At 41.4% G+C, this 288358-nt stretch overlaps 3 protein-coding genes and 1 long non-coding RNA gene across 7 annotated transcripts in view; 2 read left to right on the top strand and 2 right to left on the bottom strand.

Moving 5' to 3' along the window:
- The first annotated feature begins 10260 nt into the window (after positions 1-10260).
- On the top strand, positions 10261-35079 carry LOC102924198 (cytochrome c oxidase assembly protein COX14). The gene is made up of 3 exons (XM_006974416.4): positions 10261-10279; positions 22018-22146; positions 34697-35079. Exons 1-3 carry the CDS (start codon positions 10261-10263, stop codon positions 34843-34845), a joined length of 297 nt encoding a protein of 98 aa, XP_006974478.4. The 3' UTR covers positions 34846-35079.
- Positions 35080-77015: 41936 nt separating this feature from the next.
- Adamts20 (ADAM metallopeptidase with thrombospondin type 1 motif 20) lies at positions 77016-208537 on the top strand. Of its 3 annotated transcripts, XM_006974321.4 has the most exons (39): positions 77019-77340; positions 77784-78145; positions 93348-93510; positions 104829-105067; positions 111050-111133; positions 111834-111958; positions 113535-113575; positions 120257-120362; positions 122093-122239; positions 124133-124274; positions 131907-132011; positions 133211-133356; positions 134441-134622; positions 134721-134857; positions 137087-137204; positions 139955-140050; positions 143070-143236; positions 143380-143509; positions 148413-148539; positions 151227-151437; positions 151592-151756; positions 152489-152653; positions 153642-153761; positions 154638-154745; positions 155480-155644; positions 155745-156035; positions 156902-157063; positions 158445-158618; positions 178429-178596; positions 184291-184464; positions 185081-185251; positions 187194-187394; positions 188171-188300; positions 188499-188593; positions 188679-188770; positions 189863-189996; positions 194543-194634; positions 205206-205310; positions 206626-208537. In XM_006974321.4, exons 1-39 carry the CDS (start codon positions 77250-77252, stop codon positions 206713-206715), a joined length of 5721 nt encoding a protein of 1906 aa, XP_006974383.1. In that variant the 5' UTR covers positions 77019-77249; the 3' UTR covers positions 206716-208537. The 3 variants fall into 3 exon arrangements, 1 of the variants encoding a protein (XP_006974383.1); XR_013046564.1 differs by lacking the exons at positions 154638-154745; positions 155480-155644; positions 155745-156035; ... (11 more) ...; positions 205206-205310; positions 206626-208537 and having other exon boundaries at positions 77018-77340; positions 151592-151742; XR_006066118.2 differs by lacking the exons at positions 137087-137204; positions 139955-140050; positions 143070-143236; ... (20 more) ...; positions 205206-205310; positions 206626-208537 and having other exon boundaries at positions 77016-77340; positions 134518-134622; positions 134721-134817.
- Positions 208538-261300: 52763 nt separating this feature from the next.
- On the bottom strand, positions 261301-262302 carry LOC102921823 (histone H3.3A-like). Its single transcript, XM_015993188.2, has one exon. The coding sequence runs from the start codon at positions 262257-262259 to the stop codon at positions 261849-261851; it is 411 nt and encodes a 136-aa protein (XP_015848674.1). The 5' UTR covers positions 262260-262302; the 3' UTR covers positions 261301-261848.
- Positions 262303-280601: 18299 nt separating this feature from the next.
- The window catches only part of LOC121824433 (uncharacterized), a 14410-nt gene continuing 6653 nt past the window's right edge, over positions 280602-288358 (bottom strand). For both annotated transcript variants that reach the window (XR_006066334.2, XR_013046563.1), the window contains one exon: positions 280602-288358. This exon is cut by the window's right edge and continues 2209 nt beyond it. This is a non-coding gene — a long non-coding RNA (uncharacterized LOC121824433).

Raw genomic sequence — 288358 nt, 5'->3', positions numbered from 1 at the left:
GACTTGAAGCCACTTATCCCTGGGACCAAGTAGAAGGAGTCTGACTCTGGCCCTTGACTCTGTAGCAGCATGCTGTCCCGAGAGGTAAACAAAGAGGACACAATCCCAGCAGGAATGCAGAAGGGAAGCAGGAGCTTCCAGGCTTCATCTAGTCTCAGAATGCCACCACCGCCCCTTGTTTTGTGAACGGAAACATTACCTTACTAGAATCGAAATCATTGCTAAAATGCAGATACTTTCCCGTGGGATGTGGGTGGCTTCAGGCTTTTATATCTGTCCTTATTAGAAGGGATTTATTACAATTACTTCAACTTAGCCACTTTGAAAGGGCCAGAGGATGCTGAGAACTTAGCCAAATTTAATAAGAAACAGGGATTTGCCTCCAAGGGTGCTGTGCTCCATTACTGGGAAGACAAGGGAGGAGGATATGTGGGTTGAAAGAGAACCCAAGATAAATTCAGACCACTCTATATTCTAGTAAAAGCCAGACAAGAAATCTGGGATAGAAATAAGTCCAGACCAGGGTGAATGAATGACACCATGATTTGATTTCTTTCCTGCCTTATCCACTTCTTCCTGATTCTGCTAGGTTTTCAGAAAGTTTTTTTTTTTTTTTTTGCCTCTAGCTAAGGTTATATGCATGGCAGAGCATTTCTGTTCATGCTGGTTAATAGGAAGATCTGTTGCGGTTAAGATTGACAGGGGTGAGCCGAGGTGCGTGGGAGGCAAGGGCAAGAGCTGTTCCTTGGCTTTGTTCTATAGTTAATGGGAAACAGACATCAAAACACCTCCTGAAAATGCTCATTTACCTCAATCAGATTATGTTCGGCATTACAGCATCCTTTACTCTGTCTTTATCCCAGGAGCATGAATGAAGACCCTTTGAAGAACCACAAGCATTTCACAACACTCTTCATCTGTGAAGACTCATCTGAACTGAAGTGGGTGACGTGCGGGTGCACATGCCTCTGTGAGTTTCTGACAATTCTCTCAGTTTATCGTGAGCTGAATGTCAGCTAGGTACTTTATGCAGGAAAAAAGAATTCTTTATGACAATGACTTTTACTTGATGTTGAAATGTAATAGAGGAGCTGCGAATTCTGTTTTAATTTAATAAGCCGTATCCTTGGAAACATGAAAATTGACTTAAAAACCCAAGCTATGCCTTTCAATAAAGTTTCCTCATTAATGCAATTTTCCTACATAGAACCCAGTAATATGACTTGGTGAAACTTGATATAACTTGACCAGTAATATGACTTGATGAAAGGATTATTTTAAGGATTAGAGATAAAGCGAACTGCATGAAGATTGTAATTTGGAGAGCTGAGTACACAGTTCAATGGGGAGAAAAGCTTACCGTGCTGAATATATTGAGGACTTGTGTTCCAATCTCTCAGACCTACATAAAAGCCATATGTTGTAGACTCTGTCATCCTGGAGCTGCTGGGGGAGATGAAAAAACCCCAGAGAATCCACAGTTGCTCTGTGCCAGCTAGCCCAGCATTTGCAATGGAAATCAGCAAAGACACCTTGACTCAAACAAAGGGTGGGGGTGGTAACAACACTGGAGGGTATCCTAGGACCTGCAGATGTGCCTGGATTCACACATATAACACCAGAAGTTGTCCCTGGACCTGCACAAGTACCCGGATTCACACACATAAATGCTCACAAACATACATGTTGTATACACACGCAAAGACAAGTTAAACATTTATAATTTTGTTAGATAATGTTTTGAAGCTGTAGGGAGATTTTAAAATGTTAAATTGTGGGGTAAGATGTTCTCTAATTATGTGGTGGGCTGGACTATGAATCAGTAGGCTCTAATTTGTGACATGAGCCAATAACGGTCCATCAGAGAGACTATAATCTATAGACAAATAGCTGAAATGATTTGTTTGGGTGAACCCAGCACACATTTTTCCATTTTGTAAGTTTGCTTAACTTGATTATAAGTACTGCTTTCAGGGCACTTACTAGAATCATATATATTAAGTTTATAGGTGGCTATTTGCATAGGGCATCTGCTCCTTAGTTTGAGGTATTTAGACTTTCAGATGTACAATTTACATTGCCTTTCTAATCCAAAACAAGTGATTGACAAATACAAGGCCCACCAGGCAACTGTTTAAATACCATCTGATACTTAGAGAAGTCCTAATCTTCGCTCCTCTGAGTGAGTCCCCTGGGCCCACGGTCTGCACTCCCCCTTTAATTGTTGACTTGAGCATTTATATTCCGTTTAAGTCAGTTCAAAGTGACTATCCGGGAAAGGCTTCAGGCTGTTAGGTGGGGATCACAATTAAGTTCTTGTTTTCCTTACAGAAAGGGCCAATTGTGAAGCGCATTTAGGAAGAGTCTGGGTTATGTGTGAGGTTGATGCCATCAGATTAGCAGGGTTGCCTTTGAAGGGCCAGAGAGAGTGTAGTACACATCTTATTAACCTTTTCACTGTTTCTTTGAAAGCAAAAAGGTATTTCATAAGTTCTCAAAAGATGAGTACAGGAGAGGGTGAAATTGCCACCTCTTCTTCAGACACACTTCTTTCAAGGCTGACAATACAACCCATGATGCATTTAAACTGGCAGAAAACTCTTCAAACTGTGGAGATGGAGTTGGCAGCAATTTCATTTAATTGAGATTCAGGCTGATTTGTGAAATCAGAGTTTCCAATTTTATTTTTAGACTTTTTAAAGTCTTGGCAGTCAGCACACTAACAGTAAAATGGGAGCCACCATCTGAACAGTAAAATGTAAGTAACACTCCAGCACGTGGGTACACAAAATACTTTTCTAAATAAAAATACTATACACATTAAAATTGAACAGGGGATTGATTTTAAAATATAATCAAACAATCTAAAAGTATATTTCTTTAGTTTTTTTTTTCCCCCTGCAAGGCTGTTAGCTTTTTGAGACTGCATTCATCTGTGGTCTGGACCCTGCTGGGACTCATTCAGGAAATAGATGAAATACAGCAAGAAGGAATCAGAGGGCAGAGGCATGATGGCGGAAAGCCAGAACAGATCATAGTCAAGGCTAAGAGCTTTCAAGACACCGAGCGTGTCCGTGGCGCTAAAGGACACAGGAAAAGCCCAGGACCACAAAGCCCCAAAAGTGCACTCTTGCATCTGGTAGTTTGGAATTTGCTGGTGACCTTCCGGAAAGCACTTTGAGTGGAATGGTGTGGTTGGGAACAGATTGCTGAGGCTGGAAGAGAAAATGAAAATTGGAAAATTAGAGACAAAAGAGCAGGTTCATTTCTTAAGTCCTGATGGCTTAGGGAAGGGGAGTCGGATGGCAGAGGAAATTACAGGGTGAAGGGAGAGTACTGAGGAAGAAAGGCAATTGGGAATGCTTACACAGAGCGCCTAAGCCACGGTATGTGCGTGCATAGGTGTGAATGAGCGCGCATGCGCATGTGGTGGGGAGGCTAATATGAAGGTGAGAGAGCAATGATCAATAAACACTGAGGACGCACGTGAAGTCTTTGTGACTCAGAGTCCAGTCACGCTCAGAAGCACCTCTTTGAATTCTGTTTCAGAAGAATTTCCAAACGCTACGGAATCACGTTTCTCAGACTGACTCATGGGCCCACAAGAAGGCTCAGCATGTAAAAAGAAGACTTTAGATCTAAGTTCCATCCCCAGAACCCACAGCAGGAGCAGACGCCTCCAAGTTGTCCGCTGATGTCCATATGAGCACAGAGGCCCAGGGGACACTTAATGCATCATATGCACAGGACAACTAAATGTCACCGCACGTTGGGCGGTGATTCATTCTGTCATCCACCTGGGATGCAGAATACTTAACCCGTGAAAGGCCAAGTGAAAGTTTTAATTTGTTTTATTTGTGAGCGGCTGGCATTTCCAGTTTCTTTTGAAGTTGCCTGATTCGTCCGAGGCAAACTGAACTTGGATGTTGGTTGAAGCCTTTTCCCACACTGACTGCAAGCTCAGCTGCCTTCTCCTCCCCTGCTAGTTAAGTGCTCATAAAACGTGTGCAGTTGGCTACTTCCGAGGAGTTAACTTGTGTGTGCTACACTTTCCCAGGAACAGCAATGCTGTACACGAGGAAGGTTTTGTTTTACTGAAGGTAAGAAAGGCAGGGTGGATGACACGGATAGTTCCTCCCATCCTCTTTGTTTCTTATTAGCCTCAGATGAAACCAAACAATAATGTTATTGGATGGACGAGACATGATTAGAATCATGAAAAAGACAGAAGTCAAGGAAAAAGGGTATTTGAAATCACCCATGAGTTCTGAATAGATGTGATCTACTCACGGTGTGCCAGGCCTTATACTGAGCATTTCCAGAGGGTGACCCCCTTGGAGCCCCTTCACGCCTGTCCAAGTTGGTACAGTCATTACTGCTCATACGTTGTAAACCCAAGAATTTAGGCACTAAAAGCTGGAGGTCAAATGCTCCAACCTATGTTCTCGTGTTCCTGCATTTTCTGCCTTTTTGTAAACAATGATGAATTTGTTGCATTGTTCTGAGTAAAAGTCACCTACCTGTTGCATTTCAGACTTTAGAGTGAGATGTGTTTGTCTGTTTTTTGTTTGTTTGTTTTGTATTATTATCAGTGGTAGCATGCTGAGCTGTCTCTCTTAGTACATAGCATGACATATGAGAGCAGAAACTGAATATATATATATTCCAGACAGGGTTTCTTTGTGTAGCTTTGGTGCCTTTCCTGGAACTCACTCTGTAGCCCAGGCTGGCCTTGAACTTACAAGATCCACCTGCCTCTGCCTCCTGAGTGCTGGGATTAAAGGCATGTGCCACCACCGCCGGACTTAGAAACTGAATATTTTTGAAATTTATTTATTATTAATATTTTATGTGTCTGAAAATTTTACCATATGTACATATGTGCACCACATGGGTGCAGTAACCATGGAGGCCAGGAAATGGCATTAGATCCCATAGAACTGGAGTCAGAGATGCTGGTGAGTGGCCAAGTGGGTGCTGGGAACTAGACCTGGGTCCTGTGCAAGAGCAGAAAGTACCCTTCCCCATTGAGCGTCTCTCCAGCCCCATCAGAAACAAATATCTCATCCATCTTTGTATCTTTGGGTTTCTTAGCAAGCTGAATATAACCACTCAGTCATTGGCGCTTCAAATGGGATCCTATTTTCAGAGAGAAAACCACACATGGCACCCGAGTTAGGCCCTCAGTTTCTCAGATGACCAAATCTTCAGTACCATTTGGACTTAGAGTAGGTCCCACTGTGCTATACATTCCTCCGGAAGTGCCACTACCACACCCCACATAGCCAGTTGGGCAACCTGCATGGCCAGGTGCCTTGGCCTGCTGTATAAGCCAATATTCTCTAGTTCCAGTGATGCCTGTGGTCTCAGTTTGTTCTTTGGTATAAGTTAAAAAGACTAAAGGATGAAAGTGCACAGGATAGAACCTAGGAGAGACTAGGAATAACCTTCCAATTCCCCCCCCCCCTTGGAGACATACAGAAAATAGTGCTTAATTCTCACAGCAACGTCTGACCTGTGGTCATTCAGAAAAGGCTCATTTGGGCTTTGGTGTCCATCTGTAAGCATGGGGCACCTCTCATCACCTCTGTTCAGCCTCCAGTTTTCTCCAGTCAAATGGAAAAAATATATGTATGGCTTAGGTTCTGGGGGAACTAAACCAGGAATTTAGCAGAAACCATGGTGTGGCTGCAGAAGAACCTGGTGGAACCCGAGCGTGGAGTAGAAGCACACTTCAGTCAGGCAGGGTGTTCCCTGGATTTACAGCTCACTTCTGAGGGGTCCGTCCCCCAAACCTCTGGATTTCTCAGCATTTGGATAGCTCAAGCCCTAGCCAACCCTTTATCACACATATATTTATTCACTTATTGCTACGGTTTAACTGCGTCCCTGCAGAACTCACGCTGAAACTTAATCCTCCTTGTAATCACATGAAGAGGTGCAGCCTCTGGGGGAAGTGGTTAAACTGTGAGGGATCAACTTCCATTGAAGAGATTTTTGTCTTATAAACAATGGAGGGTGAAGGGCACTCCCCATCCACTTGTGAGACAGCCTTTCTCCTTCTTTTAGATGAGGACACATCTAGAGATGTCTTCCTAGAAGCAGAGAACAGGCTCACCAGACACTGATGCTCTGGTGTCTCTGACCCTGGGACTCTCAGTCTCTAGAGCTACACGCAAATACATTTTGATGATTTTATAAAATGATCTGTGGTAATTTTGTTACAGCAGCCCGATAGAGTAGCTCATGTGCCCTACGGTGTGTGTATACATATATATAAGCTTTTGTGAGGACAAATGGAGGAAAATTATTGAATTACCAGTTTTAACGTTGTATATAAAGTATCTCATTAACAACTGTATTTCAAGTACTGCCATTATTTCATAAAGAAAGGTTGTTTTATTCACAAAATGTGTAGAAAGACTCAGTGGCAGCCGAAGGATTTTCTCAAGAAGAGACATTCACATATGCACATGCAAATACATACTCTGAGCAAAAATATCATCGAATTCATACATTTAAAATACACAAGCTTATTTTATGACCCTTTTACAAAAATATCAGTTTTGCTTTAACAATTATCAGTTTGAAAATTTGTGTTTGGTGTGGTGGTATTGTGTTCACCAAAATATTGTGTACTCTAATAAATTTATCTGGGGTCAGAGAACAGACAGCCACTAGATACAAAGGCTAGGAAATGGTGGCACTCACACCTTTAATCCTAGCATTCCAGAGATAGAAATCCCTCTGGATCTCTGTGAGTTCAAGGCCACATTGGAAACAGCCAAGCATGGTGACATGCCTTTAATCCCAGAAAGCCAGCCTTTAATCCCAGGGAGTGGTGGTAGAAAGTAGAAAGATATATAAGGCATGAGGACCAGAAACTAGGGGCATTTGGCTGGTTAAGATTGTGGCTGGTTAAGCTTCAGGCTTTCCAGAAGCAGTTCAGCTGAGACCCATTCCGGATGAGGACTCAGAGGCCTCCAGTCTGAGGAGACAAGACCAGCTGAGGATCCAGCGAGGTGAGATGGCTGTGGCTTGTTCTGTCTCTCTGATCTACCAGCATGGACCCCAATAACTTGCCTCAGGTTTGATTATATTAATAAGAACTTTTAAGATTCCTGCTACATCTGGCGCCCAACGTTCGTGTTACGAATTCATGAAAAAGCTGTTTGCCTGTGGCCTTGTGAGCCCCAGCTCAGGCCCAAGCTACACTCAGGCAGTTGTGGTGGTGCACACCGGTAGGATTTGCTGAAGGAGACAGAGGCAGTAGGATCCCGAGTTTGAGCCGGCCTAGGAGGCTTGGCGAAGCTTTGGCCTGGACTGAGCCATAAACAGTGGTGGGACCATGGAAGCCGTGGCTACTGCTCCACGTTGCCAGCTCCTTATCATATTGGTGACTGCGGTGATGCTGCTACCTGGAACAAAGGGTTTACTGCTGCTGGTTCAGAGAAGAATTGCCAGGACCATCCTGTTACAAGAAAGCATCGGCAAAGGTCAGTTTGGAAAAGTTTGGCAAGACAAATGGTGGGGAGAAATTGCTGTGAAGATTTTCTGTTCTAAGAAAGAATGTTCATGGTTCCGAGAGACAGACATTAAAAAAAAAAAAAGGCCGCAGGAAACCATGACCATGCCTAACAGTGACTTTGAAATCTTCAAAAAAAGATGACAGGATCCTACAATGATGATTCCACATGGACTATGATAAAGCCATTAAGCCGATTAACACCATGGAAAAATCGACTTTGGACTACAAACTGGTCCCAACAATTTTGAGAGGACTAGTTGAGATGATCCAGCCTGACAGACTACTCAAACAAGGACTTGAAACAAGCCCTGAACTTTCCTATTATCCAGAGAGTGGACAAACGATACAGGACTTGATGATTAACCCCAAAATTTTCTTTTCAAGATTCCCTAAAGATATCTTCACCCCTAGAAAGCAAAAAGAAAAAGAGAATATAGATATGAGATAGATCATTGAATCTACTCTGAGAAAAAAGATAAAGAAATAATAGGATAAATAGGTAGATCATTGAATCTACACTGAAGAAAAGGGGAAAATACAAAAATGACAAAAGGTAGACTACTGAATCTATTATGAAAAGAAAAAAGAGAAAATATGGATATGATAAGATAAAAAGGGAGATTACGGAATCTACTTTTAAAAAGGAACTACTTGTTTTAAATAAGATAAGTAATGAAAATTTTTTGGTCTGAGTTTATCAGATGTTACTGGACTGGACATTGTTAATATATATAATGGAGTTTTTATCTGAAAAATGTTAATGGACTAGACATCATTAATGTAATTTTGGCTGTATATATTGTATATGCTTATTGGATAGTTTTTCTTGTATTAGTTATAAGCTTTTTTAATTTTAGACAAAAAGAGAGGAGATGTGGTGGTATTGTGTTCACCAAAATATTGTGTACCTTAATAAATTTATCTGGGGTCAGAGAACAGACAGCCACTAGATACAAAGGCTAGAAAATGGTGGCACTCACACCTTTAATCCTAGCATTCCAGAGATAGAAATCCCTCTGGATCTCTGTGAGTTCAAGGCCACATTGGAAACAGCCAAGCATGGTGACATGCCTTTAATCCCAGAAAGCCAGCCTTTAATCCCAGGGAGTGGTGGTAGAAAGTAGAAAGATATATAAGGCATGAGGACCAGAAACTAGGGGCATTTGGCTGGTTAAGATTGTGGCTGGTTAAGCTTCAGGCTTTCCAGAAGCAGTTCAGCTGAGACCCATTCCGGATGAGGACTCAGAGGCCTCCAGTCTGAGGAGACAAGACCAGCTGAGGATCCAGCGAGGTGAGATGGCTGTGGCTTGTTCTGTCTCTCTGATCTACCAGCATGGACCCCAATAACTTGCCTCAGGTTTGATTATATTAATAAGAACTTTTAAGATTCCTGCTACAGTTTGGTATATATTACATAATAGAACTCAGCTATCTAAATTTTCCCTGCATTACTTTTTTATGGTTTAATATAGAAAATATGATTTCACTTAGAAGTTTTGTGTTCTGGGGACTAAGAGACTGAGAAACTCCACCACGGTGGCTTTGGATACATGTGACTGATTGCTTATGAAGGGTCTGGAAGTGGAGCTCAGGGATCCTTCAGCTCATCATCGTATGATGTGCGTGGGCGTGGGGAAGGACTGAGTGCCAACCTCATTGAAAGAGACATCATGAGAAGAAAGTTTTTGCCAGACTCTGGGGGAGTGTTTGGGAACCCTTGGACTGGAAGAACTTGACGGTCCTAATATATATTGCTTGGTGTCCAAAATAGAAATAAGAAAACTATGTAGACATCATCTTCAGGTACTCTGTGATAAGGCACAGGAGTGAAATTAACAGGCATGGAAGACAATAAAAGAACTAAATCCTAAATGAATAAGCCAGTCACACTGGGCTGGGAAGGTCTTAGAACAATGGACAGTTCAAGGAAGGTGCCAAATTTGATGTGGGTCGTGAGAAGCAGTAGAATTTGGAAAGTCTGTAGGAGAGGCTTTAGCAGGGAGGAAGTGTGAGCTAAGTCATAGAGCAGGAAGTGAGCACAGATTCTGGCAGCCCCAGAGGTGGCAGTACCAGCTTTAGTGGAGCTTGTTCTTATCAATGAGGAAAGTAGTCTTGACCTTGTAGGGAAGGTCTGAATAAGACAGGTCCAGGAAGTCAGGCCGCAGAGCAAGTGTGTGAACTGTGCAGAATGAGATGAGCAGATCTCCGAGGAGAAAAGAGACAAACTATCAATTTTTGAGAAAATGCATCGTGAGTGCTCTCTTTGTCAGACACCATGCAGCCTACCACGAGATGAGGAGTCGCTCCATCAGAACACACCTGTGCTGTGACATGTGTAATAGCTTAGCGCTCTTGGGAAAAGAACCTGCCTGCTGGCTTCAGTGGCACAAACACACCCAGAACGGACAGTTTCAAGCTACCCACATAATAGTCCTGAACATGGAACAGAGCTCACTTCTCCAGCTGGAGGGAGCCGGCTCCAGAGCACCCCTGGGTAATCTTGGCCCTCGTGAATCTCAGAAGTGATGTCATTGGGGGAGCCCCGGAGCAGTGCCCCTGAGGGCGAGTTGGCAGAGGAAGGAGGTACCAGGCTCAGGTTGTTTGCTCTCTGCCATGCTGGAGTGGCAGCAATGCAAATGGGGGAGAAGTGGGTGTCCTTTTAAAGGAAAAATGAGCGGAGTTTGGGCAAACATCTATGAATCACAGTGAAAGGTAAGTCAGCGGGCTTCCGCATGTCGAATTCGGCAGCAGGTGGGTGTGTTACTAGAAACAGGCTGGCCTGCAGCTGGCCCAGCTCTCCGCTCTGATAAACTGTCGTCACCTCAGGAGCTGAGGTTCCTTTGCTTCTTGTTTGGGCTTAGTCTGACCCCAGTCTCTGAGGCTAATCCAGGCCTATGCAAAGGAAGCCCTTAAGAGCTTTAGGAGATGCCGCTGTGTGATACAATGAACTGGGTCCTGTGTTCAGGAGCTGGGGTTTTGGGTTCAATCAAGTCCCAGCTCTATCATTTGATAGCAGCAGGACACACAGAAGTTTCCTTTCGGCTCACAGCTGTTAGTTTCTTCATCTAAAAAATTAGGGTCATGTCATGGCCCATGAATGATCATATTTTATATTCTTATATAGTATCTCATTAAATCCTCAACACGGAATTCTGCAGGTGACCAGTTGGGTATTGCCCATACTCTCTATCACTCCTGGAAAAATTTGAGTCAGGAGATCTTGATGGCTTGCCCAGAACTCATAGCTAACAACAGAAATAGAAACCTAGATGCTTCAGTCATGAACATCAACTATAATTTTTATATTTTGAACCCCTGCACCCACACACCAGGGATTTTATGTGTAAAGTATTTTGCTTGCATAGCCTCAGCTTTTCTCCCAGTTGTATTGCAATTACTATCCCTGATTAACCAGACCAAGGCCTAGGATGTAGTTAAGTTGTCTGTATTTAGAGGCCTACTAAGAGCCGAAAGCCACATTTTCTGTAGCACACAGTGTGTCTCTTTTAAGGGGTGGTGTTTCGAATGTTGTGGAATGGACGCAAAAGAACTTAGGGAACAAATGTGGATTCTACATCCTTATGTCTTAACATTGTTTATCTTTAATAAATAACCAAGCCTCAATTCTCATTTAGAACTAATCACTTACAAATTTACAAGACTACAGTTAGGTAGGCGGATCTCAGTCTGCTGTATTTAACAGATCCATGGTTTTACTGCTCTGACACCAACATATAAGATCGTATTTACACTGGGAAGCTGGCACAGTGGATGAAGGTGTCTGCCTGCTGTGGGAGTCTGGTGACTCGAGTGATCATCAGAACCTATAAAGAGGTGGACGGAGAGAACAGATTACCCAAGGTTGTTCTTTAATATCCACATGTGCAACATGTCATGTGCCTCCCTCTCTCCCACCCTCTCTCCCTTCATACCTTCTCTATCTCTCTAGCTCTGTCTCTCTCATTCACACACACATATAATGTTTTTTAAAAAATCACAACATATTTTAATTAATTTATTTTAACTAAAAGAATGAATGCACAATGATAAGTGGAATTAAAGTTAATATCACATCAATGTCATGTAATTTATGGCTATATTTTTTGCATTTTAAAATATATATAAAAACCAGAATTTTTAATTATATAAAAGTCTGGTTTTTTTTTTGTGTGTGTGTGATTCTGGAAGTCATAGACTTGACCGCTATCTAAAGAAATTTGAAACATTGACTCTCAAATGAAGGAATAAGTCTAAATGATGCAATTAGTAGATTGTTCATTTCTATTGCTTTCAAGTAAATGATTCAAGGTATTGCCAGAGGAAAATGCCATGTGAAGAAAGCCCATTCAGACCCCCCAGGTAACGAGAACAAGCTCCAGCTCATTTAGAACATTAGATTTGGTTGCCTAATTTTCAGTTTTTCCTATAATTCTAACAAAGTATGAATCTAAGAAGTATATGCAATTTTAAGATTTTATAATTATAGGGCTGTGTGCAAAATTATAAGAGATTCAAAGTAAGTGGGTAAGATAAACACATTTCTTTCGGAATATTGAGGGCAAAATTGTTTTATGGTTGAGGCCCAAATTTGTAATGGGTACTCTGGCTGTTTAGCCATATGTTGTTATACAAATGCCTCTATTCAAAAATTTATTTTTACACTGGGATAACTTTATTTGATCCACTTGGCCAGATTTAGTGAAGCTTCTGGTAGTCAAGTAGACATGTGTTAATATAACATGCTTCATTCCTTCAATACCCCAAGTACTATGCTACAGGCTAAGGGGTGATTCCAACACTTTTTCTTCACAGTTTTCTGTGCACTTAATCAGAAATCAATATATTAAAAAGAACTAAAAAGACCTCTGCCCAATCAGTCTCCTTCTGCATGCTCATTAAGGCAGGGTACACTGAGTTCCTCAGATGACAGCAAGATGGAGGTTGACTTTCATGCTCCACATGTGGAGCAGAAGCAAGATCTGTCACAAGAGGAGAAACATTTACAAGGGAGAAAATTTGAGAAAACCCTGAATGTGTGTCTTGAAGGCCACCTCTGGGAAGGCTTCTGCTGCCACCAGGCTGGCTACTGAGGAAACTCACACAGACTGAGTAGCAGATGGCCCTGTGTGTGGACCCTGCCCTCCACATAGTACTGTACCTCTCAGCACCATGTCTGTCTTTTCTCCTGACCTGCTGTTATTTGTCTTCTGATTTTCCTTACACACACACACACACACACACACACACACACACACACACACACACATACATACATACATTCATACATGTTTGCTGTAGAATGTCTTTCTATATGCTGTGAATATGTGTTGCTCCCATTGGCTAATAAATAAAGTTGTTTTGGCCTATGGCAAGGCATCTTAGAGGCATCCAGGAAATCCAAGCACAGATATAGGGAGAAGGAAGAAGAGAGAGAGATGCCCAGCCACCTCCCAAGGAGAAGCAAGATGCCAGCCCACCGGTAATGCCATGACAACATGGTAAAACATAGCTTAATAGAAATGGGTTAATTTAAGATGAAAGAGCTATTTAACAAGAAGTCTGCCATAGGCCATACAGTTTGTAAATAATATTAAGCCTCTGGGTGATTATTTTATAAGTGGCTGTGGGCCTGTGGGGCGGGGCAGAACCAGAGAAACTTACCAGCTATACATGTTCTTCACATATTTCTTCTGATTTTTTTTAAGTAAACAATGTTCTGACTTATATGGCAGAATATGAGTGTGAGTGTATTACATATCACTCTCACAATATCTTCTCTTAAAAAAGTTGCCCAAATATTCTAAAAACAGCAGATTACAGAGATTAGACAGAATCCTGTCCATTAAACATCATCTAATGACTCCATTATCCATAGCTGGATAAACAAGGATGTTTAAATCCAAGTTGGATAGTCTTCAGATCTTAAAGCCAAATTCTAAATTGTTATTTTAACTTATATTTTGTCATAGTTTGAATGTAATTGGTCCTCATAGGAAGTGGTACTATTAGGAGGTGTAGCTTTGTTGGAGTGGGTGTGGCCTTGTTGGAGGAAGTGTGTGTCACTGTGAGGGGTGGGCTTTGAGGTTCCCTATGTTCAGGATACCGCCCAGTGGGTCAGTAGACTTCCTGTTGCCTGTAAGATGTAGCACTCTCAGTTACAGCACCATGTCTGCCTGCAGGCCACCATGCTCCCCGTCATGATGATAATGGACTGAACCTCTGAAATTATAAGGAAGCCACCCCAATTAAGTATTTTCTTTAAAAGAGTTGCTGTGGTCATGGTATCTCTTCACAGCAATAAAAATCCTAAGACATAGTCCAAAAGATTTCCCTAAGTTATATTTTTCTTCAGAATTTAAACAAAACAGCCCCTGAAGTCTGTGAAAGTTTCTTTTTTAAAAAATTCATTAGTTCTGTGAGAGTTTGTACAACACATTCTGATCGTGTTCACTCCTCTTCCAACACTCCCCAGACCCCTCCCTCCACAACTTTGTGTCTTCTTTCTTTTTGAATCCTCAAGATCAATTTGTGCTGCCAAATATTCTTATATGTATGGTCTTCCACTGGGGAACCGTCAATTTACCAGGGGCTACACCCTTAGAGAGAGCTTTTTCTTTCTTCCTAAGCAATTAACAATTGCCAAGGGTGCCATGGTTAGTGGTGGGATTTCATTCCCAACTCCCCTCTCTGTGCTGAAATTTGGTCTGCTTTGGGCTTGCCCAGGTTCTGTGTCCCTCTTTGAAGATAGCTCTGAACATCCACAACAACCCTCCTTAATCCCATTTATTATGACTTGATTCCATGTGAGGTCCCGACTCACCGTACTCAACATGATGGAAGCCAATCAAGCCAGTATCTTTCTGGTTAAACTTGCAGCACATTTGAAGTGACTGTTCCTTGCAAGAATACATTCGGTGGAAACTTTTTCTCATAGCACACATGTCTGTCATTGTAGTTGAGTTGCTACTTAATAAATGAAAAAAAAATAAAAAAGAGAATAAGATTTTATAGTTCATCACAAGACTCAATTGGCTGATAAAGAATGAAATGAGAGATACTTTTCACAGGATAAAATGTTACAATAACATCAAATTTGTAGTTTCCCTTTCTGTCTTAAGTTTTGCCATGGCTAAAATCCGAAAAGAGTATTCTCTAAGTTCCCTATATTCCGCAGTGAAGGAGCTTTCAGAGTTCAGGATAACCCTGGTTATGTGTCCCAATTACATAGCAAGCTCATACCCAATACCATTACCATCATTAGTTTTTATTTCCCAAGTAGGCATAAAAATAGGCATAAAGGAGACTTAGGGGACGGGTACTGTCCATAAAGTGAACCTGAAGGGGGGAGGCTGTTTTCATTCATTTGTTCAAAAAGGTGTGCTCTAGGGCTTGAAAGATGGCTCATCATTTCCCAGCACTGGCTCCTCTTCCAGAGGTTCTGGGCTCAATTTCTAGCACCCACATGGCAGCTCAAAACCATCTGTAACTTCAGTTCCAGGAAGTGTGACACATCCTCTTCTGGCCTCTGTGGGGACCAGGTATGTATGTGGTGTACATATATACATGCAGGCAAATACTCATACATATAAAATAATATTTTTATAAAAGTGTGTTCTAAGGCTGTCACTTAAAGACATTGAGTGTTAATGAGAAAGGGAAATTAGAGTTTTGTTTCCTAGTTGGAAGTCAACTAATTAGTAATTTCCTTGAGCTTACTTTGAACTACCTAAGAAAAGAAAGGTAAATGTGATGGAGATGGAGATGTGAGGCTGGCAGACTCTCATTGTGTCCTCCTAAGCATGATGATACTGCTGTCTTCTGTGGTACGTGCTAAAGAGTGAAGGCAGAGAACAAGATGGAGTTGATGTCCCACTTCGGGGAACCTATTCAGGACTTAGGAGGAGCCAGGATTTCACTAGCCACCATCCTGAGGTCATGGACACTAAGCAGAGAACGTGCTGTGTCTTCAAAGAAGGGTGGTTGTAAGGTATCAGGAAGGGTCTAAACAAGCCAAGCACTTTTCACCTCCTTTGGTTCTGAAAGCTGCTAGATGGATCTACTTCTAGCAAAGGGCGTATTACCACGAGGTTTACTGACCGATGTTGTCCAATTTTCTTGATTCCTAATTTGTCAAGCTCAGCCATGTCTAAGCATAGAATTCCTCACAATAGCAACAGGAAGCAGATTGTCTAGTTTTGTACAGACCTTCTGCTTGCTAATTATGCATCTTGGGAAGCTTTGGTTTAACGTGCCACAGTTTCTCCATCTGTTCCTTAAGGATAATAAAATGTTATATCATTTTGTGGAGTGGAAATGAACATGATTACAAATCAGTCTGGAACTTCGGGTATTGTTTTCTTCCAATGGAGGACATTGTTGTGCACTATTCATGCATTCAGCCACAGCCTGCCACTTAATCATTTCATATTCTACTATGCCTTGGATGTGTAGATCACACAGTTGAGACTTTGTTGACACCCTTCCCAGTCTTTTTGAAGTAACTGAACCCCCTGTCTAGACTCCCAACCATTGGCTCAGGTCCTGATTCTAACCAAATATCTGGCATTGTCATTTTCCCACTTTAGATCAATGATTCTCAAAGATCAGAGTACTTAAGCACTGTTTGGAGGAACTTCTAAAAATACAAATCTTCACATGTTACCCACAGAAATTCAGTTTCAGTATGTCTGGGGTAGAGCTTCAGGATGTGGCCTCTAGATCATTCCTTTATGGATGCCAGCATAGAGAAGTGTTGTGTGACATTTTGTTTGTGTTCTGACAAATAAAGTGTGCCTGGAGATCAGAGGGTGGAGCTAGCCACTAGTTAACCATAGAGGCCAGGCAGTGGCAGCACACACTCCCAGCACTTGGGAGGAGGAAGGAGGAAGATCAGGAATTCAAGACCACCCTGGGATACATGAGATTAAACCAGTCTAAAAGAGAAACAGAGCCAGGCAGTTGTGGTGGACACCTTTAATCCCAGCACTAGGAAAGTGGAGACAGGAATATAAGGTGGATAGAGACAGGATCTCGCCCCCACCTCCCCCCGCCCCCACCCACTTTGGTCTGAGGATTCATAGAAGTAAGAAGTTTCTAATGGCTGGCTGCTTCTCTGATCTTTTAGCTTTCACCCTCGATATCTGACTCCGGGTTTTTACTGTTAAGACTAATTAGGATCACACTTCAGAGAAGGGTTGTAGCATTCTGATGGTGGAACTCATTCATCCTGCAGCATCCACTTGAATATTGATAATGGTCTAAAATTACCAAATATTTATTGAGCATCTACTGTACAAACAGCTACTTTTATAAGCAAGCACACAATTGTAAATAAGATAATATTTCCAACATAACAGAGAGGATAATAAGCAAATGGCACATGGAAGAGTTCTGCCTTCTGAAATCTCTCTTTTCCCCCCTGTTGCCTAGCTCATCCATAGGCACCATGTTTCCTGTATCAACCTTCTCAACAAGTTCACTCACTTAATTGTTCTCTCAGCATGGTGCTCTCTTCTTGGATCAGTTGTTATTGCTATTTGACAGGGTTCGCACCCATTTGTCTGTCTTTTCCCCACATTGGATGGCTGCTTCTCACTCCGTGCTTCTTGCTTATTTGCCTTTATATTTGAAGCATCAAGCATTTAAGAGTTACAGATTGATAGGATAAACACAGGAAAGGTTAGGTTCTGTGATAGCAAATGAAGCTAGATGCACTCAAGGTACAGTCAGGTGACATCCGATCCTGGAAAGCCAGGAGATCGGAAGAGTGAACAAAAGTAAGCTATGGGGACGGGTGGGTGGTGGGTGAGTCAAGAGTGATTCGGTAAGTGGCGTGGTGGGTGGGCTGTGTGGTTGCTATAGTCATGGAGCTAATAACTGAATGTACTGTAGTAAGAATATTACTTAGGGCAAGTACAGAGTGCATGATTTGACAGATGAAAAAAGGGCCAAGGTCAGATTTTAATATGCCATATTCTACTAGGAAACTCTCAATGCAGCCAAAATTTGAAATGAAGAGTCAACTCTCAATGCAACCAAAGCTTTTAAATGGATAGTGATCTTTACAAACACCCTTATTTTCTTATTCAAAATGAAAATGTGTTCAAGAATTTGATCACCAGTCTTACATGTTAAAAGGTAGCCCCCATTTCAAGAGTGTCAGGATGTAGGATTAATTAGAGCTTTCTGAAGTTTGCTTCCTTTATGAATTCTGAAAGACCACTTGCAAAACATTGACCAGGCCATTCTCTATCTTTTTCTAGTAGATCCTGGTAAAATAGCACTTCATATCCATAATTATGAGTATAGAATATGCAGATAGCGAGAAAAGCATTGAGGAATGATCTCTGCCTCTTAAGTTTATAATCTAATGAAGCGAAGGAAGAGATTCAATCTATGTTTATGACTTCCTCCTCCCCACCTTCTGAATTTGTTATCTATCAACCTTACCATTCATCACCTCCCATCCCAGTAGGGGAGGAGGAAGGAGAACAGTCAGGACAGTGATATGGTGAGAAGGAACCGTGTGTGAATTTCACTGATGAGCAGTCCTCTGCAATTCCTTCCCAGTGAGCAGTTTGGAGTGGCCACTATGTGAAAGAACTCTGTGTGAACTGACACTTTACACCAAGTATCTACGGTGCTTTCTGGGGCATTGAAGATCCAGATTTTCCTTCTTGGAGCTCACTGGCTAGTGCTAGAAAGAGTCACATATTCCTGATGTCCTTTACACTAGACCTGATCATGTGACTTACTCTGAGCTGAATTACTCTCAATGATGTATTTTCTTTTCTTTCTCTCTTTCTCTCTTCCTTCCTTCCTTCCTTCCTTCCTTCCTTCCTTCCTTCCTTTCTTTCTTTCTTTCTTTCTTCCTTTCTTTTCTTTTTTGGTTTTTCAAGACAGGGTTTCTCTGTGTAGCTTTGCACCTTTCCTGGAACTCGCTTTGGAGACCAGGCTGGCCTTGAACTCACAGAGATCCCGCCTGCCTCTGCCTCCTGAGTGCTGGGGTTAAAGGCATGAGCCACCACTGCTCAGCTCAATGATGTATTTTATATGATCCTTCACAGTGTTTTACTAAGACCTTAAAGTCATTCGATTAATTTAAAGTTTTTTTTTTCCATAAAAATTTGGAGCCTTGGGTTTTCTTAAAGTATCATAAAGTCTGTTCTGAGCAAAACACCTTATCACGGCAAAAAATTGGCTTCATAAGAGGGACGCATGAAACAACCCCTTTTAGACGAGGCAGACTCCATTGTGCTGCCACTCAGGGAGTACACCCACTCAACTCCTGCAGACTCATGCCTTTATTACTGCTGTCAATACCATTCTGCCGCAGGTCCCCAGGTGGCAGTGTTATCAGGCCTCTCACTAAGGAAGTAGAAAGGCTGGCCTGTCCCTCTCCAAGGTACTAAGAGTTCTTTCCTGGGACCATCCAGGACTTCTTCAGTTCTGCAGTGCCTGCAACCTTCCTTGGTAGGAGTTCCTGGGGTAGCTAGCTTGGTCTTCACCAGAATAAGACAACCTTTCAAAAAGTTCCTTAAGACTGAAAGAGGCTTTTATTATATCCCACTAAAAGGAAATGACATTTGGAGATGATACCCCAGGTAGGTCATGCTGGATATTGTCCTCAGAATCAGCAAGGTCTATTACCTCTTTAAGGATATTTATCCTCCACCCAGAATGATGAGGCCTTGGGTCCTATCATTTCATCATTATGAGAGACATTCAAATGAGTCTCCACAAAGCAAAATTACAAACTTATTTTATCCTGGGCAACACACTACTACATCTTTATTATCCATGTAAGAAAGGACTTACAATAGTATGAGGTAATATGAAGATATTCTCTTAACTAACATTTGAAATTGAGTCTGGAAACATCAACAGATTAGTCCATTAATAGTCAGCTACTGAATATTTTCCACAAGAATCATCACTCATAATCAATGACATTTCTGGAATCAAGATGATAGCAGCATACAAACTCTCCCAAATCTTAGCATATCTGCACCTCAGGCACCTTTCCTGGACTGATGTTTTCCTGACCTTGAGAAGTAAGGTGCCCTCTCCCCACAGTTATGTTAGAAATACCATGTCAAGAAGGTACATGGTTTCCTTTAGTTCTTATTCCATAATAAAATATTGTATGACAGAACGGAAGATGGTCTGACACAGACAGAACATTGCATTTTTGCACATTAAACTCTTGACAGAAGTTTTTAAACTGCACTGTGTTCAACCAGCTCCCATTATGCCACCAGACTTTGATCTCTGGGATTTCTTATCTGTGGTCTATGTTAAATCAATGAAACCCCCCCCTTTCATCTCTGTGAGCCTTGCCCTGTGGATCTCTTGCTTGTCCTTACTCCTTTTTAGGCTATGATTGTCCCTCCCATTGATTCCTGGCAAGAATTCTTTTCTCCTTGGGGAACTGGTTCCTTTATCCATTTCTACAAAAGAACCTGAAAGATGTCACTCCACATTTATCAAGCCTAAACCACATCATCTCTTTAGCATGGGACATTTTACAATGTCATCTTGGGGCTTTCTTTTTACCACCTTTAATTAATCTCCTAAATTGCTTTGTAAATGAACTACAGGATCAAGAAACATTGGGAAAACCTTGAGGAGGGGCACAGATTCCTTCTCCATCTCAGTCCCATAATGGGGAACATTTAATGAATGAACTGTGGCAGTTAACTCCATTGTCTGAATGGACTCTATAATTTTAGAACTTACGGCACCTATATTTTAAATTTAGTAATTTAGCTTAAAAGATTTAAATCATTTAGTTTTGTTTTTTAGGATGCGATAGGAAAGTGTAAACACCACTGTAAGATGGTATTTCTTGAGGCAGAACTCACACTACTGTAAGATATTATCTTGGTATAGGAAAGGAAAGAAGTTGAAAAATAATTATCCTTGCCTTTGGGCAATATTTTCATTTTTTGATAGTCAATATTTAATCTAACTCCTTATTAAAACATAGTTAATACCTCCCATTGTTTCCTGAGAGAATATGTAATTTATTCTAACTTCACAACTAGTTTAAAAATACATATTTCTTAGAAAGCCACAAAAGTTGAAATGAATCCTGTAATTGAGAGTTTAAAATTGGTTCTACTTTAAAAATCACAGTAATGTGTTCTGAGTATTACATTCACTTCCTAAAACATTAGTGCTATTTTTTAAAAACAAAATCTTCAAAGCCAATTCTTCATCAGATAAATGGTTTATCCATTCTGACCTGGACATAACAAACAGATGGTATTTCCTCTAATCACTGTGCATGTAATGTGTTTCTCCTTGAGTTCCCTCTGTGCCAACTGCTACAGGAAACTTACAAAAAGTCTTTTTTGTGAAACGACTTTGAACATTTATAAGACTGACACATGAGCACACTGATATCGAGTACTAACAACTTAGAGTCAACCAGCTCACATTAGAAGTGCATACCATTGAAAAAAGTATAAACGCTGAATTCCTAGAAAATTCTACTTGGTTGTTTGTGTCTTTGTTGAGGCCATCATTATGATTCCTTTAACTAATTAACAGGCATTTCATATGAAGCTTTAACAGAAAGTAAAGCTTTCTGATCAAGTTATTGACTTCTAAACATAAAAAATGAAAAGCAAATGTTGGCAAACTCACAAAGTAATCATACAGAACTAATAGATACAGAATAAGGAAGAGCCTGTTTGATAAAACAACTCTCTAAAGGTTATTTAGTTTAAGTTAAGGGGTAAATTCATGCCGTGGTTTGTTTGGTCAGAAAGGGCCTCTCTGCTTTGCTCCATTGCAATTTAAGTATCTACAAGACTGTATATTATTAGCTAAGTTCTAGGTGTCAGAGCGTACAGTGAAGTCAAAAAAGCCCAAAGTAAAGGGGCAGTAAGCTGGAGGTATTGCCAAGCATTTTGATTACTGAGATTTATTGAGTGGGGAATTCTGCTTGAGTTCTTTTCTGAAGTGCTACAGAGGCAGAGAAAAGGTTTTTCCAGGATTTATGGACTTTTTATGCACAGATTATTCATCTTTTCATAAGGATTTCTTGTATGATAGTCTGGTCAGTTGCTTTTAACTTATATATTTATTGTTCTTAATACATTATCCTAATATTTTCTTTTGGGGGATATTTTAAAATATTTATTTATTTTTATTTTACGTGTCTGTGGACTACCTTTGTTCCTGGTGCCTCTAGGGGTCAGAAGAGAATCTCCTGGAACTGGAGTCTCAGACAGTGGTGAGCTACCATGTGGGTTCTGGGAATCGAACCCTGGTCCTCCGCAAGAGCCACAAGTGTTCTTCACTGCTGAGCAGTATCTCCAGCTCCACTGTTCAAATATTTTTGATGAGCGACTAACATGGAACACTGAGAGAAGATAAATATCTATTTTTTTTTTGTGAAATATAAAATGTTGAGTTTCAGTTTATATGGGTTGTTTAGCTGATTATTTCCTGTGTTTTGTTAATCTTCTGGATTTTTTCAGGTCTGATTGATGGGCTGGATCAGCATCTCCACATAGTTCGATTGTTATCTTCCTTGAGAACGTTACCCATTAGGAAACAACGTGTGGTAGAACTTCGTGTAAGTGCAAGGACTGCAGCCTACCAGAAGAGTAAGCGTCAGGAGGAATGGAGTTCAGCGTGGAAGCTGTTTGCTAAAGTCTGCCTGAATGCTAGGTCACAGGAGCTCTGGAAAGTCCTAAACCAGTCTGCAAAGTCCCATGGGACCCACATGGACCCTGGGCTCAGGACTGGCTTTGAGGAGTGTAAGAATGTATCTTGTCTTTCTTTAAGGACTAACAAAGTGTTATCAGGTGGTCAGTGCCCATTGCGTGCGTTCCAGGACTCAACTTCCCTACTGCATGACACCCAGATCCTCATTCTGATGAGCACGAAGAAGGGCATAATAAAACAGTAACCCATCCATCAATAGACTCTCAACCATCGGTTCTGCTTTTAGAAAGAACAGTGATATTGATTCATATTTGATAGTAACCATTTTATATTATCAATACTTTATGACCACATTATATGTATGCAGTGATTATATGTGTGTGTGTGTGTGTGTGTGTGTGTGTGTGTGTGTGTGTGTGTGTGGTTTATTTATTAGTGCATTGAGTAGGCAAGTACATATACAGATATTCATTTAGAGGCAATATTATTATTGGCAAAAGTATCAAATTAGTCTGCTTGGCAACTTAAGTTATGGAATTGTTTCCAGAGCGTGAGTGGTTCAAAGGCAGGGAGGAGCAGGTGTGGGGTCAGAATCTTCCTCTTCAGTATGTATTGGGAAGAGTCCATAGAATTCCTTTGATGAAGGCGTTAACTGCTGAAACCCAAGGCTTAAAGATGACTAAAACATTTCTGATTGCTTGAAGGATATTTTAATTAGCATCCTTGCTGTGACAAACTTGACATTTCCATGAGATCATGACACACATGCACCAAGATAACTCCGAGGAGCCGGGCTGCACGCCTGCCTCCAACACAGTGGATCGGCCTATAGTACTCTCCCAACACCAGTAATTCTCAAGGGCTAAACTAGGAGAGAGACAGAACCTCAAATGTCAGTTGCATGGATGGTATAGGGAGGAAAAGAAAGGAAGGCCCCCTGGGATTGATTTACGGAGGAGGGCAGTGAGACTTTATGGAGTGGAAACTTAACAGATGGTCCACACTTTTCATATCCCCACAGCGGCCCTCCCCGAGCCCCTCTGGAGCACACACTCTGCACTAACACAGAGGCAAAGGGCTCTTCAGAAGATCTGCGGGCGTCAATACACTTGTGATCTGAGCACAATGACTGCACTCAGCATCCCTGGTCTCTAGATTCATAGCTGTGGATATTGCGAGTGACGGGCTTTTATGCTTCAAGCAAGAGCGTCTCGTAGACATGATTTATCAGAGGCTCTGGGAGTCACAGGTGTGCCTCCCGAGCTTCCTGTCTAGACAGTACTTATGAAATCATTACTCAACTGCCTTCCAAATTCACTTAAGTGAATCATGAGCTGGTTTAATAAACCGCTGTCATTAATTGTTTTTTTATTCTTAAAATTAGGAAAAGTTGTAAAAAGTATTCTTTAAGAAACCAGTTATCTCCACAGTTTTGCCTTATGCTTCAACTTGCTTAGACATATGACTGAAATAAAATGGAGTTTAGAAAACATACACTTTATTCCTTAATGGCCTTAACCTCATTTGCTAATTTTGTCTAAAATATAAAACAGATTTCTTGAAGTTCAATATTATTAAGTCCAGAACTGGAAACTGAAAAGTCTCGGCAGAGCCCCAAACTAAGCATCTTGCAATTGGAGAACCATGCATGGTTATTTGCTTTGAATTCCTGTTTAGTAAGCCGTCTGCCCCACAAAGACAGTCAATTCCCCATCTCATGCCACTTGTCAAAAGCCCGTCTTTGAATCAACGTCTATCTATAGGAACAAATGATTGCCTGACAGATGGATCCTTCTGAGAAGTGGCAGAAGTCTAATTTCTCCCCCAGAAAATTCCATTCAATGTGTAATGGTGCATTTATGAACTCACAGAGACTGTGGCAGCATGCACAGGACTTGCTCAGATCTAAGCCTGATGGGGTCCTGGTGCTGAGAGGGGAAGTGGACACCAGCCCCCATTCCTAACCCAGAGGTTGTCTCCAACTGACAACTGCTCACAAAGGGAAAATTAATTTTCTCCAAGAGAGTCTCCCTGGGGATACAGACCACATTTAAGGGTAGGCTCCATATCCAGCAGTAGACGGCCAACACAAGATGAACTCAATGGTATTTTGGGAGGGTTTATGTCTCATATTGTTTTGTTTGGTATTTTTTAAATTCTGCAGGTCTTTTGTGCGGGTTTCTGATTTTGTGTTTTTATGGGATTTCTGTGTGCATGAAGTATGCGTGTCTCTGTATCTGTCTGTGTTTCTTGTGCTTTTTTATTCTGGCTCTTTTTCTTTTGTCTGATAAAGAATAATGACATATTCTCAACCAGCTGCCACATGTACAGTCCCGCTAATATCTTGACCACGTCTCGGCTCTGATCCTGCTGCAGCCAAAGTCCTCATTTTCTTAGCCAGATTTCAGTTGCTAAGCTTCTTCCCCTTGCTGAGAAAGTGCCCAAGTGGAATCCTTTTCCTTCTCCAGCTCATTTCTCAGGCAGAAAAAAGCAGGCTCTTTCCGTTATAGATAATGTCTCCTTTTTTAAACATTTCACACAACCCTTTGAAAGTGTACCCCGTTGTCAGCAGTGGTACTATCTATTGATTTCTAAGTCTACAGGTGCCCCTCTATGTCTCTTCTCCATTCTTATTCTACACCCACTGACATCAACACAGTGCTGATCTCACCCTCTCCAAAGACAGACATGTCTGCCTTTTTTTTTTTTTTTTTCTCTTTTCCCCATTCTGCTACAGAGAGCCTGGATCATTCCAGTTTGGTCTGAGCTGGAATCTGATCTCCAGATCTTTGCATATGTCTGTTGCATTTCTTTCATTACTTATAAATCTTAAATTCCAAAAATACTGTTTCTGATCCCAAGTATTTTATCTTTCTAATTTTGGAGCATATGGAAACCATTTTGAATACACGCTTATCCACTAAACTTCTGTTAATTTTCTTACTTCATCCTCTCCTTAATTGCCCTCTCTTGGTCTGTTTTCCAGGGCCAGTGAGATGCTCACAGCTTCTCAGAAACCTTAGCCCACATGATCATCAATCTTCTTCTCTTAGGTCCCACTCTTAGGTGTCAATTCTAGGCAGTCAAAATCAGACACTAAGTCTATATATATGTGCTATTTGGCTTTGGTCATGCTATAAAGACCATGTGCTTGCCAGCAGCTCTGTTGAATTGTTGTATGATACTTTGGTTGTGTTCTGAAAAATAAAGCTTGCCTGGAGATCAGAGGGCGGAGCTAGCCACTAGTTAACCATAGAGGCTGGGTGGTGGTGGTGGTGGTGGTGGTGGTGGTGGTGGTGGTGGTGGTGCACACCATTAATCCCAGTACTTGGGAGGCTCATGACTTTAATCCCTTCACTTGGGAGGCTCACATCTTTGATCCCAGCACTTGGGAGGCTCACACCTTTAATCCCAGCACAATCGGGAGGTGGAGACAGGATGTCAGACCCTCTTGGTCTGAGGATCCAGAGAGCTAAGAAGTCACTGGTGGCTGCTTTGCTTCCCTGATCTCCAGGCAAGTTTTATTTGCCAGAACACAAACACAATATCATACAACAGAGTTCTTATTACTTAAAGGGAGAACAGGAGCCAGCCTTTTCCTCTGCAGAGGTCACTTCTAGTGAGGAAAGGAGTCACCGACAAATGGTTTTCTCTGTGAAAATGTGGACAGAGCCAAGCTGTGCTCCGGAGGCTCTTGGCTCAGGGCTTCAGCTTATTTTGCAGATTCTCAGGCTGAGGTCTGTGAGCTAGATGGTGTCCTATCAGTTGCTTTCTGTGAAAAACGTCTTTATATAAATTAGAAAATTGCTGTGAAATCACAGCTTGTACTAGCATATTAAAAATTCCTAAATTCTGATGTAAGCACCTAACCCTATCAGATGGGATTTCCCCTTCCTCTTAGTTTATCCTGAGGATTTCTAGGGAGATTAGGAAGTCCAGAGATGCATGTTATGTTTTTGTCCATCTGTAGTCAGGGACTGTATTTGATGACCCATCCCTTTACTGTCTCCAGTATATGGGATGATGTGCTGCACTCTGGAACTTCTCCAGTGATTGACAAGTTTTAAATATTCTGAGAAAAGTATATAAGTATATAAGACACATTGAAGTGCAGAGGAAATTCTAAGAGGAAAGCAGAGCATGATTTGTAAAAACTGGTACAGTCAGTAGAATCACATTAAGCTTCAAGTAACATAATTGAAATTTAAATGTAATGAATTATTTTCAAGACTCAGAATATTGAAGGAGAAATGTAACATTAGTCATTCATCTGTATCTTGACTCACTAGACTGAAATGACATCAAGAGAATTAAATTTAATAATAACCGATAACTAATGTCAGGTCCAATGCAAATTTACCAGAATCTGGGTAAGAGGGTCTGGTAAATATTTGATGGAATGGAAAATCAGGGGGAAAAAATCTAGAAAGTGGTTGTTGAGTCACAACGCCTATTAGTTTGTGAGGGCTGCCATGATAAGCTACCATACCAGAGAGAGTATGGGTCCAAAATTAATATGTTGTCAACGTTGGTTCCTTTTGAGGCCTGTGAGGGGGGAGGGTTGTTTCAAGCCTGTCTTCTTGGCTTGAAGATTGCTTCCATAGATTTCTGTTTGTTCATATTAATTTTCCTCCACGCATATCTTGTGTCCAAATCTCCCCACATGTGAGGACACCACTCAATTTTTAGGACCAACTTTAATGGTCCCATTTTAGCTTGGCCATTTCTGTGAACACTTAAACACTCAATTGCCAAATAAGATAATACTTTAGAGTATTAAGAAGTACAACTTTAACATGTGAACTTTACTCACAAGGTCAGTGATAATAGAGTAAGAACAGCAGGGATTGATGGTCCTGCAGGATGGCTCAGAAGAGAAAGCCACCTGCCTCTCAGCTGGATGACCTGAGCACAATCCTTGAAAACTACATGGGAGGGAGAACTAACTGCATAAACATACACACACACACACACACAGATACTCACACACACACACACACACAAACACACACACACACACACAGGCACACAGACACACACAGAGACACACACAGAGACAAAGATCACACAAAACAGGCACGCACACACACACACAGACACGAATACACACAGGCACACAGACACAGACATACACAAATAAAAATAAGAACTTAAAGAGGTTAGGTGGATAGGCTTCAGGTCTTCTTTTTTTTTTTTAATTTTATTTATTTATTTATACAGTGAATGTTCAGCCTGCAGGACAGAAGAGGGCACCATATCTCATTGTAGATGGTTGTGTACCACCATGTGGTTGCTGGGAATTGAACTCAGGACCTCTGGAAGAACAGCCAGTGCTCTTAACCTCTGAGCCATCTCTCTAGCCCGGCTTCAGGTCTTCTAAGTAGAAGACTCAAGGTTGATTCTAGATTTGTAGATAAAGGCGATCCATCCCACTTTACACATGCTGAGTCTGAGATATATTCTAGTGCAGCTGTTTCAGTGCAGAGTGTGGTGGTATTGTGTTCCCCAAAATATTGTGCACCCTAATAAACTTATCTGGGGTCAGAGAACAGAAAGGCCACTAGATACTTAGGATAGGCAGTGGTAGCACATGCCTTTAATCCTAGCATTCCAGAGGCAGAAATCCATCTGTTCAAGGATACAGCCAAGCATGGTGACTCACGCCTTTAATCCCAGAAAGCGAGCCTTTAATCTCAGGGAATGATGGCAGATAGCAGAAAGATATATAAGGCATGAAGAACAGGAACTAGACGCATTTGGCTGGTTAAGCTTTCAGGCTTCTAGCCACAGTTCAGCTGAGATTCATTCTGGATGAGGACTCAGAGGCTTCCAGTCTGAGGAAACAGGACCAGCTGAGGAACTGGCGAGAGCTTTTAAGACTCGTGCGACAGCAGAGTAAGGAATACACACACAGGGAGAACCCGGGCTGATATGGAGAAAGACAGGATTTGGTGATCATGACTGTGCACACTCATATATTAGGTACATTATCATATAAACATGTACTGAGTAGTACTCTATATCCAATTGTGTACTTTGTACTTTGGTGGCATTAAAACTAAGTTATGGGATCAAGATTCCTAAAGAAACATGAAGAAAATATGGCAATCAAACCCCAAAGCCACTGAAAAAGAAACTGTCAAAAATGAAAACCACCAGCCAAGAGCTGGGTTAGAACCCAGCGGGGCATGGTGGTGCATGACTTCAATCTCGGCACTCAGGAGGCAGAGGCAGGCAGATCTCTGTAAGTTGAGGCCATCCTGGTCTACAGAGCAAGTTCCAGGGCAGCCAGGGCTACACAGAGAAACACTGTCATGAACAAAATAAAAAAAAAAAGGTGCAATCTAAGAAATGAAATGAGAGGACGCCGCGAGGGAGCAGACACTTCACACTATCAAACTCCATTGGAAGACAAATGATGTCAAGGATTGGCACCAGTCAGATGGCTCCAGGGAAACCCCTGGCCTCTTGAGCAGTGTTACTCATGACAGGATTGGAAGAGAAGCAGGGATGGTTGTAGAAGGGGAGGTTTCCTGACATCCTCTATGGGTTTGTGGTTGTGAGATGACGAATAGCTGCGGTCAAACCCCGGCATGGCGGGTGGGCGGGCAGGCAGGCAGGCAGGAGGCTGGAGGCTGGAGAAACAGCCTGCTGCTCCCCATTGACACGATGGATTGGAGGTTGGGGGGACAGGGACTTTTGATGCAGCTCACACAGGGTAGCGTCCCTGAGCTGAGAGCAGAGTGGAGCGTAGGTGGGGCAATGGGGAATATTCCATTCAGGTTTTAACATTGCCCTACTTGGTGATTTGGTGACTGAGGGAATAGGCAAAGGAGCATTGTGGGAAGTGTAGAACACAGCTTGCAGCAGGCTGAGGGGCCGTGAAAGGTATGGAAATATTGATACGTCGGGTCCATCCAAAATTCTTAAACTGGGAAGAGAAGGAAGAAAAACAAAGGTCTTGGCTACTGGAAAATAGTGCCAGGAGTTCAGACGAGACAGAGAAGGTGCAACAGTTAGGTTGAGGAATAAGAGTGACCAGGGTGACACGATCTGCTGGGGCAACGCCTAAGAGAAATTAATTCCATGGAGAAAAGAGTTCCTGCTGACCACAGCTGTCCTCCTGACCTGGTTCCAGATGTAGGGAGTTATGAGACAATGGCCGATAAAAGGATGCTCTTGTAGGCTTCACCAGGATCATGTCTAGCTGAAAATTGTGATACAACAGTGTGACGATCCCCACAGAGGCAAATGCTTGTCATCTGGCTCACTGGTCAACAGATTGGCTTTTCCGCACAAGCATGCTCCCTAAATCCTCATCCCCAAGGAACAGTTGAGAGTCACAGATTGCTTGACAGGCAGGGAGATTCAGCTTCTGTTTCTATTTTAGATTTTAGTTCAAAATTCTCTTTCGTCTTGTTAATTTTTCTCTAGCCATCCATAGGCTGGAGTGATGGACATGTTGGTTGGTTGTTCGTTAACCAAAAGCTGTGAGCCACAGGTGAGCCACTGAGAATGCAACCCCAGAAGAGTGGGTACTGCAAAACACCGCTGTTTGCTTAAGCAATATTTTTACTGCTTCTTCAAGCTATCGATTTTACTCCAAGAATGATATCATTAACTGAGATGGATAGTGCTTTTTGTTTTTTGTTTGTTTGTTTTGTTTTGTTGGTTTTTTTTTTTTTTTTTTTTTTGAGGCGGGGTTTCTCTGTGTAGCCTTGGCTGTCCTGGAACTCACTCTGTAGACTAGGCTGGCCTCAAACTCACAGAAATCCACCTGCCTCTGCCTTCTGAGTGTTGGGGGATGAAAGGCATACGCCACCATAGCCCAGCTGGATAGAGCATTTTGTGTTTGGCATTTGTAGTGTATGAGTTTTATTCAGCTCAATTTTATGTACCTGGAGAATGAATTCAAATGATTATATTCAGAAGAACTTTGAGTAATCAAAGTCATAAATGCGTAAGGTTTTGTTACTGTAAAATAGCAATGCAACATTTTTGGACAGTAACAGCAATTTGAACAGCCTAGCATGGATTTAGAGTTGGCACTACAGTTGGTCTGTTTCTGCCTCACTGAACTTGGCATTTATGTTTGAACACAATCTCCCTGTCCTTGACTTTATCTACCTCTTTAAAAAAATGATTTCTGTCCAAAGTTAATTATAATTTACATGCAATAGATTTGCTAAATTGCTTCCAGATCTGCACTTTTAGGAGAAGCAGGCAAGAAAGAAACGCCTTTCCTCGAAAAGGAATCTTTGTTTTTCTCCGTATGTACACTTTGTTTAGCGATATGCTCAGTTAATTTTCTCTAAGTTGGGAGACAGTGTCTAGTAAACTTGGAAAGATCTAGAATGGGCATTGCTGGGCACAGTGCCTCAGTGTTTCATTATTTTCTTCAGCTATTATAGGAATGTGAATTTATTTTTAGAAATTGGGCAAATACAATTTGCTGGGAAATATTTACCATGAACCTAAAGCAAAGAAGGCTAGTACAATCCCCCTCCTGTTTCAGGGATGATTGATTGCCAGTGGCTGCCTTGAGGCATGCTGGGAAATATTTTTGAGGGTGGGGAATGTGGTTTCAGAGAGCTACTGAGTAAAGACCTCTGCTGTTCACATAGAATGTCAGGGTATGATGTAGCGTCCACCTCCCAATTAATGCCTGATCACAAATGAGTGAGTGGCATTTCTCATTTGAAAAGCATGCCTGTATGTGTGGGAGACAGATGACCTTTCCCCCTTGCCCATCAACGCCTGAGGCAGGTGGGAGAGCTGTCCCTGAGGTCATAAGAGCAGGAGAGCTGTCCCTGCCCCTCATCAGCTGAAGCAGTCTGGAGAGTGAGGCCCCTACACCACGCCTCACCTAGGCAACTCAGTAGCTGGCCCTGAAGGTGAGAGATGTGGGAGATCCTACCCTGAGGACTTGGAAGCTGAAGAACTGGCTCCACCCACTTGCAAGAAGTGAACTAGCCAGGGAATTGCAGGAGAGCTCACCCTGGTGGTGAGGACAAGGGAGAGCTGGTGGCTGACCAACCCTGCAACTACCCAGGCCCAGAACCAGGGTTGTGAGTTGGCCCACCCCAACATCCACCCTATCTGTGATCTGCTGGAGCATTCGTGAAGGGACTGACTGGTCCTGCAGACCCAAAGCTGTAGGATACCCAGGACACAGAGCAACAGCAGGATAACCAAGAGTTATCCTGTGCCAAGAGTTTTCCTGTGAGGGCCCCGCATCTATAGTGCAGCCGAAACTAGAAGCCTCGAAATTGAACATTTGCAAGTAAGGATAAATGGACAAAAGGGTTTACTGTGTGAGTCACTGTGCCACACTACAGCTTCTACGAGACTGATTTTTCCTTTCTCTGTTTTTTTTTTCCTCTTAAATTTTATTTTAATTTTTTTGGGGGGATGGGTGGGTGTTGTAAAGGCAGAGGGCAGATACAAAGGGACAGGGAAATGAATGGGATCAACATGCATGATGTGAAAGACACAAAGAATAAATAAGAAAGTTAAAGAAAAAAGCATGCCTGTGATAAGTAAAATTTTGAGTAGAAAAGTGTACTTTCATGGACATCTATATATAACCAGCAGCAGGTTAAATTCTCAGTGGCATATCATGACTTACATGTAAAAGCTTTAAAGTCAGCCAGGGTAATTTGTCAAGGAGATGGAGAAATGAAGATTTGTATTTATTCAATCGGTTGTAAAATGGCAGATAACTACTCATATTCCCATCAAAATTAGAAGGCACCAACAGATTGTCACATAGCCATGCAAAGGGGATTGCTGGGCAGTGAAGAAGTTACATTAATGCAAATGTTACACTGGAGAGTGAATGGCAGAGTTATGTGCAGTGGAAAAAAATCTGGAAATAGGAGAATGCTTGCTTCATATTCCACTTATAACAATGCAAATGATACCAGACAGAAAACAGACAACAATTGCCTATAGGTAAAATGGAGGGCTGGATGGATGACAGAGGGACACACGAACACTCTTGCAGGTGATATTGTCATTATTTTTTTTTCTTGATGTATTGAGGCTTTCACAGATATCCAATTATGCTAGATTGGGCAAATTGTAACTTTTGCAAGTTTTATTTGTATTATTTCAACCTTGATATAGTTATACAAAAGAGGACACAGACACGTGTCCACTGTGGCTCTGTACCACGCAGGAACACAACAGTGATTTCCCGAAAACGTTAGCGTTGTTGTCAGCTGTAGTGAGTGCAGAGTTTCAGTGATGAAAACCTGCTCACCAGCAAACAGTCTAGTCTTTCCTCACTTTTCTCTGTCCTCAGAGCTCCTTAATTTTGTTTATTTTTTCTAAGAACCAAGTCTTTGTTTCATTGATTCTTTTATTGTTCTTCTAATGTCTATTTCACTAGTTTATGCCCAGATTTTTTTTTGTTGAATTCCACTAAACATATAATAGTAGTCCTTCTTAAAATTTTATCCCCCCAAAACAAAATTAAACAAAAAAATTCTTACCCAAATCCCCAAAGCTTAAGGAAAACTCCCAAACATGTTTGATGAGGCCATGATTATCTTAGCAAGAAAATCAGACAAGGATAGTACAATAAAAGAAAATTGTCAGCCAATGTCCCTGATGAACTCAGATGAAAAAATAATCTCATAGATATATTAGAAAACTGAATTCAGTGGCATACTGAAGGACCATTTGTCAGGATTAAAGAGGATCTATCCCAACAGAGCATGCATTCAACATATACAAATCTAAATGAGGTGCTTTTCACTAACAAAATTGGATAAAAGCCATGTGGACACTTTATAAGATGCAGAAAATAATCTAACAAAATCCAACAGTATTTAAAAATAGACCAACATACTACATACAGGAAATATGTATTCAATAAAAATGAAATATGACCATATATGGAAGCCTGCCTCTCATACTGTGATCAGTGGGAAAAGCTGGAAGACATTCATTCCTTTAATACCTGGGAAAAGATAAGGACGACTATACTCACCCCTTCTAAACAACATGGGACTTTACTAATAGCCAGAGCAAGGAGGTAAAGGGAAAGACATTGGAAAGGAAGGGGTTAACTCCTCCTTGTCTGCAAATATGTAGGGAACCATAGAGATTCTAATAAAAAAAAAAAAAAACAAAACACCCATCAACTAATAACAAAACTGTTAAAGCTTCACACTCTAAAATTAAGATGTAAAATAAAGAGCATCTCCACACATTAACAATGCACAACCTAAAATGTAATGAAGAAAACAATTTCATTTTTTTTAAATGTAGCAAATACATTAATGAAATCTATACAATTTAGATTAACAACTAAAGAAGATATGACCAATCAAAGATGTACAGTGTTCATGAATTAGAAGAACTGATATTGATAAAACGTTGTCACTAGTTATCTAAATGTTTGATACATTCTCTAGTAAACTTCAAAAAGTATTTCTTTCTTTTTTGTATTAAGAAAAAAATTTTCATTCGTTTTACACACCAATCAAAGATTCCCCTCTTCCCTCCTCTCACCCCCCAGCCTCCCCTCCCAGCCCATCCCCCACTCCCTCCCAGAAGAAGGCAAGAACTTTTCTCCAATGACTGATGGAAGCAGATGCAGAGATCCACAGCCAATCACTAGACACAGCTCCAGTAGTCCAGTCAAAGAGAGAGAAGAGGGATTCTATGAGCAAGTGCATTAGCATCATGATGGGGAAACATGCAGAGACAACCAAACCAAACTAGAGGGAACTCATGAAAGTTGGATCAAAGGCTGTGGAGCCTACATGGGACTGGATTAGGCCCTTTGCATGGTGAGACAGTTGTGTAGTTTGATCTGCTTTGGAGGCCCCCTGGCGGTAGGATCAGAATCCATCTCTGCTGCATGAATGGGCTTTGTGGAGCCCACTACCTATGATGGGACACCTCGTGCAGCCTTGAGGCAGGGGGAAGGGCTTGGACTTACCTCTTTTTTTCTTAGAGTGGATACAACAACTCTGAAAGTTCTACTAAAGTTTAAAACTTCCAAAGAGATCATTAGCAAGAGGAATACAATGGGACATCATACTACCTGATCATAAATATATTGCAAAGCTATAGTAATCAAAATGACATTATACTGACATTTAAAAAAGATGCATAGACCACTGGAAAAGATTAGAGAACCTAGAAATAAATCTGTGCACTTAATAGTCAGTTGATTACTTACATACTTGTCAAAAACACACAGCATGGGAAATGTGTTCAATACATGGTGCTGTGAAAATTAAATATTCAGATGTAGAAAGACGAATGCCTACCCTTTTGTCATATGATAGTAAGAAATCAACTCAAGAAGCCGGGCCCCGCCCTAGGGGGTAGGTTTTCGCAGGGGTGCAGGGGTCACGACCAGGACTGTGCACCAGTGACTGAGGCGCTTGGGGTAATTTCTGAGCGACTCGGACTGCAAGTGACAGACTCAGTAGGAATCGCCCTGAAGTGGCCGAGCTGCAGCATCCAGCTGAATTGGCTACAAGACCTTCTCTGCCTCCATGATGCTCCTCACTGTGTACGGAGGTTACCTCTGCAGCGTGCGCGCCTACCATTATTTCCAGCTGCGCAGTGCCAGGCGCCAGGCGGCAGAAGAACAGAAGACATCTGGAGTCCTGTAGAGCTCAGCTTTTGCTTCTGAGCGGCCAGGCTTGAGACGTGAAATGGAAAGACCTCCCCTGTACGTCATCCATGGCAAGAACTAAGCCACGGTGGCTATCACACCTGCTGGGCTAAAGCGCCGTGGTTTCTGTGGTCCTACCGGCTTGTGCCATTTTGTCAGTGTGTGGAGGCTGTCAGATAAAGGGGAATGTGAGGATGAGGTTTATTACGGAGATTAGATAAATATTCTGCCATGTTAAAAAAAAAAAAAAGAAATCAACTCAAATAGACTAAAGACTTAAAACAACGGCCTTGCTCTGTGAAACTTACTAGAAGTAAACAGAGATAAAAAGTCCCCAACTTTGACAATTGGGATTATATCACATGGAAAAGTTTTTTTGTATAACTAGAGAAACAATCAACTGAATGAAGAGACAAACTACAGAGTGTGAGAAATACAGTTAGCAAGGGGGTGGTTTCCCATGCACATAAAAAATTCAGCTCAATAGTATGGAAGCTAATAACCCAATTGAAAATGGGCATAAGATGTGGATACACACACATGGTCAATGGGTACATCAAAAGCACTCAATATCCCCAATCGTCAAGGAATTGAAAACTAAAACCACAGTGTAATGTTATCTTACACCTGTTAGAAAAGATATTATCAAAAAGATGATGAAACCTGCAAGTTTTGGTCAGGGATTGGAGCGAAGGGCATGGACAGTGGCCCACCCATGGTGGGAGTATAAAATAGTATAACCATTATGAGTGCTAGTATGAAAACTCCCCCAAAAATAAAAATAAGGGGCTGGAGAGATGGTTCAGCAGTTAAGAATACTAGCTGCTCTTGCAGAGGACCTGGTTTCAATTCCCAGCACCTTCAAAGCCACTTACCACAGTTCTAGGGGCTCTGTTGCCCTCTTCCAGCCTCCATGGACACAATCAGGTGGTACACATACATACACACAGGCAAAGACTCGCAAGCACAAAATAAAAACAAACCTTTAAAAACAAATGCAAACAAATGTGGAACTACCACATAATACAGAAATCCCTCTCCTGGATATGTAGCCACTTCTAAAATTTATCTTACAAAGTAGCATGTTTTCTTAATGCGTTTTCACTCAGGTTTATTAAAATTCTGAGTCTCCCCACTTCTTACTTTTCTCCTCCTCATTCCTGGTTAGGTATTTCTATCCCCAATATCTTCCCTTATACCTTAGAGTCACACTTATCTACTACATTGTCCATGCATCTTTCTTACACCCTCTTCCCATCTTTCTTGTGGTTCTTTCCCGTTTCCTGCCTCTATGCATATTCACTTGCACAAATACAAATGTATGTGAATTAGAAGCTAGCATCCACATATGATAGATACATGGAATGTTTGTCTTTCAGAGCTGGGGTTGCCCCACTTATTATGATATTGTCTAGATCCACCTGAAAATTTCATATTTTATGGCTGAATAAAATTCCATTGTGTAGATGCACTACACTTTTGCTATCCATTTATCTGTTGAACACTGATAAGCACTCATACAGACATACCCACACATTCACTAACATGTACATACACTCAGGCAACTGCACACATTCACCTGCACATTCACTCACCCTACACTCATACACTCATGTGTACATACATATACTGTCATTCACACATTCACATACTGTCACACACATACACACTTTCACACACTACTCACCTTACACTCATGCACATACATAGACATGTGTGTATATGCACACAGAGTCATACACACATTCCATAAATCACAAATACACACAATCACACCACAGCCACATTTAGCCACCTTACATTCATACACACATGTGCACACTTACGTAAACATATTCACTCCATTCTCAGACACATGGATGCACACACACAGTCATACACACATTCACATATGCAATATTTCACAAACACACACACTCACACAATTCACCTACCCCATCTTATACACATGGGTGCACACACACATTCATCTATCCCACACTGATACACACACTCACACACATTCAACTTGTACTTTCTAGAAATAAGATGTGCTCATACAAATGTGCTCATACAAATGTATGCACACATACACATTCATCTACCCCAAACTTAGACACACACACACACACACACACACACACACACACACACACACACTACTGCTACTTTTATCCTTTCAGGAAAAAAAAAAGAAGGCTCATAAACTGGAGATCCCTCACTCTGTATTTAAAAACAACCTACAATTAGCTTTAGAGCACATTACTTTATCCAGACTAACTGAAGGGTAAAAGCTCTGAAAAAGCCCAGCTGTTCCCGTCAGTACTTTCATGCATTTGAGTAATGAGACGTGCTTAGAGATGCCGTTTCCTGCCTGCACCCAGAGAACACGCGTTGCTGCTGCTGACATTCCACCCCAGCAGCTTGCTGACAACTTCTGGCTGAAGATCTCTTAGCCCCTTCAACCTTTCCCTGTGTGTTTACTTTGCTATCCTTTGCCCAATGCTTCAGAAACACAAATTCCCGCCGAAGCCCTGTGGCTGACTGACAGGAGCCCGCTGGAAAGCCTTGTCCATTTGTGGTGAGTTTGAACTCCTCTGCGTGCAGTGGAGAGACCAGAGCTGCTGAGTTCCCTAGAACAGAAGCTGTTTGTACATAGCTTTATTGTCCACAGTAATCAGACATTTCAAATTCCAAAGTGTTGTTATAATTTTTAAATAATACATCACTGAAATTTCATCTTAGTGTAGAACATTCCAGTCCTCCACAAACATTTATGAGCTCCATTTTTTCCCCTGCTTATTAAATAGCAATCTTCCTGGCACATGCACAGTACTGTTCGTTCTAGCCAAATAAACCACTGTCGAATGAAATTAGTAAATGTGATGCATATTTCACACAGCGCTACAACACATTCAACTTGTACTTTCTAGAAATAAGATCATTTTGATGTGAGCATATGAAATTTGGTCGTCTCGAATTTCTGAGTCTTAATGTAACTGGACCTAGATTTGTTTGGAACTGTGGCCTTTTGACTTCCACTGGACCTGGTGACGTGACACACACAGGCTCCTCGGCAGCTGTGGAAAGAATTACAATGGTTTTGCCCTGCCAACAGTGAGCACTCTAAAGAGCATGAAATGCTACAGGGCACTGCTCTGTGTGAACACAGGCCTTTCCACTGAGCAGCCTTGTGAAGAAGTGTGACCTTTGAACCGTAGAGTTTGCTCGGCCTCCGCTGAAGTGAAAGAGGAGCCAGTGGCAAAGGCTTTTAGACTTGATGTTGCAGATAATATCCCTGAAATAATTGTATTGAAAGACAACACAGGAAGGTGCGCGTCCTTCCTCTCCAGTTCTCGGTCTTCCAAGATTCAAACAAGGGGACTGTTTCCGTCAAGCTGCAAGGCTTTGCGGAGAGTGATTGGAACCCTTGCTGAGGCCATCCTCATTGTCCCCTCTTCCATTCGCACAGGAAGTATGAGGAGAGCAAGCAGTGAGGTCACGCTGGAGGAGAGCTGTCACGCAGTCTTTAGGAAGCTGCAGAGAACACTGGTCTCAACAGTCCCTGGCTCCCCGCAATGGACACCCCCTCCCCCAGGCACACCCATTCCATTCCCAGGCCCCGAGCCCACAGCTGAAATTCAGCAGAGTTACCAGATGAGGTTCTAACCTGTTGGGGAGGAAAGAGGGAAGGGCAGCCTCCTCCTCATACAGAACCAGAGACCACAAGCACGGCAGGAATTCCTCAGTTCAACTGATCTCATTTGTTCTTAGGCAAGAACTGGGTATCCATTTAACCAAGGCATTTGCAGCTATTTTATCCCAGGCTCCTTCCTCTGTTCATTTGTTAATTTCCTTTAAAACTCACTTTAGGTCTTCCCTTTGAAATCATCTCCATATAACAAAGGAGGCTGGAGTTGAAAGGACTTGTAAGACAGAATCTGTCCTTGTACAGCTAAAGAAATGAGGGATCCGGGACATGAAGGAAACCACCTGGTTTTATTTCCGGTACTGGGCTTGCTAGAGAAGTACTGCCCAACTCAGTCACATCCCCAGCCTTCACTTGGCATTATAGTAAGCAGAACGCAGGCCTAGAAGTCTCTGGAAGTCTCTAATTTGCAATTTAATGCACTTGCTATGCCCCCCCTCGTTCTCAAGATGCATGCCCTCTACTTTAAAAAAACATCGAGCTAGGTTTTGTTTTTCCTTCCGTACAGAGGCAGCTTTACACAGTATGATTTAAAGGCATCAGTAATCCTGCTTTAAGCAACATTCCTCACTGCTGGCTAGGATGCAGGGAATTTCCACCAGTAGATTATCAAAAGAGAAGGACCACTGTTGCTTATGAATGGACACAGAGTCAGACACAAAGATGGCCTCTATTTAAAACTCCTACAGTGATTCTGGAAAACGGATATTCTGCCCCTTGATCCTAGCCCTTTGGCATTCCTTAATCCCTCGTCTCATTATATTTGAGGGAAATCGTGGTCGTGCTCTCTGAGGATACTTGTCAATCCGGACGAACATACACGGCAGTTTCTTACATTATACTTCCTAAGTATGCATATTGCGCAATGGTTAAAACAAAGAGATGTTTGTGAGGCATGCTAATGATGGTCCAGAGGTAATTAGGAGGAGAGAGGGAATAAAGAAGGAAGAGATGGAGGGAGGGGAGGAGAGAAGGGATGGAGAGCAGTGAAGGAGGGGGAAGAAGGAAGGGAAGAGAGGGAGAGAGGAAGGGGAAAGGCAAGCTCAGAAGGAGGCAAAGGGTAAAAGGAGGGAAGACTATGTGTTCACAGAGGAAGAGGATGGGGAGCCAATGATAAGTTTTATACCCCGACTTCTCTTCATTTAATCTGTATATAACCATGATAACAAGGTTGAGGGGCAGATGCAGCCACACAAGACTTGCTCAAACTAGTAAAGCGCTTTGGAATTGGAACAGAACTTCATTAGTTACCAAGTAATGTTCATCTCTGAGTCTGTAAGAAGCATGATGGAGCTAGAATATGGGTCTTGAGAAAACGAAAAACCACCGAGTGTATGAGGAGCTCTTAAGCTTTGGCCATGGGTAGAAGGGGCTGCATTTGGTCCCTGAGTATTTTGATTCTGGATGGGTTATGCGTGCTTGTGGCTCCACCCTTTTAGATAGGTACGGTGGTAAACACGGATTCTTTTTAGAGAAATGATTGAGTAGATCGAACTCTTGGTTTTAGTTTTCCCTCTCCATGTTGGTTAAGACCTTGTTTAGCTTTCATCTAGGACTATCATAAAAAAAAAAAAAATACTTTTCTTGGGGCTGGAGCAATGGCCTTTCTACCTTTGAGAGAACCTGAGTTTGGTTCCCAGCACCCACACTGGATAGCTCGAGGAGATCCAATGTCTTCTTCTGGACTCTCTGGGTACTTGGGATACACTCACACAGATATACACAAATAATAACAAAACCTTGAAAAATACTTTCCATGTTTGATTGGTATTCTTTCAGTCATATACTTTTATTGCTTGACTTCATTTCAAGCTTTAATACTCGTTTAACTGACCTAGGGAATCTCATAATGAAAACCCAGGAAGATGGTGATATGTGTGTCTGGGACAGGGCCCAATTCTGCACTCTCAGCAACCCTGCCAGGCCTGTCAGTACAGCTGGCCCACAGACCAGCATCGAGTACCTACAAATTCATACATTAAACCAGGTTATTCTCCCCTCTCACAGGCCTGGGAGCCAGACTGTGTCCTTCAGATATGTAAATCTCTCTGTCAGAACTAAACACAAAGAACATGAACCCAACTGACTCCCCTCTCCCCGTAATTCTTCCTGGACACTTGTCATCACCAGTAAAGATAAGGGTTAACAACAGTGCACGGCAAAAGCCTTTTCTCTAAGATGAGATACATTTCTCTAAGATGGAGTAGATTTGGACACGTCTATTGTGGACAGTGAAGGTTTGGCAAAGTGGGGAATCAATGTTGGAATTTCATAAATGCTAACATGTTTCCTATATTCAGAGAGAAACAGATGACATGCAAATGTCATTTCAAAAAGGTACAGCGCAGCAGGGAAAGAATTCAATGTTTTCATTTCTTCTGTTTTGTCAAGATGTATGCCAACTGGTGGTTTTAGAACCATATAGAATGCAGATAAATCTGACTTTCAAAGCCAAGGAAAATAGGGTAGTGAGACCCAAACCCTTACCCAATCTCTCATCTCTTATTCCTGCAGTTTCTAAGTGATATTCACTGCTAAATAACAAAACAAATGCAAAACAAAACTCCACGTTTCTGGTTTATAGTGTATAGATCAAAAGGGACTGTGATGGTTCAATAAATGAGATTTTATGGCAGAACAAGTGTCTTATCAAAACTCTCATCCCTTAGGGCATGAGAGGAAATTTGCCAAGCGAAAGCATAAGAAGCAAAAACAATTTTGCATATATTGTTATATTTGACAAATTAAGTGATCAACGGTTATCAAATATTTGTTGCAACTGTGTGTGCTTACTCTTCTGGGGTCTATGGCTAAAATAGTACATGCAGTCAATGTTTTGTCTGAAGAGGCAGTTCTTAGATTTAGATGGAAAAAGAGTGAAGAAGAGCACATCAGTAGATAGTACTAAGTACTAAGTTGTTTGTCTCCTTGCCTTGTTTTGGTCTTGATGAGCAGATATGTTGTGGTGGTAATTCACTGGCCAGAATATACTTAAGGCAGAACATACTGAGACAGGAAATGATTCATCCAGATTTGACATGTGAAGTATGACAGATGTGGGAGGTTTAGTGGGTGGTATCACTCATGAGTATAGAGCTTGTAAGAGGAGGACCAGGTTGAGTGATGTTGTAGATTTGGGGCTCATAAGTCAATTGATTTGGATGGCATCATTAAGAACTGCTTCTAGAGAGATAGCCCTGCCCCTCATCTGCTGCAGCACTCGGGAGGGTTGCCCCTACACCATGCCTGGGCAGCCCAGTAGAACTGGCTCTGAAGGCATAAGTGTGAGAGATCCCACCCTTAGGATATGAAAGCAGGAGAACTGGGCCCACCCTTGTTCATCACTGCAAAGGGTGAACTCACCTAGACAGTGCAGGAGAGCTCATCCTGATGGTGAGGACAAGAGAGAGCTGGTGGGCTGACCAACCCTACAACTACCCAGGCCCAGAACCAGGGTTTTGTGTTGCCCATCTCAACATCTACCCCATCCATGATCTGCTGGAGCATGCGTGAACGGACTAGCCCTGCAAGCCTACTGTGGGATGTCTGCTGTGGGATGTTCTGTATGTCCTGTGGGAGCCCATTCTCAGGTTCTTTGTGGCGTTACCCAGCAGGTCCGTATAGAGGATGATTAGGACCATGGGCCTGAGTGCAGGTGTTTGAGATGGTCTGCACTTGGCTGTGCTGGGGGATGGTCTGTATGTCAAGTTGCTTTGATTGGTTAATAAATAAAACCTGATCGGCCGTGGCTAGGCAGGATAAAAGGACAGAAAGGCAGAAAGAGACGCTGCAGCCGCCGCTATGACCAGAGATGCTGCAGCCGCCGAAATGACCAGAGAGGCTGCAGCCGCCGCAATGACCAGAGAGGCTGCAGCCGCTGCCATGACCAGCAGCATGTGAAGACGCCAGTAAGCCACCAGCCACATGGCAAGGTATAGATGTATGGAAATGGATCAATTTAAGATAAAAGCACAGTTAGCAAGATAAGGACAGTTGGCAAGAGGCCTGCCACGGCCATACAGTTTGCAAGCAATATAAGTGTCTGTGTTTATTTGGTTGGGTCTGAGCGGCTGTGAGACTGGCGGGTGACAGAGGTTTGTCCTGACTGTGGGCGAGGTGAAAAAATCAAGCTACATTTGGCGCCCGAACTTGGGGCTAAAGAAAAAAAGGGCTAAAGAAAAAAAGGGAAGAAAAAAAAAAAGGGACTAAAGAAAAAGGACAAATGAACAGGGATAAAGGCCGGTGTTATGAAAAAAAAAAAAAATACTAAAGACAAAGTCCCTTAACCAAGAGGCGCTCCAATAAAGTGTGATCTGAGAAGAATCCTCGAGTGGTGGTAAAGAGGATTCAGAACTCAACACACGGAGCGGTGACATCGGTAAGTTCTCCAGGAACGGTGACGTCGGTAAACGCCCCACAGTTCCTAATTCTCTCTCTCAAATGAGCGGCAGCCGCCGGTTTGAGTTACTGGCGGGTTCCTGGGGCTTGGAAGAGAGAGGAAAAGGAACATAGACAGTTATATAAGAAATAGAAAGTTTAAAAAAATAAAGTCGTTAAAAGTAATATAAAAAATAAGCCATGTAAAGATGGATATCACACAGAGAGTTTGGATTATATTGTCTTTGGGATTTTTAACTGCAGAAAAACATTTGATCGTAAAAGATGTTGAGTTAAACCAATATGTATATATTAAAGATATCTTGACTTCAAAATATGGATATAAGGATGTGTTATTTTGGAAAGGAGATTCTGCTTTTGTCTCTACAGAAAGCCAGAGGCTATGGATTTGTTCCAGATTAAGATACATCAGGTTTGACCAGCCAAGACCACCTGAAAGGTCTCCGATGACACCATGGCCCAGATGATCCAACATCCAGAATCGTTTCAAGGCAACTGGCTCAGACGATACGGTCTCACGGACTACTCCATGATCCTAAAATTTTCTTTGCATCCCCATAAGATACAGCGCCCCCCTCCAGCAGGAAGTAGTTAAGAGAAGCTACGCCCAAATTCCCAAATATACCAAGCTGACTTTGGAGATGTGTAAAAGTTAAAACCTTCCTTTTAAAAAAAAAAGAAAGGGGAAGTGCTGTGGGATGTTCTGTATGTCCTGTGGGAGCCCATTCTCAGGTTCTTTGTGGCGTTACCCAGCAGGTCCGTATAGAGGATGATTAGGACCATGGGCCTGAGTGCAGGTGTTTGAGATGGTCTGCACTTGGCTGTGCTGGGGGATGGTCTGTATGTCAAGTTGCTTTGATTGGTTAATAAATAAAACCTGATCGGCCGTGGCTAGGCAGGATAAAAGGACAGAAAGGCAGAAAGAGACGCTGCAGCCGCCGCAATGACCAGAGATGCTGCAGCCGCCGCAATGACCAGAGAGGCTGCAGCCGCTGCCATGACCAGCAGCATGTGAAGACGCCAGTAAGCCACCAGCCACATGGCAAGGTATAGATGTATGGAAATGGATCAATTTAAGATAAAAGCACAGTTAGCAAGATAAGGACAGTTGGCAAGAGGCCTGCCACAGCCATACAGTTTGCAAGCAATATAAGTGTCTGTGTTTATTTGGTTGGGTCTGAGCGGCTGTGAGACTGGCGGGTGACAGAGGTTTGTCCTGACTGTGGGCGAGGCGGAAAAATCAAGCTACAGATGTCTTTCTGTATGCTGTGAATATGTGTTGCTCTGATTGGTTGATAAATAAAGCTGCATTGGCCTATGGCAAGACAGCTTAGAGGCAGGCAGGAAATCCAAGCAGATATACGGAGAGAAGAAAGGAGAGGAGAGCCACATGCCAGCAAACCAGTAATGCCACTGCCACATGGCAACCTACAGATTAATTGGAAATGGGTTAAGTTATAAGAGCTAGCTAGCAAGAAGCCTGCTATAGGCCATACAATTGGTAATTAATATTAAACCTTTGAATGATTATTTTATGAGCGACCGAGGGACTGCGGGACCAGAGGAATGTCCACAACACAGGGCAACAGTGGAAAAACCAAGAGGAGGCCCAGTGAGGCCCAGTATCAATAGTGTAGCAGATACCAGAGGCCTCGACCCAGATCAATGACTCTGCAATGGACAAAAGGGTTTACTGTGTGACTCACTGTGTCACACTACAGCTTCCATGATGAGATCCCCCCTGTTTTTCTTTTCTTTTTTTCTTTCCTCTCTTAATTTTTTTCTGGGAGGGGGTGCTGCAAGGGCAGAGGGCGAATATGCAGGGATGGGTAATGAATAAGATGGAGATGCGTGATGTGAAAGACACAAAGAATAAATAAAAACAAGTTAAAAAAAAGAACTGCTCCCAGTGAATACAAGGGTAAGGATCAATGAGGACCAAAGACAAATCTGAGTAATTCCTACATAAACACAAACACACATTTGAATCCTATGGTGAACATTTTACATGTCAGATTACAAAATCATACCTGGGTTGAATGCCCATATGGCTTACTTCCCCATACCTTGATTCTTTTAAAATTCATGTACGACCTTAGCAGCACACAGACCCTTAGAATATAAGCAGTAACATCTTAAGAAATACTAAACCTAAATTATGGAGGTGGGCAGGATGGGTCTGGGTGGTTTCTCACTCCAGGTTGGTCATGTATGTATTGTGTTGTTCTATTGCATAAGCCTTCACAACTGCTTTGCAACAGGTATCTGAGCAGAAATCATATAAACTGCCTGTGGATTCCTACTGCCTACCAATCTTTACTTAAGCATATGAATTCACTCTCTCTTTTTGCATTTTCTATCAGTATTTCTGTCTCAAAAATATCATACAAATATTTCAAGTATATATAGGGTCTAAGGGGTATTTACCACCCATATGTCTGACTAATGGTAATAACTAAAGTTAAGAATAATTAGAGGATATCTGCTGTGGGGTGTCTTTCTGTATGCTGTGAATATGTGTTGCTCTGAATGGTTGATAAATAAAGCCATTTGGCCTATGGTAAGGCAGCTTAGAGACAGGTAGGAAACCCAAGCAGAGAGACAGGAAGAAGGTGAGGAAAGACACCAGCCGCTGCTGGAAGAACAACATAACAGCAGACTGGTAAGCCACAGAACATGTGGCAAAACATAGATTAATAGAAATGGGGTAATTTAAGATATAAGAGCTAGCTAGCAAGAAGCCTCAACCATTAGGCCATACAGTTTGTAAATAATATAAGCCTCTGTGTGTTTACTTTGGTCTGAGTGGCTGAGAGACCACAAGTGAGAGAGATTTGTCTGGACTGTGGAGGACCGGGCAGGACACAGGAAAACTCCAGCTACAGATATCTATAAGTTAGAAGCTATTATGCTAGCTTTAAGGAGCTATGGATGATTAATATAAATTGAAGTAGTGGATGCCTATGAGCATTTTGCCTAAAAACAGTTCAAAAGAAAGAGTAGAGAATGGGGGAGATCGTGGCATCTAGCTAAAAGAGAAAGGGGTATATAGAGAACTATGCTAGTCATCAACAAATATTTGGCTATACCCAAGGCTTCAAGTTGTTTGGGAGGTGTGTGGAGAGCTGACTCATCAATTAAGAGTACACCCGGCAATAACAATTAGTGAAAAAAAAAGAAGAACTTAAAGGAGAGTGGGAAGAGGTATTTGTATGGGGGGGTGTTGGAGGGAGGAAGAGGAAGGGAGACATTTTGTGATTATAATCTTTAAAAAAAGGTAAAAAAATTTAAAAGATTGCATCTTGCTCTCACTCCGTAGCTCCCTTCACTCGATTGCTTTCAGCCCCTCATATCTCCCCACTTTCTCCCCCCACTCCCCTTGCTCTCCCTTTCTCTCCCTGCACAGAGGGTCTTTGCGTAAGCAGCAGCTGTCCTGCTGGAAGCTGGTATGCTTAGTAGTCTGGGGACCAAGCCATCCCCGTTCTTGGGGAAGCACAATTTGTTCTATTGATTTTTCCAAATTGAAGTGAAACCAACATAAGGAGAAGAAGCCCTCTCCTGACGAAGTCCGGTGGGGTACCTCATTATCTCCACAGCCCCTAGGTGAGAACATGTATGAAGGAGGTGCACACCAGTCATCACCCACAGCTTGAACTGTTTCCCGCTTGCTTTGCATCTCTGCTTCCTATCTTTCAGAACTACTTAAAGTGCATTATATATGACTGGAAGTGGCAACGTGCCTATCAAATTTGATAAGAGAATCAATGACCTTGAGGATGTGCTTTTACCTGGTGGCCTAAGCCATACACCTGCGATTTTACAGAAGTGTGGTCGCTGTGGAGTGTCACGTCATAGCACCGTTTGTCTTTTTTAGATTATACATGAATAAGCTCAGCACTCATAGGCAGTGTGACATCTCATATTTAGGGAGATTGTAAGCTAGCTTTTACATTTTCTACATGAACTAGGAACAAACAGATACACTTGCTAGTTAATGGAGGAGGATCGTGGACACTGAGGTGTTCATAGATAGTCTAAATGCAAGCCTATAAGGCATCTTGGGATTCCTTGTCTTCCTGAGACTACTCTGCTCTTCTGTTTTTTTCTTCTTCATGGCACCCTAAGAAAAACCAAGTAAACAACATCTTCTCATGTTATTATTCTTTCTACAATATCCAGATTACAACCACATTTAGGAAGAAATTCTGCCTAATTTCTATGAATAATCTACAAAGAACAGGATATTAAGCATCTACAAACAGTGAATACTCACTAGCCAACTAGGCATGATTGACAAGGCAAATTCTGCATTGCTTATCGGTCTATGCACCGAACTCCAAATGCAAAGCCAGGCTTCTTATCCTCTCTATGCATTAGCAGCATTTAATAATGTGTGGACACCACAGTTGTGCTATCAGCAAAACACATTTTCACTTACTTCTTGGTGTTTTGTTTTCCCTCATGAATGTGGGACCTCCAGAGAAGCAAGGACTCTGATGATCTCTTCAGCTGCTGTAGACTCAAAAGCATCCCCAGCGTCTGGCACAGATGAGAAATTAAGTAAATATCACTGGAGAGGGTCAATTAATGAGAGAATTCTACTTCCTAGGACTTCAGTCTCTGGAGTCTGGAAGACCTCCAGATCTTCCCTCCATCACTTCATTTTGAAGGGGAAGGAGGAAGCTACCTGGATATTAAGGACATAGCCAGGACCAAAACATGGTCTCCTAATTCCCAAGCTGCCCAAACAGTGGAGACTTTCTGTTTGGAGAGCGCAGACATTTCTTTTCACCAACACCTTCCCGGGCCAGCTAGAGATCAGGTAATAATTAGACAACATCGTAATAGACTGCAGCCAGGGGATGTGAACGGTTCTAACCCGAAATATATTTGACTTTTTTTTCTATTCATGGACAATTCATAATTTATCTTTTGGAAATTCTAACACTAAATTTCAAAATATTTATTATCTTGTCTGCCCCCATTATATGTTTGGTTTATTGATATGCTAAAAAAACCCAAAAACAACAACAACAACAACAAACCCAGTCCATTTCAGTTCTGTATTCTTCCTATCAATATTATAGTTCCTAGGAGATAGGGGAGGGGTTGTGCTAGCTTCTGAGATTATTCTACATTCTAGTTGAAATTATTTTTTTGCATTTTTCCAAATATTCCCCCTATATGATATAAATCTCTACATACAAGTTTGCTCCCATCTTCTGTCAATTCTATCTTTGATTCTTTGAAATCTCACATCTCTTATTACACCTCACCTGTGCAAGTGCCCCTCCTTATAAAATACACGTTCTTGTACAGTAGATGGGGCAGTGAAAGTGTCTTACAAATAGTTTACAGCTATTTCTGGTGTATTAGCTACAAGGAAAAGATTTCATGTTTTGGAATCCCCATGGTCTCCTTACTGTGAAAACTCAGTTTATTCCTAGGCTTGCATGAGTTCCATTTCTTTATTTTGAATCACTGTTAATAACCCATCATTGGACCTTATCAATATATTACAGACTGGCTGGAAAGGGTAAAATGATCCTTCCATGTGCATCCCAGGCCATTTGCCCACATTCTTACTCTGCTTGTCTCTCTCTGTGCCTGGACACTTCCATCTCAGAGCAGCTCTGTCCACAGTCAGGATGCCCAGAATCTCAGCTCTCTCTGCCACTGCTCAGGGTGTTTTATTCTCTACATATAGAATTCTTTCCCTCTATTTATTAATTACCTGTATCTATTTATCTTTTTAATATTCGGTAGAAATATCACTTCCATAGTGTTACATTTCCTAACTCCCCTTTTGTCTTACATAAAATATTTTTTCTTTCTTGTCTTACCACATAGTACTTTGTGTTTATTTCTGGTCATGGTGTAGTCATTGACAAAATATACATATTCCTTGGTAGTCAACTTAACAAGTCTAGTAGACAAAAAGCTAAGCCTCATTTTTGTTTCTAAAGAGTCTAGAACAATATTTGGTACACAGTAGGAGTTCAGTAATTATTCAGTGAGTATGAGGCAGATGAGAGACTGCACCAGCAAAATGAATCAAATGATTTATTACTTGTATTATTCTGCTAAATGAGAAAAGCATGGGAAGTATAGAGGTTCTTCCCCTAGGATTTAAATAGCTTTATTTAAGAAAACAAAAAGTACAAAAATTAAAAGTACATCTGGGGAATATGAAATGGCAGGAAAAAAATAGCATTGTTCCAACTTCATATATTTCAGTGTAACACACACATGCTATGATTTAGCAACTTCAAGTAAGGTGAAAATAGACAATACACTCCATCTGTTCTCATGAGAAATTGGAAATATGTCATAAATTACTGTCCTTACACATCTTAGCATTGTGTTTGCAATAAGAATAAAGGCCAGGAGCAGTGGATTACAGAACTTGACGTCAAGTTTATCTGTTAGTAGGACCAAAGTGGAATCTAGGAGAGGCTTGGCTCCAGTTAATTTATGAGAGTTTGTTATTTCATTATGCTTTCCCTCACTCTGCCATAGTCCTTCATTTCACATCCAACCTATTTGGAGTGAGGACAAAACATGAAAGCCAAAATGATTTTGGAGGGAGGTAAATGTGACAGATGATAGTTAAGAATATGTGTCAGGCCAGGCAGTGGTGGCACATGCCTTTAATCTCAGCACTCGGGAGGCAGAGGCAGGCAGATCTCAGTGAGTTCAAGGCCAGCCTGGTCACAGAGTGAGTTCCGGGACAGGCTCCAAAGCTACACAGAGAAACCCTGTCTTGAAAAAACAAACAAACAAACAAACAAACAAACAAACAAACAAACAAACAAAAGAATATATGTTCAGACACACATACATGGGTATGTTTGTTCATATATATGACCGAAATGAATCTTGTGTGATAAATAATAAAAATTTCTATCTGATAAGTGTTGCTGTGGTCTGTTCGTTCCCCCTTCTAATTCATATTTGGAATTCTGACACCAAAAGGGTGGAGATGGGAAATGGTAAATCCCTGAGGATGGGGTCTTTGGGAATGAGGTTAGCCCTGTTCTGAAAGAGGTCCCCAAGAACTAGCTTCCCTTCCCCACCATGTCAAGACACAGCTAAAGGTAACGCTTATGAAAAAGAAAAACAGGCACTCACCAGATACTGAGTGTAATCAGGACTGTCATTTGTACTTCTCAGCCTCTAGAACCATGAGAAGGAAAAGGTTTTGTTGTTTAGAAGTTACCCAACCTGTGTCATTTTTGATAGCGTCCAAAGTGATGACAAAAGCTTACTGAGTGCCTAGAAAAATCACACCAAACCTTGCTTTGTATACTAGCCCCGCAAGGATGGTACTGTCACCATTTTACATGCTGTAGTTCAGCAATGCGGAGTGTCCCCGTGAAGAGCTACATTAGCTAGCCCTCTGAATGCCTGGTTGAATCTTCTGCTCTGTAAACTCGGGATTACTTACAAGTTACACACAGCTTCCTGTCTCCAGAGGTGAAGCTGTCATTTACCAGATGGGACAGATGTGAGCTATTGGTACAGGCTACTGGACCCACCAGTAACAGTTTAAGATAAGTACTGGCTTATTGTGCTTGGAGAAAACCAATGAACTTGAAAGCCAACGCTTCAAGGTATGATGTTTAAGAATTTGTTTACTTGGGTTTCGTGGCACACACTTATAATCACATAATTTAGGAAGTAACAGGCAGGGGGATCAGGAATTCAAGGTCATCCTTGGCTATGTATGGACTAGATCAGACCTAGTCTCAGAACATACAAACACAAAAGTTTCTATTTAGTAATAAACAATCCTTTAGAAGACCCCTTACCTTCTGGAGATGGAGAATTCTCTCCTCTTTCCTAGTGAGTTGGTATGGAGCAGACAAGTGATGTAGAAGCATGGATTGTTTAGGTGTGAGAGAATTTTCTTTGCTCAACTATTGCTTCTAGGTGCTCTTGGTCTTAGACCACAACAGAAAAGAAGGATAAGACACGGTTTCATATCATATCTCCCATATGGAAAAGGTAGCAAAGGAACCAGATTATATTTCATGCAGGAATTGAGCTTCATTTTGGCATCCCAAGAAGGTGTTATTTAAGATTCATGTAGCCAGTCTTTAGAAATGTGTTGAACAGTGCTTTTCCCTGTATAGCCCAAACCACAGTTGGCAGGTGTAGGAGGGGGTCTTCTTCTTGAAAGAGTGTATGCTCTTCTGGCATGGCCCTACTGGGAACAGGCATTGAGTGAGAAAAGGCAGAGGCAGATCATGGAGGCCAGGATAGAGAGAGGACTTCGCAGTCTGCTCCATTTCTTTGGTACTATCGATGGTTGATAAAAGATCGGTGACACAGCTCCCAGGGTTCTTTGCATTGGTTGGAAGTAAGAAGAGGTCTGTTGGCTCTGGCTGTTTATAGCACAGTGTCCTACTGCCATACTGCAGGGCACTAGGCACCCAAACAGAGGTGTATCCGAGCCTACTCTCTGGTGCAGAGGATGATGTGTTTGCCAACAACCCAGAGAAATGTGTGGGAGGCAAAGCATGAGGAGCCAGGGTGAGTACGAATGAATGGCGAACACATTTATACAGGGAGCAGCGTTACTTAGCTCGGTGACCTTATAGTGTAATCCAGCCAGCTAATCTGAAATGAGTATTTTCTTTACGATTCCGCATAATAACTTGTCAAGGAAAATCTAGTCTGAGGGTTTTTTTTTTTAAGATTATTTTTATTTTGTGTGTGTTTCGCCTGCATGTATATATGCATTCCACATAAGTTCCTGATGCTGGCTGAGGTCAGTAGAAAGCATTCGATCCCCTGGGATTGGAGCTACTGGTTGGTTGTGAGCCACAATGCGGAAACTGAACCACAGCTCTCCGTAAATAAGAACAGTTAGTGATCTTAAGTGCTGAGCCATCTCTTCAGTCCCCGGTGTGCAGTTTGAAGGTACAACCTAAGGCAGAAGCTAAGCACTGACCAGCGCTGCTGAATTATGGGCACTTGTTCCTGATCGATCTACTGGCCCATGTTTTCAATGTGGGTGAAAAGCTGGCTTGCAGCTCTCTAGTGTTTTCCTGCAGGGTACTGGAGTCCTTCACAAACAGATATTCCGCTCCACAGAGGATCGAGTCCTTTCTGCAGGTACCTTGCACTTCAAGATTATACACCATGAGAGATGGATGTGGTGTTTGGTTTGCACTTGGGACTTCCATTTTATCCATTGGGTTATGGTGTCTTCTCACCCACCCCTACATTATACACGAGACTGTCAGCCCTGTTCACCTGCAGGACCGTCAGCCCCATCCCAGAGTGAGAGCCAATGACCTTCCAGAAGCCACTTCATGATTCCCACAATCTCATAAAGTCCAATCCTCTTGATTACTTCTTTTTCCTGTAGCATGTTATGCTGTTTCTCTCATCAAATCAGGATACCTGGGGAAATGTAAAGAGCAAAGAGGTCTACTTGAGTTGCCTATGCATTCAGTAAAGGAATTTTCTAATAGTATGACTGTCTGTAATTAGTAAGAATGATTAACCAATGTATGAGTCATAGCCCTCCCTTGGGAGTCTAATCATTAATCATCCTACTTGGGATTGCATATGTGTTAAAAAAAAATTCAATAGTATGCCAGGTGTAGTCTGTAAGATGCGACTCCTAGTGTCTTGTAGCTTAAGTTTGAATGATTAAATTTAAATGATCAAGCTCATGCCCAAATGTGTCATAATGTGATAGTTATTAACACCCCCAAAAGATTTTAGTTTAAATTTGTAAATTGTGATTGTTCCATTATAGTCAATCTTTTAAAATCACATTCTCTGTGCCAGATGCTGTGGGCATAATTGTTGGAAAAAATCCCATAGCTTCTGCCCACAGAATATTCACTACCTGGAGATATCTGACCTCTCACAACCCTTTAAACTGGCCAGCCTGGTCATTCATCACCATGTCTGACAAGCTAAAAATGAAACTCTGAGAGGGAACATCTGCTCAGATCATTTTTCGGGGCCTCTGCTCGGACTCTTGGTTCCTAGGATTTCAAATCCCTGGCTCCACACTCCTGGATTCCAAGCCTGCTTCTGTGAGAACCTATTTGTGGCTCTGTGAGTTGCAGCCTTTTGGATCTCAGCTTTTCACTGAGCTTTGCTTCCTCCTTGCCTTGGGAAACTCCCGAAGTATTTTCCAGTTCTACCTCCGGGCATCCAAGGGATTCCTTGACGAGGGGCCTGGGATTCAGATACGAGAGAAGACGGAGGTGAAATGCAGAGCTGTGCTAGAATAAAACAAGTGCTCCACTGTTCCTGGAGAACACTGGGCACATTCATTGCTGGTGATGTAACCAACACTGCGGAGCGTGACCTGCAGCAACTTCCTGCCCTATGGCTACATATCCGTATCTCTGCTCTGCGAGTTTTCTTTCATCCTACAAATATTTGTGATGCAACCCCTCGTGTGCCACCCACACTCCCTCATCTCTCTCTGCTACTCCAGTGTGCCACCCAGGCTCTAACGAGGAATAGAAGGTGGCAAGCATGCCCGTGTAGCTCAGAGCCCTGGGTTCAAATCTTGACTTCCTATGCTCCCGTGGTTTAGATTTTGATCCAGAAATTGAGGAAAACCTCACCACCTACCTTTCAGGAGTACTAAATTCAAGGAAAGCCATGCATTGTAGCCCTCTCCCTGTATGAAGAGTAAGTAATGGGCATAACCATTCCTGCGAATTTCCCCTTCTTTTCAGTTGCCACGAGGCAGATTTCTTTCTTCCATCACTGGTTCCTCTTAACTTGTACAGCCAATAAACATAGCCGTGTTTCATGTTACGTATTCACTACAGATCTCCAGTTCTATATACATTGTTCTCTGGTCATTTCCTTCCTCTTAAGGCAAACATTCAGGTTTCTAGACTCCCACTATTTACATGTCCTCACAGTTCACTTCCCAGCTCTCTAGGTCATAACCCTACCCTCCTCTAGCTGTCCTACCAGTTGGTGAGGCTCGAGCTCATTCCCATCCCCCCATCTGATGGCCGCAGCACATTTCAATAGCTGCTGTCCTTGGCTTTGGCACATTGCCCACTCCAGGTCTTCTTTTCTAACTTCAATCGTTTCTTCTTAGTCCATGTGTACAGATTTCTCAAAGTAGGTACAACTGGTTACAGAGTTAGGCCACCTCTAAGTTGTCAACACATCCTTTTATGTTTCCTCTCCATTTGTCTTCACGTCACAGTGGCCTCAGCTGACACCCCCCATCTTGTGTTGTCTGAGTCCTCAGGTTAACCAGATGGTATAGCTTCTTGAGCCCCGTTTCCTCCATAGTAGTGACTCCATCCAAAGTGGAAATATAACACACTTCATGCTGCCCAGGTCAGAGCAATGTGAAGGTAAAAACAGGACATAGTATTGACATCAGAATAGTATTTATTCTTCTCAAAACTCATAACTCCATCTCATCATGAGGATAAGATCAGACTATTTCAAATAAAATAGAGTCCTGCATTATACTTGTTCAGAATGCCTCAAAACTGTCAAGGTCATCAAAAACAAAATCTGAGAAAATGTCACATCCCAGGCTCACCTATGGAGGCATGAGAATGGCAGTGCCATGTTTGATACGGGTATTACACAAGTATTAGGGAAATGTAAACAATCCGTGGGCTTCGCGTCGTAAGTACGTATCAGTATTAGTTAGTTAGATGGACTAATGAACATAGTCTAATAGAAACTGACAATAGTAAGGCAAATTGTTAGTTTATATTAATAGGAGTAAGCTTGCAGAAACTGCACAATCTACTCAATATTTTTGTAAATCTAAACAGTTCTGAAACAATGTATATTAATTACAGTACTTTCTTCCTGCCCCTTGTCTCCCTCTTCTTGCTTCTTCCTCTTCTCCCCCCTCTTCTGTTTCTCTTTTTCTTTCTTTTATTCTTCTCATTCTGGTTGGAGGAACGCTGAGATTTCTTTTTTTTTTTTTTTTTGTTTTTTTCGAGACAGGGTTTCTCTGTGTAGCTTTGCGCCTTTCCTGGAGCTCACTTGGTAGCCCAGGCTGGCCTCGAACTCACAAAGATCCGCCTGCCTCTGCCTCCCGAGTGCTGGGATTAAAGGCGTGCGCCACCACGCCCGGCTCTGAGATTTCTTAAATTATTCTCCAAATACAGTAGCCTGGAGGGATGGTGATTGGCTGGTGATGTGTCCACTGTATTTCTTCTCTCTTGTTCTTTTCAAAGAGAAAAATAGTCCCTTTTACTGGAAGGCCTGGAGTCCTTACCAGGGTACTGACACCAAAGCCGGTGTCCAAGGCTTGAGGCGCCAATGTTTCTGCAAAGCGGCCAGTACCTTGAGTCCTGCCAGCTTGGACACTGTTGCTGACTGGATGATATTGTCTCCACACCCGAGACTCCCATGGGAATACTGTGAACCTGTCCCTTGGCTTCTTGGTTTGCTGTTATGAGGGTTTGTTTGCGTCTTTGTGGAGCCCAGGCATCCATCTGTAGTGACCGGCAAACAGAAGAGCAGGGGGGCAGACTCGACATTGCTAAGCTTAGAACTGTTCTGTCACTGACTCCAAGAGTCAGCTATATAGAGATTCACCATTTACTAAGACATTTCTTCACATCTAGATTCCGTAGATACGTCTGAATCCAAAGATTTAGACTAGTTCAAGTTTCACAAGGATGACAGTGCTGTCAGTCTGTTTACAATTCTTCCTTGACTTCCTCCGTAGCTTGTCCTCAGAAGGTACTCTCATATCGCCGAACATTGGATCTCTTCGATCTCTCTATCCATAAACCATCTCTTGGCTCCCTAGTCCAGCCACACTTAATTGTCTTAAGCATCTACTCTTCTATTAATCAGCCAGGTTTCTCACAACTCCATGCCTCACTCATCACATCACAGTTGGGTAATGTTCCCTCATTACCCCAAAGGACCATGCCATCTTTCTGAATCTCACTGCCACTACACTGCATCATATCGGTTACCGACTGATGTTTAGTAGGTTATCCCTACCACTTAGAGATCAAAATAAGACATTCTATCTGTCTGAACTGATCTAGATGCCACGTACAAGTTACTTGGGCCCTCTAAGCCACAGTTCCTTTATACAAGGCCATGATATTAGTTAGAACAATGGTCAACAAAGGCTTCGCTGGGAGAGTTACTGGAAATCTTACAGATATCGGCAGTATTCAGCTCCACAAAGGTAGGTGGGTACTGTCATCTGTTTCTATGGCTGTTAACCACAGGCCTTTCTCAGTTCCTCCTTATGTGGGTTTCTTTACCAGGTCCCTCCAACACTGATTTCCATCAGCACAAGAAAGAGAATAATAGTGGTATGCAAGAGAGAAGCCTGCATCTTTATGCCAATCTAATTTCGTTGATACACCATCATCTTTCCTGCATTCTGTTTGGCCAAGCAAGTTCCTAGCTCAGCCCCCATTCAAGGAGAAGAGGCCATACGAGGGCACGAGTCCCAGGCAGCTGGGCTCACTGGGTATGTGCTGTGGATACCTGTGGAAGTCAGCGAGCACCTGCCTGTCACCAGTCAGCTGTCAGACCAGATGATGCCACACACATACAGCGAAATGGCATAAGGAGATTTATTGCTCTCACATAATGGCACTTTCTGGGAAAAGCAGAGCAGACACAAAAGCCAGCCTGGGATGTCCTGAGAGAAGAAAAACCAGTGCCCTGGGGTTTTATTGTGGTGAGGATTCCCTTGGGAATTGGGTTTAGATGGTTTGAACTTCCCCACCAGAACCAAGGGATGGAGCCCCATGGCTTTGTTGTCCTCTTACCCTGAAATGAATCAGAAGCGTGTGTGTGGAGGGGTGATGGCATGCATGGAGGTGATGCGGGGACAATATCAAGACCTGCTAATTGTATCCATTAGAATTTGTTTGTTTAATTAATTGTCTTTCGACAAGACAGTGAGTGGGGTGCATCCCTCTCCATGTTCTCAGGTTCTCAGGACTTAGTGTGGTGTCTGTCATATGATGGTGAGCCAGTAAGTGTTGGCCATCTGTTCTCTGTTAAAGATCATTCATTTACTTGCTACATCTGCCTGTAGTTCTTATTGATAGCTACCTAAGCCTGTTACGTAGTTGCAATTATCTTCTTAACTGATCAGCTGGTGTCCTCGGTAAGGAATTTAACCTACTTTTAATTTTAAGTCCGTGTTTTAATCCTAAGACTCTTGAAAGAATAAAAGAAAACCCCAAATACCAAATGTAAGCCTTTCCCATGTCTCTCTGTGACAAATTCTATAGGAGTGTAATATTTTTCCGATACTAAGCTTTTTTTTTTAATCTAAAATAACCATGGCAAAGTTCTTATATTAAGCCCCAAAGTATTTCCTTGCATTTAAAACCATGACTTAGATTTTATGTTAAATGAAAACCATAGCAGTTTGACTCTGCCTTCTTTCCTTCCTCCCTCCCTCCCTTCCTCCCTCCCTTCCTCCCTCCCTCCCTTCCTTCCTTTTTTCCTTTCTTCCTTCTTTCCCTCTCCTTCCCTCCCTTTCTCTTTTTCTTTACTTAAAGAGATATTTATTTCATTTTGAGTGTATGAGCACTCTGTCTGTCCATTTGTCTATGCACCATGCATGAGCCTTGGGCCTTTGGAGGTCAGGAGAGGGCAAAACAATCCTTGGCACTGGAGTTTCGGATGGTTGGAAGTCAACAACCCATGGGTGCTGGAAACCAACCAGGGTCCTCTGCAAGAGCAACCCATGCTCTTAACCATGGAGCCATCTCTCCAGCCCCAGGCTTGGCTATTTTCATCATGCAGCTGTGAGGAACATGAGACATGCCTCCTGATCTTTGGTGTCCCTAGTTGAATTCAGAGCCCAAGGTATTCTGCTAGCATCCATACTCCTTACCCTATATCAATGCACACGAGGCTCCATCCTCAATGTAACATTGGTGGCACCTTTAGAGCAGCATTGTTCCAACACGTAGCAGACTGAGTTCCATGGACAGTAAAGATCAGCAGTGACCCAGTGTTGGGGTTGCAAGTGGAATGGGTCTTTTATGTGGATGACTCAGGTTATGAGGTGTTTTAAGAGCACAGTGGAGCCTAGACATTATGGCCTTTAGATCAAGTAATGTATCCCCAATCCTCTGAAATAACTCCTCCTCATGAACACAGCAGCAAAAACAAATAAAAATATTGTGCCAAATAGTGGGGTGTGCCGGTGCCTCCAGTCGGACATGTCCAGCATATCTGAAATATATTGGTTTCTACGCTGTCACTAACCTTTGAAAATTTCTCATTTTTATTATTTGAAGCAAACATGCACAGCATTCAGGATCTGTGTGCTATGGGTCCTGTCATCTACATGCCCCATACTTGGTGCATTGATTTCGTTTCTTTTGCAGAAGTTTTTGCTCTTTGTGAGGAAGGATGGAACAGGCCAAATAAAAGCCAGAATGACATGGCTTTCAGGATGAGGGACCAAGAATACAGGGAGGGGAGATGTGTGAGATGCTGAACCTATGTGCAGATGGCTCTTCCCCTCCCACTCAGCTGAAGGAGGGCGTTTGAAGTGGCACAATAATTAGGCTCAAAAAACATACCCTCAGTGTGCCCTTCAAAGGAAAGTCTCGAGTCAAACCTTGGGGCAGTTAATTTCAACAATGTTTAGACTCCAGAATGCAGCTGCAGAGGTAAAGCCTCGAGAGAACTGTCTCCCTTCTGAGAGCAAATGCTCCATACATCCTGAGCAATCCAGTGTTGCAAAAACAGCTCCCTATAAATTCCATATTTGTTACTTATTCTTTATGATTAAACCAGTACTCTCAAGATTATGGAATATAATTATTAGATTATATGAGACTGCATTCTTCTGAACTTCATGATTGTTATAATAATCTATCATAGGCTTTCTGAACTCAGTATATTGTATCAATAGACACATTTTTTTGTTGTTGTTGTTATCAACATTGTATCATTTGTCTTGACTAAAGGAAACAAGACAAAAAGAACAAGGCAAATTTAAAACACGTGGCCTGGCCTCTTCTTTCATAAAACAAATCAGATATTTTTCTTTCTTAATGTTTTTAGGATAAGTTTTATAATTAATATGTTTGACTCACAGGAAATAAAGATTTAGAGGCTTTTGCTTTTCCAACAAAGTTAACACAAATCTTATTTATACCAGGCACTCTCTCTTGTCAATTTGAAATGTTTTTCACATTTTTAAAAGAGATGATGGCATTAAACACACAGTCCCTTGGCTGTCTTAAGCCCCTGGACGCACAAGAGGAGGTAGCACTGTGCTCTGGCATGCAGCCAGGATGTTTTATTTTCTTAACAACATTTTATTTCCCTGAACTCCAAAAGAAGTGACAGGTTATTTTGTCTGTAATGGTGGTTATTTTCAACTTCAAAAACTTTTCTGTGATCTTAAAACCTTATAATTTGTTCGCAGTTACAAGTTAATACAGGCGCTGAGCAGCATCTGTATGTAATTTTAGCTGAGAGATACGGCAGAGATTTTAGTCTTCCAAACTTATTTTATTAGACATACATTGTCTAGAAACTCGCGGCCGGCATTGCAGTTCCCTGACATCCAAATCGGCTTCCGCGGTTGGGATATATGGACGTCGGCATCGGTGGTGAGGAGACAGACATTCATGTGTCTGTTGGGGACCCTGGGCTCCTCATCAGCCCTGTTATATGGAGAACCCAGGAGGGAGGGGAAGGTGTAAGCCTCTGTACCACAGTTACTATGGCAGGGGCTAGAGAAATCCTTTTCTATGCCTGCCTCACTGGAGGCCAAAGAGACCTCCTCTCACATTTCAGTGCTCTCCTTGCTGGGCCTCTGATAGGCCTGTCCTTCCAGAGTTACCCGCCTCTCTTCTCTTCCCCATCCCCTAAGCTTGGCTGCAGCTCTCTAGAAAATCAAAGCTTAATACAAAGGATCCAGCAAAGAGAAAACTAGCTGTGTGCAGGATTCCTCCTCAGGCTACCTCCAACCACACAGGCGCAAGGGAAGAAAAGGCCTGGCTGGATCATCCTGCTGAATTACTAAAATACACACACACACACACACACACACACACACACACACACACACACACACACTATCTATCTATCTATCTATCTATCTATCTATCTATCTATCTATCTATCTATCTGCTATTATCCATCTATATCATCTTTCTCCCTCTCAGCTCCCTCCCCCACATACACATACATGGACATATGCACACACAATTATTTGAAGGGAAAGAGAAAAGGGTTTTAATTCATCATTGTTGGAAAACCAACTGCTTTTAAAAGTGTGGGGTTAGAAGGCATCAACTCAGTAGGAAACACAACAGAGTTGGAGAGAGCCTACCATTACATGAGCTTCTGTAAATATATGCAAATCCCGGTGTAAAGATTGCAAGTTGGGGGGAAAGGATAGGAATTTCACAAGTTTCCTTAAAATTACCTACTTTGTTATATTCAGTTTCTCACATTTCCAATTGCGGCCTCTGTGGGGAAAAAAAAAAGAAAAATGATACAAGCAATTTTATCTAATACCATATTCTCACACAGATTAGGCAAAGCTTCAGTTAGGGAGAGTTGTAGAAATCTGAACCTGTGTCCCAAAGGCTTCTCTACAAGACTAGAGACCCCTCAGCTACTTTCCATGCGAAGTCCCTGATGGTGGCCATAGAGACAGGAGACGGGGTGCTCTGTGGTGGCTATGGAGGCCGGCCGTGGACACTGTAAAACAATGCCTCTGTTATCTGTTTCCAATTCCTACAGCACAAAGCTGGAATCCAGAAAATTTGCCGGCTTGAATAATTCAACTTTCGAATCTGTTTGTGGTTGAAGACAGTTTTGATTTACGTTTCTTCAACCTTTTATTCTTGGTCTTGTTTCTACACTGAGTCCCTCCTACCCTTCCCTTCTGCCTAAAGTTCTTTGATTTTTAAGAGTCGGCTTGGTAATCTGTTTCAGAAATATTAAGCAGGGTTCTCTAGTCAGAAACAAGACAAAGCTATCTGGAGGAAAAAAATGATTTCAGAATAAAGAGAAACCAGGGTGAAGATAACCATACTTTCTGACTTTATCCCTTCCTCCCCAACTCTGATGCTCTAAGAGGAGCTGTGTAGCTCACTTCTCAGTGCTGGAATCTACTCCTCTTCCCCCACCCCTCGTAGATAACAAACTTGACATGCTTTAAATATTTATAGAGGGACTCAAGAGTGTGAGCGAAGGCAATGCAGCTTCTAGCATATGGACAGTGCAGCTCGAAACTTCATTAGCGTCACACAGAGGGGCAGAGTGCAAACAGTTGAAACTGGACAAGCCTGCCGAGGCTGGCTTGACACACTTACAGGTGGCATCCTTCAAACATAGGGTTTATAATATCTGTTTATGATTTCTTATGATTTAAGAAAATAACTTTTGTCTCGACAGCATGGAAATGTTAGTTAAAAATACAATCAGAAAAAATTACCACCAACTTGTCTTTTCTATCCTTCACTATCTTCAAACCACCTTTCGACCCCAAAGAGACAATGTGCCTGGGAGCCAGCATGTCCAAAGGGATCAACATGGGGCTTGAAGCTTCTCGACTCTGAGGGAAAACAGAGGTTCTCTTTCCTGCTCGGTAAACAGCTCCTTTGTACAGATCTGATTAACCATTGCAAGTTCTGATTGAGTCGCGTGCTGACTCTGGATATCGCACTCAGGTGTGGAAACAGCAGCAGGTTGCTTAGCTGCTGCTTCATGCACCTGGCCCTGCAGCCTTCCTCTTATCAAATGGCTAGGACAGGAGGATTGCTCATTGGGAAGAGTGAGGCACTGGTGAGGGGGAGGGGAGAGGGGCATGCTCGGGAAATGATGGCATATATTTATTTCTATTACCCAGAAAAACCGAGGCTACAGTGGAAGAATGAGAACTGGTAGATACGTTGTTTTATAAAAACTGAAATTCCTTAAAGAAAAATACCACATTACAATATTTATTCAATAGACATTATTCAATAGGCTTTCCTTTGTTGTGACAAAATACCCCAGATACTCAAATTTTACAGAGAAAATGTTGCTATTGACTCCTGATTTCAGAGTGTCAGTCCATGGCCCCTGAGCCCGTTGCTCCTGGCCCTTGCAAAGTGGGACATTATGGTGGAAGCTCTAGCCAGGAACATCTACTTACCTCATGGTAGTTGGGACACGAAGAGAAAGAGACAGGAGGGGCCAGGGTCCCAATATCCCCTTCAATGCTATACACCCTAATAACCCAACTTCCCACCACTAGGCTGTGCCTCCAAATTGTTCTGCTGTCTCCCAATAGTGCCATCAGCCAAGGACCAAGGCTTCAATATGAAAACATGGAGAATCACTGAAGAACCAAATTGTGACATTCCTTTACAAAGTGTCTGGAGTTGTAACAGTGATATGCTATTTCTCCAAGTTGACAACTTAGAATTCTCAAACAGCGTCCCTTAGGGTGACCTACGCATACTACTTTTATTAAGCTCAATTTCTGGAAATTCTTCCCCAGAGCCATTTCAACCCTTGTGGGAAACCACGATCGATCACAACTTTTTTCGCCTTCTCTGGTTCCATCCCTGCCATGCTTCTGCTACTGTTCCAGGGCAGAATCCTAGTACCTCCAGGCTTACCACCTAGATCATTCCCAAGACCCATTTTCAGTCACATCTGAAGGAGGCTCCTTGAGTTTGCATGTGATGAGAACCTTCCAAGTCCGTTTCATTTTCCTCAATAGCTAGAAGCGCCTAGAGGACTCACATTCTAGGCTTTGTCTTGCATCCTGGCTACATGACTCTAATGAGAACAAAAGAGGGTCAAAGCCCAAAGAACACAAGGAAGAAATAAAAAGGGTTAACTGACTTCCATTGAGGAACCGGGTCATCTTAAGAGCAGGGGTGATATTTGAGCTTAGCTTTGAAGGTTCTTTGGGTTTAGATTGATAGTAAGGAAATGTTAAAGATGGAGGGACTGGCGCAAGGTAGAGAGCTATGACATCCGTGGCATGTGTAGGGAAATAAAGCATGTGGTCACAGAATTTGGAAGATAAAAATGTTATCTTACAGGTCCTTTAAATTTTTCTTCTTTTTTCATGGTCTGCTATTAAAAGTGTGCTAGATAAAGTGAATACAGAAAGAGATCACTGGATTCCATTCAAGGAAAATTGAGTTTAGTCTTAGTCGGGAGGGTCCCAGCAACGGGGGCGGGGATGTTTTATATGATATTAACAGCAGGAAGAAAGTCAGACCAACTTCTCAACCAGGTTTGAGGACACCAGCTGTGAAACTGCTGTATGGAGTATGAGTATGGAGTATGAGAAGAGCTGCTCCGTGCAGATGGATTTCAGAGGGAGTTGGCCAGAAAATAATTCTGGATGTTGGCAGAGGCAAAGAGCTGGTTCTTGCTGCCGCTCCTAGACTCTGGCTGCCGGGGCATCCAATCGGGCACCTGCTAAGACACCGCCCCTCCACTGAGGCAGACTTTTTCATGGTGACTCTGCACATTGCTCCATTCCTTGTCTTGAGTGATGCTCACCACCTTGCCTTTCAGGGCAACCTTCAGATTTCCAGCTCTTGGACTGTATATGGTCCCCAAAGAGATTATTTGTCTAGATCCCCTTCCCCTAGCAGGCAACCTTCAGGCTTAAATCTGGCTGGTTATAATAATGTTCATCTGTTCCAGCTGAACTCGGGAATTTAGTCCTGTTAAACTCTGGAGGTGGATAATGACCACACCTACTGCCAGCCTTTCTCCTCACCTCACTTAGCAACTTAACATGCTCACCTACAGACCCTCTAGGTGGCTGCAGGTGAGAGCCACTGGTCTGTTCCAACTCTAGGCTCTCTAATGGAGTCTCAGACTTTATTTTTGAATCAACTCCTAATAAGCCACATAGCTTCTTCAGCCCAGGAAATGTCCAGCCAGGGAATGAGATGCCATCTGACTTTCAGTATGCCACACCTCTTCCAATCCAAAATGTACCAAGATGGAAAATGGATGTAGTTACTTAATTTGGGGTGAATTCTGTTCATTGAGTTGATGGATTTTAGTGTAAAGTTGAAAATATCAAGCATCAATATGTCGCCGGGTGGTGGTGGTACATGCCTTTAATCCCAGCACTCAGGAGGCAGAGGCAGGCGAATCTCTGTGAGTTCGAGGCCAGCCTGGTCTACAAAGCGAGTTCCAGGAAAGGCGCAAAGCTACACAGAGAAACCCTGTCTCAAAAAAACAAAACAAAACAAAACAAAACAAAACAAAACAAAACAAAACAAAACAAAACAAAACAAAAGAATCAATATGTCAGGATCACTGGCTTTTCAAGAACAGATAAGAAACTGCTGTCCTAGGGCGAAGGCACCCAGGGCAGTTCATCTTCTGCAGCTAGCAAGGCTCGTGAATATAGACAACTCACTTTAGTCTCTGGGGTTCCACTTCTGCAGATGACAAAGGAAAGAGCTATCCTGGGTAAGAACGGTGTGTTTAAGAGCGGACTGTGGTCCAGAGAAGTAGATCCACATTATTTACATGACTTGCTTTTCTTGAAATCACGAGCAGTATCAGACTCACAGGGTCTTGGTGAAGATAACTGTATTTATTTCATCTAAGTGCTCAACCCTGTTACATAATAAGCACCCCTGAATGTCAGTTATTATTAGAACTCACACTTCACTTGTCCTGGTTTGTAGGATGCATTACACGTCCCATTAATGACAGCTTTGGACTTGGTGTTTCTGTTCATTTCTGAGATCACCCCTTCTAATTAAATGCAAGGATCTCTGTTTAGTAAGCGTAGCTGGGGCTCTTGTAAAAGTCTTTTGAAAAAGGATGATGCATTTAAACAACAGTTACTCCCTTTTACATGCAGTTTGTCGGCACCAATCTACTTTCCCTTTACTTTCCACTGATGGGGTAAAAAGACAAGAATCTAGTATTTCACCGTCATGATGGATTACAGCAGCTGACAACTTCGCATTGACTTCAGTCCACATTTCTGGAGTCTCCATTGTACTTGATGTGCTTGGTTTTGTTAGAGCTCTGAGACATAGCAACAGCTTCTGTTCTCTGTCTTCAAGAAGTTTATTGTGATATTATCCTGAACCCTGAGGAGTCCTTGGAAACCAGAATTTGTGTATTCAGGTTGATCTTAAAGTCCTGTGAAAGACATGTAGGTTCCATCAAGTGGCTTCATCTCAGGAGGCCTTAGGAGATAATTTTATTGTATTGCTTTTCTTTTTCCTATATTGGAGACTGAACCCAAGGCTCTGTGCCTCCTAGGCAAACACTACCACTGAGCTACACCTTCATCCTTTTATCTTTAAACTTCAAATACCCCATTGAAAGATAAGAGACATCTGCTGGACATATTTCAGATATGTTTATAATTTCCTAAACTTGAAAACGTATCCGTCAGTGAAACTATCATCACAGTCATGATAATGAATACGAGTCACCCCTCAAAGTCGCCTCATTCTCATTTACAATCACTGATCCCTGTTGACCCCTTCCTCACATCTCCAGGAACTTACAGACTACTTCCTCTCACCTTGATTGATAGTTGTCTCTTGAATCATGGGCTGTTACCATCTGGGTAAGGATTTCTTTTTTTATTCCTTACTGTGGTAGAGACACTAAGGATGAACTCTCATCTAGTAACAGTATTTCACATCCCGTTGAATCTACACTCCCAAGTGGGATTGTTGGATCATCTGGTCGCCTGTACCGTTTTTTTCACGGCTGCCACGTATTTTATATTCCCATCAACAGTCTACAAAGGGTATGACTAACCCCACCAGATATTTCTCTTTCTTCCCAGGACCAACCAGTTCACGCTTCCCTGGATGCAATCTTTGTTCCTTTTATTTCGCGATGCTTATCTGCAGGCAGTTGAGTGGCTCTGTTCTGCTGGCTTTTAAACAGGCTTAAGACACTTGCATTTATAATGTTTATGAGACAGAACCATATGTCACTCCAAGACCAACTTTGTCTCCGTAACTGAGCCACTTGAAAGGATTGTCTGTGCAGCCACCACATCCAGTTTACTTCAGCTCCACCCCAGAAGCTCTGCCGCCATCACCACTGACCCCCTTTATGTGAAATCCAAGAGGTACTTATCACGCCTCACTTTTTTTTTTTGAACTTTCTCTCATCTTAGCGGCTCACTCCTTTCCTTCTAAATTGCTTTGGATCTTTATCTAATTTTGAGTCACATTTAGAAGTCCTCTTCCCAAGGGATGGCATCCTGGAATGAGCCCTTTGCTCTGACTGGTCAGAGTGTATCCAGTCTAGGCTGTGCAAGTACACTCACTGAGATTTGTGCAAGGATGGAGTCATTTGGTACACGGCTCATATGAAATCACTGAATGGTGCCTTTCGGAATACACTTGTCACTATCATGAAGTACTAAGGACTGTATTTTATAAAATGCTTCTCAAACATTTTCTTTTATAAAAAGCTCACACCTTTACAGAAATTACATCCATGGTCTCATTTTATGAGAGAAGATGTAAGCATGGAGAATCTGTTTCTATGACTCCATTTCAGGTTTTAAAATCACTAATAGTTAAGTAATTCTTTCTACACGTGTGTGGTATAAGGGACAAAAGAAGTCAGTATGCATAAATTTCATTCTAACAAAATATTTCAAAATCAATTATGTTGTGAGTTTGAGCTTCACAGAGGTCCTTTGGATGCCAAGCATGCTTCCAGCTTTTCTGTTGCTATGGAAGGAAGAAACTCCTTATTTTCTTTCATCAAGAACAGAGTATTTCTCCAAGCCAAGGACCACATCCATTTTTTTTTTTTTTGCTGTCCTTTCTCAATAACAAAGGAGCCTTCTGAGATTCTAGTTATAGGTTCTGACTATTGGGTTACATTATATCTAGTCATAATTACTTTTCTTTCAAAGGCTACTTCACATTTAACTACTTGGAGTTCCAATAGTATTCTAAATATTCACACCTTTCTTCAGCCAATGGTATCTTTACTTCCCTGTCAATCTTGGGTGCTTTATATTTTCTTTTAAATAATAAAATTACAGAGAGCAAGGAAATGTTAAGATGTGGTGGCGGTATGAATGAAAAATATCCCCATAGGCTTGGGTATTTGAACACTTGGTCCCCAGTTGATTGCGCTGTGTTGGGGAGGTGATGGGCCCTTTACAAGGTACAGCCTTGCTGGAGGAAGCACATCACTGGAGGTGGGCTTTGAAAATTGATAGCCTCACTCCACTTCCTAGTCAGCCCCTCTCTCGGCTCCCTGTGTGTGGATGGACGTGTGAGCAGCTCACTCCCTGGTCCTGCTGCCACACCATGCCTTCTCCAGCCTTTCTGCACTGTGTTCATCGGGAACAATGAGGTAAAATAGCCTGTTCTTCTATAATTTGCTTTTGGTCATAGTATTGTATCAGAGCATCGGAAAAGTGACTGGTGTAGATGAGTAAATATAGAAGTTATGCACTTCCATTCTCTCATTTCATAGGTAAGAAAGCAAATGGAGACTTTAAAAAAAGATATTTGCCACATTTTACTTTGATGTGTTACCAGCTTGAACATAACTCTAATTAATTCGTAATTCTATGGAAGAAGTGGCAGTCGCTTTTGGAAAATGGGATTGCTATTGGAGTGGCTTACATGCGTTTTCTTGCCTGGTGTCATGTTCTCCTGAGCACAGACTTTTTTCTTGGCTCCTTGCAAACAGTCTTATATTTAAACCATTCAATCATCATCATGTTAGTCTGATGGATCTCCAGGCTCTGTCCCAGATAGAACGGGTTGTAATCTTAGCTCCTCCCATTGCGTCCAGAGCTTCAGAATGAAAGCTGGGCAAGGGAGGGCAGCTCTTCTGTCTTTGGAACGATGGGTGAGTGATTAATAAGTAGCCTTGGAAAATATTTTTTGTCGTAATTTCCCTGATATTTTTGCCTTGAGAAATTCTAATTTTAGGCTCTGATGATTGAATTTTTTTTATTTATTTACCCAAAAAGATGAGTATTGAATTTAATGACCTTATTTCTTTAAACTTTTCCACATTTTAGTAATATCACCACATATTGGTTAAAATTTCCTATGGAATTAAGCACCTATGTGCAGAAAAATGTGCATAAGGGTACATCAGTAAAACCTTCCAGAAACAGCCCATCTGTACAGTAGAATCCAGATTGATAATCAAATGTAACCAGTGTCTGAAGAGCCCATTCAGCCATCCCAGTTCTATTTCCTCCACCTCGGGGATTAGCCACTGCTCCTGTTTCTAGTTACATAAGGCAATTCTGTCTGCTGATCATGCATCCTGCGTACGCATGAAACCACACACCGTGATCCGTCCCTGTCAGTTGTAGGTTGTACTGTATGCTGTATTAAATTCGGTCGTGTCCTTGTATTAACTATAGATTTTTATACTGTCATTCTGTTGTGTATTGCATCATGCACCGATGCAACACTTTTCCATTTTACTGTTGATTGCTTTTGGGTAGCTTGAGATCTGGGGCATCACACACAGGGCTGCTGTGAACAATCTTTTACATGTCTCTTCTTGAACTTCTGGATACGTTCCTGTCGCACACAATGCATGCTCAGCTTTCGGACATGGCTAGCTTTGGTGGGGTTGTAGCAGTTCATGTCCCCATCGGTATCTGAAAGTGCCAGCATCACCAAATCCTTGCCACTATTTGTGACTCTTCCTCTTTTCTAAATTTGCCCATTCTGTGGCTGTGGTGGTAGCTCACCATACTTTTATTTGCATTGCTTGATGGTCAATGGTACTGAGAAAAACTTCCTACAGTTTTTTAAAAGTTAATTTTATATCTCTCCTGTTTCACAAAATAACTTTTAAAGTCTTTTATTATTATTATTTTCCTGTTTGATTGTCTCTAACTTAGAGGAGATTCTCCCCTCCCCCAATATATTCTGGATCTAAATCGTTGTTAGATAAATGCGCTACAAATAATTTCTCCTATACATTTTCTTCTCTGAACAGTATATTGTTCTGAAGTTAATTTTACTGCAATCCAATGTATCAGCATTCTCTAAAGGAACAGAAGTGGATATATATATATATATATATATATATATATATATATTCTCATAAATGTGGAGGATCTATTAGAACTTATTGGATATTCATTCTCGTTCTGAATATCATTGTTACATGCTGACTTCTAATGTTTACTTTTCTTTCCCTGGTAGCAAACTTTCTCACAGTCATTTAAACACATTAACTTTAGCATACAAGTGTGCATATTATGCATATTATTCATGCATTCTAGTATCTTTTCTTTGAACCAATAGTTGAGTTATTGACAGAATTAATTTTTCATTGCTTCTTCAAAAGAATGAATATTTTCATACATCATTTTCTTGTGGGTGCTGCTGGGTCTGCACCTCATACACATTGGTGTGTGGTTTGCTCTAGTTGCTGATTTTCTTTTCTTTCTTTTTTTTTGCATTATCTATTTTATGCAAGAGTTACTTAAAACCATCTCTGGAAGAACCTTTAATTTTTTGTTTTTAAAAATTCCAGTGTATTATCCTCAGAGAAGCTTATCTGAACTAGTTCTGCATTTGGGGATTGACAAGCGCTCTTTATTGAAATGATGCATTACCAAGACACTATTACTTTCATTAGTTTTGTTGTTGAGGGGACAGATATTGTCACTTACATTCTCACCCTATTTCTCTGTTATAAATAGACAGATATGAACTAAAAATGCCTACAATCAATCCATCCTTCTGAGATCTCCTTATACTTTCAATACCTGCCATATGGAGGTGGAAACCACACTGTGTAGCCATTTATAACTGCACAGTATTTGTCTTGATTTTTTTCATTGACATGAATGTTTGTATTCAGTTCTGTAATTAAAGATTGGCTTTATCCTTAGCTCTAAGGTAAAAAAAAAATTCAAAGACCATCCTTCATTTTGCTATTTCTTATCTATTTATGGCTGGCTGCAGTTTAGCCTCTAGAGAAATGTTTTCTGAGTTTTAGCATAATTAAAACCAGTTTTTAATAGGCTGTGCTTAATGGGTAGCTTGTCTGGATAAAATCTTTGAGTCATATTTCTCTCTGAATAAGCATATTATATTGTCCTGATTTTAATGTCTTCTGGTTTCGAATACTGCATATATATATATATATATATATATGCAAATTTTATTTGTGAGGAAAAGAGAAATAAGTCTTATGATATATATATAGACTTATTTATATCAGTTATATAGATATATAGATACATCATAAGACTTATTTCGTTTTTTCTCACAAATAACATTTATTTTAACTGGCTACATGAAAGTATACTTTAAAGTTCATGAGCATGATTGAAAATGTCTTCATGTTGACCATTTTTGTCAATTCCTTTGTACTCAGTGTGCTTGTTCAGCATGATGTTTCTAGGCTTTTAGTTCAACAAAAAACACTCTCAGATTTTACTTTAAAATTCATTACTTACATCCATTTGCTTGACTGTTTGTCTTCAGAGTCTACTCCAAAACCTCATCTATCTCCAGTGTCTACCATTTCTTCACATTTTCTGTGTTGGTCCCTTTTGTTGTTGCTGTGACAAACTACCAGAGAAAGCAACTTCAGAACCATGCTTTATTTTGATTCATGCTTTGAGGGTGTGAGAGGTGAGACAAGTAAAGCCCTTGCTCTCCATCTTGCTTTGGGTCATGGTGTTTTCATCATACCAGTAGACACCCTAACTAAGGCAAAAATTGGTACCAGGAGTGGGGTAGTGCTGTGGCAGACCTGACTGTGTTGTTTTGGAGATGACTGTGGAAGGATCTTGGAACTTTGGACTAGAAAAGCCCTTGAGTGTTCAAAGCTTGGTGATCTGTTCTATTGGAGCTTGGAAGATAAGTGTGTTCAGAGAAATGCAGACAATGGAGGCCTGGCTACTGGAGTTTCAGAGAGAAGTTTAAAGACTCTATTGGGGCCATTTGTTAGTTTGAATTAAGATTCTGTAGTTTTGGTTAGCTGGGACTGAAGAATCAGCTGTGATTAACAATACACCAGAACTACTAAAGCAATCCATTGGTTATGGCTAGCTGGGGCTTAAAAATCAGCTGTGATTAACAAGTTACCAGAATACTAAAACAATTTGGTGGTTCTGGTTAGCTAGAGCTGACGAATCAGCTGTGATTAACAAGTTACCAGAACTACTGAAGTGAAACCTTTGCTTTGCTGGAATAGTAATGCTGGTCAGCTGGAACTGAGAAATTAGCAAAGATTAAGAAGAGACCAGCGCCGGTCTGTGGTGGCGCACACCTTTAATCCCAGCACTCGGGAGGCAGAGGCAGGCAGATCTCTGTGAGTTTGAGGCCAGCCTGGTCTACCAAATGAGCTCCAGGAAAGGCGCAAAGCTACACAGAGAAACCCTGTCTTGGAAAAAAAAAAAAAAAAAAAAAAAAAAAAAAAAAAAAAAAAAAAAAAAAAAAGAAGAAGAGACCAGCATCTCTGAGGTGGTCTTCTGGGCAGTGTTTCCTGAGAGTTGGCACACGGAAGCTGTGTTCCAGATTTAGCCAAGGATGTACCCTATGCTGGCAGCTGAACATGGTAGTATAAGAGTCACCCAGGTGGTGGTGGTTTTGAAGGTTCTATAAGAACTCAGATTGAGCAAGCCATGAGGAGCAGGGCAGTAAGCAGCACTCCTCCATGGCCTCTGCTTCAGATCCTGCCTCCAGGTTCCTGCTCTGCTTAAGTTCCTGCCATGGATTTCCTCAATGAACTATGATATGCAAGCCCAATAAACCCTTTCCTCTCCAAGTTGCTTTGTCAGGGGGTTTTATCACAGCAATCGAAACCCTAACTAAGACAGAGGGCTACAGTCATAATGTGCCAAGAAGGTATGGTAATACACGTATGAGGCAGCTGAGCACATTGTGTCTGCTCTCAGAAGTAGAGAGAAACGAGTGCTAATGTCAGAGTGCCTTTGCCTTTCTCTTTCTATTCATCCAAGGCTCCTGTCCATTGAAAGGAGCCACCCACATCAAGATGAGTCTTCTCACCTCAGTTAAAACTTCCTGGAAATTCCCTCATGGGTACCATACAAGCCTCCCTCCTAGGTGATTCTGCACACAGTCTAGTTGACAATTAAGGTTACCCATCACGTATTTGTCTTTCTAATTTTCCTTTCTTGCTTCTTTTTTTTTTTTAAATTGGCTTTTCAATGTGGTTATTTCTTGCTTTATCTACATTTATTATTGGTGTTTTCATAATTTTAAAAACATATTTCATGTTTTAAATTTTATTTTGTTACAGTACTTACTTACCTTCTAATTCTCTTATGAATTCTTTAACACTGTATTTCAGTTCTCTTATTTTCCTTCTACATCTTCTTTGAACTGTTGCATTTCCACATTGGACACTTCAAAAGTTATGAGTTGATATTTTAAAGTTCTTGACATAATGTTTGTATATATACAGCTGATCCACACCAACATTTTTTTTTTACTTGCATTCTTCATCCATAGGTTCTATTCCAAATGTTAAAGAAATCCAAGATGGAAATAACTGTTTAAATCCAGTATTTAAATCCAAACCATGCAGTGGGAGATATATAACATGCAAGGTTAAGTGTTTGGGAAGGAGTAAATCACATTAGTATACAGTTGAAAGTAGAGAGGTGCATGCCAGAGATATAACCACAAATTCTAAAGCAACCACTTAAACCATGAAACGAAGAGTTAAGCTAAGGTAAAAATCAGTGGGTAAAGTGCTTGCGCCCAAGCCTGGTGTCCTGAGTTTGATCCCTGGGATGTACCAGATGAGAGGAAAGAACCAACTCAGAAGCACACACATACTCACACATAAAATAAATAAATGTAGTTAGAACATTTTAAAAGAGTTTGTCTAGTAGGAGAGATAAAATGGATATTCATTTAGTTCAAAAGAAGACAAAAAAGAGGGAAAAGAAAGAATAATGGTATAAATAGAAAGCAAAGAGTGAGATTATTGACTTGAATGTAACCTTTCAACAATCACACTAAATGTGAATGGTATAAATGTTCCAAATAAAAATAAAATGTTGTTACATTGACTGTTCTGTGTTTGCTTATCCCTAGGCTATATAAATGTCAATATTAGCATTTAAGTAGTTATTGAACAGTTTATTTATTGCCTCCCATGGGGGAACACATCTTTACTGCTAAGGAAACTGCCTCAAATACCTATTAATAATCACTTCTCACATGAATGTAATTAACTGTGCTGAAGCACAGATAAATAAAAGAACAGTTAGAAGAGTATACTGTCATATATATTAGGACACAGAAATTGTTTTTTCTTTGTATACTTGGAAACAATGATAATGTCTTAAAACTATTAATAAAATGAGCTGAAAAGCAGTTCAATGAAACAGGTCTTGCTTAGCATGTAAGAAACCCTTTGCTGGATTCCCCACCACTGAAAAGAAAGGAAGAAAGAAAGGAAGAAAGAAAGAAAGGAAGAAAGAAAATAATGATCACAACTTCAACAATTATACTAAATATGGTGTGGTAAAATATTCTAAAAAATTGTGATAAAATTATTTTTTTGGTACATTATTCAACTTTACAGAAGTAAAACTTTCAAAATAAGTACTATTGAACAAAGTTCCTAACTCCTGCCTATATGAGCATTTCTCACAGTGCAAGCTGACTGCAAAGCTTGTATTTACTGTGGTCCTTGTCTGGATTACGAATAAAATGTATTTGATGTAAATATGACTTTCATTTTCTGACTTGTTGCTGGTTTCAATTATATATCAGATTTGAGCTGGTATAAAGAGTTCAACTCTCTTTTAACTTATTATATTTGAAACCAAAGAAACCTGAAGCTAATTTGGTGGATAATCTTGAGTGAATCCCCTGATTTTTCTTGTGTCTCTTATGATATGACAATGAGTAAATTAAATAAGGTAACTTTTCCGAAGTTTGTTAGGTCTGGGGTGTCAGAGAAATTCCCTAAGTGGTACCTCTAACAATCAATGTGGGGAAAAAGCTAGATTAAACTGCAATTGAGAACAGCTCATTTGTGAAGTTTTTACCAGTTGGAAAACTAGACAACAGGACTGTTACATAGAGACTAATATAACAAAAGATAATTTGAATTCAGAAAGACTATCATAGTAACTGTATACTATATGAAAACAAACATACATTTTCTATAAAAGGAGGGAAATAATGGTGTTTATTATCAACAGTTTTGCCCAGCTTTGAACCTATGGACTACAATAATTGGAATGGCAAGCTATGTCCATGGGTTCCTATGTTATGAGGGTAACTAATCACTTTCTGATTGGATTTAAGAGGAAATGTATGCTTAGTATTGTAAATCTGGCCCCAAACACAGGCTCACAGGCCCTAGAGTGTGAATCTATCACTATGATTCTGGTCAATGGACACAGCGTCAAACTGCTATCTAAACTTGCAGCTGTATAATGATAGATTGGTGCAGACCTCAGTTCCTATTAAGAGAAGTTTCTTTCTATAGTGGATAGTGGTTAAAGCAGAAACTGGTCCAAGTGCAATGAATAAGAGTTAGTGGCTTTCTCAGATAAAATGGGAAATCTATATTACCTCATTCCTACGGCTCAGGGCCATCACGGAACAGGGGGTGTGTGGTGGTTTGAATAGGTATAGCCCCCACAGACTCATGTTTGAATGTTTGGCCCACAGGGAATGGCACTATTAAGAGGTGTGGTCTTGTTGGAGGAAGTGTGTCACAGTAGGGGTGGGCTCTGAGGTATCACATGCTCAAGCTATGCCCAGGGTGGTACATAGTTCACTTCCTGTTGCCTGAGGGATCAAGATGTAGATCTCTCAGATCTTTCTCCAGCACCGTGTTTGCCTGCATGTCATCATGTCACATGATGATGATGATGATGATGATGATGATGATGATGATGATGATGGACTAAACCTCTGAAACTGTAAGCCAGCCCCAATGAAATGTTTTCCTTTATGAGAGTTGTGGTTGTTGTGGTATCTCTTCACAGCAATAGAAACCCTCACTAAGACAGGGTGGAAAGAAAGATTAGAAGAGCCAGGCAGGCAGAACTGCAGCAAATTGTGTTCTGGACATGACAGGACTGATGCTCAAGCTCACAGTAGCTATGATTGCTGTGTACCACAGCTATGGTTGCCTTGCACAGCAGCTGTGGTTACCTTGCACAGCAGCTGTGGTTACCTTGTACAGCAGCTGTGGTTGCCTGCATAAAACCTGCATTAAGATCAAGCCGTTTGACATTCTAGCCTGGAGTAGGAAGGGCTTCACGTGCACACACCAGCTGTAGTCAGAGGATGCTTTCTGGGGAAGATGAGTTTCACGGTAGGTTAACCACACTCCAGTGGATGACCCTATACCCATGAGTATACAGACAGTAGAAACTGGACTTCTCAGGAGGTTATTAAAATAATAGGAAATGAAGTTTGGAGAGCATGGGCAAGTTGGGGGTGGATCTGAAGTTAGGGGGAGGAGTGGAGGTGAGTACATTGTATGCCAATCTCAAAGAACTAATTGAAATATATTTAAAAGTTTCTAGTGACACAGAGCACATATCCCACATACCTTCCCACTAGCACATGATTTGCAAAATGTTAAATATGTTGGAAATGGAATACTCCATTACAAATACTGCTTTGGGCATCCCGTGATGGAAAGGAGGTATCTCTCAGCAGTCAGGTAGCAACTGAAGCTACCCGACTTTCTGGCTCTGGTTCTGGTTCTTTGTAGGCAGAAAGACCCGGCTCCCAATGCCAAGATGCATTCAGAGCTGCATGCCATTAAAGTGCCCACACTGTACAATGGTAAAGGTAAGGGTTAAATTCACAGGTGTGGGTAAAGTCCGTTATTACTCTCTTTAGGAACACCACATTCTAACTTGGGGGAAGACCTACCAGGACTATAATTCTCTGACAGATGAAATGGCACTTGTGAGAAAGAGAAGTGACTGAAGATGACTTACACCATCACTCAGCTTGGGATGTCGCCGTCAAATAGACGTTCAAACTCTCCCTCCCTGAAACTGTTCTTCCACATTCGCCGCCGACAACAGACGGACGACGCCGATGATATAAAAGGAAGGGTTATACCGTCGTCGGAAGGCAATTTCCATGGCCAGGAGCCCAGAGTGCGGCAGTGGCTACACACCAGACTGAAGTGCATTCATCCCATTGTGTCCCCGAAGATTTACCTCCTCTGTTTAATGGCCTTGGTTGGATTTCAAGCCAGGCTGCCTTCTTCTTTTGTCTTCATTCCGGTAAAGAGAAGTAACTGCAGACCCTGCGAATCAAACAGGTGAACCCAGGACACGGGAAGTAGTGTTGAAAAGAGGCTCCTTTCTCTCCCTGATAAAGTTTGTCAAGTTCAACAGGACCGACCGACCGGGCCACGCAGATGGATTCGGAGCCACAGCTATTGTTGAAGAGGGTAACAGTGAAGGAGGACTTTAATTCATACTGTGGAGAGACCGGCCCCAGGAATAGGCAGATGGTTTGTGGATCTTGACATTTATGTAAGTTTTGGGGGAGAGTTCTTTGTGCAAACTTAAGCATAAACCAAACATTTAGACAGGCAACCCCAATCACATGTCACAGGAACTCTGAAGACTCCAGTGGCCTCCTTGAACTTTGTCAAGGGAGTGGTACAGCCACGCACAAGTCTTCTAGCTCAGTGACCCCCCCCCCCCCCCCGGCCCCGTCCAAGTCCCAGAGTGTCCCCATCACACAGGGACCCTGAAAGCTGAGCCTTGCCACAAGCTGGTAGCATCCATCCTTGGTTGGCTATTTTGCGTGAGAAGCCTCAAAGAACTTCTCAGCGTGAGCAGCAGAGTCCCCTCTCTGACACTTGTCATTTCACTGGAGGAACTAAACTCCATGCACCTATCACCTGTCAACGTGCGTGGGGTCTGGCCAGCCCCGGGGACCCGCGAGCTGCAGCCGGGGAGGTCCCGGTGCGCGCGCCGGCGGGCGGGGTTGCGCCGGGCTAGGGCTGCGCGGGAGGCCGAGCCGCCGCGCCTCCCGCTGATTGGCCGGCTCGGCAAGGGGGGGCGGGCTCTCCACCGCCCCGCGCGCCCCGCTACTTTGGCTCGGTTCCTGCTGGGCCGGGCGGTGAGCGCTTCCCAGGGTGGCGCGGGCCTGCGAGAGCCAGGCGGGCTGCGAGCGATGAGGCAGCAGCAGCGGCACCGGGAGCGGGGTCCGGTGGCGGGGAGAGGCGGGTCGGTCTGCCGCCCGGGTGGCCCTGGAGGCTGTTGAGGCGCCGCGGCGAATAGCTGGAGCGCGGAGGAGGGCAGCAGAGCGCGGGGAGCCGGCGGCCCGGGCGGCCTCCCTGTCCGGATACCCCCCACCCCCCTACCCCCCAAGCGTGCAGCCATGCGGGTGGCCAAGTGGCTGACCGGGTTGCTCTGCCCGATCTCGCTCCTTCTCACTGGGTCTTGGGAAGTTCGTTTCCACCCACGACAGGGTAAGGTCGCCCGTGGGCTCTGCCCGCAGCGCGCAGGGCGGGGTGCGAGTGGGTGGTGCGGACTCGCTTAGACAGACCCCAGGCCCGCCAGCTCCGAGCATCTCCGAGGGCTTCGCTGGATGTCGTGGAATCGCGTGCGCTGGGGACACGCTCTCCTGGCCATGCGGCGGCCACGCGTGGGGACACGGGTTGTTGGCGGCAGGGAAGAGAAGAGGGGCTGGCAAGGAGGTGACTGCTCAGGGTGGTGGTGGGTAGCAGGGTCTGTGTGGAACACATAGGAGCTGTGGGAAAGCACAGCATGGTCACAGTGCCCACGTGTTGCGTGTGCATCTGTCTTGACCCTGGAACGGACCAAGGCTGGGGACCTTTAGTGGGGATGCTTGGTTCAAGAGTTTGTGGTTTGGACAGCGTCGGGGCTTCATAGACATTGCTCTGTGTTGCAGAAGCCCTGGTGAAGACTCTGGCCTCCTACGAAGTGGTGACCCCCGTGCGGGTCAATGAGTTCGGAGACGTGTTCCCCCAGAACCGGCACTTCAGCAGGAAGAAACGCAGCTCCGGGGCGCCCGAGCCCACTCCGCTCAGGACCCACTACCGCATCAGCGCCTACGGGCACCTCTTCCAGCTGAACCTGAGCGCTGACTCGGCCTTCCTCGCTGCTGGCTACACCGAGGTGCACTTGGGGACCCCGGCGCCTGGTCTAGGCGGGAGCAGCGCGGAGCCCCCAGACCTGCGCCACTGCTTCTACCGTGGCCAGGTCAACGCGCGAGAGGACCACATTGCAGTTTTCAGTCTCTGCGGGGGACTGGTAAGCCTGATTGTACCTCCCATTGCCGTTTTCTGGTGATTCAGTCCAGGGCTGCTTTGGGGGTGGGGCACGGTGGTTCCTAGGATGGTCTTCTGAAATTTTCAGAGGGACCACCGGAGAGGAACCCAGGCCAGAGGCTGAGAGGGCATTTTTCATCCGCTTGTCACATGCTCCAGTGGCGATCAGGAGTGGCCTCTGGATTCTGCTTCTACAATCTCAGGGCAGGCTCTTCCACTCTGGTGCATCAGTGCTGGGCAGCTGTTGATGCCGAATCCTCCGGTTTTTCTGAAATGTAGTCAATGAATTGGACATTAGAGTAGTGGAAGGAAAGAGTATTGAATATACACACACTAAAAAGGTTCCCCGAGGCTGATAAGATTTGGAAAGAAGTTTCTTCTGTTTCTGGTATGGGGTGTCCACTAACTAATAATCTGTGGAGCACAGAAGAGGGAAAAGGTAGGTGATGACCGGCCCTGGAAAGGTAGCAAATATCCACAGCATGATTGCTAGTGTGGGAGAACTGGACATCACAGGAGTAAAAGAGAGGGAGTCTTAAAACCCCGCTGAAAAGAGAGAAAATGAAATAAAACCCCACACCCATGCTTCATTTGATTTTCTTCCTTGAAAACGAAGATTCTTACTACCTCTTCCCATGACCGACCTAAGAAGTCTACATAAACCCAGCATCTCTTGTCAGTATAGTCATTGTAAATATGCAACGTCACATACATTGTTAAAATGAAAGCCAATTAACTAAAACATCAAAATATCACCAAGCTTATTTAGGATGCATTCATGCATACTTGCATATGAATGTCTGAAGTTATGGAATCAAGCAGAGCCTATAGATTGTTGTACTTTGTGTAATGAGTTAAACCATCGCTGATTGAGTGCTCATGTGATAAGAGAGCACCATTTTATTACGGACAAAGTTACACTGTCCCTGGTGTTACAGCCTCAGCTGAATGTGGCTACAAGTTTCTTGGGAGCCGAAGTTTTGTTTAACGAACATAGACCAAAGCAAGGCAGTGGTGGCACAAGCCTTTCATCCCAGCACTCAGAAGGTAGAGGCAGGGGGATCTCTGCATTGGAGGCTACACAGAGAAACCAGGTGCGAAAAACAAACAAACAAACAAACAAACAAACAAACAAAAGAAAAACAAACAGACCATACTTTCCTGAAGGTGTTCAGATAGTTCCACAGAATCATTGGTTTATTATTTGAGTCAAACATTGGTAGTAGCTCTCTCCAGGCAAAATGTATTAAAACTTACTTTCAAGTTGATTTGTGATGTCCTGGATGTGAGCATTGTTAATGACTGTGCTGGCTAGTATTTATGTCAAGTAAAATTTATGGACACAGGTTTCCATCATTTTGGAAGAGGGAAACTCGGTTGGGAAGATACTCCCACTTGGCTGCCCCCAGGAAGCCTTGTGGTGTATTTTCATAATTAGTGATTGATGTGGGAGGGCCCAGCCCCTTGCTAGTGGTGCCATCCCTGGGCTGGTGGTCCTGGATGGTATTACAAGGCAGGCTGAGAAAGCCATGAGCAAGCAAGTAAGTAGTGTTCCTCTATGGTTTCCCCATCAGTTCCTGCTTCTAGGTTCCTGCCTTGAATTCCTGCCCTAACTTCCATGGATGATGTGCTTCCATGGATTACTAGAAGGTGTAAGATGAAATAAACCTGTTCTTCCCCAGGTTGCTTTGATCATGTTGTTTATCACAGAATTAAAACCCTAAGACAATTACTAAGTCACTTTGGAAAGTCTTTCTGTCTTTTCAAGCTAGTGTCTCTGGTCATATTTTCCTAAAATGCTTTTAGTATTTTCCTTCCTTTCTGCTGTAGATAAATGTAAAATATTTACATTATCAACATAACAGAAGTACCAATAATACACAAGCATTAATACTTCAAGGAAAATTATTTCATTTTTTAAAGACTTAAAAATAATGCTTAGTTTATCTGGAAAATCAAATTAATACGTTCAAAATCCTTTCTCTATGGCTATTTGTTCAAATTGATACCCCAGAAGTGTTATTGATTTCATTTAGTTCATTAGTGTTCAGCTAACCCAAAATATGACTTAAAGCATTTTTTTCAATTTCTGTGTCATTAATTTTTAAAGCTTTTGCAAGTCTTTGTGTTTACATGTTTTTTTTCCTTTTACAATATCACTGAACCTGGCTGATGAATTTAAAATTTTATTCCTAAGAGTTTTGAGCCCAAGAACCAGGAGGGACTGAAAATCTTTCCAGGAGTTTTTTTGAACATAAACATATCTCCTATCTATCTATCTATCTATCTATCTATCTATCTATCTATCTATCTATCTATCCATCCATCCATCTATCCATCCATCAATCTATCTATCTATCATCTATCCCTATCTTCTATCTATTATCTATCTACCTATCTATCTCTAATCTATCTATCTATCTATCTATCTATCTATCTATCTATCTATCTATCTTCATCAATCTCTATCTATCTTTCTATCTATCTATCTATCTATCTATCTATCTATCTATCTATCTATCATCTATCTATCTATCTATCTATCTATCTATCTATCTATCTATCTATCATCTATCTATTATCTAGCTATCTTTATTATCTATCATCTATACTATCTACCTATCTATCTCTCTATCTTTATCTGTTATCTCTCTATTATTTATCTATCTATCTATCTCTATTTATCTATTATATCTATCTATCTATCTATCTATCATCTATCTATCTATATCTTGCTCTTCTAATGTTCCTTCTTTTTGGTTTTTATTCCCCATAAATATTTATCTAAAGATTCAAAGATTTTAGAACAAAGATTTATGTTTCCAAACTATATAGTTGATAGGAAAGTAGAGTATATTATAAAATATTTATGAGTAGTGTGATAATGGCTTATGAAACATTAATCTGTTTGATAGACTACTACAGAATTACAGTTATCAGCTATTAGCTCCCATACTCAATCCTAAACTTATTTTACATAGTTATATTATTTATGGTCTCATAATGCTGACAAGTGGTCTAGGGTCTGTATCTAGTAAGTTGGAATATTATTATTAGCATGTATATGACAGGATGCAACACATAGTGTATTCAAAGACAACATCCCTTGTGGTGCTGATTAACGCTTTTCTCACATTGCCTAGTGGATTCCATTCTTCCAAAGACTCTCAGGGACAAATCTGACCACCTGGAAGTTAACTGCATCGTTTCTTGATGGCACTGAAAACAGTGAAGTCTTGTTGGTTGAAGAAAACAGTTTCCAGGTGGTATAAAACCAGATGATGTACTTGACTTGTACCACAGTCTTATAGAGTAGCTGATGTGGTCATATGGATTATGTTGGGGTTTCTCATAGGAACAAAGATCCAGCCTGACAATTCCCCAGTGAGGACTAATTATTGAGTTCATTCTGTTCACTTCTAACAGTAGCCCAGATATGGAAACTGTCAGTTTGTAACTATACTGGTTTGAATCTATCATAAAAATAAATTAGTTTTATCATTTTCTAAACTTCCTATTTACAGCACTAATATAATTCCATGTGCCATTCTACAGTTATATCTTTTATTAATTCATTTATGAGTTCAACTTGCAGGTGTTGATTCTCTCTTTCCATCATGTGGATTCTGGGGGAATCAAAGTTACATCATCAAGCTTGGTAGCAGGTACCTTTAGTGGCTGTGCCATCCAGTCAGTCCCTATATATATATGATATATATATATACAATATATATATATATATATATATATATATATATATATATATATATATATAATACTCAGACAACAATAAGGGAGAATTTCCTGTGACTTTACTTTAAATATGCTAGTGTGTATTTGTCCACATTCTTCAAGAAGCAAATGTCAAAATGTGGTTTGTTTATGGGAAGTGCCTGTATTAGAGAAAACGAGAAGGGAATTGGGAGATCAAGATCGGTATGAACTTGAAACAAATAAAAAGAGAGTACAAGGATCTTGGGTGGCCTTGTTTGGCCTGTTGGATGGTTCAAGAAGCTTCAGCTGAGGCTCACATGGCTGGGAGAGGAAGCCTATGCTTTGTCTAAACGTATCTTCCTTTGTAATTCTGTCACAGCCAAGCAGTGACTCAGCGCAGCACCTAGAAGGTATGAATGGGGGCTTGAGAGGAAGCACAGTTGGTAACATGCGTGCTTTACAAGTGTGAGGGTGTAAGTTTGATCCCCAGAACCAATATTGTTTGTTTTTTAAAATCAACCCAGGTGTGGTGGCACATGCTTAGCTTGTGCTTAGAAGCCCTGTGTTGGGGAAGCAGAGACAGGTGAATCCTAGGCCCTTGCTGATAAGCCAACCTAGACTACTTGGTGAGCTCCAGGCCAGAGAGAGAGCCTGTCTCAAAAGCAATGTGACTGAATGGTGCTTGAGGTATTATGACATCTGTGGTTGTGCTTTGACTGCCACACACACACACACACACACACACACACACACACACACACACACACACACACCCCAGGATGCAATACTAAAAGGTCTCAATGTACTCTTGCTTAGTTATGTTCAACCATTGTCAAGGCCAGCAGCACATGGAACCACTATGCACATAAATGTTTAATGAATACATGGTGTCAAGTGTCCTTAAGCAAGGGATACAAACACATTTGTGAACTTTCAGGGATGGATGAGTAAAGAAGAAGTGATATAAAGGTATTCTGATTACGTCTTCCCCTTTGCTAGGGACTTAAGTATTGATGGTATTGTATGTATTAATTAAACTATATTCATGAACTAGATAAATCATTTAGTTCAATTGTAAGAGCATGGAGGAGGCCAACTGGTTCTTGGCTGTCTCAGCCCAAAATAGACACCGCCACATTCCCATGTATTGATGAGAAGGTGTTTCTTGGCATTTCCAAGATGCAAAATGACTAGAATGTTTGGCAGAGAAATTTCCAGAAGGAATCAAGGAATGTAGATATTGGTGATCAGCAGTTTACCACAGGCTTCCTTCTGTCCATCAAATACCAGGTTGCTCTCCTCTTTCATTCTATCAGTCACACTCATCTTGTCAACAAATGTTCGCAGGGGCACTGGCTTTCCACTCAAAGTGCAAAGTCACAGTGTAGTATGCTGCCTTTTCCATAAGGTCCAGGTTTAACTCTTTTGGGCTTGGCAACATGAATTAGCTCCGTGTTCTCAAGCCCAGCACACACAGTGAGCCGTGTGGTTGCTACTCCACCCTTATCCCCCGCCCCCCAGAAGAGAGGGTGCCTGGTAGTTGCTGATCTGCAGGATTTTCTGTTCCTTCTGTGGAAGAACTGCAGGGATGCTATGCTGGCAGCCAGGGGCTTTCCTGATTGCTTTTCATGATGCCTTTTTCTAGGAATTCCATCACTTATGAAGGTACCAGTTTGCCCTTTGAAAGGGATGTGGTTTCTGCTCTATGGTCACATCTAAAATGGATTTTAGGGAGGATGCTGGTTTGGGGTTCTCTCTCTCTCTCTCTCTCTCTCTCTCTCTCTCTCTCTCTCTCTCTCTCTCTCTCTGAGTGATTGCTTTAGGATTGCTGACTTAAATTTAAAGGCCTTGTAGGTTATTTTACAAGGAAAACAACCAGGAACATTTTTAGTTCAGGCTCATGGTTCTTTTGATTATAACCACCCTTCCCCAAATTTGGTTGGCTTCTGATAATTTAAATTTTGATAATTGCTTTACTTGTTTCCTATTTTCATTTCCAAGCTTAAGAACCATTTCTGTTAAACTCATGAACACTCAGGAATCTATAACATGTAGGGTCCTTACCTTAATGATAAAACTTCAGCTCTTAAATAATTGGAAGAACATGGGAGACCCTGATTTGGAGGATGTGGGGATCGTGGGTGGCTTGGGAGGGAGGGCTGGGGGGTGGGAGGAGGTGGGATCTGTGGGTGGTATGTAGGGTGAGTAGAAAATTTCTTAATAAATAAATAAAAATAAAAAATAATTGGGAGAGGATGGCAATGTGTAAAGAAAAATGGGGAGATATAACAGATGAGAAAAACAGGTAGAATCTCCTAAATAATTGAAGAGGATCATATGTCAAAATAACTAAATAAAATATAATCTAAGAAACATGCTGTAGATACTAGGGCATTTGACATATCTGTGTGTTTTTATTTTGAATAATACTGCTTTATATTATTTTGGCAATAGATCATGAATATATTTTGTCATATCATTATAAAGCAGCTCTTAATACTTTCCTTGTCACATTTAACTTCTCATTATTGTGATGATTTTAGGTTTTATAGTTTCACCAGTGTTTTAGGGAGTTACTGAGAGAGGCTGTTGTTACAAGTGTTATACAGACCTACAAGAATGTGGCTATTTCCCCAATGCTTCTTTAGACCCCTTGTTGCTTAAAAAGAGAGAGACAAGCTATAGGATATCTCTTTTCTAAGTTTGCTAGGACACACAGGTTGAGTTCTTTGGCTGTTTACCTCTTGGGTAGATTGGCTCTGCCCAAGAATTTGGTTTGTGTTTTGTTCTGATGTGCTAGGACTTGGTACAAAGCCATTCTATTTGATGAGTTATCAGTCATGCATTTCCTTTCCAATGCCTCCCCCCACTTTTACACTGGAAAGCTGAAGCTGGCACACAGACTGGAGAAGGTAAAGAATGCTGTCGGAGGAGGGAGGGCTTACCTTCAAGGAACTGAATTTCTGTGTTTTGTTTCTCAAGTCAGTTCTTATGTTTTCCTCATCAGTGATTCATCCACTTATGCAATGTATGTGTGCATATACTACATTCTTATATACAGATGCTCAGCATTAAACCTAGCAGGTTAGATGGATCTCTGAGGTTAGCTTGTGGTCCTTTAGTTTATAGCATTTACACTTTGCTCGTGATGAGAAGAGTCACTATATCATCAATGTTTTTAGTAGAATATTTTTTTATCCTGTCTTAAGCATGTTCAGTTTCATGGTAGCCACTGAGCTTCTATTTATGAATATCATTTGAATACATACTGATTTTCTTATGAAATTGGGCATGTAAAACTATTTATAACTTTATTACATATAATGGAACTGAGTGAGAAATATGCAATAACTGGTCTAACTTTCCATAAGTGCCAAACCTAGACTCATGCCTATGATTTCTCATAAAAAAATTACTATAGGCTTTGTGATTACAGGTTGACAACTTTTTCATTCAGCAACTCCATATTTTTCAGTGTTGTTCTCCAGTGGCCAGGCTTAGTGTGGTCAACTGTGCATGTTTTGGGAAAAAAGTCCAGGGGGTTTATCTTCTGTGCTTAGTTTTGCTTTTTATGAAATCTGAACACTCACTATTGGTTTTAGTAACAACAGTATGTGTGTTGGCCATGTATTTTGAAAAACATGTAAATGAATGCCACAGAACTGCAATAGCATTCTGAGAATACACTTATATAAAATTCTCTAAACCCATACCAATTCTGTTCAGTGGAATAAATTGAAAGCAGTTTCCTGATCACTACACAGCTTGGCCGATAGCTGGTCACTCTTCTAAACAACCAGGGAACGCCTGCCCAAGTGAGAGCTAGTTTTGAAGTGTTTGCTAGACAGTGAAATAAGGTGCAACCCCATTTGCTTCCTTCTGAATCAGTCTGCAGCGTTCATTTTCAGATAGACAGGATGCTAAAAATATGGATGAGCTCAATGGGATTCCATGAACCACCTGTTTTGTCAAGTCCTCAAATTCCTCAACAGACGCCTTTCCAAGTTTTTTTTTTTAAATTTGAATTAATAGCTTCCTTGGGAGCCTTTTGGCATAACCCTAATCTTTTTTTTTTTATTATTATTTGAGCAGGAGGTCCATTCCATAGGGATGGACTATAGGAAAATTGATGGAAGTTAACCACCCTTCATTGATAAATAAAAAAGGGAATCAGTTTTGGAAATAAATTATCCACATAGCTTTTGAAACTTGGTATTTTAAACCACATAGATTCTGAGGAGACCCTGTCCGCTACAGAGGCACTGTGCCTGGCAAGCTAGGCTAGTACTGCTTCAGCTGAGGGGCTGATGGACTCCGGCAGAACTTTTTCTTCTCTTGTGGGAACAAGCCAGACCCTGTGAGCTTTACTGAAACATTGAAGTGGAAGTTCCTTGTGTCAGTTTTGATCAAGAGAAAAGCAAAAAGCTATGTAATGATGATTTTCAATGTTCCTCGGGAACAGTGTGGCGTCCACAGTGGTGTTAGGTGTGTTTTAGCTAAGCAGAGGACAGCTCATGTCTATTTGCATCTTTCCCCAAGATACTATATCATATTACTCCTCTTCAGCAGGCTTTTTAAAAAGGCAGAAAAGGATTTGCCATGGACCTGTGTGCTCAGATTTCATAAACAATTTCTTTGTTACCTCTTATATTATGGTCAGAATTAGTTTTCCGGGAAGGCTGAAATGCTGGAGTCTGGGTATATAATGAAAACTAAGTGATTTACGGTTAGACTCAAAATTCATGTTGGTAGAGTTAATGAAATTACAAGAGGCTAGGCCACTAGAAAAGTGTCCAATAAATGAAAATATTGTAGAGTGTTGTCTTTTCTTAAAAATACTATAACCGCAGTGTTTTATAGTCAGCGAACTTAATTGTTTCCATTATTTTACTTTGCCTGTGTTGGGTATTGAACTTGTGTCCTTATATATGCTCTGCATGCCTTCTATTATTGGGCCAGATCTCTAGCCCATTAAAAGTTTAAATCATTAAAAGTTTAGTTTGCCAGCACTCGGGAGGCAGAGGCAGGCGGATCTCTGTGAGTTCGAGGCCAGCCTGGGCTACCAAGTGAGTTCCAGGAAAGGCGCAACGCTACACAGAGAAACCCTGTCTTTAAAAACCAAAAAAAAAAAAAAACAAAAAAAACCCAAAATAAGTTTAGTTTGTTACATTTGTTATATTGACATACTACCCATGAGAATCTAAACATTTGACTTGTTCCATGAAAGAAAACTATCTATAGATATGTCAGAGCAGTCTCCACACTACCGTCATTCATGCATGTTCAGTAGAGACATGAGCAAAGCATTAAAGGGTGGCATGGTAACTCAGATGCGTGACCATGACGGTCACATGTTATTCATTTCAATGGCTACACTGTGTCTGCTGTTCATAGCCATGTTTTTAAATGATGGGAAGATAAAGAAAGGGAAAATGTGGATGGAGTGATGGCGACCCAATCATAGTTATGGTAGAGAGGGCTTTATACATACAGTCGCTGTGACACTTCAGTGGTGTCAATGATGATTGCATTAAAATGATGGCCCCAAACACGTGATTGTCATTTACAACAGAATCTAGAGCCAGTTTTCAAGTGGCTCCTAAATAATTTTTAGGATAGCTAGACTTAAGAATAGAAATGAAGTATCACCCAAACCATGCTTGTCACGGTATCTATAGCTCAGTAATTCACTGATGGGTTGTTCATCACAGAAATGCACTTTGCTCAGTAAGGAATGTAACCTTTTGAATGTAAGTCGAGGTATATTTGTGTATTCTGAGCAGTGATGAGTAGTGGGCTAGCTTCTCCAAGGCATCGCCATTTCCTACCTCCTGTCGGCATGGTGCCAGCCTCCCTTCTCTATCATTTGCACTTTCCCAGCTCTTCCCCCAGCTCCCCAAACCTCTCAGTTCCTGTTTGAGATGCTGCTGCCCAATTTACTACGGGGACCACCTCATCATTCTTCTAGCTTCAGTCTGGCTGTCCCTACCTGGAATTTCTCTTTCCTCCTCACCTGCTGTCCCTGTCTTTGCATAGTATTAGCTTCTTCTCCAGTTGAGGGTTGAGGGGGAGGGATTTACTGTATTCTCTCAAATTGTATTTACTACTTAAAATTTTATTTCTTAAGAATTTCTTACAGGAACACTGTATTGACATCACCCATCACTGTCCCCTCTAACTCACTCTATGACTCCCCAACTCTGTCTCAAATTTATGACCTCTTCCTCTTTAACTATTATTATTATATAGAGATGTAACAATAATCATTGTTATGTTATATATATATATATATATATATATATATATATAGTGTGTGTGTGTGTGTGTGTGTATCTCCTATTGAGTCACTTTAGTGTCGCTTATATGTACATGTACATGTGGTTAGGGCTTCTCCCTGAAGAAAATTGTTTCTCCCTCTCTCAGCAGTTATTGATTGCCTATCACTTTTTATATAATGATAAGGGCCTTGTAAGATTTCCCCCATTCATGTTGACAAGTCACATTGTGTTCTCACTATGCAAGTCTTGTTTAGGTGACCATATGTTGAGATTACATGGGTATGGCTTCCCTGTCATGCCTAGAAAACTATCTCTCAGCAGACATCCTGGTCCCCTGACTCTTAGAATCTTTCTGCCCTCTTGTCTACAAAGTTCCATGAGCCCTAGTTTACTCCACTCATGACTGTCTGGCATATTATATTTTTACTGACTGTATTATTTTTGAATCTTTAGCCCCTAAAACTACCTGACCTATAGTAGGTGTACATGAAGTATTTTTTGACTATTTTATAGAATTGATCAAATTTGACAGATTAAGGCATGAATTGTGGAGCAAGGCTACTTGGAGTCACCTTCTTGGTCTTGCCACATGGTGTGAGACTTGTGTAAATTACTGTGTTGTTTACGTTTTTCATTGCTGTCACAAAAATACCCTACACAAAATCTACTTATGGAAGGAAGGAAGGAAGGAAGGAAGGAAGGAAGGAAGGAAGGAAGGAAGGAAGGAAGGAAGACAGGCAGGTTTCATTCTGTCTTTCAGTTAAAGGGGACACGGTCCCCATGGCAGGGAAGGCGGCGAGGCATGAGGCGACTGGTCACATTGCTTTCCAACCTGGGTGAAGAAAGTGGACAGGAAGTGAGACTGGGCCATAGCACCGCAAAGCCTGTCCCTAGTGACTACAAGCTTCCAACTTACAACCAAGCGTTCAGACACACAAGTTATGGAGGGGACATTTTGCAGTCAAACCATAAAACTGCTTCTTGCCCAGTAGAGCCATGGCCATCTCAAGATCCAAAATGTGCCCATCTGAACTTTAAAACTACACACAATCTTTAACACTCCCAACGCCATTCAAAAAATCCAAAATCTCTTCTGAGACTCAAAGCCGCCTCTCAGCTGTATCCCTTCAAAATGAAAGCTTAGATGTTATATACTTCCAGTATACAGTATTACAAAACACATATTCCTATTCACAAATGGACCAAAGGAGACCCATCAAGGCAAACACCAAACACTGCAGCTCCACATTCAGCATCTGTGGCTTGTGATGGAATTATCTGGGCTCCAAAGAGCTTAGGTATCCCCATCACTTCAGCCTGCTGCATGCATCACACATAGCCTCTCTTTTTGGGTTGGCTCCACCCAAACCTTTAGCCTTCATTGGTAGATATTCCATGAACTTGGTATCTTTTATGTCCTTGGGCTCAAATGCAAGTTAGATTTTTTAACCTTCACAACTTCATATCAGGGACTCAAAGGCTGACGTATCTCACTGGTCTCAGTGCCCTTCAGGACCTTGGCACAGGCCTATTTGACCCTTTAACTCTTACATCTTTTCATACCTGTTAAACCAGTACCATATGGACCATTCTACCAAGTTCTTATAGCCAGGTTGAGACGTAGCCTGACCCTCAGATCACAGCTGCATTAGCTTCCATGTGCTGATCCCAGGGAAACTCTTCCCTAGTTGGTTTTGTAGCAGGGAAACCCTTCTGTGGCACCTTATGTTTAGGCTCTCTTCTGTGAAGGCTTTGATGGGTGGGGTTGTGCATGTGTGGAGGCAGAGTATAAGGTGTCTGCCTAACTGTCCTAAAGGCTTTAACAATCACAGCTGCTTGCTTAGTACCATCCTTATCTACAACTTTATTTTAGCCCCCTTTCCCACAAAACTGCACATGTTCCACCTCTTTCTGCTCCACTTGTTCTTTCACTCTGTAGACCCAGGTACGTGCAGTAGACCCAGATACATGCAGTAGACCCAGATACATGCAGCAGACCCAGATACATGCAGTAGACCCAGATACGTTCAGCAGACCCAGATACGTGCAGCAGACCCAGATACGTGCAGCAGACCCAGATACGTGCAGCAGACCCAGATACGTGCAGCAGACCCAGATATGTGCAGCAGACCCAGATACATGCAGTAGACTCAGATATGTGACATAACCTGGATGATATCCAGGTTTGAGATTTCTTTCACCATATACATTGGTCCTTTAGTGTTGAATTCAACCTAACTCAAGATCTCAGGACTTTGGCTGAATTCATCCAGATTCTTTGTGAGACTACATCATGAATGGCTTTTTTCCCCATGCTCAACAGTGTCCTCAGCCCTCCCTTAAGTACCATGAGCCAGGCCTCTACTCTTCCCATTTCCACCAGCATTCTGAAATTCTGATCTCTCACAGGTTGGTCATTAAGCTCTGCTTATGAAATTCTAGGGATTTTCTATACTGAAGTTTCAGTTTCTTCATACCCCCTCCATCCCCACAAGCCACATTGTGAGGCCTAAAAGCCACATGATCAGCATGTCATTTGTCATAGCAATTGCCCCACCCCTCTGTGGTTGGACTTTTATTTGGGCCACCAGCTCCCAAGTAATGACAGGGAAACTTATTATTAATTATGAAAGGTCAACCTTAGCTTAGGCTTATCGCACTAGCTCTTATAACTTAAATTAACCCATTTTTTTTAATCTACATTCTGTCGTATGGCTTGTTACCTCATCTCTCTATACTGCTCATGCTGCTTCCTCTGGGTCTGGCTGGTGACTCTGTCTTCTTCTTCCCAGAGTTCTCTCTGATTCTCGAAGTCCCACCTATACGTCTTACCTAGCTGCTGGTCTTTCAGCCTTTTATTACACCAATCTATCTAGCCAAATTTGTATACTGTACAAATACCCCACAACACTCCCCAGCACTGACTTTCTTATTAATTTTCTCATTGCTGTGGTTGGAAATACCTGACAAAAACAGAGAAGGAAGGGGTTTGTGTTGGCTGTCAGTTTGAGGGGATACAGTCATGGTGGGAGGAGTCATAGGTGACTGGTCATATTGCTTGGCAACCAAGAAAGAGAAAACAGGAGTGAGACCAGGCTGTTAAACCTCAAAGCCTGTCCCTGAGAGATCCACCTCCTCCATCAAAGCTGCACCTCCTGAGACAGTGCTAACAGCTAGAAGCCAAGTGTTCAATGTTCAAACACTTGAGGCTGTCAGGGACATTTTAAAACTATATTAAATTGTGTTTACATTTATTTATTTCCATGTGTGTGTGTGGGAGGTGCTGTGCATGCCATGGTGTGCAAGTAGAAGTCAGAGATCATCTTTCAGAAGTCAGTTCTTTTTCTCCATCACGTGGATTCCAGGGATGGAACTCAGGTCTCCAGCTTTGCTGACAAATGCCTTCACCTACCGAGTCAAACCACCATGGCTGTGCAACTTCCTGCTTCTCATCCATCTTACCCGGAAAGTAGAAAACAGACTCTTACTTCAAAGAGCTGTAATGAGATTGAAATGCATTTCATGTGAATGATGAACATATATGAATGGCTTCTGACCTCTATGTTAGAGTTGGTTATGAAGTTTGTGACAAATGCCTGTACGTGTGCTTTTGCTTTATCTGACCTTGAGAGGAATCTGTGTTCATATGTTGACCATCGTTTCAGGGATGATTTCTGCTTTTGACTGACCAGTAGAGTAAAGACTCTATTTCATATCCCAATGGCCAGAATATTGCCCTTCATCATGGTATCCCCTTAGCTGAACAATGATTTGTTTAGTCTTTTAAAGTTCTTGCTGTGATTCTTCAGTGAAATTCTTCTAGAGTTACCTTATTCTTTTTGAGATATGCTCTTTTATTGGAACCGTAGTGTATAAATTTGGCTAGATAGGTTGGTCAGCAAACCCCAGAGATCCTCCTGTCTCTGCCTCCCTAGAACTGGGATCATAGGCACGCATCACTGTGCCTGACTTCTTTCCTAGTTGCTGGGGGCGCAAAGTCAGCTCTCCATGTTTGCATAGCCAGCATTTGACCAACTCTGCCATCTCCACAGCCCCAATCTTGGGTATTTTTTTTTTAATGCATCTTGAAGTTTCCCTATTTTAAAGTCATAAAGAAGTTCTCTCATTTTCTATTTCAGTGTTATTATGGTTTTATTTTAGGAGTTTACACCATCATTTCTTTGGTATTTATTCTATGTGATGGATTCTTTCTAGTGGTCTGTGTATTTGATGCAGTCCCACTAATTAAATAGTTTGTCTTTCCCATTGGTTTAACATGCTGCATACATGTGAGGAAAGGTCCCGTATGACTTAGAATGTAGGGACTGGAACACAGTGAGCTAGTTCTATGCTTAGGAAGGTCAAAGTATTCGATTCAATTATGGATATAGTGGTTAAATGTGGGGTAATTCATTCAATTTTGGTCATACTGCGGGGGTTGAACCATCAAGCTGTGGCAGTGGGATTGATAGGAGAGAAAGTTCCGTCCTTGAGTTCTCCCAAGTTTTTTTTTTTTTTTTTTTTTCTTCTTCAGCAATCTGGAAATATGTTAGCCATTTACTGAAGAATGGATCATTGAAGAAACAACAGTTTTGGACAAAAACCAAAAGTAGACATGTTAAGTTTGGGAATGTAAGCCAAATACAAATATCAATAGCAAGTTTGTTGTTGGATTCTAGAGTTCAGAAAGTAAATCCTTCTTTGTAAAAACTCTCACCTTTCATGTCTCATAAGTGAGTTCTGAGTTCCCATCACCAGACACAGTCTGACCGTCATCTGCTTCTGAAAGTTTCTTCTTCCTGCATTGCCTTCCATAGACCAAACCAGCAGTTGTAACATTTATAGAACGTTCTAGATCTTGTTCATTTTGAGAACTTTGCCAGTGCTTGTCTTTAATACCTGGTGTGTCTGCTGTCTGAGGTGAACTGGGATGGTATGTAGTCTTTTGACTTCATTCAGAAGAGGGGATAGAAGCATGAGCCACAGAGAGGAAAGTTATATTTCAGCTGATGGCATTTAGTAAATGGGCTCTGCTGTTTTATCCCTGTGAGCTCATTTCATGTCACTGTCATGCTGGAACTTAGGGACACACATACTAGGCAGGCACTGTATCTCTGAGCTACAGCCCCGGCCTTGTGTGATTCACTACATAGTGACTCTTGGTAAAAGTTCATGTGACTGTCTCTGTTCCAGATGGGAACATTCAAAGCGCACGATGGCGAATATTTCCTAGAACCAGTCATGAAGGCAGATGGGCGTGAACGTGAAGATGACCACAACAAGCCACACCTGATATACAGACAGGAGTTAAAGAGGAGCTCCCTCGCACAGTCGCGTGGGCCTTGTGAAGTTGCAGGTAACCTTGGAAGGGAAACCGTTCAGCTAAACTGTAATGCTACTTAAAGTTTTTTTATTGGCTATCATCTATATTTTTAGTTGGCAAAATTGTATACACCATCTATTACATATGAAGAATACGCACATTGTGGAATAATTTCTGTGGTAAAAACATCTACTCTTAGCAATTTTAAGGATACGACCCACTTTCGTTAATATTGTCTCTCTGTTGCACAGTAGTGCTCTGGAGTTTATTCTTGATACAGATGAAGTACCCTTTGACCAACCTCTCCCCAAATCACCACTTCTGCTTTTCAGAGCTACCACACTACTCTTTAGTTGTGTAAGTTCATCTGTTGAATTACACATACACATGAGATATGGCATTTTTTAAAATGATATTTTCAAAAGCATTTTTCCTGTAAGGATCCATGTAAAGTGTTTCTGTAGCAAATTAAAGTCCACAATATGCATTCAGTATAGAGAATTTATAGTGGACAACCATAGACAAGTTTTATTTCAGTATACTATTCGAAATGGTGATTAAGTTTTTTTCTCAATGGAATCTTAACACCAGTCCAATCATCGTTCTGCCTCATGTGCTTCTACCTCTCCTTAGTGGAAGGAAGCATGTCATTTGCAGGTTTCCAGGACCACCATTTTGCTCAGCCTGCTTCTCAGGTGCGTCTGTTTTGGTGTATGTCACAGCAGTGTGTCCATTTTCATGCTATGAAGTGTTGACTTGTTTGAATATGTCATGGCACCAATATTCATTTTCCCAGTGACATTTTGGGTCATTTTCAGGTTTTTGATATGAGAAACAATGCTTCCCCATCATCTTTGTCTACAGGAGGTACACACAGATGCTAGGGAATCCCATATTCCTTTACAAAGCTGTGTTTAGATCCAGCAATGTGTTAGAGTTGATTTTCATCCTCTTTTTCTGATAAAACTCAGACTACTGAATATTTATAATGTATTAGGATCTAGGAGTCATGGATTTCTATACAGGATAAATCTATTGCTGATAAAATATTTTGCTTGTACTTTGTACAAATGTTAGGTTTGGGTCTACATATACTAATGGATCTTCGTTATTCACATGGTGACATACAAAAACATCGAGAAAAGGCAGCTGCAGTTGTCATCCAATACAAAGCCAAGACAAAGAGTGGGATCAGGAAGGATTTCTTTGACGTTGTAGGTATCCATAAACTATAGTTCTGAATGCTGTGATGCTGCTCATTGTGGGATGTGATGATAGGCAGGCCTTTGAAGGTTTTTTTTCTGGGAATCCACTCTTAATTAACCTTTGCTGTTAGAAGACTGCTGTTCGGTGTGGCCCTCACTGAGACCAAGGCTGTACTTTACATCTACTGACTTAACAGAAACTTTTCCATTGCTTCTAATATGAGCATAACAGCTGCATTTTTATGACTTCAAAGACAGCACAAATGTGTGTGCAGCTTCACAATGGGACACTACGGAGCGCAGCTCTTGCCAGAGCCAATGGACTATTCAGGAGCAGCTTGTTTAATGAATTGTGTGGCTTTGTAAGAAGAAAACCCCTAAGGGGCATTCTGAACGCATAATGCGTGACGTAGGGATATGCAAGCCTTCATATTCATGCTCAGCATTCGTTATTATCAAGAGAAGGCTCCAAAAAAAGCTAGGTTCTTTGGTTTAAAAGATTTTTCATACTAAAGGCATATGATAAAAATTATAAATGAAAAGCAACTGGATAACTGAAATTTAGTTTTTTTTTATTAATTACAATATATGTTTCTGTATAATATTTATCAAAACATAAATGTAGTATCTATTCTCATGAATAGATCCCTCCAATTTCAGTTTCAATTAACATGTACATTTTTAGCCATTAACAAAGGCAATCAGTTAGTGACCCAAACTATTAGCTACTAATTATCACTTTATTAGTAAAAGTGAAGAGTTGTGAATATAATTAGTGAAATCTTATACAAGATGTTTTTTTTTTCTTTCTCATCTTTGTTCAGAAACTTTCAGTAACCTTCCCTATTCCAACAGCTGAATCTTCAAGAAAATTCCTTAAGGAGGTGAAAGCTACAGGTTTAGTACATTGCCCATCACAATTAAACAAAAATTGACTTTTTTTGGAATGGTTTTAATTCATTTCAACTCTACTCTTGATGAATTAGGTTAAATTGTTTCCAAGGTCAGAGGCCACTGTGCACACTAAGGTGGTATAAATGAAATTTGTTGGTTAACCCCAGCCATTGTGGACACCAGAATCTCACGCCTAGATAAGGCAGAGGTACAGTCCTGTGGATGCAGAGGGGCTATCCAAAACGAAATGCAAATGTAATCAGACATCAAACGAAAACCCCACAAATGCCACCAGCAACGCGAAGTAAACACAACGCAAAGGGGAAGGAAACCTGGGAGTGTCTGCCGAAATGAAACAAAGTTTCTGAGCTCCATTGTACATCTGTTACTATTCCTCCTCAGTGGGCAGATGGGATCCCATGAGCCTTACCCAAGGTCTCTGTCACCCACTTGTCTCTGTGTCATGGAGTAGACTCACAGAGCATTTGTTGAGCGCCAAGAGGATGAGGACACCTGAGAGTGCCATGACTTTTAATGGAGTTTTTCTAACTTCATGTACTTCTGTTGTCTTCGAGTCCTTAATATTACAACAAAGATAAGAATTTGTTAGAACTGCACTGTGGATCGGAAGAAAGATTTGTTCCTTGGAAGTTCTCATGTGTGTGAAGAGTAACCCACTCACTGAACTTGGGGCTTGCCAATTCTGGCTCGTCTATCCAGCCACCTTGACCCAGTGATCCAGGGGCTCTACCTCTTGAGCGTGAGGCTTTGGTTGCTATAAAGTTGGCCCCTCTTGTTTGTGGCTGGGAAATCTGGTGTCTTCCGGCCCATGTGGACTTGCCATGGCTCATGATCAGATCTCCTGAGCAAGAGGAATTGTGGCTAAGGAGCCTTTGAAGTCCTTGACACACCTGTTCTTCTCTTCTGTTTCATTTGGAACATGTTTCAGTCTTTTCTTTAGATCCAATTGCTTCCTGTTCTGATATTTGCAATCGGTTATTTACTTAGTAACTAGGTAGATCTGAATATTACCCTTTCTTAGACCCACTTAACTTCCTTAGAGAGATCTCTCCTCTGCTGCTGCACATTCCCTTTGTCCTGTTTTAGATTTAGTTATCCTTAAAGATTTCAACTTCAAATGTTTTTCTTCCCCACCCACATATTATGGTTTCTCAAATTAAAAAAATAACAACACTTTGTTCTAAATACGAGCCAGTTAAATAAATATCTGGGTGCTCTGGATATATGGAGATAAAATGATAGTGGGTCATTAATTTTTGGCTTTCACACTAATTATGACTATAGAGGCTCAGTTTATTGCAAATTGATATTCAATTCTTTTATAATTTACCTCTGTGTGTTCTCTTGTGGTTACGGTTCACTAGTTAGCCATGAAACTTATTTTATAGCTTTATTTCTGGCTCCCAAAACACATAAGTTAGTTGCCAGTGCTTGGTGAAGTAAATCTGACTCTTTGGGTCTTTGCTGCTTAAACTCATAAAAAGTAAGCAAAGATTCTACTTTTTATCAACTAGAATCTAATAGTAATTATTAATAAGATATTTTTAAAGAATACTTTGACTCCTTCCTACCCTGCTTTTTTTCTGTTCATTTTCTTCTATTATTGTTATAGCTAAGACATATAGCACCATATTAAATAGGAATAGGAACTATTTGACTTGTTCTTGATTTTAGTAGGAATGTTTTCCACTATCTCCTTTTAGCATGATGTTTACTCTAGATTTGTGATGTGTAGTCTTTAGTATGTTGAGATACGTTCTCTCCAGCCCTGTTTTCCTGAGAATTCTTTTTTAGAAAGGCTTGTTGAGTTTGTCAAAGGTGAGTTTTTCATGTATTGAGATAATCATGTGATTTATGCTCCTGAAGCCACTTATGTGATATATCAAAATGATTTATTTTTCCTGTGTTGAATACTCTTGTATCTTTGGAATGAAGTAATATTTAAAATAGCTTATTCATTTTATATATGTATAAGAGTTTTTAACCTAAATCTATATATGTATACCATATATGTTTTTGATACCAGAGGAGTCCAGAAGTGGGCATCAGATCCCCTGGAGCTGATGTTGCAGATGGCTATGAGCTGTGTGATATGGGTGCTGGGAACAGAACTCAGATCTTCTATAAAAGCAGCAAGTGCTCCTAACTGCCAAGTCTGTCCTCTCGCCCCAAGTGAATAGTTCTTGATGAATTTCAGTATCTATTCGTAATGAAAATTCTTAGTAAGTTAAGAAAACTATGGATTTAAGGGGACTTCTTTAATCAGAGAAAGAGCACTTAAGGATGCTCATTTAGGACCACTGGATGAAATAATAGTAGTTGGTTGGTCTCAAATCTTTGTCCTCAGTAGACCTCCCACCTTTGATTCTACGTCTTAGCTCAGCTCTATGTTATTTTCATGGGGATGAGCAGCTAGTTCTTTCTTTTAGTCTCTAAGAAGCAACATTTTCCACAGTGACGTTGGTGCTAAATTCTCCTCATTCGGTGTGTTGTCATGTATGGCTTTTCGCGGAGCCATGTGATGTGGCATTCAGTTTAAAAACCTATTTTGAGGAAATCTGAGTTCATTCCTTTGTTATGCTATTCAGTTGCTGGCTATGAAAATGTCACTCAGCCCATGTCGCATGCCTGTGTGTTTTAAAAATTCTCCAGGAATGGTAACTGATCCAAGGCTGCAGGGAAGACTGATGTTGTAATCATTCTTTTATCTCACAGAGACAAACCCACAATCTTTCGTGTATTTATTACCAGTAGATGGTGTAACACGAATCTTAAAAAGGTCTTATTAATAAAAAAATAAAAACAACCCTGGAGCCAGATATTGGGGTGAAAACTGAAAGATCAGAGAAACAGAACAAGCCGCAGCCAACCTCACCTCGCCAACTTGCCACCTCGCCTATCCTGTTTCCTCAGTGTGGAAGCCTCTGAGTCCTCACCCAGAAATGTTTCCACTGAACTGCTGCTAAAAGTCTCTAGTTCCTGGTCTTCACTCTACCTTTCTGCTTCCTGCCATCACTTCCTGGGGTTAAAGGTGTGTGTCTTTCCCAAGCAAAGACATGAGATCTCAAGTGCTGGGATTAAAGGTGTGTGCTACCACACCTGGCTCTGTTTCCAGTGTGGCCTTGAACTCAGAGAGATCCAGATGGATCTCTGCCTCCCAAGTGATAGAATTAAAGGTGTGTGTGCCACCACTGTCTGGCTTCTATGTCTAATCTAGTGGCTGTTCTGTTCTCTGATCCCCAGATAAGTTTATTGGGTGTATCAACCACCAGATGGGACTCCATGTGTTGATTTGTGAAATTCTTCAAAACTAAGCATTAAACATACACAAATGATAACCCATAGTTCTTCATGTTCTTGAGATTTTCAATAACAAGAAATCTTAGAGACCTATACATCTTCATGTTTCTATGATATAGAATACCTTTACTTTAAAAATAATGCCCCTATGGAAGCTTGGCACAGGGGAATCTCCCAGGAGACTATGGGGAGGGGCCCAGCTTAGACTTCTAGCAATAGTGGCCTGAACTGGCTGTCTCCTGTAACCAGATTAGTGCCTGGCCCAATTGTCATCAGAGAGGCATCATCCAGCAACTGATAGAGGCAGATGCAGAGACCCACAGCCAAACATTAGGCAGAGTTTGGGAATCCTGTGGAGGAGGAGGAGCCAGAGGGGTCAAGGACACCGAGGGAATGCTCACACAGTCAACTAACCTGGGCTCATAGGGGCTCACAAAGACTGGGCAGACAATCAGGGAGCCTGCATGGGACTGACCTAGGCACTCTGCATATATGTTACAGTTGTGTAGCTTGGTCTTCTTGTGGAACTCCTAACAGTGGGAATAGGGTTTGTCTCCAACTCCTTTTCTGGGTTTTGTCACCCCACTTTTCATACTGGGTCACCTTGCCTAGCCTTAATACATGGGAGGTGCTTAGTCTTACTGCAACTTGATAGGCCATGTTTTATTGATATTCATAGGAGACATGCCCTTTCCTGGATGGAGACAGAAGAGGACGGGATTTAGGGGGTCGAGGGGATGATGGAGGAGAGGCACTGGGAGGTGACGATGGGGAGAGGCTGTGGTTGGGATATAAAATAAATAGATGAATAAAAAAGTGAAAAAAATAATTCCCCTGGTTTTTATTTTATTATCTATGTTACCATGGATAACACACGTAACTTTTTCTTCCTAATTGCCCTCCTTAATAAGTTGATACTAATAGTAGTGTCTATTTCATAGAGAGTTCTTGTTAATACTAAGGAGGTAAACATGTGTGGCTTGAATTAGCACTTAATAAATAACACAGAAAACATGGGTATTGTTGCTATTGACAGTATTAGTTCAATAGCATGGAAACATAGGGCATATTATAGATCCTGAATACAGCTTCAACCATGAGGAAATGTGGTAACATAATATCTGATATGGTCATACCTCATTTCAAAGAGTTTACAATTCTCTAAGCTTTGGTGCATTCAACAGTGATTTCAAATGTTGATACACTAGATTAAACCTAATTTGATTTTATGCCCTCACTTAATGGTTCTGTGCTTTGGAGAATTGTGAAATAATTTTCTTCTGGTCAAATACACATCAGCCTGTGCACAGATATGTCTGAGGCAGTGGCTCTGTCTTTGAGCTGACACCGTCATGTATCTCATTAGTGTTATCCTTATGTTGAAGTCATAGCCACTAAGCACTCCTGTCTTATTCTTCAGATTATTCCTTTCTTCCATACACCATTGTCTTTTTCCTCTATTATCTTTATCTTAATCTTTTTCCTACTCTCTGTGAACATTTACTGACCTTAGAAGAGCATATTGCCCAACAGTGCTCTCACTCCTGGGAAATTTGAAGCTGGATGAGGAATTGCTACTTAGTGGTGCACTGTTGAGAAGGGCTCTAGAATTTATCCTGCAGGGAGTCTTCTAGTTTGGATATACATGGTCTCATCTCGAGTGAAGATGAAATGAGAGAGCATTTCCTTATTTTTAGAAGTGGACTTAAAGATGAATGGAGACACAGATAATAAAAGATGGCTAGAGCATTTGGGAGGCTTTTGTAAATCTGATTTTGTATTCTTCATTCTAAGAATTCTAAGATGAGAAATACCTAGATGAGTTTAAGATCATAATGCTTTTCAAAAAGTGATTGCCATTTAATTTCAAAAGATAAATAAAATAGTGCACGGTTAAAAATAAGAGCAATGCAGGGAACATTTGAAGGAGAAAGGACAAGAAAAGGAGGCTAGATCCCAGAATGAGGGCAGCAGAGACAACCATTGGTGGTGTACAGTTGTGATGAGTTGTGTGCACTAGGAAGCTGTTTGCCGACATTTGTAGACCCCAGAAGCTGAAAACTGGGGAAGAAAATTGTGAGAACGAATAAGCAGTCAGACATTCAAGTAGAAATGTGGGCTTCTAATCACATTATTGTATGGTCATAATTTTAAGCAATGTACATTCCTCTAACTATTAATTTAAATGTTCTCTTTGAGTTATAACACTCTGCTATGGGGCACTGTTGCTGGCATAACTTTTAAAGATTTTATGTTATAGTATGATACCGGTGCTGCTGTGCTTAGGGGGAGCCTAAATTGGTTTCATGTTGTAATGCGCTTCCTATTAATAAAGGGCAAGAACCAGTTTTAGTCTTTGACTCGATGAAGCAGAAATAGAAAGGAAAGCACTGCAGAGGAGTGATGTAGTTGAACTGCCAAGTGTACTTTAGTATTTGGAGATTGAGTCTCATGTAGCCCAGGCTGGTCTCAGATTTGCTGTGTAACTGAGGATGGCCTTAAACTCCTGATCCTTCTGCCCTGTCACCCAAGTGCTGGCATTACAGATATGTGTCACTATGCTGGGTGGCAAACGTGTTTTGAGTAATGGTCATTTACGTAAGGTATTTACAGAGGTCACTTTATCATCATTAGTCATAATGCTTGGGCATGAATACTTAGAAAAGGCAATAGATTGTAGTTTTTTTTTAGCTTGTGGAATGTTAATAAATATTATATTAGTATTTACCATTTTATTTCTTAAAATTATAACAACAATGTAAACTTGTAATCATTTAAAGAACACTGAGACATTAAGGTAATTATTTAATCTTTTTTTTTTTTCAAGACCGGGTTGCTCTGTGTAGTTTTGATGCCTTTCCTAGAGCTTACTCTGTAGTCCAGGTTGGCCTTGAACTCACAGAGATCTGCCTGCCTCTGCCTCTAAGTGCTGGGATTAAAGGCGTGCGCCACCACTGCCTGGCTATTTAATCATTTTTCTATCCGCCTCTTATGCCATATGGTTAAAGTTGTGGGGCTGTGTATTCCTATATATTTTTGGCCCATTATATGCAGTTTATCAAAAGTGTATTTGAATATTTTTGTAAAAAATTCCAAATAATGGGATCAAGATTTAAATACCACCAGAGTTCCTACTTTTGAGTGTTGGAGGGGCTTCTTTCTGCTCAAAAGCTCAGTTCATCCTTTTTGACTACTTCACTTCTATTATTTATTCATTTTTTTTTGTCTGTGTTCAGGATGGTAATTTATAGAGTTTTAAATCAAGACTTTTGGGATTTTTAGCTACAGAAGTTTTTTTATGTGTTAGATCAAATTTTAAAAAGTTGGAAAACTATTTCCTTAATATTCATACTGTGTGTTTAATTATTTTATCTTACTGCTTTATCTAGCATTACCAGAACAACAGAATATGAGAGTCATGGTGGCTGACATAGTGATGTAGTGGTAATCAGCTTGATGTACTTACTGAGGACTGTTCATTGTGTTCTACGTATTTGTGTGTATGAGCCAGCACAGCATAAAGGGCTGGAAGATAACTGCCCTTCCCTCACCGTCATCCTGTCCACTTCCACTTCCTTTCAGCCGCTGAAGCAAACGTTACTCCAATTCCTAATTTCTAATCTCTCTGACTTTTTTTTTAAGGTAGCATTGTTGTAAACATATTTCTTTCAAAACTATATGCTTAATTTTAATTTTTGCCCACATAAAAGTATGCTATGTTTAACTTTTCTCACTTCCTTCACTTAGAGTGTCAAGACATGTCAATCAAACATGAATTTGTAGATTTGGATAAACTGTTCAGTTATTTTTCCATATCTTTATATTTTCTTAGGATTATTTCAAATGGAGTATAAGTAAATAGATATGTGTGGATAGTATAGTGTTGGTGGGTAAGTTATGGTGTTCTTCCATTTTTTCTTTACACCTCATTGGCACACAGCTCCTGCAGTCATTGAAAACACTCACTCTGGAGCCAGGTTTCTAGACTTGAAACCCATTGCTATGTATCAGTATTTTATTGATGATTAACAAAAAGGTACAGTACCTTTGAGTTTACATGTGGCTGTTGGCCTTTCTTATAAGATAAGGGGTATGCTTTGTTGCTTCCTTTTCAGGGTTTTTGTGTGACGTGGTCCCAGTTCTCCAGCTTTATCATTCTTCCTTTTGTTTCTGGTATCACATCCAAGGACTCATTGCAAATCAAAAGTCATGCAAAATATCTCTACATTTCCTTCTAAGAGTTTTACAGTTTTTTGCATTTCTTTTAGGTGTTTAATTGATTTTTGGTTCATTTTGTACATTGAGTGGTTTTGGTTGCCTTGCTGAGGATCAATTGGTGGTATCAGAGAGGGTGCATTTCTGGGGTCCTTAGTCTATTCCTGTCATCACTGTACATGCTGTGAAGACCTCAGTGGATGTTGGCTCAGTGGATGTTGCTGAGTTATGGGATTACAGTCCATGGGGTGGATGCACATCTAACTTGCATGATGGCTTTTCAAAGAAGTTAGGCCAGGGGTTGGCATCACCAACTTGAATGTTAGCCAACCTGGTAGATGGAATAAACTAATTTGTCACTTAGTTGAATTATTATTGAGGCACTTAAAGAGCCTATAATTTTATCCTTCAATTTTTATTTCTGTTCCCTTCTCTGGCTTGTAAGCTTTATGAGGTGCTGTGTGTGCCTCACTTCCTAAACAGTCTTGATGTGTATAAAATGCTCAGTAAAAGTTTGTTTCCACTAACCTGGAAACAAATGAACAAATGTATTGACACATAAACCTTCAGCCTTTCCTGGTAGCCAGAGACTTTTGTCTATCAGTTTATATGTGAACTCCTTCAGGTCAGCAATTGTCCACTGATAATCAGTGAATGAGGAACCGCAGGGGAAAGATAACAGGGTTTTCATATCTAAGGACACAGTAATACAAAAGACAGATGTTGAAGATAATGGAAACAGTGCTTAATGGCATTGTCTGCTATCCCACAGGACTCCATTCATACTTAAATGAAGTGAACCATTTCACTGATACTGTGTGTGTGTGTGTGTGTGTGTGTGTGTGTGTGTGTGTGTGTGGTGATAGTGCAACAAAATCTTGTTGATTCTTGATTATTTGGTTCATAAATGACTCAGAAGTTTTCATTTCTTTTTACCTAACTCCTTTGGTCCATTTTTCTGTTGAAAATACAACCACCCATCAATTTCAGAAAAGTTAATTGAAGATGGAAAAAAGAAATAGCACACACATCCATGTTGTTCATGAACCTTTTGCATTAGCACAAATAATCAAATATTTAAATGCTGATTTTTTTTTTTTTTTTTTTTTTTTTTTTTTTTTTTACGTAGCACTTAAAAGTAGTTCCTTTCCTTACAGGGCTTACCACTTTTCTACATAAGCAAACAATGAAAATCACCAGACATGTTGTCACTGTCATAAACTTTTTATCAACAGTTGATTTTCTGGTTTGAGTTGCTGCCTGTTGGAACGTTTTTTCTGGGGGTAGGGTGGGGTGGGGTTTAGTGCTGCTTTCACATATTGCATAATGAAAGTTTGTTTTCTTCTTTATTCTGTGAAAAGTCACCAGAGAAAATGTGACTGCTATGTAATAAGACTAAATCCTAGCAGCGACTTAACTCATTTGCCTATCGAGAAAGACAGGAATTTCTTCATCCTTATTTCCCACTCATTGGTAAATACATATATTTGGTAAATAAATATTTTTTTTAAATAATCAGACCCATTAAAAGAAAGCTTAGAGTCAGTGTTACTCAAATAGCTCTGAAAATATGAGCATTGTAAATCACTTACATATAATGAAAAGTGATGCTCCTGGTGATGCCATTCAGTGCAAGGATTGTGTTGCGGCCGCTCTATTTTGTGCAATATATTAATCCCATCCAGTTTAATGACTTCAGTTTATTCTTCTTTCCAGAAAATCAAGTGAAGAAAACTGCTTTGCCCTCTCCTAACGTCAGCAACGTGACTGGAGACGTTAACATAAAGAAGGAAGGGGTGTTCGGATTGGGAGGTGAAAGGACTCAGTTACATTCCAGGAATAAACGCTTTTTATCATACCCAAGATATGTGGAAGTTATGGTTACAGCCGATGCTAAGATGGTTCATCATCACGGGCAGAATTTGCAGCACTATGTGCTGACCCTAATGTCAATTGTAAGTACCGTAATAGGGTTCTTTTCAAAGGTTTATTTTATGTTTATTATTTTGTGTGTATGTTGTGCGTGTGTTGGTGCCCTTAAAGGTCAGAAGAAGGAGATCTCCTGGGGTGGTCCTGAGTTACCTGACCTGGGTATTGAACTTGTGTCCTCTACAAGAGCAGCACGTATTCTTAAATGTTGAGCCATCCCTTCAGTCACAACTTAATAGAATTCTTACATCATCTAAAATGTCCCATTTGATATTTTTTCATATATAATTTAAAAATGTTTTTCCAAACTGTAAACATGAGCAAGTTGTGTTTTCATTAAAGCCAGAATTTCATCTGTTAATCTGGCAGCTTTTATATTTGAAAAATCTTGCCTTGCCGCCTCTCAGAGGATCCTTGAAGTGTTCTTTATGTGAATAGCTTCTGCCCTCTAGTGACAGAGAATATCCTTGTGTAATTGATCTTTGAATCTGAACAGTACAACCTCCATATGTTGTCATGGATGGTAGAGGGTGTGTCTTTGACTACTATTAATATCCCCTTAATCAGAGCTTTGGCACACCATCTTTTGAGTTATAGACTCACTTTGAGTGGAGCTGTCTTAGGATGTGTGGACTACAAGAGTCTTTGCTTTGGTATTAAGACTCTCTGATGAACAGTGGTGGTTTTGGTATCCAAAGGTCCAGTATCATGAAGAAACATGTCAACTCTATGCATGCATACATACACATGTGTGCACATATATCAGCTTACCTTTGTCATCTGAGTATCCCTGAATTTAGTCTTGTTTTGGAGTATTCACAAAAATCACCCCATCTCATACTCCAGTTGTCCAGGTTTAATTGACAAAATACAGTCAGTCACTTATTTGTGCAGGTTCAGCATTATTAGGGACATACTTTATGGCTAGAAATGTCTCTGCCTGGATGGAATTGAGACCTGTGCTGTTGCAAAGACTTGTCCAAGCCACGTCTGTGTGACCTTGTGTAGCTGTAAGATTTCCTGTGTCCTGCCACCACTCAGACCCAAATAAACACACAGAGGCTTATATTAATTATGAACTGTATATGGCCTATGGCTCAAGCTTCTTGCTAGCTAGCTCGTATAACTAAACTCAGCCCATTTTTATTAATCTATATGTCTCCATGTGTTCTGTGGCTTTTCCTGTGTGCCATTACATGCTGCTTCCTGGACAGTGGGATGGCATCTCCCTTGCCTCTCCTTTCCCTTCTTACTATCTCCTTTGGATTTTCCCACCTGGCCCCATCCTGCCCTGCCATAGGCCAATGTAGCTTTATTTCTCAACCAGTCAGAGCAACACATATTCACAGCCTACAGAAAGATATCCCAGAGCAACCTTGCCAGCTTCCTTAGGTAGAATTCCCCAGTTAAAGTTACTGTGAAGATCCTAAGTTCTTCTCATTTTCCTTACCTGTGACACTTTGTCTAAAGTCCTTGAAATTATATCAGGTTAGATGTTGCCTAAATATAGTACTCCATACAAAGTGGGTGCTCAGTCAACTTACTGAAACGATGAACAAGTAGTTAAAATAGAATAACAATTTTTGTGAATACAGTACATTATGATAAAAACAGATGATCCAAAGCTAATTTCTGAAATTGTACTATACACCCATACATGAATTTGAACTGATTTTAAAAAAAGACAGAGATTACTAATATAAGCATATACTGATGGTACTTTTTTTTTTTACTTCTGAATCTAAAATAATTATGTAGCCCTGTATTTATCTCTGTGTGTGTGTGACCCATGGGTGTTCTAATGAAAATTATAATATATGTAATAATTATAATGCATGTCATTTACCATGTAAAACATTGAATCATATGTAGCGAACACTGGATAAACTTAGTGATAAGAAAGTGAGATTTGGCCGGGTGGTGGTGGCGCACACCTTTAATCCCAGCACTTGGGAGGCAGAGCCAGGCGGATCTCTGTGAGTTCGAGGCCAGCCTGGGTTACCAAGTGAGCTCCAGGAAAGGCGCAAAGCTACACAGAGAAACCCTGTCTCGAAAAGCCAAAAAAAAAAAAAAAAAAAAAAACCAAAAAACAAAACAGAAAGTGAGATTTGTTAAGAAGATTGTCTACAGGGAGGTACTGAAAGAAAACACTGGATTTTATAAAGATGGTGGTGTTTGAAGTGTGGTTGATAAAAGACCACTGATGGCAGAACTTTAGAAATGCTGACTAGAGAAAGCAAAGGAATGCACCAGGAACTGTGGAAGAACCATTTTCATAATATTTCTATACTCAATAAAAGTCCTGACATCTTTATTGTATATAAAAATCAGTTAATGTTATAGTTTTTGAAGGAGCTTGGACATTTTGAAGCTTCCTGAGAGCAAGGCAGACTTTTTTTACTCCATGAAAAGACTCTTGTGTCTGATATTCCTTGAAACAACAATCCAGGCTGTAGACACGGCACTTCCAAGGTTTTCAGTAGGAGGAGTACAGATTTCGGCAGGATCTGGGACCTGCATGGTGCTGTTGGCCATCCTGTGTTAAAGGTTTCATTTTAGGGTGATAGATGTGACAGGGCTGAGAAGGGGCACCACTCAAGTTGTGAGTGGAGTGGAAGAAACATGTAGAGGAGGGTTAGGCATGTGTGGGTGCCTCCCCTGCCTCAGAGGCCAAATTCAGAAGACTCTGCACACCTGGGTTTGATGTTAAGTGAAATGTAGGAAAGTCAGTATGTGTTAAGGTTCCATACATATATTTGTTGGTTTAAAAGGTTGAAACAACATTACAAATAGAAGGAAACCTAGGAAAAGGATGATGGACTCTCTGGATTTAACCTAAAGCTTTCTTAGGCTTAGCATTTAATGTCTCACACTTCTTGAAAACTTGAATCTTCAGCACAGTAGGACAGGTGGTCAGACCAGAGGTTATCAGATCTGGTCAATGTGTTTAATCATTTTGAAGTCCACTTTCAAAGTAGTTCTAGAGATGTAGGGAATTACTGTCTCCATTGTCATCCACGGGTACCTCCAGTTGAAGAGGGAACTAGTGAGTTGTATCATCCAACCCCTCCAAGCTAGCTCTAATCCTTCCTATGCTCCTCACTCAAGTGTATAACCTCTTTTTCTTGATCATGTATATGTGTATGTCTGTGTGTCTGTGAGTGTGTATGTCTGTGTCTGTCTGTGTGTGTCCACGTGTTTGTGTGTGTCTGTGTGAGTATATCTGTGTCTGTCTGTCTGTGTGTGTCCGTGTGTTTGTGTGTGTCTGTGTGAGTATGTCTGTGTGTGTCTGCACCTGCAAGTCCATTTTTGTGGTTTGTGTGCATATATAGTTTCAAGACTGACCGATCTACACTGGACAGCCAATAAGGGCCCATGCTTTGAGAAGCTAATTTTCTTCCTCCTAGTAATCAATAGTTGCTTGTAGTTCTTAGGCTAGGGGTTGGACCCTACCAGTTTTTCCCGCTTCTCCATTAACATGTCTATTGATATTTCTGGTATTCTGGTCTTACTTATATGGCCATTTCTAGGAGAAACTGTTTCACAGCAGAATTCTTAATATTCTGGCTCTTACAATTTTTCTGTTCTTCTGCTGTGTTCTCTGAGTTGTAGGTGCAGGAGCTGTGATGTAGATGTGTCCATTGGGCTGGGCAACATCTCAGCATTGTGTCCAGTTGTCGTTTTCTGTGATGGTCTCCATTTGCTGTAAAGAGAGGATTCCTTGATGAGATTTCAAAGTTGTCATGATTTCAATTTCTCCCATTCATAAGGATGGCGAACACTTTTTGAGATATTTGGTAGTGACTTTTCTTTCTATTGAGAACTCTCTGTTTGGATCCCTAGACCCCTTTTTAATTGGATCATTTGTTTCCTTGACTCTTTGTTTTGGGGTTCTTTGTATATTCTGGATATTAATATTCTGTCACATGTGTAGCTGGCAAAGATTCCTTCCCATTCTGTGGGCTTCTTCATCGTGTTTGATTGTTTCCTTAGCTATACAAAAGATGTTTAGTTGACTAGATCCCAGTTGTAGATTGTTGACCTAAATTCCTCTGTAAATGGAATCTTGTTCAGAAAGTCCCTTCCTATATCTTACATAACAGTACTTCCTATGTTTTCTTCTAGCAGTTTTAGTGTTTCAGGTTTAAAACTGAGATCTCTATCCACTTGGATATAATATTTGTGCAGAATGATAAACATGAGTCTAATTTCATTGTTCTGCATGTTTTGCTTTGGTACCATATTGTTTGTATTGCTGTTGCTTTAGTATATCTTGAAGTCTGGAAGAGCAATCCCTCTAGTATTTTTTTTCCTCAATATTGCTTTGCTTATCTGAGGTCTTTTCTAGTTCCATATAAATTGTAGGATTTTTCACCTATTTCTGTCAAGAATGTTGTTGGTATTTTGATTGGGATTGCATTAAATCTGTACATTGGTTTTTGTAGGATGGTCATTTTTACAATATTAACTCTACCAATTCATGAAGTTGGGTTGTCTTTCTATTTTCTAAAGTGGTTTTCAATCTCTTTCTTCAGAAATTTGAAGTTTTCATTGTAGAGGTTTTCTTTCACCTTCTTGGTTAGGTTTATTACAAAATATTTTATGCCTTTGAAACTATTGTAAATGGGAATGTGTCTATGATATAAAATCTTATACTCTGTTAAGTTGGAAAATATGGAAGGAATAGATTAATTTATTGATTGATAAAATTTATTGATAACTACCAAAGTTAAAGCAATCTAAACAGACCCACAAAAAGGAGGAGACAAATAAAAACCCTTCTAACTGAAAGAGTCTAAGCCCAGATGGGTTCACAACAGAATTCTGCCAGACTTTCCAAGAAGGTCTACAGTCAATCCTTCTTAAGTTTTAAAAATAATAGGAGCACTCCAAACTTGGTCTACTAACATCCAAACTTGGTAAAGACACACACACACACACACACACACACACACACACACACACACACACACACAGAGCTGAACAATAAAGTAGTCGAGAGCTGGATCTAAAACCCAGGTTCCTGGCCACATAGAACTTCTCCAAGGCCAGGTCACGTGACCCCTAGGGCATCACTGAGGAAGGGAAGGAGGTACAAAAGAGCTGTGAGACAGTTTTGGCAGCAAGATGGACCTGGGGAGAACTTGAGGCAAAGTGCTGCTGTTGCAAACGCTAACATGGAGGGCTGAAGCTCTACAATTAGATTCCCATATGGAGGTGGGTTCTGGAGCTTCTTATCTCCTCACCTTCTGCAGGCCACTAGTTCTCCATTTTAGTGTCCTAATCTATACAGTGAAAACTATAATAGTTCCTATCTCACAAGACTTGTGAGAACTGAATGGCCTACTGCATTTAAACTTAAATTTATACGTAGTCTTTCAATATATATATTCTGTTGCTAATTTATTGCTTATTAAGTAGGAAATCACTGTAAGGGACTTTATTGTAACATGCCATGTTCTAGGCATGAGAGCCTGCCCTGTACATATGTTTTAAAATTCTCTTGAATATCAATGGTCATTCTGGCTACTCATTGCTTTGAGTCGCAATTCAACATTGTTGCCTGGAGTTATTCAGTGACAGATGTTTACACACCTGAGTGCAGTGAAAGGCACATGTGTCATGTATGAGCACAATACTTATAAAGAGCAAGAGTCAAACCAAGGATTCATGTATAATTAGAATATTGAAAAGCAAACATGTAGCCGTAGACTGGTATAGGTAGCAAGGCTTAGGGCACTGGTTCTCAAGTTTAGCTTCGCATGAGGATGATTTAATCCCTGTGCATTTTCAAAGATGCTGGTGCATGTTTCAACCCTAGAGATTCTGATATAAACCAATCACATCAGGTGGGATGGAAGGGTTAGGACAGAGTCCAGGCGTTGATAAAGGTTCTCCGAGACTCTCGTGTGTAGCTGTGCTGGAGAATGGGTACTCAAGGCTAGTTCTGCTTTGCCGTGGAAGAAAGTGTCATCCCAGGCATCTCATCTTTTGGTGTCTACTTGCAGGTTGCAGCAATCTACAAGGACTCAAGCATTGGGAACCTTATAAATATAGTGATTGTGAAGTTAGTTGTCATTCACAGTGAGCAGGTAAGAAGCGGGATACAGGGAGGGCTGTGGGTTGTAGCCGGCTTTTGGTGGGACTAACTGCAGATCACAGAAGTCTAACTAGAAATGTGATCTTTTAAGACTTACTTTAAAAAATGTAATTTGAACTGGGTTTGGTGATGCCCACGGTTAATCCCAACGCTTGGAATGCAGAGGCAGGCAGGTCTTCGTGAGTTTAAGGCCAGCCTGGTCTACATAGTGAGTTTGATGACCCCCACCCCCACCCCGCACTGCACAGTTAGACCCTGTCTCAAAAAGACTGTGTGGTAGAAATACAATGGAATGACAACGGTGTTGAATAGAATGAGAGAACACATATGAATCAACAATTAAAAAAAATTCAAACTGAAAACATCCACTCATTTACCTTTATAATCGTAATGTTGAAGAATTTAAAATACATTAATTTTTTACAGTTAGATTTCTAATCCTTAATATTTGATCATTGTGCTAGATCAGGTTTTAATCACAATCGCTTCTCGGCCTTTTGGCTAAGATCAAGTGTAGTTTTTAATCACAAAGCTAAAATACACATACCGTCTTAAAGCAAAGAGTGGGGCTGATGTTACTCTTTAGGGACCTGTAAAAATGCAGTTTGATAAACTGTAATTCCTAGTAAACTTGGGAGGCAAACAGGGCTGAAACGTTTGCCATGACACTGAGTTGTTCATTATTTACGCAGGAAGGACCAGTCATCAGCTTTAATGCAGCTACCACATTGCGCAACTTTTGCTTATGGCAACAGACTCAGAATGTTCTAGATGATGCTCACCCTTCCCACCATGACACTGCTGTTCTCATCACCAGGTATGGCTTGTGGTGATATTGTGTCCCCCAATATATTGTGTACCTTAATAAACTTATCTGGGGTCAGAGAGCAGAGCAGCCACTAGACAGACATAGAGGCCAGAAAATGGTGGCACACACACCTTTAATCTTATCACTTGAGAGGCAGAAATCCATTTGGATCTCTGTGAGTTCAAGGCCACACTGGAAACCACCAGGCATGGTGACACACAACTTTAATCTCAGGAACTGATGGCAGGAAGCAGAAAGGTGTATAAGGTGTGAGGACCAGGAACTAAGCCTTTTAAAGCTTTTAGCTTTTAGCAGCAGTTCAGCTGATATCCATTTGGATGAGGACTCAGAGGCTTTCAGTCTTAGGAAATAAGATCAGCTGAGGAACTGGCGAGGTGAGGTTAGATGTGGCTTATTCTGTTTCTCTGATCATTCAGCATTCACCCCAATATCTGGATCCCAAGTTTTTTTTATTTTTATTTTTTATTAATAAGGCCTTTTAAGATTCGTGTTACAATGGCTTTTGAAACTGTCTTGTACAGAGGGTTTCTCTATTCTGTCATGGCAACTCATATCTTTTGGTTACACTGGTTCCTTTTCACGAACACATGAAAGTATTTATGAGAACTCTATTGGTCTTCTTTGACTGGAATTGTGGGAAATCAGTGGTATGAGTCATGCTATGATCTAAATAAAATATATTCCTTATCATTAGAGACAGAATGAGAACATTAGAAATAATACATAGAAATTGACATACATGTAGAACCGAGGGGCAGTTTTACTCATTTCCTCTATATGTGTTTCTGTCTGTCCTCTCTCATCATCTGTGTGTCTGTCCCTGCTTTTGATTCTTAGAGATTGCCATAATCACTAGGCTTCCTTTGCTAGGAACAACTTCCACTGTTACAAAACCATTTTCTCCTTCTAAGTGCCATCACTGAGTGCTGAATCACACCTTGTCTCTGCACCACAGCACAGGGAGACGAAGTATTTGATGTTTGATTGGATGGTTTACTAATGAAATCCTTCACTTTGGGGCCAATCTCAAGGGAAGGTGGGCCTTCCAGAACCTTGAAATCAAAGTCTATTTTATCCCTTTTTAAATGAAAGCTGGATTATCTTAATTTCTCCACACCGTCTTAGTCTATGGTTCTGGCCTGCATTATTGCTGAAATCAAGTGCAGGAGTTCACAGGAAAGGATTTAAGATAGGAGGGAGAAAGAGAAGTGGATGAGGGCGCTGTCCAGCTACACACCCAGAAACTTAGGAATGAAGAGGCAAAACGTAAAACCTGATTTCTGAGAGCATACACATTGTACACAACCGCTGGTGTCCTCAGAAAGGGGTAAACTGTGGCTGTGAAAGCAGCTTCATCCTCACGGCATGGACTCACAGAGCATCTGTTCCCCACTGCGGCACACAAGTGAGGCATCAGACTGACTTTAAAGTCTTTGAGCATGTACTGACAGGGGTTGGGAGCTGCCTGGTGATAGTCTTGGTAGAATTAAAGCTTCTTTCTGTGTTGACTCACTGCAACCATATTTTCTGAAAAATCTTTTAAAATACCATCTTTTGTTTTAAGGGAAGACATTTGTGGAGCTAAAGAGAAATGCGACACATTAGGTAAGTTCTTTCATCAATTAAACTTAGCTTATTGATTGTTTAGTGAATTATTTAAAATTACATTTAAAGTTTCCCTCTTTTTCATTTTAATAATTTTGATGTGTTGTCTTGGTAAGTACATGTCTCTTACTTCTTTGATTCTGCCTCTGAATTTTGTAGAGGAACAAGAATTAACCTTTAGTTGTTACTAAATACCAAGTGCCGTGCATGGCATGGTATTTAATGTGTTTCTGTGTGTATGAGTGATAATGCACAGTAACCCACAAGCCATCTTGAAGACTGTAGTGTAGAGCCACGAACCCGCTACCAGATCTGAATCTGACTGCTGGAACTTGGTTTCTCCTATAGCGGACCCGTGTTCAGTTCTCATTGTGTGTCTCTGCTTTTCCTGATGAGGTGACCAATGTAGTAACATTACCTACACACGCTTTTCTAAACATGGCAGGATCTGCTTTTTTTTTCTTTTTTAACTTAGTAGCTGTGGTTATGCCTTTCCACTTCTGCATAGTGGATATATACTACATAGCAGCACATTTATATACCAATGTCCTGTTAGTAAAGTCAGACTAATGACTTTTCTGTTGAGTTATTGGGTCATTAACTGTGCTGATGAGGATTGAGCATCCCTAATCTGAAATGCTAACTTTTAAGGGTCCACGTGACATTCAAAAAGTTTCAGATCCTCAAGACTTTTGAGGATTAGACTTTCGGCAAGTGCTATGTAAATATGCCCAAATTTGAAAAACTCTGAAACTGAAGTACTGTGGTCCAGCTAGTTTAGATAACATACAAATCTTTTTTTTTTTTTTTTTTTTTTTTGGTTTTTTGAGACAGGGTTTCTCTGTGTAGCTTTGCACCTTTCCTGGAACTCACTCTGTAGCCCAGGCTGGCCTCGAACTCACAGAGATCCGCCTGGCTCTGCCTCCCAAGTGCTGGGATTAAAGGCGTGCGCCATCACCGCCCGGCACATACAAATCATTTTTAAAGTGATCTCATCAACATATATCTCATACTGTTTGCCAGTAAGATATAAGCATGCAGCAATGATGGGCACATTCAGATGTTTGGCGGTAGGAGATGTAAGCATCCCTTTGGGCTCTTTCCTTGGTGACAGAGGTTACCTTCAGATTTCTCAGTCTTTGCCAATCTAAAAGGAATGTATCTTTCATTTTGCTGATTGCTGAGAAGTTTGAACTTGTTTTTCCGTATCTACCAGCCATTGATACTTCCTTTTCTGCAGGAATGAAGTAACTGGAAGTAACACGGTAACTTTCTGCTCTAGCATTTGTTTCCTGTAACCGCTTTCCTTTCAGACAGTCATCATTACTTCTGCACACCAAACACTTTGCAAATATCTGACAGCTCTGTGCTTTGTTTTAGGGCATGTGTGTGAGAACATAATTTTATTGAATTTATGATTCCCCCTATATTTGGCATTTCCATATCTTAAATCCTTTTATAACTCAATGTTTAAACACATTATCATGTCTTAAAATACATATTTAAAACTGAGTTCTCTCATTCTTAAGTCTCTAATCCATGGGGGTCTGTATAGTTTTCTTGTATTTTTTTTCTATTTGCAAACCACACAGTCATTCTCCCCCCTTTTTGAGGACCTGCTGTGCCCTGTGTTAAATCTCCATGCATCTTTAACTGCGTATTGTACCTTCATTTCATCTCTACCTGCCTGACTCACACAGTTCAGTGATACTTTCACTGTTATTCTGTATAAACTTTCATAATTGGTAGGACACACACCTCTCCCTTATTTTATTATTACTGACTTTAAATTCATAATATTTTTATTTTTTGTAATTATAGTTCTATCAGTCCCTCCTTCCCTTTCCCTCCTTCAACACTTCCCATGCAAATCCCCTTGTCTCTCAAATTCATGCCTCTGCTTCTTTAATTATGGTTACACACACACACACACACACACACACACACACACACACACACACACACACACACCATGCTCATCCTGTATAACGTTATAGGTGTGCATGTGATCTCAGGGCTGACCACTTGGTAGATAATCTGAGTGCTCTTTCCTGGGGAAGATCATTTCTTCCACTCTTAGAATCTCCCAATTACCTGTAGTTCTTTGCATAGAGCTGAGGCCCTGTGAGTTTCCCCCTTTCCATATTAGCATGTTCATTGGTCATTATATAGGTCTTGTTTAGGTCGCCATGTTGATGAGACTTCATGGCTATAGCCTCTCTGACCTTTCTGGAAGACGCAATCTCACAGTAAACTTCTATTTCTCTGGCTCTTACAATCTTTCTAACTCCTCTTTCACAATGATCCTGGAGCTGTAGGTCCCAAAATTGTTTCTTGTATAAGTATTGGTGGGACCATTTGTTCTCTGTATTTTAATCAGTTTTGGTTTTCTCTAATGGTCCCTGTCTGTTACAAAGAGAAGTTTCTTTGATGAGGGGATGAGTGAGACTTATACTCTCTGGGTAAAAGAACAAATATTTAGAGTATAGTTGGGAATTTTATTGATTTAGTAAAGTAGTGGCTGTTTCCAGCACCAGACATATATAGTTTCCCCTTGTTGAGTGGACCCAAATTCCAATTGTAGAGCTGTTGGTTACTGCCAAGGCACAAATGCCACTGCTGCAACACTTAGGGTCTCATGCCATTCTGGTTGGTGTTATGGTTCTTATGCTTCATAGCTGGGTAGGACTACTGGTTGCTTCTCTGACTTGGAAGCTTATATGGTGCCTACTTGTACCCAGAAAGCTACTCCTCAGGTAGGAGTCTTTCAGGTCAGATACAATGGGGTCCTCCTGGATCCTTTGAAGAGCATGTCTTCAGCTAGGTTTATCTTCCACTTCTAGGACGTGACCAAGGGCAACCTGTTATATTTTTGGGGTCTCTTGCACAACCCTGAACAACAACTCAAAAGGAGGCTTCTCATGCCTAGTGTTAGTTTTTTTTTTTGTTTTTTGTTTTGTTTTGTTTTTCTTTGTTTTGTTTTTGTTAGATTGTCTATTGCTCTTGGGGAGGGCATTGTCAGTTCAGATGAGAAATTTTCACTTAAGTTTATATATGCATATATATATATGTACACACATAAATGTATCACATAGTTTTAGCTAGAACAATGTGATTCTTGATAACTTTTTAAGACACCCTTACTGTTATTTCTCCCTCTAACCTCCCCAAGCAAAGCTCATCCTCCTTTTTTTGCTTTTCCACGCACTTTGACTACTCTTGGCTCTTTGTTCATTTGAAAAAATTTAAACCATGTTATGTCCTCATATTAAAATCTTCATTTAAGTAGAGCTATTAAGTATAAGAATACTCTGCAATAGTATATATTATTTTCTTCCAATGTATATAATTATGTCATGTCTGAATACACAGTAGATATCCCAGCTGTTCTTGGTTGGGTAGATATATCTTTCCTTCCAATTCTCCAATACCCAACCAGGAGGACGAGTTAACTTTCTCTAACACTCTCTCCTCAGCAAATGAGCAAAGACCAAATTACCTTTGGTTGGCTGGTCCTATATAGTGTCCATTGCTTTATTTAAATTATGTAAACCTTGCTTTTTCTTCTTCTTCTTCTTCTTCTTCTTCTTCTTCTTCTTCTTCTTCTTCTTATTATTATTATTATTATTATTATTATTATTATTTTGGTTTTTCGAGACAGGGTTTCTCTGTGTAGCTTTGTGCCTTTACTAGAAGTCACTCTGTAGTTCAGGGTGGCCTTGAACTCACAGAGATCCACCTGGCTCTGCCTCCCGAGTGCTGGGATTAAAGGTGTGTGCTACCACTGCCCAGCCTAGCCATTATTTTATGTTAAATAATTTTAAAACTTCGTATCCATATTTGTCCAGTTTTCATCACTTCCTTCACCTCAGACCTTGAGTGTGTGTGTGTGTGTGTGTGTGTGTGTGTGTGTGTGTGTGTGTGATATGTATGATATATGTATATGTGCATATGGGGTGTTCTGCTCCAACATTATCCCCTTGAGATAGTATCTGCCATTGAACCTGGAGCAGCCAGCAAGTCCCAGTAATCCTCCTGTCTCTGATCCCGACAGTACTAGGGTTACAAGTGCACGTGACTTCAAAGGTGTTTTTGTTTGTTTGGGATAGGTGCTGGGAATTTGAACTCAGGTCTTCCTGCTTGGACAGCAAGCACTTCTGCCCAAGGATGGATCTCCCCACCTCCCAAACTTGTCCTTGATGTCATTCTCCTTTTTATATCCCCTCTAAGCTACACAGCCTGGAAAGTATTTTTAGTGTAGGCTATTGATGGCAAATACTAATTTCTGATGTTTTTACATTTCCATTTTGAATCTATCTTTTTGGGTCTCCCTTTTAAGATGACATTTATTTTCTGTATGTTTATATTATTACTTTATTGTCTGACTTTTCTTGGTTAGAATTATACTCTGTTTAGTTGTAGGTCTTTTTAGACTTATTTTTGTGTTCTGTGTGTGAATGTTCTCTCTGCATGTATGTGCACTGCATGTATTCTTGGTGCCCACAGAGGTCAGAAGAGGGCTTCAGATCCCCTAGAACTGATGTTACAGGTGTGTGTGAGCTGCCATGTGGGGGCTGGAATTGAACCCAAGTCTCCTGCAAGAGCAGCAGGTACTTTAAACAATTGAGCCATCACTCCAGCTCCCAGCAGTAAAATTCTTAATGATGTGTATGTATGTGTGTATACAATTTATGTGTATCAGTGTTTTCCCCCAAATGTATGTCTGTGCACCACACACATGCCCGGTGCCAATAGAGATCAGCAGATGGTGTTGCATCCCCTGGAACTGGAGTTACAGATGGTTGTAACCCACTGTATAGGTGCTGGGAATTGAACCGAAGTCCTTTGGAAGAGCAGCCAGTGCTCTTAACTGCTGAGCCAATGCTCTGGTTTGTGTCTTTTATTCTCACACAGGGGACCTTGATAAAATGGGTGCTCATGCTCCCCTCTATCTTGGGTAGCTTTGAGAGATCTCAGAATCAGCTGCTTGGTACCACAGTGCTAACCATTTGTTTCAGATTTTGTTGGTATGCATAAGTGGCCTTGTTTTGTGGCCCATTTTCTGATCATATAAGAAATAGATGCTTACAAGTCTGTTCTATGAGTAAAGCATTCATTTTAGAATGTGTGCTTTTAAAGATGAAACGTAAAGTGAGGTGGTAAAAGAATTGGTATCGCATTCCAAATCTCAGCTAGGCTCTGCAGATGAGTCCTTGGGCACTCGGCTGCTGGCAGCTTGTTACTACTGATGAAGGAGACAGAAGAGCATCCATGAGAAGTGTCTTCACTGTTCACCTGTTTTGACAAAGGAAAAATGCATATAAAGTGGATTATATCTATATCCATATGTGATTTATATATCACATATAAATGCATTATATAATACATTATAAATTGATTAGAAGAATACATGTGGAAGCATAGATTTTAAACTTAGGGTTTCTTTACTCATAATGATTCCAAGGAAAGGTCTTCTGGAGAAGACGTCGCCCAAGCCAGGCCTCTTGGCAAGAGATTCACAAAGAGGGGAACCCTTTCGTTGGCTGATGAAAATCTGAGCCTTCGATTTCAGAGTTTAACTTTCATTTCTTTAAATGCACAACAAAACTTTATGATGGTTTGGAAATCTGCCTCCATGCTAGGATGATGTCCAGGTTTTTAACTTTTGTGAATAAAAGGATGCCTAGGAGGAGGAGGAGTGAACACGGTATCTGACAGAATCCCATTTGTTCAGTACTAATCCCTAAATATGTAGTGAGAAGTTGATGTTGCAAGATGTTTCACAAGACAAGAGCTGTTTTGTGAAAAAGAATCCTCGCAGGCAAGTAGATAAATTTACAAGTAAACATTAATGGGTAGAATTACCAGAAACTGTAGTATTGACTAGCATTTAAAACCCAAACATCTAACCTCAGTGATGGTGATGGAGTTGGGATTGTAATAATGGATGATTATCATCGAATTTTTCACCCTTTCAGCTCGGAGGACTCTATAAGCTGGAATTGTCATTGTTGTTGGTGTCCACCTAGGTCCTACTGCTTTCATCTTTCCACAACATGCTTGTTCACATGTCACCCTTTGTATTGGAGAGAGGATTCTGTTATATAATACTCCTTCCTGTTGCCCAAATAGTCAGGGACTACTGAGTGCTTACAGTGACCCTTCTACCACAGCTGTGCCTTGCTTTAGCTGGCATGCATTAAATGCCAAACACCATGTCAAACACTTGGACTTTGTTCGTGTAATCGTGTGGTGTTTCAGTTTATGTATACTCCAAGCTTCACTGTAGCTCTTGATCTCTTCTTGATTTGTCTACTGGTTGGCACTCTTTGCCTTTTGTATTACCCACACTAGACAGTTCTCTTTTCCCTTTCCCTATGTTTGCAGAAGAATATTTGCTCATCCTATTTTGCTATTATTATTTTGCATTGGAGAATCTAAAAGTTTACCAAAAAAAACCCTCAAAAACAAAAATACCAAAACAAAACAAAAAACATTTCCATGCAAACTATTCAGTCTGTTCTTTTATCTTTTGGCTCTAAATATTTGTTCACTATTAATAGACAATTCTGCATTTATTTCCAAGTCACAACGCCACCACCAGTGCCTTAGGTTTAGTGTCACCTTGTGATTTTGGTGGCACTTCCCACTTTGATGAAGTACGTGTGTGTTACTCTTTAGGCTTAGCAGAGTTGGGCACCCTGTGCGATCCCTTGAGGAGCTGCTCCATCAGTGAAGAGAATGGGCTGAGTGCTGCCTTCACCATCGCCCACGAGCTTGGGCATGTGTGAGTACCTTCCCTTACCTGGAGAACGTGACTTCCAGTTGCGGTCATTCAGCCATGAGTACGGTATTCCTTCGTCAAAGAGTGTAGTGTGGTTTTCATCCTTGACTCTTGAAAGACTAACTTGGTGGGATTTTGTGATCTGTGTTGGGTCAGATAGCCTACACAGATCAACAGACTAGTCAAAGAACTAGAACCTGGGGATTCTTTTGTTGCACTTACTGTACTGCCTTACGTGACAGGCACCTCTGGCCTTTATTCCTTGTTATCCTATAGATAACCAGGTACCCTCTGCCATCGTCTGGGAGGGCCTACAAAGGCTCCTGGTTCAGAAGAACTCCCCAATAATACTTGAAAGACCAACTTGAATCCTGCTCTTATTGCTCAGAGCCCTAGCACAGGTCCATGGGGTTTCCTATTCATGAAATGATTCTTTTTAGAGCATTTCCTACAACTGTTTTGAGTCCTCTTATTCCCATTTTATGAAAACCCTGTTGGGGTTCTGTGCTGTAAGAATGGATGCCATGATTTCCCATGGCATGCTCAGATCTCCCAGGAAAAGCTTCAAAGTCCTATAAATCATCTTCTGAGAACTAATTCCCAAAGCAGCCGCAGGATAGGTCAGTGTGTTCCTTGTTTACTGCTGGTAAGGAATCGAGATTAAAGTTGCCTCTTGGTTTGACCATGTTCCTTTCCTGGTCATTGCTTTAGGATATCTGTAGACAGTAATTTGAAATGGGGTAACTTAATTAGCAGGCTCCGCTTCAGTTCCTTTTTAATGTCTAGCTCACCATGGTCACTAGCATTTGTATAGAAAGGGGAACAGGGGGCTGAGGCAGAATGGGGGAGACCTACAGATTATTGAGATATTGCAGTGGTACCTCAAAACGCTTTTGCTGGTTCCCAAAGCTGTTAAGTAGTACACAGTGCAGGGCATATTGGAAACTGTTAACCAGTACATAGTGCAGGGAGTATGGGAACTGCTAACCAGTATACAGTGCTGGGAGTATTAGAAACTGCTAACCAGTACACAGTGCAGGGCATGTTGTGTTCGCTAGACAGTGGCCTTCTCCCTGAGGAACCTCAGTATTTCTCAAATGTGGATAGACAGTAAGGGTGATTTTCACCCAGATTTTGAATCTCTGAAGCCTACCATACAGTCTCTTGCTGACCTGCTGGTTCTTCACTTGCTATTCCCATTGTCAATATTTGGGTGCCCTTGAGGTATGTTTTTATTCTGGTCTGTTGATTGTCACTTGATAGGCCAGAAGCCCCGAAGCCCCAGGCTTCTGCTGATATGTGGGTGATATGCAGAATGATACTGAGCTGGGGATGACTGTCTTTGCATACTGCAGCTCTAGTCGAGGGTCTAGAATTGAGTGTGGTGGTACCTTACCTACTATGTGTACACCCATCCCATAGATGTCCAGGTTGGGACATGTAGGCCTTCTGATGTGAATTTTATGCTCATATCCTGAGTAGGTGAAACAAATTCCAAACATTTTTGCCCTTTGGACTTTGATGACAAATAAGGGAGTTGTAAGACTAATCAAACATACAATCTGGTATTTATCAGAAACCATGGCTTCGAACATTATGTAAAGACTGAGAGTACAAAACTTGATACAACTAGAATTATTTGTATTTCACACTGTGCAGTTGTAGAAATACAAGGTAATTGTTATTAATGTTGCATACATTAATATGTCTTAAGTGTTTGTTTTCATTTTCAGGTTTAATGTTCCACATGATGACAGTTATAAATGTAAAGAAGCTGGGATTAAACATCAGTATCACGTGATGGCCCCAACGCTTAATTACCACACAAGTCCTTGGACCTGGTCAGCTTGTAGTCAGAAGCACATAACAGAGTTTCTCGAGTAAGTCTGAATTTCTGTGACTTCAGTTGACAAGTGACCACTTTCTAAACCATCAGATTTCAAACTGCATGTTCGTATGTTCATTTGGAGTGGTTTAAGAGAGGGTTAATTTTTCATTACTAGTGTACCAATAAACGTTTAAAAACAAGAATTTATGGGACAGCAAGATGGCTCGGTGGATAAAGTCACTTGCCTGATGACCGTAGTTCAATTCCTGGAACCCCATGGTGGAAAGAGAGAACAGAATCAAGCAAATTGTCCTCTTGACCCCAACATGTGTGCTGTGCCATGTGCAACCCCACACAATAAATGAATGCCTGAAGAGTTTAAAAAATATATATCCGTGTGTGTGTGTGTGTGTGTGTGTGTGTGTGTGTGTGTGTGTGTGTGTGTAATTTCACTTGAAAAGTTTTTAGTATAGTTTAGGCATATAGGCATGTATCTTGCTTTTTTATTTGAACATTTTCTTGTCTTGAAAACTGTTTATGGGATGACTTAATGATAACCAGAATATCCTCCTGCATTCTTTATTTTTTTTGGATGTTACTAAGTAATCTTTTGAGAGGTGTTTGAGTGGTAGACATTTAAGGTTCCCCTTCAAGACGAGAATAGCTGAAGTCAATAGACATCTGCTCCTTCAGCCACAGGGATGGAGTCTGTAACCCAACATGTTCCTCTGAGACTCTGTAGCTTTGACAAGAGGCAGGTCTGGCTTCCCCAGCCTTACGTCTTTACCGTCTGCCATTTTTTTTCTTTCATTTCTTTCATCCAAATTGTGTCTCTACTATGGTTGCTAAGATTTATCAAGCTCTTTCCATAAAATATTTGGGTACAAATCTTTCTCAATTTCCCTCGTTTATTCCCTCGTGTTAAAATCATTAGTATTTCACCGGGCGGTGGTGGTGCACACCTTTAATCACAGTACTTGGGAGGCAGAGGCAGGTGGATCCTTGTGAGTTCGAGGCCAGCCTGGTCTACAGAGCAAGATCCAGGAAAGGTGCAAAGCTACACAGAGAAACCCTGTCTCGAAAAGTTAAAAAAATAAAATAAAATAAAATCATTAGTATTTCGCAGTTACCTCTCTTGATGGAAATGACGGAAAGAAGTAGAACCATGTTCTAGAATAGGAACTCATACATGAACCACTGTCTGACATTTGGCCCGTCATTGGCCAAAGCATCATTGAGCAGCATGTGACTGTATTCTAACAGCAAGCTATGAGATAGATACCACCCTTGTCAATGTATGAAAGATGAGACCTGGCTTAGCTAGGTTAAAGAATTTGTTCACAACCATATTTCGTGGGTCATGAGGGAAACTTAAATGTAAGCAAGCACCTGGAGCCAGGGAGCTAACTCCTTTGCTTACTCCCTGAAAAGCCCTTAAAGTGGAGGAAGTATGAAAGTTTTTGAAATGCTTTTTGTTGTTGTTGTTGTTATTGCTGTTTAGAACAAGGAACATAATACACCTTTATTTTTACATTTTGACAGTTTGGCTAATGGACACTGAAAGTGTGGTGTTAATTATATTATGATAACTTGTTATTAAACAGTTCTAATTTGCAGTGCCAGGTTCTTACACATGTTGGGGAGATGGTCTACCATTGAGCTCTAGCCCCACCCACCCCCATGCCACTGTAGCTTCTGGGTGTGCATGGGGATCCAGTACAAACAGGCACAGTTAAAATTCCACGCAAACTGATATTGTCACTGTGTATAAGAATTTTGCTTGGCTGGTGTGACTATAGTTTTAAACAAGGGGTATAGTTTTTTTTTTTTTTTAAATGGGAAGGTGTGAACATTGTCCTTGAAAGTAAGTAACTATAGAAACCTGGTAGAGATACTAATGTGTGTGCAAGTGTATTCACACTCTCATATTCTGTGTCTGGTTCAGCACTGGCCATGGAGAATGCCTTCTTGACAAACCAAATGGAAGAATATATGACCTGTCTCCACAGCTTCCTGGTTCAGTGTATGATGTGAACAAACAGTGTGAGCTTATGTTTGGTCCTGGATCACAAGTGTGTCCCTATTTGGTAAGAAAAACTCTACCTTTTTGCCTGAAAGTTATAGCAAGAATGTATTGCAAAATGTATACTTATTCTTGAACAAAAGTGAAATTAAGTGGTATTTCATAGAAAGGGCCTAAAATAATGAGAAACCAAAGCTAATAGAGGATTTGCTAAGTGTCCAGTGCTCTACTAGGTACTTCCAAATTGTTCTTGTTAACTCTCACAGATTCCTGTGATGTATTCCTGTGATGTAGTCCCATAGCCATAGTAAAACTATATAATATAAAATTTAAAAATATTGAAACACTTACTTTGGGGGAAGAGGTTAAAACGTTGATGCTTTAGTACTGAATTGCTTTAAGGACATCACAAATATAATAGAATATATATATTTTTAAATATTTATTTTATTTTTAATTACGTGTTTTTGTGGGTGTCAGTGAGACTATGTGTATGTGAGTACAGCGCCCACAGAGACCAGAAGAGGATGTTGGATGTCCTGGAGCTGGGGTTACAGGAGGCTATGAACTGCCAGGTGTGGGTGCTGGGAACTGAATTCAAGTCCACTGAAAGAGCAGTAATTGCTCTTAGCCACTGAGCCGTCTCTCCAGCCTTACATGTCTATTGCATAGATATAAATGCAAAAGAATTATATTTGTGGCATATGTTCAATTTTAATCAAAATATTCTTCACAATTTAATTTGGGAACTTTTCATAGGTCACACATTTTAGCTTTCCATGGAAATAAATCATTATAACACTTGTATTGGTTCTATCATCATGATTTTGTTGTTGTTTTTTGAGACAGGGTTTCTCTGTGTAACAGCCTTGGCTGTCCTGGAATTCACTCTGTAGGCCAGGCTACCCTCTAGAGATCCACCTGCCTTTCCCTCCTGAGTGCTGGGATTAAAGGTGTGTGCCACCTCTGCCTAGCACAATTTTTTATTTTAATGTAGGTATAAAGTTAGGATTTGGTTTACAAAGAACAGTGCTGTGCTGAATGCATGTCTCACTTTTCTGAGCAGAATGAGCATTATATTTTCTTCACTTCTTTTCATGAATTTGCCAAGCTGCTTCTACCTTAATGGAATATGAGGACCTCTGGGACCAGGAATACAGACTTAATTTACTTAAATTAAATGTGTACATGTTGAGAGCCCCAGGTCTGAAAACAGGTCACTATGAAAAGTATTGGGAAACTTGCTTTCAGTTCTGTGTGTACACAGTACACACACACACACACACAACACAGGTCAGTTTTGTGCTTAGGCCTGGGTCTCAATTCCAGGATAGCTTATGAAAAAAAAAAACCCAAAGTATAAACAAATTAAAATCTGAAAACTTCTGATTTCAGTCATTTCAGATATGGGCTAGTCCACCCGCCTCCCCCAGTCAACAGTCCGGGATCATCACGTAGAGGCTGCCACACAATGAATGCTTATTGAACCGATCAGTGGAGGGCACTTGATAGCCAGCAAGAGTGCAGAACTGCCGAGCTTATCTCACATAGTGACCCATACACTTCAGACCTTGAATTCATAGTTGCAAATCTTTCTTCTTCTTCTTCTTCTTCTTCTTCTTCTTCTTCTTCTTCTTCTTCTTCTTCTTCTTCTTCTTCTTCTTCTTCTCCTCCTCCTCCTCCTCCTCCTCCTCCTCCTCCTCCTCCTCCTCCTCCTCCTCCTCCTCCTCCTCCTCCTCCTCCTTCTCCTTCTTTTGGTTTTTCGAGACAGGGTTTCTCTGTGTAGCTTTGGTGCCTTTCCTGGAAATCACTCTCTAGCCCAGGCTGGCCTTGAACTCACAGAGATCCACCTGCCTCTGCCTCCTGAGTGCTAGGATTAAAGGCATGCGCCACCACTGCCCAGCTATATAGTCACAAATCTTTTTTTTTTTTTTTTTTTTTTTTTAGGATGTGTGTATATTTATTTATTTATTTATTTTTTTTTGATATATATTTTTTATTTTACAATACCATTCAGTTCTACATATCAGCCATGGGTTCCCCTATTCTCCCCCCTCCCACGCCCTCCCCTTACCCCCAGCCCACCCTCCATTCCCACCTCCTCCAGGACAAGTCCTCCCCCGAGGACTGTGATCGACTTGGTAGACTCAGTCCAGGCAGGTCCAGTCCCTTCCTCCCAAACTGAGCCAAGTGTCCCTGCATAAGTTCCTGGTTTCAAACAGCCAACTCATGGAATGAGCACAGGACTTGGTCCCACTGCCTAGATGCCTCCCAAACTGATCAAGCCAATCAACTGTTACACCTATTCAGAGGGCCTGATCCAGCTGGGAGCCCCTCAGTCTTTGGTTCATAGTTCATGTGTTTCCATTCATTTGGCTATTTTTTTCAATAATTGAGTAAAACTGAAATTTATTATATGCCACAGTCGTCCTAGGGACCTCCATGCTATATATATAGCCTCTATGGTTCTATGGGTTGTGGTCTGATTGTTCATTTTATATCTAGAATCCACCAATGAGTGAGTACATACCATAACTGTCTTTCTGGGTTTGGGTTACCTCACTCAGGATGATTTTTTCTAGTTCCATCCATTTGCCTGCAAATTTCATGCTTTCATTGTTTTTCTCTGCTGAGTAGTACTCCATTGTGTATATGTACCACATTTTTTTCATCCATTCTTCCGTTGATGGGCATCTAGGTTGTTTCCAGGTTCTGGCTATTACAAATAGTGCTGCTATGAACATAGCTGAGCATGTATCTTTATGGTATGTATCAGCATTCTTTGGGTATATGCCCAAGAGTGGGATGGCTGGGTCTTGAGGTAGTTCAATTCCTAATTTTCTGAGAAACCGCCATACTGATTTCCATAGTGGTTGTACAAGTTTACATTCCCACCAACAGTGGAGGAGTGTTCCCTTTGCTCCACATCCTCTCCAACATTGGTTGTCATTGGTGTTTTTGATCTTAGCCATTCTAACAGGTGTAAGGTGGTATCTCAGAGTCGTTTTGATTTGCATTTCTCTGATGATTAAGGATGTTGAGCATTTCTTTAAATGTCTTTCAGCCATTTGTAGTTCTTGTTTTGTGAATTCTCTGTTTAGCTCTTTAGCCCATTTTTTAATTGGACTGTTCAGTGCTTTGATGTCTAGTTTCTTGAGTTCTTTATATATTGTGGAGATCAATCCTCTGTCAGATGTGGGGTTGGTGAAGATCTTTTCCCAATCTGTTGGCTGTCTTTTTGTCTTATTGACTGTGTCTTTTGCCCTGCAAAAGCTTCTCAGTTTTGAGAGGTCCCATTTATTAATGGTTGTGCTCAGGGTCTGTGCTGTCGGTGTTTTATTTAGGAAATGGTCTCCAGTGCCAATGCGTTCAAGAGTGCTTCCTATCTTCTTTTCTATTAAGTTTAGTGTAGCTGGATTTATGTTTAGGTCTTTGATCCACTTGGACTTGAGTTTTGTGCATGGTGACAGATATGGATCTATTTGTAATCTTTTACATATTGACATCCAGTTATGCCAGCACCATTTGTTGAAGATACTTTCTTTGTTCCATTGTATAGTTTTGGCTCCTTTGTCAAAAACCAGGTGTTCATATGTGCATGGATTAATGTCAGGGTCTTCAATTCGATTCCATTGGTCCGTATGTCGGTTTTTATACCAGTACCAAGCTGTTTTTATTACTATAGCTCTATAGTAGAGTTTGAGGTCAGGGATGGTGATGCCTCCAAGGGTTGCTTTATCGTATAGGATTCTTTTAGCTATCCTGGGTCTTTTGTTTTTCCATATAAAGTTGAGTATTTTTCTTTCCAAGTCTGTGAAGAATTGTGTTGGGATTTTGATGGGGATTGCATTGAATCTGTAGATTGCTTTTGGTAAGATTGCCATTTTTACTATGTTAATCCTACCTATCCATGAGCATGGGAGATCCTTCCATTTTCTGATATCTTCTTCAATTTCTTTCTTTAGAGATTTAAAGTTCTTATCAAAAAGGTCTTTCACTTGTTTAGTTAGTGTTATCCCAAGGTATTTTATATTATTTGTGGCTATTGTAAAGGGTGATGTTTCTCTGACTTCTTTCTCAGCCCTTTTATCATTTGTGTATAGGAGGGCTACTGATTTTTTTGAGTTGATCTTGTATCCTGCCACTTTACTGAAGGAGTTTATCAGCTGTAGAAGTTCCCTGGTAGAGTTTTTGGGGTCACTTATGTATACTATCATATCATCTGCAAATAGTGAAAGTTTGACTTCTTCCTTGCCAATTTGTATCCCTTTGATCTCCTTTTGTTGTCTTATTGCTCTAGCTAGAACTTCTAGTACTATATTGAATAAATATGGGGAGAGTGGACAGCCTTGTCTTGTTCCTGAATTTAGTGGTACCGCTTTGAGTTTCTCTCCATTTAATTTGATGTTTGCTGTTGGCTTGCTATAAATTGCTTTTATTATGTTTAGGAATGTTCCTTGTATTCCTATTCTTTCTAAGACCTTTATCATGAAGGGGTGTTGGATTTTGTCAAAGGCTTTTTCAGCATCTAGAGAGATGATCATGTAGTTTTTTTCTTTCAGTTTGTTTATATGGTATATTACATTGACTGATTTCCGTATGTTGAACCATCCTTGCATCCCTGGGATGAATCCTACTTGGTCGTGATGGATGATTGTTTTGATGTATTCTTGGATTCGGTTTGCCAATATTTTGTTGAGTATTTTTGCATCAATGTTCATGAGGGAGATTGGTCTGTAGTTCTCTTTCTTTGTTGCATCTTTGTGTGGTTTGGGTATCAGGGTAATTGTAGCCTCATAAAAAGAGTTTGGTAGTGTTCCTTCTGTTTCTATTGTGTGGAACACTTTGAAGAGGATTGGTATTAGTTCTTCTTTGAAAGTCAGGTAGAATTCTGCACTGAAACCATCTGGTCCTGGGCTTTTTTTAGTTGGGAGACTTTTGATGACTGTTTCTATTTCTTTAGGGGTTATTGGTCTATTTAAATGATTTATCTGGTCTTGATTTAATTTTGGTATTTGGTATTTATCCAGAAAATTGTCCATTTCTTCCTGGTTTTCCATTTTTGTGGAGTACAGGTTTTTGAAGTATGATCTGATGATTCTCTGGATTTCCTCATTGTCTGTTGTTATGTCTCCCTTTTCATTTCTGATTTTGTGAATTTGGGTGTTCTCTCTTTGCCTTTTGGTTAATTTGGCTAGTGGTTTGTCTATCTTGTTGATTTTTTCAAAGAACCAACTCTTTGTTTCATTGATTTTTTGTATTGTTCTCTTGTTTTCTATTTCGTTGATTTCAGCCCTCAATTTGATTATTTCCTGGCGTCTATTTCTCCTGGGTGAGTTTGTTTCTTTTTGTTCTAGAGCTTTCAGTTGTGCTGTTAATTCATTGGTATGGGATTGCTCCATCTTCTTTATGTGTGCATTTCAGACATTTACTCCAGACAAATTCCGCTTTTGCTTTTCTTTTAAAACAGAAACTCTTACCAAAGTCTTTCTTGTGATTTCCCTCAGTACTCTAGAATATATTGTAAAGTTACAATAGTTTAAACAAGAACAGAAATACATGCATACACCATAACAAGAAAACTCAATTTGCATCAGCACTGTACCGCAGACAAGAAACTGTTGGTGACATTCCATTCTTGGAGCCAGACCTTGATCAGGTTTTAGCCTCAGGGCAGGTCTTGGGAGCCCCACCCAACAGCATGGAAGAGAACGGGGAAAGTGTGCACCATGGAGACAAAAGATTGCTGTTCAAGAACACGAGAATGACAGACTGAAAGTGACTCCGCGCCCTGGCTGGGCCCACAAACCTGTAGGCCACTCCTCAGCTGTGACCCTGGAAGGGCAATTAGTTCTCCACCAGCCCCCACACTGAGCTCCTTGAGGCTCCTGCTGGCTTCCGCCAGTTCCGCCCCATGTCCACACAGGAGCCCAGCCAGAACCTGCCCACCATATCTGAGCCCAACAGTGTTCACAGCCCGCTCTAGCACAAAGCCATGCCTAGTTCCCAAGCAGCCAAGCCTCTACTCCACAGCTTTTTGAGTGAGCTGGGGCCCCGAACCCGCTGCATCTAGGCCCCATGATGCTCACAGACGGCCTAGCCCTCTCAGCGGCACCCTGGGTCCCCGAAGTAGCAGCTGTGCAGCCGTTGCCTGCCAGAGTCATTGCAAGCTTTCTGCTGCCTGCTGCCTGTGCTCTGGTCAGAGAGAGCAGGGAAGCAATGTTAGGTTAGTCTGTGCCAGTTCAACCACCGAAGGGGTCTCCATCCCTTCGGCTGGCAATCGGCCCACAAGTCCCAATGCACACGCAAGCTCAGGCATAAAACACTCACACATGTGGCCACAGTTCTCACACATTTATACATTTATGAAGGTATAACAAATAACACTGACGAACAAGATAGGCAGACAAAAAGGAAGAACAAGGGCCCTACAGATGGTCCAGGCAGACGAGAGTCCGGAGAGGGAGCCTCGATAATGCCAAAGACCTACAGATGGGACAGGGACAATTCAACAGAATCTCCCGATCCCCAGATGGATCCAAACAGACAGACCCCTCACGGGCATCTCCCGATCCCCAGACGGATCCAAACAGATGGACCCCTCACGGGCATCCTAACAGACGGACCCCTCTCGGGCGTCCTATGACTGGGGGACCTGTGAGGACCCCTGCGTCCTGATGAGGGGTTGGAACGTCTTCCAACTCCTCCAGGTCACCTTACAGGCGCGTCCGCCAAGGTGAGCCTGTCAGATTCAACCGCCGGCTTCGGATAAAAGAATGAAAGTAACAGGAAAACAAAGACAAGAAAATGGAGCGCTCTTACCGATCGGTGCAGATGGACCTCCGGAGCTCTTAGGTGTCCCGGCGGGGGGTCTCTGGGGATCCCGGAGAGCCCCAAAATGTTGTGCCCAGATCGTGACCCCCAGAGAGACCACCAAAGACGAGCATGCCGGAATGCAAAAGCAAGGTTTAATTCTGGATATCCAAAAGCAATACAAGCCTAGGCAGGGACTTCGTCCAATACATCCAACGCAGTGGAGGCTGGAGGAAGCCTAGTCACAAATCTTAACAAGCTTTAAACACCCATGATGAAATGGGGACCATTTACCTTCGTCTGTCACTGTAATGGCTCTTCTGGGCTGATTTGGACACTACATCAACTTTTCATTTAACTTTAGAAAAAAAAAAAAAGAGGGATTGTCTTGGGCGCAGCTCCTATGACTCTGGAGTTTTTCTTTCCTGTGAAAACTTTAGAACTATTTGTTCAGAAACTGTAAGTATGCACCATACTTCACAGACTAGTAAGCGTTGGTACGCTTCACAGAATTCCCATGTGCTTCCCTCATACATTCTGCAATCGCAGTAGGTGGGGAACCTGTGAATAATGTTCAACAACAAAAAGCCTTCAGAAAAATGCCCTGTGAAGAAAGGAAGCTCATCCACACAACTGAGTATTTCTGCTTCGGGCTCATTGCTCTAACTATTGAATCCATTAGTAAAATTTCAGATTGCTTTCAAAGTCAAGGCCGCCCTCTTTCTACCTGAAACATCTGACTCGACCTTGACGTTTGCCGATTGTGTCTTAGCTTCAGCCACGAGCCAGGAGGCAGGCAGCTCAGGTGGGTTTGTGACAGGCAGACCTGCTCTGGATGCTGATGCCTGCTCTGGCTCGCCCGCCCCCTCTCGTTCCTCTGCAGAAACAGTGCCGGCGCCTGTGGTGCACCAGTGCCGAAGGCGTCCACAAGGGCTGTCGCACACAGCACATGCCGCTGGCAGACGGGACGAGCTGTGGGCCTGGGATGGTAGGTTTTCTCAAAGGGTGAGTCTTGTATCCAGAGTGTCTGGAATGAACCTCTGCTCTGCATCATGGCAGCATTTTTCATGATTTGCTGTCAACCGTTGCTCAGCTAGTTATTTTATTGCCGTGTTCGTTGGATATCGTATACTAGCGACGGAATTAAATGTCTAATTTTAACTTTGTTTCTATAACTAGTCGATGGGTCTTAAGTTATATATAGTTATATAAGTAACGACATGGGCATACATATTGTACTTATATTATTAAAATAAATACAGACCTCAGAATGCTGGTACGTCAGCAGGTTCCCCTAGTTACATAGATGTTTCCATCGCATTTGTTTTCTTCCTTAAACTTTAATTGAATATAAGTGAATGTGTTAAATGGTTTCTTCAAATCTTTATTGGTTCTAAATATATTAAAATGCTGTTTACCCGTAAATGAAACATGTTGTAGTATAGTTTGGAGGGTGGCAGTGTGATAGTTCCAGCATGGTTCTTTCTCAGGATTGCTTTTGTGGTCTTTAGTAGTTCCATTAGAATCCTTGGGTTGTTTTTCTCTAGTTCTGTAAAGAACGACATGTGAATTTTGATGGAAGTTGCACTAAATATGTAGATTGTTTTTGGTAACCTCGCCATTTTTGTGACATTAATTCTGCCAGTCCAGTGGCATGGAAGGTCTTTCCATTGTCTAATGTCTTCCCTGACTTCCTTTTTCAAAATCCTCATGTTTTCATCGTAGAGATTTTCATCTCCTCAGTTAGATTCATTCATATGTTTGGGGCTTTTTCTTTGTTTGGGTTTTTTTTTTTTGTATGTGTGTGTATGTGATTATATGCAACAATTGTGATGACCACTGCGTTATGAAAAACACTGCTTTGGGAGCTAGTACGAACGGGGCAGTTTCCATTCTAATCTTAAACATTCCTTTCTTCTCCACTGGGAGTCTAAATTTCAAAAGCAAGACTTTCAAGTTGCATCCTTTTTGCAGCCCACCAACCTTAGGTGCCCAGCAGATAGGGACGGCTTATTCCAAGCTGGTAGTAAATGTCGCCTTACATCTGAGTTGATGTGTGCTTTACGTGGTTTGCAGACCTTCTCCCCTTCTCCTGTTTGTCTTTATTCTGCTGTGATGATTGCTGGCACGCCGTTTTAACTAGATGTACACAGGCCACCTCTCTTTGTGTGCTTATTGTGTTCCCAGCATTGCCACCGTGGGCTGTGCGTGACCAGAGACATGGAGACCCGCCCCGTGGATGGCGAATGGGGGCCCTGGGGACCCTACAGCTCTTGCTCAAGAACGTGTGGAGGTGGAATTAAAAGCACAACCAGGCTCTGTGATCGCCCCGAGTATGTCTTTTTACTCACTGTAAATTAAGATTGTCTCAAGGACCCGAAAGTAAGAGTCAGTTTCGTTCACTTCTCACGCCGGAGGTCAGTCTGCCAGTTTCAGAGATTTAGACCCATTCTGCAACACTTGAAACGATACTGCTTTGCACCTTTGTAGATTCAGACTAAAAAAAAACAAACTAGATTAAATTTTATGATTTCAACCAAGACAGCTATTTTTCTTCATCCTCTGTTTTCGGCTTCAGGGTGACTTTAGTAAGTGTGAATAATGGTTCTGTAACGGCATCTGCATGTTACGGTGTTTCAAACGAAAGGCCCTGCATCCTTCCCCTGGTGCCTGGGCTCTGCTGCACAGCTCTGTCATTCAGTCACTAGCTTTTTATCGTTCCGTAATCTAATGTTTCCTCCTTTCCCTCCTCTGCTCCCATTGTGGATGCTTCCCTGTTTTAGCCGAGTAAGTGCCCAATCGTCTCTCTTCATCCAACTCCAAAGCATGCCGAAACCCCAGAGAGATTTTCACTATTCCTCTTTTACATATAATAATTCACGAGCCGGGTGACACTCCGATCAGTCATAGCAGGGAGTATTTTTAATGCACAGGAATACAACACACTCCGAACAAATCTTACCAGGTCATTTGGGGCTAGGTAAATTAGATGTCATTTTCACCCTGCAAACTTCTGGGGTTTATTTCCAAGAATAAATTGAAACAGTGACAGGCATGTATGTGCCCCACTCCAGCATGGCAACAATGGGTATGTTTCCCTCGTCACCCACGTCTTTCTTTATTGTCTGTGCCTCACTAGACATCGTGTTTTAACGTTAGAACAATGTTCCGCCATTAGTTCCCGTTAATCTTGTCAGAGCTGTGACTCATTTCTGGTGTCCGGGTCTCAGGTCTACTTGAGAAGGGGTTGCTATTTTCAATGATCGATTCGCCAGAAAACTGTTTATATGGTACATATAATGTGAAAAGAGTGTCAGTGGCCCTTCTGGTCCTGGAAGAGAATGGGACAGTTGTAGGAATAGATGAGAACAGTAATGTTTTTACTGATGCACTTTAAAATGTAATGAATTTGACTAGGCCAAGAAACGGAGGAAGGTACTGTGTGGGCCGCAGGATGAAATTTCGATCATGTAACACTGATTCATGTCCAAAAGGCAAGCGAGACTTCCGGGAGGAGCAGTGCTCTGACTTTGATGGTAAACATTTCAACATCAACGGCCTCCCCCCTAACGTGAGGTGGCTTCCCAAGTACAGCGGAAGTAAGTACCGCTTCGGCTCCGATAGGAGAACATGATGCCGCACAGCAACGCGGGGGCTTCCCCGTTCTGCGTCCGAAACGCGATTCCTCTCCTTGCAGTTGCCGTAAAAGATCGCTGTAAACTCTATTGCCGGGTCGCTGGGACCACCAGCTTCTACCAGCTGAAGGACAGAGTGGCTGATGGTACACCCTGTGGGACTGAGACCAATGACCTCTGCGTTCAGGGCCTTTGTCGGGTGAGTAGACTGGGGTTTCTACTGGAGAACCATGCGTTCCTTTTCCTTCTGTGACCAATGGTGTCTGTTTCCTCGCAGTCTGTTCTTATGAATGCCATTAGAGTAGTCTTTGATAGCATGCTAGCTCTAGGACTAGGGTTAGCTTTGTTTGGAAGCAATTCTTTGTGGTGTCGTGGGATACAGCCTGTATCCGGTACTCGGGAGGCTAAGGCGGGCCAACCTGGTCTAGGTAGCTGGATCCTGCCTCAAAAATAGAGCAAAAATGGCTTAAATGTGTAAGGTGGCTGATTTTGTTTTGCCAATTGTATTTAGAATCGGCGTGAAGATGGGGCCACCTTCTTTAAAAGGTAGGAAAAAATGGACTCCAGGGTAGAAAAGTGTTTTTACTACTTCAGATGTGACCCCGCATGGTGACATGTAACCCACATCTCCTCCCTCTCTCTAGTCCTGTGACTCTTATTTCTCCTGTTCAAACAGCAGTGATTGAGTACTTGCTCAATGTCAGATACTGTTCAGATCAAAGATACGATTTTAGAAACATGAGGTAGAAAGTGCTCAGGGCTGTAGTTGGGGACAGGACGATATTTGATGAGTACTTTTCATCTGAACTCCTTAGAGATTCAGATGTTATTATGAAGTGGAAAAGCAGTGATATTTGCCTTGCACTTTACGGTTTTTTTAGAATGACCTTGATTAGAAGAAGACGGGAGGCAGGCAGACCACTTAGCAGGCTTCTCAGTAAACATAAGAGGCTTTCACAGAAACACAGTGCTGCAGATGTTTGGTTATCTGGAGAATGCAGGTGAAGTCTGAGCGTTAAAATATCGAATGCTGTCTAAGCAGTCAATGCACTGTGGTGAGGCCATTTCTTTGGTTGAAGGGGAACTTAATATGACCAATTTATCTCACTGTAGCCAAGTATTAGTAGCCTCGGTGATACTGGCCTGCACCCAAAGGCCTTAGGAGAGGCTCAAAGACACCTAACTTACATTTTGGAAATAGCTTAAATAGTATGAAAAGATTACTTTGTGGCCCCCCAAACTGTTTGCTGTGTTTAAACAAGCAACATAGCCAAATGAAACGAGTCAAAGATGATCTGAACATCTAGATGTATTTGGTGTTCATAAAATATGTGAGAAAACCTTCATCTCAGAAATAGTTGCCTTATGTATCCAAAAAAGCATATGGCAGGGGGATTGGATGGTTCCACAGGTAAGGCGTTTGCTGCTAAGCCTAATGACTTGAGTTCCGCCCCTGGGGCCCACATGATGGAAGGAAAGAACCAACTCCCAAGGTTGTCCCACTGTCCCATCAATGTCAAAAACAATCCCGGTGGTGTATGACCTTTTCTCTTGGGGTCATTCAGTTTAGAGGTCTAGTCCATAAAACTAAAGGCCACGTCATGGGCAGAGAGTGTCTGTGGGAAAAGCAACTGCACTTTCCTCTGAAACGTCTAGGAAAACCCTTTTGTCCACACTTATGCTGATGATTAATCTGGGGGAAATTCGTTCAATTGTTTATTTGAGACAAGCTTTATTTCCAGTGTTCTAAGGCCACGATGTCTTTTAGAAGAAGTACAACACCTTATCTGAGTATTCTAATGTGTTGCTTATCCTACCTAATGCATCTGTTTGAATTACCTTTCTTTAAAGGTTTTCTTTTTTTTAATGTTATATGTGTATCAGTATTTTACCTGCTTGTATGTATGTATGTATGTTTGTATGTATGTATGTATGTATGTATGTATGTATGTATGTATGTATGTATACCACATGTATACGTTGATTGTGGAAGCCAGAGAAGGGTGTCAGATCCTCTGGAACTAGAGTTATAAATGGTTGTGGATGCTGGGTTTTGAACCCAGGTCCTCTGGAAGAGCACCAGTGCTCTTGCCTACTGAATCATCTCTCTAGCCCAACATTGTGGTTTTCAAATGATTGTGGAACATAGGAATCGTTGTCTGTCCCAATGTAGAACTCAAGTTATTACCGGAAGATATTCATTCAGAAAATTCTGTAAACCCTCTGAAACACACTACTTTTCAGACCCCGTGAACACAGTTCACAGATCGCTGCCCACTTGGTTTGGTAGGCACTCAGAAAGGCTCCTGTCGTACCTGGAGCCCTGCTAATTGAAATAATCTTTTGAAGAGAACATTGTATACTCTAAAGTGCTGTGCCCATAATTAGTCACTTTGATGATAGGAATCATGATGATTGTGTTTTGAAGCAAGCTGGCTGTGATCACGTGTTGAACTCCAAGGCTAAGAGAGATAAATGCGGAGTGTGTGGTGGAGATGACTCTTCATGCCAGACCCTGGCAGGCGTCTTCAACAGTGCACATTACGGTAAGCTGAGTGTGCTTGCCTCCAGTTTCCCCTTTGATCTGAGCAAGTGCTCTGGTGTGTAATAGAGGCGCGTCAGTAATGCTTTGTTATAGCCCGTGTCCTCTGTGGCCTCAGTCCAGAATGACTGTCAATGAAAAATGTCCAGATGTAAAGAATAAGCCTTGAGCTGGGTATGCTGTTTGAATTAACGAATTCACTTGCCTAAAACAAACCTGAGTCTATGTTTTGTTGTCTGTGTTTTTGAAATGAGGTCCAATGTATTCCACTGGCACTTTGGCTCTCCAAACCTTGACTGTTCAAGTGTCGAGATGATAGGCACGTACCATGCCCAGCTCATGCTGTGCTGGGGCCAAGCTCAGGGCTTCTTGATTATTTGGCAAGGTCTGTACCACCTGAGACCATCCTCAACCCTAAATCTGATTTTTAATGAAAAAGATCGGAAGCATTAATGAAAATTGAACAGTAAATCCAGTAGTATTTGACCATATTGGGTGAATAGTCTCCAAATTTTGGAGACCTTTTAATGATGTTCCTATAAATTAGAATGTATATAGTTATGACTCTTTCTGGGGAACTTGCTTTTAATTATTTTTAACATTTGAAAGTCTTCCCCCCACCTCTTTCTCTCCTTTTTTTTTTTTTTTTTTTTTTTTTTTTGCAAGAAGATGCCTGGTCTGTGTGTTGTGTTTGTTTTTAATTGTATTGAAAAGGTTGGCTGAGAGTAAAGGGTGAAATTTTTAACCTAAATGTTGGTTCTTAATTTTGATTTCCCAAGTAGCATGTGCAATGGAGTTCCAATGGATACTTGGCCATGATTTCAGTTTTATTTGAAATTGTTTTAAGATCACCTCAGACATTTTCAATTCTAAATTTCCTCAGAAAATATTCTCCTTTTTAAATGATGATACAGGCAGACCTTTAAAACTTTCCATGTACAGTAAAAACTTATTTCTTACAGTGTTATTTTTCAACATTAAATTATGTCCATATGGTTGAGCTCATGATGCTACTGGTAGTTATTACAATGAAAGGGTATAACTCAAGACTCAATTTTTATACCTGTATGAGAAGCATAGAACATTTCATATTCTAATGTACTGGAGATGGTCATGTGTGTTAACCAACATGCTCTTTTTCTCTTGGTTACTGATGATTTCATGTGAGCTATATACTTGGATCCCCTTCCATAACCACTGACACATGCTTGTGATAGACGGCAGTGACTAAACAATATCACACAGCATGAAGCCACATGTATCAAATTAGAACTTAATACTTTACCTGGTGAAGATTGTGTCACTAGTTCCCATACAGATGGGGGACCTTGTGCAGGTCATTTGCAGGGTGGATGTCTGCCCCCTGGTGGTTACCTTCATTCTGGCATCTTTTTGGTGCGTTAGACTTGCTTCACGCCGGTACTGGTGACAGGTGGAAGAAGTTGGTGAGAGTTCTCTGGGTTAAAATTAATCTTGGAGATTATAAGCTGTAAGATACATAGAGTAGTTATCAAACTGCCACTTTATGTGTAAGTTGTGACACCTTAAAGAGGTAAGGCAGGCTGCTCCAAAAGCCTACAGGCGATCTGGCACCACCGTCTTTATGTAATCATGGGGCAGTATTTTCAAATTTAATGCATAAGAAAAATTACAACTCTTATTCATGCACTAAACTGAGGGAATTAATTTTTTAAAAGGCCAAGGAAAATCCTGGAGTAACGTCTCTGGAGCATATTTAATTCTGTGCTTTCCCCGAGGGGTTTAGCTAGCTATGTGAGTGATTTTAGGAATAGTGTCAGGAAAAGTTCTTTTTTATTCCTCATTTAATGTGCAGTTTATACTGCATTTCCTCTCCAAACAGTGCCAGTATTGCAGGATTTGGTCCAATAAACTAGAGATATTACTTTCATTCCACTCCAATAAACTTTTTATTTTTCTGGTAACAGATGTAGGGAGACTTTAAAAAAGTAATGTAAAATTCGGGTGTAAATGTGGAGATTCTAGTTTGAGATATAAACTAAAAGCTTAAGAAAAATTAATTTTCTATTATTGTTTCTCAGTAGTAAAATTTGTTGCCTCTCAGTCTTCTTAAACTTAATATACTTCTTAAACTTAAAAAACTTCTTAAATATCATGTCAGTGACCAATTATATCGATAGCCCTAGGTTTGTGAATAGCATTTGAAATCCTGGATTCTAAGTGTGAGAGCCCAGGGCAAACATTCTATTTGACATTCAGAATTTCAGAAGTAGTAAAAAATTAGGACATGTTGGGCTTTAAGAATCTCTAGTTGGGAGCTGAAGAGATGGCTCAGAGGCCCCTGCTGATCTTGCAGAAGACCCGAGTTCAGTTCTCAGCACCACATCAGGAGGCTCACATTGCCGCAGCTCCAGCTCCAGATATCTGAAACCCTCTTCTGGTCTGTGCAGGCACACCCCCCCCCCAACACAGACACAATATATACAATAATAGCCCCTCCCACTCAAACAGCACAAACATATATAGTAATAAAAAATAAATCACAAGAAGAGACTGAATCTCAAGGTCTGTGTATTTGGGTGGTCTTCATCTCAGTCTTGCTTAGTGTGTTAAGGTGTAGATCAGATAGGAAAAAAAACATTTAATCACGTTTTAAAGGCTAGAAAGAATTTGTAAGTGTGGCCATACTATTCCAATCTTGCAGCCACTTGGTGGTAATAGTTGATGGAACGTCTGCGATTTATGAAATTTCACATGTGCGAAACTATATTGCAGGTTACAATGTCGTTGTTAAGATTCCTGCAGGGGCAACAAACATTGAAATTCTTCAGCACAGCTATTCTGGAAGACCGGAAGACGACAACTACCTTGGTAAACTTGTAGTAAGCAGCAGTGGATGTGTGGTTTGTGGGAAATTCGTCGGAGGTCTGTGGTTGATGTAGCTCTTTCTACACCTTCAGCAACACAAAATAAACCTTTTTAGAAGGAAAAGGGAAACAATGGGACAATTTTGGTTTTTATTTTCCATTATGGCATTGTAGGTAACCATATTTTGTATTCAATTAAAGTCGTATGTATATTCAGAACAAAATTCTCTTCTCTTTCATGCTCACTGTAGCACTCTTTGGCTTCCCATAAATTTTTTTTTTAATCGTGTAGCGAAAGTACTTAAGTACAATTTTATTTAAAGTTCTACAAATAACTAGTTTTGTATTTTGAGATATTACCGAATATGGTCATTATGTATTTCTTGAGTATAGACACATTTTGTTGTCTTAAAAAAAAAACCTTTCAGATTTGGAGAATTTTGCTTATATAGAAATATGGAAAGGGCATTTACAAAGATTTTTCTCCTCACAATGAGCCAATTTCTGAGTTACCTAATTCCTCAAACTGGTGATGTGCACCTGATAAGATGATTTATCTGCTTCAAATTAATTCAATTTATGTATTATCCTATGTAACTAATACAACTAGCAGTATGACTTTATTATGTACAGTTTATTTCAAAAGTATAGGTGGCATTATAGAGTCAAGTGCTTGGGGGTAACCCTTCAATAGGTTCAGGATTTCTTCATTGTGAAAATTTGGATACAATAACAAACCAGCTGGACTTGTCTGCACACGTGTATATGCTAAATTCTATGGAACTGTTCACCTAAGAAAGCTTAATTTCATGACATATCACTTCCAATGCAATTAATGCCAAACATTTCCCAAAGAGAATTGAATGCAAATGTCTTGCTTTTTTTGTATCTTATTGTATTTAGTTGATTTTAGTTTTCTCATAATTAAACATATTGCCTTGGTATGCAGCCAGAGACATGTGCAGCTAGAATGTAGGTAAATAATTAACCTGGCCACATCTTCCTGGGAATGGTCCAGGGGTTCTTCCCATGTTTAAAAGTTGTGACTGTTCTAACAAAGAAACTACTGTGTACACAGTATCGTGGAAACTTGAGTGTAACTTATAATGAGAAAAATAAGCCCATGCACCCCTGGAAGGTTTTTTTTTTTGTTGTTGTTGTTTTTATTTTAAGTATTTGTTGTTTGAGAATTCATGTCACTAGAAGTCCCTTAAATAGGCCTGTGGACATTGTTGACATAGAGAAAGTTCATCTCCTTACACAGAGGAGTTTCTGTTCCACAGGACGAATGTCAAGCTTGATTTGTTCTTTAGTGTAACCTCTAAAGGTGATTCAGCTGGTGGCATCAGTGACCTGTGTGTTTTGGGTGAGCTTCCCAGGATGACAACTGCATATTTTCTTCAAGTCTCACTTTTCAGGTCTCACTGACATTTTAACACAAGTAAAAATCAAGAGCGATGCACTTCGTTAGTATAGGGCTTTATTATTTTAAAATACAGAGTGTTCCAGGATGCTGAGAATTAAATGTAAGTAGGCTAATCTTATATTATTTACATGCCTCTACAAATACTTTCCAGATCTGATTGTGGCTAATTGCCTGTTAGCATAGAAAGTTTTAACTCTACTGTGTAGCTGAAGAGACTGAAGCAGAGGTTTGTGGGAGATCACATAGCAATCAGTGATCAATGGGAGTGCCTTAACATCTGCACTGCTGTGATACATGCAACTCTGTATTAAAGCATAGCAACTTACTAATATATACTCTAGTCCCGTTCCATACTTGTATGTGTGTATAGTACATGACATGTGTGACAGGCATCTTAGTTACTTTTCCTGTTGCTGTGATAAAAAAAAATACCCGGACAAAGGAAATTAAAGAGAAACAAGTTTGTGTTGGCTCATATTTCAACAGTATATTCCATCATGGAGAGAAGGTCCTGGGTACAGGAGCTCAAGGCAGCTGGTGACCTTCCAGCCACAGTCAGAAGGCAGAGAATGATGATTGCTTGTGCTCAGCTAGCATTCTCCTCTTTGTGCAGACTGGATCCGAGCCCAGGGAATGGTACTGCTCAGTGTTAGGGAATTCTAGCCTCAGTAAACCTAACCAAGATGACCCTTTTCAGGCATGGTTAGTGGTTTACCTAATCCAGACAGTCCCTCTCAGGAAAGCTGGCCTTCTAGGTGATTCTAGATATGATCAAGTTGATAATATTAATGTTCACTGGGCTTACATCAATTCCTTACCGTAGGAAAGAGAATAAAAAGAGGTACGAACCAAAAGGAAGATAGGGATGTTATTTTTGAGCAGTCACATTCATCAATGGTGACCAAGAGTCTCTTTATGAACAGCTATGGACATTTGGGTGAGGAATGGGGTATACCGCTAACGTTTTAAGATAACGTTCGGATCTCAACTCAGTGGTCACACAGATGGCCCTGGTTAAACAGGCCATAAAACCCACCCAAAAGTCGTGAATCAAGGGGAAAGGACTAGTAGGGAGGAGAGGAGAGGAGAGGGTTGGGAGGGAAGGGGCGGGGAAAGTAACCAGCATGCACTATATCCATGTATGAAATTGTCAAAGGGCTAACCTCATTCAAAAATTTGGCCTTAAAAATGTAAGGTTTTGCACATTTGTTCCAAATTAAGCATAAATGGAGTGCAGATGGGCCGTTCTTCGCTCTCCCTTGTTGGTGACTGATTGGTGGGTGCTCTATGTGCTGGTGCTCTGGTTCCTCCTGCTTCTCCTCTTCCTGTGTGCCCTTCCTGTTTCGTGCCTCTGAGGCCGTTCTGGAATATAACAGGGTCGGGTGAATCTGTCTTAATATATTTGGCTGCTGTGTTGAAGTTTTCTTACTTGCAGATTAGAGACCACAGTACAGTGAAGTAGTTTATTTCCTGAGCATCGGCTTATATTTACTTTCTTTAGATTCGGAAAAGAGTTTGCATTTAAAAGCGAGGAAAGTGAACTCCATCCTGTTTGCTGGTTTTATCGTTTCATGAGCTGCATTATGTTGTTTTACAGCGTTATCTGACACTCAAGGGAACTTTCTTCTGAATGGAAATTTTGTTGTAAGTATGGCAAAGAAAGAAATCAACATCCAGGGAGCTGTTTTAGAATACAGTGGATCAAACAACTCGATTGAAAGAATTAATAGCACTGACCGGCTGGAAGCAGAGCTTGTTCTGCAGGTAATGGCCTGTAGGCAGCGGTGAAACCCAGCCGCAGTCTTAGTAGAGGACTAGTTAAATGCTTAACATCATTAGTTATAAAAAAATGTCTTAAGAGTGTATCTTTTATAAATTAATTGTATGTTCCTCTGTATTTTATTGAGGTGTTATGTGTGGGTAATTTATACAACCCTGACGTGCACTATTCCTTCAACATCCCCATTGAGGAGAGGAGTAATCTGTTCTCCTGGGATCCATATGGGCCGTGGCAAGACTGTACCAAAATGTGCCAAGGTACCCTGGCCTTAAATAAGAGACCCAAGTTTATGCATGCTGGTATTGTGTGGTTCCTCTGAAGTCTGACTGGCTAATGAGTCCTTCTGAACATGGAGCATACAGGCATGCCAAGTGCCCTGTTTGCCCCCCTTCATCTTGGTCTTTGTCTTCTTAACTATCCCATCAACTCTACTGTTCCCACCCTTCTTCACTCTTTCTCTCTCTCCTTCCGCTCTAGCTTTCTAGGGTAGTACCACCCCTCCCCACCTATAGTCATTCCCCTTCACATACATTTTTTTTTTTTTTTAAATCCATCTGTCTTTTATTGGTGCAATGTCAGACAGTCATTTTATTTCCCTTTCTTGGACATGAGAAAATACATGTGTACTGTGGTGTGCAACACCGAAAGGGCCCGAGAGGAAGAGAGCAAAGCAGGAGGAGATATAGCGGGGGGGGGGGGGGGGGGGGGCGGGAGCAGGCATGGCAACAGTGGAGCCATGGTGTAGTCTGTGATCGTGGGTGGTCTGTGACAGAATGCTCCGTTCAGCTCTCTGCTCTCACCACTGCACCGGACAGACAAGAGAGACCAAGCTCAGAGCTTGAAAATAAAGGCTCTTTGCTTTTACATTAAAAAACAAAACAAAACAAACAACAACAACAACAACAAAAAGAATGCTATGTTCTGTGCAGGCAACCTTTACTGAGGGACAATTTGGGCTCAGATTATTATTAAGAGCCACATTTTGTATTCAGATATAGCCCACACATATATAGAGATCTTCCTGTAAATGCGGTTGCCATGGATGACTATGCAAGGAGATTCCCCAGATGGGGTGGTGGAGGTCATAGTGTGGAAACTGAGGTATAAAGTTTATAGAGAATGGAGCATGAAGGGGAGCAGTGATTAGAGGGAGGAATCTCAGAACTATGCAGATGAGAAAAGGTGGGTGGCCAGAGGTGGTGGCCCTGGATGAGGAGGACCATCGATCTCTTCATCTCACCTGACAGGTGAAAAGTAGCAGTGGTGTTCTCCAGGAAGAGACACCACCTCTGTCCCTTGGCAGTGATGCAGAGCTGCTCAGGATGACGGCAGGACGTGATGTCCTGTCACTGTGTGGGGCGGGCTCTCAGAACGGACACAGTAATAGATGGCATCAGTTCAACTGGGATAAATGGTAGAGTAGACACAGTGCACTGGCAATACTGGGTGTCTCAGGGTTTCTATTCTGTGATAACACATCCTGACCAAAAGCAACCTGGGAAGGAAAGGCACCGCCCGCAATGAGCTGGGGCCTCCCAGTCCACTCATTGATCAAGTGCATATCCCACAGTCTTGTCCACAAGCCAGTCATATGAAGCATTTTCTCAGTTGAGGTTCCCTCTCTCAGACGACTCCAACTTGTGGTCGAGTCAACCAAAAATCTAGTCAGTGCACTGGGGGAGTCCAAGGCGTCATGTTGACAGAGAGGCCTTGGGTGAACTCTGCAGAAGACAAGTAGAGTTTGAAGATGTGGGACCAGCTGTCCTGCATTGAATGTGTAAGCAGGTGTGTGGCTGTGGACATGGGATAACAAACGGAGCAACAGGCGAATGAAGAAAGATTCTAGAATGCAGTAGATTCCCCCAAGAAAAGAATGGCTTCTGAGAGGCTGTGAGCAGAAAAATGGGTTTGTTTATTTATTTATTTAGCCATCAAATACTGTGATTAGAATCTCTGCTCTGTGTAACTCTGCAGCTTGTTACTTTTTTCTGAGTTAATTATTACTCGAGATTTTAAAACAGCTGTGCATTTTGTTTTAGAATTTTCTTTGTTATTTTTCAGTGTTATTTTTTCTTTATTTTTGCAGTATTCCTCTTTGCTCTTGAGCTCATGAATTTGTGTCCTTTTAGGCTCATTTTGTAACTGTCCCCTTTAGGTTACCACTTCAATATTATCCTGGGAATTCTCTTGAATTTTTCTTTAATCTCATGAGTCCTCTTTTATACTTACCTCCATCATTGTGGGAAATAGACCTCAGGATGCTATGGAGAAGGAAAGGTAACTTGGGAGCACTTGCCATCTCTAAAATATCACTATTCAATGATCACGTTTGCCCAATTCTTTAACTGGTGAGAATTCTGGACAGACAGTGTCTCTTTAGACTCATTAGGCCTGGCCCTGTGGCTTTTCTTCAGCTGGCCCTTCACTTCCCTGTGCTTGTATGGGGCATTCTCCACTCTTGAAGCTTTATGGATCCTTTCCTCAGTCCCAGTGATGTCAGAGAACAGGTGCCCTCTCTTGTCCCGCTGCATGGCTTGCCTATAGAAACCCAGCTGGGGAAACAGGGAAATGAAGGGAGGACAGACACAGACACATGTACTAAAACACGGGGGTTGGGTGGAGCCCTCCTGTCTCTGATGGAGCAGCACCAGCTCTGCAACTACTGGGAACCTCAGCCTGTTTCCTATGTACAGCATGAGCAGGAGGCGTGTCTCTGCAGGGGACTGTCTCAGGCTGTAAACATCTGGGTGGAAGAAAGCTTCAGTCTGTGCTTGTGTGCACTCTGTCAACATCTGCACATGGACCAGGGGAAGGCTTTGCCAGTGTCCAGGGCTCTTGGGCATTGGTCCTTGACAACAGGACAGTACACATCCACTGGGGTCCTTTGATGTGCTCTTCTTTCTTGTCATTTTCCTGTGAATTATGTCAATCTTTTTGGAAATAGATTCTCGGATTTTTTTTTTTAAGATTCCTCACCAGTCTTTTGCCTTTTTCACATTTGTATTGTTTGAAGGCAAAACCTCTTCAGTTAGAACCTTATGGTGTCATGTCTTTGGCTTCCTTGTTTGGTAGCTCTAGGCATGCTTGTTTCCCGTTCATTTGTTTCCTTGGATCTCTTATATTTGAGGCTTCCTAAAATCTCTGTTAATACTTTTTCATATTTAAGAACTAAAATCTCCTTCTGTATCACATGAGTCACTGGGAAAAGACCCTAAGGTCAGCTGATCTGTCTTTCTTGGGGAACAGTCCCCCAAGAGAGAAAATCTCTTGTCTTCCAATGGTCATGGTTGGGTGAGGGGAACATGGAATGGTCCTGCATCCAGTGAGCATGGAGAGTGCAGTGGGCTGGGAGGTCCCCCATGTGAGACCGTCTTCCTTAATCAACCCATTTCCATCCTGTGGGTCCTCTCCTTTCTGTGCTGTGTCTTCAGGCTCTTTTCTCTCAAGCTGTGCTGTCCAGTTCAGCAGCCATGAACCGTATGTGACCAGTCTGCTTCAGTGTGCGCTATGTGTGAGCTACCCACTGTATTTTGAATATTAAAATGAAAGGAAGAAAGTAAAATATGTTTTAATAATTTTTATATTAGTATGTTCAAATAATCAAATTTTATACACTTCGGGGTAAATATAAGTATCGTTAATTTTGCTAGTATTATTTTATGTTTCCCTGTATTTAGAGGAAGTAGAAAGTGACATTTGTGGCTCACAGTCTGCACTGGTGACTGGAGGAAGAGTACTTTAACTGTCATCCAAATATGATTTTTAATCCACTCTTTGTTCCTCATGCCCACCCCTCATCCATTCACAAGGTTGACTTCATCCTCCTTGGCTCGGAGAATTGCTTTATCATTCACTTTTCGTCTCCACAATTTCCCCTTCTCTTCTGTTTCATTTCCTTTATTTTCTTTTGCTCCTTTACATATATGCTTCTAAAAAACAACTTATATTTATTTTAAAAGGGGCTTAGAATAGATCTGAGATAAACACATGTTCATGTTTAGTTGACTGGGCGTTCAAAGTTGAGTGTTCACAAAACAGAAATTTGATCCTGTCACAGACTGCTTCGACTCCCGAAGAGGATGTGGATTCAGGGTGCCCTGAACCTGAGTGATAGTTTGCTTTGACTGGTTGTGTTGTAGACAAACAGCCACCCTGTCTCCATGGGGTGAGCTGAGGCCATTGTTGATCAGACTGTACTTTGGGTTTCATTGACACGTCCTGCTCTGTATAACTAAGATCTCCATCCATGCCGTGAAAACAAAACCAGATCTTACTTTTAGAGTAGCTTCAGTCCTTGCAAACAGTGGAAGTACAGAAGAGCTGAATATTCCTGTCTCCCCACCCCATCCCCCCTCTTCCTCCCTACTGCTCTGCTGTGTGTTTGTGTCTATTGACATGTGTGTACAGATGACCAGCTGGTCCTGATTCCCAATGACCAGCTGATGCCTGTAGTTTGCACTAGAGTTCATTCTTCATGCTGTGAATTCTGTGGATTTCGGCAAATAAATGGTGATGTGTTTCCACATTTCACTATCACACAGAGGAATTTCATAGCCCTGACCCATCCCCATGCCTCACCTGTCCTGTTCCCCCAAACCCGTGAAACTACTGATCTTTGTGTTGCTTGTAATTAACTTTTTCGTTCATGATGCCAGTCTGAAAGGTCGGCCCTGTGTGGACAGTGCTATTCTGAAGGCGGAGGGACAGAACAAGAGCTTGTTGGAACTGTCATAGGCCATATCCCCTCTAGTCAGTTCACATATGTGTCATGCCACCTGACATGGAAGTTGTCATAACGCTGTAGCAGTACATATGAGGAAGTGATCCATGGGGCAATGACTTAGTGATAACATCCATGCTGGCCCCAGCCCTACCTTCCAATCTCGTTGTTGCAGAGCTACCCCTTACCTGGTCCTTCTTCCTTCTGGCCTCCTCTCTTAGCAAAGTCCTCCACAGTCATTGAGGATTCAGCTTATAAAAAGAAACTCCTAACAAGATTGATGTCCTAATGACCTGTGAATAATTGCAAAAATTTCTGCTCTCCTACATGGATAATTATCATTTATAATTACTATAATTATGGAACACGTAACTTGTATAAGTTTTTATTTAGTTTTTAATTTTCATTTAATTTTAAATTTTCATTTCACTCTGGCTAAGGTCTTCATAGAAGAAAAATCGTCTGCATACGTCAGAGTGACCATGCAATTGTATCCGATCAGAGTTGTGGCCACTTACCACTGCCATTGTTTGTGACGGAAAAGTGCAACACAGACTGTGAGCTCAGGTAAAAGAGAAGTCACGTGTGATGTAACCGATGTGTAGTGACGATGAACTGATCATTAGATAAGACATTCGGTGCCTCACATGGGGCAAGCAGGCCGTTAATATCTGACCTCTGCCTTGTCGTTTAGAACACTTCAGGCTCACTAATTCATACTCCTGCTCAGTAATTCATTTGACTTTTGAATCAGTCGTATTAGCTAAATACCCATGTATAGGCCTCACATTGTGTGTACAATATGGAAGCAATTTAGTCTGTGACGTAAATCCAGATAAACTCTAATCTGGAAATCCATGGTTTAAAGATGTGAAATATTAGGTCCATATAGTATGAGTCTGTAATTTCCACTGAAATTAGAACTCAATAAATAATATTTAAGAATGAAAAAAATATAGATTGAGTTCCCTAATACATTAGAATTGTAGTACTCCTAAGGGAGTATTAGGATTAATAATTGTAGTATTAATACTCCTAAGGGAAGTGCAAGCAAGTTGGTACTTCTACCCCAAATTCTCAGTTTCTTAGGTGTTTGTGGGTGAGTGTATATGCATATGTGGGTGATTGGTTAACAGACCGATATAAGCTAAAAACAACAACTCAAAAACCTCATCTTCCAATTAAATCCATATTGTGGCAATAGTATTTAATATTCAGAGACAGCCAAACCTCTTCTTCACTCACGAAGGACGGGGGTTTGAAAATACTGTTGTGTTGTATGAAGGCACATGGGAAAAGGCCAGTAGAAATGGTTACTGAGGCTGCGTGAAGCACAGTGGGGTCTTGTAGAGAAATGAGGTCTCAACCTCATGCTTCATTATCCTGGTGCACACATATTGCTTGAGAGATTGCTAGGCTACAACTGGGATAATTTGGCTCAAGTTGCCATTTTTACCTAACGAAAAATGTTTGTTCACAAATATTTCTAAATAGAGAATACAGGGATTAACTAGAGGTTGTGATATGCACCACAAGAAAACTATCTTGCCAGCTTTCAGAGACTGTATCTTAACTGCTGTGGTAAGATTCCCAGACCTCCCTCATTCATATACCAAGGTTTGACCTAGGGTTTGCACTCAGAGTCAGTGTATCCCGTGGAGTCTTACATCTACCATGAGTGCCAGCCTTGGTCAAAGCCAGATGCTTACAAGGAAACTTGAAGTTCTAGGACACACCTCAAAGATGCCACCTACTGTTAGAATGAGACCCAAACACACACACACACACACACACACACACACACACACACACACACACACACACACTTTTAAATATAATATATATTAGAGCAAATAAGATTTCATTTAGATGATGGTAAGATCTCTCTCTCTCTCTCTCTCTCTCTCTCTCTCTCTCTCTCTCTCTCTCTCACACACACACACACACAGACACACACACACACACACACACATACGTTTAAACCATTGGAACCCAGTCTCTGAGCCTCATTTTGCAAAAGGAGAACTTTTATTTTTTCTTTCATAAAACAAATTTTAATTCATTGGACCTGATACACTTGTTTTCCTAAACTCCTATATTTTTCAAAAAGCTGCTTATAAACCCTAAACTGATTTTATCATCTTTCTGTGCAATCTCTTTATCAGTATAGAGAGAAAAGCAATCCATAAGCTGATTGCAACTGAAAACACAGCCTGAGGTCAACATTTCTGCGCTGAGTCAGTACTGACTGCTCACCTCATTTTGTTTTCCGAGCCCTGGAAAGACAGCCAGCTACACTGAACCCCACTGCGGAAGTCCCACCACTTAGGGCTGAGCTGCCCTGCTCGAGATCGGCAAACATACACTTTGACACACTTTTTCCCATTATATTGATTCAGACCAGACAGCATCTTCATTGATCCAGGGACTCCCAGATCCTACGGAGCTCCGCTGAACCTCACTTTGTAACAACAGACTTGGGTCAAAGCAAACAAAACCAACAAGTAAAGAAGAAGAAGAAGAGGAAGAGGAAGAGGAAGAGGAAGAGGAAGAGGAAGAGGAAGAGGAAGAGGAAGAGGAAGAAGAAGAAGAAGAAGAAGAAGAAGAAGAAGAAGAAGAAGAAGAAGAAGAAGAAGAAGAAGAAGAAAAAAAGAACTTTTTGAGACACTGTCTCACTATGTAGCCCAGGCTGTCCCGGAACTTACAAACTTCCTGTCTTGGCCTCCCAGATGCAAAGCAAGTCTCCCTGTTACAAAAATGATGATAAACCAAGGTACCTATCTGCAGTATTGAACATGACAACTCAGCATGGACATTGAGCTCAGTATGATTTTATTTAAAAATTTGCAAAGCTGAAGGAGAGATCTGAGTTTTTGTTCAAAGAAAGCAATTTTCACAGCTTCTATCCTGGCGTTAGCTTTGTGTTGAGTGATAACAGGAAGGGAAGTTTCTGTTCAAGGTCCTCACTTCAGCACGCTAAGCCAGGCTCTTGGCATCCTGTGGCAAGGTCACTCGGCCCCTGGTCTGAGGTTCATGCCGGCCCTCTGGCAGTGGGAGGCCGGCCTTCCTTCAGACAGTACGACAAAAGGTGCAATACGAGAACTTTTCATCCCTAGTGCAATGATTTATCAAACAATTCCTAATGGAGTATCCATCAACTCTTAAAAAACTGAATTATGCCCAAACCTCTGAATCTCTTTTTCAATCAATGTTCATAAGCATTGCTCCTAAATCTGGTAACACCTTCTTTCTAGGTGGCACATCACTGGCAAAAGTGAATGCTCATCCCAGTGTGGCCAGGGATACAGGACCCTCGACGTTCACTGCATGAAGTATTCCATTCACAAGGGACAGACTGTTCCGGTGGAAGACCACTACTGTGGTGACCAGCTCAAACCTCCTACCCGGGAGCCATGCCATGGCAGCTGTGTTTTAACAAGGTGGCATTATTCAGAGTGGTCCCAGGTAAAGTAAAAATTGTCCCTTGAGAAGAAAAAAAAAATGCCTCTCTTTTCACCAGTTAAATGTTTCTATTTCTCTAAAAATATGTGTTTGTTGAAATTTTGATTTCCCCCTCCCCTATTTCTAAAGTCACTGATTTTGTTGTGCTTTTAACTAGTGTTCTAGGAGTTGTGGAGGAGGGGAGAAGACGCGAGACTCCTACTGTGTAAATGGCTTTGGCCACCGCCTTGATGAACGAGAGTGCCAGGAGCTTCCTCGGGTGATGCTTGGGAATTGCAATGAGTTTCCTTGTCCCAGCTGGGCTACTAGTGAGTGGAGTGAGGTAACACTAAACACATGGCTTAGAAAAACTGCTGTAATGTCATGCTTGGGAAGCTTACAGTCCAAGGCCGTGAAATTCAAATGTGTTATCATAAAAGCAGTTAAAAAAAAAAGTAAAGCTGTCTAGTTCTTGTAATATTTATAATGACCAGGCCAGTGGTAACATTTACTGATATTTAGTCTATAGCCACCTTCATAAGCAGCCGTAGTGCCAAAGCAATATGGGGCACACACTTCTTCAAAGGTTAGCTTTGGATCTTTGTTTCTAGAACAAATGGCTATTTTAATGGGACCTTGATACATTTATCTAATTATTCTTTATCAATAAAAAAAATCAAGAGTCAAATATTTGGGTAAGAACCTGAATAATCGGAGAAGTGGCAGAGAAGAAAGCAGAGACTTCCTATCTCTTCCGTTCCTACATCCAAAAGGGCTGAGATCCTCTCTAAGCCCCGCCTTACTACTTCCTGTCTCTATCTGTCCTCAGTCCTCCAAAACCTCTATGGTTAATTTTGGTCAGTTAGTGACTGGCTTTGCCCTCTGATTCAAAGCAAGCTTTATTGTCAGAATGCGATCAAAATATCACACAATGGGACCTGAGCGGCAGATGTTAGGGGCAGCTGGTTTTAACCGGTGAATGACTCCAGAGGAGTGTGTGTGTGTGTGTGTGTGTGTGGGGGGGACATTCCAGATCTCTGTGTCCCTTTGTGATGCATCTGTGTTAACTTCCCAGTGTCAGGCCACATGCGGAAACGGAATGAGGCAGCGGCAGGTTTGGTGTCAGCTGAGGGAGGATCCCATGAGCGACGGCTTCTGTAACGCCAGTACCAAGCCCCCGTCACTGAGGCCCTGTGAGCTCCCTGCGTGCACCTCTTGGCACGTAGGCCCGTGGGGTTCTGTGAGTATATGATGGGGCTTCGCTGCTTTGACCCATCTGCCTAGAGAATGGCAGGAGAGTTGTGCAATAGTCCACCCTCTCCTCAGGAGATTCACTGAAATAGGTATCACTAGGAATACATCTTAGGGGCTGGCACTGTGGCTCAATGATGGGTGAAGGCACTTTGCCAAAGCCTGGTAGTCTGAGTGTGATCCCTGGAACTCTCATAAAGGTGGAAGGGGAAAACAGACTCCACAAAGTTGTCTGATGTCTACATGTGTGATGGCATATGTATGCGTACACACACACACACACACACACACACACACACACACACACGCGCGCGCGCTACTAATTGAAAAATGCTTTCTCAAACACAGTCCTTTATTGGTAGGATTTTGTCATTGCTGATAACTTTGCTGTGCTTCATATTTCAGCTTTGTTTTTGGATTGAATTTAGCCCAAATGCTGAAAACGTTTGCTTTTTTGTCAACGCCAAGAGTGCATGAATATGTCCAGTATCAGCCCTTACATTGCTCTTACTGTGTTTAGTCTTATGGGGAGGCCCTGGGGCGAATGATGGTCAGGCCAGGTGAAGGTGGGAAGCTCAGTGTCTCGTGGAGGTTGTCAAGGCTGTTGGAAGGCTCCCCTCATTTCTTCACTGAATACACACTTCCTTGTAGATAGGGAACTTCACTTAACGTATTAGATGACATCAGGCAGGTGGCTGTTACCGAAATTGTGTTGTCTCCACAACTAGCATAGCGCATCTCGATCAACATCTTAGCGTGACGGCTCTAAAACTACATAGTGCATTTTGTTAACTGCGGTGTTTAGGTGACGTCACGCCAATTCAGTTTCCTGAATACAGGTCTCAAATCTGAAACGGGTCGTCAAAACGGCTACTGGAAGTACCTGGGGAACCACAGATAACTTTGATGTTGACTGAGAAAGAGGGGGTTTCTGTAACTCTTGGAAACTGCCTTTGGTACCTGTGGTTTCCTTCCAGTGCACAGCCACCTGTGGACGCGGGTATCAGATGCGCGCTGTGAAGTGTGTCAGTGAGCAGTTTGGCACGCTGCTAGATGACAGAGAATGCCAGGAAGCCAGCCGGCCAAGTGACAGCCAGGTAAAGGAGGTCTCTTCATGGATCAGAAGCAGAAATACTTAGGAAATGGAAGGGTTATTGATAAGCAATATACATAATGTATATACATATACATATACACACACACACACATGTATATATATTCTCCTTCTCTTCTACACCTTAAAATGCTTTGCTTCAATACAGAACGTGTCATTCTTGGTTTGGGCGCCCTGTGTTTCTCGTCAGTGCCGCTCTATCTTCTTGAACTTGTATATCCCCACTCTTTCATGGTGTCTGTGAGTGTGAATCCCATGACCTTGGCAAAGTGTTCTTTTCATTGTACAGCCCCGCATTCCTTCAGAACGGTCCACATTAGGATTGTTTTAAAGGACTTTGTCAGATAGGATGGAGACAGAAACATTGGGATGCAGCCTTCCTACTCAGTACTAGCACTTCCTTCCTACCCAGTACTAGTATTCACTTCCTTCCTACCCAGTACTAGCACTCACTCCTTTCCTACCCAGTACTAGTACTCACTTCCTTCCTACCCATTACTAGCACTCACTTCCTTCCTACCAAGTACTAGTACTCACTTCCTTCCTACCCAGTACTAGCACTCACTTCCTTCCTACCAAGTACTAGTACTCACTTCCTTCCTACCCAGTACTAGCACTCACTTCCTTCCTACCAAGTACTAGCACTCACTTCCTTCTTACTCAGTACTAGTACTTCCTACCCAGTACTAGCTCTTGCCAGCAGTCTGAGTCTCTGAAAGTGACTCAGGTCATCCATTTACATTTTAGCACACAGTATTGTTGGAGTCTCTCTGTGAAAAAGGAAACCCAGTACAGGATTTCATACAAGTCCGTGTGAATAGTTAAATGTCATTCCACAAGGTTTATTTCTCTGAAACAGGAATGTGTCGTTGCACCCTGCCTGGTCGTTCCAAAAGTTGGGGCGTCCTCCTTACCAGCCGTCCCCCTGGGAAGGGCTGCACAGTGGCGCCATGGATCTTGGACCCCAGTAAGTGAGCCAGCGTTTCTGCTGTGGAGGCTTCACACATGTACAAGAGTTGCTCAGTTTTGCCAGCTTTAATGGGTGCATTCATTCTCGGGTATTGGATGGTAGGGAAGATTTAGAATTAGGATTTAGAATTAGGCGGTGGAATGACAAAATCTTGGCTGTCCTTTAATGAGCCTGTGTCTCTGTGCAAGGAAGTCACCCTTCAGCATGGGTTTTCTAGTCTGTAAAGGTAAGATCTATGGCCCAGACAGCTATGAGAAGTGGATATGGTATTAGGTATTTATCAGCTTCTGTCTCAACTGCAGACATTTTCATGCTGTTTTGTTTTTTAACTGAAAGCCACAATGCGTTCGCCATTTCAGTTTGCTTTAATCCCAGATTTTAAATGATAAGATCAGATGCCTTCTATTGCAAAGTCTTTCAAGGTTATTTTTTAATGAGATCTAACGATGTTTTTACACAAAATGTTTCAGTACCGTTAATTTTGGCATGTGGTTATTAAATATTATTTTAAATATTATGGTCATTCATATTATTAGGTCTGACTTAGAAAGCTCATTATCTAAAGTGGAAAGTTTTACTGCCTTATGTTTATCGCACGCAGAAATTATGCCGTGAGATGTTACTTCCTTTTTATGCTCTCTCTGCAAAGTTGGTATTTTGAGACAGAGCAGCCACAGGTAACAAGGGTGGAGGGGTACTGAGCCCATCTCTCTGTCATTTGGCTTTCTAAGTGCTCTGTGTCCTGTGGAAGAGGCAGTCAGGCCCGTTATGTGAGCTGCCGAGACGCTCATGATGGAGTGGCCGATGAGTCGCATTGTGCCCACTTGCCCAGGCCTGCGGAAGTCTCTCTCTGCTTCAGCCCTTGTGGAGAATGGCAGGCAGGGGATTGGTCACCGGTAAGTATGCTTATAAGAAGGCAGGCACCGAAAATTTAAATAGAATGTTTGCTATTAATGCAGTCTATTACCTTGTAATACCGGCTCCCTTTCTAATCAGTGTTCAGCTTCCTGTGGACACGGGAAAACCATTCGACGCATTTTATGCATGAACTACCACCAGCCGGTTGACGAGAGTTACTGTGACCCTGGAGTTCGTCCTGAGATTGAACAAGAATGTAGCCTGGCAGCCTGCCCACCCTCATACAGCCACTTTCCCAGCTCCTCTGAGCAGCCAAGCCATTTTCCAGGCAGAAATGTTCCCTTAACTCACAAACCAGAAGAGAATCCAAATCAGGGGGTCCACCCGTCAATCAGAGGAAACCAGTGGAGAACAGGCCCTTGGGGAGCAGTAAGCTGTCTTTATTGAGTTATACTAATTTTGTAACTGAATCGTATTACAGTCCTTTCCCAGATATGTGTGTAATGACATCAAATGTTTTTTAATATGGACGTTATCTGAAAGATCAATAGCTCAGCTCTTCAAAGGCTGAAAGCATTTCGATGCAGATTACAAGCCCCCGGGGTAATCACTAACCACAGTGATTACTGGGGAACATATTTGAAAGCCCCTTGATCAGAGTCCATATCATACAAAAGAGGGCAGAGCCTGGAATAGGTAAGACGGGACATCTGGGAGAAAGCAGCAAAGGCTTGCTGAAGCGTCATTAAAGAAGTCTGGTGGGAGACCTGAGTACGCGGGGGTCGGGGGTCATGAGTGCTCTCGTTAGGAGAGGTCAGGGGGTGTACAGTGGGGTCATTGGCGAGTGACAACATGGGGTGGCTGTTTTAAAATGCCCTCCTAGTGAGACCGTGAGACTTTAATTTCTTTTTACTTAGCATCTATTTTGAGAGTGAAGGGCCACTTTCTAAGGCAAGTTGGAAAGACTTCCTTTTCATCAACAATTTATCTTATTTTTCTTTTAAGACAGAGTCTCACTATGTAGACCAGGATGGCCTGGAACTCATAGAGATCAGCCTGCCCCCTCTGCCTCTGCCTCCTGAGTGCTGGAGATTAAACTCATGTGCTATCAATGCCAAGCTTTCATCAAAAAAAAAAAAAAAAATTCTAATGATGCCCTTGGTAAAAAGTCAAGTGTTTTTGACAGATTTCCGTGCTTAAAATGGTGGCTCCCTGTGGGAGGTTTGACTTGTGACCTTGCTTTGGTGTTGAGCATGCAGTGCGTATTTCTGTTCTGTCTCTGTCATCTCTGTCAGTGCTCCCGAAGCTGTGCAGGAGGTGTTCAGCGCCGGGCTGTAGTCTGCCAAGATGAAGATGGGCACAGTGCTTCTTACTGTGATGCGGCCTCCAAGCCCCCAGAATCAAATCACTGTGGCTCGGGACCCTGTCCACACTGGAATTTTGGGGACTGGGGAGAAGTAAGTCATGCTGTCCTCCAATGTCATCTCGGAATGACTTGAAAGCAACCTGCTTCCTGCTGCTGGGCACTGTGGGATCATCTGATCTCACTATTTTTGTGTGGAAACAGATTTCTAAAAGTTCTTTTGCAGGAAGTACTCTGGTTCCGAGAGAACCTTCCTGAGAGAGCGTGCACCGTGTTATTTGACAAAACCTGATGTGCAGCCAATAGGTGTATGCACTACCACTGTCTTTCAAAAAGTGGACATAAAGCCACTTACACTTCTTAGAAAATTAGATTGACATAGGTACAGGAAACCAGGTTGACATTTGCGCATGCTTTATTCTATTGTATGCCATTCATTTGGCAAATCTCCTTTAAACCAAATAGTTGTAAATTATTAGGCACTTCTTTATGCCCAAGCACTCTTAGACACCACAAATGTGAAGGTTACTTCAGAAATGGTAGCTCTTGTAATTAATAGTACCCCCCCCATGTTTTAGATGGAAAGAGAAAGAGTTATTTAATGCTTTTGTGTAGGCAGATTTTTCTGTCCTACCAGCCAGCTCCCAAATAACCACACAGAGACTTCTTATTAATTATATTAAAGTCCAGCTGATAGCTTAGGTTTGTTTCTTAACTAGCTCTTATAACTTAAATGAACCCGTTTCTATTTATTTACTTTCTGCCTCGTGGCTTCATTACCTTTAGTCTGTACTGCCCATGCTGCTTCCCTGATTCCTCCATGCCTGGCTGGTGACTCTGCCTTCTTCTTCCCAGCATTCTCTCCATGCTGAAAACCCTGCCTAGCTATTGGCCATTTAGCTTTTTATTAAACCAATACAGTGACATATCTTCACACAGTGTAAAGGAATATGCCACATACTTTTGGATGGATAAATTACTCAATTAGTTTTTTTTTTCTTTTTCAGAATGAAGAGAATAATTTTTCTTCATAGGGAATCTGAAAAATTATCCTTTAAAGGGATATTTTAGCTGGCAACTAAATGTATCAAGTTCCTTTTAAAAATATACTTTAAACTCTAGCATGGCAGATAATATTTAAATGTTGAATAAATAAATATAATCTTCTTAGAATTTAGGACTGCATCTCAGTTGCCAGAGTACTTACCTAGTGTGCATGAAACTGTGACTATGACCCCCAGGACCACATAAACTGAGTGTGTTGTGCACCTGTATATAGAGATAAATCCAAGGGAGTCTACAGGTACCCACTACACCCTATAAGTGGGGCAGGAGGGTCAGAAGTTCAAGGTCAACATAGGGCATTCCAGTCAGCCTGGATTACATGAGACCTTACCTCAAGAGAAGAAGATGGAAGAAGTATAATATTCTCTTTGAAGTGAAATGGGTATAAACTTTCCTGTTCTTATTTTCAGTGCACACAAACATGTGGTGGAGGAGTAAAGTCAAGATTTGTGATATGCCAGTTTCCCAATGGCCAAGTGGCCCAAGAATACAACTGTGAACAGCCCAAGCCACCTAGCATGATGCAATGTCATGTGCATGCCTGCCCTGATGATGTCTCCTGGTATCGGGGATCATGGAAATCGGTACGATAGTCACTGTAGTCTTCTTACCATGTTCCTTTTACATGAATTTCCTCTTTGTAAGTGGGAAATTTCACATGCCATCTCTCATATCTGATTACTGCTTCTAACAGTGGACCATCAACTGCCCTGGCATACGTATTAAAAGTCAATAATTAGAGTAGGAATTCGTTCAAGTACTGTAATTACATACATGTATGTAATGGTTTTATATGTATTTACTTTATATGTGAACTTTGAACTAATTGAAATGCTTCCTTCATTGCATCTCTGACCTCCCCCTGATTAATTGAATTTGTGCATAATGTTAGCATTTTACTTGTAATAATGGCAGATTAAGGCTGTGTCTTGTTTGAGTTTACGACTGTATGTGGCTTCTGTTTGTCACTGTCCAATAACAGATCCCAAACCAAATAACATTCTTTTAAAATTTGTTTCCTCGCTATTAAAATTGACTGGCTTAGAAATGTGAAAATAGTAAAGACAAAGCCATTTGCTTACATGAAGTAAATTGCTCACAGGTTGTTAAATACATCATAGAGAAGTATGACTTATGTAGTAATTTATTATGAATATCCATTTTTCCACTGTGTGGACTTACTGTGGTTTAGGAATATTTTGATTTTCTATTTTTTTTGAGTCATAGACAAAACTCATAGATAGTACTAATGGATAGTTTATTTTCTCTAATATTTTTCAAATATCTGAAGTACAATTAATGCACAAATGTATTAAAATTAGCATTTTATCATCTTTAAGTCTTTTAGATCATGAGCAAATGAGTATTATCTTTCAGATAAAAAGCTTATGTAAGACAATGACGTATTTATAACTAAACTCACAAACCGAGCCATTTTTGTTTCAATTAAGGAGAAATCTAGTCACTAACTGGAGGCCCTGTAGTGGCTTTGTTTTTGAACTCAGTGGTGCTGTTTTCCCATGGTGCGTGACTTCAGTGCACAAACCTTAAACATCTACCCCGGATAGGCACTGAAATACCTAACTGTAATGATCCTGAGGTAGATTTTCCATCAGGGCTCAGTGCACTGCCTATTTTGGTATGTTTTATTGGTGCTCATCACATCATTTGTTCCTTACTATCTGTGACAGATGTTACACCACAGTGTCAGAGCAGACTGGAGGGACCACAGTGTCTGAAATGTTTACCATCAGGCCATTTCTTAGAAAATTTTGCTGGTACCTGCTCTGTTTAATGGACAGAACAGCAGTCTAAAGTTTAGGACAGAAATTTCCTTCAAGATAGAGAATATTAGAATTACAGTGTTCAGTTGGAGTCAGTGTTAGTGAGATCCACATAACCTCCTAAAAGTGTCCACCATGGTAGTCACATATATCTGTGTAGTTATTGTGTCGGAATATATCTGACACTGTACATAAATCATGTCCTAAGTGAGAAACCTGGATGTCCATTAAGTCCTCTGTACAAGCAACTTTTCAACCTCATAGAAATAGTCAGTCAAGGCAACAATACCTGAGATTACAAAGCCGTAAGAGAGAATTACAGAAATCCTCAATGTTTGCTACACAACTATTCCAAAAGCAGTTAACTGAGTAATTGTAGTCTTTGCACTAGTGGAGAACTATAGTATCTATATATTTTGATAATTTGAAAATGAAGTTTTAAAAAAGTCTCAATAAATGTTTATTATGCCAGAATTTTTACAAACCTATTTATTTGCATGTGTAAAGATATATATCATTAGAGTGCTTGGATTTCTGTTATTATATGAAGAATATTTATTTTTTCAATTAGTCTTTTATATTAAAAGGACTCAGGATCTGAAGTTTTGATATCAAAACCATATATATGTATATATTTTTGCCTCTTTCAGTATTGCTACATATTAGCCAAATTTCAGAATACCTCTTATAACAGATTAGATTAGTATTCTTTCATGAGTAACATTACTTTCTATAGACACTGCTCATTCAGTTAGAAAATTAAGGGAATGTATATGCATATGCATGAATGAATGGCATTAAATCTTTTAATTTTAATGGAAAAAAGAGTGTGTAAATCATTATTAAAATATTTTAGAAAAAAAGTATGAAAATATTCCTCACTTTTCTTCATGTTCTGGGAAATCTTGTGTTGTATAACAAAAGGAATAAATGGATCATAACACGTGCTTGTTAATTGAATTACTACATTTTTGTTTTTTTTTTTTTTTTTTTTTTTTTTTTTTTTGGTTTTTTCGAGACAGGGTTTCTCTGTGTAGCTTTGTGCCTTTCCTGGAGCTCACTTGGTAGCCCAGGCTGGCCTCGAACTCACAGAGATCCGCCTGCCTCTGCCTCCCAAGTGCTGGGATTAAAGGCGTGCGCCACCACGCCCGGCTGAATTACTACATTTTTGTAATTAGCCAATGTGAATGGATTGTATCTTAACTGTTTTTGTTAATGTGCTGTCTTTGTGCTTTGCATAATGTGTATGTATGTTGTATTGCCATCCCTTGCATTGGTACCTGAATGTTTTAAGTAACTGACAAACTTTACATTGTAATGAATGGCCCCTCTCTTTTGTGCTGGTTTTCCTAAGTAACAGGCTGTCAATGTCTCCTATTAAAAAGCTAACTGTTGAAAGTGAATGTTTTCATAATTTTTTCTGAGTATTTGCATAAGTTGAACTACAATTTTCTAGATAACTGTTTTACAAACTTAACACAGCAGTGTAAAAGTGTAAGATTTACTATCCGTCAATTTCAAACTACTAGAAATGTTTATATTTTCCTTTGTATGTATTATAAGCAATGAATAAAACTTAGGGTGGTTATTATTAAAGTTAAAATAAGATTGTTAGTTTATGACCAGCATAGTCTTTCACAGGATCATCACATTAAACAGAATTGAACTAGGAGAAATATTTATTTCCTTATATTTCCCCATGGTCTCAAATAATTTTCCTAGAATGATTTTGTTCACCAAGTGGAATGAACTCATGCTTGATAAGTAAATACTGTGGTCTGGGGTTGAGAACAGCACAATGGGGGAGGGAATGCCCTTCCTTAAAGACCCTTGCTCTTAGAAAACTTTAGAAAGTTCTTAAGTTGAAAGTTTGCTCTTTGAAACCTGTTCACTCTGTTGCCTTCCTTCAAAGTGTTTCTGGGGGGAAAATCAAATAGGAATATAGAGAAGAAAAATCACTAAACCTCTAAGTAGGAGGATGTTACGCAAACTCTTTCAGAAGTGAGCCAGTGGTCCGAGCACACACACCTCACTGCACAGTTTGTCCGAACGCACACACACCTCACTGCATGGTTTGTCCGAGCACACACACCTCACTGCATGGTTTGTCCGAGCACACACACCTCACTGCATGGTTTGTCCAAGCACACACACATCACTGCAGTTTGTCTGAGCACACACACCCCACTGCATGGTTTGTCCAAGCACACACACCTCACTGCAGTTTGTCCGAGCACACACACCTCACTGCGGTTTGTCTGAGCACACACACCCCACTGCATGGTTTGTCCAAGCACACACACCCCACTGCATGGTTTGTCCGAGCACACACACCCCACTGCATGGTTTGTCCGAGCACACACACCTCACTGCATGGTTTGTCCGAGCACACACACCTCACTGCATGGTTTGTCCGAGTGCACACACCTCACTGCATGGTTTGTCCGAGCACACACACCCCACTGCAGTTTGAGCACACACACCTCACTGCAGTTTTTCCGAGCACACACACCTCACTGCACGGTTTGTCCGAGGGCGCACACCTCACTGCAGTTTGTCCGAGCACACACATCACTGCAGTTTGTCCGAGCACACACACCTCACTGCAGTTTGTCCGAGCACACACACCTCACTGCAGTTTGTCCGAGCACACACACCTCACTGCAGTTTGTCCAAGCACACACACCTCACTGCATGGTTTGTCCGAGTACACACACCCCACTGCAGTTTGTCCGAGCACACACACCTCACTGCAATTTGAGCGCACACATCCCACTGCATGGTTTGTCCGAGCACACACACCTCACTGCATGGTTTGTCCGAGCACACACACCTCACTGCAGTTTGTCTGAGCACACACACCCCACTGCAGTTTGTCTGAGCACACACACCTCACTGCATGGTTTGTCCAAGCACACACACCTCACTGCAGTTTGTCTGAGCACACACCCCCCACTGCAGTTTGTCTGAGCACACACACCCCACTGCATGGTTTGTCTGAGCACACACATTTCACTGCATGGTTTGTTCGAGCACACACACCTCACTGCAGTTTGTCCGAGCACACACACCTCACTGCAGTTTGTCCGAGCACACACACCCCACTGCAGTTTGTCCGAGCACACACACCTCACTGCATGGTTTGTCCGAGCACACACACCACTGCATGGTTTGTCCGAGGGCGCACACCTCACTGCAGTTTGTCCGAGCACACACACCTCACTGCAGTTTGTCCGAGCACACACACCTCACTGCACGGTTTGTCTGAGCACACACCGCACTGCAGTTTGTCCGAGCACACACACCCCACTGCATGGTTTGTCGTGTTAATGGTTTTGTGTAACAAGGCTCTTGAAAGCAGAGGAGTGGCTGCCGCCTCTGCAGCTCTGACTCTGGGTGTGGCTAGGAGCAGCCCAGGGGCGGCCTGGCCCCTCTGACACAGGAGCAAGGTAATGTGTGGGGAAACATTTCAGAAAACCGCCATTTATTTCAACCTTTTAAAGACCAGTAAAGGTACCTACAGTCATTATTTTCTTAAATTTGGCAAAAGAACATACAAACAGAATAAGTAGCTTGGAAATGAAATTTAAAAATTTTTGTTATTTATTTATTTATTTATTGTGTGTGTGTGTGTGTGTTTATGTTTATGTGCACACATGGGACATTGTATACTTGTGAATGCCAGAGGACAACTTGCTAGGGTCAGTTCTCATTTGTATCATGTGGATGCCGGGGATTAAATTCAGGTCATCGGGCTTGGAGGAAAGCACCTTTACCCACTCAGCCATCTCGCCACCCCTGGAGAGCAATTTTCAGAATAAAGTTTAAAATGTATTAAATTGTATTTAACTAGTTATACAGTTAAAATGTATTCCAAGTTTGCTTATCCTATTTATTGGCACATCTTTCTGCAATACATTCATTTGTTCTCAAAAGTAATATATGTACTACATAGCAGGCACTCTGGTGCTCACTATAACTCAACCAGGTGCAGTTCTATGTGCAGAGAGTTGGCAATTTAATAGTAAGAGAAGTGCAAAATAAGTGCATTCGCATGCATGGGGTATTACAGCTGCAGTGGCAGCCCAGTGATGTATAATATCAAAGACTCGTAAATATTTGGAGCTTGATAGGTTAGAGTAAACCAAGGATTACTGATGAGGCTTACACTTGGAAGCAGAGGGCTTCTGCTAGTAAATCCTTCTAGAAAACCTAAACTCGTAAGATGTATTTCTTTATAACTTGGGGTATGTCGAGGAGGGTCTGGGTCTACTGTCAAACAGTGGGTGTTTCCGTTCAATGCCACGACTGCCTCCTCTGTACATGTGGATTTCATCTCTCTCTCTCACACACACACACACAGAGAGAGAGAGAGAGAGAGAGAGAGAGAGAGAGAGAGAGAGAGAGAGAGAGGGAGAGGGAGAGGGAGAGGGAGAGGGAGAGGGAGAGGGAGAGGGAGAGGGAGAGGGAGAGGGAGAGGGAGAGGGAGAGGGAGAGGGAGAGGGAGAGAGAGAAAGGGGGCAGAATGTAGGTGGGCTTGCAGACTGCCCTACGTATGATGCTCTGAAAATAATAAAAGAAACCAAACTGGATCCTGGACATGTTTAGACAAACGACCTAGGAAAAGCCCAAGGAGAGAGCCTAAAGGAAAAGTGTTTGCAGGCTTTGATGTCACTGCACTTATATTTAGAACACACAGCAACTAAGCCACGTCTCTGCAGAAATGGGATGTGCCATTTTTTTTGATATTTACATGTTGAAGAATAATGAAAATGCCCACATGTCTGTGGCATTCCTACCCGTTTCCCCAGTGAATGCTTTAGATGTGTAAGCTACTCTGGAAGTGGCTAGATTTTTTTCAGAAGAAATTGCTCTGTGTTCTATAACGCCTCAGCTGAGTCTGCCTGTGGAAGCTAAATAAACATTCTTGGTGTCACAGAGAACATATGTATCAGTTTTGGGTAGTTTGAGAAAACCATATTCTAGCTTCTGTATAATCATAAGAGTCAGACATTAATACTTTTTACATTTATTGCTGGAAAGTTTCTAGGCAATTGATTAGTAATGGTTTGATCATATTTATTGCTCTTAACATACTTTCATTGTGTGTTCTCATATTTTTGTATATTGTCTCTAGAAACTTAAATATGATTATTTGATTAGAAAAGAAACACAAACATGAATTTTAAGGGATCATGTGAATAATACTAAATATAACTTATTTTATGAAGTTAAGGAAATTTTTTATCATTGAATTTTTTGTTAACTACTTAATTGTTAAGAAGTGTTAGAATATTTTGGTGAGTTTTAAAAATGTAGCTCAACCCACTAATGTGGGTCAGAGCATGTGATGTATCTACATTGTGATTTTAATCATTTCTAGTGTTGAAAGATTTACTTGCAGAAATCCCTTAAAGGAGCAAAGCTCATCTATGAGTACTCTTGTAATATACTAGAATCTGGTCTCAAATCAAGTGTAGCAATCATTTTACAAATTTGTTTTAAATGACGCCATTGAGTTCTTTAAAGTTTTAGGAGTTAAATCTTGGACCTGCAACAAATTCCTACCTTTGAAACTGCAAGGTCTTTAACTTTGAAAGATATGGAAACCATCTAAACAGATTATAAAATTTGACTTCAAAGTTTTAAGGACATATGCTTGGCAAAATAACAAATATTTTCAAAATGTTTTGAGGAGGTTTCCAAAGCAACTGCTTTCTGCCAACCGCTGCTCAGTCTCTTCCTTATCTCAAATGACAGATATTTGGTAGCTCATTGGCATTCCCTAAAACATTAGCAAACTTAGAACAAGCTTGCTTCTGTAACTCAAGTTATTGGTTCATCTTTGTAAACCCATTTCTTTCCATGAGTGTGGACACAACTACCCAAACCCTCCTTGAGCTAAAAACTAAAGCAAAAGCAAGTGCTCATGGGAGGGCTACAGGGCATCTTCTCAGCACAGAGAAGGAACCAGGAGTTTACATGTGTGTTAACCCAGAGGTCAGCAGTATATATCAGCCTGAGCGCCTCCGTGGACACACTGGGCATGCGGACAGTAATGGCCTCTTCTGCTGGGAAGGCAAGCGTATGATAGGTGCGATGTGTCAGACGTGTACATGGCCCAAACTTCAATTTTTTTTGGAGGGGGGGTTAAAAAAAGAATAGAACTTCTTATAACAGTATTTTGGGGGTGGGAAAGCTGGGGAAATGGTTTAGTGAGTAGAATATGGGACTTGAGTTTGGTTCCTCAGAACCCCTGCAAATAAAGCTAGACACAGTAGTGAGAGTCTGGAATTCCGGCGCTCTGATGAGATGGGTGGAGGAGACAGAAAAATCCCGGGGAACTTGCAAGCCTCCTAGTCAGACATACCCTGTGAACAAGAGACACATGGTGGGAGATGTGGACATCCATCAGAGGCTGTCTTCCATCCTCTACCCATGAACCCTGACATGTGTGGGACCACAGTCACGTAAAGACATATACATATTGTGTATACAAAAAGATAGTATTCAGTACTCACAAACGCTTTGAGTTTCTGAGTTATGCTTTTCAAGGGCTGTGACTTAGACATTCAAATACTTTGTGTGACCAAAATGCTTAGTAACATCTCTAAATCCTCACCACCTAGAGTCAAGATAGAAACTATTATTATCATTATTTTAGGTGTTTTTGAGACAGGCTGGCTCAAAACTCTCTGAGTAGCCAAAGGTAGTCTCAATGTCTTGAGAATTCTGCCTCTACTTCTCAAGTTCTGGGCTTACAGGCAGTTGCCTCCATGGCTGGTCAAAACAAGAAGTGGTATGGCAGGAATCATTGTGCATGCCTGTAGATTCCAGCACTCAGGAGGCTGACAAGGGAGTTGAAGGCCTATATATAGCAAGATACTATCTCCACAAAGCAGCAACAAACATTTGAGGGGCAAGAGAGGATAACTCAGCACTTGGTTGCACTGGGTTGCTCTTTCAGAGGACCCGTGTTCAATTCCAACCACCCACAGGGTGGCTCATCACCGTCTGTAAATGCAGTTCCAGAGGATTCAGTGCCCTCTTCTGGCCTCCATAGGTACTGCATGCATGGGGTACACACACATAAATGCAGGCAAACACACATAAACAAATAGCAAATAAAATCTCCAATGCAAACACTGGAAATGTAGCATTTGTTTGTCAGGGCTCTGCAGGTACAAGGGGTCCTGTTTCTCGCTCATACCCACTCTGTTTATACTCCTGGCACCTTTCTGTATTATTCACTTGGACTGCAGGGATTGCAAAAGATTAAAAGGAAGAAGGGAATGAGCATATATAGTGAGGCTGGTTGTGATGATTCACACCTGCAATGCTAGCACAGGAGAGGCTAAACAGGGACCGTCATGAGTTCGATGCCAGTCTAGGCTACCTAGCAAGACCCTGAATAAAAAATCAACACTATCAGAAGTCATACATTTTTAACTAATCTTTTTTTTTTTGTTTAAATCAGGCTTTTACTTACTAAAATATCTTTTGCAAACAACTATTCCTCTTTAGCTACCTCATTCTACTTTGAAAATAATTCGGTGTAGAGCTGATGCACTTGGTCCAGTGTTTGGCTTAATGGTTTTCCTCAGGAGAACAAAGGCTGGTGTTTCGAATCCCCTGCGGTTCTTGCCTCCTATTCTGGCTATTGAGCTCTGCTCCACGAGCCCAGAAATGCTGTGTTCCAGTCATGTGGGCTCATAAGTCAACGGGAGAGTCTTATTGCCCTCAGGATTTGGAAAAGAAAGGATTGAAAAAAAGATGGGAGCTGTTGATCTGATGTACTTTTACACTAGTGTACTGAGCACTGTAAAAGATTCCTTCATATATAATGTTGCTATGGTGAGCATTAGCTGCTATTGTCATCACTTTATTACATGAAAAGGGAGAACCAGTAACGCTGAATCACTGTTAGTTACCTCATAAGTTGTTGGACTGAGACACCTGACTGAACTACTTAGGAAAGGGTGTGGTTTGGCTCCTACTTCTAGAAGGGTGTGATCCATTGTGGCAGAAAGGCAGAGTGGTAGAGCAAGCGCAGGTTGGTCACTTGCATTGGCAACCAGGGAGCATGGTGTGGACAGGAAGTGAGGCTGGGCTACAAAACCTCCACGCCCACCCCAGTTACCTTCTCTATCCAGAAAGCCTCCGTCTCCCAAAGTTTTCATGACTTCCCCACCAGTGGGGGACCAAGTATTCAAACATATGAGTTTCTAGGGAAACCTTGCACATTGAGGCATCTAGCCCTGGTTTGCTCAGTTACCGACTGCTATTTCAAAATGTAAGGGTCTTTTTCCTCTACCCCACACATTTTTATTATCCAACCCATCACTCCCTTCTATTAAAACTCATAAAAAAAAAAACCTGTCTTACATTTTAACAAAAATAATCCATTTTATGTGCTTGAGGTAATTATTTAAAATGGACTTAAATTAACCAACTTATAAATTTAATTCCTAAAAGCCCTTCCGCTGCCTCATCTGGTGCACGTGACAAGCAGACATTAATTTGTGCACTGTGTGGCTTTCCTGACACTTAGACAGCTCATTTATGTCTCATCTGCAAGCTCTCAATTCATTTTCCTTTTGGGACCTTTATAACTATTTCTTTTTTTTTTTTCCGAGACAGGGTTTCTCTTGTGTAGCTTTGCGCCTTTCCTGGAACTCACTTGGTAGCCCAGGCTGGCCTCCAACTCACAGAGATCCACCTGTCTCTGCCTCCTGAGTGCTGGGATTAAAGGCATGCGCCACCACCGCCCGGCCCTTTATAACTATTTAAAAGCAAGCTTCCTGGCCTTATTTCTGTCAATTCCCAAAGCAGCTCACAAAGCATTTGTGGAAATGGGGAAGGTCCCTCCTGTTATTTTACTGGTCCTTGGGTTTAAGAATGTTGTCAGTGTTATCATAGTAATTCCTTAAAAGCTGGTATTTAAACATAAAAGTACACTGTAGAGTTTTATGGTCGCCCACACTGGATAATTTCAGTTTTCCCACACAGGAATGCAGGTGCTCATGGTTCTTTCCACACAGGAGGATGGGCTCCCAGGTAGGGTACATGTGGGATATTTATTATAGAGAGCATCATACATTCTTGCAAAAGCAATGTCCTAGCTTGCTGTGGTTTGCAAAAGCATCGGGAAAAAATTAGGTTCACAATAACACCAACGAAACAGTTATTAAAAATTGGGGGCAAGGGAGCTGGAGAGGTGGCTCAGTGGTTATGAGCACTGATGGCTCTTCCAGAGGACCCAGGTTCAATTCCCAGCACCCACATGGCAGCTCACAACTGTGCCAGGCTTTTTCTTTTGGGCCACCAACCAGCTCCCAAATCATGACACAGAGACTTATTATTAGTTTTAAATGCTTGGCCTAGCTTAGGCATGTTTCTGGCTAGTTCTTTTAACTTTAATTAACCTGTTTCTCTTTACCTTTTGCCTTGGGGATTATTACCCTTCTTATTTCTGTATATCTTATTCACTGCTTCTTGAGTCTGTTTGGCTGGCAGCGCCTGGATTCTGGCTCTGGGCATCTCCCTCATTCTTTCCTCTCTTCTCCTCTCCTTCTTCCTTCTCCCTCTTCTCCCATTTACTCTCTCTGCCCATTAGCCCCACCTATCCTTTCTCCTGACTAGCTCTTGGCCATTCAGCTCTTTATTAGACCAATCAGCTGTCTTAGGCAGGCCAGGTGAAACAAATGCAACACATCCTTACATAATTCAACACACATCCTTACATCATTAAACAAATGCAGCATAAACAAATGTAACAACACATCTTTGCTTGGTTAAAATAATATTCTACAACACATAACTGTCTGTAATTCCAGTTCCAGGGGACCTGATACCCATGGTAAAACATCAATAAGATAAAAATAAATAAATTTTTAAAATTGAGCAGTATTTTTACTATTTTCATGTTAACCACAGTTTTTGTTGTCTCAAAATAAGTAAAGATTTCTGTCCCTGGATGAGTGTAAACTCCAGATAGGAAATCTAGACCAGTTTTGCTTGCAAACAGACAGTATGGAAAAGTCTGAAATGCTCCTTATCCCTCGAGTTAAAAATAAATTACAAGCTTTAGAAAAATGGCAGGTTTCCCTGAGCACTTCTTGCTGCAAATAATGCTTTCAGCCAAGTGAGATGGCTCAACCTTTAATCCCAGGAGCACTCAGGAGCCAGAAGCTGGTAGACTCTGTGAGGCTGAGACCATCCTGATCTACACAGCAAGTTCCTGACCAGCCAGGGCTACATAGTAAGACTCTGTCTTAAATAATGATAATGATGCTGCTGATGCCTGGATTTTGAGTTAGAATTAAATGTAGTACTGCTTCTAGCAAAATCAAGCTGAGTTTAATAGGATCTTTAGTGGTGGACTTAAAAAAAAAGAAACAAAACAACTTGACATAAACCAGAGTCAGCTGGGAGAAGGGAAACTCAGCTGGGGATTGGTCTGTGAGGGCGTCTCCTCCACTGACTGAGCCCAAGGTGGGTGGTGCCTGGCCCTGCAGCTGAACCTTATATAAGAAGGCAGGCCAAGCAGCGCCCCCTCCCCCCCCCCCACACACACACCGTGGTCTCTGCTTCAGTTCCTTCTCCATTCCTGCTCTGCCTTCTCTCAGAGATGGTCGGATTGCCTCCTCTGGGGTTTGGGTCTGTGTTTATCACAGCCACGGAGAAGTGAACCAGGACAGCATCTTTGCAAGTCTGAAATCACTCCCTCAGCTCCCACCGAAGAGACCAAATTCAGCCCCTGAGACCTTTAGTTATCAGTCACGAAAGACTTTTTTACTCTGATTTTTCTGATACACATGTGCACGCAGTGAGTGTTTCTACATAAGATACTTGCGTGAATTAACGTGACTTTGCTTCGGGTTTGGTATTTGAAACTGACTAGAGTGGCAGCAACCTTCGCAGTTGCTTAGACAATATTACCAGGTAGATGACAGTAACTTCTCATTTAGTATTGCGAGTGAGTCAGCCATTTGAATTACATACGCGATCGCTCATATTACATTGCCCAAACTAGAACTGTAAATATATTATGTGTATGTGAAGATGTATGTACACACAGTCAAAAATAAAATTTAGAGCATGAAATAGAGATTTAAAAGTTATGATTGGTACAGAGATCTCAACAGAAGGGAATGTGCTGAGTGTATTTGCTAGGTGGGATTTATTTATTTATTTTTTTGTTCTTCAGTTTGGGAGCCAAACATTTTCCAGATTCGTCTGACTTTAAAAGTCTCAACTGTCGAAAGCTGTGAGATATAAGTCTGATTAGGTACAAGGCAAGAGAATGATATATTTCAGCAGTAAATAATTTTCGAAACCAAATGCTGTCTCATTCAAGCTGCATCATTGAAAGCTATGTGCCGCAGGTTAAAACAGGAACATCTCCAACTCCATTAAACTTTCAAACTGTTGGTCTCTCCTCTCAGGAAATGCTGTGCGTGGCGTCACTGTGAATTAGGGACAGTCCAGTAGTAGGCACGCTTCCCACAAGATGTTCTTCCTGTGTCTATTCCATCGGTTTTCTTGTTGTAAACAGCTGCATTCCTGTCTTAATCATTTTATTCTTTGACTTATACTGTGGAAATTCAACCGCAGAAGTTCTTATCCGTTGCAGTGGATGCTCTTCAGGGTAAAAGCACCAGCAGGGGTGGGGGTGGGGGTGGGGGTGGGGGTGGTTCTGAGCCGACACAAACTGTGGCAGACTTTCTCTGAGATATATAGTTATCTCTGGATTCAGTATCTCTGGATTCCTGGAGGCTTCAAAAACTGTACTGCTCCTGGGACTTGGGTACAGTGTTTATTTTATTTAGAGACTATTATATTAGGATTCTTTAAGGGAGAGAGAGAAGAGAAAGGCTTCCTGTTGTATTCTTCGGAATATTCTGTTCCCAGGGTGTCCTGACCCGACACTATCATTCCTCTGCTGAGATCTTACTTCATGTTTTGGTCTTTCATTTTATGACAGTGTTTTGAAGGGAGTAAACACAACCACTAAAATGTCATCTTAAAATTCTCCAGCAAAACGGCTCTGGCTAAGATTTTCTAGTTATCAAAATTTAGATCTACGTCACCATCGGCACATACCAAGCTTTGGTTTTGAATGATGATTCAAACAAGGCCAATACGTGTGCGAAATACCGATTTCATAAATATTGAAAACTTAATGGACAATTTGCAATTGTCACTTAACAGTCTGGCCCAACCGACTGTCTAGAATTTAATCCAAGCCACTCTGCCTGTTACGCTTTGGTGCGTTGTGTGCAGTCATGCTTCTCTTAGTGAGCATGATCTCTAGTGTGTGGTAAGGGGGGATTCCAGGACTTAAGGGTAAGACACACTTTCTGTAGCCTTAGCTCTCCTGAAACAGAACGGCTGTGTGAATCCTCCTACCACTGGGTGAGCAGCTCTTCAGTGGCATTATGGACAATTTAGCTAATACCTTATATGGAGTAAGTAAGCAATGTGAGCTGCATGTGAGCTGCATCATTTAGATGATGGTAAGATCTCTCTCTCTCTCTCTCTCTCTCTCTCTCTCTCTCTCTCTCTCTCTCTCTCTCTCTCTCTCTCTCTCCTCTTTCTCTCTCTGTCGCTGAAAGAGTGGTAACTCACTAAAGCCGAATCCTGACACTCCTTGCACGAGCTTCAGGCGGCTCTACCGGTCTCCTGTCCCTAGGAATTGTTCATTGTTTATGTAACCTCAGAGACAGGCTTCCTGGGTCTTGTAACTTTTTGATCTTCCTGGTGAGACTTCTCTTTTGTGAGCTTCCTGATCTCAGTGTCTCAGTCTTCTCTCAAGGAGGAGTTTCAGTTCAGAGGAACTAACCACACAGCATACGTAAAAACAAACAAACAAACAACAAAACCCCACAAACTAGTGAATTTGGAATATTCCATCTTAAACCAGTTAGGTGTCCCCAGTGGACTTCCTGCCATGTTGGAGAAGAACCTGGGGGTGAGTGAACATACCCTCCTCTGGTCTGTGGTGTACTGCAATTATCTCTTTCTCATAAAATGGAAAACAGACAATTTGTGACACATGAAACTGGGGACAAGTGGTTCTGAAGTCTTTTTGTTTTCCATGTTTCTCTTTAGTGTGTCTGTTCTCGTTTTGTTTATTATCCATAAGAGAAAAAGATGCAGCAGATAGACAATTGCAGGCATACTGAGTGTGGCAAATGAAAAGCAGGATTTGAAGAAGGGATCTGTAAGAGCCAAGCCAAGTATTCAGAATCAAAGATTCTTACAGGTTAAGGGAAGGCAAACCTCTGTTATTATAAAACAAGACACTTGAAAGGAAGTAGAGCAGTTATTAGAAAGGAAATGTAGCTGAAGCTCAGTATTGAACAGGTATGAGAGTACCATAGCATTGGTGAGAAAGGAAATGGCCTGTGTGGGCATCCTGAAGTGGGGTGGGCAGAGCACTTTCCAGGGAATGACATTCCACACTGCCTCACTCGCTGACCTTGGTCTTTGCAGCATGGGAAACATCTTTAAGCCTGCCCCCCACAAAATCCGTGTGCTGTTCTGCAGTAATCTTCTGGTTCTTTATCGATTCATATGGTTTTACAATTTTCATAGTGTTATAAATGTTCTTGGATTTTTTTTTGTTTAATCATTTCTTCACATAAAGAAAAAAAACCCTCCCTTTTGCCTTCATAGATGTTATTTTACTAACGTCACATAAAGATGGAGGTCTGTACAGGGCAGGTTATGCATCATTGAGGTAGAAAGCAATAGATGTGTTCCAGGGCTGTTAACATTAGGACTAGCTAGCATGCATACTAATTCTCCCAGTGCCAGTTTGCTTCCCACAACTGTCAGAAAGGACCAACTTCTGGATTAAACAAGTTTTCAAACAGCTGGAGAAGCAAAGGCTACCATATGTTAGATCAAGACAACCTCCACCTCTTCATTTGATTTTGTTTATGTTGTTAGAACTAGTCAAAAAGTCTCCACCGTCAGGTCATTGATTTTAGCATCCTCTGTACTGAAACAACAAATAATTTTATTCTATAATTCCATGCAACATTTCTGTAAAAGGAAGAACATTCCTGTCCTGGAGCTAATTCTTATCAATGTAGACTGAATTCTCTTGGAATAGGAAGTTTCAGGTCACCTACAAGTCTGCAGAGACTTCAGTTTATCACTTATAAGCTGTACATTTCTTTCAAATGCCCTGTTTTGTTTTTAATAGAAACTTTTATTTATTTCATTTGTAAACAGCATTGGTTGAGAATACCCGAAGGCTTATTCACTATATCTGCTTAGGAAGCAGCTTGTGTTCTTGCGGCTATGAACCATCTTCAGCCATGAGAGAAGGGGGAGGGGACTGAGATGGAAAAGGAGATGGCAGTCGAGGCGGGTGGGAGTGTGATCAAAGTATGTTGTGGACATGAATGAGACATTCCCATGGGCACCGTTGTCCTGAATGAGTAATACGCAAACTTTGCGAGCGTGTAGGAGATACAGGTGACTTTTAAGAAAATATCTTTGACAAGAGTGCAAGAAAGGAGCTGAATGGCATGAATAAAATTCCAAGAGAATATTGATATCAATGGTTTAAAAGTTGAGAGAAAAGAGCAGATATTTCTGTGGCACCAGGGGAAACAATTGCTGTTTTGTGGGCAGACTACTTTGTGCAGTTTTCATAGTTCAGAATGCAGTGTGCTTTGGCAAAGAAGGGGAGTAACGGTTCAGTTGTTTATGGTGTCGCTGCCTCTTTCCAATGAAAACATAATTTTTTTGCATAGCATCTTCTCTTTTACTTTAGAAAAATTCCCACATGGCATTCATCAGATGTGATAAAAGACTGCAGTTACTCTTCCTTAGAACTTGGGGGAAACAGATCTATACTTGTTCAGAACTCAAGAGAAAGGGTTTTATTTCAAGTCCATCCAAAGCATAAATTACTTTCAAATCTTTGGTGTTGTAGTTTTTGTAGTTTAGGGGTCTCTCTCTCTCTCTCTCTCTCTCTCTCTCTCTCTCTCTCTCTCTCTCTCTCTCTCTCTCTCGACAAATTTAGGGCCTTAAGAGAAGTGAAAAAACTTAGGATAGTTAATCTAAGAAAGAAAATAATGAGCATTGTTTGAGATTAAAGAGTGAGAAATAGTACTGTGCCTCAAAATTTTCACGATAATGAAGATGGAGAGATGGTTCAGCAGTTAAGCGCTCTGACTGCTCTTTCAATTCCCGTGGCAGCTCACAACCATCCGTAACTCTAGTCTCAGGGCAGCCAACGTCCATTTCTGGCCTCTGCAGGCACTGTACACATGTGGCACACAGACATACATGAAAGCAAAACACCCTTACACATGAAATGAAATGGAAAAAAATATGATGACAAGTTGTATAATACAAGGTTTGAAAAGAATCTTAATTAAAACTGGGTGTATCATAAAGTAAGAAGATAATGAATTAAAGACAAAAGAATGACACTGTCATTTCTCAAGCAAATAAGAAATACACTTGAAATTATGTTTACTAGTTTTACTTTTATAAAAATAAAAAATTTCTTATGATATATGTTTATATAATTGGTTTACGTTTAGAATGTGTTTGGTAATGGTTTGGATTAAACTAATCATAGTCCAGATAACTCCAGTAAATTAAAATAAGGTAGAAGATAAAGTGTTGAAAATGAACAGAAAAACTGTTCTGTTTGCCAAGGAGCGACTTTCTGTTTCACGCCGTGTGCGTCTGCATTCCACGCAGAGCTGCTGCTGAATTCTAGAGTCTCAGGTTCAGTCTCTTTCCCCGTTACAACTGTTTTGTAAATGAGTTGGTCATTCTCAGAAACACCTGTAATATTCTGCAAGTTTACTTGTCATTTCTTGGCGTCTTGTTAAAAGGACTTTAGGCATTTCCAATAGTACCCACACATGGACAACGTCGGGTTGAGGCATAACAAACAAATATATAAGACCTTCCATGTTGTCTGTGAACAAACATGACTCTCTTAAGGACTTAAGAAATGGTTTCCTTTCACAAATTACTTAGTTCTGTAATATTTTACTGTATGATTTTAGTGATGTTTAATATCTTGTAGTGTTTTGTTTTTATGACTTTTATCATGTTTAATATTACTGAGGACCAAACATGCATAGCTCATTTCATGCAGAGTAAGCATCATTAGTTTATAACTATTTTGGCAAAGAAAGAGATGCTATATAATGAACCTGCATGTGAATATTCACAATAAATGTTACACTTGAAAAGGAACTAATAGAGAATCATGAAGGTTGTCTTTCAAATATCGCAATTCAAAATTATAAAAATAATACAAGTCTGAGAAGGACATTCTGTATGTGAATTCATATTATGTGAGATAATTATCATGCTTCCCAATAAATATGTGCTTGATAGTACATAATAATTGATGTTTATTAATGTAAAATGTTAATATTTAGAAAAATAAATAGTGAAGGAGAGAAAAGGTAAGGTCATGTGCATATCAGTGGCCAAGATAAGTTCAGCATAGAGGTAGGTCTAATTCAGAAGTGCTTTTGGACAATGTGTGGAATTCCCAAGAGACTTTCACAGAGCTGAGTGGGTCCTCAAGATGGCAGAAGGAGAAGAGACCATCTAGGGCATGATAACAGTTATCAAGGCACTGAGCTAATTGCCTGTGCAATGGAATGTGGTATTTCAAAACTATGAAAGGCTAAATTATTTCCAAATTATATTGATATATAGTTTAGGATTTATTTTTAATTTTTAATTATGAATACATGTGTGGGTTACATATGTGTCTGTGTGTCAGTGTGCCCACAGAGGCAAGAAGGGGGCATTGTGTCCATGGGATCTGGAGTTACAGGTGATTGTGAGCCACTGAATATGTGTGCTGGGAACCAAACTTGAGTCTTCTACAAGAGCAGTATGAAGTTTAAGACTTATTTTGGCTGAGTGTGGTGGTGTACATCTTTAATCCCATCATTCAGGAGGCAGAAGCACAGATTTCTGTGCATTCAAGGCCATCATGGTCTACATAGTGAGCACCATGTCATCCAGGGCTACACAGTGACATGTTATCTCAAAAACAAACAAACAAATGACTTTAATTTATATATGTGTGTACATGAGTCTACATGAGTGTAGGTGCACATATGTTAATGTGCATGCATTGACACAAACATACACACAAAAGCATGTATTGTACACACACACACACACACACACACACACACACACACACATACACACGAGCAGAGGCAAAAAGGATGCTCCTGGATCCTGGAAGCTGGAGTTGCAGGCTTTTGAGATACACTCAGATTGTTTGTGGATGCTAGGATCCAAGTTTTGGTTCTCATAACTGAACAGCAAGCATTCTTATTTGCTGAGCCATCCTGCCAGCCTCTCTAATTTTAAATATGTGTGTATGAGTGTGTATGTATATATGTATACATGCTATAAATATATATATAGAATACAATACCTAATATTCCCACAAACTATTACATATGTCTAAATGAATCAAATGTCCACTTCTATTTTAAAAGTGTTTTTCTTTTAACTGTATAAATTGGAGGGCTGATGATAGACACTCCTTCCATATTGATGCAAATAAGAGTTGTCCAGGGTCCATGTCTTCCTTGCTTGACTTTTCCCTGGTCCATCTATTATGTCCTCTCTGAGAACTCAGGAAGAATGGCAGAAGAGGAATTTAATATTTTGTAAGAGTCTACACGGGTCATAGGACTGTATTGGACAGTTCATACTCTTCCTCTTATGTTGATCTTTATGAGGAGTTTGTGGGATTGGTGTTTTTTTTTTTTTGTTTGCGGGTTTTTTTTTTGTTGTTGTTGTTTTTCGAGACAGGGTTTCTCTATGTAGCTTTGCGCCTTTCCTGGAACTCACTCTGTAGCCCAGGCTGGCCTCGAACTCACAGAGATCTGCCTGCCTCAGCCTCCCGAGTGCTGGGATTAAAGGCATGCACCACTACTGCCTGGTGGATTGGTGTTTTAACCTCTCTATCCCAGTGGAAGAAACCGGTATGAAAGCAGTGTTCCATGACAAAGCCCAAGCTGTTTACCATACTGCACGGGCCTCATGCAATGAATTATATTTTCAAAGTTTTTGCTGTCTATATCGGATGTATGCTAGTATAGAGATGTGTCAAATATAGACATCATATTAAAAACAAAACAAAACTGCTTTTTTCAGTTGGCTCACTATATTGAGTGATTATGGGGACTTTTTGTTTTTATGGAGAGATCAGATTGTAGTGTAAAAATATGATAATGCATATATCAAGATGGCAACTCTATGTACAAACCAGATCCCAGGTTTGGCTATGACATACAGTTAGTTAAAGACAGTCTTTAACTTTAGAAAATCTATCTTTATATGCCAGAGTCTATGCCTTGCACATTTTAGACAGTCAGTACTTCTGTAGAAGGGATGACTGGTTAAAAATGTTAGTACCAATTAGTAGTTCAGAGAAGATTGGTAAATTTCAAATTCTCACTGACTGGAAATGCCAGACCATGTGTAACAAGAACATCGAAGCAATGGTGTTTTGCTTACTGTGTTTTATATTTCTTGAAGATAAGTTAATAAAAACACATTAAATATATTCATATATCTTCTTCAGTGCTCAACTTCTTGTGGTAAAGGTATAAAGTACCGGGAGGTCCTTTGCATTGATCAATTCAGAAGAAAATTAGAAGAAAAATATTGCCGTCATCTGCAGAAACCTCGAACTCACAAAGCTTGTAGATCGGGACGATGCCCTTCATGGAAAGCCAATAGATGGAAGGAGGTATGTGGCATTTTACAACTATCACATGTTTCCTCTATCATCTCTATCTATCTATCTATCTATCTATCTATCTATCTATCTATCTATCTATCTATCTATCTATCTCCATTCCTCCTTCCCTTCCTTGCCATTTATACATCATCTCTAGGTATCTGTATCTACATTTTAAAATCTGAATTCAGTATTTGTAATAACCTTGAGAGTTTTACTTCTTTACAGTGTCTTTTATTATAGAATTTTCTGCACTGTTCTCAGCACTATATAGTGTTGTTGCATTTGCTCAAGTCTATTGGTAAAATAATTTAGTTACTTGAGTTATTTTCAGGTTATATATTTATAAAAAATTCTGCTAGTGAACATGGGACTCATGGACACTGATATCATCTTGGTTATCTAACAACAAAATATATCTGGTGATGTATTAAAATAATGGCCTTGTATGCATTTCAGAATCTTGGATTTGAGTTAAGATGGCATCCTGGAAAGGCAGATAGTAAACTGCATGCAGAATTGCAAGTAGAGGCAGAACAAGTGAGGTGTGAGATCTAGGTAACTTTGGATGGGCTAAGAAAACTCAAAGAAATAGATAAACAAACAAGGTCCAGTGTGAGACAAATTGCTAAATGGTCTTATTAATAAAAAACCTGGAGCCAGGTATTGGGGTTAAAACTGAGAGAGCAGAGAAATAGAACAAGCCATAGCTAACCTCACCTCACCAGCTCCTCAGCTTCCAAAGAGATATACTTCCTGTACACCCACACCTATATGCCTTTCTGTCCTTGCCATCTCACTTCCTCTCTCCACTCAGCTACATTACTTCCTCTTTCTGCCCAGCTCTGTCACTTCTTGTCTATCTGTACAGACCTCTAGACCTTTATGGTTAACTAGTGTTGGAATTTAAGGCATGTGCCACCATGCCCGACTCTGTTCCCTGCATGGCCTTGAACTCACAGAGATCTGGATGGATCTCTGCCTCCTGAATGCTAGGATTAAAGGCGTGTGCTACCTACCATTTCCTGACTTCTGTATTTACTATAGTGGCTGGCTTTTTTCTCTGGTCCTCAGATAAGCTTTATTGGGGTACGCAGATCAAATATCACCACAATCCAGACTGAAAATTCAATTTTGAAAGAAAAGTGGATGATGTATGCCTCAGCATATTCAGGGACCAGAACCCCAAACCTACATAGTCTTGGACAGCTGGCTTTTGAGTGGTACTATGTCGTCTTATTGATACTGAGTCAAAAACCTCTAGCTTCACCATAGAACAAGCAGCCTCCACAAAGGGTTATCATGCTGGGAGCTTGGTGATATTTGACTGATCTCTGAAGTGAAAAGAGTGAAATAAGATTCTTCTATCCACCGCCTGGCCGAGATTCTTCTATTGTCTTTCTAAATTGTCTGCTAGGTTGGCCCTGATCAAGGGAGATAAGAATTCAGAACATATTCCCCCTAGGCACAGACACTGTTCGTATGGATGACACTCGGTATCATAGTGGGGACATGACACATTGAGGACTCTGCTCAGTGTGAACTTGACAAGCAAAGCTGGGACTCCCTGAATACAAATGAGGAAAGGGCCTCTTGTTTCTAGGACGCTGTGTGTGTGTGTGCAGGGGTGGTGAGTTCATTTGTTCATTTTAATGATTCAAGTATTTAATTTGCCTCTAAAGCCACACATCTGGAAGGAAGACACCAGTGGTCTTATATTTCAATGTTTATCGTTGTTTAGCAGCAGTAATTAACATGCTTCACTAAATACTTACATTGGGAACATTACCAGACACCAAATGAAATGCATGCCTTTAAAAGTCATTTCAACAATCTGGCCAGCAGTTTCCAAATGAGTCTTTGTAGCTGAGGCATCATGCAAGGTGGCAACAAAAATGAACTTATTTCATAATAATTATATTAAAGCAGTCTTACAATTTATGCAATTGGAACAGAGAAGCCACCAGCGATTATCTTGTGAGTCCCTCTGAAATTATACATGTGTAGACCACATTACCAGCTGTAGTGTGAGGGAAGCCTGAAACGTTTAGCTTCAGGAGAGTACTTTTCGTAGAATAAATCAAACAGCAAGAGCCACACAAGTGGCTATTTGTTCCTGTCAGAAACTTGGGGACTGAGTGGGTGAATGGAGCTAACATCTATGACCAGGAGAAACAATTTCAAAAGAAAGCAGACTCTGTACAGAGCATCCATGTCTTTCTTGCTCTGAACATTCATCCCTGCTTCTGAAGCGCCTGAAACTCATTCCTTTAGCAGAGCTTGCTTGCATCATTTCATGTTTAGCAGTAAGCCAAGCCAACTTGTGGGAAAGGATGCTGTGCTCGCATTTGTGGGGCAGATGGTCAAAGGACAGAAAAAAATCCCCTGTGACACAATCATGAACAGATGTAGCAGAGAAAGATGTTTGGGACCAACAGGAATGTTGGTGACCAAGAAGAGCAAATCATTCTCCTACTTCACAACCATGTTCCCTTGGTCCTATCTGAGCTCAACTCAAGAGTTGCCCACTGTGTATTGGAAATATCTGTGGATTTTGTTGTCCAGTGCCTTTTCAGTGTTTTGCCCTCATTGGGAGAGCTAATCTGCTGTTGTTTTTGCACATTTGGGTCCAGAGGTGTACAACAGTCCTCCATGTTTAACAGAACCACACTGTGACAAGTATAGTCAATGAAAAGATGGCAAGTCCTTTTGTAACTAAGGCACCATGTTCAAAATAAAAGGAATTTGGCCATGTATGGAGTAAGGTACTTGGTAAACAGGATAGCCATTGTCTTTGAGACAGCTGAGATAGTAACCTGGGACAGTGCTGTAAAAATAAACATGGGGTAGGTTTCAGGCTTACATGTTAAAGACAATGGTAAGTCGTATAAGATATTAAGTGACACTATCATATTTTAGCTCATGCTATAAGAATGTAGGTAATGGTCACCACATACCTAGGGAAGCCACTGTAGGTCTGAGAACAGGTGGAGATATAACCCTCAACTCACTCATTCATCTCCTCTTGATCATGGCCAACATGCTGGGCAATTAAAAAAAAAGAAAGCTGTTAAAAGAATTTCATTCTATTCTATTCCATCACCTGAACAAGGTGGTTGTGAGAAAGATCCAGCAGCTAATTGATAAATAGAAGAATTGAGAGAACCTACTGAATGACCAACACACTGAGAGAAGGAAGTAAAAGAGACAAAATGAACTCCATATTTCTATTCTGAGCAACTCTGTAAATAATAATAACCTTCACCAAATATGTAAGGTTAAGAGAGGATCTTCTAAAAGTATAATTCATTTAATTAGCCAAAATTGATGTGGAAAACAGTTCCTGGGGAATACATCCTTTTTATGGCATCTCTGGGTATATTCATTTTAGGGAAGAGGTCCATGTTAAGAATATAGCATTCTATATTCTAATATAGCTATTTAAGACCTCCATGGATATTTTCCTATATGTGCTCTATGATTAAAAGTCAAAACCAAACAAATCCTGTGTTTTGTTGATTAAAGGAAGCATTATTTGTTTGGTAGAACCTCTTACTTAAATGTGTTTTGTAAACTAATTTTTTCAAGGATTCCTTTTCAAGGTTACAGTGAGGATCTTATCCAAATACAGTTTATGTTTCTAAGAATGTTTGGAAGGTTTACAGAACTATAAAACAGGACTACTTTATAGGCTAGTCATTTTTCTAAGAGATTCAGATGAGCTCAACTGCATCTAGGTATGTGGGCCTACCTAGTATTATGTATGCTGCAGAGCATGCATTATTACCCCTATACGGAGAGCCAGATGGCTTTTTGGTGAACACATTTAATGAGTTGTCAGAATGCAATAGCTTATGTACAGCATGCAGGTCAATGTAAGCTGGAGAAATATGCACGGTCTTCAGAAGTGAGAAGACAGGATGTCTTTGAAGTCCGTGGTTGCCACTTACACATGCAAGCCATGGGTCCGACTCGGCAGCCACTCAAGTGAAAAGCTGCTGTGGTCTGTGAGTGATCTGAGTCACTGGGTGAGTTCAGATCTTAGAGTTTGAGGGATTTAAATAGTTTTCTTATAATAAAACATATTTTTCAGTAGAAAAGAGGGGGCTAGGTCTTCTGGAGTACCTGAAAACAAACAAACAAACAAACAAACAAAAAAAAAAAAAACCCAGAGACCTTGAAAAACAACTAGAAATTTTTTTTTCTTATAAAATCTCTGTCGAGAATATCAGTGAGTCTTCAAACATTATTACCCTATGTGAACTCTAATCTTTCTGGAATAACAGGGGACACAGACAACCAAATTCACAATTAATAAATAACCTCCGACCTTCTCCATGTGTTGTTAATATGGGCTTCACAGCTCTCTGTTATTTTCAGTATCTGCTATTTGGATATGACTGTGTTTGGAAACACCTGACATCCCAGAGTTGAAAACTCGCAGAGTCCCCATTCCTAGAAGGCAACCCAGTGAGGCCTCAACAGAGAGAGCGAAGCTTCAACTATCGTTCATCATGCTAAGAGTTTGTGTTCCCCCCAAATCCATATGTTAAACTGTAGCCCCCTCCCCCCAGTAATGCTATTGGAGGTAGGGACTTTTAGAGTCTTGAGGGTGGAGCCCCCATAATTGATACTATTTTCCATGTAAAAGGGGCTTTTAGAGAGTCCCTAGTCCGTGTTATGTGTGAGGGTGGAAAGGTGACCATCTGTCAGGCAGGAAGCATCTCCTCACCAGACATCAAATATTCAGGTGCTTTCTTTGAACTTTCCACCCGTGAGGCATAAATGTCTGTTATTTATGAGCCACCCATATGAATAGAAACACAGAGGAAGACAGAAAGTCACAAGCGATGGTGGTCCTGCCGTAACAAGTATCAAAGTGAGGGTGTGGATGTGGAACTGGGTACCAGCACAGAGCAGGAGGAGCCTGGAGGCCTCTGTAGTGAAGGCTTGTACTGCTGTGCATGGGGGAAAAGCAAGCCTGGTGAGCACTGGGGAGGAGGAGCAGAGAGGTGACGTCAGAGCCCCAGGCTTTGAGAATCTCTGAACCACTGAAAGAAGTGTTTGTAGAAATATGAACAGCAACAGATTTTCATTAATAATGCTGAGAAAAATGAGGACTGAAAGACCATGACAAGGTTGTCTCCATTTACCATTTATACACACTTCTCCAGAATGCTGCCCATAGAAATATAACCAGGACTCAACAGCTTAACAAATATTTGGACCCCCACCCCTCAACAGGTTCACATTATAGTGGGTGTTGCACGTAAAAATGTGAATATAGCGAAAGTCTTAGAAATGATTGCTTAGTGGAAAGTATTGGGCATAGTACTAGAATTTAAGTCCCATTTAGAACAACGTAGTGGCATAATTTTTATGGACATTTAGTATATTTAACTTAGGGAAGGCTTACCACATCTGGATGCCATCTAGCATAGCCTGATTCAGGTGACAGTTTCCAGAAAACTTGAAGTACTTTGTGAATAACAGCTTTTAAAAAAAATCTTTATATTTATATAGAATCTCTAAATAAGACAACGGTAAACACATTCATTTTTATGATTTTCTACCTAATGTGCCATATAATATCGGGGACATGTTTATGACAAATAAGAAAATGTGCAATGCTCTATTTTGCTACCAATCTGTGATTTGGTATTTGCTAGCTACATTGTTGAGATCCTCTGGGCTCCTTTGCAGTGCTCTGTGACCTGTGGGTCAGGGCTGCAGCAGAGGGAGGTGTACTGCAGACTGAGAGGCACTGGTCCGGTGACTGAAGACATGTGCGATCCAGCCACCCGGCCTCAGGAGCAACGGCAGTGCTGGCATCAGGACTGCAGGAAGTACCGGTGGACCACAGGAGCCTGGCTGGATGTGAGCGCTAACAAGGGCGTGGCCTTTTCCTTTGCTATTCCATTTTAAAAAAACTTATCTTGTATATGCACATGTGTGCGAGTGTGTGTGTGTGTTTATGTGTGTGTGTTTGTGTGTGTGTGTGTTTATGTGTGTGTGTTTGTGTGTGTGTGTGTATGTGTGTGTGTGTGTGTGTGTGTGTGTGTGTGTGTGTGTGTGTGATATGAGAATTGTGAAAGCTGCTGTGTGTTTGTTTTGGCCCATATGTGGGGATCAGAGGACCTTGTGTGGATTCTTAGAGTTGAACTCAAGTTGCCTCAGTTTTTTCTCTGTTGCGTTCCATTCTGTTCTGTTCCCTCCCCTCTCCTCCTCTCCCTTTTCCTTCCCTCCCCTCTTCTCCTCTTCCCTTCTTCTCTTTTTCTCTTGCTTTCCCTTTTCTGTCCTGTCTTCCCCTACCCCCTTAATTTGAGACAGAGGCTCCTGTAGCCCTGGTTACCCGGGAACTCCTCATCCTCCCGCCTCCCCTCTGGAGTCCTGACTTTGCAATTATGTACCACTCCACCCATATCCTGACAAGCAAACTTGCGAGGGCACGGCACACAGGAAACCATCACTGGGTTTCTCATTGCACTTCCAGTGTTCAACATCGTGTAAGAAAAAAGAGACCTACCGTCTAGTGCAATGCATGACTGACCAACATATACAAGTGAATGAAAGTTTCTGCGATCCCTTAACGAGACCTCTGTCAATCAAAAAGTGCAGGAATCCTCTCTGCAAGTATGTGGTGGTGACGGGAGACTCATCGCAGGTAAGGTTATGTTAGTTTCCTTCCCTTTTGAAGTCATAAAACACCCTGACCCCCCCCCCCCTAAAGTGTCTTTGATGAGGGATTAGAGTCACACTCATCTGTGGGTGTGAAACAGGGGTTTAGAACGCTGTTGGGAATGAAGCTGGTGCAGAAAAGTAGGTATCCTCTGGGTTTATGACCTCACCAGCTGCAGGTAGCTGACTAGTTTATTAGTAGTTACTAGTTGACTAATATCAGGATATGAATTCTTACTTAGTAAGTGGGTCTTAAGTCCAATTAGACAACTGCTGATCACTTCTCACATATGTGGCACTATCTCACTTTTGAGCATATCTTACCATGCTTGTCATTGTTACAGTTCATAGACTTTGCTGCAGGATAGGACTTAATTGCTTCTCTACCTTAGTGCCTTCCAATACTATGAGATCTTGTCCTCGGGAGGAAGCTTCCAGGTCAGTTCTAGATCAATTCCTGCAAGCCGTATGGTATCTTCAACAATAGAGTCTCACCTTCAAGTTCTGGGGGTTAATCAAGGCAATGGAGATAACCTATATTGTTTGGGGAGAGGTCTCTTGGGCTCCCCTGACTGACAACTAGAAGGTAGGTTTCCCATGCTTGGTGATTTCGTGATATACATTTTAAATTTTGATGTCAACCTGATTAGTCCTTTTGCTATTGTGGTTCTTTGGATTTTAGGTTTCACATCTATAAAATCACTGCCCAGTTTTGGCCAGAAGGATGTACAACTATATTTTCTTCTAAGTCTTATAATTTTAGTTCGTCTATTTAGGTCTAATATATTTTGACTATTTTCATTTGTAATATGAAGTCATCACCCATGTCTACAAAATTGCACATGGCTGCCCTATGAACCCAACACAACTTGAAGAAGAGGTTATTATTCCACCACTGAGTTCACTTGGCATCTCTGTTGAAACTCAATGAGCCACATGTTGTGACTGACCTTTTCACAAACTTCCAATCAACTTTCACACAAATTTGGCAAGCTGCTCATAAGACTCATAGCAAACTGTAAGGGGCTCAGCATATTCAAACAATCTTGTGGAAGAAAGAACACACACAGATTTCTGAGTTCTTTCCATGTTGTTGGTTGTTTTTGCTCCTTTGGGGGGCCTGCCACCCAGCTCCCAAATAAATCACGCATGGAGGCTTATTCTTAATTATAAATGCCCAGCCTTAGCTTGGCTTGTTTCTTGCCAGCTTTTCTTAACTGTAAATTATCACATCTACCTTTTGCCTCTGGGTTTTTCCTTTTCTTACTTCTGGGTATCTTACCTTCACTCTTACTCCATGGCTGCCTGTGTGGCTGGGTGGCTGGCCCCTTGCATCCTCCTTGTTCTCTCTTTTTCCTTCTTTCCTTCCAGATTTTTCCTTCTTCTTATTCTCTCTGCCTGGCAGCCCTGCCTATCCTATCTCCTGCCTTGCTCTTGGCCGTTCAGCTCTTTATTAGGCCATCAGGTGTTTAGGCAGGCACAGTAACACAGCTTCACAGAGTTAAACAAATGCAACATAAAAGAATGCTACACGTCGTTGCATCATTAAACAAATGTTCCAAAGCATAAACAAATTAACACATCTTACAATAATATTCTACAACATTTCTGTCTTAAGATTTTATTGTGTGAAGAACCAAGACTGTCAGAATGACATCAGAAGGGGAAATTCGGTCCAGTAGACAGAATAGAAGGGAAAAAGAGAAACCTCACAGGCTCCTCAGATGTCAAATCTAGGCTGGGCCTTGATGTTTTGCATTTTCTCGTGTGACTCTACATAAGCTGCCTAAGGGTCTCTGTACCTTTGCTTCCCCACCATGAATGAAGCTGGTTAAACTAGTTGAGGTAAAACTGATATGAGTGATACATATTAACCCTTGGGCGAGTTTCAGAATTCCCTATTTTCCTTACCAGTGTAAAATTTTCAGTGTGCAGGTAACTGTGGGTTCACTAGCCCACAGAAGATCACATACTGCACCAGGATCCAGTCCTCTAAAAAGCATGCATTCCATCAGCTTCGGCCTGTAGAGTATGGAGAATGCCCCGTGACACCTTCTCCTCACATGTACAAATGTGACATTGGAAGCTGTTTGCACGTAGCCACTTGGAAAGTGGGAAAATGGAGCAAGGTCAGTCCAGAATTCTGAATTTTAGGCCCTTTGCTTAAGGCTTTTCAAAGGTGGATACCTGGTAATCTGCATTTTAACTCTATCTTCCAAGTTATCTTCTACACCATTGTCTAAAAACCATTTTATTAGTTACTTGTATAAATATCTTATCCTTTCTGTGCTTATCCTAACTTGCTTATAAGAAGATAACAATAATCCTCATTTGTTGTCCTTGGAGAACATGTACAGTGGCTGGACTTCATGTAGGTATTTCAGAAACATCAGCTACATGAAGCAGCTTTCTCCAATATATCCATAATAAGTGTTATTTATGCTACATTCTACTTATCAAGTTAATTCATGGAAATTAAATAATATTACTTCATAATTTCATCACAAGGAAACATCTAAGTAGTCATAATAACAGTAATAAATGAGATTAATGTTTATTAAGTATTTGCAGTACACTACATATATATATATATATATATGCAGTTTAATAAGCCTCATCAATTAATGTTTCCTGAATGCTTGTAGTGTGCTAATGATACAACCATATAAAATAAATGACAAGAAACCAGTATCTGAGAAACAACAGCTGCAGACTCATATCGAAGGATATTTTTTTTTTTTCTCCAGTGGCTATCCTGCCCAGAATATTTTCGCATCTTCCATAGTTCTAACCATTACTGATCCTCACTTTGTTCTAAAAGAGCCTAGTCTTGGAGAAGGCAGTATGGGTTTCCTGGCCTTATTATTTGTTATACATTTTACCTCAAACTTTACTGTGTTGACAGTGCTCAGTAACTTGTGGAAATGGGATAATGGAGAGAAGAGTAGAATGCAGGACTGAAAACGCTTGGCCCAGTGACTTATGTTTAAAGCGTTTAAAGCCAGATGCTCAAAAGAAATGTTATGCCAATGACTGTAAGTAATAGATTCCAAAATCTACCCAGCATCGAGTGTTCCCAAGCTTTAGTTAAAATGTGAAACTAGATGTATACAGTTGTCACACTCTGCGAGACAGTGTCTGACCTTCAGAGTACAGTGCTGATTCTGATAATCAAGTCCATGCTGTCTAGGATTTGTTCAGTGTTGATGTGTTGCATTAATTTGTCCTTGAAGGTAAATTACTTACCACCTGCAAAGAAATCCAAGTTACAAACAACATTACCAAAGATGGTGACTACAACCTTAACATCAGGGGAAGAATGGTGAAGGTATTAAGAAAACCATTTCTAATCAATTTTAACTTTGATCCTGTCTCTGGAAAGCATTTTCTAGATATTTGTGTCTACCCCTTAGATCCACTGCTCTGGCATGCAACTGGAGAACCCAAAAGAATATTTACCATTGGTCAAAGGTGAAGACAACTTTTCTGAAGTATATGGCCTTAGGTATGAGATACTTTGTTGTATCTGTACATTTTTAGGGCCCACAGATATTAAGCCTTTGGCACGACATTGGGATCGCTCACATGTGGGACAGGCAAATGAGAAGGAGGTGGACACACTAGGATCCTAGCCATGTGTTAGCTTGTAATCACAAAGAGTGTGAGTGTGGGATAATATGGAAGGCTAAGTTTAAGACTGTCTATTTTCATAAAAGTCCAATTAATTACAGCAACAAAAGCTGGGAGGATTACATCTCTCTCTCTCTCTCTCTCTCTCTCTCTCTCTCTCTCTCTCTCTCTCTCTCTCTCTCTCTCTAAGAAATATTCCTTGAATTTCCCACTAAGAATTCTGCATGTTAGTTGTTTTAGGGTTTCTATTGCTGTGTAGAGACACCACGACCATGACAACTCTTGTAAGGAAAAGGGGCTGGCTTACACCTTCAGAGGTTTAGTCCATTATCATCATGGCGGGATGCAGGCAGACATGGTGCTGGAGAGGTACCTGAGAGTCCTACATCTTTTAGCAACAGGAATGACTGAGACATGGGTGGTATCCTGAGCATAGGAAACCTCAAAGCCCACCCCCACAGTGACACACTTCCTCCAACAAGGCCTTACCCATTCCAACAAAGACACACCTCCTAATAGTGCCACTCCCTGTGAGATTATGGGGGCTAATTATATTCAAATGACCACATTAGTCATGGTGAATTCTGCTTCTCTCTCAGTTAGCATGTTGTCACTATGGTGTGGAAGAACAAAAGCACTTCTTCTATTTTACCTCTTTGTGTGTATGTGTGTGTGTGTGTGTGTGTGTGTGTGTGTGTGTGTGTGTGTGTGTGTGTGTATCTACATCTGTATCTATATCTGTATCTGTATCTGTATCTGTATCTGTATGTAGCCCTGGCTGTCCTAGAACTTGCTCTGTAGACCAGGCTGGCCTCCAACTCAGAGATCCACCTCCTCTGCCTCTGAGTGCCAGGATTCAAAGTATGTGCCACCACTGCCTGGCTCTGTTTCACCTCTTCAAAGTTCATTTATCGCACTGGGGTCTAACAAATGCATCAATTAATAAAATGTTCCAATGTTGTTACAGACTTCAAAATCCCTATGAATGTCCCTTCAATGGAAGCCGGAGGAAAGATTGTGCGTGTAGAAATGACTACCTGTCTGCTGGATACACTGTTTTCAGTAAAGTGAGAGTTGATCTCACCTCCATGCAAATCAAAAGTAAGTGCTGGGTCTCTTTGGAAAACAAAAGGCCTCCATTTGCTAAGGAAAAGTCCAGCCATGTACGGTTATATGTCAGGGTATAATGAAGAACCCAGCATTGTACAGAATGGTTTTCTTTGCAATTATTAGGAACACACATTCTCTATAATGATATGAAAATGTCATATCATGACAGTAATAAGATAGCTCCCTCAAATAATGCTGTCTTACTTAAAAGATACCTTAAAAATTCCCCAACCATATTAAGTTGAAAGAAATTAATTTCAACATCAGTGTAAGGTTTTTTGGTAAGATTTAAAGCAATAACACGAGTTCCAGATTATAAACTATAGAGTATTATGTTTTCCCGTATGTCATATCATTTTATCTTTTAAACAACCTTGTATCAGATAAGACAGATATTGCATCAACAGATGATAAAATTAAGTTTCTCTTATGAGAGTGACTTGTACTAGTTTATAGTCAGTTAAGCACCACTGAGGTGGAATGAAGACCTGCTCAGAGAACTCAGGTTGGAGACATGCCGTATTTCTAGAAATTAACTGGTAGTTCACTCAGGTCACAGGTACCTCTGGACCCTGCAGTATGCCGGCCACAGTGCAGCTTCATGCAGAGTTACATCTCTGCATGAAGAAGCAAGAGTGCCCATCACCAGAGGCTCTGTCTCCATCCTCACTGAACCCAGCACCTTACACCATGCATAGAGACAGAATTTGCATGACTGTGCAGTATTTAAATTGTAACCATGTGGGGATTTGATGTTGTTCTCACAATGACAGTTACCATTTACTGAAAACTGACCTTTACTGCAGTATTGTAGTCCAGTTTTATAACTTCTGATAGACCTGAGGCAGGTTGCTTTATAAAGTAAAGATCAATTAGCACAGCACAAGCCTTGGTGTGGGTCTCCTCTGTCTGCACGTCATGGGATTGTATGTGTGTATATAATAATATGGTTTCTCCCTTCGGGTACCCACCAGGTTCCATCATTTGGGCTCCACCCTGGTGACCAAATCCAATCCAATTCTTTCCCAAAAGCCCCACCTTAAAACATGGACTCTTCTATATGAGGAAACAAAATTAGTACAAACATATTTATCTTTATGGCTTACAATAAAGACTTGTGTTATATTATTTTGGGGGAGACATTATGTATGCAAGAGTGTGAGTACCTGAGGACACCAGAAAAGGCTATCTGGTCCTCTGCAGCTGGAAGTTACAGGTAGTTGTGAGCCATCCGCACAGCGCTGGAACCCAAATTCCATTCTTCTGCAAGGACAGCAGGTGTCTTAACCGCTGATCCATCTCTCCAGCCCCCTTATATTTTGCTCTGTTTTGTTTTTTGAAACGCTGTAGTTGAACTGTGTTTCTACCCACTGAATTGACATAAGATGCTGTGTGTTAAACTTCTGCATTAGTTGGGAGGATGGAGCATGTTTGTGGCAAAGAAGCAGTTTTGTGTTGATGCAATTATGAGCAAAGACTCTGGAGTCCAGCTGTGTGTAAATTCTGTTTTCATCACCACATGGCCCTGGGTATCTCTTTAAATCCCATTTCCTTCATTTTTAAGATTAGAAACTACCTCTGAGAACTTTTGATTTCTCTTTTTTTTCTTCCTTTCTTTCCCTCTTGTTTTTTTCTATGAAGTTTAAAAAAGAATACTTTTAATATACCAACTTATTATTTTGGTATAATAAATTTTCCTCTCTAAATATTGGCTATTATTTTATAATGTGAACGTGTTAGTTAATTAGCACCACTACATATATTACCTACACTCAGCAACTGGGTGCTGTTTTTCACTAATTTATCAACCCAAACTCTCATATTGCCAGTCATTGGCCTGAGCCCTAAGCTTATAATATCAAATGGATACATATTTTACTCTTTTCTTTTCCAACTTCAAATTCCTGTCACACACACACACACACACACACACACACACACACACACACACACACACTATACCTATGAAACTAAATGTGACAAGTGCTTCTCAGTCCCGACTGATCTCGTTTTTTTTTTTTTTGGTTTTTCGAGACAGGGTTTCTCTGTGTAGCTTTGCGCCTTTCCTGGAACTCACTTGGTAGCCCAGGCTGGCCTCCAACTCACAGAGATCCGCCTGCCTCTGCCTCCCGAGTGCTGGGATTAAAGGCGTGCGCCACCACCGCCCGGTTCTGATCTCGTTTTAAATGCGTGTCTGCTAAGCTTTTCCTGTACGCCTGTCGCTACCAAGCAAACCTGCTGTATGGGTCTAGTGCACTCCCCTTCTACTGTCCTTGTGCTCAAACCACGCCTTCTTTTCCGGTTTTAATTTCTAACATGTCAGCATCTTCCGTCTTCCACTTCGCTAATGGTGACCTTGCTTCCTCATTTACCTGGAAAAAGAAAGAGCACAACCCAAAGGGGATTTCCTGAGTTCCCGCCACTGCACTACCAGTTCACAGAAACTTTACCCATGCATTGCCTCTTCGCTTAGTGATTGTCGTTCCTGCTCTTAGTGAAACCAAATCTCCTTGGCTGTCTTATAGATATGACTCAAGGACGTTATTTCAGCAACTCTCAGTCTCTCTTCTCCATCAGCAATTCTTCTTTGTTGGGCCATTTACATGATCCATGCAATATGCTCTTAGTGCCTCCATTATCATTAAGAGCAAATCACACCCTCTGGTCACTTTCTTTCTAATCTCTCTCTCTCTCTCTCTCTCTCTCTCTCTCTCTCTCTCTCTCTCTCTCTCTCTCTCTCTTCTCTCTCTCTCCTTTTTTAAGACAGGGTCTCTCTATGTAGCTCTGGCTGTCCTGGATCTTGCTTTGTAGACCAGGTTGGCCTTGAACTCAGAGATCTTCCTGCCTCTGTCAGAGTGCTAGGATTAAAGGCACATGCCACCACACCTTATTTCTCTGTGTTTCTTGATAGTAACATTTCTTAAATGAGACACTATCCCTTTCCCCTCTCTCTGTCACTTTTCCTTTCCTATCCTATCCTGAACTTACTTCAAGTAGCTTCTTAATGCCTTCTCATCCGACATAGTCCTTATCAAAGTCATCAGTGGTCTCCCTCCTCTAAACCTGGTAATGAATTCTTTGTGTTCAGCTGACATGATTCAGCTTCCAGCTTTTCAATAAGGGTCAGTATTATCTACAGAAGGGCAGCTGAGGGAGGCCTGAAGCCATGTCCTTTAGATAAGAGGAGAGGACTACTATGCACCATTGAATTTTTATTATAATCCATAGGAACTGTAGGAGTGAAATCATAAGCAAGAAGAAAATACCTGGGTGCTGGAGAACAAATTGTAGCCATAGAAATGACTAGGAATTAAATGTAATAATTCAGGTAAAATGATAAGAGTCAAAGCTAGCATAATGAGTGAAGAGAAACAGATAAATGCATTTTAGTTTGGGCACATAAAGTTAGATATACCTGCAAAGAATCCAAGGAATGGTGCCCAGTAATAGTTGATGTGCTAGAACTCATCAGAGGCAAGTGGACTATGTACACACTACCGATTATCCACTATGAAATGGGTGTCATGGACTGCTCATGCTGTTGGAGGAGATGGCAAACTACGCTTTGAAATTTTGTCCGTGTTCTTCACCAGTCTTGTCTATAGTGCCACAAAGAAGCATAGGACAGGGATGCATATCTAATAGCTACCTATTCCTGAATGGCTCCGACTGGTACGGTTTGTCAGTTCCCTGTGATACGTACTCCACCCACGCCACATGTAAGCTCACCACCATGGCCACATTGTCTGAGGCCTGAGAGGGGCACCCAGTTCCTCTGATGGATTATGAAAGGTCTGATCATTTTCGTAATTGTCCTTAGAGATGAGAGATAATTTGCACACATTCTGCTTTGGGGGACTGCCTCCAAAGGACCCATGTCACCAAAGGGTGCACAGTGCTGTCAGTGACCTGAATTAACTTTGTAGAGCTGACAACCATGGTTGTGTAAGTGACGAGTGCACATGTGAGCAGTGGCCACAGCTGAGCTGGAGCATTTTGCCCAGCCTGTCTCTGATCCAGCGAGTCTAGTTTTGGGATTTTGTGTAGACTCTCTCCAGGGATACTGCCAATCAGGACATTTTGCTAACAGTGTCAGCAAACGGAAGAGGAAAAGGACGGCACCAGTGAATTGGTATAGACACAGAGCATGTGCACTCACACTGCTTTGCCATGGTGGGTCTACCTTTGCAGAGATTTTTTGTTTTTCTGTGAGTTTTCTTCATGAGCCCACTCCATCTAGTTCAGAGATTTGCAGTGGTGTAAAATGTGAATGACCATTTGTTTAGTTTTTCCATATTTTTCTTTAATTCCAGATGTACCTGTGATTTTTTTAGGACAATATAGGCTGTGTATGTTTTTGTGTTAAATAAAATGCATCCATTTGAGGCAGCTTTATATTATATGCTCTTAGAGGTGATATTTTGTTAGAAAATTTAACTACTCATATAAGTATATTTAAGATACTATGAAAACTGCATATTTGAAAATAATAGACCTTGCTGTTTCCATGGTAATGAGTTGTATTTGTTTTTTACAGCTACAGATCTTCTTTTTTCCCAGACACTGTTTGGAAAGGCAGTCCCATTTGCCACAGCTGGAGACTGCTACAGTGCTGCCAGATGCCCACAGGTACCTCATGTGCATTTCATTATTCTTGTTCTCCATAATGAAAAAGTTAATATTTCTCTTCATTAATGTTCTTGACCAGAATATTGCATGAAACACAAAACCGGATGTCCAAAGCATTCTGTATGCCTTTATTTTGAAAAGTATAAATCAGCTGAAGGAAAAACACTTTTGCCAATATTAAGTTCATTTTTAAAGATTCAAGAGGAAGGCCTATAACTTGTTCCGATCTTATTTCTCCTTCTATGACACCTCATCATTTTAATCTTTCAGCCTGGTCTTTGGGAATGAACAGATGTGCAGCCATTAGTTCTTTTGGTGTGTGTTTCTCAACAGTCCATATATGAAGGATTGATTCCCAGGGTGGTGGTACTGGGAGGTGCTGAAGACTCTTGGAAGTTGGAAGGGTACCCTAGAGGGCACTATGGAACCCTACTGGTCCATTCTCTATGAGCTTCCTGGATTGTGATATGAGGCTTGCTCTATACACAGGTCTATGGCCATCTGCCATGCTTGCCGGAAGTCTGAGGAAATGGGACCATCCAGTCTTATACTTGAACCTCCATGTATATGCCTTTAGGGCTAGCTACTTGAGATTGGGTAACCTGTTTGGGGACTTGTCCTTGGATGGCACAGTCATTAATAGTCTGTAGCTCTTCATCTAGGTGGAGGCCTTGTAAGATCTACCTCATCCACGATGCTGTTGTCAATGCACAGGTCTTGTTTAGGAGACTTCATGGGCACATATATAGAAGACGCTATCTCATAGAGGAAGTCCTCTGGCTTTTACAATTGTTCCGGCCCCTCTTACAAGATGTTTCCTGAATGTGTAGGGGTTGTGTTGTAAATATATCAATTGAGGACTGACATTCCCTAGTCAACTGTTCTCTACATTTTGACCAGTTATGGATTTCTGTGATGGCCTCTGTCTGCTGTAGAAAGAAAGCTTCCTGGATGATGGGGGAGAGCCGTACTTAGCTGTGGGTACTGTGTTGCTTTTTCTGGCATCTACTGATGTGGAATCTTCTTCTTTTTATGCTTTTATAGCTATAAATTCTATTTTAAGTATTTGTTTTTCTGTGTCTAAGGATTTTTGCATATTGTATATTTACATTTATTTATATTAAAATATTTTCTATTATCATTGAATCATTAACTATTTCAGACTAAGTTTAATTTCCACAAATTTGTGAATTTCCTAAAGTTTCTTTTTTGTTGTTGTTGTTCTATTTTCATTCCACTGTGGTTAGAAAACACACGCCATATTATTCCATCCTTTTTGAGAGTGGTTTTATGGTGTAACATGTGGTTCTTTCTGAAGAGTGTTTGGGACATGCTTGGAAAGGATGACGTTCTGTTGGGTAATTTGTTCATAAGATTCAGGCTGCTCAGGCAGTGTGGCCCACTCTTCTGTTTCCCTGTTGATCTGCTTCATGCTGGCTGCTGGAACTCTACCACTATTCAAGTTGAACTGTGTTCTTAGTGCATTCTTGTTTCATGAGTTTTCTTTCCTTTACATTAAGCTCTTGCTGCACACGATTGTGCATTTATAACTCCCACCAATAGGCTTTCTTTTCATGATCCCTTCCTCTGTAGTAACTCCCTTTGGCCTTAAGGTTTACTTATCTGATGCTGGTGTGGACATTCCAGAGCACTTAGAGCTGTTACTTACCCGGTTCATACGTTTCCATGGACTTACCTTCAGTTTCTATTCTTGGAGATTGAGTGTTTCTTATAGATGTTTTTTTTTGGGGGGGGGAGGGGAGTGGTCTTTGTCTTTTAAGTGGACTTTTCATGTTATCAGTCTACTTGGTTTCCATCTTGTACATTTTGCTCCCTGTACACTGTGCCGTATTTAATTCTTTTGGCCTTATTGTTTTTTCCTCACCCAAGGAATGTTCTCTATTGTAACATTTAATTTCCCCACTCTTTTAAAAATTGCTACCTACTTGCCTACCCATCTAGATGCTGAGTCCGAATCCACCTGAGTTTCCCCTGCTCTGTTAGCATCCCCTTTGTCTTGTCTCTCAGCATCTTCACTAAGGAGCATTTGGGGTGGGTCTCTTCCCATCTGCCCAGCTTCTTGGATGTGTAAGTTACTCTATCGTCAAAGTTTGACAGGCGCAGTCTTCACAGCCTCCTCTTTTTCAGCTCTCCACCTGACTCTCCATCAACTCTGGCCAGTCGGCCTGAGCTGACACTGCCCTCAGCTCTCACTCTTTTCCAGCTGCTGGATGCTAGCTCTGGCCTTTGGGGCACCATCATGGAGACGTCAATCACTCCACAATCGGATCCAGATACATTATGCTCCTCGGACTAGATATTTGTGTGGGTCAGGAGAGACTCATGGAGGGGTATTTCTCAGCCATCCCTTTCCCCGGGGTTAAACCTCAACCTTCTCTTCCATCTACTCACTGCTCTTATTCTGGTTGTTTATCTTCTTCCTGCATATCACTAAAAATCCCACCTTCAATGTCACCTTGAAGCATGAACCTCGTGGCTTTATATTCCAGATAATCTCCATCCCCTTAGGAAATGCCATGTAATTTTCTATTTTTATAACCTGATTATGCTCTGAGGACAGCTTTTGTGCCTGTACAGTGCATCTGGGAGCATACAGTGGCCTTTTCCTCAGATAAGCTCTTGTGGGTCTGGGGCCATTCAGAGAACCATCAGTCTGACTCAAATTTTGGTTTTAGTAAATTAGAGGCTCATTATTAAAAAGAGACCATCCAGGACCAAACCAGAGAGAGTTCTCTAGGTAAGGCCCTTGCTATTGTTAGCCAAAGGATTATAGAGGCAAAAATCATCAGTTTATAATTTGGGGGAGTCAAATTAACTCATATCCTGTCTGGGTGTGGGCAAGTGTTGATTTTGTAACAGATATGCAGCAGGTGTCTCAGCCATCCAAGCAAGCAAGCGTTTCATACAAAGGCAGAACTTAGTGGTTACTCTGTTTAATCTTGTGACCCATTACCTTGTAGGGATAGCTGAGTTAATGAAATATTTTGCAACCATCAGCAATTTTTAAGAATAGTCCAACTGTACCAGGAAGTGGTTCACCTTGGGCCAGATGTACATTCAAGGTAGTAGCAACTTCCTCATGGTTTTTTCCAGCTGAATACAACTTCGTTTTTTTTTTTTTTACAAGCCTAACAGAGTACATTTATCCTCTAAACATGCTGTTCGCCATCACATTAACATTCTTGTCTGTACACAGTGCCATGCATATAAATGATCACTGGCCTCCTAGCTTATCCTCCTCAGAATGAAACCTCTTGCTTATCAGTGACTTCAGGTGACGATGATTTGGGCCCAGCTTTCTTTCGTGGTCATATCTTGGGTGTGTTTTCTGCTCTGTGAGTAGAGGCTGACTGGAAGAAGGAAGCTGAGAAATCTGAGGACCTCACCTGTACTAGAACTCTGAAGTACACGGGTGGGTGGGATGAGAGATGGGAGGGGGGGCTACCTATCTCAAGCAGAAACCACAGCTCTAGGAGGGAGCTAGGGGGATGTGGAGCCCTGTGTTCATAACTCCACTGACCATTACTAGAAATCTCCAAGGTGGGAGAGGGAACAGAAGGCCACACATGAGAGAGAGAGAGAGAGAGAGAAGTATGAGTGCATGTGCTTGCACATTAACAGAGTATGTGTGTGAATGAAATGGTATATATTCACACATATGTATTGGTGAAATTATTTAGGCCACTCCACATAGTTAAAAGGAGATTTATTTAATGGCATAACTTACAAATGAAGGGATAGGTAGGCTGAGGGTTCTGGCAAGGATGCAGTATAGTCCGGTGATGTTCTCTGGAGAGCTCTGTCGGTCCACCTCTAGCATCTGGGTTTCCAGCAGTGGCACATCCCAATCTTGGGTCCTCAGGGCCCTCCCTTGGCCCCGCCTTGTAGGCGTGATAGTTACCAAAGCCTCAATGGGGGTTGGAACTCCCAGACTAAAGCTGGAATGGCTACCCACTACACATATGTATACATGCACATGTGTAGGCCAGAGAGGGGGGTCAGACGTCCTGCTCTGTCACTCTCTTCTGAAGCATGGAGTTAGGTTGGCAGCCAGCAAGTCTCAGGGACCCTATTGTCTCTGCCTCCTGCTGTGCTGGGGTTACAGGCTAGTGTGACGTGACACACACTTGGCTTTTGACATGGGTGCTGGGATCCAGACTCGGTCCCCCATGTGTGTGCAGCAGACACATCTGCCCACTGAGCCATGTCTTGTGCTGTTGTCTCTGTTGTTGAAAGCAGACAACTTTTCAGAGGACTTTTGCATTCTCCTTCAGTCATTGAAGATGCTTAGGTCTACTCATCCCCATAGTTCTTCTTTCCTGTTTCCTCCTCTATTCATGGGGCGATCAATGGCTCCCTCCCAGAATGGACTCCTTTCACATCTCTCCCCAGAACTTCTCTTCAGTTTTGAGATCCCCTCCCTTTCAAACACCTTGTCTGTGCATTCCGACACATCCCCTAAACTCAAGGATGTGTAACCGAAAATGTTTTACACGCTAAAGGATGTTCGACATGATGCATGGCTTCCTTTGATTGATGACATTTTCCTTTTGACCCTCTCATGTGGAGATTAATCCTCTAGTGGCCAATCCATGTCAGGACAGATGAACTTTCTCCAACAACACTCTCCTTTTAACTCAGCCATCTGGTCGTATATTTGATACTATGAGATATGTGAACAGTTTGGTGATAGGGGGCCTTCCGAATACTGCTGTTCAGAAAGACTGTCAAATTCTGGAAATCTGAGCCTCATCATTCCGTGTTGATTTAAGTCTGCTCACTGAGAGATACCAGCAAAATTCAAAGGAGGTTGGTATTCAAGTAAATCGCATAATTACCAAGTAGAATCAAAACCTGTCTTGTCTCATGGGTGAGTTCTCCTTGTAGGAAGTGTCTCAACAGAGATAATCATCGTGAATAAGACACATAGGTGAGAGGTTTCTACACAGTCGTACTTTAAAATGATAGGGTAGTTATTTCTTTCATTCTAATACCTTTCCCTCACAAATATTTTAAGGAAATTATGTAGGTGTCAAGCATATAATCTCAGTTTATAGTTGGACAGACAGTTCCTCCATGTCAACCCACCTCTCAGAGCCTTAGAATAGTCCATGGAAGAGCAGCAGTAAGATGTTTTTCTACCATCAGGGTGCGACGGCCCTTCATTTGGTTCTGAACATTTCCGGAAGGCAGAGTTTCGTGCCAAAATTAGATGGTGCTGGGCACAGAGAGATGCTTTGAAAGGAGTTGTGTCATCCATATTCAGTCTGTGTTTGTCTGCCCCAGGTTACTGTTACCAAAAATACAAACTGCCCAGTATTTTGGGAGATGTTCTGTGAAATGTATAAACCAGATTCTGTGTTAAGTTACGTGACATTTGCATGAATACCTTCCAGATGCTAGATCTCACAGAGAGAACTTGTTCTGATGTTGGGGATTCATCAGAACCACATCCTCTTTGTTTGCATGTGACTGGGTACCCCAGGATATGAATACTAAAAAGAGCACAAACACATATGGAGTTCTCTAGAGAAAATAAACTTTACCACATTGAATGTGAGATGGAGTTGGAGAGTGTTATGGGACTTGGGAATACATATGTCAGATGGAATGTAGATGTTCCCAAAGAGTCCTGGTATAGACCTTGTTTTCTGTCTTGTAATTAATATTTGATTCCCAGAGAGTTGGGGAAAATAATCACATTCTAGTAACACCAGTGGATCATGCCAGTACCATCCATGCTGGTTATTTCCAGGTGCTGGAAATTATGATTTACACGCACATACAGGTGTCTAAATACGTTTTCAGTTTCCTAGGTGAAGTCCCTAGGTTTTTTGTTGTAGATTCTGTGGTGTACATTGTGAAGAGAAGTTTTGTTTTTGCACCAGCAAAGACGAACATCCACATTGCCTTGCACCCTCGCCAACACTTGGTATGGCCTAGTGGGTTTTCATCCACTTGTTTGCTTTCTCATGAGCAGCATCTGGTGCATGACGATGTTAAGTACCTTCCCCGACCTTGTTTCTCATTTGTGTGCTGTGTTTAATGAGGTGGACACCCATGTCTCTGGCTGTATTTGACACTGAGTTTGTTTACCAATTGGTGAATGCCGAGTCCTTTGTGTATACTAGATAGACACAAAGAAAGGTCTTTCACCAGAAGTGACATTTGCAGATATCACATTTTCTTTGAACCACCATTTCTTTCATGTAAGCATCTTTCAGAGTAAAAGTTTTTCTTTTATTTTAATGAAATCAAATGTATTATTTCTTACGGATTGTTGAGCTAAGAAATCAAATGCTAAATTGCACAGATTTTCTCCTTTTTAAAATGTTTTTTATTCTACACGCTAGTCCTGCTCTATATCTACCCTATGGCTCATTTTGGATTAATTTTGACACAGAACCTGGGGGTGGGAGGGTCCTGTATACAGATATCTAATTGTTCTCACACTCAGTGGTGGATACCCAGTGTTTTCTCCACCTAGCACAGTGGTTCTCACCCTTTCTAATGCTGAGACCCTTTAACACAATTCCTCGTGTTCTGGTGACCCCCAACCCTAAAATTATTTTTGTGGCTACTTCATAACTGCAATTTTGCTACGGTTGCAAATTGTAATGGAAATATCTGTTTTCTGAGAGGGGCATCTGACCTCCCCAGAGGGGTCGTGACCCACAAGTTGAGAAACACCACTCTAGCATCACAGTGGTGGCAACACTCTGGACCCCGAGCACTTCAGGCTTCCGGTGCACTGAAGCAGTAGGACACCCCCTAGGGGCACAGCTGATGTGAAGCTAGACGCGGTCCAAAGATCTAGAGACCCGGCCAAGCCCGCAACAGTGCATCCAGGTGCTGAATAGATGCAGCGCCTCATGTTCTAGAGCATGAGCACTTGACTGAACCTCATCCTTCTGACCAAACATCCTCAGTGCCAACCCATCTGGAAGTGGACCAGCCTAGCAGGCAGGAACCTGCGTCTCTGTACTGTAAAGACCTCGCTGAATGGCTGGCCTCCCTCAGAGCCACGTCATATGTATGACCTCAACAATCCTACCTGCTTTGCCTGCCTGGGCTACCACCATGCCTCACTTTCCTAGGGTCTGCAGTCCAGAGTCACAGGTTTATGGTGCCTCGCTCCTTGGAACTTAAGCTGTCCCTGTACTTGACCGGAACTGAGTCTTCCTCCTTCCCTAGGCCCAAACCTTAGGAAAATGTATTCTTCCTCAGAGCCTTGTTAAGGCTGGAGGCATGGCTTCACCTGGAGCCCAGGCATGGGATGCTTGGAAATTTCCCAAAGAAAACAGTCTAAGTTTAATGAGAGCACTATAGCCACGCACACACTGACAGGATGGAAAGTGAGCCCATGCCTGCACCCCAGTGCCCAGATGCACGCACCGCCCTGCCCAAAGGTCCAGTCCCACCGCTGCAGTGCGTGAGAGCCCCGGGCCTGAGTCTCACTGATGTTACAGCTGCTGCTGGGCAGAGTGAGACCCAGTGCTGACAGAGGAGCCCCCTCCTATAGTACAAAGACAGGAAGAGGCGTTTCCCCAAAGCCCTTACCCGAAAATCTCTGCAGCATTGAAACTGCCGAAGACCTTAACCCTGACACCAGCTGTCATTGCTGCTGTTCATCGCCGTTGGAAAGCCTTGGAGTCAATTCAGTGCTGCTTTGGTGTTTTGTTTGTTTGGCTTTTGTTTGTTTGTTTGTTTTGTTTTGTTTTGTTTTGTTTTGTTTGAGATGAGGTTTCTCTGTGTAGTCTTGGTGCCTGTCCTGGAGCTCGCTCTGTAGACCAGGCTGGCCTTGAACTCACAGAGATCCGCTAGGCTCTGCCTCCCGAGTGCTGGGATTAAAGGCGTGTGCCACCACCGCCCGCCCAGCTTACTCACTCAGTGCTTCTTAAGCTTCCCCACTGCTGGCCAGCCCTTTCTTACATAACCCTTTGGTGTGGAGGTGCACAGATAGGCATACACACCAAACATTTAGTGATCACAAGTCACAAGGAAATTCACTTTAAGACAATGATTTGATGTGCGTGTTAAAGATGAAAGCAAACGTGTGCACTAAATGAGATGACTGTGCTCAGCTCATTTCATAGAGAAATGAATCTGGACTGGACATTCGGTGCTGCCGAGATCACAGCAGCAACATCACATCTCAGAACTGATCCATATTTTGATTTTATAATAGTGCACGCACGCACGCGCGCGCGCACACACACACACACACGCCACAGCATGAGTGTGGGAGTCAGAAGATCTCCAGAGAACTAAGCTTAGGTCACTCGGCTTGACAGAATCACCTCTTCCCACTGAGCTGTCCCACTGGACCAGTGACAGCAAATACTAAGAGTGCTGTTTTGTATACAGAGTACAAAATGACAGAACTATGTTTGGAGCCATTTCAAAGCAGAATTGTGGCATCACACACACACACACACACACACACACACATGCATGCACACACTATAGCACTTAAATACATAAAGCAAGTGTCAATGGACAGGAAAAGAGAAATAAAGACCAAAAGGCATGATAGTCTTCTGTATGAAGGGGACTTCCATACTCCTCCAAAGATGGACAGATCAACTGGAAGAAAATAAGAAAATACTGGATTTGAATACTACGTTGACCGAATAACCTAACCAAGAAACACAGAACTTTTCCATTCAAACGCAATATACCACATGTATTTTTCTGATGTCCACAGACTACTCTTCAGCATACACTATATGATGGATTACAAGATGTCTTGATGAATTGATGTGACAAGAGTTTGCACTGAGCAGCTCCACGCTAGCCTCCCTCACCACGTCTTATTCTAACATCTTCCTCTAAGTTGAAACATACCACCCTGGAGGACCTATTATATTTAGGAAGAAACAAAGTTCTAACATCTGAGAAAGTTGAAAGTTACAAGATATGCAAGGTCCTTTCATCATATCAATGGAATATCAATGTGATATACCCAGGAATTAACTCTTTGGCTCAGATGTGGATCAGTATTAAAGTACTAATGTGTTGCTGTCATGGACTCTGAAGGGTGTTATATGTGTGTTCATGTGTTTACTTTTGTGTTCTTATTATTTAATATTTATAATGTGATTCATTATTCATCTATTCAAAAGCACTTTCTAATACTGAGGCCCTATTCTGGAAATACAGTAGTCTGTGTTTTATAATCAAGTGACTTATATAATAAATATCTGGAATTTACCTAAGCTTTCTGTAGTAAGAATTCTGTTTACCATAACTACATTATATATTTTTTGAATGAATATTTATTTTAAAATAATAACTTCACAATGGCCAAAAATTAAAGTAGGTAAACAAAATTGATATCTTATTTATTTATTTATTTATTTATTTAGTTGGTTGGTTAGTTAGTTAGTTAGTTAGTTATTTGTCTTTCAAGATGGTTTCTCTGTGTATCCCTGGCTGTCTGGAAACTCTTTGTATAGACCAGGCTGGCCATACACCTCACACTCACAGAGATCCACCTGCCTCTACCACCCAACTGCTAGGATTAAAAGGGTGTGCCACCATGCCTGGCTAATATTCTAATTCTTAACAAGAGTAGTAGCTCATGAATACAGTTAAGTGAGTTTGTTTTATATTTATATTTTGCTTTCATGATAATATAGAGTTTTAATCCCCACAATGCATTCTCCCAGGTTTCATATCATTCATGCCTAAGATGTGAGCATCTTAGGTCACAGAACTGTTAAGGTGGGGTCCTAGAGTGCCTCATCTAGCTTGGAATTTCAGTGCATGCTGAATACTGTCAGAGGATCAAATCAGTGTTTATTCTAATTTCCAGTGTATAAATCTTTACCATATGATCATATAAATATGACACGGTATCACCTTTGGTCACTTAATTTCTAAATCGGCATATATTTGAAGTTTGTTACTAACAAAGGTAACCTAAAATATTTTGACATAAAAATATTTCTTGCATGACACGAGCCTCTAGGGACCACACACCATAATGTGTAAGTGGTGTGTTGTTATAGTCCACACATCCTTCTGGGGCCTTAAAATGGTTGCTCTTGTAGGGGGAAATGCCACATTCGGTGGTTTTGTGTCATCAGCAAAGGAGTGTTGCTTTTACTACAGAAGGGAGGAGTCACGATAAGGAACGATTCTAGAAAATACAGTGAACAGATGTAGTGCCACAAAGACTTTCAATAAGTAGTCAAAACTTGAATCAAAAGGAACCTTAAAGTTGAACACATCTTAATCACTATGCAGACTCCTCCATCAAGGACTCACCAACTCTCACAGGCACCTTGGCTCTCGATGTCACAGAGTCTAAGGCCTGGCAGAATTCCTTTAACATTACGTAGTGTTATTGCACTTTTAATTGAGAAGACTTATTTGTCATCACATTTTAAACTCCTTAACTGGCTCATTTTCTTTCAATAAAGTTGGATCAGCTTTCTTTGCTTGTTTTAAGACCCTTGGAATATAATTTGAGTCATGTGATGCTCCCGGGTAAGAATATTCTTAAATATTTTATGTATTCATTTTTTTTATTTCTCACAATGTAGGGGCAGTTCAGCATTAACTTAGCAGGAACTGGGATGAAGATATCCAACACAGCAAAGTGGCTCGCTCAGGGGAGGTATGCCTCTGTCATCATCCACAGATCCCAAGTAAGTCCTGCAGGACCAAAGAGTCTGGGAATCACTTCTGTGCTGTGAGTTAGCACTAAAGGCCCCCAAACTCAGGTGTAAGCCCATATAAGACCAAAGACCAGACACTTACAGTGTGTCATGTATATGCCACATATAATGGGGAATAAGTTGATTTTATTGATGTGAATAAAGACACACAAGTTTAAATATGGGCTCCACACACATGAACATGGATCTCAGATTTCAAACTTATGACTGGACATGTGTGTATTTTTTAAAGGTAGTGATTTAACTGTACTAGGCCTAGTAGCATAGACTTGTAATCCCAGCTACTCTAGAGGCTGAGGCCGAAGACCTGAAAGTTTAAGGCCAGGTTATGAAGTGAATTCAAGGGTTAGCCTGAGTAATTTAGTGAGAGTTTCTCTGAAAAGAAACTGAAGATGGCTGAAGCTGTAGATGGGTGAGAGAGCATCCACCTAGCAAGGGCTACCAGTCCCAAGGTTCAACCACCAGTGTGGAAAAATCAAAACAAACAAAACTCCCAATGGAGATTTAGGGTCTAATATTTCAAAGTGATGGTTCAATTTGGGTTTGATGGTTCAATAAAATTTACTTATCTCCTTACTTTAGTGTAGTGAAGGGATTATTGAACTGAGAGCCAGTTAACAAATATCTTCAAAATGTTTTTTCAGGAATTAAGAGTATCCACTTATGTGGTACCCCTATTTTCCTGCCAATCTCTATCTAGGTAACACTACTGTTTTTATCTATGTGAATAGCTATATGGGAAAAGGAAATGGCTCAGTTGGTAAAGTCCCTTCCACACAAACATGAGGACCTGGCCCTGCATCTATAACCCTGGTGCTACAGTAAGAGTGGAGAAAGACTTCCTAGAAGTCACTAGCCAAATTAATGAGCTCCACTTTCAGTGAGAGACCCTGCCTCATTAAATAAAGTGGGAAGCTGTGGAAGAAGACACCGGATGTCAACTTCTGGCCTCCACATGTACTCACACACATGTGCACACTCACCTACATACACAGACCCACATACTCACCAATACAAGTCAACATACTGATGAAAAATATGTGTGCTGAGATGAAGTATGTAAATCATACTGTAGTTTATTTGACATGAGCAACAGTGGGTATGAATCTTAGACTGTCCGTTTTCTTTGGACCCACACATGACCTGCATTGAACATCAACTATTACAGGGATCCTTGGCTAAGACTCCAGCCATATGATTCAAAGCGGGTGATTTTTTCTGTGTTGTGTCCGATCATCAGCTTGTATAAAAGTCTCTTGTGTTTTCTACCTCTTTATACTTTCAGGACGGAACCAAGGTCTATGGCAGATGCGGAGGGTTCTGTGGAAAATGCATTCCCCACATGGCAACAGGGCTCCCAATTCAAGTACTCTGAACATTCAGAACTCAGAAGTACTGTAAAGGTGATGGTGCTCTGTGAAACACAGGTGTCTGGTGCTCCTTCCTCACTCTTGGCTTCCTGAGACTTCCATATTCAAACCTTTTTTGTCTGGGTGCTCATCAGGGTTTCAGTCCACATAATGTTGATAGGTTTTCCAAGAGAAACTTAACAGACATATCACTCTAATCGGGATCTTTTTTTAATGTCATAATTTATTGTGGGGAATACAAGCATGTTTGAATGAATTCTATCAAGAAAATGTTGCTGTTAACAGCTTGGACTGGACTATAATTATGTTCTACTATTAAACACACATGTAAATAAACCCCTGATCAGTTTACTATAGTACAATGAAGTGTCATTGTGATGTTAAAATGGAGCAAACAAGAATTAGGAGAAACTATTTTAAATTGCTATAAGCATTATTAAATCCCTCAGTAAATATCAAATTAATAACTATGCCAAATAAGCATGTTGACACCATACTTCCTCCTGATATGATTTTGATTTACTATTTTATTTTTTCTTTAATTTTATGTATGGACTTTGGTGCTTCAATAAAAATGGTTCTAAAAATGTAATACAATTTTTTAATTAGAAATGTGCTTGTGTTAAGTATTAAATAGAAAGTGTTGTGACAAAATAGAGAAGGTATGATATATTGGGATTTGATTTTTAAAGCCTACCTCTAATTATGAGTGATATGCTGTTTTTATAATGTTTATGTACCATTGTACCTTTATAACCCATATATGTAACTACCCTTAAAAATCTATTTTCTCAAGGTTATATACTTTATTTTGTTAACCAACTAGAAAGATGGAGATTCTTAAAATTCCAGTGATCCAAAGTTTTTGTTAAACATGCAATTCTGTTTTCCTGACCAAAAAAAATTTTTATTAGAGATTGTGTGGTCAGGTTCTCTAGAAGAACAGGATAGATAGAACAAATTTTTAAGGGCATTATTAGGTTGGTTTACACAATACAGTCTGTATATTCCAACAATAGTTGTCTTCACACTGGAAAGCTGGATGCCCCCAGCTGTCTCAATCTAGTGCTAAGGGCCTGGATGCTTGTTGGAGTGATACAGGAGGCAATAGCAGAATGACACTGGAGCAGGGATGCTGGTCTTCGGTACATGTGGGAAAGCTGAAAAGCTGACATCAGAGGAAAACGACAACCCAGTCATGAGTGCACCAGCAAGACACAAAGAGAAGCTGGAAAAGCAAAAGCTTTCCCTTCCAAAGATAGGATGGCTCTTCTCCACAGTAAACCTAATTGGATGGTCTCTCACTGGTGTGCACAGTCGGCCTGCCTTCTGGGCAAGTTCAGATCCTGTCACACTGAAGGTCAGTAGTACCCATCACAGGGAACCTCAGCTACCTTCTACTAGGGTGTTCATGAATGAATATAAAAATGCACCACTATAGGTGGATTCTCAGGTATTAAGAGATTGCTTTTCATGTGGATAATATAATGATGTGTTATATGATGGTGGGATTTTAAAAAGCAAATTAGCAAATATCTTCTCATGTTGGCCTACCCTATAAACAAAAAAAAAATGGGATTTACTAATGCATCTGCCAGTAAATATCAGTGTGCTAGTTTTACCCTCAAAATGTTTTCTTTCAAATATTTGCTAGAGATGTATAAGGTGCTGTATAAGACACTGGATTAAACCAGCTGCCAATGTAGTCAAACACTTGCAGAACTCTGAAATGAACAGACATTAAGACAAAATAGACGTTTTCCAATAAATGTTTCATTTGTTATTAAAGCATTGTAATTTATAAACATCTAAATAAAAATGTATTTGTGTGGCATTAGTAACCTTATTTTCATGTCCCTCACATATTGAAAAGGACCCATACTGGAATCTCTTCAGGACACAGAGACTTATATTGCTTACAAACTGTATGGCCGTGGCAGGCTTCTTGCTAACTGTTCTTATAGCTTAAATTAATCCATTTCTATAAATCTATACCTTGCCACGTGGCTCATGGCTTACCAGCATCTTCACATGCTGCTTGTCATGGCGGCGGCTGGCAGTGACTCCCTCCACCTTCCTGTTTTTTCAATTCTCCTCTCTGTTAGTTCTGCCTATACTTCTTGCCTGGCCACTGGCCAATAAGTGTTTTATTTATTGACCAATCAGAGCAATTTGACATACAGAACATCCCACAGCACCCCCCCCCTTTTTTTTAAAGAAGAAGGTTTTAACTTTTACACAACTTTAAAGTCAGCTTGGTATATTTGGGAATTTGGGCGTAGCTTTTCTTACTACTTTTTGCTGGAGGGGTGTGCCGTATTTAATGGGGACACAAAGAAAATTTTAGGATTATGGAGTAGTCCATAAGGGTTTATCATCTGAGCCAGTTGTCTTGAAATGGTTCTGGATGTTGGATCATCTGGGCTTTTTGGTGTCATTGGAGACCTTTTAGGGGGTCTTGGCTGGTCAAACCTGATGTATCTTAATCTGGAACAAGTCCATAGCCTCTTACTTTCTGTGGAAACAAAAGCAGAGCCTCTTTTCCAAGGCAACATATCCTTATATCCAAATTTTGAAGTCAAGGTACCTTTAAAATACACATTTTGGCATAACTCAACAGCTTTTGTAATCAAAAATGTTTTTTAGTTACGAATATCAAAAAGAAAATAATCTAGGTTTTTTTGTGTGAGTGCCATCTTTACATGGCTTATTTTTTATATTACCTTGAACCTATTGCTTTAAACTGTAGCATTCTAAGACTGAAACGGAGCTGTGGCTGCTGGCTCCGCCCACTTTAGCTTCCCAACATGGCAGTGGTAAGTTTTCTGCTAGCTCTGGGAGCCATCAACTCTCAGAAATAGTGGGTCTATGTTTTTATCAAAGAATCATGTAGCCAGAAACCTCTTTTTTTGTTTTGTACTAGTAAAGGCTAAATCCACAATGCAGCTTAATGTGCCACTTGCAGAGGCCTCATTCCTGCCAAACTGCAGGTCGAGTGCACATGCCAGGAACCCTCCATAGTAGCTCAAACATGTAGGCTTGAGAGAAACAACTAAGAACTGTTTTTAGCTCCATTTTAGATTTTTTTTTTTTTTTTTTTTTTTTTTTTTTTTTAGGTTTTAGGTGGAAACTCTTGCCCCACTTTGGGCGCCATTTGTAGCTAGAGTTTTCCTGCCTGGCCCACAGTCAGGACAAATCTCTGTCACCTGCCAGTCCCACAATTGCTCAGACCCCACCAAGTAAACACAGAGACATATTGCTTACAAACCATATGGCCGTGGCAGGCTTCTTGCTAACTGTTCTTATAGCTTAAATTAATCCATTTCCATAAATCTATACCTTGCCATGTGGCTCATGGCTTACCAGCATCTTCACATGCTGCTTGTCATGGCGGCAGCTGGCAGTGACTCCCTCTGCCTTCCTGTTTTTTCAATTCTCCTCTCTGTTAGTCCTGCCTATACTTCCTGCCTGGCCACTGGCCAATCAGTGTTTTATTTATTGACTAATCAGAGCAATTTGACATACAGACCATCCCACAGCAGATGGGTAATCGGAAGTAAACCTACTTCTATTTACCATACCTGGGAGGAGCACAAAAGCACATTCTAAGAGCAACCCATATTATGGAGGAACAGAGGTCATAAGACTCTCGTCTTGTTTCCTTGGAGTTCACAAGCTCTCAGAATTCTTCTCACGTAGCTTCATCCTTGGGCCATGTTCCGACAATGACCATCCTGCCTCTCCTCTGCTAGCTATGATGCTCCTGGTGTATACCACCACGCCAAGTTTGGACATACACACATGTGTTTTGCTGTGTTGTTTTGGTGTTTGAAACAGGGTCTGGATATGTAGCCTAGGCAGTCCTCAAAGTGGAATGCCTCAGTATCCCCAGTGCTGGGGTTACGTGTGTGGACCATACCCTGCGGCATGTTAGAAACTTTTCATTGGAGGGCTTGGTGTCTCTGACCAGAACCCGAACAAGGAAACAGAAGCGTGCAGTTGGAGGCTGGTACTGTCAGTTTCCTGGCTTGGTTGTGTTTTGTTTTGGTTTTGCCCTTGACTGCGTATTTCCAAGCGTTGCTGATTTGCTTGGATGCTTTGTTTTTCTTCTGTCCCAGATTCTCAACAGACAGCATTATTTTCTGTTTTTACAAGGAAAGGCATTCGAAACAAATCTCTTCAACTTCCTGCATCGTTTTTTTTTTCCTCTCCCCCACTCTCTGACCAAAAAGAGAAAAAAAAGAGGTTTTTTTTTTTTTTTTAATAAAGCAAATTTCATATTCTTATCCTATGTAATCCTCACAGCAACCTTGTAGGGCATCATTTGCCCAGATAAAGAGCCTTTTGTCTTTTTTGTTTGTTTTGTTTCTGTCATTCCACTCTATCCTTGGCTTAAGGACAACTTTATGTTGTCCTTAAGTACCATCAGAGACTTTATTATACAGTATAGATCCAGCTGTGCCTTCCTCTTGCCATTTAATATTTTAAAGATAATACGAATATTTTTGCTACATTCATTTCACTTATTTCTGCAATAACTTACTTAAAAAATTTAGTTTAAATGTGAGAGATACAACTGACAACAGCGGCCTCTACTGGCCACTCTTGACAATGCAGCTGGAGGACTTGGAACGCTGCCAAGCTAACTTCCGCCCTTGCTGGAGAGCTTGTGTATTCCACACAGTTCTTTTCCAGGCGTCATTGACCCAGTTTCCGGCCGATCGCTATGTCCAAACAAAATCCTTATCTGTGTCACATGCATGTGCATATTATATAAAGCTTGGATGCGAGAATCGTTGTGGAATAATCTTTTTTGTACGCTGTGAAAATGTGTCACTTGGACTGGTTTAATAAACAACCGAATGGCCAACAGCTAGGCAGGATTTGGGGGGTGGAGAGGACACTGGGAAGAAGAGCGGGGTCATGGGGAGACGCCAGGTACGCAGAGCAAGCAGCATAGGCTCTACAAAGCAAAGGTAACCGAGCCATGAAAAAGAACATTAAGAGTACATTAAAGGATATGGGTTAATTTAAGTTATTTAAGAGCTAGTTAGAAACAAGCCTAAGCTATTGGCTGAGCTTCCATAATTAATAAGAAGTCTCCATTTCATGATTTGTGTGACCTGGCAGGCAGAACAAAAAAAGCCCAACGACAGAGAATGGTCTTAATAAGATCAAATATTGCCTGACCAGAAGCAAATGCAGAATTTGTTTTTGGTGTGATATTTATTTTTCTGACGCCTTTGTTCCACAAATAAAGCCAGGTTGCAACAAGGAGAGAGGTGTTTTGGAGCAGAATGCAATCGTAATGAAGAAGCTTACTTACATTAAACAAGTTGGCAGTTTGGGGTTTTCCTCAACTGTTGAAACAGAGATTTGAAGTAGTGAGCTCTAAGGTGCCTTTCGGCTGTGAAAGTGGGTCCTTCCTGTCTGCTGTGTGAGTTGGCTGGACTGGTCAATGGGGTTAGCCTTGATTTGCATAGAAGAAGAAAATGACTCTGGGGGAGGCACAGCCAATCAGCTCACCACTTTTACCTTGTTCTTCGGACAAGTTGTTCAATTTACAGATGTTAAGGCCAGGGCAGCCTCCTTTCCCAGTCTTATAACCATTGTTTCTCAAGCAAGGAAACCTCATTTCTCGTATGGCTTGTTACCTGCCCGCTGTCTGGCCTCAAGGCAAATATTTTGTCTGAACTTCCATGTTCTGAACTGCAAAGTGAACAGAAGAAAAGTAACCCTGCTTACTCTCCTAACATAAAAGGGACAGAATTAAGCAAGCTATTTTTATGTGTGTGGTTTTTTGTCATTTGAAGTTGCCAGATGAGCTATGTCTCCTTTTTTTACAATGTAGAAAACAGTTTGGAAAAGCATTTGAGTGAGGAGGGGCTCCAGGATCCAGCTCTCCTGCTTACAGATGATGTCACCTTGCAGGCATCTCTTTATCTTTTTGAGATGTTAACAGCACCTATTTCATTTTGTGGCCTCAAATATTCATATGTAAAATCTTGGTGCTGTGACAGAACCTAACAAGTTTTCATAAATGTTACCAACCTATCATCACCATAGGCATCATAACCTGTAGCATCAAGTAATGTGTTATGAACTGATCTTGAAGCTTAAAGTCATTGACTTTGTGAGGCAGAGGGAACCCAGGCCCCAGCAATAGCGGAGAGGCTTTCTGCTCTGATGGGTGTGAGGGGTCACCTTGAGCTGTCTGGTGGCTCTTATCTCTGCACACACCATTGCTGTGCCCCTGACCTGTTCTGAATTAGCAATCAGTCCTCACCTCAGAAAGTACTAGCCAGCTTTTTAAGCAGATCCTAGCATTTAGTCTTGTTTACTATGTGCCATTTCTGCCTCTTCTGGCTTTACCTTCTAGTTTTCCTCTCGACTGTCTGCTCCTTTCCTTTGCTCAATTCTTCTTGTTTTCACCCGCCACACAAAAAGTATCATGGGATGATCTGTCATCACCTCTTTGGGCGGCATGTTAGGCACTTTCTCAGAAGCTCCATCAAATGTCTAACCCAGATGGCGGAAAAGATGGTCTCAGTGTGACGTGTCAATTAAGATTTCAGCCAAACCAAGAATGCAGCCAACTTTCAAAGTTCCCGCAGCACAAAGAAACAGACATTTTTCAAAATTTCATTGTTGAGTGTTGCCTCTTAATCTTTGTTCTTCTTGACATCATTTCATAAATTGGAACCTTGAAAGATACTCTATTTTGTTTTGACCAAATTAAATAAACGTGATAATGGATTTTCTATACCTATGCCAAAGATGGCAGCTAAGGACACATGCCAAGGTGCTTTGACTTGACACTGAGGGTGGACATTAATCATCCCTGACATTTTCTACTTACCTGCAGGTAAGCTTCCTCAAAACTCTTAGCATGGGTCCCCTGATAGCCACTTCTAATCTGTCAAGTGTGGCAGACGATGGGGTATTTGTATGCGTCTTCCAGACAAGTGCTAGGTAGCTAGAGAAAATTGAATCTCCAAGTGCCTAGACCTATAACCCAACTGAATATAGAAAGAGGAATCCCCAAATCCACACAGCATGGAATTATTAAAAACCAACTGTAGCCTAAGAATGGTGGAATAAGTGGACATTATCCTATCGTACAGACTCTACTGCTCACTGTGCAGATTTCAAAACCCTCTGCACACTGGGATTGGAGGAGGAGCATGACAAAAAGTCACAACAGAAAGAGATTTGCACAAAATATGCAGCAAGGATAATTTAATGCCTTTCTAGATTCATTCCTGAAGGGACGGCCTCATTTATCTTGGTGCTCAGCTTGGGACTCATCTTACATTTTATAACCGCCTTATTTTATCTGGTGGATGGTGTTTCCCAGTAGAAAACCTGAAAATATCTGATTCTTTCTGTGTGTCTCTTGTACACGGACGCAGGCAGTCACCTCAGCTCCATCAGTTGGAAGCAGTGCCTGGCTATGGCCAGAAGTTAGCAAATGACGACAGAGAGGCAGTGGAGTCCACACCAGTGACAGATGGTGCATGGGTGAGGGCTCCATCCTGGGCCCGGAGGAAGCAGCAGGAGTTTTAGTGGCAGCATAACACATCCGTCGAACAAGCAGGTTTCCAAACCATAGCTGATGTGGCAGCAAATCCATTGCATGAAGTACTAGAGCGATTTGGGTCTCTTTTTCGTGAATCTAAGCAGATCAACTTTCTTTTTGCTATTTTGGAAGAATATTGCACATGTATATAATTTCATGTCTTAAGTAAATAAAGACATATTTAGGATTATACAGCTGATGGGTGGCATCAGACATTCCAAACAGTGTACTTCATAAGTATAAATAAATGGCACTTTTTACATTGTTGTTGAAAATTTTATAGAAGCAGATAATATATTTTAGTAAAATTACCTCTATTCCCTATCCTTCAGTTTCTCTTATATCCCCCCACCACTATTTTACCCACCCAACTTCATGTGCTCTCTCTTCAAAAAATAAGCAAAAATAACTATTGAATCTACTTCATGCTGACTGTGTGTGCACAGGTGTAGGACTATCCACTGAAGCACGGGCCGTGTGTCAGGGGCATTTCTCCTGCAGTAGCCACCAATTGCTAATTGCTTCTCATCCAAAGCTGGGACTTCAGGAGTGCTTCCTCTGCCCATGGAAGAATTTGGGCTACATTGAGTTTATGCAGGTCTTGTACATGCAGTTACAGCCACTGAGTTCATCATGTGCAGTCAGTGATCCTGTAATGTTCATAAAATGATGTTTCACAGCTCACATTCACTACTTCTGACTTTTACAATCTTTCTGCCCCATCTTCCATGATGATCCCTGAGCCTGGGTGTGGGATGGAATACAGACCTCCCATTTAGAGCTGAGTACTCCACAGTCTTTTCTGTCTGTAGTTGACCTGGATGCTGGTATCAACATCTACTACTAAAAGAAGCGTATCTGATGAGGGATATGAGATGTACTAATGTTTGGATACAAGGATCATAACTGAAGAAGCCATTAGCTGAATACTGTGCCCATTAAGCAGAATAATAGTAGAAGGTTCTCCCTTGGGCATATCACCTAGCCATTCACAGGTTTTTGGTGCAGTTAACAGTACCAGGCAGGAGTTCCAGCTTGCAAGTGGGTTTTAAGTCCAATCAGATAGTGATTGGATACTTCTATATCATTTATGCCACTATGGGCAGTTCCACTGTAATTGTAGCCGTTCAGGACTGTGTGAGATTGCTGAACGCTTTCATCCCTAGTAGTATAAATACAATCTTCTGGCACTTTGAAAGCTACCCAATAAGGATGAAGCTTCCAGGTCAGTACCAGCTTTACTTCTCCATGTACTGTGATTCAACTATATGTTGTCTTCAGCAACAGGGTTCTGAAGGGTTAGCAGGACCCAGAGTGGAGACCATATTTGACTCAATTAAGGCCTACAAACACATAGTACCAGCAGCCATGTGTGTAGGGGGGTCAACAGGTGACGATTGAGGTTTAGGGTGTTGGTCCACCAGGAGGCAAGGCCCCTGAGACCACAGACCCTGGAATGTCTTTTGTTTCTGCTATCCCTTTGCATGCTTGCTGTTGCTAGCTCTCTCTGATATCTGGCGTGGTTGAATTGGGTGTGGAGAAATTCCCTACTGCCTGTAAGATAATGTGCTTATCTTATGGAAACATCCCACTCTACTGGGCATTTTTACCTGCAAATTATTATGAAGATGACTTCCTCCATAAGCTGTGCTGTCTAATTGATAATAACAATGCTAGCCTATACAGAGCTTTGATGAATAAAAGTATATACAAGGATATGTTTCACAGCTAAGGCCTATGATTTCCACCTAAGGAGTTGCTTTAGATCAAAGCTCAGGTTAATGACTAAGGAGAACAACTGAAATTCCTCAGGAGCCAAACTGGCTCTAATTCTCTTAATGCTGAAAAGATGTAGTCACGAGTTTTTGGTGTGCATCATTGGCTGATACAAAGCCTTGCAATGACTTCAGGTTAGATCATATGTTTTGACAATAGCTTTAAGATAAAAAAAAAACACATAGAAAACAATCTAATGTACATAAGGACACACAGCTGAGGTTAAAAATACAAAGTAGACATATATATATATATATATATATATATATATATATATATATATAATGCCAAATGTCATTTATTGAAGGAGGGAGGAGGTCTTAAATACAGGCTTACAGTGCAATGGAAGAACCCCGGAGGGCAGAAGTTCGCTACTGATGTTTTACAATCTGATATATCTAAGCTGTTAACGCCCATTATTCAGGATACACAGACAAGGAACTTCCCTTAAGCATTCAGGAGGGTGGAACCTTGCAGGGAATTAGCATAGAGTGGATATCAAGGTCAAGGTCCGCAAGCAAGGCAACAGTTACCCAAAACGGGGGCCAGGGACCTACAGGTCCCCCTTTTATTAAAAAATGAGCTTCTGACTTGGGTTGCATGGGACGTCAGCAGGTCACCTTACCCATCATGGAGACGCCTGCCCAGGCCACACAGGTGCTCTGCCTTAGGTTGGTGAGTGCCCCCCAGGTATTACCCATCTCTGAATACTCATTATCATACAGGCTCAATCGTGTGTGAGCTGCAGAGTTAACTGCTGCCAAAGATCTCAAAGTGGCACTGGGCTTGCAATCTGTGTGTTCGACACAGAGCAGACCAACAGAGGTCTTATCTCACCCATAGTCAGTAGGCTAAACGCAACTGAGCCATTCCCTTCCTTAATGAGCCATACTGTACGTTGGAGTCCTTGTAAGATAGTATCCCAAAAGCAACTGGAACTTGAGTTTATAAATGTATAATTTCAAAGCCAATTGAGATGTATACAATTACTGAATTAAATTTATCATGCCCAATAGAATGGAAAATTAACCCACTGTGGTAGCTACTTTTGTTGCCAGGGTCTCCACTGTGCTAGTTGTAGTAAGCATTTATGAAATGGTAATCCCAGAAACAGTAGCAATGGTGGCCGCCATTGCTATAACAGCAAGAGCGGCAGCAGCAATGTCAAATTCTCTTCTGGAGTGTGTGGACATCCACTGGCATGGATACAGCTCCAATAATACGAACTGCTAAGGCCCGTTTTTCTTGATCCCAGCACGACTTTAGCTGGCAGCACTACTGGAGAATCCAATCTCATGGCTACAGTTCTTAGGCTTACATTAATGGGTAGCATACACTTTTAATCCCAGTACTTGGGAGGAGGAACAGGAAGATCAGGAGTTCAAGGCAACCCTGGGCAACAGGAGATTGAACCAGTCTTGTGTAAAAACAGAGCCAGGTGTTGGCTCACACCTTTGATCCTAGCACTTGGGATCTCATGCCTTTGATTCCAGCACTTGGGAGGCTCAGACCTTTAATCCCAGCACTAGGGAGGTGGAGAAAAGAATATAAAGTGGGTGGAGACAGGATCTTGCCCCCCATTTGGTCTGGGAATTCGTAGAGGTAAGAAGTCTCTAGTGACTGCTGCTCTGCTTCTCTGATCTTTCGGCCTTCACCCTCAATATCTGACTCTGGGTTTTCATTGTTAAGACTAATTAGGATCATGCTTCAATTAACTCCTTGTATCCATTCTTGCCCTCAATCTCCTGATATAAGAACTAGTGATAGATGGGTATGCATCTTAAAGATCTAAAGTACAGCTGACTGATTGTCTTTTATGAACAAAAGTTTAGGTTTGTGATTCCTTCAGGATTCTTTGTAAGACTAACTTTCAAGATAGACAGTAGAATGATTGATTCTTTCTTGGTAGCCTGACAGCAAGGGAGTGGACTGTAAAAGGATGCTTTCTGTCTGCTCAAGTTCTGTTAATCTGCAATAAGTTATTTAGATGTAAATGTGTATGGGATACTGGGATAATTTTGCTTTTAACCATGTAAGGGAGATGAAAAACATGTTACCTGTACTCTGCAGGAATTTAACAAAATCACTGTATGGGATAGAGATTAGAATGGACAGTTGTTTTTTAGATGCACCTTGACCTTGAAGAATGTGGTAAACAATGATTATTTTGCTGAGGGGCCCTGCAGCCACACCATGACTTGGGTCACAAGACACCTCAGGCACACCTGGGGCTCTTGTATTATCATATATTGCACCCAATGTTTAATGAAGGACTAGAGTCATGGAGGGGTGTGATGCTCCCCTTCAGTAAGACATGTAAACTAAGGTTAGGGATCCTGGTATGAGGAAATATTTTATGTAACAATCTATAAATATATTTTTGTACACCTGTTCCTGAAAAAGCCAGCCAAACCCAAGCCAGCTGAATCCAGCCCAGTCAGTCCATCAGAAGAGGTTGATGATAAGGAAATGATCAAGAGAATGTGTGAGTGTCTTGTTCCTAACCCCCTCAGATAGAAAAGTCTTAGTGTCACCGTTGCAGTGGATTCCCTTTGATCCCTGAGCCTCCTAGAGGCTGATCCATGGGGCAGCAATAACATAGGAAGTTCTCCATCTCACAGCAGCATCAGCCAAAACTATGGACCCAAAGTGGGGACCAGTCTCGAATCAGGGATAAGGTTTATTATTGCTTGGGGAGTTACAAGTCTTGCAGTAGCTTCAATTATGAAAGATATCTTTGGTGAATTTTGTTGTGAGATATTTGTACACTATGTGAAGGTGTATTACTGCGATTCATGTAATAAAAAGCTGAATGGCCAATGGCTAGGCAGGAGGTATTGGTGAGATTTGGGGGAAGAAAAAGGGAGAGGAGGAGATGAATCTAGGCCTGTGGGAGACACCAATGAGACACAGAGGGAGTCAGACATACAGAATGAAAGAAAGGTAAAAAGCCACATGATAAAATGTAAATTAATAAAAGCAGGTTAAATTAAGTTACAAGAGCTAGTGGGACAAGCCTATGCTATAGGCCGAGCTTTCATAATAGATACGAAGTCTTCATGTCATTATTTGGAAGCTGGCTGGTGGGACAGAAAAAGACTCATTACGTTTAGGATATAATAATTTCCGTTGGAAATTACTATCTTTTAGAGAAATGTATTGACCTCTGAAATGTATGACCATGCCCTCCTGGTTTTTGTTGAGAAATTTGCTATTATTTTGATTGGTTGCTTTTGTATACAACTTTGTACTTCTCTCTTATAGTTTTCAATATTCTATATTTGTTTTGGTGCCTGTCCTGTATCTCACTCTGTAGACCAGGCTGGTCTCGAACTCACAAAGATCCACCTGGCTCTGCCTCCTGAGTGCTGGGATTAAAGGCATGCGCTACCACCGCCCGGCTTTTGTTATATATTTATTGAAAATGTTTTCTAGGCTTTCAGCTTGTAGCTTCTCTTTCTATGCCCATGATTCATTATCTTTTAATGGTGTCCCAGAGAGCTCATGCATTTTGTTTTCCATGTTTTTATTTTGTGCTTGTTGTTTCTCGAATGTTGTGATTCAATTACTTTATCGTGATCTATTCTACTGGTAAGGCCTTCCACTGATTTTTTTTAAAACTTTATTTAGTGCAATTTCATTTCCAAAATTTCTATTTTTCTAGTATTTCTGTATCTTAAAGGAAGTCACCTTTCACATCCTATACTTTCTTCCTTACTGTATTCAGCTATTTAATTGTACTTTCTTTGAATGAATTCAGAAGTTTATTAGTGTCTTCTTTGATTTCATCTAACATTATGTTAGAGTTGTTCTTTTAAACTATTTTTCTGCTATTTCACATTCTTTACCTTCACTGGAATCTGTTACTGTGTAATTGTTAGCATGGTAACATCATGTTGTCTCACTTTTCATTTTTCTTATGTTTGTCCATTCAGAGTTGTATGTTGGGAAGGGCTTTTGGTTGGAGTTTTAATCCTCTATGTTATTTCACTTGAAGTATTTCTAAAGCTCAATAGGACTAGGTTGTGGTAGTGTTAGAATGTAGTTTTCCCCACTGGACTTTGGGTGTATTTCAAGAGCTAAACACTCAATCCACATGCTCAGGGCACTGGATATAATCCACAGCCACACTCTGAATGTACAATATTAAATGCAGATGCAACCACAACTAATGAAAAAGTCTTCTATGAAAGTATAGTAATAGCCAATTTAATTCAACTGCTCCTTCAACTTTAACGTCAATAAGTTTCAAGGAATAAATAAACAGTGATTGTATGACATGTACTAATAAATTAGTTGCTAAGGGTAAGAATGGAAAGAAAATAACCATGACTATCAATTAGTTTTAGGGAAATGAAGAAAAATGATAAAAGAAAAAGTAAATAGAAATGGGAACAATAAAATGGGAGATGAGGCAGCCTCAGATAAAGGGAGAGTGGAAACAGAAAGAGAAGAAGAAATGAAACCAGACAACCGAAACAACCTTAAGACCCAGGAGGCTCAGAGATTCTCAGCCCTAGGCTAACTTGCACTCTATGGGAGACCTTGACTCAAGGAGGAGGAGGAGGAAGAGGAGCAGGAGGAGGAGGAGCAGGAGGAGGAGGAGGAGGAGGAAGAAGAAGAAAAAGAAGAAGAAGAAGAAGAAGAAGAAGAAGAAGAAGAAGAAGAAGAAGAAGAAGAAGAAGAAGAAGAAAGAGAGGAAAAAACACAAGACAGGAATATACTATTGCACAAAATCAGACATATCCGTAGATGTTTTTCCTGTTGCTATGATAAAATACTCAGACAAAAGCAAGTTAAGAGAGCAAGGTTTTCTTTTGGTTCACAGTGTAAGCACATAGTTTATGATGGCAGGTAAACCATGCCAGCAGGTGCTCACAGTGACTGGTCGTAGTCCATCCACACCGAGGAAGCAGAGAGTGAGCAATGCTTATGCTTAGCCAGCTTCTTGCTCTCTGTGAAAGCTAAGACACAGACCTAGGGAGCAGAGCTGCCTCCCTGTAGGATGCACCTTCTATATTCTGGTAACTCAAACAGGTGGACCACTCATGGGCTAAGTAATCTCTCACAGAGTTTTGTCACGTGGATGATTCCAGATCTCATTAACTTAATAGTCAACACCAGCCATCATAGATGTTAACTATGAGAAATATAAGAGTGACTTTAAAAACCAAAAATTTATATTTTAACTTCTCAGTTTAGTTTATAAATTTGATGTAAGCATATTTTATAAAAAAGGTCTATAACTTATGAAAAAACAAGATAGAAGAAAAATGAGGGGAAATGAAATAAACAATTATTAAAAAACTGAAATACAAATGGATGAGAACTATTTTAGAGGTTCAACATCCTTAGACACTAGGGAAATATAAATTAAAATTACTTTGTGATTTTATTTTAACCTAGTCAGAATGCCTAAGATAAAAAAAAAATGCATGATGACAAATGCTAGTGTGGATGAGGGGAATGGTGAGGGCTTATTTGCCACTGCTGGTGGTGGGACACACTGGTGTAGCCACGGTGGAAATTAGTGTGGAGCTTCCTCAAGAGCTAGAAATAGATGGACTACACGATGCAGGTAGAGCACTCTTGGGTTCCATATCCTACTAGAGAGCGACCTACTAATCATATTCATTGCTGTTTTACTCACAATATCCAGGAAATAAGAGAAACAAATAGATAATAATAAGTAGATAATGAAATGTGGTGCATTTGCATGGTGGAATATTATTCAGACGTTAAGACAAATGAAATTTGCAGATAAATAAGTAGAGTAGGAAAGGATCGTTCAGAATGAGGTAACCCAGACCCAGAGAGACACACGGTGCAAGTTTTCTCTCATTTGTGAATGTCAGCTTTGAATTTTCCGAGATGTGTCTTTCATTTTGAATGCCCACAAAACCAAGTAATTAGTAAAGGACTGTAAGGGCAAGGCTGTCAAGGAGTGGGAGACAGAGTGCAATGAAAAAAGGATTAGAGGGAAATAATGGAACAAACAGCAAGGCTTAGGCTGAGATGGGTTATGGGATTACATGGGAGAGGAAGGAATATGGGGAGGGGTAGCTAACAATAAAGACCTTTCAAAACAGTCATATAGTTTCCTAAATATAGATGCACAAAATAGTTCAAATGCAGCTATTTCTGTCCTAGTCACTGTTCCACCTCATGAAAAGACACCAAGGCAACTCTTATCAAAGAAAGCGTTTAATAGCAGCTTGGGAAGCTTAGTCCATTATTATCATGGCAGGGAGTAGGCTAGCCTGCATGGTGCGGAAGCAGGAGCTTTGCATTCTGAGACACGGGCAGCAGGCAGAGCAAGAGACTGGGCCTGGTGTGTGCTTTGGAAACATCAAAGCCTGCTCCCAAGTGACACAAAAGGTCACACCTACTCCAACGAGGCCATATTTCCTAATCCTTTCCAACAGTTCACCAACTATGCATCTTCCATATTCTGGTAACTCATGCACACAAATATGAGAGCCTATAGGGGCCAATCTCGTGTAAACCACCACATACACTATAACAGGGTCACAATGATTCTATTGGACACCACAGGCTACCAAGTAAAAAGCCCAGTGTCATGAATAGGTGACTACTTTTGGAGTTGTTGGCCACTGAGACCCCATAAAATCCCCACCCCAAGCCTGGCTGTGGTGGTGCATGCCTTGAATTCTAGCCCTTGGGAGGCAGATGCAGATAGATCTCTGAGTTTGAGCTAGCCTGGTCTACAGAGCAAGTTCTGGGATAGCTAAGAGTACACAGAGAAATCCTGTCTCAGAAACAAACAAAACACTCCAAACATTAGAGGCTATTTGCCAATGATCTTGGTTATCGTACAGAACTTGACAGTAAGTCCCTATTGATGAAGATATCACATAGTTGAGTCATAGAACATGGAGATATCAAGCTTGTACTCATCTGGAAGCTTTGACCCTGGTGGCTAGCTATTTTAATGCTTGAGGGCTGGAGGTACCATGCATGCTGCCAGAGGAAAAATGTAATCATCAATCTTAACTATCATGAACCTGCAAACTACATGATGATTTTCTTGGCTGGATCTATCCACTGATGCAATAGGGACACACACTTCATGGGAGTAACCCACCACTTTCTAAATGGAGTTAAGGCTTGTTCCACGAGATGAAACCCATATCTGACACCATAATTTGGCCAAGAATCTGTGGTCAGACAGGTCATAGCCCCTAGGGGAGAACCTACATTCTGCTAAAGGACATTGCGTTAAACCCATTCCTAATGACTTAGCATTACACCCATGCACTAGTGCAGCTCTCAGCCCTCATCTGAGAAACTTTCTGCAGTAGACCCTATTGAAACAATTGTGCTGCTATTACCCATCTCAGGGACAGCTGCTGCTCAGGAATTCCTGACTCTTCCCATGAATCTCCTATCCGCAGGTGCATGGGCATTCTGAGAGATAAAATTTAAATGTTAGTCAAATGAACATGCATAACAAGACAAAGGTGACTCCTGAAATTCTGACATTTCAATAGGGCTAAGAAAAAAGAGAGCAGCATGAGCCGGGCGGTGGTGGCTCACGCCTTTAATCCCAGCACTCGGAGGCAGAGGCAGGAGGATTTCTGTGAGTTCGAGGCCAGTCTGATTTACAAAGCAAGTTCTAGGACAGCCAGGACTCAGTTACACAGAGAAACCCTGTCTGAAAAACCAAAAAAAAAAAAAAAAAAAAAAAAGAGAGAGAGAGAGAGAGAGAGAGAGAGAGAGAGAGAGAGAGAGAGAAATGCATTCAGAGAAAAGGCAAGGAGGAAATAAAGGAAGCAAAGAAAAAAACCAAATGAAAAACAAAACAAAACACAAAATAAATAGTAGAAGAGAATCCTAATATATCCAAATTTTGAATTTGTTTAAACCCACCTTCTGTGCTCATAGAAATTCCCATATAATGTATGATATGAGAACTATGAAAAGCAGGCCAATCACTCTTCAAGTTAGAAAACTGGAAAAGAAAGTCCTTGCAAATGACTGAATGAAGGCCAAGAAGTTAGCTATTGTCAAGATTTTACACTTGAGCCAGTTTTTAAACCCAGGGCTCCTTGAAGGAGCGGCAGGGTTCAGCCCCATTGAGTTTATTGGGTAAGAACTCCCTAGTCACACCCTTAACAACATGAGATCCATTTATTTAAATGCTCACTGGGGCTGAAAAGATGACTCTGAGGTTCCAAGTGCTTGATGATCTTGTAGAGGATTGGGGTTTAGTCATAGAATATGGCAGCTCACAAATGCCTATAGCTCTAGCTCCAGGAATCTTAAGCTCCCTCCTGGCCTCCTCATTTTAATGAGAATAAAATGAACCTTAAAATAAAAATGAAGTGCCCAAACAATACAATGACTTCTGGACATAGGATCCAACCAATAGGAATATCCAGAGCCCTGACCTGTCACCATTGCTGTTAGGGTGAGATGGATATAATCATTGAAATTTATTTTAACTACATTCTGACTTACAGTGGATCTGCTATGTCCACAGACCCACAGGTCTACTTAGAGATGCTTTCCCAGGTCTGAACTGGGATTGAAGCACTTGGCAGCTGGTAGGACTGTATCCGTCACTGTAGAGAAGGGAGGGTGGTGACTTTCCAAACCTCCACCTTTCTCAGATGCATCATCACATTAAGGTAGTGATGTGGCTGCCTTAAGGCTATCATGGATGCAGGGGTGGTATCCCCCATCTTATCTACATCTAGTTTACTAGACTGTCCCCTGAAGAAGCTGGATGGATACTAGCAGATGACTATGGACTGTCAACATCTCAACTGGGCCACAGCTCCCAACGTAGCACTGGGACATTTGACGTACTGTACTGTGTTTGCTAGAGCTGGTTAATATGACCTTAAATCGTTTGAGGCTACACAGCTTGGACAACAATACACTTAGAGTTTTGCCCAGACATTGTATTGACCTTCTTACCTTCTGTGACATAATCTGAGAAAACACTTAGTTACTTCACACATCACAATAATCTATATAGATGTATATGATGGATGTAGAGAGAAGCAGATAGGCAAGTAGTGACTCAGGTAAGCTTGTTAAGGTGAACCCATTGGAGGGGAGGTAAACCCTGAAATGCTTCAGGAGGATGACCTAACCGTGTGCACCAACAACCCATTCTGACAGAATTTGGAACACTGCATCTCGTGCTTCCTACCACAAGAAGGGGGCTAAACTCCTGCCTGCCTTCTTTCAGGTTCTGGATGCAGCACATTCCATAACTTAACAGCACTCTGCCTTTTATGAGGGCAGGTGACAGTCTGAGGGCTTTGTGCATTATTAGGTCAAGGGCAGGTTCAGGCCTTGGGCCATGTTCTCTGATAGACACAGTAGTGTTTGGAGTACCAATGTTGGGGAAATATGTTATGTGAGATATACTCTTGAAATAAATATTAGGATTAAAACCATTTTGCTTTACTATTTAAAATGACTTTAAACTGCAACATTTCATCTGAATACTAAGATCAGCACAAAATAAATAAGGAAATCAACTGAAGATGCACTATTAAGTTGGAGTGACTCCAATAGAAGTGAGCTGGGGCCCCTTGGTAGTATGAGGCCTGGTCAGCAGAGGATGCTGTTGCATCTCATATTCTTCTGTGTCCTTCCGCAGAAAGCTTGCCAGGGCTGTGACCTCCAGGAAGGACAAGGAAAGAAAATGAAAGTGAGTAGTAGCGAGGGCGTGGACTTCCTGCTGGGCAAACTCAGAACTGAAAAGGCCAAGAAACAGAGAGGATTACAAACAGATGCAAGCTTTACCGTCCAAGTGTCCTCGGAGCCAAGGTGACATTGAGGACTGGGAACGATAGAACTGAGGCACATGCACACCACCTATCTCCTGTGTGATGACATCATCGTAAGAGTCCACCCTGGCTGGATTTCTGGAAGATCAGCATGAAGCAGATCCATGCTTTGACACAGGATATGTGCCAAGAAAGCTTTGATCTCTGACACCCTAGCAAGGCCAAGCATGTGTATTAAGGTCTATGGCATTTTTCCCCGTTGGCAGAGGTCACAAATTCTTTCCCTTTTGTGCATAGAGATGTGTCCTGGAACTTGTTAACAAGAAAATAAAACCAAGACAGAAATCATCAGCACAGACATTCAAATAGGACTGGAAGGCACTTAGGAGGGTGCCCCCAGATGGTCATAGAGCTGGAAATGGTGGTGGTGGCTAATTACCAGACCTATCCTTCTCTAGGTTAGCTAGGGGAAGCCAAACAAGTGTGAGCATGTGGACCCACATCCCTGCTAAACCAGCAGGGACTCACAGATGACAAGCCCTCAACTCTTGTTGGCTCATACTCACAAACCATTCCCATTGTCTCGTTTAATTTCCACAACAACGTTATGATGTGGATGGGACTGTATCTTTGTCCTCACTTTAGAGATAAAGAATATGTATACAGGAGTTTAATCGCATCTCCATTTTAAAGCCTGCCTCAGAAACAACAGGAGGATTCCTCCAGCTTTGTCTGAAGCCAGCAGCCATGATCATGATTGTCTGTAGTCTGCATTGGACTTCTAGAAGATTCACTATGGGCATGGGATTATTGGACAATCTGGTGATGCACAGCTGCCAATTTGGCACACCGCCTAGGGCCAGAGGTTTGCCTTTTAAGCCTACGTGCAGGTGACCCTTGGGCCAGCATCTTGTCTCCTGAGAGCTAATTAAAAACAAGCATCCTAGCCCCAGATCCCCTGAAGTGGAATTTACATGTAAACAGGATCTCTCTAAGACTGATTTGTTTGTTACAGTTTACAGAGTGCTTGCAGAATAAGGGCTACAACAATCCTCTATAAGTGGCTGGAGAGCAAATGCTTTAGGCTTTGAATTCTGCAGCGATTTCTTTGCGTTTTAAAACCTTAGAAGCATGGCTTCCACTCACACTTCTGTTCCTTGCTATGAAGAGGCAGCATCTGTGATGAGCTAAAGTCTCACTCAGGACGGGTGGTCACCTGTTTTTTTCCTTAAATGCCAGGTACTTCAAGGAAGGTTCTCAATTCCCGCTTAACAATAAGATACTCTAGTAGAACGGCTCCATGGGAGCGGGAATTGAGCCAAATGAAAAAGCAAGAATCACTACTTCACAACGACTGTAAATTCTGAAAGGCACCACAAATCTCTCCCCTGAGTATTCATGAGAGCAGTGTGAGTCTCCATAGACAGAGTCAGGCTCTCCCCAGGAGACTTTGCTTGGACATTCTGAGTAAGATCCCGGAATTGTTCTTGCACGGGTGCCTCCTGGGGACTCTGCTGCTGGTGCTCCAGCCTGTCTCGGAAGGGCCAGTTTCTAACCAGTGCAGGGGGAATCAGACTCGGCACGGGGGTAGGTGGTAAAAGGGGAAGGTGATGAAGGAAGGGTCAAGAGCTCTCAAAGGATGTCCTCCTATGCTGGCAACTGAGTCAGTTCCATCGGCATGCAAATGGGCTGGATGTCTCCACTAGAGGTCATGATTGACTCTGTATCAAGAGCAAACTACTATCAGAGGGCTGGTCCTCACACACTGGGGTGTCAAAACCTCTTTCAGTTCTTAAAAATTTGTGACGCCTAAGCAGGGCTTTTGCTTAACAGAATTGTATCTATTGATACATCGTGATTAGAAATAAAAGCCGAGCATTTCAAAAGATGCTTATCAATTTTAATGTAAGGTGTTTTATACACACACACACTGTGTGTGTGTTTGTGTGTGTGTGTGTGTGTGTGTGTGTGTGTGTGTGTACCTTATAAGGATTTATAAATATTTTTTGGAAAAATAACTCTTTTCCACAGGAAAAGCATAGCTACTGAGAGGGACGACAAATGTCTGTGGCTTTACAAATCTTCTTCACATCTGGCTTAAGAAAAGACAATTGGAGCCGGGCGGTGGTGGCGCACGCCTTTAATCCCAGCACTCGGGAGGCAGAGCCAGGCGGATCTCTGTGAGTTCGAGGCCAGCCTGGTCTACAGAGCAAGATCCAGGACAGGCACCAAAACAACACAGAGAAACCCTGTCTCGAGAGGAAAAAAAAAAAGAAAGAAAGACAGAAAGAAAAGAAAAAAGAAAAAGGCACTTGGAACCTCACATCTGCTCTGTGTTCAGCGATTAGAACAATGCATATCAGAAAACTCCTCCCCAAAGATTCAAGACAATAAACATGTTGCTGCTTCTTAGTGTTATTATAAGGTGACCGCAACTTTATGGGCCCCTTGAAGGATCACATAGTGCCTCACAGTGCTCCTTGGGCCACACCTTGGAATTTACCACAAATAAAGCCAGATTTATCTTTATTCATCACAGTCTGGGGAATACAATTCACAACTCAATATTTTGGCTTTTTCAGACCTGCCGACTCTGTCTCCTTCATCTTCTGACATTCACTGCCTCTTTCTCTGCTCTCTGAGATGTGTGATTGATTGTGTCAGCTTTCTGTTATACCTCCCCTCAAGCCCAGGATATAGAAACTGGGGGAGGGGGAGGGGGAGGGGGAGGGGAGCAGGAGGAGTAGGGACAGGTGGGGAGGGGAGACCAAGGTTCCAGAGTACGTGGGGAGCACACCTTCAGCCCTTTCCTAGTTTTCTGCCTCTCAATGGCACCAAGCTGGGAATGGGTATTTGGGAGAATGAACACTTACGACCCAGACTGCAGCAACAGCCTTGCCACGCATTACTAATCCGCTTATTTCCCCGTCCTTACATCTCCACTCTGTATTTTTGATCTCTTTAAATTCTAGGTCCTCTTACCAGCTCACCATCTGTCAAATGTTCTATCTCCACACTGAATCAAATATAGGATTTTAAATTAGAAACTTTCAAATTTGTGCATTCTGTTACCAGAATACGTTGTCTCTGCAGAAATCTGTTTCATACTTTGTTCCCATTTCTCTTGGATAATGACATCCTTAAGCACTGATTTCTATGATGTCATTCCCTTTCCTAAGTAGAAATGTGTATCTCAGTCTCATTACATGAAGGTTTATTTCCTTCTGAATACAATCACTAAGAGATGTACTGACTTTTAATCCTGATGCTGTTATCATATTATCTATTTATTTCTTGGCTTTGACACAGGGCTGGGTTGGCCTCAAACTCGCAGTATACGGTAGGGTTGCCTTTAGCTCTTGTTCCTCTTCCTGAAGGGATTATTGGTCTGAGCTGTCTCTCCTACTTACAACTGTATTGTTAATTGGGCTTCCAAGATGATAGTAACTTCTTTTGAAGTGTCAGAATTTCAAAAACCAGTGAATTCAATATAGATAAATTCATTCTACTGATATGAAATCAAAGATGATGGATTTTTAAGTGTTTCTTAATTCTCAAGGTCCTCATTCAAATTAGGGAGTTCCAAAATGTATACTGCCTTGCCACAGAGTTGGACCTGGTTTAGATCCTGGCCTGTTGAATGTCAAAGATGTCTACACTTTCCTGTAGAAAATGAGTGTGGCCTCGTTGGAAGGATTAGCGAACTGAAAGAACTGTTGGACATAGACCCCTACAGTGAGGTTACCATGAAAAAAAAAGAGAGCTGAAATGCTCCAAATGTTTTTAGTAAATATATTATGAACACAGAAAAATTTCAATTTGAAAGGTTTCAATTGAGAATTTTGTGATTGGAATAAAATCATTACGGAAGATGGAAGATGAGAAGTGTGTTCCTGGTAGCCATCGGTCTGTTGTGATCTGCTTTACATACATGTGATATTTACCTGCTCAATTATCTTATTTAATCCATATAATACACACAAATGATGCTAGGTCCTTTCCCTTCAGAAGAGAATGATGACTTTGAAGAAATTCTTTCCTGTTATTGACCCATAAAACTTAGAATGCACAGACTGTAAGTGTTCTGTTCGATGGGTATTGAAAATATGTATACTTAGCATGACCCAAAGTGAACACTATACAGTGACCTTGACATTAATTACAGGTGACATTTCACTGACAGCTCTCTACACTGATGACAGTAACATGCATTTGGTGGTACCCTCCTTTGAATGTAGAATATTAATCCTTTCCCAGGTTAGAGATAGCAGTGTGATACTCTCCCAAGAAGCTCATCTGTAGAACAAGCTGCAGCTCCCAGGCACCCTTTGAGATAATCATATGTATAATAAAAGGGCCTTGAGATAGTTTTGCACAAGTCTAGGCTAGTTCTATTCTGTGTACCTGTCTGAGGTAGGCTGGACTAAAGATGTAATGAGTGGTAGGCATGGGATACTAAGTGAGTTTTTGACTTTCGCTGTGCTCAGTTTCTGGTGGGTTTAATTAGGACTTGGCCTTGTAAGTTAAGAGGCATCTGTTACTAGGTCAAGGTGCAGCTAGGCCATCTGGTCTCAGGGTCAGCATCCTTGGCCTTGCTCTTCTGCAGCTCGTCATCCTCCTGCCATCTAGAGCTAGGGAATGCTTGCCTTAAAATTATGCAAGGCACACTGTGCACCTTGCCTTCTTTTTCATGACTTCTGTTTAGGAACTTGTGGGTTTGGAAATGATGCTGTTTCCTGAATTAGAGTTTTAGTTTTTATGTAGATACAACAAACATAACTTAGACTAGATTACGCAGAGAAAGCCAGGAATCTTACAACACAGACAAAACACCTATATACATAAAATAATAATAATAATAATAATAATAATAATAATAATATTTTAAAATCTTTTCCAACTATGGTACTCATTTCAAGCTTTACAGCATGGGCTTGTTTTCTCACTCTGTGGTTTATGTAGACAGATGCCAAGCAGTCATGAACACGCATGGACTCACAGGGCTCAGAGTGCTCTAGAACATGATGCCTGACATTTTGCAGGCAAGACAGAAAGGAATTTAGCTGATATATAAATAAGTGTTTTGAAGCTTCTCTTATAAAGTTTTTCCTTGACGGTATTTTGTTTCAAGTGCTGTATAACAGATCACTTTACCCAGCATCACCATTTATTTGCTTTTACTTTAAAGCTAAGGATCTTCACTTTGGACAGTTTTATTTAGGGTGGGACCCTTTCTGGGAAGGATTTGTAGAAATGTAAAATATCCAGCTGCACAAGATTACTATTCCTTCGTGAACCAAGAAGCCGAGGATAACAGCATAGCATCGCTGTTTGTTTTCAGTACGCTAAGCTTCTGCGGCGCTAAAAGCACTTTGTGGACACAGTGCAGACCAATCATAAATGGATAAATTAAGATAAATTTGTTAGGTTGCACTTCTTCCAACTCATGTCTCTTTACAAAATGTCTTTGAAAGAGATAAAGCACAAACCCAGGAGGCCATGTAAGGGTTTGCTTTCATCTGGACGTTCATTAGAGGGTTGTGAGTGCCTCCCAGACACGCATAATGCAGATTACCGGAGACAGATCACACTGAGAAAGTGGGAAGGAGAAGAGGTCATGGAAATCTCTCACAGCATTGAGACATCTGCTTATTGTCCAGTCACTTATGTCCTTCCTTTGCTCATTTCCAAATACTCTGCTCTTTGCCAAAAGGTTAATAAATAAGAGTTTAATTTTCTTTTTATTAATTTCGTCTGCTTCAGTATCACTCTTTCTCTCTTTCTTCTTTCTTTCTTTCTTTCTTTCTTTCTTTCTTTCTTTCTTTCTTTCTTTCTTTCTTTCTTTCTTTCTTTCTTTCTTTCTTTCTTTCTTTCTTTCCTTCCTCCCTCCCTCCCTCCCTCCCTCCCTCCCTCCTTCCTTTCTTCCTTTCTTTCTTACAAGGTCATTTAATGTAACCCAACTGGCCTTAAACTCACTGTATACCACAGGTTTGCCCTGAATAAATTATCCCCTGCATCTAGCTCCCTGGTGCTGTAACTACAAGTACACTTCATAGTACCCAGATATAAATGTGCAGTTTGCTTTAATACAAACAGACCCCTGACTTCAAAGTCTTACATCCTAACAGTTGGGGTACCCAAATTGGTACAAAGTAGGATAGAATTTAGTAGGCGCTAAACGATAAATAAAAACTCTATGCTAGGAAAAAATTAGAAATAGGCAAAGCTCTGAGACTGTGCTGGAGTATAAGCAACGCTTCCATGGAAGAGGCATGAGATGGTGATGTGAGTTACAAGGAGGATTTGTGTAAGCAGATACACAGAGGGCAGGCAGTCCAAGAGATGACAGTGTGGACAAAGGGCAGACAGACAGGAGCACTGTGGGGTGTGCCAGGGCAGGGCAGACAGGAGCACTGTGGGGTGTGCGTGCGCCAGGGCAGGGCAGACAGGAGTACTGTGGGGTGTGCGTGCGCCAGGGCAGGGCAGACAGGAGTACTGTGGGGTGTGTGTGCGCCAGGGCAGGGCAGACAGGAGCACTGTGGGGTGTGTGTGTGCCAGGGCAGACAGACAGGAGCACTGTGGTGTGTGTGTGTGCCAGGGCAGACAGACAGGAGCACTGTGGGGTATGCCAGGGCAGGGCAGACAGGAGTACCGTGGGGTGTGTGTGCACCAGGGCAGGGCAGACAGGAGTACTGTGGGGTGTGCCAGGGCAACACAAAGTAGTTCGATCTGCTAAAACATCAGCAGCGCAAATCCTAAAGCAAGAGCTAACTTAGGGTAAGATGTGGCCGTTAACTGAGCTATAAAGTCAAGACGATAGTGGAGGTGAAGACACCATCTTCAGAGCTGTATGCAAAGGGAGCGCAAATCCAGTTCTGAAGATTTCAGCTTTAATCCTCTCGTGAGAGCATTAGCTTCACCATTAACTTCTTCTCAGAGGGAGTCTCTGTTCCGTAGTCCACTCTGAAGGAATTTTTGGCAATTGTAGATGTAATTATTAACAACACTGTATTGAGAAAAATGTGTCAGTCCAGTCTGAACCAATAAGGCAAGAGCGACATCAAGAAATGCCAGCAATGTTTACAACTTTTTCCGAAGAGTTCAAAGCAGGGTGACTGTTTCAGGTCAGCGTGGTTTTGCCTTGTGGTGTTCTACCAGAGGCGGCTCATAAAGGATACCAGCAGGTTCAGATTCTGCACAGCTGTGGATGGTCCCACCCACAGAGAGGGAGCCTTTGACCAGGTGGGAAAAATTCGCCTAGCCATTCCCAAGAGATTCACACACCCTACAAGTCCACCGCCCTTTCTGGCCTTCCTATCCTGCAGATTTTGACCATCTGCCCACAGTGAAGGTCAGCTTCCCAGGAACACCCCTCTTTCTCCTGATGCTTGTAATCAAACATGTGTTTCTCCACGGCTCTACAAAAACAAGATGCCGACCCACTGAGCAGCACACCATACCACATGGCTTCCAGCTGTCTCTTCTCTCTTAGATAAACCCTCCAGAACATTCTTAGTTCATGCTCTCTTGCTGGCGAAGGAGAGCTTTAAGAATATTTTACTCCCAAAATCTCACCCAGCCACCTCTCATAGATGACTAAACTTTGATAAATCAGCTAATGTCTCAGATTCCAACCTATGATCAAGTTTTCTCTTTGAGAATCTATTTCAAGTATCTTGACTTACTGTTATATTCAACCATTGGAAGATGTAAATATTTACTAATTTCTGATAACAAAATGATAATTTTATATGGTTAAATCTAATGCGTTTTGATCCCATTTACTCTATTATCATTCTATTTAACTTCATAGACCAGGGAGTTTTTGTACCGTTAAAAAAATTTCAGTGTCTCTGTTCTACATTTTCTTGGAGTGTTCACCTCTGTTAGGACATGAATGATGTATGGTAAAGCCAAAGGGTTGTGTGGTGCCTCAAAGCATACTCGTTAGGATCAGATCTCAGGCTTTAAGTCCTAGCTAAACAAAATCTGAGTGGATGTCACTTTTCTTACCCTTACAAGAATGGGAAATGAACAGAACATGAGTGGGCTAATGTTCGTCAAAGGCGCCTTTCACATCCTGAGAACCCATGTACAGTAGGGCTCAGGAGCTATAATCAATGGATAGATGGAAGACCTAAATAGAAGGATCCCTGGAAACTTGGGAGCCAGCTACCTTGTCGTATAGAATGGCTGACAACGAGACCTATCTCAAACAAGGTGGAAGGTGAGGACAAACTCCTGAAGATACCCTCTAACCTCCGCAGTGTACGCCCACTCACACACCTGAGCACAGCACACATACTTATATGTGCACATATAGTACACATACTCACATATCACACACACAATGATAAAAGCAGCCAGTAATGATAATTAACTTTCTTCTTCTCTGAAGTCGATGAGTAGGAGTCTAGACCACAGAAGGATTTAGAGATGGTTTTATGGTGGCAGAGCAGGTATGTTGATTCCCTTGATTGTCAGAAATCTAGAGTATGCCTAAGAAGTAAATTCCATTTGTGACTAACACACACACACACACACACACACACACACACACACACACACACACACACAAAATGACTTTTATGCCGAGATGTAGCCAAGAATTCAAGATATAATTAACTTAAAGGAAATGGAAAATTCAAATAAGAGCCCAGAGAAATTCAATGTTGTTTAAGAATGGAAATGAGACAGTTATAAAATTTTAATTAAATAAAGGTCTTGTTTAGTCATTAAGCTGTAGAACATGGAAAAATCTCTGTGACAGTTCCCTGCTGTTTCATGGCCACTGAAGTTTTGCTGAGTGGATGTTGGGACAAAATCCTAAGCAAACATTTACACCATTTTAAGCAGAAGTCTAAGTCAGCTGTTAGAAGAAAACTGATAATGTCCATGAAGGACAGAAAGTTAAGCTTTTATAATTTGTCTTTCCCATGAATCTGTAGAAATTTGATGATACACATGGAATTTAAAGACTTCTTAGTTAAGAAGTTGTGATAAGAATAGTGAGTAGCCTAGACTCGTGATGGGTGGTCCATTAAAAGAAAGTACCGGAAATAGAAGTTCCAGTGGGGGAAATTCAACTGGGGAGAAGTAAAGTTTAGAAAATAAATATGCAATGAGTGAGTTGGTGAATCACACACAATAAAAGGAGAAAGATTCAAATGTTTTGAATGGAAACTCGGAAGAACCATGTGTTATCGGTTCTATTAGCTAAGGACAGGGTGTAGGTGGCATGGAAGACAGATTCTGAAGAACATTTACATTAAGTTTTACTAGAACTTCCTCGGTTTTTTTTTTCTATATATCTTTAAAAGTCTTTTTGAAACTAGTGACATGGAACCTGCCATTTTTTAACTTCATCATTTGATATTATGCTTTAATACGCTGATAAGGAAGAGACCATGGTGTCACAGACTTAAAAAAAAATTTCTAGAAACTAAGCTCTCAAGCGTGGGTACTGCTGAATAGCCGAGAAAGTAGTAACAGAGGAATTGTCTAAAAATGGAGAAGTGAAAAATTAGGATAATCCATTGACTAAATGACAACTTAGAGTCTAGAAGATGGTGTGTCCGGTAAGGGTTGCATTTCTAGGCATGATAGGCTAAGGCCTTATCAGACAATGGTGCCGTGCAGAAAACCACTATGAAATCTGGAGGTGACAGTGCATGCAATCGCTTCCAGAACAGCACTGGAGGGCACTCCAGGCTCACTCGGGGGAGGGGACTTGGAGGGTTCTATTCCTATGTATCTGAGTGCAATAAGTAAATGTTTAAAAAGAAAGCAATAAAGCATGAACAAAACAGTCTTTCTACAAAAAGAAATCAGAAGCATGTAACTGGGAACCCTAGCCACTGAAGAAAGCCTAGAAAGGTAAAAGGCAGAAAAGTGATTTTCAAATGCTATCTGTCCATATTTTTCACCCAGCAAAAGACCAGAAGATTAAAACCTTGTGAAAAACTAGAGACAAATTTGGACCTCAAACCCAGCTTTAAGAAAGAAAGGAAGAAAGAAAGAAAGAAAGAAAGAAAGACATAATATCCAGAGCAGAAAATGAAGATTTCAGAATTTCTATAGCTTAAAACTTCTAATATCTATTACCTCAAATATGAAAAGAAAAAAAATATTCTTAAGCAAAATGAAATTCCACTGAGGACAAAGTTTAAAATAAACCACATATCACTTGTCAGAAAGGGGGAAAAAAAGATATTCTTGTCCTCATGCTGTCCAGTCTGTAATTTGTAGCATGGGCAGCACAGAAGCATTCTATTTACGCAGGAGCTTGGCTGTCTAGACATGGAAGAGGGTATCTCTGCAGATGAAGGAGATGGGAGCACAATGCTCCGCTGAGATGTGTAATGGCAAGATCAGGAGCCACCTCCCACCATCAGGTCAGAGAATAGGAGTGTGCCTCTTCCCCTACCCTCCATGTGTACAGGAGTGTGGATTTGATTGAACAGCAGGGCCATCTCCAAGAGGCTTTTTAAAGAGGAGGTCTCAGAGTGCATCCAGGTTGGGAAATAATTCATCCTAATCAACTCTCAGGGGATTGGCTATGCCTGTTCACACGAGGCAAGGCTTTGAGATTTGTTGCAATTCCAAACCTGCTTGACACTGTCTTTCAGCTTATTAAAAAAAAAAAAATAGGGAAATCATTTGAGCGATATGCAAAATTAAGATGGTTTAAAGTCACAGTCACTTATTATCTAGTTCCAGTCTCCTGTTCTTTCTATGAGGCAAAATAGACAACCAAAGCAACCAAACAGCCCGTTTAGGACAACGGGACTGTATCTAGGAGTAGATACTTTTAATTAGCCATCTTGTTAGCAAAAGAAGATTTTAAAATGGTGTACACCTTTAAAGAAAGGAGGTAGCGTAACAGTGACGACTGGGTTCTATGTGGTTTGGATAATGTTCAAAAGACTGGAGGACAAAAATCACAAAATGACCTACTTAAAGGATTCTAAGATTTCTTGGGATTTAGGCACTTCCAAAGCATTTAGTAGAAAAACGTTGCTATCCTGACTTACTAAATTTGATTCTCATTCTAATTTCTCAGACTATAGGATGGCCATGCAGTGTTTGGGAAATCAGAATGGTCGGGTGTCTGCACCTTGAAAACAACCTGAATAGTTACACATTAGCTTTGCATTAGAAACGATTGACCTTTCGAGGGAAGGACATCAGTGCTAAGATTTGATGACAACGGCCTGTCACTCCTCTCGCCATTGCCCAGAAGCATGGTAGCCGACGACCATGTGTATAATGACTTTAACTATTTACCATATCTTAGAGAAAAAAAAATATTACTGAACTCTTGGTCACGACAACATAAAGTTTCCTTGAATCCTCCCAGCTTCTTTATCCAGTTCCATTTGTCATCATTTGTAGACAAACTATATAGTCCCTAAAATGATCCACTCTCAGTAACTCCACTGACATTTCATTTGTCTTAAAAAGCCAGCTATTTTATTCTTTCTCAGGGCTTAAGCCCCAGACCGCCAATATCACAAACATTTGGAGTGCTTGTGACAGATGCATGGTTCTAAGTCTCACCAAGACTCACACAGGAAGCCTGCATTCTCAATAATCACCCCCAGTAGACTCTGTACTCATTCATGCTTAAGAACCTCCGAACTATTAAACAGCTTCTAGGTTAACACCACGATTATCCTGCTCTTCATTTGCTGAGGAAGGCGAAGCAGAACAATACTGGTTTTGATCCAGGTAGACCTTCCTGGTTTTGAGAATCAAAGATGCAGAACATTAAGACTCCAGACAGCTTTTGAGTAGGGTTAGCAAGGAACAGACAAACTGTCCAGATGGTTATGCATAAACAAACATGTGCTTAGTGTGTGTGTATTCCTGGAATTCCATAGGACATACACTCAACATTATTTGGTGCTTAATCTGAAATTAAAAATAGCTGGTGTGGTGGTTTGGATGATAAATGTCTCCCATAGACTCCAGGGTATCAGTAATTGATCTCTAGTTGGTAACACTGTTTGGGTGGGATTTGAAGGGTATGGCCTTGCTCGAGTATATCACTGGGAGTAGGCTTTGAGACTTGAAAAGACCCATACCATTTCTCCTTTGCTCCATCTGCTTTGTGCTTGTGGTTCAAGACGTGAGCCTTAGCTTCTTTTCATGATACCATGCCTGCTTCTTGCTGGGATGCTTCCAGCCACAGTGGACTCTTATCCCTTTGGAATTATGGACCAAATAGCCAACTTCTTTCCATAAGTTGCTTTGGTCTTGGCATTTTATCATAGCAACAGGAATGTGACTGGTGTAACTGGGCGTGCTATTTCTTTATTGCCATACTGAGAGACATACAGTAGAATACCAGTCTTGGCTTCAGCCTGCCACTTATCAGTTGGATGACTTTTGAAATTTTTCATTCCTTCTCCGAAATTTCATTTCCCCGTACCCCAAAACAGCAGTGGCAGCAGCAGCAGGAACAACAACAACATGTAACCACACACCAATAGATCCCCACAAACCCACCTTTATGTAGCAATTGGGGAAATTACAGCGTGTTTATTCTACGATGTGATCTTTCTCCACACGGAACATGACACAGCCTTTGTTGTCGCCGGAATTGTTAGTGATAAGGTGGGGACACTGGAGGTGCATCCAGGGCATGAATCTTGTCCTGGGCTCCTCTGCATCTGGCTTTCTTCTTCCTGGCGGCCACACGGTGAATGGCTTTGCTCCAGCACATCCTTCCCTCCCTGCTGGTCAGCTTCAGCACTGTGCCACAGCAATGGGTCAGTGACCACATCCCCAAACCCCCAAAGCCAGGAAGCAATATGAAGCTTTTCTTCCTCCGGTAGCTTTGCTTGCACACTGTGTCACTGAGATGGAAATGAAAAATATGCACATCTGTCGATTCGTCCATCTGTCCGTCTGTCCATCCATCTGTCTCCTTTTTGTGTTTGATTCTTTTTTAGCACAATGTCACTAATTTAGGGACAGAGCATGTGAGTCTGTGAATAGATTTTACTTAGTGCTTCCTTTTGCATTTGTATTTGTAAAATTTACAATTTTACTTGTTAGTTGAAAATAGAAAATAATACTAGATATATTTTTTGTCACAAAGCATTCTGTAAGTTCATTACATCTTTCTTTGAACACTTGGGTAACATTTCAACTATTAAAATTAATATTATTGACAATCATAATTCCAAATATTAGCAGTGTCCCTGTATACATTATTAAGCTTTTCCTTTTTTAGCATGATAAATTTTTATATATTTTGCAGTTCAATGAAATACTTGGGGAAAATGTTTGATCATTTACATTGTTTGCATACTTCCTAAAGAGCATAAGTCCCATAAAGAATGCACATTAGCCTCCAAATTAGTTTTTTTCTGGGTAAAAACAGCAATAACTAAAAATCAATATCTCTAAATTTCAACAATGTGAAATTGAGATAAAATTATAGATTTAAATACATATGGGAAACAAACATGCACTAGCAAATGTCTATTTACACAGAGAAAGATTAAAAAACACACCAGTGGATGGACTAGGATGTGTTGTTCTGGTTGTCCACGTGACCAGAGATTGACCGTGCCTGCGAACGGTAAGCATTGCCCACATGGGTGGCCACAGGGGCCTGGCAGCTTTAGTACAGCGGTTCTCAACCTTCCTAACGCTGTGACCCTTTAATACAGTTCCTCCTATTGTGCTGACCCCCAACATAAAATAATTTTCGTTGCTACTTCATAACTATAATTTTGTTGCTGTTGTGAATCGTAACGTAAATGTTTTAGGAGACAGAAGTTTGCCAAAGGGATCCTGGCCCGTGGTTTGTGAACTGCTGCTTTAGAGGTTTCAGGACTTTCCATGTGGGGTTCATGTTCCTGTCTAACAACATGGTGCGAAACAGGAGTCAGAAAAGGAAAGACCCCAAAACCCAACGTCATCAAACACTGTCTGGGGTTCCCTGAGAGATGCTGTAGCATTCTGGTTCGTGAATTTGCTAATTTTCTCTGTCTTTATTCTCGACATATTTCAGAGGGAAATAAATAAGGAGAGGAGGGAATAAGCCGCTCTAAGAAAGCGTACAGAAAGCCTTGTCCTAATGCTGGATCCTTCTCCTCCAGATCAACATGCTGCCAGGTGTCAGGGACAACAGCAACATTTCACCAGACCGCACAAACTTCCTTATAAAGTGGTTTCGTGTGCTAATTTCAAATTTACCTAGTGTTGTTAATTTTTTTGTTTTCACATTAATTTCTCTGTGTGCACATAGCACAAATATTCTGAAATTACTAAAAAAAAAAAAAAATGTTGCCTGCGTGTATCAAAGGTCTTCCCTAACTGTTGAAAGCCTATAAAACTTAGCCGGGCTCTCTACTTCTACAGTAGACTGGAATTCTGGATTTGCAGGCCATTCTGTTTTGCAAGCTTTTGTTTCTGTCACATGATTTTAATAATGGCCACATTACCAGAGACGAGGCTGAAAGAGAAGGCTTTGACTTTGGGTCTTCAACATCGTTAGTCACCCACGATTCTCAATGTGATTTATTGGGTTGACAACAAAACAAAACCAAACCCTTCTTTAAAGTCCACAGTTATGTAAATAAAGTGTAGCATTTCACTCTTATGGGTACCTCCATGTCTTGGATTTGTTTAAACAAACTCTGTAAAGAACTTGGTCTAAGGTTCTCATCAAAACAACAGCACCCTCTACACAAAGTGTGCAGTTGCTTTGAAGAGCTGCTCTGAACTTTTAAAGGAATGTTCTCAAAGGAAAAGCCCAGGGGAGAGGAAAGGAGGGGTAGAGATGATGAAAATCTGAGCAGATAAGGTGTGAAAATGAGCGCTCGTTTTTATCTTCTACAAACATATACATACATATATGTGTGTGTGTTTATTTATTTGTAGAATACTGTAGAATGAATTTGTAGAATGAATTCTGATTCACAAATAAATTATTTTACCCAGGAATTATAGAATAGATTTTTCTTACTAGCCTGAGCTTAATAGATTAAAAATAGAGAATTTAACAAAGTCCCCTCTCAGCCCTTTTCCTGAGTTCTCGTCAGAGTTCTGGATCCTCATATCCATAAAACAAATGCTAAGGTGTCCTCTAGACATCTTGGCACCTCAAGTCTCAGATGTGTCATGTTTTATTCTTGTGATTTTATGTCTTGCAGAGAAAAACATCTTTCTGGAAATTGTTTTCCACTGGAATATACTAGAAAACTATAAAAGAAATATACCTAGGGAATTAGTAGAGTCATTCAGATATAATCTTTTACATAAGGAGGTTGCCGATCTGTCTTAGCTGGGAAGGGGGCCACATTGTGAAGACAGTAAGGGCCTCTCCACAGAATGTTCTTTTCTAGTATTTTCCCTTAAACACAATAGCAATTCTGGCAGTGACAAATAAGAAAAACCCGTCTCTGCTCTCTAACTTAATGGAAGACAGTATTGTCCAACTTGAGGGAATATTATCCAGTGTCTTAATGAATAAATAAGGTGGTTTCCTTTTAAACAGAGAAGTTTATTTTACAAGGCCATAGTTGATAGGCCCATATTGGTTTTGTTTATCCTGGCTCAAGGGAAAGGACTGTGCTCTGTTTCTGATAAATTTCTCCTTGTTTTCAGTTATGACAGATATTCCTTTGAATATAGTCCATGAAAATACTGCAGCACCAACTCAAGTCTATCTCCCCTTGGTTACATCTGTATTCCGTCCTTAAACACGAGCAGCTGTGCACACACATCTGTCTCACGTCTGACCATGTACGGCTGTCCAGAACCTCATATAACTATTCCTGCTTTTATGGGAAATCATGACTGACGCAGCAGGAGTTGTGAAACCCACATGCATTTTTCAAATCCTATTTGTGCAAACAAAAAGAGAAAAAACACAGATGAACCAGGCTTGGGAATGACTTTAATAGTCAGCACAGAGTGACTGATAACCTCATTTTCAGCCAAGAGGAGCACATAGATTATATGTGGAAAAATTGCAATCTGACAAATTTTTAGAGTCCAAGTCATGCCCGGGACAAGAAAAATTACTACTAATGTGTTTAAAGAAGTGTTCTTTATGACTTTGGGGGAGCAATTTAATGACTGATCACTGGTGAGATTAGATGAGCAAAATATTTCATATTTGATAATTTTTTAATTCCATAATTAGCACTGTAGTGGTGGGTGTGGGTGTGTGTTGGACAAGCATGCACATTAACACATGCCACAGTGTACTTGTGGAGGACGACCTTGCGTGCTAGTCCTCAATTTTCACCATGTTTCAGGTAGGAGCTCTGTAATTTTCTGCTCTCTTGCATATGCAGGGTTAGTTGATCTATGAGAGTCTGGGCCTGACCTATCGCTGCTTTCACAGTAGGAGATTCTTAACCATGATTCCCTTACTGGGTTCTGTGCAGCAGATCTCAGCTCCCCACACTGGGGAGGCAAGTGTTTAACTCATTCAACAATCTCCCAAGCTCCCAAATTAACACTTCAAAAAGTCATAAGTCCTGCAGAAATTCAAGTTCCTTTTTGTAAGGACAGAATGAGGAAATAAGTTTTACTTTTCTTTGATTTAATGTACTTGAATGTGTTCATAATTTTTTTTATAATGAATACAAACTACTTTTTGAATTTTTTTTTAAAGAACAGTTTCCAATTGGTTTGTATTAGCTGAAAAAGTTTTACATACTGAAAATATAAAAAAATATGAGCATGTGTCAAAAGAAGAAGACGTGCAATAGAAAATCAAGTAATGAGTATGAAAAAAAATAATAATTCAGGAAAGCATGGAAATGATAGAAAACACAGGCTTCCCCTGAAATTGATTTATACCCCTGATGGTTATTCTGACCAGTGTGTATGGGAAGCGATGTTACCCTGCCTTAGTGTCGGGGCTCCGCAGTCAAGGCCACTAGGAAATCAGCTAAGGCTAATGTTCATTTTTTTGTGCTGAGGGAGGATGCTTCTTACACTGTGTTGTAGGGCAGCTTAAGATAGAGGCCAGAAAAAACAGTTGCCAGGGATCAACTAGAACCCACGCTAAGTGACTTGGGAAAGGCTTTAAGAAGCTTAGTGCTGAGCTGAATATTGCCCATAAGTAGAGCAGTTGTGCAAGTCAGGATTTTATTTAATATCATCTAGAAGGAGAGTCTGGAGATGTCTGAAGCTGCGACTGGAGATAAACCAGCACTTGTTTTTGTCAGGATAGACATGATTTAGTCATTTAAACAGTGCTCATGGTTTTTCTCTATACTACACATGATCATACAGTACTGCTTTTCATCCTATACTGTCACAGTCCCAGATGGCTTTGTGTGATGTTGATGTTGTGTGGAAATGTTGACATTCAATTCAAAAACACCAAAGGCCCAAAGTCGGGAAGAATGCAAATGCCCATCAGCAAGAACATGGATATAAAATAAGACAGAACTTGAAATAAAATACCAACCAGAGTTCACACACACACACACACACACACACACACACACACACACACACACACACACACACACACACACAGGAGAGAGGGAGGGAGAGAGAGAGAGAGAACATATATCTTTAAAATATGTAAAAATTATAGACAGTTTAAAAGCAGGAGCTAGAGAGATGGCTCAGCGGTTAAGAGCCCTTGCTGCTTTTGCAGAGGACCCAGGTTCAGTTCCCGGCACCGACATGTCAGCCCAGAATGGTCTGTAACTCCAGTTCTATGGGGCCAAACACCCACTTCTGGCCTCATCAAGTAAGAGCACACAAGTGGGACACATATTTCTGTGCTGCCTAACACATACACATATGCAACATAACTAACTAACTAACTAACTAACTAAATAAATAAATAAATAAATAAAGATGTGTAAATTGCAACATATTGTTCATGCATGATGAAAAATTCATGTAGCTATTAAATCATCATACTTTCCCATTGCAGGACATTGCTTGTTAGGATGAAAGCATACAGACATTTACAGATTTTAATGAGCAAAAATTTGGGCTAACTAGATGGTTTGGTGGGTAAAGATGCTCAGCAGTGAGAGCTGAGAACTTTAGACACAGTTTAGGACACTCATTTGGGTGACCTGAATGTCAGCATCCCACTGGTTGGATCAGTTTGGTTTTAGTTCACTCATTAGAACCTACAAATGCACATATTTCAGAACTTAGAAAAACCACAAAAAGCCATTCTAATGATAGAAAAAAATGACACTTTTGCATAATTATAATCCTATAATTTCTGGAGTGAAATATAGCTTTTAAAAATATCTTTTATATGTCTTTTTTTTTAATGCTGGAAAACAAAGCCTGATTTCCTTCAGCGTGTCCTCTGTTTTGGGAAACAGAACAAGCTTACAGGTTGACCTAATCATGCTGGCTACTCATCTGTCATTTCTTCTGTAGTTAAAGCTGCTGGATTCCTTCACTCCACTTCAAATTTAGCATCCCACTGTCTACACTGTACATGTCCTTCACAACACATAAAACCAAAATTTCCTTCCTTCACTCCTAAAGAAAACCAAAAGTCACTTCTGAGTTTACCTGCCTGCTGTGCTCCAAGACCTCCCAGGCTCTCACAAGCTACATACAACATTTCTAAGCAGCTTTATAGGCTAACATCAGTGCTTTCAAAACACTGATCATTTTTGCTGTCGTGAAGACCAGAACATGTCATGATTTAAAGTTTACGTGTGTGTTTGCAGTCACAACAGGGCACATCTGTGATGATTGATCGGATTCTGGAAGAGCAGCTGATTCAGACAGACACTCTTGGTGAAACAAAAGAACACTGAAAACTGTTAAAGAAAACCCCCAAGGAACTTGTTGAAGATGACAAGGAAGGGTTCACTTAAAAAGGACCATCAAAACATAGACTTTTGCATGAGGATAGAGACCTCAAGTTTCATCCTAAATAATACAAGCACAGGCGGGGAAATGTGCAAGGAGCAGAGTTGGGGTCAGCAGGTGGAAAACTGCTAAGCAGTAAGCATCCATGTTAGAGGAATCACTGCTAACCTGAATTGACAGGATTCCTCTTGAACACTGATAGGAGGAGAGTGATACTTCCTGCCTCTGCATCTTTTCTTTTTACTTAGTGGTTGTAGTCATTAGAAGTTTTAATGGACAGTTCCAGGTACCAGCCTTGGTCACAGACCAGCTGTTTCTGTCAGTTATGGGTGTTTGTAAAAATCTCTATAAATATGCCTCCACACTGCTCAGTAAACAGAGCAACAGCATGGTCCAATCTGGAGTCCCAACCACTGACGGAACCCAAGGGCATCCATCAACGATGGCTCTCTGAAACTCTGGAGGAAGAATAAGTATGAACAGCATTGTAGTCTATTATTTGCACAGCACAGTGGTGGAGAGCAAGAACTCCAGGCTCAAGCTGAAGTCAGAATTAGAATTCAGCTCCTCTAGATGAGCTGTGTGACTTTGGACATGGGACTTTACCATGCTTCCATCTCCTTATTTATGTAATGGGAATAAAAATAGAGCTAATCTCAATGCTGTAACAATTAAAGGAGCTAAATTTTAATAGCATGAGAAGCTGCTATTATTATTTCTTAATCCTTACATCCCAATACACAATTTATACTCAACAAGTTCTGATGAATTCATTCCAAAGGCAAATTCTTTTTAATTTTATTTATTTATTCTTCTCTTATATATTACATCTCAACCACAGTTTCTCTTCACTCAGCTCCTCCTATTTCTCCCTCCCACCCTCCACCCCCATCCAGTCCTCCTCCATTTCTCTTCAGAAAAGGGCAGATCTCCCAGGGATATCAACCAAACATGGCATATAAGTTGTAATAAGGGTAGAAACCTCCCCTCATATTAAGGCTGGACCCACTATGAGGGAAAGAGTCCCCAAAGCAGTCAAAAGAGTTAGAGATGGGCCCTGCTCCCACTGTTAGGAGTCCCACAAGAAGACCAAGCTGCAGAAACATAACATATATGCAGAGGGCCTAGGTCAGCCCCATTTAAGTTCCCTGGTTGTTGATTCAGTCTCTGTGAGCCCCTATGAGCCCAGAGTAGTTGATTCTGTGGTTTTCTTGTGATGTCCTTGACCCCTCTGACTGCTACAATCTTTCCTCCCATTCTGCAGGATTCCCAAAGCTATGACTAATGTTTGGCTGTGGGTCTCTGCATCCTGTTCCATCAGTTGCTGGGTAAAGCCTCTCTGATGACGTTTATGCAAAAGCAAATTCTTAATTTGTATTTTAAGTTTTTTCCCCCTTTAATAACCCATGGTGCCACTGTGCAGGAGATCAGGAGTGACTGCACAGCTGTCAGCAATGCCTATGGTAATGCACAGAGCAGTTTAGAAGGCAGCAACATTTGGAAACTTAGCCACTCTACAATCCAACGAAGTGAAAAACAAAACCGAAGATGAGCATTTGGTGTGCTGGTGTGGAGCTGTTAACATTTTCAGAAGATTCTAAGTGTGCACTCGGTCATCCTGAGATGCCCAAGGGTCCTGGGATGTTTCCAAGGATAAGAAATGTTAGCCATAGACCCTGGAGGGACAATGTGACTTCAGACATTATACATTTGAGCATGTGCTGTACTTGTTAAATGCAATTATTAACATTCAATTGGGTTATAGGCTTGAGACTGTTTTATTCCAGCCATAGAGCAGATGGATGAAATAAAAACCAGGGTTAGTCTTGGGTTTTTAATCAGAAAAGCAAGCCCTAAACCAGTCTTGAAACCTAAGTTATATTAAAAAGTATTCAACAATGCCACTTTTCAGATGCGGCAGGAGGCTCCCAGAGTCAAATAGAATAACTAATACTTATGGTCAGAAATAACAGTAAAAATCAATGTCAAGAACCACCTGCTGGAAAAACATCAACAGAGGACAAAGATTTGGGGTAGTAATTGAGTATTGAGTCCAATGCACTCCCTGTTTGCAGAAACTTGTATTGGTATTGAGCTTTGAAAGGATGGGGGGATATACTGAAATGTTTATGCAGTATCCTCAATTTCCAACTTCAGAGTTGTGAGTCTGCAGCCTCGAATAGGTCACTAATTGTTAAGAATGGCTATGGGGGCTACAGAGAAGGCTCAATTGTCATGAACACTTGATGCTCTTCCAGAGGACCCACGTGTGGTTCCCAGCTCCTGCATGACAGCTAACAGCTGTTTTGTAACTCCAGTTCCAGAGGGGCCAGTGCCCTCTGCTGGCCTCCCTGGGCACTGCACACATGTGGTGCACATATGTATACGTAGGCAAAACATCTAAGCACATAAAAGAAAAATAATCAAACCTTTCAAAAATGCCTACGCTCAGTGAGATGGCTAATGTCTAAGGATCCAGGCAGTGTGGGTTTCAGTCCTGACTCTGCAGACTGCCAGCTAGTGCCTCAAGGCAGTCCATTCAACCTCTGAGTCTCCACTTCTCTTAGCTGGTAACAACTGGGAATAATAATGATGTCTAAATTACAGAGGTGTTGTAAGGATTAGATGAATTATGTGCAAGAGCACACCGTGCTTGTTTGATGTGCAGGAGGTATCAATATGAGTTTCAACACTATGGTTTGAATGAGAAATGTCCCCAGTAGTCTCAGGCATCTGGACACTTTGTTCCCAGTTAGTGTCACTGGTTGTTTAGTTTTGGGTGGTGCAGCCTTGCTGGAAGTGTATGAGTAGAAGAAGACTTTGGGAGGCAAAAAAACCCTCACCAAACAAACTCTTTTGTCTATAAGTTGCCCTGGTGGTGGTGTTTTATCACAGTCACAGAAAAGTAACTAATACAGTCACCTTATGACTTAGGAAGGGCCACTATACTTAATGTATGACAGCACTGAAAATTTCAAAGTCAGTATTAACCCAGATCATCTAAAACAGGAAATTGGAGGCTAACAAATTTTCAATAAGATTCCACTTGTATTTAGTCTTTGTCCCAACCGATGATGCCAATTATAAATTTAGATTTCCCATAAAAGTAAAGACAAATATCCAAGTAATTAGATAAAGTCAAATCTTCCATTTATCATCTTAGTAGACTAAACCAATTGCACCAGGTTATCTGGATTTGTTTTAGAAATGAGCAAGTTCATAGCTGTTAGGGTTGTAATAGTATTCTGGGCTGTCCACTGGGTTTGGAAGTGTGTCCAGGACAGGAAAACCTTAATCGAATTTCTAGCCTTTCCTGTGTCTTCAGCGAGAGCTCTGTTGATAAAATGATGTAAAAAATGATGACATTTATGAGGAATCAATGTTTTAATAGCAGGTTTTGGTTCTTACCTTATTTCCTCTCTATCCTTCCAGCTCTTTACTCTGTAATCTGCTAATGGTTTCTTCAGCAGGCTTTGGCCCGTTTAGGTATTGAGCCAAGAGTGACTGGGGCAGGAAGTCACTCTAGCCAAGTCTTGTGAGGGGGCTTCAAATTGAGTCATGTTGGCAGGCCCACCTGGTGTGCCAGAGCCAGAATGAAGCCCAGAAGCCCGTGCAGCTGCATCACTCTGGGCCAGTCCCTCCCCCCTCCCACTCAACTTTGCGTTAGCTTAGGCATCTGCCTCTCATTGGTACCACAGAAAACTCTGTGAAAACAACAGAGATTTAGAAATTTTCTTATTCTCTCTAGTGTTTTCGTGCTGGTGTGAATCTTTTGCTGTGATGTGATATGCTCAATGGTAAACTGTTCTACACATAATTTCTCATGTGTAGGATAATATAATAGCTAACAAAATGTCATATCAAAACTGAAATTCATATGAGCCTATTTCTCTTTCTGAAATAACTGGCAATTCAATGTAATGGAAGATTTCCTTACTCTTTCTTAGCATATACTTTTCATGAATACTCACAAGACAGCCACTACTCACTTTTGTTTACTTATTACTGAACATGTGTTGAGCTTTGGGGAAATGATAAGATGATGTTATTAACACCCATGTTAGATCTAGTGATGACAGATAGATAGAAGTGGAATGCCATTCATTGTTATAATCAATACTTATCAATATCTTTATATACTCCATATTTATGGTTCTGGGCATAGACTCATGAAGGAAAAAATTATAAATCCTCAGACCTCCTAAAAAGTTGTATTTTGGTGACAAGAATACAACATACAATAATAATTAATAATTAAACTTAGGATTTTGCATGATGACAAACGCAATGGGAAAAAGACCAGCAGAGAAAGGGGGAAGGAAACTGAGGCTCCTTAAGGAGAATATAACTAAGGTGGGTGTGGCTAGGGAAGGGTCAAAGAGAAAGATGTGAACTTGTGCCTTTCAGATGGAAGAGGGCTCCAGGAAGAGGGAGCACGTTAAAGATCCCAGTGTTTAAAGTAAGAGTAAGGAGGTTGGTGAGGCTGGAGCAGCAGCTGAGATGAAGAGAAAACAGGAGATGAGGACAAAGAGGGATGAGAAGACCACTTGACAGACCCTTTGGTCACAAGGGATAGGATTTTTACTTGGCATGAACTAGGAAGGCACTGGGATTGATCTATCCTTACAAGGTCACCCTGCCTGAATGTCTTGAAAAGCAATTGAGGGAGGGAAATCCTGACAACATACTGCTTGAGTGCCCCCCATACACCAGGGGCTATGTTGGTAATAGCCTACAAAGGACCGCACAGCTGATCACGCAGAGAAACAGAACTGACTCTGTAGAGTAGTATGTCACTCAACAGCAGACAGTCCCTTAGTTATCCTCAGGTTTTAAATCTTCGTCTCAAATCCTCTCTGCTTTGGGCTAAGGGATCTAACTCTTTCATACTTTCCAATCAGGTGCTTTGGTAGTCCTCACTATGCAGCTAAGAAAGGAAGTCATAACATATGCCCAAATCAATGAAATGAGTACAGTCCACCCCAAAGGAGAAGAATCAAGGGCGAGCTTGTTGCTCAAACCAGACAATGACGTCCCAACTTGACTAGATCTTTTGCCTTGGACACACTCTCTTGTGGTGGATTGGGATCTATGGTTGCCACCATAGGTTCACAGAGACTGAAAAGGAAACACCACAGCTTGCTGTTTGCATATAAACCTTTCTTTTTATAAATCAATTTAAAAATATTTTTCCTTTAGTTTTCAACATAAGAGCAAGCTTCGAAAAATCCTTTCTTACGCTCAGATGGTGCTCATTGCCAGATGGCATCATGTTGAACAGAAGTAAAAACAACAAAAGACACAAAGTACTTCAAGAAATATCTCATTACAGGGATGGAAATGGGCATTGTAATAGTGACCAGTGCTCAAAGGGACAAGAACAAGCAGAAGAATTCAAAAGGGTCAAATGAAACATCTAGAATTCAAGAAAATGGAAACTGCTGTCCAAATCATGAAGGGTTCTGACGGACAGTCATAGAGGCCCCAAAGCAGACTTTATGTCTCTTCTAACTTTTGAAAATACACTTACATCAGTGAGATTGTAGACTTAAAAAACAACTCTTATGTTGAGAGTCTTGCTTGATTTCATCTTATAGGTTAAGCTATAATAATGTGTTACTTAACTCTTCATTCAATATCCCAACATCTCAGCAGCATAAGTGAGCATGTCCCTGATATATTTTAGCCTTATCAACAACCATTCTAAAATTGCAAAGTAAAATTTAAATGCAAGATGCTACATTCACCTCCCATGTGTTGTTAATGAAAGAAATTTTGACAAATTATCAGAACGTATTTTTATCTAAGAATAATTTGCATAGGACGGGGCTCTTCCTGGCGAGCAGGTGGCCTTTATGCACAGGAAACGGAAGTGGGGGTCAGATGCAGCTTAATTGGTTACACTTTTGTATCTGCATAATTTGAGCGTGGGTTGACTAGTTGGCTGCTTGTGGGTGGCTAAAGCTCTGTTGCCTGACTGGCTGTTAAAACATGAACTCCTACACGAGGATTCAGTTTGTTTAGTCTGCAGTCCATTTTACAGGGACTCAAGGTTCTGAGACAGTTTCAGGATGTTTAGTTTAATCCATGCCGCAGGATTCAGAGGTAATATTAATCACAAGCCATTTATTATGAATCTTCTAAACGGCAGATGTTTCACACGGGCTTTCTAGTGACCACAACAGTCCTTTGAAATTCACATCACCAGTTTTCACTCAAGAATTAGCATTAGGAACCAGCGAGGCAAGTGAATGGCTGAATGTCAAAAAGCTGGAACTACATGATTTGAAGATATTTCCCTCTGTTAAACAGTTAAGCACTACATGTCACTTCATTGATTCTGTATAGAAACCCTTTAATGATGGGAATAGTCAATTTTTTTTTTCTAAATGATCTCTGACTTACCACTTGGGAACACTTCTAAAGTTGCAATGGGCACATTCTGACTTCCCATTTGTTCTGAGAATGCCACATGAATTAATATGTAGGGACCAGTGAGCATGTGATGAGTACTACGCATTGGCTAACAAGATCATCATTGTAATAGTGCGGATCAACCTGAGATGGCCTCTGTCCCTATAGGGCCAAGTTTCCAGGGCAGAATTGATATTTGGGTGACGGTTGTGTTTCAGGTACTATAGTAACCATTTGTGTTTATTACAGCAATTAATTCTCATAACTAAATCAGGGAAAAATTGACTCTCTGTCATTTGAAGATGAGGAAATCGAAGATTCTGTTGCTAACATTCAAGGAGTTAGTTGTAATGAAACCGGGGTCTAAACCAGAGCTCTGTTTACTTCAGCCCACCAGTCTCCAAATCATCCACTTTCCCCAGCCCAGTCTGGACTCATGAGCAGATGGTATTCACCAGGGCCAAGTGCGGTCTTCAAGGGGGCTCTTTGGAGGCGAGGCTTCCCAGCAAGAGCATGCTAGGGAGGCAGTAGCAAGCGAGGTGGGGAAGGGAGGCCATCTCCCAATAGATCCCTCTATTGTGAGGAGGGATCAATCCTGAGAAGATGCTTAGCCAGATAGTTCTAGATAGTACTTTCCTTAGCAAGCAACTGTTCTGGCCGCAGAAAGGCATTCAGTCAGAAAAGCAAGAAATGTTTGAGAACACAGTCTGTCGAATGACAGGAAGCTCTAGCCTTCTCTGGGTAAACACGACTTAGAATTTTTTTTTTTCATTTTTCTTTATTAAGAAATTTTCTACTCACTCCACATACCATCCACAGATCCCCCTTCCTCCCTCCTCCCACCCCCCCCCCCCCAGCCCTCTTTCCCAAGCCACCCTGCATTCCCACATCCCACAAATCGAGGTCTCCCATGGGGAATCAACAGAGCCCAGCACACTGAGCCTAGGCAGGTCCAAGCCCCTTCCCACTGCACCAAGGCTGTGCAAGGCGTCACACCACAGGCACCAGGTTCTAGAAGCCTTCTCATAGACCAGGGACAGATCCCGATCCCCCTGCCTGGGTGCCCCAAACAGTTCGAGCCAAACAACTGTCTTCTGTATCCAGAGGGCCTAGTCTAGTCCCATGGGGGCTCCACAGCCACTAGTCCACAGTTCATGGACTTCCACTAGTGTAGCCAGTCATCTCTGCATATCCTCCCATCACGATCTCGACATCCCTCTCCTGCGGAATTTCTTCTCTCTCTCATCAGTTGGATTCCCAGAGCTCAGCCTGGTGCCTGGCCATGGATCTCTGCATCTGCCGCCATCAGTCACTGGACAAAAGCTCTATGATGACAGCTAGGTTATTTGCTAGACCAGTCACCAGAGTAGACCAGTCCAAGCACCCTCTGGACCACTGCCAGCAGACCAAGGCGGTGTCATCCTTGTGGATTCCAGCACCCTGCCTCTTCCCACAAGGAAACATGCCATGCTCAACTATGTTCATATCAGCATTATTTGTAATAGCTAGAATCTGGAAACAACCTAGATGCCCCTCAACTGAAGAATGGATAAAGAAAATGTAGCACATATACACAATGGAGTACTACTCAGCAGTAAAAAAAAAAAACAAAAAAAAAAAACAAAAACAAAAACAAAAAAAACAATGATATCATGAAATTTGCAGGCAAATGGATGGAACTAGAAAATATCATCTTGAGTGAGGTAACCCAGACTCAGAAGGACAAACATAGTATGTACTCACTCATAAGTAGATACTAGATGTGAGGGAAGGGATGGCCAGACCACAACCCACAACCCCAGAGAGGCTAGCTAACAGGGAAAGACCCTAGGAGGGACACATGGATGGACCCTGTGAAGGAGAAGTGGATGAGATCTACATGAGGGGACTGGGTGTGGGGGGTGGCGGAGGGGAGGAGTAGGGGATGAGAACATGGAGAAATGGGAGGATGGGAGGGTCAAGCTGGAACAGGGACAGAGTGGGAGGGCAGGGAGGAAGATACCATGATAGATGAGGACATCATGGGAATAGATAGAATTTTTATTTGTAAGCTTTGACAAGGAGCTTAACTCCATAGGCAATGCAGCCTCGGATGAAGGAAGAAGTTCTCTATCAGAGGCAGGAAAGTTACTTTGTCCTGTCATTTGTTGATCAAAAGGCAAACTGTGCTCATTGGTAGAACCAGCTTTCTTCAAGTGCCCTGGGTTAGCACTGAAGCCACCTCAGTAGGCTTCTCCTGGGGATAGGCATCCTCAGAGGAAGGTATTCCTTAAGTGAGATGAAAGGAGACACATGTATTAGAAACTTCTGAAAGATGCAGGCAGCCTTCATTTCCTCTCACAATGGGAGGCTTGGGGCCTCCAAGGACTAGGCTGTAGCCACAACAAAACAAAGTCCCTCTGTGTGGGTTTTTTAAATAAACTGATTTGTACATACGAATAGCATCCCAGGGAAGAGAGTGCAGAACAGCCAAGTTGAAAAAAGGAAACAAACAGTACTTGAATTCTTTCTCAGAGCTGTTGTCTGGAGAACCCATTCATTTATTCCTATTCAGCACACTGAACAGATCAAGCCACCCCTGCTCAGGGTTTTGTTGGGATCCTAATGGTGTTGCATAGACGATACAGATAGAATATGGATGCGCTGTGATCTGGACTGCTGCAAGCAAGCATGGCTGAAAGCCTACAGGCTTTCTAAAGCTAAATGCAGAACATGGGCATTCCGCCATCTTGCCTATGTGATTGACAACAGAACTGATTCTTCAGAGGCTGGAAATGTGAGGTCAGCCATGCTGCCTGCCTGTTCAGAGAGCTGTCAATTCTTTTGGGGGGGGGGGCTGCAGAGAATCTATCACTTGTTTGGGGTGCCATTTGTGTAGTTTATCTTACTAGTGGGAGGTCTTTCTTGCTGTCTGCCTACTTGACTGATTTCACAATGAACATAAAAAGGAGATAATCAAATGCTGTAAGCCATGTCTAGCTGAGACCAAATGTAGGAGGAACATTAGAATTTATCTAAATATCATTAACAACAACAAAAGTACTAAAATCAGTAGTCAGCAGAAAATTTGCAAGTTAATCAGACTTGGTCTTGCAAATATTCAGATTCTATGAATGTCTTTAAATAAAATATCACTAGCCCCGGGAACTTGTAGGGAATACATCAAGGAGTACCTTATGATATTCTTATGTTCCAATTAAAGAACATGAAAGGATACAACGAACATGCTGAAATGATACATTTGAATGGACTAGGGCTTCAAACACACGAGTATCTAATTGAAGGATTATAACCTTGGTCTATTGCTCAATGTGTCTGTCACTGTTCTCCACACTGTGACTCAATGCCAGACGGAAGCAAGCTGAGAGGGGAAGGGTCTGCTTGGCTCCTGGTTTCGTGGTTGCAGCCTCATGGGAAGGAAGGCTTGCTGGCCAGCATGCAACTCAAGACACCGGGTTCTGATGGTCTGGCCGATCACAGAGGGTGGGAAGCTGAACTGGGGCGTAGCCTGAAAGGCAAGCTTCCAGAACTTTACTTCTACCATCTAGGACTTGTCTCTTAAAGGTTCTGGAACCTCCTGGAGCAGTGCTATCAGCCCGGCTCAGATGTTCAAACACACGGGACTGTGGGATACATTCACTTTCGAACCGTGTCATGTCGCACCCTGTCTGGAGCATCTCAGCAGTATTTTGCATTGGCTTGGCTGCCCCCTAACACTTCTAACACAGGACCGCGAACGGAGAAGTGGCTTTTCAGGCATTTGGAAGCAATGTCTTTCTATTTTGGATCAGTTGAAACTAACCAACTCTCAACTGGTCTGCACAGGTATCCAGCAGGAGACCTCTGGACATCAGAATGCTGGAAACACTCTCAGGCATCTCTACCACCACCACTTCCGAAACACGCTGCTGCAGTGATTTAATGGTGTTTGTGCCCTCCCCCACCCCCACACACTACTTTTCTTTTGCTCACCTCCAATCACCTTTCCCCATAGCTCAGATTGCCCTGTTTGCTTCACCCCATGAATAACCCTAAACCCTACCCTCCTAGGAATGAGGTTGAGGTTCTGAGGCTCCACTCATTACTGGTGCTTCATGTGTAAACTCTTTGTGTAAAGGTCATTTCAGAGACTGGTATTCTGTGAGGTAGGAAAAGCAAACAATATTTTCCCTGCAGGGTTTGCTTCCTCCAAAGCCTCCGGTTTCTGTGCACTGTTGATGCCCTACAAAGCTTAAGTGATGTCCACCCATGGCTACTATGCTATTCACTTAATAAGAGGCTCTCTCAGTGTCCACTCATCTGACAGATCATGGTGGAAGCGTGAGTGTGTGGCATTTAGCTAATCTTCTATGTAGTTGGTTTTTTACTCCCTGGGGGCCCTCCACCCAGCTAAATACATACATGGAGACCTCTCTGAATCCTCCAACCAAAAAAGTCAAGATCCTGTCTCTGCCCCGCCTTATCACTTCCTATCTCCTGTCTGTACAGACCACCAGACCTCTATGGTTAACTGGTGGCTAGCTCTACCCTCTCATCTCCAGGCAAGCTTTATTTGTCAGAACACAAACAAAATATCACACAACAGAGGTGGGAAAGCCACTTCTATTCTTTCACTAGACGGATGGGATGCACCTCTCAAACTGTCTTCTAAACATTTGTGCTTATGCCTGTAGATTGCCGCTGTTGTCAGCCTCGAATCATAACCACTGGTCATTCTGTTAAGTGTTCCTGTGGCACAGTGGCCTACTCTCAGCCGTAGATAGACATCTATAGTCACCCCCTTCCAAGACTCAGGGATCATGGAAGAAGAGGGACTGGAAAGAATGTAAGAACTACAGAAGGGATGGAGTGCTGTGTGGCAGGTTCCTTTGAGATTGAAACATTCCATGCTTCAGGTAAACTTCTTAAGACAGAATGTAAAAAAACTCAAAATAGCTCCAGGAAGTCCCTAAAACTGACCAGATTCACTAAGTCCTTCTCTCCCTAGATTATATAATAAAGATGGGCAAGTCAAGTCCAAATAAGCCAAATTGCAAAGATCAAGTCAAGACAAGCTGCCTGGAAGGAACAGAAAACTGCTAAGCATCCTGGAAAGAACACTTTGTGGTGCTTTGAATAAGAATGGCCTCCATGGGTTCATTTATTTGAGTGTTTGGCTCCCGTTTGGTGGACTGTTTAGGAAGGATTAGGAGTTGGGGGCTTATTGGATGACTGGAAGAGGTATGTCATTGGGATTGGCTGTGAGGTATCAAAAGCCCATACTAGGCCCAGCAGTGTCTCATTCATTCTCTCTCTCTCTCTCTCTCTCTCTCTCTCTCTCTCTCTCTCTCTCTCTCTCTCTCTCTCTCCCTCCCTCCCTCCCTCTCTCCCTCTCCCTCCCTCTCTCCCTCTCTCCTGCCTACAGATCATGGTGTAAAGCTCTCAGGTACTACCCCAGCACCATGCCTGTCTGATCTTTGCCACGATGATCATGGACTAATCCTCTAAACAGTAAGCAAGCCCCAATTGCATGCTTTCTTTTATTTTTTTTTTAAAGATTTATTTATTATATATACAGTGTTCTGCCTGCCTGCATGCCTGTCTGCCAGAAGAGGGCACCAGATCTCATTATAGATGGTTGTGAGCCACCATGTGGTTGCTGGGAATTGAACTCAGGACCTCTAGAAGAGCAGTCAGTGCTCTTAACCTCTGAGCCATCTCTCCAGCCCCGCATGCTTTCTTTTCTAAGGGTTGACTTGCTCATATTGTCTCTTCACAGCAATAGAACAGTAACCAAGACAACATTTTCACCTAGTTGAGCTGCCTGTAGGCTGTGCATTGTGCTCTAGGATCCCAGCCGTTGGGAGCTGTTAACAATTCTGGCTATATTTGAGCCATTTCTGCTTCTGTAGGCAACCTCAATAAAACTTGTTGGCTCACCAAGTTGGACTTCATTGGTATCCATACTTTGGTCTGCTGTAGGCTCCCTATCTGTGATGAGTAGACATGTATGTGCTGTGTCTCCCCAGGAAAAGTCTTGCCACACAATACCTGACCATTTTGTCTAAATCAGTGCTACACTGTCCCTTCTCGGTCTTATCAGAGCATGGGGTCACCCACAAAGCCCTGCCATTTGCACAGTTCTTAGTGCCAGTGGGAATTATTTTCTCCATTGTTCTGTTTATTTCACTGCCTTCCCCATGTGAACATCATCCTACAGAAGGAGAGACCAGAGGATTTTTTTTTTCTGTTTGATGTTTAAAGGCCCACTACAATATTCCCACATGATAATTGCATAAAATATGTCTCAAATGAATATTTTGAGAGGGATGAAAACATCCTTTTATTCAACAAATATCCCAGTTGTGCCTGGAATGGTGATTGGTAAAGTAGGGATGAATTTAGAAAAAGACATTTTATGAATTTCTCCTAACTCAATGAAGGTGGAAGCCTTGGTATTCTTGGGCTTCCCCTGTCTTCATTTCTAATTCTCTCCTTCCAGGAACCTTACTCACAGGAAGACTGCCTGGCCAACAGGTTTGGAACTGACAATGTGAACTTAGGCAAGTTGTTATACCCTACAGATGTTGCTTTTTCACCTGAACACAGGAGATGTTTTTAAAGATTTTTATTGGTTATTGTGAAAACTGACTATGTCAAAGACTGTGTCCAGTGAATAATCTGCTCACCAGATTATTGGCTTCCAATAATGGAAGTTTTATTACAGCTATCTCATGAGATGATCTGATGTTGGTCATATCACAAGCCAATTTTCTTTGAACAGTGTTTTCATAAGACCCATTTTCAATAAAGAACTTCTTTGGCACTTAGTGAGCATTCCAAAATATGACCTGTGTTATATCATTAGAGGTCTACTTCCTTTCCTTAAGGGTAAAGCAAAATATTCATGATGCCATTTCCTGTGGCTTCCTGATGAGGCAGTCAGGTCTGTCCACCGGCCTGGAGGCAGAAGTCTGTCAATAATGCCTGAGTAATAGGTGCAGTTATGCGTCAGCAGTGCTGTGCGTCAGCTCACAGCCATGGAGGTGGTCCAGGAGCTGGCCAGGAAGGCAGCCACCAGCAGACCTGAAGAGGAGCAATGCAGAACACCCTTCCCCTCGCCCTAGCCTTAGCATTCTCAGGGGAGCCTTTTCTACTAGTCTTAGCTGAGAATTCTCTCCCCTCCTTACACTTTCGTAGTTCTCGCTTCCCATATTAAAGGAACTGCAGTATTGATGTCCCTAGAACTGACTTTATAAAAACCTTACATTTCCATTGGCTTTTGTGTTCTTCTGGGAGGAAATTTGAACTATACCCATTTTACTTGAAAAATAACCTGTAGAGCCAGAAAGGGTATCTCTAAGGCCAACGGACTCACCAAAAACACGAGCTCGAGGCAGTGACAATTTAGTACATTATCATGGAATAATTTAGTATCTGGCAGGAGTAGTTTAATTTATCGCTTGACAGCATTTCCTTATTTCAAACAAGCTCAGATAATGAATTTGATACTGTGATAAGGGACCCAAAGCAGTGTCCATTTGTCAGCTTCATTTCCTGTAGGTTTAAACTAGTCAATTTACTTAATTCTTTGGTTAACATTCCTAACAAAGCAACTATAAGGCATGTGTGGTCACTGGGTCTGAGACACACAACACTTAAACACACAGGTGTGCCTGTGCCTCTGTGTGTGTGTGTGTGTGTGTGTGTGTGTGTGTGTGTGTGTGTGATGTTTCTGTAATTACTACTTTCCATCTTTCAAACAGAAAACTGCAGTAATTATTCATCTGCCCTTTCATTTCTTGCAGGGTGGGAGCCACTGTCTTTGAGGAGTTGGAGCGGAGCCTATGGTTCTACTCTGTCTGAAAAGGCTTGATGCTGATTCTCTCCAGATTCATTAACACGTGTACCAATTGGAGAATTTGCTTTAAAATGCACCCAGGTCTTTGTGGTTGAATATAATTAGTGTCTAGAGTGGACCCTGGAGCCAGCCCCCATCTGCAAGACTCCTGCCCACCAGGGGAGCCTCAATCTGTGGCTCTGTCAGAAACATTCTGACAGGCTTCCTAGCCTGTGGGTTTGGGGTCCGTGAAGGTGCGGTGGAGGAAGCTAACTTCATAGTACCCCATTGTCCACGGAAATTGTCTTTTAAAATGCTGTCAGCTATCATGGCTACTAACCACATATTGCTGTTAAATTCTGAGTTAATTAAAATTGAATTAAATTAAAATTTGCGTTTGCCAACCACATGGAGAGACTTTTCATGTGCTCCTGACCCCATGTCTGTGAATAGCATAGACATAGAACATTCCCACTAGCATGGGAAGTTCTACTAGATAGTTTTAGTCTGTAATCAAAGATACCCATTTTCCTACCGATTTCTAGCTTAATTCTACCAATGTGCACACACTTGTTTGTGGCATTACTAACAATATCATCTTCTACTCATGCTTCTCATGAGTAAGTAATGTGATAGGTAAGCATGGATCCAAGGGATAAGACTGCAGAATTGTTGAGCCAATGACTAGTCTCTCTACTCCTCACCTACTTAGCAACTCACACTCCCTCTCCTATGATGTGCACATGCTTATGAATCAACAAGGCCTATGATTAAGTTGTGAGACCTATGAAGGCAATCGGTGCACCTCTCCCTTTATCAATTGCAGCCTCAGCGTACGTCACCACGCCTGGTTATTGGATAATAAACTGTTAAGTGAATTCATAAATTTTAACATTGTATGCATCATTCCCAGATGAAAATGCAAACTCCCTGCAGCTCACGCCAAGACACAATTTAATAATGCAAATGAGGAACCTGAAAGGTGCCTGCAAGATGTTCCAACACTCCTGAGAGGTGCTCCAACACTCCTTCCTGCCCATCCTGTGCTCACTAGAAGCCTGGGGTGCTTGGACCCACAGGTCATAGAGACTCCTGTCATGCTGACAATTTCCCAAGGTCTTAGCAGTTATGCCTTCCCTCCCTTTGATCAAAGCTTGGCGTAAGTTGTTAACTACAAGGCAAAAACAGTTAAGAGTTGAGCTCTGTGATTTGGCACTCAGGCAGCTGTTCTCCAGGGAAACAAAGTACTAGCTCAGAGTCAGCCTCATAATTCATGCTAGAAATCTCTTCAAGACTAAAAGTCTGGCCTTTTACCAACCATCTGGCTCATTCAGCCTCCTCTTCTGTTATCAGAATTCTGAATGCACAACTCTGCCAACAATTAAGTGTTGAGACCATTTCTAGAGGTTCTTAGACATGAGTTAGGACTGTGGGACCAGTTCCAGGGAGGCATTTGAAATGAATGAGACTTTGGGATGGACATTTGCAGTCGGCCTTTGCAAGCTTTAGAGATGAGGAGGATGAGAAATTTTCGTTTAGCTTAGAGCCAACTAATTAAAAGGCCTCTTCTAAGATGTCCAAAACAAACATAGGAAAAGAAGAGATATTAGGTGTTTTTGAGCATGATTCCAAACAACACAGATCATGTTGGGGAAGCATCCTTAGGCATCTGGGGATGGATATTAGTAAAAATGGCAACTGTGTCAAAAACGTGAGTGTCAGGTCAACCTTTGCTGGAAATTAATAAACAGGAGGAAGTGAAAGGTTGCTCATTATTTTTAATGACCTCCCTTCCCAGAAGAGTGCCTGCATCTCCCTGCCTTTGCACTCTGCCTTCTTCCAGGTCATTACAGCACACTAAACTCCGGAGAATGATGGCTTTGTCTGAAAAGGTTCATGCCAGGGCTTAAAGTCTCGGGCTAACGGGTTGTTAATCACTGTCCTGGTGCCAAGGCGGCGATGCAAAGATGTGGACACCGTCCACAGAGCATTCACTAGACCCCGGCTGCCCTGGACTTCCTTCTCAGCATGACCACAGTGACCACAGCATCATGGCTGTCCATCCTCCAAATGCCTCATTGTTCCTGGTGGGTGATGTAAGTTTCATCCATTCATAATAGTTCCTCTTACTTTGGTAAACCAGAGCCATTGTAGTGTGTGGTTATAAGTAGCCTGCAGCCTTGAAAATTTTCCTCTGTGTGTGTGTGTAATATATATTTATATAAATTTTAATATATATGTATAAATGAGTTCATTTCTATATAATTAAATATATAAATTTATATGTATAAATATATGCTATATATTGCATATATGAAAAAAATAGTTTTCAATTTTTATTATATTTGCTATTTCTATTATACTATGTATATAATAGAAATATACATAGTTTCTAGGCTTTCTAGTTTTTTTTGTTTTTTTGTTTTTGTTTTTTTTTAGTTTAATGTATTTTAATAGCAAACTTACAGGAACAGCACAGAAGACAGACAACATTAAAAACATGTACTTGCATGTAGGATAACTCAGTTAGAAAAGTATAGTGAATGGATGGAATCTACTGTATGATAAAAATGCTACAAACACCATTTAGTTGCCGTCAATAAGAAATTTACTTATTTTAAAAAAATCCAAATTCTGGCATTGTCCAGAAAATTTTAACAGGTTTATTTATAATTGTTATAAAGTTGAACTGTTGAAATGTGTTCACTGAAACATTTTGCTTGCATAATGCTTTACATCTTGCATTTATATTAAAAATTCACACACAAGTGAAAATGGAAAAACTGCCAATACCTGATTTCTGTCCCCTATTTTTCCACTCGCAATCATATACTTAGGTACCTTTTGACCCCATGGAAAAAATATCTAACATTCAGAACTACTGATAACAGGAAGAAGAGGGAAAAAAATTTTTGAGAATGAAATGTTTCCCCTCATAGTGGACTCTTAAGCACGTTCTCCGCGTATGCGGCGTGCTAGCTGGATATCTTTTGGCATAATTGTTACAAGTTTGGCATGGATAGCACACAGGTTGGTATCTTCAAAAAGGCCAACCAGATAGGCCTCACTTGCCTCCTGCAAAGCACCAATAGCTGCACTCTGGAAGCGCAGATCTGTTTTGAAGTCCTGAGCAATTTCTCGCACCAGACGCTGGAAGGGGAGCTTGCGAATCAGAAGTTCAGTGGACTTCTGATAACGTCTGATTTCACGGAGTGCCACAGTACCAGGCCTGTAACGATGAGGTTTCTTCACCCCTCCAGTAGAGGGCGCACTCTTGCGAGCGGCTTTAGTAGCCAGTTGTTTCCTGGGTGCTTTACCACCGGTGGATTTGCGGGCAGTCTGCTTTGTACGAGCCATGGTATGGGCACCTCCTTACTTACCCACCTTCTCCTTCGGCTGGAGCTCTGCAAGCGAGAGGCGGCGCTGGCTTGAGGGAGCGGCGGCGGCGCGGGGACGGCTGCGAACACAATTCGGCTTTCTAGTTTTATTAGTTCAGTATACACTATTGGTATTACAAGTTATGTTCCTCATTTAGTGCAGGCAGCTTTCTGTGCTATAAGGCCTGAAATCTCGGGGTTAAATTTAGCAGGCATGGAATAAACTCATTAGTAGTCAAACAAAAAAGTCATAACCTATCCTTCATTTTACCATGTTGTTAATAGAAAATAAGTCCTCAGTTTAGGCATGGAAATGTTTTATAAATCAGTACAGTAAGCTTACAAATACGAAAAAAAAAAAACAACCGTGTGCATGCGAGCACCCCCTGCGCCTCCCCCCCCCCCGGGCATTTCAGCTACAAATTCCATATTGGGTATACCTACTGTCATGTTCTCTTCCCAAATAAGGGCTAAACTGCTTGTGCTTAAGGAAGCCCTTTGAACTTTTCTGTTCACAAGTCCATGTGTTTTGAAAAGGCGATAAGAACTTGGGAGAAGGGCCTGGAATGGGTAACCGACACCCACACTTAAGTTGAAGTTAAGTGGGGTGGAGTTGAAGGAGAAAATGGCATTTCTTTTTCATTTCCTTTTTTCCCCCCTGAAGTGAATGGAGCTGAGTCTTTTGACATGCTTCAGGCAAAACCATCAGAGGCGCACCTATTTATAAACTCAATAAACACTCTGTCCGGTGTATGTGTGTTTCCACATGAGCATATGTGTTTTTTAAACAAAACAAATGGTTCTTTTTGCCAGAAGTACTGGAGAAGCATACCCTTGGGGGGGAAAAAGCACTGGTGGAAATACAGTATATGTTTATTCATTAGCTGTCAGGCACTTCTGGGCTCAGTACCCACACACACAGGCTGTTTAGCGTGGAGTTTAATAACATTTATGGAGAACCGTGCTGGGGACTATCTTGGTAGAGAAATATCTGTCTTGACAAAACATACTGTTTTGCTTGTCTTTATTCAAGAGAAGAAAATAGGATTGCCCTTGCCTTATCTAAACACTGCCACATGGTTGATGAAGAAAAAAAATGCAGTTAACTGTCATGCTAGAAGGGGAAGAATGGAGCTGGAAGCCAGTTTGGAAGAAAAATGAGCATATTTCAGTTTCCCCCAAAGCCCAATCGATTTGGTTAGAGCTATTTTATTTTTATTCCTTTCGCAATAATTTAGCTTTGCCTCTAGACAGCCATCTAGAGTTGTTTGATCTCTTTAGTTGGAAGAGGCAAAACTTAGTAAGTTGCTGAGCAGAAAACTAGTTAGGAAAGAAAGGGATCGGTGGATTGCAGAAAAATTACAAGAGGAACCATGAAAATAAAGCTAATGTTCTGTTCTATCACCAGCTGAAAGCCACCTCTCAGGCCACTCAGCCTCTCTAATCGATGTGTTATTAAGGCTCCTTGGGCAGGTCATCAAATACAGCACATATGGTTCCCAGTGTCAAGAGGAGGATGTATGTATGCAGGGTGTCCTTGATTATCTATATAGAAACGAATGCGTATTGATTGTGTTTCACTATCCTGACAAGTACCTGACTAGCAGTTCCCTTCTGCAATCTATTCCCACACAAATCAAAGTGTGCTGACCTACCCACAAGAGGGTGAAGCTCTTACTGGATTAGCCGAAGAAGGGTGAGTAGGGTCAAATCACAGAGAAATGTATATTTGTAAAATGATCTATGTCCGATTGTGTTATCTGCCTCCTTCACTCTGATTATGTTGGATGTTCTGGTGTGCACGACTGGGACATATTGCTTGTAATAAACCCTAATTTAGACTAAAAATAGGCTTTAAGCATCTCTGCCTCTTTCGTCATTTTGCTTGTCAAGACCGTTGAGTTATAAAGTGCAAGAGCACATGGGAAAATTCCTAAAAATAGCCAATATTATTAAGAGCCTCAGGGAGTATTATGCTATAATTTGCTTTCTAGATGCAATTTTAAAATCGCTTTACAAGAATCATTGCTCGATTATCATAAAATTCCTATGGAATTGCATACTCTGTGTTCATCAGTGTGAGCTCACTTTGGCCCCCATGCGATTACGATGGGTACCACAGTCTGTAAGGAAGGTCAGACAAGGCAGACAAACAAAAGATGTGGGTAACCAGGAAACCCAGGGCGATGCACTGAAAGACGACGAAGCATCTCATCTGAGGGAAAGGAGCTGGGAGCATTGTTCTTCACCTGAAGCCTCACTTTATGATGCTGTGGCGATGTTACTACGTCCCTTGCCAAAACATGAAGTCCCAGGTTTGGCCAGGAAGGAGTAAATGGAGATTTCAGATTGGTTATTTTCTTCCAGGAACAATATGTAAAAAAAAATATTTGGCTGCTTGCTCTGGCCAAGAAATGTTGAATTATGGTTCTTTATTGTATGATATATGTCTTTCCCGTAAAAATAAGTCTTTAGGGAAATATACCAATGTTCTTTCCCACCCTTACATGCTGTCAGATTATTTTATTATTTAATTTTATGTTTTGCAATTTGAATTTGCTTGAAATGATCCACGAAGATGGGCTAGCTCATAAAAGCAAAACTCATATCTTAGTAAACAGTCGCTCATTGGTCCACCCCAACTGCCATTCTCAGTAAGCAAAACAACAGAAGTTGCTTTAATTTCATCCGATTAAGTGTCAGGTCTGGACAGTATCTTGATGAGAGTTCTCGAGGAAAACAAAAACAAAAGAAAATAAAAATACCTTAATCCAGAAAGCAATGATGCTAAATCAGACCTTTCCAGTAAACAGTAGCCTCTGGAAGATATTTCACCTACTATATGAATGAAACAGAGCTGGACTCTGGTCCATTTTTAGTCGTTATTAAGTCTGCATCTGCCAAAGACTTTGAATTTATGACTCATTCCATTGGTTCCCCAAATTCAATAATCAGAGCATTCTCTGTTTTTCCGCTTACTGGCCCTTTGCAGTTTGTTTCCCGCTTCTATGATGCTTCTGTTTGTACTTTTATGCTTTACAGAAGCCTCTTAGTAGGCTGTAATTATGCTCTGAATTATCCCACCAATAATGATGAGAAATAGATTGGCAAGCTACCTTTCTACTAAAAGCTGATAATTAACAACAAAGTGGAGCATTAATTGAAATTATGTCTGGAAATCTCATCATAGCCAATCCATTAATTCTAAAACGATGTGTGTAGTTGCCCCTATTTGTCTACCACTGTAACCCCAGCACCTAGGACCAGTCAATAGTCCTAGCGGAATGAATGGAATTGGCGATAGCTCCTGAGCCAATCCACTTAAAATGCTGTTTCATGCCTCGGCACTACATTGGTAAGTGCCCTTTCCTGCAAAAAACACACGGGTACTAGCTGATGACCTGCTTTTGGAGAGAAAAGATACAACAGGTAAGTAATAAAACAATCACTAGAAAATTAATATTAAAAAAAGCTAAGGATGGTGTTATGTTTGGAATGTACATAAATACACACACATACAAACACAAACATGCAAACACACACGGGGGATAATTTATGAAATGATATTATTAAGGAACAGAGCTTTGAAGAGCAGATCTGAGTTTATGCAGTGAGAAGGGTTAGGACAGGATAAGCCTGACATTCAATGGATTAGTCTATGCTCAAACTCTACTTCCATCTAGTAAATCTGGATACGCAGTACAGGTGAAGCTAACCAATCTGGGTAAAGGGGAGGTGATAATAGCTTCTACCACACAGGAGGGTGGTGAGAATCACTCTTATACACAATAGCAAGGGGGAGGTCCTTCTGGTAGTGAGTGATCCAGTTCTTATGCAGCTAGGCAGAGCTTCCGTGAACTCTTACCCAGATAGCAACAGCAGCAGCAGCAGCAGCAGCAGCAGCAGCAGCCAATCTCAGAAGGAAATGAACACCAGATGGCCTGTGTGCACGAGACCTTAGACTCTGCAAACAGCTCCAGCCACCTATGGAGGAGCTCACTGTGTCCTGCGTAGGTGACTCTGATCCTCAGAAGTTACTTCTGTCCCATGATGGAACTCAAACCATGGTTCGTGGCTGTAGTGCTAGGATTCGTCCGTGAACAGCACTTGACAAGAGCATTGGGCATTGGTGAGGTGCTGGGGGGAGCTGAGCAAAAGTATTCTTAGATTTAGAAAGCTGTGCTGTCCTTCCTCAAATCCCTCTCATAAATACCCTCCACTTCGTGCCTTAAGGAGACATCTTTGATAGAATGTGAAGGATTTATGGTACAACCGCCTCATCTGAGATTACAGAAACATCAACACAGAGTGTAATTGCCTTTTCTCTTTAAACTTTTGGGGAAGGCAACCAAAGCCACAGCACAGTATTCTCCATGCCTCTCTTGGAACATGGCAAGCATGCTGGTCTTTGTGAGTGCATCCTTTCTGACCCGATCCAGAATGATCTGCACCGAGTTGGTCTTTCATACCAAGCACAAAGACCTGCCTACATTTTGCTTCTTTCAATGGCTTCCCGAGGGAGATAGTTAGGGCCACAGAAATGAGGAATAAATTCTCTTTAGGCCATCTGGCATAGTTTGTGCATTTCTGTATTGACAATAACATGAGGCATCAACAGATAATGACACCAGACATGTTTGCGTTGCTTTTATTTCAGTTATTTTAAAAGTGAAAGTCAGCATGTTACTATTTATAGACTTATATCAGAGAAATTGGTATCTCCATACAGGGCAAATATTTCAGGTATTTTGAAAAGGAAAAGGAAACTCATTCTAACCCCTAGGTCTGTTTGAATTCGGTGTACCTACCCACTGAGAGTCCACCTACTTAATAAAAGAAGTTCTTTTTGCATTGAGATTTCTTGCAGTAAAGCCCCTTCCTCTTAATAAAATATATGGTGCATTTTCAAAAGGGGAAGACAATTATTTTACCTTCTGTCCTCAGACACGACCCTGTTTGTTTCTTGTCACTAAATAGAACATTTGACAACTAGGTTGTTGTACTCCAAGTCAGTCGAGAGAGGGCACTCATGTTCTTCATGTGAAATTGAGAACGTGTTTTTTTTCCAGCTGTTAAAGGATTGACTAGAGAAAAATGATTTTTTAAAAATGGGCTGAAAAAAATGTAAAATTAATATAAGACGTCGATACAAACATCGCTTTTACAAATAAGTCAAACATAAAAGAATTTTTGGAAGATTACCATATCAATGGCTTTAAAGGGATTTTGACAAGTGAATGTAAATGAGAGCAGACGTAAAAATCCTTTCCTACTAAGCCTGACTTAATTTAACCTGAAATAAGTAATCATTAAAATAATACAGCTTAAGAATGAGGAGAAAAGCTTTCTTAAATTCCAAATTTCACAGAAGCTGGGCTTTTGATGTGAAAAGAATGCTCTCCTCTGATCTATAACATGGGATCAAAATTACTCAATTTAAAGTAGAAAACAATGGGATGGGTTCTCCTCCGCTCCAAGAAGGGTTTTTTATCATTCTAAAACACGGCCCAGTGGCCCCTGATGGTCCACTTGTGAGTAACTGAAGCTGGAGTCCCTAAGAATCTCGTGCTTACTTCTGCTGTGTCCTTCGCTCCCAGGGCCACTGGATTGCACGAGTCTGTCACTCTCTTGCAGAGGATCCTAGAGCTTTGCAGTCAAATGGACACACTTACTTCTCCATTTTTTTTTCCAGCAGCCATTTGTTAAAAACAAAATCCCACTGAAAGATGCAGAATGGTCTCCTTGTGGACCTCAGAGGGGGTGGAGTCTGGAGATGGCACTTATCTAAGACCAAGATGTCAACCACACAGCCAGAAATAACCAGAGGTTTCACAACAAAGGGAGAAACCAGACCTTTCCCCATTTCTAAAGAGAGGGAATTGTTCGCTCTAATTTCCCACAAGTATTTAGTTCAGAGATATGGGATGCAACATAACTTTGTACACTTTAAATTCCTCAAAACTTCACTTCTCACAATGTGGAGCACGCAAATCCCAGGGTATCATGTGCTGAGTGGAAGCCAGCCCAGCTGATCTGTTCTTATTGAGGACTTGGCTAAACAGATAGATTTGTGAGTTGGAGCCTGTTACTTATTGATTTTTGCATGGTTCTCATGAGTTGTGATTACAGCTGTTACTCCAGACACCTTGTCAATGGGAAATGAGGATTCAGGATAGAATGAAACTAGTCTTATGATTGATAAGTAACACAAAGGGACAGGCAATGTGTCATTTGGGCACATTACAAGTGGCAGTTGGAGCAAGTGGAGGAAATGGAAGCGGAGAGACAGCTCCACATTTATGGTGAGCACTGAGTCCACCAATCACGCGGTCAAGGAAAAGGAAGCCTTCAGAGATAAGAAAGCAGGAGCCCGGTGGCACACTGCAGCATGCACCCTGACTCTATTTGTCTTAGAGCCCGTTACACTGTTGAAAATTAAAAAAACTCCAGAGAACTCGGATGGGTTGTATCAATCTAAGTTCATTATACTAAAAGTTAAAATTGAACAGTAAAATATTACCGAGCTTATTTTAAAATGACAATCAACATTTTCTTTTAAAAATATTTGTCTCCCAATTTCTCATAAGAATGGAATTGCTTCCAGCTTTTGAAAAAAAATCTGTTTTAAGGTACAGCATATTTGATTCTTGACTCAATCTTTTGTGATTTCTTCTTTTGAAACATGAACAAATTATAGACTCTCTTTCATGTTTATAGACACATACATACAATTAAAAAAGGGGTGGGTATGGTAATAACTATTGAGTTTAAAGTGAATAAAAATAAGCAATAGACCTTCCTGCTTCTGCTTTCAGCATCATGCCCATGGAAAAACTTGTGGTGGTGAAGGATGGAAAAATGAAGAACAGGTTTTGAATTTTGCCCTGGACTCTGTTCCCACCCTAGAGAAGATGAAATCATGGACACTGCCAATTTCTAGCAGTTCCTCCAGGAGAGAATCAACATGAATGGAAGAGCTGGGACCTTGGTGGGGGTGGGGAAGACTGTAGCCATTAAAAGGTGGAAGAGAAGACCGAAGAGATCGCTCAGCCATGTAAGGTTAGGCTCACAACCAAAACTAAAAGGAGGAGGAGTGAGATCAGTTTAGCTTCCAGGGTCTTCTTTTCTAAGGAGCATTTGAAATATCTCCAAATAATATGTGAAGAAGAAACCACATCATTGGTTATGTGCAGTTGCTAACAGCCAAGAGAGTTATGAATCACATGACTCTGATTAACCAGAGTCTAAGAGAGGAGGAAGGTAAGGATTCCAATGCATCGATCTGAAATGTTTTATATGACTTTATAAATGAAATTCAGGGGAAAATAGTAATAGTTTCTTAAAGATTACTTGTAATACAAAATCTAAAACTATATTTGTGAATATTTTAATTATTAAATTAATTAATTAATTGATTAATGTTTTGTTTTTCGAGACAGGGTTTCTCTGTGTAACAGTCCTGGCAGCTCTAGAACTTACTTTGTAGACCAAGCTGGCCTTGAACTCACTGACGTGAATATTTTATAGTGAGTTACACTGACCATTATCATTGTTTAGATGTGGAGCCCCCCACCCCCACCCCACCCTCCCCACCCCACCCCACCCCACCCCCACCCCCGCCACACACACACCAGATTCACGTGTTTCAGTACTCAATCCTTAGTTGGTAATACCTTTTCTGGAGGCTGTGGGATGTTTAGAGATTAGGGTCTCAGTGAAGGAAGTGGGTCGCTGGAGGTGGGCTGCTGTGGGATGTTCCTTCTGTATGCTGTGAATCTGTGTGTTTACCTCCTGGTTCTGGCTCTGACCCAGCATCTCTTTCCTTGTCTCCTGAGGTGTGAGACATCTCAGACACGTGCTCCCGGTGTCTTGAACTCTGCAGTGTCTTCCCCACGGGGATGGACTGCACTCTCTCACGTAGTGATGTATTGTGTACCCTAATAAATTAGCCTGGTGACTGGAGGACAGAGCCAGCCACTAGGTTAAACACAGAAGCCAGAAATTTTAAAGTAGGCTTGCATTAAAGCTGTGGCATGATTATCGACCATCACCCTAATCTAGGTCTACACTGGAAACCAGCAGCGGGGCAAAAAAAGATACAGAAAGTGTGTACTTCCTTGAAGAAAAGAGCTTGAGAAATTCAAAATTGCTTCTCATGCTATAATTCTTAAAAAGACACATTATGTTCTGCACTGGAACAACAGGATGAAGGTTTGTTAAAGGAAAGAACCAACTCCCTGAAGGGTCCAACTTGTAATTCATCTGAAAGGAGGGACCCTAAATTGAGAATGCCACTGAAGGGGTTCCCTGGTCAAGGAGACCAGCCATTTAGAGAAATTCTTCCTCAGTAAGAACTGTGGCTCAAGGGGACCAGGGCTCCATCTAAGCTAGCAGCAGAAATGAGAAGTACTGTCAGGTGGCACCACTTTTCTAGGTATTAAAGAAGCAACAATGAAGCATTCACGAGTGTCTTGAACCATGGAGAGCTTGATGAAGACGTGGGTGAGAGTCCCTGTAAAGAGGCACTGAGAGAGGCCAGTGCATGAGGCCGTGGTGACACCCGAGTTGAACAGCGACTACAGGATGTTGAGATGCCAGAACCATGGGATTTTCAGCTAAGAAAGCTGCAGGCGTGGGTTGGAGTCAATTCAAGAGAGAGGCTGTGTGTGTGTTGAAAACGGTAGAGCTAGAGGGCTCTGTTACTCAAGCGCTTTGGAATCCAGATGGTTTCATTATGAGCCCCAGATACCAGACACTGAGCTATAGGATTTGGTGTCTTCCTTGCTGGGCTTTGGTCTTCCTGTGGTATGATCTTTCCTTGCTGTGTCGCCATTCTCTCCTCTTGGAATGGGAGTGTTTACTCTGTGCCATTGTGTACTGGAACTGTGTGACTTGTTTGTTTTACGGTCAACTCAAGGGTGGCCTTGAGTCCCAGGTAAGAACTGGATTCTAAGGTTTTGGAAGTGTGTAAAAACCAGCAGCAGCAACAACAACAGCTCCGTGGACTTGTGAATTTGGACCACATGGATGTGACATTTAGTTGGGTTGGCCAGGTGTAAATGGGGACAAGAGTGGACGGTGGCAGGGGCTTTGACGGTTGATCTGAGCTGTCAGCTGGACAAGTTTTAGAATCACCATGGAACTAAATCTCTAGACATGTTTGCCAGGGCTTATCTAGATGAGGATAATTGAGGATGGAAGACCAACCCCAAATATGAACGTTACCATTTCATGGGCTGGACGGTTGGACAGAACACATAAGTAAAAGGAGACTGGAAGCGGAGCCTAGGCATTTATCCCACCCTGCTTCTAGGCTGCAGATGCGACAGGATCACATGCTGCCAAACTCTCATTGTCACGGGGGACTGTAGTCCCTAGAACTGTAAGCTAAAATCAACAGTAAAAGTTACCAACACAGGCCGGGCTGTGGTGGCGCACACCTTTAATCCCAGCACTCGGGAGGCAGAGGCAAGCAGATCTCTGTGAGTTTGAGGCCAGCCTGGGCTACAGAGTGAGATCCAGGACAGGCACCAAAACTACACAGAGAAACCCTGTCTTGAAAAAACAAAACAAAACAACAACAACAACAACGTTACCAATACAGTTGTCTTCTGGCCCAGGCTCTCCCATATTTTCCTCATGGGCCCTGAGCTTTTGAGAGTAGCAATGTATCCTTCCTGCCTCTGCAGTCTCCTTATCCATGAGTACCCAATTTTAACTGGTCTCTTTGTCACTGGAATCTCTGTCTTCATTGGAGAAGTGTCAAATGACATAAACCTTTTAAATTTCAATCTGGAGAATTTGCTCAAATGAAATAGGTGAATTGCTGAAAATGTCACATACTTTGACATAGAGAAATATGTAGGACATAGAGAAATAAAGCTGAGCCGGTTGTGGTGGCACATGCTGGTAGGATTTGCTGAAGGAGGCGGAGGCAGGAGGATCACGAGTTCAAGGCCAGCATGGGCTACATATTAAAAAAAAAAAAGAAGAAGAAGAAGAAGGGAGGCGGGAGAGATGGCTCAGTGGTTAAGAGCTCTGGCTGTTCTTCCAGAGGACCTGGGTTCAATTCGTAATTCCAAGATCTGACGCCCTCACATAGATATACATGTGGGCAAAACACCAATGCACATATAATAAAAATAAATATTTTTTTTAAAAAAAAAAAAAGCAAAAAAGCTGGAACAAAGCTAGAAGCTTCCATCCTGCTGGATAGCTTGTGCTGGAATGTGCTAAGGTGGCTTCTGAGGGAGAAATGGTCATCAACATTCCTATTCAGCTGTAGACTTTGCAAACTACGCTACCTGCCCATCAAGATGGTCTCGCTGGTCCAATAGCAGCTTGGCTGTTATCTAGTGGGCAGCTGCTTTCTGATTGGATCTGCAGCCTGTTCTATGGGAGAGAATTAATGGGTTGTAAACATGCTGTGGCAGGGCAGATCGTAAGCACGAGCAGGGGAGCTCCTGCTCTTGTTTTTATGAATGGACATTTGACCATGCTTCCATGATGCCTCCAGTCTTGCTCAGAAAAGCTTCTCCTTTCAGTGGGCTACAGTTACAGAAGAGACTCGTAGTTAGAATAAGTAACTGTTGAACACTCGGCCCTGAATGGAGCATCTGCACGGCTGTCTCCAAGGTTTAGGGAACATGGCAGAAGTGGAAAAGGGCCAGAGGAAGAGGTGGGACACTGTGGAACTGTCTTCTGGGCACGGCATTCACACTCTTGAACACTGAGCAGCTGCGGTTACCTGTTACTGTGGGTTTTTGTTCTTTTTGGGGGCCTACCACCCAGCTCCCAAATAAATCACACACAGAGACTTCTTCTTTTTTTTTTTTATTTCTTTTTTGTTTTGTTTTTTGAGACGGAGTTTCTCTGTGTAGTTTTGCTCCTGTCCTGGATCTCGCTCTGTAGACCAGGCTGGACTCGAACTCACAGAGATCCGCCTGCCTCTGCTTCCCAAGTGCTGGGATTAAAGGTATGTGCCACTGCCACCCGGCCCAGAGGCATATTCTTAATTATGAATGCCCGGCCTTAGCTTGGCTTAGTTTCTAGCCAGCTTTCCTTAACTTATTTTATCCCATCTACCTTTTGCCTCTGGACTTTTCTCATTCTCTTACTTCTGTCAATCTTACCCTGTGGCTTGCTGGTTGTGTAGCTGGGTGGCTGGCCCCTGATGTCCTCCCCTTCTCTGGTTTCATTTCTATCCCTCCTCTGAGTTTTCTCCTTCTATTTATTATTCTCTCTGCCTGCCAGCCCCACCTATCCTTTCTTCTGTCTTGCTATTGGCCAGTTTTTTTTTTTTTTTTTTTTTTTTTTTTTTTTTTTATTAAACCATCAGGTGTTTAACACAGGTACAATAACCCAGCTTCACAGAGTTAAATAAATGCAATATAATCAAAAGTAATACACCTTCAAATAATATTCTACTACGGTTACTTGAGTGAGATTTGGGCCTACCAACATCCCTCCATGGAAAGTGAGGGATTCGTGAGTTCCATCTGTCCCTGAAGATCTACAGGCAGTTAATCATTGTTCAGAACAGAAGAAACATTTTCCTTAGAGGTGTAGCCATTGAAGAGGTTACCTACCCATGCTCCCATGGATGACTTCTTACACATACATGTTCATGTATGTATCCTATTCAAACTCATTGATTATAAATAAATGACAGGAAAGTAGAAGGATGGGTTGGGACAAGGAAAGTGATCAGCAGGATGGAGAGGGGTGAGCGAGTAATGAGGAGTGAGTGTCATCAAAACACTACATACATGTAGGAAAATGGCATAATTAAACCCATTATTTAGTGTAATCAATCTATGCAAAAAAAATAAGGTAAAGCAAAATTCACATCCTACTTATTCAGAGTAGGTCCAAGAATAAACCAAACTGAAGAGGCTGGGCCCCTAAATGATGTGTACTTTTTGGAAACATCTGAATACATAGGGGAGAGTCGAAAGAGAAAGAAATTCAATTCAAAACAGCTTAAGTAAAAGCAAAATTTATTGGCTCATACAATTGCGGAATCTGTGGATGGAAATGTTTGCATTTAAGCTTGACTAAATCCAGACATTTAAACAATGATATCAGCTTGTTCATCTCTTGGTTTCATATTTATATCCCTCTTCCTGTTGGCCCCACTCTCTCATGCCTTAGACAGGATCCAAAGAAAAAATTATAGTCTACAAGACAGAGATACTATGTGCTTTCAGTATTAACATTTGAAACGTCCATGGAGCCATTCTGATTGGCACGGCTTAGGTCAGGCAATCCTCTTATACTAACCATTAAAAAAGAAAACATGTGAATCTCAATAGCCAGAGAATCCCTATCCTGGTTGGTTTTTGTCGGCTTGACTAGAGCTATCTGGGAACAGGGAACCTCAACTGAGAAATTGCCTGTATCAATTGGCCCATGGGAAAGTTGGTGGTACAATTTCTTGATTAACGATTGATGTGGGAAGGCCCAGGCCACTGGGAGAAGGTGCCACCTCCAGTCAGGTGATCCTGGGTGGTATAAGAAAGCAGACTGAACAAGCCACAGGAGCAAGCCAGTCAGCAAATGTTCCTCCATGGCCTCTGCTTCTATGCCTTCCGCTTCTGCCTCCAAAGTTTCAGCCCTGACTTCCCTTCTTGCCTGATGACTACTGTAAGCCGAAATCAGCCCTTTCCTCCTCAAATTGCTTACAGTCATGGTGTTTATCACAGCAACAAAAAGCAAACTAAGGCAAACCTCAAGTCCTACACCCACTCCCATTGTTTCTAGACTAGCCATAAGTGCACCGAGTGGGGACTGGGCAAACATCCCGACAGAAACTCTGATGTTGGACGGGAAAAAGAGTATAAATGTCAACTATGTTCGGCATCACAGATTTCTCTGCAAAAATATTCGACTAGTATTTAGTCAACAAAAGTTCAATTAGCATGCAGAAGGAAAATGTTATGTTTGGTTTATCAGAGAAAATGTTGTTTATTTGGAGGAGACACTGTGGTTTTGATTTCTTTTCAAAGTCTGCAGATTCTAGTTTGGAAGACATGGATTTACTGACATATTAGCTGTGAGTTACAAGCATGTCGTTTGCCTTTTCTGAGGTTCAATTTCCTGTTAGAAAAACACGAATGGTACTGTATTAATTTTGGAGTTCTAGGAAGAAGATTTGTCTCTTGGAAGTGTGTGAAAGAGGCCTGACATGTAACGGGAGCAATAAATCTCAGGGCCATCGCTCTTCACTGTCGTCTATCTCTGCTCTTCCTTCCGTCTTCCTGCAAATGAGCTGCTATTAATACACAGGGGCCAGCATTAGTGTGTCTAGCTTTCAAAAATGCCTGCCCAGACCCATCCCACTTATCCCCATGCCGTGTCAGTGGATAGTAACCTGGGATACATTCAGAATCACCCAGGAAGATCCTAAAACTCTCCAACCTTACACAAATGAGCTCAGAACCTGAGACCCTTTGCATCCCCGGGTAATGTCTACCCAAGGTTGGGAGACATCTTTGTGCATTCCCCATTCTTTTGTCACCTGATGCGTATTACAGTGGTAAACTGTGGAATTAATTGCTATTTCTCTGTTAGCCATTTCTTTTATTTTTCTGGGTTTTGATGCCTGGGCCTTTGCTGACTGAGGAGAGACTGACTGCCCCACCAGGGCCTAGAAATAGTAAAGACCTTGCTCTGAGTGCATCTGTCAACCTCACTGACAAAATCACACCCTACACCGAAACACGGTCTTTATCAGAATGCTAGAACCGAGTAAGTTTTGACAATAAAGAACGGCACCATACCTTAATAACCAACTCCCACATAAAGGATCCAACCCTGTGTCTGCTTACTCACCTCGCGTGTAGAAAGGCTTTGTTTCTTCATGGGCCTCCAGTTGTTCAGGGTGTCTCCTCAGGTGGTCCCCAATGCTGTGCCCCATGTCTCCTCAGGTGGTCCCCAATGCTATGCCCCATGTCTCCTCAGGTGGTCCCCAATGCTGTGCCCCATGTCTCCTCAGGGGGTCCCCAATGCTATGCCCCATGTCTCCTCAGGAGGTCCCCAATGCTGTGCCCCATGTCTCCTCAGGTGGTCCCCAATGCTGTGCCCCATGTCTCCGCAGGTGGTCCCCAATGCTGTGCCCCATGTCTCCTCAGGAGGTCCCCAATGCTGTGCCCCATGTCTCCTCAGGAGGTCCCCAATGCTGTGCCCCATGTCTCCTCAGGAGGTCCCCAATGCTGTGCCCCATGTCTCCTCAGGTGGTCCCCAGTGCTATGCCTTGTTCTCTTGAACTAATTCTTCTTTCAGGAGCCATCATTTTTTGGTCTGTTGCATCATTATACTTTTGATTTTCTGTGAATTCAGTCTTTCAAAATTGTTTCCTCCAAGCCAACTACGGTTTAGGGAAGGGGCCACAGTTCACATTTTCTTACTATCTCCAAAGTATTTACCTAAGCATAGTACTCGGTATTAGCTGGTTAAGAGACTGAATTTAAGACATAGTGATTTAGGATATTATTGTATTAAATTGTTAATAATTCACCCAGAAAAGGCTCAAACCCAACTTAAACAGTGTGATGTAGCCTATAATAGTTCTTCAGGAAAATGAACATAAGATGCGGTAGGAGATTATTATAAGGTTTCCCAACTAACCCTGGCCAGTCTTCCTGGTATGTCTTTCATTCCCCAGCCTTAACCAAAGAACCTCAAGCAGGCTTATGATTTGATATTTTAATGGTCTTTTCAAAATAGGTTCTCACCTGCTTATAAAATCAACATAGAGGCCGGGCGGTGGTGGCGCACGCCTTTAATCCCAGCACTTGGGAGGCAGAGGCAGGCGGATCTTTGTGAGTTCGAGGCCAGCCTGGGCTACCAAGTGAGTTCCAGGAAAGGCGCAAAGCTACACAGAGAAACCCTGTCTTGAAAAAAAAAAAAAAAAAAAAAAAAAAAAAAAAAAAAAAAAAAAAAAAAAAAAAAAAAAAAAAAAAAATCAACATAGACAGTGGCCAAGGCCAAGAGCAGGTTGAAACCTAGACACCTCATTATTACCTTTAGTGGGGGCCAAATGAGGTTAGAACCCAATGACCTCATTAGCTTTCTGTTTACTTGACTCCAGTTTAGGAGCCAGTGAGCTCTTAATGAGGTGACTGAGCTCTCCTCCACTTTGGTTGGCTCTGGCAAGGGACAGCATCTAAGTCCCTGCGTGAAGACGTCATAATTGCCATCACCCAATAGATGGAGAAACTGACTGAGCCGTGGAATGGGCAGATAACTTACTCAAGGTCATACGGCCCAAAACTGACCCAAAGTGTTTATCTCTCTTTAGAGGTGGCCGCTTCTGAATCCTCCCTTCTCTTCTCAGACCTGGAGTCTCGTTTTGTGAACACACTCCTAGGTGATTTTGAAGCACAGTGGGAGAGAAGTCGTGAACATTGGGAGTGGTTTACAAACTGTGGGTCATGATCTGTTTTGGTGTCATGAAGTCAGGTTGGTAAGCTGTAGTGTCCCATTGAGATTAAAGAGAACGAGAGAAGTTGGAGCTATTGGAGTTCAGTGCACACAATTAGGGTATTTCTCAGAAGCCCTTACCTCAGTTGTAATAACACATCCACAAATGGCTGTTTATACTTGCTTATGCATGTGTGCATGCGGGACCTGGATGAACACGGATTCCTTGCCGTGATTATGGGTTCGGGAGCCTTTTTAAAAGGAGTTATCTCTGCAGGAAAGAGCCTGTATTGCTCTTGCAGAGGACCCAAGTTCTAGTCCCAGCTCCCAGGTCAGGTGACTCACAACTGCCTGTAATTCCCGCGCCAGGGAGATCCCGTGCCTCTGGCCTCCTGTGCAGGCACTGGTGCTCACATGCACACAACCGCTCCACCACCGCATACCCATAATTAAAAACAATCAGATAGATCTTTAAAAAAATACTCGTCTGGGGGTTATGACTTGGCAGTTGGGGCCCGTGAAGAGCCGACAGCTATCTTGGAGAGAAAGCCTGTGCTGTGGGAAGCAATGCCTAAATAGTTTCTCCTCAGAGTCCTTTTGCCTGGGACTGAGGAGGCAGGAGACGATGCAGAAAGGGCCGACACTACTGAACAGAGAAACTGTTCTATCAGGAGAATGTTCCACTCTTCCATCCTTGACCCGTAGAAATTCCCACGACTTTGGCTCTCTGCTGATTATACTGGAGGCTTCCGGGTGTGTGTGTGTGTGGAACAGTTCACGTGAAGACTTGTGGCCTTGATTCTGACACAATCAACCTGGGGTAGTTTGCATGCAGCAGACTTGCTGTCAGTGAGCTCCTAATCCTCTCACGGAGACAGACTAGATGCTTCCTTGTTTTCGCAGCTGCTGCAGATCTGGCTTGAACCAAACTGCTCTCTCTCAGCTGCGAACCCGACGCAGCTACAATTTTTTAATACTAAGGAAATGCATGTGACTCAAGAAGATGAGCGAAAATAAATTCCATCCAATGTTGCAGCCCATTTTTTTTTCACGAGCCATATTTCTTCCTACTTATTAGAAGACAGTTCCATTTGAATTTTACTTTGCAGAGTTCTTTTGAACCATCCCATTTAACAAAGGCAAAGCTGAACTAGTATTACCTGACATATGATCCCACACTGTCAAGCCAGAGGTTATCAAAACAAGGAGCAAATGGCTTTTGTTTACTGCTGCTTAGAAGAAAGGAGAAAACTTACAAGGATTAGAAGTCATGTTGGCCAAATATCACCACTGTGTTTTCCTGGAGACTCCCTTGATCATACCACCAATGGCTTGTTCTATATAGGCACACACATATGTGCCCCTGTCTGTCTACACATGTCCATTTTGACTTGGTTATTAGATTAAGACTGATGACACTAATACGGTTCTCATGCTTCCAAAATGCTTTCCCTTGTGAACTAGGTACGCTTTGCATTCAAATTTCCCGTGATGCTGCAATAGGCAATAGGTATCCATTTCTATGTTCTGAAATGGTTATTGAACTCAACATTGTCAAGGATTCCAGAGATTCAAGCCCACAGATCTAGGCCCAGACCCTTCCTGACCTCTAGCAGGGAGGGTAGTGTCACAGAGTCACTGGAGTCTATGTATTTACACCACTCAAGGTCTGCTATGGTGACCCACAGGTCTGTTTGTGGACTGGTTGGAGAACCATGAGTGACAGCAGACAGGTTGACAGGGGATAATGTCTTCCATAGTATGCCAGCATCTGACGAAATTTAGAAGCATAAGAAAACCTAATAGCTAAGACCAGTAATATTTAGTTACAAAAAGTAATTTAAAATCCTTACATGATAAAAATCCCCCAGGGTCTTTTCTACTGGTTCTTGCTTTGTTTTCCCTTAGATGTGTGTAATAAAAATCCAAAATAGAATAAAAACTTTAAAGCAACAAAAATTTCTTTGTTGTTAAAACATTTTTCAAAACATACCAAAGATTTATTTTTAGTCAAAATTTAATGTGTCAAGCAATATAACAACAGACAGAATTTGTGGGGAATTCCGGGTATCAGTGCATGGGGAGGGCTGACACCATTTCTCTTTGGCTCTACGGCCAGTACTCTGTGAAACGAGGTATGGTATATGAATGACAAAAGAAAATGGTCTTATTTTTTTCCCTCAATGTGTATTTCACAAAGCCACATGACACTTCATTTTCCTAGGTGGAGGTCAGCCCAACCCTTGACAAGTGATCTTTATACAATGTAACAAATTGATTATTATGGTGATATTTTATTTGTGCTGAAATGTGATTTTATTTGTATGTTAATAAATAAAGTTGCCTGGAGATCAGAGGTCATGGTGAGCCATTAAGCAGAAGTCAGGTGGTGGTAGCCCACACCCTTAATTCCCATCACGTGGCAGGCAAGAATCTCTGTGTGGTCAAGGACACAGCCAAGCATGGTGACACAAACCTTTAATCCCAGTACCAACCATAGAGACCTGGAGGTCTATATAGACAGGCAGTGACACGGAAGTCATGTGGTTGGGTTTAGAGCCAATGAGAAGGCAGAACAGAAAGGCAATAAAAAGACAAGTCAGACAGGAAGAAACTCTCTCTTAGGGGAAGCTACTCCTGGTGGTAAGCTAAAGCTAGGTGGCCATTGCTCTGATCACTTTGGCTTTAACTCTGTATTTGGCTCTGTGTTTCTTATTTACTAAGACTGTTTAGAATTTTGTCTACAGATCATGGTCTAAGTTTTAATTAGGTATAATTTAGTTGAATCAAAACCTCTGTACTGAAGTACAGACTTCCTGTGAGCACTGCCAATAGTATAATTCACACGTTTAAACTTTATTAAAACATTCTCATTGAGAATTGTCTATACGCTGTTCTCTACACCCAGAATAAAGACACAGGCACCAAATTAAACTGAGTGTAATTTGCTATTAGAAATAAAACTTAAGCAAAAACACAAGGCCCCAAACAAGTCTAAAGATGTCAGGAATCCAACACGAAAGAAGGTAATTGGATGGTGTGCTTCTGGTAAAATAGCTTTTGTTGAAGTTTGCTTCTAAAATTTGTCCCTGAGTCTCATCCCAAATATCTACATCCTATACATAACTTAGACATAGTGTTGACTATACAGTATTTCATTTGCCTATTTATTTCTCTTTGATCCTTAGATTTCTTGATGAGGGAGACAATATCTTATTGATAACTGTATTTAGCCCATGACACAACATAGGTTCTCAAATAATAGGTATCTTTTAGTATTAATTTGCTCAAACCAATGCAGACATATGTAATACACATTGTATACAAATATATATGCATATACATATCTGTGTATACACACACTATATATATCATATCATATCATATCATATCATATCATATCCTGACATTTCCAAATAAGATAGTTTAATATATTTAATGATGGGGTTTCCTATAGAGGTCATTATTCTACCAGAAATTCATATGAGCATTTATTTGCTTTACTTTCTTAAAGAGAAAAATAGTCAATAGTCTGAAAGTGTAAGACCAGAAATTGCTTTGAGGGGAGTGTCTCTTTGAGGGGAAACTCTGCGGGTTCTGAGCATGGAGTGTGGCCCTCTGGAATGCATGTGGCTGCCAGGAAAGAAAGCAGTGTGTGGCTTCTAGGTTTATGAGGTCACTCCTTGACATCTGAGCTAAAAGTGATGAGTGCTTGAAGATGGGCTCTGGAAGACAGAGATGGGTGTCTTCTACCAGTTAGTGCGCAGGGGGATGGATGAGGCATCCTTCCCAGCAGTGGACATGCACTGTTTGCCAGGACTTTCAGATGAAACGGCACATGGCAAGGAGATGATGGGGTGTGGCCTCTCAGATCGGTATGTTCCTGCTGTAGCTTGGAGAAAGGGTCCTTTAGACCAGTTTCCAGAGAATTTAGCCAGTTAAGCTGTGAGCAGAACACTGAACTGTTAGCTGAGAAGAGCATATAAAGACCAGGGACATTTATTTACTGCAGTAAAAGGCCTGAAGGTATGCTTGTGACCAATACTATAAAGCTGTCTTCTGGGAGACAGGTACGTGTGTGTGTGTGTGTGTGTGTGTGTGTGTGTGTGTGTGTGTTTGGTTTCTGAAAGGGGGAGCATACAGTAAGCACGTGGCTTACTGCAAGTGATTAAGGCTTATTTCAAGTGAAAAAGGAAAGAGTAATTTTCAAAAGTAGCTTTGTGAGGAAAGTTTTAGAGCCAGTCATGTTTAGAGCCAGTGGGATGTCTCAGTGGGTAAAGGTGTGTTTGCCATGCAAGTGTGCCCACCTGAGTTTGGTCCCCAGAAACCATTCGAGATGCTGAGGTTGTTCTCTGACCACACATGAGTCCAGTGGCTTGTGTGACCATACACACACCGTGTAAACACAACAATAATAAATTAATTTGAAAGAATTTTAAGTCTAACTGTGGGCCTTAAAAAGTTCAATTACTTGAAATTTTTTCTTTTTTTATTCCCACCCCGCCTCCTCTTCTTTCCCCAAACAAACAGCACTTTGGGAGGAAGTCTTCTGGGAATCCTAATTCTCTGGACAGAACGGAGGGAGGACAAGCACTCCTCAGTGCATTGGACTTTGTGAGAAAATTCATAATTAAGGAGGAAGCAATGAATCTATGAAAAAATTATATAAAGAATAAAACACTCAAACTTTCCTCAGAGAAGGAAAACATCAGACTTGACATTAACCATTCTGTGGATGGAATTCCTAAGGGAAGGAGGGAGAGGAAGCAGGAGGTGGGGGAGCGGCCGGGAGGCTGATGGAACACAGCTGCGCTGCGTCCCCATGCACTTCCCCAAGAAAGAGTTCTGGGCGCTAAGACCAACCCATTTTATGGCTTCGCTGCCATGGCTACGTGTCCGAAGCCTGGGCAAACCAAGATGGTCATACCCAGAGTTGGGCATTCTGTCTCTCTGTCTCATTTTTACTTCCTCCTGAGTCTACCCTACCCAATGAGATAAGAGGGGGACATTTTTAGTAGCAAAGGTTCCAAATACTGTCAGAAAGAATCAAGTGCTTCACAGAGAGTGTTCCTCTAAAGGACACATGGAGGATGCCAGATTCGGTGAGTAGAGCTGGGCAAAACGTTCGCAATGAATCAACAGACCACTATATATTTTCGAAGTCCATCGCTACATTCAGATTCCAACACTGCCCACCATCTTTGTCCACGTTCGTTTACAAGTATTTCATATGCAAAAGACGGATGCTATGATTAACTATTTATTGTATCTCAATTCGCTTGCAAAGTGCTGTTCACACATTGTAATTATTACATGACTCGCTGGTCCGTTTCTTTGAAAGTAATAAATGAGTTATTTTGTGTTTATTTCCGAATGGTCCTGCCTCCATTGCTATGAGTCTTTATGAAGTTATTCAAGCCCTTCATGCCCTAACTGGAGTAATACTGACTTATTCATAGAATTGCTTTTATCTGAAAATATCTGCATTTTGCCAACTTAAAATTAAAAAAAAAAAAACAACTAGTCATAGTTTACATGCAATAAAATTCAACACTTTAAAAATCAACATTTTAGTAAGTGTTGACAAATGTAAATTATGTAATCACTCTCTCAATTGAGAGCATTCTTGTCACTGTATAACATTCTCTACTCATTTTGTGATTCATGCCTTCCTGGCCTCAGGTGATCAGTCACCTGCTTGTTTCTGCCCTTAACATGTTATCCAAGTGAAAACACACAGAATGTACTATTTAGGCAGCATCATGCTTTGGAGACTTGTCTTTGTTATTACTCATGTTGGTAATTTAGTTCCACTCTCGTTGAGTATTGCCTTGTATGGAATAGCTTAATGAGCCCATCTTCATTTGGGGTGCCATAGGTAAAGTCACCATGCACACTGCTGTGCCCTTTGTGTGTGGAAAGCTTTTCATTTTTCTTTGAAAAACAGCTAGCAGTTGAATTGCTGGGCCATAGGATAGGTGAGTATTAGTGGTAGGCTAGCCAGTTGGTCCATTTTCCAAGGTAGCCATTCTACTTTGTGTCTTCACAATTGGTATTTTATTTTAGCCATTCAGGTGGCATGAGATGTATCTTGTTTAGGAAATTTTCATTCTCTTAGTAGTTAAGGATATTACTAATCTTATTATATGCTTATCTGTGATTCAAGTATCTTGAGGAAAAAAAAAACTGTTTAGAACTTTTATCCACTAAGTTGTTTATCTTCCTGTTATTGATGTTCAAGATTCTGTATGCATTTACATTTTATCTTTTCTCTGGTATGCATTTTGAAGATGTTTTCTTTCAGTCAGGGAATGTGATTCATTTCAATGCTACGCTACACACTGACATGGGTGGGGACCTGGACCTCTCACACATTACTGGTGGGGATGCAGCCATTTGGGAAACAGATTGGCAATCTCTCTCAACATGGAATGTGCACTTTGTACAAGATGCAGTAACGAAGTTCCTAATTATTTATCAGAGAGAAGAAGTGAAAACGCACATGAAGAAGTTATGCACTGTTTGTAGCCTTGAAAAATGGTGAAAGTCTTAGCTGTAGTAGAATTCAATTAATCTGTTTTCCTTGTGTGTCCCCTGTGGATTTTTGTATACAGTTAAAAACCTTTGTCTAACCTAAGGACAAAAGATTTTCTCCTGCATTAAACTTGGAATTTTAATGGTATTGCTTTTACAGGTAAGTCTACAACTGGCTTTTAGCTAATTTCAAAGTATGTTGTGATGTAAAGGCCAGAGTTTCTCTTCCTCTCCACTCCTCCAGCCCCATCCTGTTCATGCAGGATGTACACACTATCTACAGTTTCAGTACAGTTTTGTAATTTGTTGAACCAACTATCCTTGTCGCCGAATTAGCTTGAAACATTTAAACTCAATTTGTCTCACATTTGTGGATCTATTTCCAATATCTCTATTTTGTATGACCCATAAATCTTTCCTTCTTTGGACACTTTACTGTATTGTCTAAATTACCATTTTTCTTTCTAGTAAGTGTAGAATCAGAAAGGTTACATTGTCAGACCTTGTTTTCTTTCTTTTTTAAAAATTGTTTGGGTTATTTTATGTTCTTCACATTTTCTATGTATTTTCTATAATATCAAATATGGTGTAACTACATAATAATAAATTTCTAGGCGTTTGGTTGGAGTTGAATTAAATAAATCTGTAGACTAAAATAGAGATAACTGACAGACACCATGAGACTACGGAATCTTTCAGCCCATGTACATGTCTAATGCTTCAAGTACTCGGTTCTTCTAGAATTTGATTCAGCAATGTTCAACCACTTATAAGCAAGTTTTGCATATATTTCAATGCATTTCCTACCAATGATATTCCATATAGTATTTTAAATTTTGCTAGCACATAAAAATAAAATCCCTTGCATATACTTTATATTTTATTCACTGGCAAAATTCTCTAGTTATTTCTAGAAGCTTTTGTGAAATCTTTTAAGATTAGATGTTTTACACTAGTGTGAATAATCTTATGAATAAAGTAGTTTCATTTCAACCTTTTTAAAAGAAACCATTGCGTGAGTGTGATGTTGTAGGTAAATGGCAGCCAGCCTTTCTCGAGTTGAGGAACACCTTGACATTGCTTACTTTCTGTGTGATAGGATTTTATTTAGCCTTTAAAATTTATTTTTTGAGGCAGGGTCTCACTGTATAGGCCTGGCTGGCCTGGAACTCCCTACATAGATCAGACTGGCCCTGAACTCACAGATTCACCTACCTCTCTTTTACACAAGTGCTAAGATTAAAGGCATGTGCCACAATTCTCAGCAATTATTTCATTTTTTATTCAGTGTTTTCCATTAATATTTAAAAATTATGTTTTCCTAAATAACATGGTGAGAAATGTTTGTTATTTATTTTTAAAGCTTTTCTGTTTTACTTTGTAAATGTACGCATGTGTGTGGATACCAATGGGGGTCAGAAGAGGGTTTGGGGTTCCCTGGAGCTGGAATTACAGGTAGTTGTGAGCCCTCGACACAGGCGATGGGAACAGAACTCAGGTCTTCTGCAAGAGCAGTAAGCACTCTTAACTGGTGAGCTGTCAATCTAGCCATGTAATTGGTTTTTAAAGAACTCCACAATCACATTACTACACTCCTAAAAATGCTTATAATAATTTCTAATACTAGTTTATTATGATTTTTTATCATGAAAGAATTATGAATTTGCCAGATTTTTCTATATCTGTTGAGAATATCATATGTGATACATTTTCCTCATAAATATGGTACTATGCTTATTTATTATCCAATGAGATAGGACCTGGTGCCTTTGGGATGAATCTCAATTAATAATGGTATTTTATCTCTCAATACTTATTTTTGGTTTCTCTCTGATAAGCCTTTCTTAGTAATTTAGTGTTTAAGGTAACAGCGAATGATAATTGATGGGATGAATCTCAATTAAGAATGGTATATTATCTTTCAATACTTATTTTTGGTTTCTATCTGATAAGCCTTTCTTAATTTCATGTTTAAGGCAACAGGGAAGGATATTGATGAGGAGGACATTTACTACCACGGCTGCGTCATTGGTGAAAGTGCAGATGTGTGATCTTCTGGGGCAGTGTCTAGGGATTCATATTGCACATTCGCACAGTCATGGTCATGTTGGGAGTTGCCGGCCCCCTTTATGTTTGGTGTGGCTGGACCAAGAGACAAGGTGTATGCAGATTTCTACAGAAATTATGATTCTGTGAGAGATTTTCAAGAGATGAGGAAGGCCTGTATTGTTCAGAGTACAAAGCTCTCTCAGAATGTAAAGAATTTCTTCGGATTGAGCCCCATAGAGGAATGTCATTGCCCTATGTTCCTGAACTATGAAACATAAACATGTGGGCTAAGGGGTAGTTTCTCTGAATAAATAAACAATTAACAATTTTTAAAAAGGACTTTTTGTTTAAGTTCACAGCGTCTATTCATTGGCATCTTTCTTCCCTTTTGGTTTTGGTTTTTTGGTATTTGGCCTCACAGAGAGCAGGGAGGGATTTCCTCCTCTTACAGTTTCTCCAAAGATGACTTGAAAAAGTAAACTCTGCAAAGACCATAGTTTTAGAAGTAAACAGTATAAAGTGAAATGGGAATTTTGTGGTTTATATAAAACTATAAAACACATAATATTTTGTATAAAAGATAAATAGTCACAATGTAAAACTGCAGGTAAGCGTTTAAACCAATAGATTGTTATCTAGATGGCTTTTGTTGTGCATTTTTCAGAAATTAATTCTGAATCAAAACAGCCTGAAACAAGATCTTTTGGCATAAACAATATAAGGACAGTATTTCAAAGTCAAACCCAATATTGCATCAATGATTATGATTAATGGTAAATGGGTGGGAAATGGTGTTGAATTTCTCATCATGTATGGTTGTGGTTAAGGTAATCCTTTTCATTTCTGGCTCTCACATGTATAGAAACAAACTTAAAGACTCTTTTACAGGCCTAGGGAGGTGCCCCAGTTAGTAAAATGCTTGCTAAGCAGGCATGAAGATCTAAGTTTGAATGCTAGGCACCCATGTAAAAAGCAGTACATTGTTTCTGTGGGGCAGAGACTGGCAGATTCTGGGTCTCACAGGTCCACCAGCCTAGCCAGTCAGTGAGCTCCCAGTTCTGTGAGAGACCCTGTATCAAAAATTAGGGAGAATGCACTGTATTTGTGACAGCATGCACAAGACCTATTTAAGTCATACAAAACTCCAGCATGGAGTGGAAGATGGTCCCCAACCAGCTGAGGAGCTGGTAACTCACAGCTGCTGGGAGATGGAGAGGCAATTTTCTTTAAGGGTGTGGCCTCTAGTAAGTCAAGCATGCTCTGATGGAAGGCCATATCACACAGTATATGAGCAGCACAACTAAACCTGATGGTTTAAAAAGAAATAAAAGAGGACACAGAACTGGGTGGATAGTGGAGGGGGGCTGGGCTGGGGAAGAAAGTGGGGAGAAGAATGAATCTGATCAAAATATATTGTATGATGTTATCAAAGAACTAATAAAAATGAGAAAAGAAAAGACAGCCTTTTTTAAGTTGGAGAAGAAAAAAGAAATAGGTGGCGAGTGATTAAGCAAAGACATTATTGATTTCTGGCCTCCATCTGCACAAAAACTCATATGAGCACCCACGTGCACATGAGCATACGCCCATGAAAACATGTACACATACCACACACAGTAAAATAAAAAACAAAAGTAATGTTTTGCAATACTTAATTTATAGCTGAGAGCAGTTTATATAGCTACCAAATTCCCAGAATTAAAAGGAAATACGTGATGGCTGTGTTCTATGTATGTGTACCTTCCTGAATTCACTCACACATGCGTATTAGCAGACTTAAAATACAAAATTAAGGTAAGAAGTGTGATTTGTGAACATAGAAGTTATTAAAAAATCACTTTACTCTTCAAAATTAATTGCAAATAAAAACCATATTTTAAAAAGCACACTATTTGTTTCTTAAGGCCACACACAAGGTCCCAAAGACTGTTAAGCAGCCATGACAACAGAGAGGTGCTCCAGAACTACCAGGGAAAAGACGCGGCGGGAGTGGAAGGCATGCCAGCAACCTCGCTCCAAACAAGCGAAGGAAGAGCAGTAATGGGATAAAATCAAACATAGTTTCAAAGGCCA

This window comes from Peromyscus maniculatus, chromosome 20, assembly GCF_049852395.1.
Source record: "Peromyscus maniculatus bairdii isolate BWxNUB_F1_BW_parent chromosome 20, HU_Pman_BW_mat_3.1, whole genome shotgun sequence".
In the NCBI taxonomy this organism is placed as follows: domain Eukaryota; kingdom Metazoa; phylum Chordata; class Mammalia; order Rodentia; family Cricetidae; genus Peromyscus; species Peromyscus maniculatus.
The sequence above is the reverse complement of the archived record's forward strand: the minus strand, read 5'-3'. Positions and strand labels throughout refer to the sequence as shown.

Coding starts and splice junctions, on each gene's coding strand:
- LOC102924198 (XM_006974416.4), top strand. Junction 22,147..34,696: donor GACTGCAGCCTACCAGAAGA/GTAAGCGTCAGG, acceptor CAGCATCCAGCT/GAATTGGCTACAAGACCTTC.
- LOC102921823 (XM_015993188.2), bottom strand. CDS start 262,259: ATGGCTCGTACAAAGCAGACTGCCCGCAAATCCACCGGTGGTAAAGCA.
- Adamts20 (XM_006974321.4), top strand. CDS start 77,250: ATGCGGGTGGCCAAGTGGCTGACCGGGTTGCTCTGCCCGATCTCGCTC. Junction 137,205..139,954: donor CTTCAACAGTGCACATTACG/GTAAGCTGAGTG, acceptor ACTATATTGCAG/GTTACAATGTCGTTGTTAAG. Junction 143,237..143,379: donor AAGCAGAGCTTGTTCTGCAG/GTAATGGCCTGT, acceptor TATTTTATTGAG/GTGTTATGTGTGGGTAATTT.